At 47.4% G+C, this 208473-nt stretch overlaps 1 protein-coding gene across 2 annotated transcripts; it reads right to left on the minus strand.

The window, feature by feature from the left end:
* Positions 1-2082: 2082 nt before the first annotated feature.
* LOC119390287 (uridine-cytidine kinase 2-B) lies at positions 2083-199651 on the minus strand. 2 transcript variants are annotated; one of them, XM_037657867.2, is made up of 8 exons: positions 199281-199651; positions 167085-167226; positions 134856-134951; positions 117259-117355; positions 101397-101542; positions 91345-91442; positions 13870-13918; positions 2083-7338 (listed from the first exon to the last, which is right to left on the minus strand). In XM_037657867.2, exons 1-8 carry the CDS (start codon positions 199392-199394, stop codon positions 7229-7231), a joined length of 852 nt encoding a protein of 283 aa, XP_037513795.1. In that variant the 5' UTR covers positions 199395-199651; the 3' UTR covers positions 2083-7228. The 2 variants fall into 2 exon arrangements, with proteins under 2 accessions (XP_037513795.1, XP_037513806.1); XM_037657878.2 differs by lacking the exon at positions 134856-134951.
* Positions 199652-208473: the final 8822 nt, after the last annotated feature.

Consider the following 208473-nt stretch of genomic DNA (forward strand, 5'->3'; position numbering starts at 1 on the left):
TGTTGATTGTGACAGACATTTTAGCGGCACGCGTGTAGGTATTACCAGAGTCATTCAATGCTTCTTATGGTCACGAAACTGCCGCGTCAGTTTCATATGGAGCCCGCGGCCGCCGCCAGAGGCGCAGCTGTGCTTGAGAGGCGGTGCGAACGGTGCTACCGCTGGTGTTGTGTGTGGGAGAGCCTCGGTGTTTTAGCTTTCTAAACTTCCGCAACGGTCGCTTTGCTTTCACGCTTTTACTTTTAGCACTCAGCATGCATAAATACAATCCTGAATGCGTTTTCTGTTTTAAAGTAAAGACCCGCGAGGAAAAAAATCCAGTATCAGACACGCTATTCGAAGGTCGCATGTTCGGTCCCTGCCGGCGGCAAGTTATCTTTTCGTCCACTTTACTTTCTTCATATTTATATCCCAATTATTACAAATAACATCCCCTATACTCTCGTTGGCATTACTGTCTGTTATTTCTCATTAATATTGTATCTAACAAAGAAAAACGAGCCCTTAAAAGTAATCTTTCCTTCAGCTCAAGACATGCAGCTCGCGTTGATTTCAGCCGAAAAAATACGAACATTCGGGGATTAACAAAAAAATACCAAGATATAATTACGAACGCCATAGCGGGGGACTTCTGAATGATTTTTGCCACCTAGGGTCAAAATGTGCCTAATTATCAGCGCACTGGTGTTGTTGCGTGTCGACCCCATCAAAATGTGGCCGCCGCGGCCTCGCAAGCTCCTTTCGCCTCAACACTACGACACTACGATAGGTACAGCTTTTTAAAATTTCCTTCAAATTAAGCACCGTGCATTCGCAGCAAAGTGCCAGCGGTGCCAGTTGTAAACATAGGCAAAAACACGAGCTGTTACACGCCCATTCGTGTGGCTACGATGCGGTATAAACAGGGCGTCGGCCATGCACGCAGCTTTTCACAAGACGACTCACGTGGTCGTTTGCATAGTGGTCGCATTGTCGATGAGCGAGATCGAGGTTTGCGCTTCGTGAGATACGAAGGAAGTCCTTCAAAAATCATTGGAGCGGCGTCAGCCTTCAGCGTTGGTTTGTCGCGTTTCAGGGACGCGGAGTCGCCGTTGATGTTAAAGTCATACGCAGTGACAATGTCCGAGGCGTCGAAATAGTTCGCACATACACGTGTATAGTTCGACTCAAAGTTAGAATCGCCACTTTCCTGCCGCGATATGGCCCGCTTCCCTTTCTCGCGCTGCTGCTTGTCTAATGGTAAAGAAAACAACGACACCTTTCTGGTTTTCTTGTAGCCGGAACGGCACCCCGGCGCACACAACATCTGTTAGGCATCCTAGTCCTGAGGCAACGTTTACGCTAACTTAAACATATCATATCCAGCAGCTTGTCTCGCACTGCGCGAGTATTTCAATACGCGGACGGCGCAGACGATCGCCCCTGTGGCGCAGCGGCGGCGCGTTGCGGCATTTTAGAGCAGCGTATGAAGCTCGCCCATAGCGTGACGGCGCAGTTTCGTGACCATAAAGAGAATTGAATGACTCTGGTATTACTGAACATTGCTTTCATGACGTGCCGTGCGACACTTGAAACGAGCTATCAGCAGTGTTTCTAGAACAGATGACGTTCGCCGCTGTATCGCCGTCACACTTTCAAGCAGCCGATTGGCCAGACGTCACGAGCCTCTGCGAAGAGCGCATTTTGCTGTCAAGGCGACTTGCAGAACAGAAGCTGCGTCGGCACCGTGCATGGCGTAATGGCACGCATGCGCGAACGCTGTTTATTCAGCGGAATGATTCTTGGTCCGTGGTTGTAACTTTGACGGCCCCAAAATCAAGCTGCACTTGTTTTGACGCACCTGCGGTGAGACTGCCGGTGATAGACGCCCCTAAACCCGAGACTCTGGCGCAGTTTGGCGCAATTTTCGTCGATATTATCAGGATGCCGCAGTAAATACTAGTTGGCGCAGTTTGGCGCAGTTGGCGTAGGAGTGGAATCACTGCCGTAACACAAGGCAACAGGAACTCTGGTCTCAGCATATGCCAAATCACTGCTGTTATAACACAAATTGGAGTTGCAGGAATAAGAGCACTACTCGCATTATTTTTACATAAATTCGCAACTTTAATTATTCCTTCAGAGTAATACACATTATTGCCTCCTTGTGTTCAGGTGGCTATTTTTTCAGCTCCATCAAGAAAAGCAGCAACTATGGCAACAAAAGAAGTCTAACCATACATGACTGCCAACAATCTGACCATTGGTCACCAGGTGAGATGCGGGGCGATAAACAACGCAGTAAAAAAGGCAGAGTTTGCAGGGCAATTTAGAACAATGTTCTTGCACATTAGCTCACTGAGAAGGCCATGGAACAGTTTAAAGAAATACACATGGATATGAATCACGAGAAGTTTTAGGACATTTTCCCGGAAAATCAGAAGCCCCTTCTTTGCTCCATACCTAAGGTGATGCACAAAATTCAAGAACATCATTACGTACAACACACTGCCAGGGCCCACGCAGCGCTGAATAAAAATTATCGTCAGACATTTTGACACCAATGATAGCCGTTATTGATATCGTACTGCTATAAACATCCCCTTACAAAATTCCCTTTGGTCTATGTTACAGCCAAACACAGTTTTCCACAATGAAACTGTTTACTAAGTGGCTAACACTGTATTGATTACAAAATTCACTCCTTGAGCTAACTCGCTAAACATCGGCTTCTGTGTACAACATGAGTTATGCCTCCTTAGTGCAAAGAAGCTCCAATAAAAGAACTGCGAGTCATTTTTGGATGATATAACGATGTGGTTCATGCTTCAAAAAGTACCAACATGTAGTTCCAGACTAATAAAGTGTAGTGTTAGCATTAGAACAGCATATGCATTTCCATGCTGTTATATTCTTTCAACATGCTCATGATACATAACCATACCTGCCAAGTTTGGAGAAACGGAATCCGGGAGATCTACTAACGGGGAGGGAGGGGGGGTATAAAATATGTCGACCGCAGGAGGGGGGGGGTATAAAGTATGCCGACCGCGCGGGGGGGGGGGGGGTACTGCGATAGCAATTATATGGACACTGTCAGCGGGATTTTGCGGTCGCCGCTGATCTGTACAGAGCCCAAACAGATAACATCGCTTTTACGCATCGTCTGTTTCACGTGCGAGTAAAAGCGCGTGACGAACGCCGTTGAAGCAGAGATGAAACGACCCGGCCGTCACCGTCGCGCGAAGGGCACATGCGATAACATCGCTCCGCGTGCGAGGCCTGTCGTCGCTTGCTTACCAGTTATTTCGTCGGGCAAGGGACCATAAGGGGCGCCGTTGAGACGGGGACGGTCGCAAGCGCTGGTGAACGCGCTATCTCGACAGACATCGGTAACGGCTACCCTTTTAAAGCAGTAGTGACAAAATTTTGAAGGCGAGATAACTTGTGGGATAGATTTGTGTGTACACAAACGCATCATCTACGAAATCTTAAGGGCTGGTATAACCTATAACACATTTAGGATCGATTTTTAAATTGCGCGTAGCGCATCTGTACGCGAAACGTCTCACCTCGCGTCACGACATCAAACAGCCACCTGCATCACGAGCTTGTGATGAATGAAATTGAATTCCCCAGGCCAAACTGAGAAGCGCATCACCGGCAAGACGCGGCGCAGTGCAATGACACGTTTGCGTTGGCAGCACTGCGGCGCAAAGTGCACTAGTACTTCATGCGCAATGAAACTGAGTTGAACCTTTCTACCATCGTTAAAAGAAAAAAAAGAAGAATCCTTTCTACTGCGTGGCCAGACAAGGCACTGGACGCGCGGGGTAAAACTGCATTTCCGGGAGATTTTCCTATGACCCGTACAACCGGGAGAAACGTTCAAAATCCGGGAGACTTGGCAGGTATGCATAACGAACTATGCACCAGTTCTATTCTATTCATATCAACAATAACCCAATTTCGCAAATGCTGATATAACACCTTTTTGGTGGTTATTGAATGCAGTGATGGATGCGTGACATCCTGCATGTCACATCCTTTTTTTACAATCCTAGGCCTCACCACTGACCTCATGTTTCATAAACAAATGGCACTGAACATTACTTTTTCCCCCTGGACATAATCTTGAAATTCTTATGTCAGGCTCACACACTTGTTTCACTCGCTCGTTCTTTACAGCTAAGATGTGAAAAAAATGCAGCTAAAGTTGTTCGTGTCCTTCTCTGCCTGGTCCTTCGTCTTTCGCGCTGTTTCCCTCCAATAAGATGTGAAAGCTGCAATATAGGCATTTCTTAACACTTATGACATACCTCTGAATTTGTCATCCAGTAAGTGCTGCACAGTTTACCTGCCAAGAATGTGTGGTCGCTGCGGGGTCAATTTATACACTGTTGGCAGTTTAATATTATACCAGTCAGACAGCCACCTCAAACTGCCTTTAACTATGGCACTATCTATTTTGAGTGATACAGGCACAGTGTCACACACTCACCTTGGGGAGAGAGCAAAGCTTAAGTACAATAAAGTGAGGAAACTGAATTATCCACTTTGGCAGTTAGTACGGTGCCCTAAAGTAGTGAGCGAATACTTTAAAGTGCATTTAATGTAGCTTACCGTTATTAAAAACAGCTTAAGAGTAATCGGCCATAATATATGAGGCATGCTTTGAATTAATTTGTGCTTGTGACCACCCCAATATATCATTCAGGTGCACAAAATTCGTAGCCAATTTGGTCTGAATGTTCCCCAGGACCACTGTACACTTATGTTTCGCTTTAAGATAATCAGCTATTGCAACGAAATTGTCAATTTCACTGAACAGTTTTTATTGTTTGCACAATGTTTGCAAGTTGACCCTGAACCCTAACTGTTCAACTACTGGTCTGGTACTGCATGCCATGCTGTAATAGCAACAGAATAAAAACAAGTCAATGCATGACATGGAAGTATGGAAAATGGAGTGCATGTGAATTCGCAAGACAACAGCACAGCCTCAATATGTGTTGCCTGGCAAACACTGGTACCGTTGTTACACGGGCACGCTAACCTCAGTTACGACGAACCTCAGTTGCAGTAAACCGCGGTCACATCCATTTATACGGAAAGCCTAACTGCAGTTATGCCACTAACTGTGGTTGCCCCAAACTGAGGATGACGACCTCAGTTAACGAAGCTAACTAACAAAATGGCGGTATCGATGTCGGCAGTCCGAGGCAGCATGGTTCTAACGAAGGCCGAAACGTCGTCCCAGAAGCGCGTCAACTGATATGTCTCAACGCTAAAGTTGCTGATAAATGAAACAGTACGGCAAAACAAATCACGGACCGCACACGGATAGACACGGTGATAAACATACCAGGCAACGGATTGTCCTGGCTTTCACGCCGACCGCCAGGTGACTTCGCCCATAGTTGCGAGCATCAGCCCAAACTTCTGCCAAACATTGTCAAAATACGTGATGCAATAAGCTCGGGGACTGCAGGTGTAAACAGGAGGTATTTATTTCAAAGGGAATACATTTTATTTGCAAGTATATTTACGAAACGCAGCTAAATCTTTATATTTTATTCGTGAAGCTGTGTGCCACGTGACCTGCTTCACAGCCGAAAACCATCGACAGCTTTTCACGTGTAACAGGTGCCAACTGCAGTTGGCGGTAACTGTAGTTTACTGCGGTTAACTGAGGTTCGTCGTAATTGAGGTTAGCGTGCCCGTGTAACTAGGGTATGAGTGAGATGTAGTCAGCCATTCGTAATCAAAACCTTCTTTCTCTGCCCACAGATGGCCCGTCACAACGCATGCTTCGCGTTGAACTGAAATGAGACAACTGGCTTGCTGGTCGCCGAGCGCACAAGTTGCTGCGCACATGAAACAGTGGGACTGTTCTCACGGCCACTGAGCGTGAAACGCTGCACAAGTGGCAGTATTGTGGTGCTTCACCACCAAGTAATGATCAATACGATGTGCGCTGAACACTCATTCGCCTGCTTCCATATGACTGTATGTGCAGTTGCTTTGTTCAGGATTGTGTGATACGATCAGCCCATGTGTGGACAATCAAATAAAATCAAGTTTATTTTCATTCTGTCATGCAGAAAGAAGGGCAGTGACAAAAAGCTGTCTTTAGAACAGCTTGACTAGTTCACAGCCCTATGATATATCTAAATTAATATAATAATAATTGCCGGGGTTTTACGCCCCAAGAACACAATATGATTATGCAGGACACCGTAGTGGAGGGCTCTGGAAATTTTAACTACCTGTAGTTCTGTAATGTGCACCTTAATCTAAGTACACGGGCCTCAAGCCTTTTGCCTCCATCTAAATCTGGCCACGGCAAGCAGCATTTGATCCCGCAACCTTTGGTTTAGCAGTCGAGCATTATTTCTAAATGAGGGAGTACATGGTGCCACGAATAGTTATTAATGTATTTATGTCACAAAAACACTGCTTCGTATAGCAGCCCCCTTCCTCATCCGTATGTTGCGCTGAGAAAGACTGAAAATTGTGCCAACATGGGTATGGGTCCATGCTCAAGAACAAAATAGCATGAAAATAGATGACACAAGCACTAACACAAGCGCTTCAGCATCTGTGTTGTCTATTTCTTTGTCCCTATGTTTTCCATGCACTTTGCTTTTGAGCACGTACTACACAACCCGTGGTGTGCGAGTTTGAATCAACTTGAATCACTGCGTCAGCCCCACTGCTGTGCCCATTGACAACATGTGTCAGTTATTAAAGCAGCACTTGTTACACTTTCATGCAGTTAGCTGGCACGTACAATCGGTTGCAAAGCTGTACAATCCCAAGCAAACTGTTTGTGAGATGCAGTGCAATGAATAATGCAGTAAAAAGGCAAAGTTTATAACGAACAATGCTCTTTTTATCACCCTGGAAATTAGGGCAACAGGTTAAATGCTATCAAACTCGCAAGTAGCCACAACACCAACACTTTCTTAAATGCCTAAAGAACACACGCAAGAGAGGCCTGACCACCATCCTTGTATTTAGAGCCCAAATAAGATTACACAAAATGTACACCAGGCATACTCTACAACATTTGAGGAGAACTTCCTGGCCTAGTTGGTATTGCTTACTGTATGACATTTTGCCGCTAGTAAAGACACGAACACGTCGTGTTCGTGTCATTCTTGTGTGTAGTGTTTTTACTAGCGGCAAAGTGTCAGACAGTCTACAACGTTTGTCATACGTAAAAGCAAGTCTCCTAGAAGTCAGGTCAGTGTGGGTGCTTGGCTAAGGAAGAGCCCGATCGAGGCAGTGGTTCCCCACGGCTGTGGTGATGATGCAGCAGCTCTTGAATAGTCTGCACAATCAGATCGATGGCCACTGCAATAGGGGTGAGAAAGAGCCTAGTGTGAGTGAAATTTTGAAATGAGATGCTGTTGCAGATTCCTGTTATTAACCAAGTGGAGTTATAAGTAAATGGGCAAGTTCTAACATTTATGGTTTGATGCAATAAATACATATGAATATGCACAATCGTGTTTGTGTTTTTTATGTCCTCACCCATTCTCTTCCACAGCCAGCGCTGCACCAGCCACCATGCCAGCACTGGCCAATGCGTCACTGGCCAGTGCTGTGCCGGCCACCTAGAGAGTGCTTGTTTTTGTGCATTGTTGAAAAGTGGCAGCACAATGTAAGTGATTTTCTTTTTGTTTGATCTTATTGGCGCCAGATGTCTAGTTTTGAGAGCAACTGGCTGTAAAAAAAAATCTTCTCCGAGACCTGTTCTCATTGTAGACATGGCGACGGGGAGTAGTTGGTCTCTAAGAGCAGGAAACTGTTCAGATTCTTTAGACCAGGGGTCTCAAACACGCGGCCCACGGGCCGCATGTGGCCCGCGATACTCTCGCTTGCGGCCCGCAGCCCGCACATGACTGCCTTCGTCCCACATTTTGGTATTTTCTTATTAAGTGTCATATGTGTAGGAGCTACACAGGCAAGAGTGGTCTAAAGCATTGTTTTCGTGAGGCACCCCCTGCGTTCACAATTTGTTGATACGTGCCCTTGAAACCACTCTGTATTTCAGAATCGGCGTCCCGATTTTAGTCATTTTGGAGATCGGTGTCGACATGTTGTTGGAATCCTAGCACTAAATCTCCTTCAGGAATGACCCATATATGAGGTATTGGAAAGACTTTCTTTCAAATGGCAACGTCTGCTGGCAATTTGGACAAACTGGCCCCTCCCCCCTTATTTTACTAGGCCACCAGCTCATCTAAACCTTGTGACAAGCACCTCTTTTCTATCACCGCACGGTAAGACAAGGGTTGCATTTTGCAGTGATGGAAGCGAAATTTTGCTTTTTGGAGCACACTCTGGAGCAGAAAAAAATGCTAGTTTGGAGCAGCTATTGACATTTTCGGAGCAGATGGCAAAATATTCCAAACGACTCCTAGAGTTTAAAGCATTATTTAAGCATCTCATAAGTATTAATACTTATTATCAAAGATATTGCACATACAGTTATCACTGCTAATTGCAACAAACAAATAATTAAGCAGATGGGTGGTCACTGAACACTACGCAAGATGAGCTATATATTTAAAATATCCGGTACTTGAAACAAAAATGATATAAAACCGATGAAGCTGAGTCCCAAATTATAAAAGAAACTAGAATCACATAGAGCAGTTTATAATCGGTAACAGAGTAAAGAAATTTGTTATTTTCATATTTCACCAAAATAGCCTGCATTTGCAATTTCAAAAGAAAAAAAAAGACAAGAAAACAAGTTCGGATAGGTTGAAAAAACAGCCTTGCCATTTCTTGTGGCAAACGGCCGCGGCGGCTGCATTTTCGGTGGAGGCGAAAATGTCTGAGGCCCGTGTACTTAGATTTAGGTGTACGTTAAAGAACCCCAGGTGGTCGAAATTTCCGGAGCCCTCCACTACGGCGTCTCTCATAATCATATCGTGGTTTTGGGACGTTAAACCCCAGATATTATTATTTCTTGTGGCAAAAATGAGGTCGGAAATGACAAAGTGATAAGTGTGATCAGTCACACATCACAGTCCTCCCACCAGCAGTTAGTAATCAGTAAGATACCGAACTAATCTCACACACATTTTACCAAAATAGTCTGCCTGTCATGTACAGCTACATACAGCTAAATCGGAGACATATCAACAATGCCACTACTTGTGGCATTGTGAACATTCCGAATCTCTTGTGACGGCTGTTGGATTATTCGAGCGGCCGTGGTCGAATAATACCATTGCATACTATTTGCTTCGTCTGCTTACACAGCCATTTGTTTTCGTCACAAGTTCCTTCGTCGAGTCATCGGAAAAGCTGGAGGGTGACGAGCGCTCACATGAAGACGGAAGGCACCATTTTGACTGTGAGGAGCACGTAAAAGTTGCGACGTTATCACACGTGGAAAAACGTGAAATGACATTGTATATAGTAAAACAAATATAAATTTTATATCTCCTCGGTGCGTGCTGCGCCTCTTTTCGAACAGTGTCCCACAGATAGAAAATACATCAATGTTGTTTTGCTTAATTCTCACGCAGAAAACAAGGACGCAATTGTGGGCGGTTTTTCTTCAGCGGTAGCACACGCATAGTTTGGCTCTGCAGCCTTCTCTTGCCAAGACAAATGTCCGCAAAATATAGAATGGTAGTAGACAGCCTGTTTTTTGTTACGTTTTGGTTCGCTGGATGATGATGTGCTCAAAGCTCATTGTTTTCAGTTTACCAATGCCATTTCGGAGCAGGTCCGGAGCAGTTACTAACAAAAATTACAGTTTGGAGCAGCATTTCTCTTTTGGAGCAGTTTGGAGCAATTGGAGCAGCACTTCCATCACTGATATTGCTTTCCATATGCAATTTCAATGTCTAACTATTTTAAACAATTTTGGGCCCCTTATATATATATATATATATATATATATATATATATATATATATATATATATATATATATATATATATATATATATATATATATATATATATATAAATGACACCACACCGCCTTAACTTTTCTTCATGTTTACGCTTTACAAAAGCACTCCTAAGCCAAAGTATCCTACTTCTCTGTTGGTGTGCATTCACTATTCCGATATTCCATAAACCCCTTTGCGTATACTGGAATGCTGTGCACGCGTAAATTCTCTGATATAGCTCATTGAGACATCCCAGCGAGCATGGCCCAAGCATGCGTCTCCAGGCACCTCCTCGTCGCTGCTTGGAATGGCGTCCATTTCTGAATCGCTGTTTTGCAAAGGGTCGAAGTGAAAATGATTCACGACGACGCGCATCGCGACAATTCCCAGTTCCAGAATCTTGTCTTGTCGACGCCTTTGACGGCGATACAACGGCGTGACTCCACGTATGTGCCTAGCAGACGAAATGTCAGCTGAACCTCACGTCACTTCCTTCTGTGGCCACGTGATCAGTTGGAGCGCGGTCTGAAGGTGACCACGAGAAAGCGCTGGCAGCGCTACAAATTTGCAGGATTGCCACTCGTGTTAACTTGTGCTAGACACTGGTCATATTAATCAATAAAACAGATGGTTACTTGTCCGTCACTTGAGCATTTTGAGCCGCGAATCGTTACTACGGGGTATAACTACTCGCGGATGCAAAAATTTTGGCATGCATAAATTTGATGTCAGTGCTCCTTTAAAATGCAGATCAAGTTGCCACCAGTACCTTCACTGCGCAGAGTGCAAATGTGCACCTTGTTTTGATGACACAACCATATTATTTCAACACGGCGATCAAACAGCTAGAGAGGTAGCCGAAGCTATTTTCATCGCAAGGTTGGGAGATAACTGCATAAGCCACCCTCTTTATCATTGTCAGATAAGCAACTAGGCTTGCCGGTTTCAGGTTTGTAAGCGGCGAAAGCGAATTGTACATTATTTTTTGCTGTTGCACGGAGTCATTGCGCATGGCCAGTTGTGTTTACATGTTGTGTTTCTGAAAATAAATGTCATTTGAAAGACAGCGCCTGGATCGTCTCTCTTGCCTGTGTCCCTGCAAAGGAGCAAGAAATACTGGAGGGGAAACTCGGGGCCAGCGCGGGCCGCGATAACGTCACCCTAGGAGAGGAGGTTGGTGAACGTGCGCGCTTTGGCGACGAAAGGAACTACCTGGTTTCTTCTGCGGAAGGAGAGCGCGTACGCCCGCAGTCTCCGACGGCACCCGTGCGTCGCCTGCTACTGGCCGCTTACGTTAGCTACGTTGTCGTGTGCCGCCAAAACATTTTTTGCCATAGTGGTTTGCCTTAAGGAAACAAAGCGCATGTAGAACATCTTAGTGCCAATCTTTTTGGTTCTTTATATTTTGCATCAGATGCTTTTGAGACGACAATGAAAGGAAGAAACTGGCACACTTCGAAAAGCAGACGATCTGCAATTGTAGCCAGGCGCGCGTCGAAAATCACACATAATGTAGCTTGGTGATCGATTTGCAAGTTTTTCGATATAAAAAAAGACGGCATTTGTGCTAGCATATTAGCATGAGCCATTAAAAATTGCCGATCAATGCGATACAGAACTACTGCGCAGGGAAAGAAAACGTACGCTTCCGAAGCACGTTTGGGCAGACGTGAACCGACGGAAGAGCAGAACAACGTCTGCCGCTCGCTTCGAGCAGTGAGAATCAATGCTTCGCCAGATACTGTGCTGCTACTCTACGGTGCGAGTGTTGACTTTGTAAGCGTTTGCTAATATGTGACAATGGGGCGTAGATGGTGTCTCCCCAACTGCAAATGCGGATGCAAGTCCTGCGCGGAAAACGTTCGAAATTTCAATGCTCCTACCCATGAACGCATGCAAGAATTGGCGAGAGCTATTCGAAGAGGATCGAGAAGTGACAGCAAGCGACTACGTCTACAAAAAAAAGTATTTTCGCAGCGGAATGCTCAGCAGGCGTAATATACAACGCTAAGCTCAGACACCCTTGACCAGCCCAAGTTCTTGAGACTCCTTGGACCGGTACCTTGCGTTTTTTTACGCAAATTTCACCTGATTTGTGCCCAGCAAAGAAACCAAGGACCGGTCGGAAGGTCCCTGAAATTACCGATAAAAGTAGCGCCAAACAAGCGAAGGTGGAGAGTACTTTGAGAGTACTCTTACGAGCCGGAAGTCCACGGCGAACACAGAGACAACCTCCAAACTGCCTCAAACTTCCAGGTAAGCTGCGTCGAGAATGAGGTGTGCCTCTCAGCTTTTCGTATCTGTTTGTTGTAGCTCAACGTTGAAGAATCGCTATCACGAAGTTCTCGAACAAAACACTTGCCAGAAGAGCTTGGACACGTGAGAATTGCTTTTTTATTTCGTTTAAACATATGTATGCAAGAAACTTTTATTCACGCTTCAGACAGCTCCGCCGCATTGCCCCCCCCCCCCCCCCGTCATGAGCGCATATTGTACATTTTCACAAACATCTCATGTGTATGTTGAAGCATGTGAAGGTGAAAAAACTAAAGCGAGCCGCTCTAGCGATTGTGGACAGCATCGTGAAATCATCGCAGTTAGTTGATCTCTCTCCCACGGCCCTCCGGCTGGCTTAGCCAAAGCACGTAGTAACGTTTGCCGTCTTGTTTAGCGACAAGCTTCGTGTTCAGCCAGCGATACTCTGATACAGTTATCTAGTACAAAGGCGCCGCTCAAGCACCGTGCAGCGGCGCGCAAGCAGACAAGAGCGGGCTCCACGCTTCCCTCGTCTGCCGCTGCAGCGCGGCAGTTCGGCCGCGGTTCTGTAGGTGGCGCTCTCACGATGTCCGCCGCCGCGGACATCGTGAGAGCGCCGGCCCGTTTCCGTCGCTCGGAAGGTGCATGCGATAACATCATACCGATGGGGAGGCCTGCCGTCGAAGCAGACAGGAAGCGCCACGCCCTTTTTAACGAGCATGAAAAAACGCATGCACCCTCCGTCACTCGGAGGGTGCATTCGCTCGGAGGGAGTGGGGGAGGGTTGTCGCGCGGGCAGCAACTTTGAACTTTGAATCTAAGGGCGCGGTCGCGATCGCTGGCGCGCGCGCTATCTTGACAGCCATCACAGCAGGCGGCTCATATACCCTTCTACGTGCTGCGCTCTCAACAGGAAGTGTCTTCGGAGAGCATCTCTCCCTGGAGCGGCCGCATTCTCTTACACGAGCGTTTTATAGTTACGCGAGATCGGATACAAAACAGTTAGCTGCCAGCCTCACTTAGTATAACACTACAATTTGTTGTTATCGCATTCATTGCTTCGCCCTTGCGGTGAAACTGACTTTTTTCCGTGGTCCCTGCGGTTTTTTTTTGTTTTTGTTTTTTCGCTATTGCACAATACATGTATGGCGACTACGCAGCTTCGAAGGTGCGCGGCTAATGCAGCGGTAGAATAAAGGCAATAAAGTCGTAGAGGGCTCGAAGCGTTTCGGCGTTCCTGTTGTTCGCTTATGACTACGGTGGAGCGGACTTTAGTCTTCAGCTGACCTCAAGCGAAGCTACGACGTGAACACTCGTGGCAGCCAGCTGCGCCGTGATTTATGGGTCCATTCACTTATGCCCCAGAAATACATACGCCAGTTCTTCCGACATAAATAAATGTTTTGTTTGTATATTGTGGTTTGAAAACGAATTTGGTTAGTTTTTTTGTTGATACGAAATTTCGGGTAATACAAGTATTTTCGCTCCCACTTGAAATTCGAATCACCGAGATTCTACTACAGTACTGTACCTAGTTGGAAGTGGGTGTTTGCCACATTAAACGCAAGCCCTTAATTCTAGCACTGCAAAAGCAGTTGTAAGGGCACTTCCGCGTCAGCAGTTTTTGTTTTATGCTTGATGCTTCAAATGGTTTGTGTAGACAGAAGTGCAGTCATTATACGATAAAAGACACCAAGAAAGCCACTGACCTTCATTGTCAGCACCTCTGGGAATTATAACGTCAGCATACTTCTTTGTCTGCAATAAGAGAGGAAGAAACATAAACTGCATGAATAAGACTACAGAAAGCTGGCACTCACGTTCGTGGGAACATCACATTATACAAAAAAGTAGAAAGGAAGCCTCCGGTGAAGGAGAGCAGTCAGAACTTTCACATGCCATAAAAGGGAGTAAGGGGAGTAACATGCACTGCTGAATGGCTCTCGGTTAACTTAGGTCAGCTTAGACAAATGCACAGCAACCTCAGCCAAGAGGTTGCAGTTAGTCTCACATTTAAACATAAAAAAAGCTGGCCAAAAATTCGTCCTGGTCCTGGATAGCGTTTTTTTGTGCTGTCTCTTATCTCAACGCGAAGTAAGCGGTGAGAGCTGAGCACATGGACGTTTAGGAGCTGATGTCTGTTGAGATGGCATGTGTGACACCACCCCTTTGATCAAAGTTCCCAGTTGCTGCCCGAATGACGCACACCCCCACCTTCAAATATTAAGTCGACGTTGATTGTTGAAATAGCGGTCCAGAAACCTCGTAGTGCTACTTTTGTGCAAGTGCTCATTTTGAAATAAAATCACGGTTTAGTGGTCCCCATCGCGTTTGCGCACTTCAAATCACCCGCCCTAAAGCGGCCTTTGTGACGTCACTGTTGCCGTGCCCAACGTTGCCCGCCTTTACTGCGCGGCGGCGTGCACTGGCGGCGTGCACCATTCGGGCATCCGGCAACATCACATGCATGCGGCATTTTGTCGAACTTTCTGTCAGAGCGACTTTCACGAGCGCCCAAAACACACGCGGCAGTACGTGATACCGAAGCTACCCCTGAGACGCGACCGCGTGAGCAAAGCCTGGAGAAGCGCAGTTCGGCGAAAACGGAACCTTTGAACCACGTGCGCCGTTCCCCAAGCAACGCCAAAGAGGTTCTTTTTTTTTCGTGAATCAAACAGAAACGAACAAACAGCATTTTATTACGTCTCTTGATGCATGGAAGGCTCTTTTTTTTTATTGCAGCTAGTTTGATTACGAGTGATTAATTGTAGTCGGACTCTCTCACGTCATCGGGATCATTTCCAACATGTCCCGCTCGTGGCGCTCATCGTGTGATACATTCAGCTTAACTTCTCGGTAAGTAGGGCACTACTGTTGATAATATTGCCGTTTTAGACGTTGTCATACATTAAGTTTTCACTCTGATATAAATTGTTATTCGCCTTCAGTGTTCCTTTAAAGGGGTTGTGAAAAGAAACTGAAGCTTGCAATCTTTACTGCTTCAATAAGCATCGGGCATGCTGATTCCCAAATATTTCGGCGCAATATTCAGTCTATATTTACTAACGCCCGTTTGAAGCCCTAGCATTCTTGCGCTCCTAAAACGACAATGGGGCACCGCCGACCGCCATAGGCACTTACCAGGTGACGTCATCTTCAGACTGTCACTGATCCCGTTAATGGGGATGGCAATCGCCGGGCGGATTCTAAGGGCTGGCGTCACGGCCCTCCGAAAACGCACCACAAAAGCGCGGACAATTTAGAGTTGGTCCTTTGGTGCGCCAGCGAACGCCGGTTGTGGTCCAAAGACCGAGTCAGAGCCGAGAGTCGATAACACAAACGAAAACGAAATATATTCTCAGTTAAGGCAATACAAATAACACAAACACATGCACACTCGGCTGGTACCCGTTACAGCTTCACAATATAATTCAGATGGTGTTTACACAACGGGAGCTAAACAAACAGATCACACGCTACGAATGCAATCGCATGCATTTCAACTATTCAACGACAGTTAAAGTCCTGAATAGACAATGGCGTATCCAGTCCACAATACTTGGACGGTAATCGAATGCTTCTCTTCAAGGAAACACTCACGCCAGCTCCAGCGTTGATCGTCGTAGCTCAACTGTCGTCGTGACTTGTCACGGCTCACACGGTGTCGTCATCGGATTCTTCCAAATCGACGATCGACTGACCGCACACCATCATAAACACGTCTTCTTTGGCTAACGGAGCCACACTTCGCATAACTTCACCATCACCGGGCCGACTGACTCGCTCACTCCTTCGCTGACTGTCTCGACCTTCCCTTCTTCACTGTCTCTCGTCGTTTGCACGCTTTTATCCCTTCTTCCCCGGTTTCTAGAAGCGTCGGGAGGGTTCTTCGGCGTGCAGTACAGCTAAGGCTAGAGAAAGGGCGAGAGCTTTCTCGTATGTGGTGGTGGTAGTGGTTTGAAGAGGAAAAGGCGACTATTCTGCAGCCCGGTCGGGAGCACGGCGCAGCGCCTTCTCGTATGTTCGAATCGCGGCGGCATCGCTCGCGGATGCGTCAGCCTTTCCTTCTAGAAAGATCCAGGCTTTGCCGGGCGTTCGATCGTGTTGACTGCGTCTGTCTCGAGTGGGTGAGGAGGATGCGGCGCGCCGGCGTCTTTTGATCACGACCTACTATACTCCTGACCTGCCCAGATGTCCCCTCTCCAGCGCCCACGTTCTACTTCATACCTCCTGCCGCTAGGAATGTAACCTACGAGCGTTGTGGCGCTAGTCAGCACCTGTTCGCTGACGTCAGCTTTAACGCTCGAGATGATGTTTCGCCAGCGCAGAGCGCTCATATCACGTAATTATTATTCATAAATGCAAAATACTTTGGAAATAAAAATACGGAAAGTGAATTAGAACTTTTTTTGCGTTTAAAAGGACACAGCCGTCCTACACTATGCAAGTCTACGGCTTCTCACGTTAGTCAACCAGTGCGCAGTAAATACTTAACCGCACAGAATAGCTTACTTAACCCTCGGTCTAAATTTGCAGAAACAGTCACCTAATGCCGGCAGTTCGTCACACAATACAGGCGTTCTTACTCCAGCGCCGTCCAAACGGTCGCAGAGTAGCAGACGATGGATGGATGGATGGATGCTATGAGCGTCCCCTTTATAACGGGGCGGTGACATGTCTGCCACCAGGCTCGAAGGCGAAAAAAAAGAGAAAGAAGAAAAAAAGCTTCCTTGTTTCATGTTGTCCTAATGCCTTATCTACATTGATTAAATCTATGTTATTATACCAAAAAATATAAATTCACGGTCCATCTCTCTGCCTCTTAAGGCAGAATGACCTTATTTTCCCCCATTATTCATTTTTGTACTTTATCTCTACTTTTCTGCCACCAATACTCTAACCGTCTCTTACTTATTTCTATCGCGGACGTGTTCAGCTTTCCATTGTTGTCCCTAAAACCCAAGGCTTCATGTAGACTCGTGCCCACACGTATACCTGGGTGAATATCGCCACATTCAATCAGTACATGTTCCATCGTTTCCTTAGTTCCCCCGCAGCATGTACAATGTTCTTCTTCGTTACTGAATCTCGCTTTATAACTACGCGTTCTAAGGCAGCCCGACCTTGCTTCAAACAGTAAAGCGCTTCCCCTTGAATTATCATAAAACCTTTCCCTCCTTATTTCGTTTTTTTTTCCTTTTCGGTAGTTACTCAGAGCCGGCTTCTTTTCCATCGCTGTCATCCAATAAGTCCTCTCCGCCTCTCTGACCTTCCGCTTAATGCTCCTTGTTGCCATATCGCCCGCACTGCCAGCCGTATATTTACTGGTGAGCCTCCTAGTTCTTTTCCTCCACTGCGTGTCAACGCTTTTTCTATACAAATACCTGAAAACCTTCTCTGCCCATCTACTCTCCTTCATTTTCCTCAGCCTCTCTTCGAATCTCATTTTGCTCTGCGCTTCCCTCACTTCAAAGCCTGTCCATCCCATATCACCCTTTACCGCCTCATTTGTCGTCTTCCCGTGAGCGCCCAACGCGAGGCGGCCCACCGTCCTTTGATTTACATCCATTCCTGATTGCACCTCTGACTTCATGCACACCACTGAGTTCCCAAATGTAAGCCCCGGAACCATCACACCCTTCCACAGCCCTCGAAGCACCTCGTACCTATTGTATCCCCATAAAGCTCCGTGCTTCATAATTGCAGCATTCCTCTTTCCCTTTGCTACCGATGCTTTCTCTTGTACCTCCATATATCTATCCCCCTCATTTACCCATACTCCGAGGTACTTGTACTCGCTTACCCTCGGTATTTTTTGGCCCTGTATTAAGACCGTATGGTCTCCGTGATCATTGAATACCATCAAACCACATTTTGTTGCACTAAATCCTAGTCCTAGAGCCTCACACTCCCTTCCGCATATATCTGCCAGTCGCTGTATATCATCTTGACTGTCCGCAAATAAGACAATATCATCAGCATAAAATAGACCTGGAAGTTTCTGCTCAACCATCGCTCCGACCTGTTTGTGTGACAAATTAAATCCAATGTTGCTACCTTCTAGCGCTTTTTCCATCCTCGCCATGTACAGCATGAATAACAGCGGGGACAAAGGGCATCCCTGTCTCAGCCCCTTGCTAATTTCAACGCTGTCCTTGCTACTTATTCCTTCCCATTCTATACAAACTGTATTTTCTCGGTATATTTCCCTCAAAAGCTGTACACAGTCGTCACCTATGCCCACTTCCTTCAATATATCCCACAAAATTTCCTGATTAACGTTGTCATACGCCCCGGTGATATCTAGATAAGCTACGTATAAGGGCCTCTTTTCTATTTTAGATATTTCTATACACTGGGTAAGAACAAACAGATTATCGTCTAACCGCCTGTCGATTCGAAATCCATTCTGAAGTTCTCCCAAAATATCATTTTGTTCTACCCACGCTTCTATTTTTAATTTTACTGCCTGCATCGCCAACCTGTATAGCACCGATGTAATGGTTAGCGGTCTATACGATCGAATGTTATCCTTTTCTCCCCTGCCTTTATATATTAAGTTCATTCTACTTTTTCGCCAACTCTCTGGTATTTCCCTCTCCTGTAAGCACTTTTCTACGGCTTTCAGCAGTGCTTCTTTAGTGTTATGTCCGAGTTCGTTAATGAGGCTGACGGGAACCCCATCTAAGCCCGGAGTAGTGCGCTTAGGAATTTTTCCTTCGGCCTTCTTCCAATTGAACTTCTCTAGTACTACATCTTCGTCGGTTGCACCCCTTTGCGTACTTTTACTCACCGGGGGAATCCCCTGGGGGACCTTTTTAAACGAATCGGCTGTTATCTTTCGGATGTAACCTAGCGCTTCATATCCTTCCAATTTATTTCCTCCTTCATCTACCATATGTTGTTGCATTGTGACAGACTTCCTACCCAGCGCTTTTAGGTGGCTCCAAAATATCCTAGGCGCGGCCTTCTTTTCGCGAATCTCTGTCATCCAGCGTTCACTTTCACCTTTAATTTTTGCCTCGACTAATTTCTGCACAATGGATTTTTGCTCTAAATATATTTCCCATATTTGGTTGACTTCGTCCTGTGGCCGCTTCTCCTTTTTTGCCTGTCTGTGCTCCCGTGATGCCTGACGTCGCATCTCGATCGCTTCCCGGATTTCTTTGTTCCACCAACTTTTTCTTATTTTCAGTTTTATATCCCATTTGTAATATTATGCGTTTATGATCACTACCCAAGCTGTTAATGCCTTCTTCGTCTATTCTCATCTCTCTAAGTTTGTCATATATTCCTTCTGTCATGAGACAGTAATCAATGCTCAATTGCCTGTTTCTGACTTCCCACGTGATCTGCCCCTCACACTTAGGCCCCACGTTAACTATCTCAAGACTATGTTGCTCGCAGAGATCTAGCAATAACTTGCCATTGGTGTCTGAATATCCGTCAAGGTCATGAATGTGAGCGTTCATGTCCCCTAGAAGGATTATCTCGGCATCATGGCCAAATTCTTTAATATCGGTGCTTATGCATTTCACTATCTCCAGATTCTTTTCTCTGCAGTTATTCCCTGTCCACAAGCAAGCTACACCTAGCCACGTTTTCTTTCCACCTACTGTGCCCGAAACCCATATGTGCTCTGAACACGTTTGTTTCACTCTCTCCCATTTTGTTCTGCTATGAATTAGCATTCCAACCCCCCCCCCCCCCCCCCACCTCTCCTTTCTGATGTGATCCTGTTACATCCTTCCCAAACATAATTTTCAATATGTGGCGGCTCTTCCAAGTCTCTAAGGTGTGTTTCTGTAACCGCATAAACACCTATCTGTTCCTTGTTTAACTGTCCCTCAATCTCTAACCATTTTGCCTTTTTTCTGCCACCCTGCATGTTAATGTAACTAATTGCAACACACGCCTTCTCCCTTCTTTTACCTTTTCTCTGTTTTTTCGCTATACTACCTGTCAAAGAGTCCCCCTGGTTGTTTTCCTTATTACAAGCTACCATGGGCACCGAAGGGCCCGCGTGCCCCCCAAAAAAGCTACTGCGCGTCCTGCAAGACGCCAACCCACCTCATGGCCAAGCCTCCTATCGAAGTGTATTCCGTCTCTTCGAAAACCACCCCACCTATGCACCTCTCTGTTTATTTCCACTACCTCGATGCCTTTCTCTCTACTCATCTGCCATATCTCTTTGTTTGCGTCGACAACCGCTCTTTGCAGGTTGCCGTCACGCACCGGTACCTCCGGTATTGTGCATACCACTATCTGCACCTGAGGGGAAATGGCGCGCATGTCATCGACCCCTTTCGCCAATGTGGTCGCTAGTTCGGCTGATTCGTTACTCAAGACGTCGTTTAGACCTCCCGCGATTATCACGAGGTTACGTCCATTAGACTTAGTTGCGAGTTTTGCGTTAGCTTGTCTCATCACTGATCCCAGCCTATGGCCCGGGAACTTCCCTATTAAAACTCGTTTGTCGCCTCTCACCCTTAAACAGGTATAGGAAGCGCCACCTACGGCAAGCGGTTGAACGAGAGCGGGGACGCGCGCTCCCATAGGACCCCCGATATCTGGGCAGGTCAGGAGTACAGTAGGTCGTGCTTTTGATGCTTGTTTTTTCGTCGTTCGCGCTTCTTGGTCGCGCGGCTCGCGCCGTTCTGTCGCGCAGCCGTTTGAAAGTGGCCGTGCGCGCGCTTTATAACGCGCTAATTTGTGACACAGACATTTGAAAATAGTAAACATATCGTTAACCTTCGTTTGCTCTAAAATAATATCTATATGAAAGCTAGCAAGTAATAAAATAACAGAGCACTCAAAGTCCAAAAGCCGACTGCGTTCTAACTCCGGTGGAGGAATAAGAGAGGTGTCCGAATGGCGCCCGCTACAGCTTCTAGCAGTTTCCAAGTGATGGCGCGCTCGTCTCGGCCACTTTAGGCCACTTCGGTTCAGGGCGATACACGTGGGCAAACGAGGTGAATGCACGCTTTGTAATTTTCTATAGCAATCAAATCATCAATCATGTATAGCAATCAATCAAATCATGTACAGCAATCAATCGCCCTGTCTTTCGTCGCCTTTCGGGGCAGAAAATAAGGAGTACGTCTCCCGAGACGACTTGTACGCGGTCTTGAAGCGCAGTACACATTTTTGCCCATTACAGGTTCACATAGCTATTCATGCCGCAAGAAACCACCCAAAAGCAACGCACATGCACCAAAAGAAAGCACAGAAGTACTCGCAACTGCACGTGACATGCGTGAACGATAGTCATCCCTAGAGTTGCAGCAACTCTATGGACGGATGGATGGATGCTATGAGCGTCCCCTTTATAACGGGGCGGTGACATGTGTGCCACCAGGCTCGACAAACAGAAAAAACTTTTTTTGCTCTTTTTTTTAATGTTGGCCTCTACTTGGATTAAATCTATCTTACTACAGAAAAAAAAAACGTAAATTCACAACCCAGTTCTCTGCCCTTTACGGCAGAATCTTCTTATTTTTTCCAATATTTATTTTTGTCCTTTCTCTCTCATTTTCTGCAACGAATACTCTAACCGTCTCTTACTTCAATCGCGGGTGTGTTCAGCTTTCCATTGTTGTTCCTAAAACCCAGGGCTTCATGCAGGCTCGTGACCAAACGTACACCTCGGTGGATGTCTCCACATTCAATCAGAACATGCTCCGCCGTTTCCTTATCTTCCCCGCAGCATGTGCATTGTTCTTCCTCTTTACTGAATCTCGCTTCTTAACTACGCGTTCTAAGGCAACCCGATCTCGCTAGTTCAAACAGTATAGCACTTCCCCTTGAATTATCGTAAAATGTCTCCCTCGTTATTTCGTTTTTGCCTTTTCGGAAGTTACTCACAGCCGGTTTTTTCTCTATAGCTGCCATCCAGTAAATCCTCCCCGCCCAGTTCCGGGAGGTATCGAAGATACATGTATCTTAGATACTGTCTTAGATACTCGTTGAGTATCTTGTATCTGTATCACGATACGTCTCGCAAGACGTGTATCAGTATCTGTATTTCCGATACATTCAATAATGTATCGTGTAAGATAAAAGATACTGCATCGCAACACCCCCGTGCGAAACAATAAACGTTGGCCGAACTCAACTTCTCAAGCTGATACTACTGGCACTAACGCACCTGAATAAAACTAAACGCAGAGACATTCTCTGATCTTTCCGCCAGAGTCCTCTAGCGGGTCCAGGCGACGAGGTCTCCGCGTCCCTATTTGGTGGAACAGTCACATGGTGGCGCTCGTGCCGTCCCGACAAAATCAAGCGCAAGAACGTCTACGCCGTGCTGACCTTTTGTTTTCCTGACAGTTGCTGTGCAGTGTATAGTGCAATGCGTGCGGTGTCTGTCGAACAAATTTGGTGCCGCTGTAGAGTCGTTATCGAAGTTTCTCTTGGGTGGTGCTTCTTTAGAATGTGTGAAGAATCCAAGAATGGGGTCGCTCTGCGTCTCGCGGCTTTCACACATAAGTGATGTGAAGGATCTGGTGGATTTAATTTTGACTTACACTCGAAGAGATTGACTTATACGCAGATGCGCTTCTAACAACTATCGCACCACCGGTACCGATGATAGATGTAATAAAAGAAGCAATTACCTAACAGAAGATATCTTTGTGTACCGTATCTTTTTCCTCGCGCTATCTTTATTCACGTAGTTTGTAAATTCATTAGTGTTTTCTTTGCTGTATTTTATTGAATAACGCACAATACTTAGGTCTCTATTTTTTACTGTCTGTTTACAGCAATATGTCTTTTGTAACGTGCTGCCGAAACAAGCTCTCGACTTTGTTCTTACTTTTAACCGTCTGCGCCATTTCTGCTGCTGTTTGATTATTTACAATTTACATTCCACTCGAGTTTATTGCTATGTCAAGGCGATGTTGAGGAGAGATATAGAATAATGCGAGGGTGCCTGGAGTTTAAAGTAACAAAATTTATGTTTAATACTTCGTAAAAAAGCGAAATTTAGTTTCAATTATAACAACGAAAATCATTATGAACCAGCTTGAAGATGTTAGGAAGAATATTCGAGAAGCATTGTATACCAAATGCACCGTTTTCCTCATGAGCATCCGTTTTATGATATTTTCCATAATCAACGAGTTTTCTATTCTCTAGACTTGGCAGGTAAGTTGACGATAATTCATGCTTAATTGTCATAGCTATTAGGTGTGCCGCCTGTATCATGCTTCTGTTCTTATTCAATGTGATTGTTCGATAACCGCTTTTTTATTTTACTTAGATATATATTTGTTTTCCTTTGTTTAGGTATGCTCAATTTTTTCGCTGTTAATAATCACCACGTGATGAGAGCTGTAAGTGGCAAAAGTGTGAATAGCGACGGTGCCCTGACATGCTTTGTGCAATTACGCAAGATCTCTTAGACCTTTCTGGGCCGCACATGTTATGTCATAGAAGAATAAATGTTAAACGATTGCACGTTAGTATGTCGCTCACGAGCCTTTTACGCCAGGACACAATTAGAATACCGTATGAAAAGTCAGTGTAGTTTTAGGTACTCTACATATACACGATGCGTCACGAAAAATGCCGCTACCAGCGCTGTTGCTGCTGTACACCTGTCCGGTGATCTGGTGTTGCGGATACGGTAATGCGCTTACGGACAATGTACAACAAACCGGTATTGTGGCCACCGTGCGGAGGTTCCTTATTGAAGTACTTGTAATTACATGGCAACCACTTAGCTAGTCGGCGAGCTGAGCAGCGACTCCGATCAATTACGAAAGCAACAAGCAAAAACCACTGACAGCGCAGTGTATAAACAACTGTCACGTTGAGCACCGAAAACAACCCCAATAAGTTGTTTCGGAATGAAACTAATATACTTTAAGCAAGAAATGGAAAACTTTTGAGATACTAACAGATATTCGTTCAAATGAAACAAAGCTGGTCACAGTTAGGAAATTTTCAATGCAAATATTTTTGCGCATAGACATTCGATGCTCAATAGAGGGTGACCAGAATAAACATTTATGGTTTTCTTAATATTCACCACGGGTAGGTACGTGAAGACAACCTTTGCGAATACGTTGACACAAAGTGGGATGACCATTATCGCTGACACCCGCCCAATTAACTAAGATTGTACAATGATCTTTTTGGTGACTGCAGTAAGTGGGCATGTTTGTTTTGAAAAGTTCGAGTCAGTCGTGTTTCTACCCAGTTCGACTTGGCAGAATATTTATAGCATGTCCGTGCCACTAGGTATCCGGCCGCGAAATTTAATAGCGGTTAGTATGATTACGCGCACAAGACAGTATAGACCCTTTCGCTGTTTACAAACAAAGCTGCTGGACGACTTCCGGTTTCGTGCGCCGGAGTTGCCGAGTAGCGTTGGCGAGGAACAAAAGCCTTAGCGATTAACCGGCGCATTTTCAACACTTTTCTCCCTGTGTCTGGCCAAATATTTTATATAAATGTTTTTCTAAGCTGCACACACAGCATTATAAGAGTTAGTCCTTCACTTTAAGCGCCTTCTTTTTACCTAAAAGCGGAAAAAGAGTCTCTCCTTACTCTGACAGCACTTCAAAAGCACGCTTTCTGCTTCGGCGTTAGAGAGTGATAATTGAAGTGACCGGAAGTTTCTTGGGTGCAACACCTGCTGCTGCTATCGCAATCTTGAAACCGACTGAAAAGGCGAATACGGAACAATGACGCTGATTACCAGCTGGCGGTATCAAGGAATGGCTGCGCGGCACATCATGAAGAAACTTTGCGCCGATCCTCGCTGTCTTGCTTGCGTAATCATTCGAACCGCAATTAAACTTTGCAGCTGGAAATCTCGGAGCAAGGACAGAAGAATTTTTTTCATGTTGATCTGTGTACAAAAGGGACTGCCTCTAACGTTTCCATACAAGCATGCCCGCTTAGTGCAGCCAATAAAAAGTCAGTCGTATCTTAAGAGGGCGGCTGACAGCGATAATTACCATCTCACTTTGTGCCCCCTTTACCACACAAATTATTTGCAGAGGTGGCATTGTAAGAAAATCATCAAGGTTAATTTTGATCGCCCGGTACAGATCTATCATAATAAACTTGTGAATGTATCGAAGTATCCTAAGATAAAAGTGCAAAGTATCGTATCGGATGCAATTATTGCCGCAGTATCTTTTATCTGTATCTCAAATACTTCTTGCCCAAGTATCTTGTATCGTATCTCGATACAATTTCAAAGTATCTTTGCCCAGCCCTGTCCCTGCCTCTCTGACTTTTCGCTTAACGCTCTTTGTTGCCATATCGCTTACACTACCATCCATATATTTACTAGTGAGCCTCCTGTATCTTTTTCTCAACTGTGTGTCCACGCTCTTCCTATACAAATAAAGGAACACCTTCTCTGCCCATCTACTCTCCTTCATATTTCTTAGCCTTTCTTCGAACCTTATTTTGCTCTGACCTTCCCTTGCCTCAAAACTTGCCCAACACATATCACCCTTTACAGCCTCATTTGTCGTCTTCCCGTGAGCACCCAACGCGAGGCAACCCACAGTCTTCTGATTACATCCATTCCTTATTGCACGTCTGCCCTCATGCACACCACTGAGTTCCCAAAAGTAAGCCCTGGAACCATTACCATTTTCCACAGACCTCGGAGCACCTCGTACCTATTGTATTCCTACAACGCTCTGTGCTTCATTATTGCAGCATTCCTCTTTCCTTTTGCTGCCGAGGCTTTTTCCTGTACCTCCATGTATCTATCACTTTCATTTACACATACTCCGAGGTACTTGTATTCGCTTACACTCGGTATTTCTTGGCCCTGTATTGACACCGTCTGATAACAGGGATCATTGAATACCATCAATCCACACTTCGTTACACTAAATCCTAGTCCAAGAGCTTCACCTTCCCTTCCGCATATATCCGCCAGCCGCTGTGTATCATCTCGACTGTCCGCAAATAAGACGATATCGTCCACATAAAATAAACCTGGAAGCTTCTGCTCGTTCATCACGCTGCCCTGTTTGTGTAACAGATTAAAATTAATGTTGCAACCTTCTAGCCCTTTTTCTATCCTCACCATATACAGCATGAATAACAGCGAGGACAAAGGACATCCCTGTCTCAGCCCCTTGTCAATCTCAACATTGTCTCAGCCCCTTGTCAATCTCAACATTCTCTTTGCTACTAATTCTATCCCATTCTATGTAAACTGTATTTTCTCGGTATATCTCCCTCAAAAGCTGTATACAGTCGTCGCCTATGCCCATTCCTTTCAAGATATCCCACAAAATTTCCTGATTAACGTTGTCGTATGCCCCAGTGATGTCTAGAAAAGCCACGTACAAGGACCTATTTTCTATTTCAGATATTTCTATAGACCGAGTAAGAACAAACAGGGTATCGTTTAACCGCCTGTCGACTCGAAATCCATTCTGAAGTTCTCCCAAAATATCGTTATGTTCCACCCACGTTTCTATTTTTAATTTTCCTGCCTGCATCGCCAACCTGTAGAGCACCGATGTAATGGTTAGTGTTCTATACGAGCGAACCTTATCCTTTCCTCCCTTGCCTTTATAGATTAAGTTCATTCTACTTTTTCGCCAATTGTCCGGTACATGCCTGTCCTGTAAGCATTTTTCTACGGCTTTCAGCAGTGCTTCTTTAGTGTTATGTCCTAGTTTGGTAATGAGGCTAACGGGAATCCCATCTAAACCCGTGGCAGTGCGCTTTGGAATTTTTCCTTCGGCCTTTTTCCAGTTGAAATTCTCAAGTTCTAGTTCTTCCTCGGTCTCCGCCACACTTTTACTCACCGGGTAAATCCCCTGGACGCTCTTTTTAAACGAATCGGCTGTTACCTTTCGGGTGTAACCTAGCGCTTCGTACCCTTCCAATTGATTTCCTCCTTCATCTACAATATGTTGTTGCATTGTGACAGACTTCCTACCTAGCGCCTTTATGTGGCTCCAAAATATCCTAGGCGCGGCCTCCTTTTTTTCGTGAATCTCTGTCACCCAGCGTTCACTTTCACCTTTAATTTTTGCCTCGACCAATTTTTGTACCATGGATTTTTTCTCTAAATATATTTCCCATATTTTGTTGACTTCGTCGTGCGGCCGCTTCTGCTTTTTTGCCCTTCTACGATCCCGTGATGCTTCACGCCGCTTCTCGATTGCTTCCCGGATTTCCTTGTTCCACCAACTTTTTGAATTCCTCTTTCTTTTCCAGCAAATAGTTTTCTTCTCTTAATTTTCCCTATCTCTTTCGTCATTACATGTGACAGTTCAGTATACTCCCAGTCCTTGCCTGGCATATTGCCTACTTCTTCCTCGACTCTTGCGGCTATATTTGTTATTTGTTTGTCATTTAAATACGAGCGTCCCAACTTTGATTCTATGTTCTTATTTCCAGTTTTATATCCCATTTGTAATGTTATGCGTTTATAATCCCTATACAAGCTGTTAATCGGTTCCTCGTCTATTCTCATTTCTCTCAGTTTGTGATAAATTCTTTCAGTCATGAGACAATAATCAATACTCTATTGCTTGTTTCCGACTTCCCACGTGATCTGCCCATCACATTTAGGCTCCGTGTTAACTGTCTCCACACTATGTTGCTCGCAGAGATCTGGCAATAACTTCCCCTTGGTGTCTGAATATCCGTCAAGGTCATGTATGTGGGCATTCATGTCCCCTAGACGGATGATTTCGGCCCCATTACCAAGTTCCTTAATATCCGCACTGATGCAATCCACTATCTCCTAATTCTTTTCCTTGCAGTTATTCCCCGTCCACAAGTAGGCTACCCCTAGCCACGTTTCCTTTCCACCTACTGTGCGCAAAACCCAGAGGTGCTCTGAACACGTCTGTTTCACTCTAACCCATTTGGCGCCGCGGTGAATTAGCTTTCCTACACCCCCACATTTCCTTTCTGATATGATCCTGTTGCACCCTTCCCAAACATAACTGTCAATATGCGGTGGCTTTTCCGAGTCTCTAATGTGTGTTTCTATAACCGCATAAACGCCTATCTGTTCTTCGTTTAACTGCTCCTCAATCTCAAACCATTTTGCCTTTTTCTGGCACCCTGCATGTTTATGTAACTATTTGCAACACGCGCCTTCTCCCTTTTTCTTTTACCTTTTTTTCTGGTTTTTCGCAATACAACCAGTCAAAGAGCCATCCCGGTTGTTTTCTTTGTTATTAACTACCCCGGACTCCGAAAGGTCCGCGTGCCCCCAAAAAAAGCTACTGCGCGTCCTGCCAGTCGCCAGCCCACCTCATGACCAAGCCTCTTATCGAAGTGTCCCGAACTATAGGCCCAATCATACAGCACCACCCCTAGGAGGTTGGTCGAAACGCACGCAAGTAGTCTACGGGTTCTCAGCACGGCGAAGCACCGTAGGTGCGAGACCTCTCATATTTCTTCACCGTGGTATAACATATGACGCTGCAGCTTGGAAAGCTCGACATATGACGCTGCAGGTCAGATGGTTGGCACGGTTTGTGCACGGAGACGTCATTACGGTGCTGTCTTCAAAACTGACGCTCCGAACCTCGGTCAACTGGCTCAGCAGGCATCGCTGCTTTGCCATGTTTCGTCGAAGACAAAGACTTTTGATTGACTGACTAAGATGACGTGAGCTGTAGAGTTGAGGGGAACGCGTGCTGGGAAATCGAAATTGTGCTTTTACAGCTATTAAATCAACCCGGACGATGAAATGAGCCAAGGTATCTTATTGAATGGACGGCCAGGGTTCTGAATACACATGTAGTTGAAAATTTTCGGATAACATTTCATGACCCCTTTAAGGGAACATGACGCCGATGGCAAAAATGTGCCTCAAGTCCCCATATAAACTGCTATCAAGCACAAGCAAATAGGTGCTTTATAAACCCCCAAAACTAAATTACATGCATTTATGCATGCACGGGGCATCACATGTGACAAGTAGGGCGATGTTATTGTCACGGAGTCGTGACGTCACGAAGGCAGCAGTCGGCGTGTCCAAGATGAAACTCTTTATTTGGCAGAACTTGTGGCCGGGAAACGAAAATCAAACTACAGCAATACACACTGTACACTGATAGCGGCGAATAGAGCGTCGGCCGTCGATAAAACTGACAAGCGGTAAAGCGTGTCGGCTTTTATACGTGTGCTATCGAACGTTCCAACGTTATCGCCGGTGGCAGCGTAATCTCTCGAAGAAACTACACTATTCGCGTCCTGCGCTCAATCTTAATGGAATGAGCTAAAACATATGTGAAGCTTCTGAAACATCGTGGCGCGGTCTGCGCGGAGCGTTGCAAAGTCTTTGCCGGTGAAGCCCGAATACATCAAAATAACACGCGTGGCAATGCCCCCCTCTGAAAAAGCATCGCCCCGATGCTTAAAACAGAACCTCGAATTGAAAACATGCATGCAATACAAAAGAAACATAATAAAGCAAGCAAAAACTGGAGTCGACAGGTTCCTTAACGCGCACAGAAATGCTTCAGGCGCACCACATGCACGACCTCGGGGCGCGCCCGGCGACAGTTAGTCGTCGTCAGGGATAACCTCGTAGTCGAGTTCGCCCAGACGTCGTAGTATCCTGTACGGTCCGAAGTATCGTCGAAGAAGCTTCTTGCTAAGTCCGCGTCGGCGTATTGGCGTCCAGACCCAGACACGGTCGCCAGGTTGGTATTCCACGTGGCGTCGTCGAAGGTTGTAACGAGGGCTGTCGGTCTTTTGCTTGCTCTGGATGCGCAGACGAGCGAGTTGTCGGGCTTCTTCGGCGCGCCCAATGTAAACGATGACGTCGAAGTTTTCTTCGTCGGAGACGTTGGGTAACATGGCGTCGAGCGTCGTTGCAGGGCTCCTTCCGAATACCAACTTATACGGCGTCATTTGCGTCGTTTCTTGCACGGCCGTGTTGTATACGAAGGTCACGTACGGAAGAATGGCATCCCACGTCTTGTGTTCGATGTCGACGTACATAACCAGCATGTCGGCGATGGTGTTGTTTAGCCGCTCGGTGAGGCCACTGGTCTGTGGGTGGTACGCTGTGGTCCGGCGGTAGTTTGTTTGGCTGTATCTCAATATTGCCTGAGTCAGGTCAGCAGTAAATGCCGTACCTCTGTCTGGGACCTCTGGGGCGCCATGGCGAAGGACCATGTTCTCAACAAAGAACTTCGCTACCTCGGAGGCACTGCCTTTGGGCAGGGCCCTTGTCTCGGCGTAGCGTGTGAGGTAGTCGGTAGCTACGATGATCCATTTGTTTCCGAAAGTCGACGTCGGGAACGGTCTCGATTTGCTGGAACCTCCGGCGAGGGGTCTCGACTGGCTGTAGAAGTCCGGATGGCCTAGTCGGCGGTGTCTTCCGTCTCTGACAATCTCGGCAAGTCTACGTAACGAGCGACGTCGGTGGCAAGGCGCGGCCCGTAGTATTTTTCCTGTATTCTTGCGAGCGTGCGGGAAAAACCCGTGTCCTGCCGTCGGGTCGTCGTGCAGGACCTGGAGGACTTCTGGTCGCAATGCAGAGGGCACCGCGAGAAGGTACTTGATTCGAAGTGCCGAGAAGTGTTTCTTTTGGAGAACGCCATTTCGCAAGAAAAACGACGACAGTGCTGGATGAAATACCTTCGGAACAACGGCGGTGCTGCCCTCGAGGTACTCCATAAGGCCCCTCAGTTCCGGGTCGGCTCGTTGACGTCCAGCGAAGTCATCGGCACTTATGGCTCCCGAGAAGCAGTCATCATCCTGGTCATCCTGCGGCGGTGCGTCGACGGGGGCACGAGACAGGCAGTCGGCGTCGGAGTGTTTTCTTCCGGACTTGTAAACGACGGTAATGTCGAATTCTTGAAGCCTCAGGCTCCACCGTGCGAGGCGCCCCGAATGGTCTTTCAAGTTAGCTAGCCAACACAACTTGTAGACATGTGCGCCGGACCCAAAATCACCGGCGGCGGCGCGCCGGTGTTTCTACCTCCGGCGGCGGCGCGTGAACGGCGCGGGGCTCATCGGACCGGCGCCGGCGCGGCGCGCGAGGGGGGGGGGGGGGGGGGAGGGGGGGGAGAGGGCGAAGCACTGAATGCGATAAGTACACGCCGTAATGTTACATGAACGAGAGCTAGCAGCTAACTTTTTTTGCTCCGATTCACAGTTGCTGCTCGAGTTACGCAGTCCCTCTCTAGAGGTGTGCGCCGCCGCGTCGCGCCGCGCCGCGCCGCCGCCTCCTTTTGGTCACGCCGCTCGCGCCGCCGCCGAAGTGCCAAGAGGGATCACGCCGCCGCCGCCGCGCAATAATTACGGCGCGCCGCCGTTTGTCTTTTCTTTTAATTCGAATGGGGAATCTGGAAATAAAATACAGCACTTCGCCGGAGGAGCTCTTCTCGATGTGTCCATGTAATGAATTTCATTAATACTTCTTCTTGGGCGAGTTGGTTCATATTGTAGATTAAGGGGGTAACAGCGCGAACACACACCCACAAGAGAGACGACACGGACCGTGTTCGTGTCGTCTCTCTTGTGGGTGTGTGTTCGCGCTGTTACCCCCTTAATCTCCATTTAATGAACTGTCCATTTCAGCGGCCGCTGAATAGCAGGAGCTCGACGAGAAGCGCGCCCCCTGTTTCCGAAGCTTGTTCTGCAGCGCCATCATGACATCACGAAGCTTTCACTCTCGACACGAATGATAGGGACGGAATGCGCTTCAATGCAACGAACGCAGCCCTCAGAGGTCCGATTTTCGGTGCACACGTCTTTTGATCGTGTTAGCCATCGATTTAGGTTTAATGCGGCCGCTCGTCTACTGTAAGGTCGGTACGCATTCCCTGCATCGTTCTGAAACATCTGGGACACATTCATATGCAAATTCAGACTTGAAAAGTTCCTGTTTCTGTGCATTTCGTCCACTCTCTGCTTACGTTAGGAATGTGCTGACGGGTTCGGTGCGGCGACGTGGTCAAGAGCGAGGTGACATCACGGCTCACCGCTTTTTCGAATCACTGAATGCGATCTGCCGAAATGGACTGTGGACATCTCCTTTGGATGAACGCATCGAAAATAGCTCCCCAGCAAGTTGTAGTACCGTTTTCTTCTCCAGAAATATCACGAGTATTGCCTGACCTTAACGCTGCCGCGTCCTCCAGCCTTAAAGGGGTCATGAAGCACCCCTTGGGCTTGTTGAAGAAACCCATCCTGCGGAAAGCTGACACGCGGGCTATGAACTTCTCAGCCAAATATTGCAGTCGTGCGCGCCGAGTAAAGGCTACAAGCGGAGCGCGAAGTTGCTGTTTTCGCAAGCGCCCTCTTTTCAAACAGAGGCCGGTTCTCACTCTCGTCGGTGGGCGGCGCGTCTGCCGGATGACGTCGCGTATCTGCTTCTCCGCGTCGCAAAAGACATAGCATCCTCATTGGCCGATAGCCGACATAAATCGAGAGCGGCGTTCGGATCAGATGGGCTTCTTGCCACGGGGTGCCGCCACTTGCCGGCGCCGCCCTCCTCAGTCTGCTAACTTTACACGGTAGCCGCACTCGCGCATGCGAATCACAGCGGGAGAGCGATCGCGCTTGATGACGCGCTGACGTAATTTCTTTCCGCCGTGCCATCCCTCCCTGTGTAGCTTCCAGTGCGCTCGTCGGCAGGAGAAGAGAGAGAAAGCGCTGAGAGCGTGCGCCAAAACCCCGTAACTCCGCTCATTCTTGACGGATTCGAGAAATTTTTGCGGCAATCGATTCGGGAAGCAGTAAACTCCGATACTGAGGTCATCAGATCATTACTTGGAAAAGTGGTTCATGGCCCCTTTAAAAGACGACGACCCAACTTGCTGGATAGCATATTCTTGGAGTCTTGGACCTAGTACACTGTGCATAAATAAATAAAATAGATAAGTATTATATATATATATATATATATATATATATATATATATATATATATATATATATATATATATATATATATAGGGTGTGTCCGGATAAGATCGAACACGAGGTCCCGGTCACCATTCCCGATTGTGATAAAATTTACTGTAGGCCTAGGCATTACACCCGGAACAATGGTCTCGCAGTTAGTTTTGCGAAAAAAAAATTTGTTCGCCTGAAAAAAAATATACAAATTTTGGCCGCAAAAAACGCTTTTCCGCCAATTTCGCGATTTCTGAAATTTGAGCGCACCTAGGGAAAAAACGGTGCACTCCTTCGTCACAATATTTATTCCCCTTAAAGAACAAGTGAAATACAATCTTATTAGTCTATAATTTCCCTTGCTTGTCGAAGCACTTTTGAAGAAAAAAATCACAAACTTGGCAAATCGCACAAAATACCTGTATTTCAGGAATTTATTGCTGCAAGCAAGTTAAAGTGAGGATAATAAAAATCGGTACATATTAACTTTGATACTTTCGCTCTCGTATAAAATAATTTTCGTGCTTTTATCGCGCTCCGTTTTACTTGATAACTGGGCTGAAACGTAAGTGATTTACCAAAAACGCAGAATTTTGACAATGATTTTCTCAAAAAGGCCATTTTAATTTTTTTTTAAATCCCTCTGATTGAAGTCAACGACATCCTCTACCATTGTGCAGAAAAAAACGTTGCATTATTTTGGTTGCTAACAAGTTATAGACCTTATGCAAAATTGCTGCCATCTGTCGGAGGTTTCACGAAACTACCGATTTGGCGCCATGTTGGAGGCTTGTGTCCGAATCGTATTGCTGTCGCTGCTATAACTTCTTGCTTGTATCTGCTTTGATAGTGGGCAACCGGTGCATAAATACGTCAGACGAGTGTGTAACGACATGTAAGTATTACCGGCATTTCCTAGTTGTTACGTTGACAGTTATTACGTGTAAAGAATCGCCTCACAACGAGAAGAAGGTACAAGTTTGTCACCGAGTCACATGCAGGCCTGCCATCGTTGAGAATGAAGCTTTGCTCTAGCTTATAAATTTTGTCTGCCTGCTTTCAATGCAATGAACAAAGCGTTGTTAGCTGTCTGAATACCATGCGTGTAGTGTATGATGGTTGGGAGGAGGCTTTGGCGTGCGACACGGCTAGGCACAGCGATGACGGTAAGAAAGTGCTGTTGACCCATTTCAAAGTGGGCATGTGCTCGTAAATAACACGATACGCCAAGAATATTCGCGTTCACATCGACAGTTTCGGTGCCTACTGGCGTCTTACAATTTCAACCCGTTTCCGCAAGGCAATTTTGCGTCGCCGACTGAACGCTTTCGAACCCACTTCAGCGCGTAACCAACGGTAACGCACACACGGTCGAGTGTAACACATTTGCCGGAACAGCATTTTCTTTTTCAATTTCATACGAAAAGTGTCACACAGAAACATCTGTTAACATTTCATAGCATACAGAGGTGGATACAGGATTTTTCCGAAGGGGGTCATCTTCTGGGAAAGCCATATATATGTGCTTTTCTTGGGGTACGTATAAATAAAAAAAAAATAAAGTAAAGGGGGGTGGTCAGTCCATCAAGGCCGTCTCTCTGAATTTGGTAGTGATAGCACATTAAAAGCTTGAAAAATACGCATAGTGAAGCAATACGCGCTCAAAGCATCTAACCAAATGCTACCTTGTTAAACACTATAATCGAAAACCAGCTACAAACAACACGCTCCAGAACAATCGGTCCGTTCGCTGCGAATCGATGACGCACTCATTAGACCTGTCTAATATGAATTGTTATCGCAGTAGAATAAACAAAGTAATGTCAACAGCAGCGCAGGTATGCGCGAGTAGCCGCGACGTACATACTACCTTTGAAGCTCGTACACAAAGCCGCGGTTTGTCTGTGCCGCAAGCACACGGTGCGAAAACTGTCTGGTTCCCGCATGACACGAAAAAGTGTTTCCTGATGAGTGCCGATGCTGTCGCATACCGCATCTATTAAGAACGGCGAACGTAAACATGGTGTTAGTCGTGAGCGGTAGCCGGAGCAACAGAACGATCTGCCGCTTCTCGTCGGCCGCGAGGAAATCTAATAACATGGAGGTTAGTTGCCGGTAAACCTTTTTTCAGCACGCCAATTTCCTCAATCAGGACACACGAAAATATGTCGGCATTGCCGTTCCTATCAACCGCCACACGCCGATACGTACACTCTGTGTGTGCACATGCGGATGTGCGGAGCGCGCTTAGCCTTCAACATGGCGGAAATGCGCACGGCGGCCACTAGATGGCAGCAGATTTTGCATAAGGTCTATAGTGCGTCAAATGTGACCATGCCAGCCTAGCGGCCGCGTCGTTTGTTATGCGCTGAAACTCGGATATAAGTTGCTAAAAATACTTGTACGTGACATAGTGCCAAATCAGCAGCTCCACACCAACAAATGCGCAGCCCGGTGTCATGGTTCAGCAAGCTTGTCTTGCGATGAGCAGCTTGACAAACCCGCAGCAGCGGCCGCTCGATGCTGCGGGCACTCACATTATATGAGTGCCGCTTCGACTGCGGATGAGCTCCGCTTGCGCGTGAAAACTACGCTAAGAGGACGAATGAGATAAGGAATGCATCACTGTGAAAGTTAAAGGCCGTTAAGTGCCAACAAATGTCATAGTATGCAACAAAAGCTCTGCCGGCAATTTCCCAGTGAGCGCCTTCAGTAGTGCACTCATGTGTTGCTTTCTCTCTTCTGATGGCCTAAAGACAATTAGGTTCATTCTATGAGCAACGTATGACACAATAGAAAGCCATTGACATCTAAAGAAAGCTGTCATACGTGCTTCCGATGGTTGAGCAACTCGAACTGCAGTTGTTCATCTCGTGCCAGAACACTTGTGTCAGCCGGCTGTGAAAAGAAGTGTGTCCAAGTCCTTTACTTCATTAAAGAACCGCTTTTACAATACTGTATTGTTGTGCCTCCTCAGATAGAATATTCAACGCAAGTCGAGCGTTTATCACGATATTATGCGGCTTCGGGCATAACAGCAGGGGAAAAAAATACATCCGTGCTGTATTGAAGGCGCTCACTGGGAAATTGACGGCACAGTTTTCGTTGCATATTATGTCATTTGTTGGCACTTAACGGCCTTTAACTTTCACAGTAATGCATTCATTCTCTCGTTTGTCCTCTGAGCGTAGTTTGGCGCTCAAGCGCCAAACTCAGCTCATCCGCAGTCGAAGCGGCACTCATGTAATGTGAGTGCCCGCAGCATCGAGCGGCCGCTGCTGCGGGTTTGTCAAGCGGCTGATCCCAAGACAAAGCTTGCTGAACCATGACACCGGGCTACGCATTTGTTGGTGTGGAGCTGCTGATTTGTGATTATGACACGTACACGTATTTTAGCAACTTATATCCGAGTTTCAGCCCATAACGAACGACGCGGCCGCTAGGCTGGCATGGTCACATTTGACACACTATAACTTGTTAGCAACCAAAACAATGCAACGTTTTTTTCTGCAGAATGGTAGACGACATCCTTGACTTCAATCAGAGGGATTTTAAAAAATATTAAAAATGGCCTTTTTGAGAAAAACATTTTCAAAGTTCGGCGTTTTTGGTAAATTACTAACATTTCAGCCCAATTATCGAGTAAAACGGAGCGCGATAAAACCACAAAAATTATTTTAAAAGAGATCGAAAGTATCAAAGTTAATATGGAGCGATTTTTATTATCCTCACTTTAACTTGCTTGCAGCAATAAATTCCTGAAATACAGGTATTTTGTGCGATTTGCCAAGTTTGTGATTTTTTTCTTCAAAAGTGCTTCGACAAGCAAGGGAAATAATAGACTCATAAGATTGTATTTCACTTGCTCTTTAGGGGGAATAAATATTGTGACGAAGGAGTGCACCGTTTTTTCCCTAGGTGCGCTCAAAATTCAGAAATCGCGAAATTGGCGTAAAAGCGTTTTTTGCGGCCGAAATTTGTATATTTTTTTTCAGGCGAACAAAATTTTTTTTCGCAAAACTAACTGCGAAACCATTGTTCTGGGTGTAATGCCTAGGCCTACAGTAAATTTCATCACAATCGGGAATGGTGACCGGGACCTCGTGTTCGATCTTATCTGGACACAACCTATATATATATATCGGCGCGTTAGTACACTTTTTCCTTTCATTCTTACTCAAGTGAATCGATAAATAAATACAGAAGTGAAGAGAATATATATATATATATATATATATATATATATATATATATATATATATATATATATATATATATATATTGTGAGCGCTGACTATATAGTTCATCTTCATCTGTACAGAAACCATTGTAATCATCATCTTCGTTTGTCACGCGGGCTGCGCGGACATTGAAATATAACCTTTCGATTACTGAACTGGGCGTCGTCTCATAAGTGGTGGAGAGGGATGTGGTTCCCACGTCCTCTTGCTCTACCGGTCACCCCTGGAGCTCCGGTCTGGTCGACGGTTGTGCTCGCAAACGACAGTGATGGCACAAAACAACGCCTCCGCTGCCGCAACCGCTTCTGCTCAGCCAGTTGGGCCTAACTACACAGTGAGTACGTCGCAACGAGACCCTCCGGTATTTTCCGGCCTTCGCGGTGAAGACGTCGAGGAGTGGCTCGATAATTATGACAGAACCAGTGTTTGTAATTATTGGGACGAGGCCCACAAACTACGCTACGTTCCTTTTTACCTCAGGGAAGTGGCTAAATCCTGGTTCTACAACCATGAAAGTGACTTTCCTGATTGGGCAGCCTTCACGGCGCAACTCCGTCAGATATTTGGTACATCTGCAGGACGCTCTGAGGTAGCGAAGCAGAGAAGCTCGCAACCCGCATCCAAGGGCCCGACGAATCATATACGTCGTATATTGAAGACGTTCTGGCTCTCTGTCGCCGTGCCCAAAGTGACATGACGGAGGCCGATCGCATCCGTCACATACTAAAAGGCGTGAACTCTGTGGCCTTCAATGCTCTCGTCATTCAGAGCCCAAATACAGTTCCGGACATAATCACCACATGCCAACGCCTGGACGTGCTCTATTCCATGCGCCTTCCACACGCCTCCTCTGACGCTCGTTTTGCTGGTGAACATGAATTGCGAGCCCTGATCCGCACCATTGTCAGAGAGGAACTTCACGGCCTTGTTCCGGGCAACACAGCCACTTCGCCTGTCCGCTCTCCTCCTCCCAACCTGCGTGAAATTACCAGGACGAACTGGCATCGATGACAAGCGTCGCACGTGCCCCGTCTCCTGTACCCTTCGCATGCCTTCGTACGCAGAAGTTGCATCACGGGCCCCTGCACCAATCTCATCTGCGCCTGCGGACGTTGGGTGCGACCATTTGGCTTTGATGGCAGCACAGGCACCAGTGCAACCACACTACTCTACCTGGCGTCCTTCGCGCCCCGTCTGTTTCTACTGTGGCATACGCGGCCATATCCGTTTCTGCCGCCGCCGTCAGCAGGATGAACGACGTGGCTATTCTGCTTATGAAAGGGACTTTGCCCCAAGATCTGACGCCTATGCTCCAGCACCGTATCCATCCTCCTCACGTCGGTCGCCCTCACCTCCACTGTCCCAAGCCATGCCTCGTCCTTCTCGTTCACCTCGCCGCCGTTCTCCGTCACCATTTCGGCGTACGACATCACCCTTGCGTCCTGCTCCGATCTCTCTGGACAGCCACTCGGAAAACTAGAAGCTGCAGTTTTTGGAGGGGAAAACTGCTCGTTGTCGAAACGTCACAACTCCTCCGTCTCGCCCAGCAAATTTACTGCCTGTTTGTGTGGAAGGTGTTTGTGTTGACGCCCTTGTAGACACTGGAGCCGCAATTTCAGTCATTAACCGCGAATTGTGTTTTCGTCTACGGAAAGTGCAAACTCCTTATGCCGGTCCCCTGTTATGCGGCGCTAATGACAATCCGATTTGTCCGACCGGACAGTGTACTGCGCGCGTTCTCATCGACGGAGTCCGCCATCATGTACAGCTGGCTGTGCTTTCTTCATGCGCTCATCAGATAATCTTAGGCTGGGACTTCCTATCGGCTTCGTCGGCTGTCATTTCGTGCGGTCAAGCTCTCATTCGTATTTAGGACACTGAGCTTTCTTCTGCTGCCGATTTTTCACCGCCCAACCTTGTCACAGCTGCGGATTTTCTCCTGCCTTCAGGGCAAGAACGTGTACTTACGATCAGGTCACGAGACGTTATAGATGGCGACGCGGTGGTTACACCTTGCCAGCGCTGTATTTCTCGAGGCATCGCCATCGCATCTTGTCTAGTGCGGTTCACACGTGGTTATGCAAGCATCACCGCCTACAACACGACGCCAGAAGCCCTACTGCTGCCAGAGGGGACTACTGTTGCCAGCATTACCGAAGACGCACCGGTATGTGTCGTTACTGTTTCAACTGACTCGTCATTTCCACAGAGTACGCCCGCGGAAGGTTCATCGCGTGCTCTAAAGGCCGCTTTGAGTACAGATCTCAATCTGACCCAGACTGATGCCTTGCTGACCATATTAATGAAACACAACGCTTGCTTTGACGTTTGTTCCGATGGCCTGGGTCAAACAACAGTGGCCGCTCATCGCATCGACACAGACGGATCTCGTGTCATTCGTCGCCGCCCTTACCGTGTATCAGCTTCTGAACGCAAAGTTATAAAAGAACAAGTCAACGATATGCTCGCACGCAACATTATCAGGCCTTCGGCAAGCCCGTGGTCTTCTCCTGTTGTGCTCGTTAAAAAAAAAAGGATGGCTCGGTGCGATTTTGCGTTGATTATAGAGCGCTGAACAATATTACTCGTAAGGACGTCTATCATATGCCTCGGATCGACGACGCTCTTGATACTTTACAAGGTGCCGAGTACTTTTCGAGCCTCGACTTGCGCTCTGGTTATTGGCAGATCCCGATGCACGAGGTCCGATAAAGAGAAGACTGCATTTGCCACACCTGATGGACTCTTTGAATTCAATGTAATGCCTTTTGGCCTCTGCAATGCCCAGCCACATTCGAACGAATGATAGATACGGTACTGCGTGGATTAAAATGGAAGACCTGCCCTTGCTACCTGGACGACATCGTCATCTTTTCGTCCAGCTTCTCACAGCACCTGGAACGGCTAGACGAAGTTCTGACCTGTCTAGCTAAGGCCGGTCTCCAGCTAAACACTAAGAAGTGTCAGTTTTCCAGCCGCAGCATCAAAGTATTAGGTCACGTTGTCAGCAGACATGGCATTGAGCCCGATCCCGACAAGGTTGATGCAGTACTGCACTTTCCTACACCAACCACACCTAAAGACCTTCGCAGCTTCCTCGGCTTAGCGTCGTACTTCCGCCGCTTTGTGCGTGATTTCGCCACTATTGCAGCTCATTTGCACAAGCTTTTGACCGCGAGCGCAACTTTTGTCTGGTCGGATGAATGCGCAGCCGCTTTTCACACTCTCAAGCGATGCCTCACATCGCGGCCAGTGCTTCGGCATTTCGACCCTGCAGCGTCTACTGTCCTACACACTGACGCAAGTGGACATGGCATCGGTGCCGTCCTGCTGCAGCGGAACCACACTTCCGAAGAACAAGTCGTGGCCTACGCGAGCCGCACTCTTTCTCCTGCTGAGCGAAATTACAGCATCACCAAACAGAATGCCTCGCCGTCGTGTGGTCCGTACAAAAGTTTCGCCCTTATTTATACGGCCGGCATTTCACAATCGTCACTGACCATCATGCTCTGTGTTGGTTATCGTCTCTCAAGAATTTGTCGGGACGCCTTGGCCGTTGGGTACTGCGTTTGCAAGAGTATGACTACAGTGTCACACATAGGTCGGGTCGGCAACACCAAGATGCTGACGCTTTGTCGCAGTGCCCGCTCTCGCCAAGCGCCCAAGTGTCGCCTTCAATCTGTTCATCACCGACCAGCCAAGTGACCAAGCAGACGGCCGGTAGTCCGAAAGAGTCCGTTGCCTCAGTGGACATTCTTTCATCCACAGATCTCACCTCGCTCCAACATGCAGATACATACTGCCGCACAATCATCGATCGGCTTACTGGCTTATCCCGTGCCCTCAACAGCCGCTTAAGACGACAGCTTGAACGTTTTAAACTTCAAGATGGAACGTTATGTAGGCACATTTACCACCCTCTCGGTAACCAATGGGTTCCAGTCGTCCCTCGTTCACTTCGTCTCCAGGTTTTACAAGCCCCGCACGACGACCCGACAGCTGGCCACTTGGGTTTTCACAAGACTTACGAGCGCATCAAAACTCGGTGCTTTTGGCCTGGCCTCTCAACAAGTGTGGCGAAGTACGTCGGTTCCTGCGCGTCATGCCAACACCGAAAACGTACCACATCTCTTCCCGCAGGCCCTTTACAACCTCTGCCGTGCCCGTCCGCTCCCTTTGACTTCGTGGGCATCGACTTATACGGACCCCTCCCGCTTACGCCAGCCGGTCACCGCTGGATTGTTACTGCCGTGGACCACCTAACTCGCCTACGCGGAGACGGCAGCTCTTCCCTCTGGTGCTACCTCGGAAGTAGCCGATTTTGTCCTGCGCGCAATTATTTTGCGCCACGGTGCCCCGCGTGTTCTCCTTAGTGACCGTAGCAAGACATTTCTTTCCCATGTTCTTGCTGAAGTCCTCCAGGCCTCTAACACCGTACATAAGACCACATCAGCATATCATCCGCAAACAAATGGTCTTACAGAGCGTTTTCACCGAACTTTGTCCGACATGATATCCATGTATGTTCAGCCAGATCACAAAAACTGGGACACTGTACTCCCTTTCGTCACGTTTGCATATAATACTGCCATACAACGCACGACGAATTACAGCCCGTTTTTTCCTCGTGTTTGGCCGTGAACCGACATTTTTATCCACGCCCTCTGTTCCATCTTCGTCCCTTCCAGAAGAGTTCGCTGCTCGCGTCGCCCGCTGCCGTGAAATTGCCCGCGCCAACACTGCTACCATTCAGGACAAGAGGAAAGTCCGTTTTGGCGCGAAACGTCGAGTTGTTTCGTTCCGCCTAGGCGACGAAGTCCTCCTGTGGACACCTGTTCGTACCCCTGGGCTCTGTGAAAAATTTCTTCATAGATATCTCGGTCCATACACCGTGCTGGAAAGGACATCTGCCGTGAACTATCGCGTCGCTCCAGCCAGCGCGGCTACTGATCGTCGTCGCCGCAGCACCGAGATCGCTCATGTCTCTCGCCTGAAACTATATATTCGGCGTTCCTACCCTTAACCTGCTGCCCGCTTTCGCGAAGGGGGAAAGAGCGCTGACTATATAGTTCATCTTCATCTGTACAGAAACCATTGTAATCATCATCTTCGTTTGTCACGCGGGCTGCGCCGCTTTGGACATTGAAATATAACCTTTCGATTACTGAACTGGGCGTCGTCTCATAATATATATATATATATATATATATATATATATATATATATATATATATATATATATATATATATATATATATATCGGTGCGTTGGTACACTTTTTCCTTTCATTCTTACTCAAGTGAATCGATAAATAAATACAGAAGTGAAGAGAATGGAAAACTTAGAATATAGCTGAGCTAGTTGGTGGGTATTCATGCTAAGAAGACATGACGTGGAAAAACGGACATAAGAGAAAAGTTGAGAGAGTGAACAGCTATCTCACGTAGACCACTACTCGCACTTGATTGATAGGTATGGCCTCTTACGTGGGAATGCGCAGATAAATATTTCTGTCTACCTTCGGTTGCGCCGCTGTGTGATTTTTCAGTTGTTAGCGGCATTTCTGGTGTCTTGACTACTCTCCTGTGTCCGTGTTTCCACGCCCTGTTTTTATAAGGTGCCCCTAACAGCCTCTGAAAATGCAACAAAAAACAAAAACAACGAGCGCGTTATTCTTCCTTGGCGTTTCTTGTCTTTTGGTGCACTTCGTGATGCCAGAAAAGTGATTCACGTGACATCATCAGGGTACATACTCTTGACTGGTCCATATACGAGAAATAACAGTTCTGAATTGTCTCCCATACTGCTTTGCTATGCTGCCGCCCACCCGCTCTTGCTTCTCTCGCACGACTATCGTGCGCGATTAACTGATTTCGCTCCATTTGGTGCGTTTGCGACCGCGCATGCAGAGCTAACAGACTGTAGCCGACAAGCGCGAAATCATAGGTTCAACGCTTAGTGCTCACATTGTACGCATGCTTTATGAAGAAATAAGTGGTGAGGAGATGTCCCCTGTGAGAAGGGTATTGAAGGCGAGAACGAAACCAATGGAAAAGGCGCCGGATTATATGATTCTTCCAACGGACGCACTCTTTACAGCGGAGACGATGCAGCTTTTCAGGTAAAAGGCGAGCCCGCTTCGTCGGTTTTTTGCATATTTTTTATTGCGTTAGCAATTGTATGGACACTCAGGACAGGTTTTCACCGTCGCCGTCATGTTCCGTATAAACTCTAAATCGATAACATCGCTCCGCGCATTGTATGTTCTACTCGCCAGTAAAAGCTCGCGAGCGTTGGCAAGGAACAAAGCTAAAGCAGTGATGAAACAAGCTGGCGATCTCCGTCACACGGAATAACATCAACCCGCGTGCGAGGCCTGCCGTCGATTGCTCGTCAAGCAGAAGCAAACACCCCGCCCGTCATTTGCTGGGCGAAGGAGCAGGAAAAAATATCAAACTTTGCAACTTTATTCAATTTTGCTCGTGCGAAAAGCACTCGAAGAATCAATATACATAAATAAGTCATTATTTTTACAGTTACATCACTTCATTAGCTTGCCGGAAATACCATTTTATCGAGTGCGTCCCATAAACGTCCTTTGAAAAAAATTGTTGTTTGATGCCCTTTAGCTCAGTCGGCGCAAAAGTACAGACTCTCACAAATAGGCGGGAAAATTTGTGGCAACAGAAATAAACGAGCAGAACAAGTTTCGAACTTCAAGAAAAACGTGGAAATTGTTTCAGCCATATTGGTGATGGTCGGAAAAACGCTGGATGATTTGGCATGGAATGACCCAAATGAAAGTGCGCCGCTGAGCCCCGCGCAACGCGAGGATGGCTGCGAAGGCTCGGACAAAACGCTACCGCCCGATGACGCGGTAGGCGTCGGTTGGTGAACGTTTAGAATTTTGTCTTTTTTCGTTGACGGCACTATGCCAAACTGAGCGTTGCGTGTTTCACAGCTGCCGATGTGGCCGATATCGCCGGATGCCGCAATAAGCAAAACGCGGAAGTGTATCGTTTGATAACCATTCCCACCTAGAGTGCCTCGATGCCCGTTCCTCCGCATAGAGTGAAGACACCTGCGTCGTCCGCTACGGCGGCCGCCATTCTCACTCCTGCTGCATACCGGTTTCGCTCTGACGGGAAGGGGGCCCGCTCACTGAGGAACGCAACATCCAGGCATACCACGTCTACAGTGCCACGTCGAAGAAAGCCGCGCGAACGCAGCACTTCGCGTACGTGAGCACAACAGCTTGGCGAGGACGATGTAGGCACTACAATGGCGGAACTGGTACAAAATGTGGCAGCACCCTCAGCGGGGGCGCGCGTATCGAGGCACCCTATTCCCACCAGTTTCACAGCGCACCTAGCGTCCTGTCCATTGTTTTGAAAATACATCAGTTAGAAAGAGAAGTGGTTTGTTTCTGAGAAACCAAAAAAGGGGGTTTCCTTTTTTTTAGGGCTCAGTAATACAGCCTAGCTGCCACCATATGAATATTACATGGTACTTGTCGCGTCAAGCCAATCAAAACGCACGGCCTTTGTCGTCACTGCCACATGACGAAACGTCACTCCCCATAACAAAAATAGCCGATGTGTGTCGCTGTAGTCCGAAATCGAGGTAGTTTATCCGGTGAAATAAAATTATAACGGCTTCGTTTTCGGCGATGCCACTTGCGCAACGATGTCGGCGCATTCCACAGTACCAGAACAAGCGTTGAAAACGACATGCTTAATTTGTGTCGCAGGGCCCCTTTAACGGACCGGCCAGGAGAGCACAATGTTGTAGGCGGCTAGATAGATAGGTAGATAGACAGATACGCTCAAAGTCGCAGAAGTTCGCTAAGAAATGCTTCACATTTAAAAAAAAATGTCCAAGTGTAATAGGGAAGGATGGATGGATGGATGGATGGATGCTATGAGCGTCCCCTTTGTAACGGGGCGGTGACATGTCTGCCACCAGGCTCGAAAAAAAAAAAAAAAAAAAGAAAAAAAAAACTTCCTTGTTTCATGTTGGCCTAATACCTTATCCACATTGATTAAATATATGTTATTATACCAAAAAAATATAAATTCACGTTCTATCTCTCTGCCTCGTAAGCCAGAATGACCTTATTTTTCCCCCATTATTTATTTTTGTTCTTTATCTCTACTTTTCTGCCACCAATACTCTAACCGTCTCTTACTTATTTCTATCGCGGACGTGTTCAGCTTTCCATTGTTGTCCCTAAAACCCAAGGCTTCATGTAGACTCGTGCCCACACGTATACCTGGGTGAATATCGCCACATTCAATCAGTACATGTTCCATCGTTTCCTTAGTTCCCCCGCAGCATGTACATTGTTCTTCTTTGTTACTGAATCTCGCTTTATAACTACGCGTTCTAAGGCAGCCCGACCTTGCTTCAAACAGTAAAGCGCTTCCCCTTGAATTATCATAAAACCTTTCCCTCCTTATTTCGTTTTTTCCCTTTCGGTAGTTACTCAGAGCCGGCTTCTTTTCCATCGCTGCCATCCAATAAGTCCTCTCCGCCTCTCTGACCTTCCGCTTAATGCTACTTGTTGCCATACCGTCCGCACTGCTAGCCGTATATTTACTGGTGAGCCTCCTAGTTCTTTTAAGTGCGAATGCACTTTATAAGCGACCCTGAATCCGCCGTCCCATAGCAACGGCGCGAGGAGCGGAGAGGAGCGTCTGTAGCGACGGCGCAGCGACGTCACGCCCCACGTGACTGCGCGCGCTCTGCCATTGGCTCTGCCCTCCGCTCCGTGGCTGCGCGCGCCCCGCGCATTGCCTGTGGTGATGAAGGCCGGCGGCGAGACGCCGAACGAAAGCGTGCGAAGCGAGCCGAGCACCCCGAAGCCGATCTGGCGCGGGGACGCGCGATGCGTGTGCGAGCGCGGGCCCTCGAATTCGATCGGCCGGACGCGCGCTTCAAGCGAGACTTCCTGGACCGCAGCTTCGGATATAGCTGCGCGGTGTGCGATCCACTGTGGTTCGACAACAACATGAGCCCCATCTCGGGCGTGCGCAACGCCGCCAATAAGTTGAACGCGTTGCGGGTCCTTTGGAACGAGTTCCGAAGACAGATCATCATCATCAGTAAAAGTGCTTTGCACTTAAAAACAGCCAGACCTCCGTGGGTCGGCTGGCGCGTGCTCTCTCGCTGCCGTCTCCTTCGCTCGGCTCTGCAGTTTAGCCGCGCGCGCCCCCTCATAGCATCACCTCGTACTTCGCACTTCCTCATACTCCCCTTCGGGGAAATGCGGGTTTTTTCTCCACTGCGTGTCAACGCTTTTTCTATACAAATACCTGAAAACCTTCTCTGCCCATCTACTCTTCTTCATTTTCCTCAGCCTCTCTTCGAATCTCATTTTGCTCTGAGCTTCCCGCACTTCAAAGCCTGTCCATCCCATATCACCCTTTACAGCCTCATTTGTCGTCTTCCCGTGAGCGCCCAACGCGAGGCGGCCCACCGTCCTTTGATTTACATCCATTCCTGATTGTACCTCTGACTTCATGCACACCACTGAGTTCCCAAATGTAAGTCCCGGGACCATCACACCCTTCCACAGCCCTCGAAGCACCTCGTACCTATTGTACCCCCATAAAGCTCTGTGCTTCATATTTGCAGCATTCCTCTCTCCCTTTGCTACCGATGCTTTCTCTTGTACCTCCATATATCTATCCCCCTCATTTACCCATACTCCGAGGTACTTGTACTCGCTTACCCTCGGTATTTTTTGGCCCTGTATAAAGACCGCATGGTCTTCGTGATCACTGAATACCATCAATCCACATTTTGTTGCACTAAATCCTAGTCCTAGAGCCTCACATTCCCTTCCGCATATATCTGCCAGTCGCTGTATATCATCTTGACTGTCCGCAAATAAGACAATATCATCAGCATAAAATAGACCTGCAAGCTTCTGCTCAACCATCGTGCCGACCTGTTTGTGTGACAAATTAAATCCAATGTTGCTACCTTCTAGCGCTTTTTCCATCCTCACCATGTACAACATGAATAACAGCGGGGACAAAGGACATCCCTGTCTCAGCCCCTTGCTAATTTCAACGCTGTCCTTGCTACTTATTCCTTCCCATTCTATACAAACTGTATTGTCTCGGTATATTTCCCTCAAAAGCTGTATACAGTCGTCACCTATGCCCACTTCTTCCAGTATATCCCACAAAATTTCCTGATTAACGTTGTCATACGCCCCGGTAATATCTAGATAAGCTACGTATAAGGGCCTGTTTTCTATTTTCGATATTTCTATACACTGGGTAAGAACAAAGAGATTATCGTCTAACCGCCTGTCGATTCGAAATCCATTCTGAAGCTCTCCCAAAATATCATTTTGTTCTACCCACGCTTCTATTTTTAATTTTACTGCCTGCATCGCCAACCTGTATAGCACCGATGTAATGGTTAGCGGTCTATACGAGCGAATGTTATCCTTTTCTCCCCTGCCTTTATAGATTAAGTTCATTCTACTTTTTCGCCAACTGTCTGGTATTTCCCTCTCCTGTAAGCACTTTTCTACGGCTTTCAGCAGTGCTTCTTTAGTGTTATGTCCGAGTTCGTTAATGAGGCTGACGGGAACCCCATCTAAGCCCGGTGTAGTGCGCTTAGGAATTTTTCCTTCGGCTTTCTTCCAATTGAAATTCTCTAGTACTACATCTTCGTCGGTTGCACTCCTTTGCGTACTTTTACTCACCGGGGGAATCCCCTGGGCGACCTTTTTAAATGAATCGGCTGTTATCTTTCGGATGTAACCTAGCGCTTCATACCCTTCCAATTGATTTCCTCCTTCATCTACCATGTGTTGTTGCATTGTGACAGACTTCCTACCCAGCGCTTTTAGGTGGCTCCAAAATATCCTAGGCGCGGCCTTCTTCTTTTCGCGAATCTCTGCCATCCAGCGTTCACTTTCACCTTTAATTTCTGCCTCGACTAATTTCTGCACAATGGATTTTTGCTCTAAATATATTTCCCATATTTGGTTGACTTCGTCCTGTGGCCGCTTCTCCTTTTTTGCTTGTCTGTGCTCCCGTGATGCCTCACGTCGCTTCTCGATCGCCTCCCGGATTTCTTTGTTCCACCAACTTTTTGGCTTTCTCTTTCCTTTCCAACAAATAGTTTTCTTCTCTTTTTCAATTTCTTTTGTGATTATATGTAGCAGCTCACTATACTTCCAGTCTTTACCTGGTAGTTCGTCTACTTTTTCCTCGACTCTTGCGGCTATAGTTGTTATTTGTTTGTCATTTAGATACAAGCTGCCAAGCTTTGATTCTATGTTCTTATTATCAGTTTTATATCCCATTTGTAATATTATGCGTTTATGATCACTACCCAAGCTGTTAATGCCTTCCTCGTCTATTCTCATCTCTCTAAGTATGTCATATATTCCTTCTGTCATGAGACAATAATCAATGCTCGATTGCCGGTTTCCGACTTCCCACGTGATCTGCCCCTCACACTTAGGCCCCACGTTAACTATCTCAAGACTATGTTGCTCGCAGAGATCTAGCAATAACTTGCCATTGGTGTCTGAATATCCGTCAAGGTCATGAATGTGAGTGTTCATGTCCCCTAGAAGGATTATCTCGGCATCATGACCAAATTCTTTAATATCGGTGCTTATGCATTCACTATCTCCAGATTCTTTTCTCTGCAGTTATTCCCCGTCCACAAGTAAGCTACACCTAGCCACGTTTTCTTTCCACCTACTGTGCCCGAAACCCACATGTGCTCTGAACACGTTTGCTTCACTCTATCCAATTTTGTTCTGCTATGGATTAGCATTCCAACACCCCCACCTCTCCTTTCTGATGTGATCCTGTTACATCCTTCCCAAATATAATTGTCAATATGTGGTGGCTCTTCCAAGTCTCTAAGGTGTGTTTCTGTAACCGCATAAACACCTATCTGTTCCTTGCTTAACTGCTCCTCAATCTCTAACCATTTTGCCTTTTTCTGCCACCCTGTTTATGTAACTAATTGCAACACGCGCCTTCTCCCTTCTTTTACCTTTTTTCTGGTTTTTCGCTATACTGCCTGTCAAAGAGTCCCCCTGGTTGCTTTCCTCATTACAAACTACCCTGCAGGGCACCGAAGGGCCCGCGTGCCCCCCAAAAAAGCTACTGTGCGTCCTGCCAGTCGCCAGCCCACCTCATGACCAAGCCTCTTATCGAAGTGAATTCTGTCTCTTTGGAAACCGCCCCACCTGTGCACCTCCCTGTTTATATCCACTACCTCGAAGCCCTTCTCTCGACTAATTCGCCATATCTCTTTGTTTGCGTCGACAACCGCTCCTTGCAAGTTGATATTCCTCACTGGTACTTCCGGTATCGTGCATACCACTATCTGCACCTGAGGGGAAATGGCGCGCATGTCATCGACCCCTTTCGCCAATGTGGTCGCTAGTTCGGCTGATTCTTCATTCAAGACGTCGTTTAGACCTCCCGCGATTATCACGAGGTTACGTCCATTAGCCTTAGTTGCGAGTTTTGCGCTAGCTTTTCTCATCACTGATCCCAGCCTATGTCCCGGGAACTTCCCTATTAAAGGCCAACTGCAACGAAATTTCGCACACCTCAAAAAGCCGATTTATAGGCAGTCTAGCTGGAGATAATGCTACCTGCCAAATTTCAGCTTCGAAATGCAAGTGGTTACCTCGGAAAAAAAACCCGCCAGCAACGCAATTTTTGATACCGAAACTAGAAAAACGACGCCATTACAGCTGACCGGAAGTGACGCAGACTACAGCCCGACTGACCGACCTATGCAGGCGAATCGTCTGCTCCGCGCTCCGAAGTATTCGCTTCGCAGCCGCGCCACAGAGTTTTCTTTTTAGATGGTAACGAAAAAAACAAAGTATGTAAACATCCACCGTGAAGGAAACACGGATACATGCGATAAAGCTCTTTTCCAAGCAGCGGCGGCCCGCTTCGCACCAATCGTCTCGCCCTGCTGTCTTGGAGAACTCACTGCATGGTTGACAATAAATGATGCTGGTGGTTTACACATTGGGTATTCTCGCTTCGTTGATAGACTACGGACGGTAAGACAGCGTTGTTTTCAACATCGACGCTGGGTTTGGCACACCCCCTTTTCTACCGAAAGCGTCCCTGCATTTCTGTAAACACTTGTCTGACTGCACCCAAAACCTAACACATTAAACCTAACATAGCTCAATTTGTTTTCTTAAAATACGTTTACGTGTTTGAATTTCTTTGAACCGAGCACGACTACATTTTTGTCGAACTTTGCTGCTTTGACTACCAGCAACTAAAAGCGAGCCGATCAGCTTTTGGAGCTTTCATTACTCGCGCATAGATGGCGCAGCTAGTCTAGCGCTTCGCGGGGCGTCGTTTTGCCGGCTTTACGTTATTCTAGTGTCTTTAGAATAGCGTTACGCTATATTTTAGCGTGCGAAACACGCTGACACACGCATCTTAGGCTATACTAAAGCTGTCTAATACGAATACCTCCTGTCGGCGGTGCTTCTCCATACACTGGTCGGAGCTTCCCGCTGTAGGGTTTGCAGTGGCTGAATATTGAAGACACTTCGTCAGGATTCAACATTCTTTTCAGTTTCAACAGTATTTGGGCGAAAAGAGACCGGTCGTACATAAAGTCGTCGTCTTTGAAGTGCACCGCGTAAAGTACCACGCTCTTCGATAGCTCCCATTCCTTTGACCTCACTGCGATAACTCGCAGCTATTGGAGCTTTACGTGTTTCGGAAAAGCGTGAAAGCTAGTCCTGTCCGTAACATACGTGTTCCAGCAGCCTACGACCCTGCATTTCGTCCTGCAATATGGTTAACTTTGCTGAATTAGCCGCTCGTAGAGGGGCGCGACGCAGAAAAGGAAGGGATGCGGCTGCAGAGAGTTCTGCTCACGTCGGCCGTGGGCTGTGATTTACGTCATTTCCGTTTCTGTCCGATTTGCCCGGGCACACCGCTAGGGCTCCGCGTCGTCTGCTAGCTGACAATTCGAGCACCAATTATAAATGAAATACGCGACTGCAAGATTTTTCACTGTGATTATCATTACTTACCCAACATATACAACGCATTCCGAGCGAATTCTGTCCAAGTCAAATTTCGTTGCAGTTGGCCTTTAAAACTCGTTTGTCGCCTCTCACCCTTTCCTTGACTGCTTCTTCACATCTAACTAAATTCGAGTCCCCGGCAATTATCACGTGCTCCGACTCTTCTGCTGGACCGTCCCGCACCTGGCCACTGCCTCGGTTATTAGCGCGTGCCACTACTGCTTTGTCCCCTCCCCTTCGCAAAACTACTTTGCGGAAGCTGGGTCCTGTGACCCTTGCACCTGTCTTTTCCAAACCTGTTTCCCCCTTCGCGTCTACCACTGTGGGGGTCGATGCCCCGCTGTTCCCGCTGTCGCTTGCTTCCTTGTTCGTCATGACTACCGCTCTGTCGCCAACGCAATCTCCAGCTCGGCGATTCTTACCATGAGCTCATTCTGGGCAGCCATCCTTATTTCCATTTTCGCCTCTAACTCGCATTGCTTACACTTGGCGTCCGCTCCCTCTGTCTTCCCATCCGTACAAACCTCTATTTTCCATCCCATTCCGCACCCTGAACACTTTACGGTCTTTTTGACCATGGCTAGATCGTTCACACGGCGGATTAGATACAGAGTCAAATGGTATCACAAAACTCCGCAAGTATGCTACTCTTCAAAGCACGCGCGTGCCTTTCAGCCACGTGGTGACCGAACAAACAAATAAAAAAAGAAAAACCAGACGACTGTCACACAGGAAACAGTACAAAACTGTAAGCCCTATTAAGCTTCATTCTAGTGGCTTATGTACTCTTATAACTAAAAAAAAAACAAGCTCGAATCATGCAAAAAAAAAAACTTATCTGACGCTGTCATTCCGGAGCCCACGAAAAACACGGCCGTCCTCTAGCAGAACGGATGGATGCATGGATGCTATGAGCGTCCCCTTTATAACGGGGCGGTGACATGTCTGCCACCAGGCTCGAAGGCGAAAAAAAAGAAGAAAAAAAATAAACTTCCTTGTTTCATGTTGTCCTAATGCCTTATCTACATTGATTAAATCTACGTTATTATACCAAAAATATAAATTCACGGTCCATCTCTCTGCCTCTTAAGGCAGAATGACCTTTTTTTTTTTCCCAGTTATTTATTTTTGTACTTATCTCTACTTTTCTGCCACCAATACTCTAACCGTCTCCTACTTATTTCTATCGCGGACGTGTTCAGCTTTCCATTGTTGTCCCTAAAACCCAAGGCTTCATGTAGACTCGTGCCCACACGTATACCTGGGTGAATATCGCCACATTCAATCAGTACATGTTCCATCGTTTCCTTAGTTCCCCCGCAGCATGTACATTGTTCTTCTTCGTTACTGAATTTCGCTTTATAACTACGCGTTCTAAGGCAGCCCGACCTTGCTTCAAACAGTAAAGCGCTTCCCCTTGAATTATCATAAAACCTTTCCCTCCTTATTTCGTTTTTTCCTTTTCGGTAGTTACTCAGAGCCGGCTTCTTTTCCATCGCTGTCATCCAATAAGTCCTCTCCGCCTCTCTGACCTTCCGCTTAATGCTCCTTGTTGTCATATCGCCCGCACTGCCAGCCGTATATTTACTGGTGAGCCTCCTAGTTCTTTTTCTCCACTGCGTGTCAACGCTTTTTCTATACAAATACCTGAAAACCTTCTCTGCCCATCTACTCTCCTTCATTTTCCTCAGCCTCTCTTCGAATCTCATTTTGCTCTGCGCTTCCCTCACTTCAAAGCCTGTCCATCCCATATCACCCTTTACCGCCTCATTTGTCGTCTTCCCGTGAGCGCCCAACGCGAGGCGGCCCACCGTCCTTTGATTTACATCCATTCCTGATTGCACCTCTGACTTCATGCACACCACTGAGTTCCCAAATGTAAGCCCCGGAACCATCACACCCTTCCACAGCCCTCGAAGCACCTCGTACCTATTGTATCCCCATAAAGCTCTGTGCTTCATAATTGCAGCATTCCTCTTTCCCTTTGCTACCGATGCTTTCTCTTGTACTTCCATATATCTATCCCCCTCATTTACCCATACTCCGAGGTACTTGTACTCGCTTACCTCGGTATTTTTTGGCCCTGTATTAAGACCGTATGGTCTCCGTGATCATTGAATACCATCAATCCACATTTTGTTGCACTAAATCCTAGTCCTAGAGCCTCACACTCCCTTCCGCATATATCTGCCAGTCGCTGTATATCATCTTGACTGTCCGCAAATAAGACAATATCATCAGCATAAAATAGACCAGGAAGCTTCTGCTCAACCATCGCTCCGACCTGTTTGTGTGACAAATTAAATCCAATGTTGCTACCTTCTAGCGCTTTTTCATCCTCGCCATGTACACCATGAATAACAGCGGGGACAGAGGGCATCCCTGTATCAGCCCCTTGCTAATTTCAACGCTGTCCTTGCCACTTATTCCTTCCCATTGTATACAAACTGTATTTTCTCGGTATATTTCCTTCAAAAGCTGTACACAGTCGTCACCTATGCCCACTTCCTTCAATATATCCCACAAATTTCCTGATTAACGTTGTCATACGCCCCGGTGATATCTAGATAAGCTACGTATAAGGGCCTGTTTTCTATTTTAGATATTTCTATACACTGGGTAAGAACAAACAGATTATCGTCTAACCGCCCTGTCGATTCGAAATCCATTCTGAAGTTCTCCCAAAATATCATTTTGTTCTACCCACGCTTCTATTTTTAATTTTACTGCCTGCATCGCCAACCTGTATAGCACCGATGTAATTGTTAGCGGTCTATACGAGCGAATGTTATCCTTTTCTCCCTTGCCTTTATAGATTAAGTTCATTCTACTTTTTCGCCAACTGTCTGGTATTTCCCTCTTCTGCAAGCACTTTTCTACGGCTTTCAGCAGTGCTTCTTTAGTGTTATGTCCGAGTTCGTTAATGAGGCTGACGGGAACCCCATCTAAGCCCGGAGTAGTGCGCTTAGGAATTTTTCCTTCGCCTTCTTCCAATTGAAATTCTCTAGTACTACATCTTCGGTCGGTTGCACTCCTTTGCGTACTTTTACTCACCGGGGAATCCCCTGGGGGACCTTTTTAAACGAATCGGCTGTTATCTTTCGGATGTAACCTAGCGCTTCATATCCTTCCAATTTATTTCCTCCTTCATCTACCATATGCTGTTGCATTGTGACAGACTTCCTACCCAGCGCTTTTAGGGGCTCCAAAATATCCTAGGCGCGGCCTTCTTCTTTTCGCGAATCTCTGTCATCCAGCGTTCACTTTCACCTTTAATTTTTGCCTCGACTAAGTTCTGCACAATGGATTTTGCTCTAAATATATTCCCATATTTGGTTGACTTCGTCCTGTGGTCGTCTCCTTTTTTGCCCTTTGACGTCCCGTGATGCTTCACGCCGCTTCTCGATTGCTTCCCGGATTTCTTGTTCCACCAACTTTTGAATTCCTCTTCCTTTCCAGCAAATAGTTTTCTTCTCTTAATTTCCTATCTCTTTCGTCATTACATGTGACAGTTCAGTATACTCCCAGTCCTTGCCGGCATATTGCCTACTTCTTCCTCGACTCTTGCGGCTAATTTGTTATTTGTTTGCATTTAAATACGAGCGTCCCAACTTTGATTCTATGTTCTTATTTCCAGTTTATATCCCTTTGTAATGTTATGCGTTTTATAATCCCTATAAAGCTGTTAATCGGTTCCTCGCTATTCTCATTTCTCTCAGTTTGTGATAAATTCTTTCAGTCATGAGCCAATAATCAATACTCTATTGCTTGTTTCCGACTTCCCACGTGATCTGCCATCACATTTAGGCTCCGTGTTAACTGTCTCCACACTATGTTGCTCGCAGAGATCTGGCAATAACTTCCCCTTGGTGTCTGAATATCCGTCAAGGTCATGTATGTGGGCATTCATGTCCCCTATACGGATGATTTCGGCCCATTACCAAGTTCCTTATATCCGCACTGATGCAATCCACTATCTCCTAATTTTTCCTTGCAGTTATTCCCCGTCCACAGTGGCTACCCCTAGCCACGTTTCTTTCCCCTACTGGCGCAAAACCCAGAGGTGCTCTGACACGTCTGTTTCACTCTACCCCATTTGGCGCCGCGGTGAATTAGCTTTCCTACACCCCCACATTTCCTTTTGATATGATCCTGTTGCACCCTTCCCAAACATAACTGTCAATATGCGGTGGCTTTTCCGCGTCTCTAATGTGTGTTTCTATAACCGCATAAACGCCTATCTGTTCTTCGTTAACTGCTCCTCAATCTCAAACCATTTTGCCTTTTCGGGCACCCTGCATGTTTATGTATATTTGCAACACGCGCCTTCTCCCTTTTTCTTTTTACCTTTTTTTCTGGTTTTTCGCAATACAACCAGTCAAAGAGCCATCCCGGTTGTTTTCTTTGTATTAACTACCCCGGATCCGAAAGGTCCGCGTGCCCCAAAAAAAGCTACTGCGCGTCCTGCCAGTCGCCAGCCCACCTCATGACCAGCCTCTTATCGAAGTGTCCCGAACTATAGGCCCAATCATACAGCACCACCCCTAGGAGGTTGGTCGAAACGCAGCAAGTAGTCTACGGTGTTCTCAGCACGGCGAAGCACCGTAGTGCGAGACCTCTCATATTTTCTTCACCGTGGTATATACATATGACGCTGCAGCTTGGAAAGCTCGACATATGACGCTGCAGGTCAGATGGTTGGCACGGTGTGCACGGAGACGTCTACGGTGCTGTCTTCAAAACTGACGCTCCGAACCTCGGTCAACTGGCTCAGCGTCATCGCTGCTTTGCCATGTTTCGTCGAAGACAAAGACTTTTTGATTGACTGACTAAGATGACGTGAGCTGTAGAGTTGAGGGGAACGCGTGCGGGAAATCGAATTGTGCTTTTACAGCTATTAAATCAACGACGATGAAATGAGCCAGGTATCTTATTGAAGGGACGGCCGGGTTCTGAATACACATGTAGTTGAAAAATTTTCGGATAACATTTCATGACCCCTTTAAGGGAACATGACGCCGATGGCAAAATGTGCCTCAAGTCCCCCATATAAACTGCATAAGCACAAGCAAAATAGGTGCTTTATAAACCCCCAAACTAAATTACATGCATTTGCATGCCGGGGCATCACATGTGACAAGTAGGGCGATGTTATTGTCACGGAGTCGTGACGTCACGAAGGCAGCAGTCGGCGTGTCCAAGAGGAAACTCTTTATTTGGCAGAACTTGTGGCCGGAACGAAAATCAAACTACAGCAATACACCTGTACACTGATAGCGGCGAATAGAGCGTCGGCCGTCGATAAAACTGACAGCGGTAAAGCGTGTCGGCTTTTATACGTGGTGCTATCGAACTTCCAAGTTATCGCCGGTGGCAGCGTAATCTCTCGAAGAAACTACACTATTCGCGTCCTGCGCTCAATCTTAATGGAATGAGCTAAAACAGTATGTGAAGCTTCTGAAACATCGTGGCGCGGTCTGCGCGGAGCGTTGCAAGTCTTTGCCGGTGAAGCCCGAATACATCAAAATAACACGCGTGGCAATGCCCCCCTCTGAAAAGCATCGCCCCGATGCTTAAAACAGAACCTCGAATTGAAAATGCATGCAATACAAAAGAACATAATAAAGCAAGCAAAACTGGAGTCGACAGGTTCCTTAACGCGCACAGAAATGCTTCAGCGCACCACTGCACGACCTCGGGGCGCGCCCGGCGACAGTTAGTCGTCGTCAGGTGATAACCTCGTAGTCGAGTTCGCCCAGACGTCGTAGTATCCTGTACGGTCCGAAGTATCGTCGAAGAAGCTTCTTGCTAAGTCCGCGTCGGCGTATTGGCGTCCAGACCCAGACCCGGTCGCCAGGTTGGTATTCCACGTGGCGTCCGTCGAAGGTGTAACGAGGGCTGTCGGTCTTTTGCTTGCTCTGGATGGCGCAGACGAGCGAGTTGTCGGGCTTCTTCGGCGCGCCCAATGTAAACGATGACGTCGAAGTTTTCTTCGTCGGAGACGTTGGGGTAACATGGCGTCGAGCGTCGTTGCAGGGCTCCTTCCGAATACCAACTTATACGGCGTCATTTGCGTCGTTTCTTGCACGGCCGTGTTGTATACGAAGGTCACGTACGGAAGAATGGCATCCCACGTCTTGTGTTCGATGTCGACGTACATAACCAGCATGTCGGCGATGGTGTTGTTAGCCGCTCGGTGAGGCCACTGGTCTGTGGGTGGTACGCTGTGGTCCGGCGGTAGTTGTTTGGCTGTATCTCAATATTGCCTGAGTCAGGTCAGCAGTAAATGCCGTACCTCTGTCTGGGACCTCTGGGGCGCCATGGCGAAGGACCATGTTCTCAACAAAGAACTTCGCTACCTCGGAGGCACTGCCTTTGGGCAGGGCCCTTGTCTCGGCGTAGCGTGTGAGGTAGTCGGTAGCTACGATGATCCATTTGTTTCCGAAAGTCGACGTCGGGAACGGTCTCGATTTGCTGGAACCTCCGGCGAGGGGTCTCGACTGGCTGTAGAAGTCCGGATGGCCTAGTCGGCGGTGTCTTCCGTCTCTGACAATCTCGGCAAGTCTACGTAACGAGCGACGTCGGTGGCAAGGCGCGGCCCGTAGTATTTTCCTGTATTCTTGCGAGCGTGCGGGAAAAACCCGTGTCCTGCCGTCGGGTCGTCGTGCAGGACCTGGAGGACGTCTGGTCGCAATGCAGAGGGCACCGCGAGAAGGTACTTGATTCGAAGTGCCGAGAAGTGGTTCTTTGGAGAACGCCATTTCGCAAGAAAAACGACGACAGTGCTGGATGAAATACCTTCGGAACAACGGCGGTGCTGCCCTCGAGGTACTCCATAAGGCCCCTCAGTTCCGGGTCGGCTCGTTGACGTCCAGCGAAGTCATCGGCACTTATGGCTCCCGAGAAGCAGTCATCATCCTGGTCATCCTGCGGCGGTGCGTCGACGGGGGCACGAGACAGGCAGTCGGCGTCGGAGTGTTTTCTTCCGGACTTGTAAACGACGGTAATGTCGAATTCTTGAAGCCCTCAGGCTCCACCGTGCGAGGCGCCCCGAATGGTCTTTCAAGTTAGCTAGCCAACACAACTTGTAGACATGTGCGCCGGACCCAAAATCACCGGCGGCGGCGCGCCGGTGTTTCTACCCTCCGGCGGCGGCGCGTGAACGGCGCGGGGCTCATCGGACCGGCGCCGGCGCGGCGCGCGAGGGGGGGGGGGGGTGGAGGGGGGGGAGAGGGCGAAGCACTGAATGCGATAAGTACACGCCGTAATGTTACATGAACGAGAGCTAGCAGCTAACTTTTTTGCTCCGATTCACAGTTGCTGCTCGAGTTACGCAGTCCCTCTCTAGAGGTGTGCGCCGCCGCGTCGCGCCGCGCCGCGCCGCCGCCTCCTTTTGGTCACGCCGCTCGCGCCGCCGCCGAAGTGCCAAGAGGGATCACGCCGCGCCGCCGCGCAATAATTACGGCGCGCCGCCGTTTGTCTTTCTTGTTAATTCGAATGGGGAATCTGGAAATAAAATACAGCACTTCGCCGGAGGAGCTCTTCTCGATGTGTCCATGTAATGAATTTCATTAATACTTCTTCTTGGGCGAGTTGGTTCATATTGTAGATTAAGGGGGTAACAGCGCGAACACACACCCACAAGAGAGACGACACGGACCGTGTTCGTGTCGTCTCTCTTGTGGGTGTGTGTTCGCGCTGTTTACCCCCTTAATCTCCATTTAATGAACTGTCCATTTCAGCGGCCGCTGAATAGCAGGAGCTCGACGAGAAGCGCGCCCCCTGTTTCCGAAGCTTGTTCTGCAGCGCCATCATGACATCACGAAGCTTTCACTCTCGACACGAATGATAGGGACGGAATGCGCTTCAATGCAACGAACGCAGCCCTCAGAGGTCCGATTTTCGGTGCACACGTCTTTTGATCGTGTTAGCCATCGATTTAGGTTTAATGCGGCCGCTCGTCTACTGTAAGGTCGGTACGCATTCCCTGCATCGTTCTGAAACATCTGGGACACATTCATATGCAAATTCAGACTTGAAAAGTTCCTGTTTCTGTGCATTTCGTCCACTCTCTGCTTACGTTAGGAATGTGCTGACGGGTTCGGTGCGGCGACGTGGTCAAGAGCGAGGTGACATCACGGCTCACCGCTTTTTCGAATCACTGAATGCGATCTGCCGAAATGGACTGTGGACAATCTCCTTTGGATGAACGCATCGAAAATAGCTCCCCAGCAAGTTGTAGTACCGTTTTCTTCTCCAGAAATATCACGAGTATTGCCTGACCTTAACGCTGCCGCGTCCTCCAGCCTTAAAGGGGGTCATGAAGCACCCCTTGGGCTTGTTGAAGAAACCCATCCTGCGGAAAGCTGACACGCGGGCTATGAACTTCTCAGCCAAATATTGCAGTCGTGCGCGCCGAGTAAAGGCTACAAGCGGAGCGCGAAGGTTGCTGTTTTCGCAAGCGCCCTCTTTTCAAACAGAGGCCGGTTCTCACTCTCGTCGGTGGGCGGCGCGTCTGCCGGATGACGTCGCGTATCTGCTTCTCCGCGTCGCAAAAGACATAGCATCCTCATTGGCCGATAGCCGACATAAATCGAGAGCGGCGTTCGGATCAGATGGGCTTCTTGCCCACGGGGTGCCGCCACTTGCCGGCGCCGCCCTCCTCAGTCTGCTAACTTTACACGGTAGCCGCACTCGCGCATGCGAATCACAGCGGGAGAGCGATCGCGCTTGATGACGCGCTGACGTAATTTCTTTCCGCCGTGCCATCCCTCCCTGTGTAGCTTCCAGTGCGCTCGTCGGCAGGAGAAGAGAGAGAAAGCGCTGAGAGCGTGCGCCAAAACCCCGTAACTCCGCTCATTCTTGACGGATTCGAGAAATTTTTGCGGCAATCGATTCGGGAAGCAGTAAACTCCGATACTGAGGTCATCAGATCATTACTTGGAAAAGTGGTTCATGGCCCCTTTAAAAGACGACGACCCAACTTGCTGGATAGCATATTCTTGGAGTCTTGGACCTAGTACACTGTGTATAAATAAATAAAATAGATAAGTATTATATATATATATATATATATATATATATATATATATATATATATATATATATATATATATAGGGTGTGTCCGGATAAGATCGAACACGAGGTCCCGGTCACCATTCCCGATTGTGATAAAATTTACTGTAGGCCTAGGCATTACACCCGGAACAATGGTCTCGCAGTTAGTTTTGCGAAAAAAAAATTTGTTCGCCTGAAAAAAAATATACAAATTTTGGCCGCAAAAAACGCTTTTCCGCCAATTTCGCGATTTCTGAAATTTGAGCGCACCTAGGGAAAAAACGGTGCACTCCTTCGTCACAATATTTATTCCCCTTAAAGAACAAGTGAAATACAATCTTATTAGTCTATAATTTCCCTTGCTTGTCGAAGCACTTTTGAAGAAAAAAATCACAAACTTGGCAAATCGCACAAAATACCTGTATTTCAGGAATTTATTGCTGCAAGCAAGTTAAAGTGAGGATAATAAAAATCGGTACATATTAACTTTGATACTTTCGCTCTCGTATAAAATAATTTTCGTGCTTTTATCGCGCTCCGTTTTACTTGATAACTGGGCTGAAACGTAAGTGATTTACCAAAAACGCAGAATTTTGACAATGATTTCTCAAAAGGCCATTTTAATTTTTTTTAAATCCCTCTGATTGAAGTCAACGACATCCTCTACCATTGTGCAGAAAAAAACGTTGCATTATTTTGGTTGCTAACAAGTTATAGACCTTATGCAAAATTGCTGCCATCTGTCGGAGGTTTCACGAAACTACCGATTTGGCGCCATGTTGGAGGCTTGTGTCCGAATCGTATTGCTGTCGCTGCTATAACTTCTTGCTTGTATCTGCTTTGATAGTGGGCAACCGGTGCATAAATACGTCAGACGAGTGTGTAACGACATGTAAGTATTACCGGCATTTCCTAGTTGTTACGTTGACAGTTATTACGTGTAAAGAATCGCCTCACAACGAGAAGAAGGTACAAGTTTGTCACCGAGTCACATGCAGGCCTGCCATCGTTGAGAATGAAGCTTTGCTCTAGCTTATAAATTTTGTCTGCCTGCTTTCAATGCAATGAACAAAGCGTTGTTAGCTGTCTGAATACCATGCGTGTAGTGTATGATGGTTGGGAGGAGGCTTTGGCGTGCGACACGGCTAGGCACAGCGATGACGGTAAGAAAGTGCTGTTGACCCATTTCAAAGTGGGCATGTGCTCGTAAATAACACGATACGCCAAGAATATTCGCGTTCACATCGACAGTTTCGGTGCCTACTGGCGTCTTACAATTTCAACCCGTTTCCGCAAGGCAATTTTGCGTCGCCGACTGAACGCTTTCGAACCCACTTCAGCGCGTAACCAACGGTAACGCACACACGGTCGAGTGTAACACATTTGCCGGAACAGCATTTTCTTTTTCAATTTCATACGAAAAGTGTCACACAGAAACATCTGTTAACATTTCATAGCATACAGAGGTGGATACAGGATTTTTCCGAAGGGGGTCATCTTCTGGGAAAGCCATATATATGTGCTTTTCTTGGGGTACGTATAAATAAAAAAAAAAATAAAGTAAAGGGGGGTGGTCAGTCCATCAAGGCCGTCTCTCTGAATTTGGTAGTGATAGCACATTAAAAGCTTGAAAAATACGCATAGTGAAGCAATACGCGCTCAAAGCATCTAACCAAATGCTACCTTGTTAAACACTATAATCGAAAACCAGCTACAAACAACACGCTCCAGAACAATCGGTCCGTTCGCTGCGAATCGATGACGCACTCATTAGACCTGTCTAATATGAATTGTTATCGCAGTAGAATAACAAAGTAATGTCAACAGCAGCGCAGGTATGCGCGAGTAGCCGCGACGTACATACTACCTTTGAAGCTCGTACACAAAGCCGCGGTTTGTCTGTGCCGCAAGCACACGGTGCGAAAACTGTCTGGTTCCCGCATGACACGAAAAAGTGTTTCCTGATGAGTGCCGATGCTGTCGCATACCGCATCTATTAAGAACGGCGAACGTAAACATGGTGTTAGTCGTGAGCGGTAGCCGGAGCAACAGAACGATCTGCCGCTTCTCGTCGGCCGCGAGGAAATCTAATAACATGGAGGTTAGTTGCCGGTAAACCTTTTTTCAGCACGCCAATTTCCTCAATCAGGACACACGAAAATATGTCGGCATTGCCGTTCCTATCAACCGCCACACGCCGATACGTACACTCTGTGTGTGCACATGCGGATGTGCGGAGCGCGCTTAGCCTTCAACATGGCGGAAATGCGCACGGCGGCCACTAGATGGCAGCAGATTTTGCATAAGGTCTATAGTGCGTCAAATGTGACCATGCCAGCCTAGCGGCCGCGTCGTTTGTTATGCGCTGAAACTCGGATATAAGTTGCTAAAAATACTTGTACGTGACATAGTGCCAAATCAGCAGCTCCACACCAACAAATGCGCAGCCCGGTGTCATGGTTCAGCAAGCTTTGTCTTGCGATGAGCAGCTTGACAAACCCGCAGCAGCGGCCGCTCGATGCTGCGGGCACTCACATTATATGAGTGCCGCTTCGACTGCGGATGAGCTCCGCTTGCGCGTGAAAACTACGCTAAGAGGACGAATGAGATAAGGAATGCATCACTGTGAAAGTTAAAGGCCGTTAAGTGCCAACAAATGTCATAGTATGCAACAAAAGCTCTGCCGGCAATTTCCCAGTGAGCGCCTTCAGTAGTGCACTCATGTGTTGCTTTCTCTCTTCTGATGGCCTAAAGACAATTAGGTTCATTCTATGAGCAACGTATGACACAATAGAAAGCCATTGACATCTAAAGAAAGCTGTCATACGTGCTTCCGATGGTTGAGCAACTCGAACTGCAGTTGTTCATCTCGTGCCAGAACACTTGTGTCAGCCGGCTGTGAAAAGAAGTGTGTCCAAGTCCTTTACTTCATTAAAGAACCGCTTTACAATACTGTATTGTTGTGCCTCCTCAGATAGAATATTCAACGCAAGTCGAGCGTTTATCACGATATTATGCGGCTTCGGGCATAACAGCAGGGGAAAAAAATACATCCGTGCTGTATTGAAGGCGCTCACTGGGAAATTGACGGCACAGTTTTCGTTGCATATTATGTCATTTGTTGGCACTTAACGGCCTTTAACTTTCACAGTAATGCATTCATTCTCTCGTTTGTCCTCTGAGCGTAGTTTGGCGCTCAAGCGCCAAACTCAGCTCATCCGCAGTCGAAGCGGCACTCATGTAATGTGAGTGCCCGCAGCATCGAGCGGCCGCTGCTGCGGGTTTGTCAAGCGGCTGATCCCAAGACAAAGCTTGCTGAACCATGACACCGGGCTACGCATTTGTTGGTGTGGAGCTGCTGATTTGTGATTATGACACGTACACGTATTTTTAGCAACTTATATCCGAGTTTCAGCCCATAACGAACGACGCGGCCGCTAGGCTGGCATGGTCACATTTGACACACTATAACTTGTTAGCAACCAAAACAATGCAACGTTTTTTTCTGCAGAATGGTAGACGACATCCTTGACTTCAATCAGAGGGATTTTAAAAAATATTAAAAATGGCCTTTTTGAGAAAAACATTTTCAAAGTTCGGCGTTTTTGGTAAATTACTAACATTTCAGCCCAATTATCGAGTAAAACGGAGCGCGATAAAACCACAAAAATTATTTTAAAAGAGATCGAAAGTATCAAAGTTAATATGGAGCGATTTTTATTATCCTCACTTTAACTTGCTTGCAGCAATAAATTCCTGAAATACAGGTATTTTGTGCGATTTGCCAAGTTTGTGATTTTTTTTCTTCAAAAGTGCTTCGACAAGCAAGGGAAATAATAGACTCATAAGATTGTATTTCACTTGCTCTTTAGGGGGAATAAATATTGTGACGAAGGAGTGCACCGTTTTTTCCCTAGGTGCGCTCAAAATTCAGAAATCGCGAAATTGGCGTAAAAGCGTTTTTTGCGGCCGAAATTTGTATATTTTTTTTCAGGCGAACAAAATTTTTTTTCGCAAAACTAACTGCGAAACCATTGTTCTGGGTGTAATGCCTAGGCCTACAGTAAATTTCATCACAATCGGGAATGGTGACCGGGACCTCGTGTTCGATCTTATCTGGACACAACCTATATATATATCGGCGCGTTAGTACACTTTTTCCTTTCATTCTTACTCAAGTGAATCGATAAATAAATACAGAAGTGAAGAGAATATATATATATATATATATATATATATATATATATATATATATATATATATATATATATATATATATATATATTGTGAGCGCTGACTATATAGTTCATCTTCATCTGTACAGAAACCATTGTAATCATCATCTTCGTTTGTCACGCGGGCTGCGCGGACATTGAAATATAACCTTTCGATTACTGAACTGGGCGTCGTCTCATAAGTGGTGGAGAGGGATGTGGTTCCCACGTCCTCTTGCTCTACCGGTCACCCCTGGAGCTCCGGTCTGGTCGACGGTTGTGCTCGCAAACGACAGTGATGGCACAAAACAACGCCTCCGCTGCCGCAACCGCTTCTGCTCAGCCAGTTGGGCCTAACTACACAGTGAGTACGTCGCAACGAGACCCTCCGGTATTTTCCGGCCTTCGCGGTGAAGACGTCGAGGAGTGGCTCGATAATTATGACAGAACCAGTGTTTGTAATTATTGGGACGAGGCCCACAAACTACGCTACGTTCCTTTTTACCTCAGGGAAGTGGCTAAATCCTGGTTCTACAACCATGAAAGTGACTTTCCTGATTGGGCAGCCTTCACGGCGCAACTCCGTCAGATATTTGGTACATCTGCAGGACGCTCTGAGGTAGCGAAGCAGAGAAGCTCGCAACCCGCATCCAAGGGCCCGACGAATCATATACGTCGTATATTGAAGACGTTCTGGCTCTCTGTCGCCGTGCCCAAAGTGACATGACGGAGGCCGATCGCATCCGTCACATACTAAAAGGCGTGAACTCTGTGGCCTTCAATGCTCTCGTCATTCAGAGCCCAAATACAGTTCCGGACATAATCACCACATGCCAACGCCTGGACGTGCTCTATTCCATGCGCCTTCCACACGCCTCCTCTGACGCTCGTTTTGCTGGTGAACATGAATTGCGAGCCCTGATCCGCACCATTGTCAGAGAGGAACTTCACGGCCTTGTTCCGGGCAACACAGCCACTTCGCCTGTCCGCTCTCCTCCTCCCAACCTGCGTGAAATTACCAAGGACGAACTGGCATCGATGACAAGCGTCGCACGTGCCCCGTCTCCTGTACCCTTTCGCATGCCTTCGTACGCAGAAGTTGCATCACGGGCCCCTGCACCAATCTCATCTGCGCCTGCGGACGTTGGGTGCGACCATTTGGCTTTGATGGCAGCACAGGCACCAGTGCAACCACACTACTCTACCTGGCGTCCTTCGCGCCCCGTCTGTTTCTACTGTGGCATACGCGGCCATATCCGTTTCTGCCGCCGCCGTCAGCAGGATGAACGACGTGGCTATTCTGCTTATGAAAGGGACTTTGCCCCAAGATCTGACGCCTATGCTCCAGCACCGTATCCATCCTCCTCACGTCGGTCGCCCTCACCTCCACTGTCCCAAGCCATGCCTCGTCCTTCTCGTTCACCTCGCCGCCGTTCTCCGTCACCATTTCGGCGTACGACATCACCCTTGCGTCCTGCTCCGATCTCTCTGGACAGCCACTCGGAAAACTAGAAGCTGCAGTTTTTGGAGGGGAAACTGCTCGTTGTCGAAACGTCACAACTCCTCCGTCTCGCCCAGCAAATTTACTGCCTGTTTGTGTGGAAGGTGTTTGTGTTGACGCCCTTGTAGACACTGGAGCCGCAATTTCAGTCATTAACCGCGAATTGTGTTTTCGTCTACGGAAAGTGCAAACTCCTTATGCCGGTCCCCTGTTATGCGGCGCTAATGACAATCCGATTTGTCCGACCGGACAGTGTACTGCGCGCGTTCTCATCGACGGAGTCCGCCATCATGTACAGCTGGCTGTGCTTTCTTCATGCGCTCATCAGATAATCTTAGGCTGGGACTTCCTATCGGCTTCGTCGGCTGTCATTTCGTGCGGTCAAGCTCTCATTCGTATTAGGACACTGAGCTTTCTTCTGCTGCCGATTTTTTCACCGCCCAACCTTGTCACAGCTGCGGATTTTCTCCTGCCTTCAGGGCAAGAACGTGTACTTACGATCAGGTCACGAGACGTTATAGATGGCGACGCGGTGGTTACACCTTGCCAGCGCTGTATTTCTCGAGGCATCGCCATCGCATCTTGTCTAGTGCGGTTCACACGTGGTTATGCAAGCATCACCGCCTACAACACGACGCCAGAAGCCCTACTGCTGCCAGAGGGGACTACTGTTGCCAGCATTACCGAAGACGCACCGGTATGTGTCGTTACTGTTTCAACTGACTCGTCATTTCCACAGAGTACGCCCGCGGAAGGTTCATCGCGTGCTCTAAAGGCCGCTTTGAGTACAGATCTCAATCTGACCCAGACTGATGCCTTGCTGACCATATTAATGAAACACAACGCTTGCTTTGACGTTTGTTCCGATGGCCTGGGTCAAACAACAGTGGCCGCTCATCGCATCGACACAGACGGATCTCGTGTCATTCGTCGCCGCCCTTACCGTGTATCAGCTTCTGAACGCAAAGTTATAAAAGAACAAGTCAACGATATGCTCGCACGCAACATTATCAGGCCTTCGGCAAGCCCGTGGTCTTCTCCTGTTGTGCTCGTTAAAAAAAAAGGATGGCTCGGTGCGATTTTGCGTTGATTATAGAGCGCTGAACAATATTACTCGTAAGGACGTCTATCATATGCCTCGGATCGACGACGCTCTTGATACTTTACAAGGTGCCGAGTACTTTTCGAGCCTCGACTTGCGCTCTGGTTATTGGCAGATCCCGATGCACGAGTCCGATAAAGAGAAGACTGCATTTGCCACACCTGATGGACTCTTTGAATTCAATGTAATGCCTTTTGGCCTCTGCAATGCCCCAGCCACATTCGAACGAATGATAGATACGGTACTGCGTGGATTAAAATGGAAGACCTGCCCTTGCTACCTGGACGACATCGTCATCTTTTCGTCCAGCTTCTCACAGCACCTGGAACGGCTAGACGAAGTTCTGACCTGTCTAGCTAAGGCCGGTCTCCAGCTAAACACTAAGAAGTGTCAGTTTTCCAGCCGCAGCATCAAAGTATTAGGTCACGTTGTCAGCAGACATGGCATTGAGCCCGATCCCGACAAGGTTGATGCAGTACTGCACTTTCCTACACCAACCACACCTAAAGACCTTCGCAGCTTCCTCGGCTTAGCGTCGTACTTCCGCCGCTTTGTGCGTGATTTCGCCACTATTGCAGCTCATTTGCACAAGCTTTTGACCGCGAGCGCAACTTTTGTCTGGTCGGATGAATGCGCAGCCGCTTTTCACACTCTCAAGCGATGCCTCACATCGCGGCCAGTGCTTCGGCATTTCGACCCTGCAGCGTCTACTGTCCTACACACTGACGCAAGTGGACATGGCATCGGTGCCGTCCTGCTGCAGCGGAACCACACTTCCGAAGAACAAGTCGTGGCCTACGCGAGCCGCACTCTTTCTCCTGCTGAGCGAAATTACAGCATCACCAAACAAGAATGCCTCGCCGTCGTGTGGTCCGTACAAAAGTTTCGCCCTTATTTATACGGCCGGCATTTCACAATCGTCACTGACCATCATGCTCTGTGTTGGTTATCGTCTCTCAAGAATTTGTCGGGACGCCTTGGCCGTTGGGTACTGCGTTTGCAAGAGTATGACTACAGTGTCACACATAGGTCGGGTCGGCAACACCAAGATGCTGACGCTTTGTCGCAGTGCCCGCTCTCGCCAAGCGCCCAAGTGTCGCCTTCAATCTGTTCATCACCGACCAGCCAAGTGACCAAGCAGACGGCCGGTAGTCCGAAAGAGTCCGTTGCCTCAGTGGACATTCTTTCATCCACAGATCTCACCTCGCTCCAACATGCAGATACATACTGCCGCACAATCATCGATCGGCTTACTGGCTTATCCCGTGCCCTCAACAGCCGCTTAAGACGACAGCTTGAACGTTTTAAACTTCAAGATGGAACGTTATGTAGGCACATTTACCACCCTCTCGGTAACCAATGGGTTCCAGTCGTCCCTCGTTCACTTCGTCTCCAGGTTTTACAAGCCCCGCACGACGACCCGACAGCTGGCCACTTGGGTTTTCACAAGACTTACGAGCGCATCAAAACTCGGTGCTTTTGGCCTGGCCTCTCAACAAGTGTGGCGAAGTACGTCGGTTCCTGCGCGTCATGCCAACACCGAAAACGTACCACATCTCTTCCCGCAGGCCCTTTACAACCTCTGCCGTGCCCGTCCGCTCCCTTTGACTTCGTGGGCATCGACTTATACGGACCCCTCCCGCTTACGCCAGCCGGTCACCGCTGGATTGTTACTGCCGTGGACCACCTAACTCGCCTACGCGGAGACGGCAGCTCTTCCCTCTGGTGCTACCTCGGAAGTAGCCGATTTTGTCCTGCGCGCAATTATTTTGCGCCACGGTGCCCCGCGTGTTCTCCTTAGTGACCGTAGCAAGACATTTCTTTCCCATGTTCTTGCTGAAGTCCTCCAGGCCTCTAACACCGTACATAAGACCACATCAGCATATCATCCGCAAACAAATGGTCTTACAGAGCGTTTTCACCGAACTTTGTCCGACATGATATCCATGTATGTTCAGCCAGATCACAAAAACTGGGACACTGTACTCCCTTTCGTCACGTTTGCATATAATACTGCCATACAACGCACGACGAATTACAGCCCGTTTTTCCTCGTGTTTGGCCGTGAACCGACATTTTTATCCACGCCCTCTGTTCCATCTTCGTCCCTTCCAGAAGAGTTCGCTGCTCGCGTCGCCCGCTGCCGTGAAATTGCCCGCGCCAACACTGCTACCATTCAGGACAAGAGGAAAGTCCGTTTTGGCGCGAAACGTCGAGTTGTTTCGTTCCGCCTAGGCGACGAAGTCCTCCTGTGGACACCTGTTCGTACCCCTGGGCTCTGTGAAAAATTTCTTCATAGATATCTCGGTCCATACACCGTGCTGGAAAGGACATCTGCCGTGAACTATCGCGTCGCTCCAGCCAGCGCGGCTACTGATCGTCGTCGCCGCAGCACCGAGATCGCTCATGTCTCTCGCCTGAAACTATATATTCGGCGTTCCTACCCTTAACCTGCTGCCCGCTTTCGCGAAGGGGGAAAGAGCGCTGACTATATAGTTCATCTTCATCTGTACAGAAACCATTGTAATCATCATCTTCGTTTGTCACGCGGGCTGCGCCGCTTTGGACATTGAAATATAACCTTTCGATTACTGAACTGGGCGTCGTCTCATAATATATATATATATATATATATATATATATATATATATATATATATATATATATATATATATATATATATATATCGGTGCGTTGGTACACTTTTTCCTTTCATTCTTACTCAAGTGAATCGATAAATAAATACAGAAGTGAAGAGAATGGAAAACTTAGAATATAGCTGAGCTAGTTGGTGGGTATTCATGCTAAGAAGACATGACGTGGAAAAACGGACATAAGAGAAAAGTTGAGAGAGTGAACAGCTATCTCACGTAGACCACTACTCGCACTTGATTGATAGGTATGGCCTCTTACGTGGGAATGCGCAGATAAATATTTCTGTCTACCTTCGGTTGCGCCGCTGTGTGATTTTTCAGTTGTTAGCGGCATTTCTGGTGTCTTGACTACTCTCCTGTGTCCGTGTTTCCACGCCCTGTTTTTATAAGGTGCCCCTAACAGCCTCTGAAAATGCAACAAAAAACAAAAACAACGAGCGCGTTATTCTTCCTTGGCGTTTCTTGTCTTTTGGTGCACTTCGTGATGCCAGAAAAGTGATTCACGTGACATCATCAGGGTACATACTCTTGACTGGTCCATATACGAGAAATAACAGTTCTGAATTGTCTCCCATACTGCTTTGCTATGCTGCCGCCCACCCGCTCTTGCTTCTCTCGCACGACTATCGTGCGCGATTAACTGATTTCGCTCCATTTGGTGCGTTTGCGACCGCGCATGCAGAGCTAACAGACTGTAGCCGACAAGCGCGAAATCATAGGTTCAACGCTTAGTGCTCACATTGTACGCATGCTTTATGAAGAAATAAGTGGTGAGGAGATGTCCCCTGTGAGAAGGGTATTGAAGGCGAGAACGAAACCAATGGAAAAGGCGCCGGATTATATGATTCTTCCAACGGACGCACTCTTTACAGCGGAGACGATGCAGCTTTTCAGGTAAAAGGCGAGCCCGCTTCGTCGGTTTTTTGCATATTTTTTATTGCGTTAGCAATTGTATGGACACTCAGGACAGGTTTTCACCGTCGCCGTCATGTTCCGTATAAACTCTAAATCGATAACATCGCTCCGCGCATTGTATGTTCTACTCGCCAGTAAAAGCTCGCGAGCGTTGGCAAGGAACAAAGCTAAAGCAGTGATGAAACAAGCTGGCGATCTCCGTCACACGGAATAACATCAACCCGCGTGCGAGGCCTGCCGTCGATTGCTCGTCAAGCAGAAGCAAACACCCCGCCCGTCATTTGCTGGGCGAAGGAGCAGGAAAAAATATCAAACTTTGCAACTTTATTCAATTTTGCTCGTGCGAAAAGCACTCGAAGAATCAATATACATAAATAAGTCATTATTTTTACAGTTACATCACTTCATTAGCTTGCCGGAAATACCATTTTATCGAGTGCGTCCCATAAACGTCCTTTGAAAAAAATTGTTGTTTGATGCCCTTTAGCTCAGTCGGCGCAAAAGTACAGACTCTCACAAATAGGCGGGAAATTTGTGGCAACAGAAATAACGAGCAGAACAAGTTTCGAACTTCAAGAAAAACGTGGAAATTGTTTCAGCCATATTGGTGATGGTCGGAAAAACGCTGGATGATTTGGCATGGAATGACCCAAATGAAAGTGCGCCGCTGAGCCCCGCGCAACGCGAGGATGGCTGCGAAGGCTCGGACAAAACGCTACCGCCCGATGACGCGGTAGGCGTCGGTTGGTGAACGTTTAGAATTTTGTCTTTTTTCGTTGACGGCACTATGCCAAACTGAGCGTTGCGTGTTTCACAGCTGCCGATGTGGCCGATATCGCCGGATGCCGCAATAAGCAAAACGCGGAAGTGTATCGTTTGATAACCATTCCCACCTAGAGTGCCTCGATGCCCGTTCCTCCGCATAGAGTGAAGACACCTGCGTCGTCCGCTACGGCGGCCGCCATTCTCACTCCTGCTGCATACCGGTTTCGCTCTGACGGGAAGGGGGCCCGCTCACTGAGGAACGCAACATCCAGGCATACCACGTCTACAGTGCCACGTCGAAGAAAGCCGCGCGAACGCAGCACTTCGCGTACGTGAGCACAACAGCTTGGCGAGGACGATGTAGGCACTACAATGGCGGAACTGGTACAAAATGTGGCAGCACCCTCAGCGGGGGCGCGCGTATCGAGGCACCCTATTCCCACCAGTTTCACAGCGCACCTAGCGTCCTGTCCATTGTTTTGAAAATACATCAGTTAGAAAGAGAAGTGGTTTGTTTCTGAGAAACCGTAAAAAAAGGGGGTTTCATTTTTTTTAGGGCTCAGTAATACAGCCTAGCTGCCACCATATGAATATTACATGGTACTTGTCGCGTCAAGCCAATCAAAACGCACGGCCTTTGTCGTCACTGCCACATGACGAAACGTCACTCCCCATAACAAAAATAGCCGATGTGTGTCGCTGTAGTCCGAAATCGAGGTAGTTTATCCGGTGAAATAAAATTATAACAGCTTCGTTTTCGGCGATGCCACTTGCGCAACGATGTCGGCGCATTCCACAGTACCAGAACAAGCGTTGAAAACGACATGCTTAATTTGTGTCGCAGGGCCCCTTTAACGGACCGGCCAGGAGAGCACAATGTTGTAGGCGGCTAGATAGATAGGTAGATAGACAGATACGCTCAAAGTCGCAGAAGTTCGCTAAGAAATGCTTCACATTTAAAAAAAAATGTCCAAGTGTAATAGGGAAGGATGGATGGATGGATGGATGGATGCTATGAGCGTCCCCTTTGTAACGGGGCGGTGACATGTCTGCCACCAGGCTCGAAAAAAAAAAGAAAAAAAAAGAAAAAAAAAACTTCCTTGTTTCATGTTGGCCTAATACCTTATCCACATTGATTAAATATATGTTATTATACCAAAAAAATATAAATTCACGTTCTATCTCTCTGCCTCGTAAGCCAGAATGACCTTATTTTCCCCCATTATTTATTTTTGTTCTTTATCTCTACTTTTCTGCCACCAATACTCTAACCGTCTCTTACTTATTTCTATCGCGGACGTGTTCAGCTTTCCATTGTTGTCCCTAAAACCCAAGGCTTCATGTAGACTCGTGCCCACACGTATACCTGGGTGAATATCGCCACATTCAATCAGTACATGTTCCATCGTTCCTTAGTTCCCCCGCAGCATGTACATTGTTCTTCTTTGTTACTGAATCTCGCTTTATAACTACGCGTTCTAAGGCAGCCCGACCTTGCTTCAAACAGTAAAGCGCTTCCCCTTGAATTATCATAAAACCTTTCCCTCCTTATTTCGTTTTTTCCCTTTCGGTAGTTACTCAGAGCCGGCTTCTTTTCCATCGCTGCCATCCAATAAGTCCTCTCCGCCTCTCTGACCTTCCGCTTAATGCTACTTGTTGCCATACCGTCCGCACTGCTAGCCGTATATTTACTGGTGAGCCTCCTAGTTCTTTTAAGTGCGAATGCACTTTATAAGCGACCCTGAATCCGCCGTCCCATAGCAACGGCGCGAGGAGCGGAGAGGAGCGTCTGTAGCGACGGCGCAGCGACGTCACGCCCCACGTGACTGCGCGCGCTCTGCCATTGGCTCTGCCCTCCGCTCCGTGGCTGCGCGCGCCCCGCGCATTGCCTGTGGTGATGAAGGCCGGCGGCGAGACGCCGAACGAAAGCGTGCGAAGCGAGCCGAGCACCCCGAAGCCGATCTGGCGCGGGGACGCGCGATGCGTGTGCGAGCGCGGGCCCTCGAATTCGATCGGCCGGACGCGCGCTTCAAGCGAGACTTCCTGGACCGCAGCTTCGGATATAGCTGCGCGGTGTGCGATCCACTGTGGTTCGACAACAACATGAGCCCCATCTCGGGCGTGCGCAACGCCGCCAATAAGTTGAACGCGTTGCGGGTCCTTTGGAACGAGTTCCGAAGACAGATCATCATCATCAGTAAAAGTGCTTTGCACTTAAAAACAGCCAGACCTCCGTGGGTCGGCTGGCGCGTGCTCTCTCGCTGCCGTCTCCTTCGCTCGGCTCTGCAGTTTAGCCGCGCGCGCCCCCTCATAGCATCACCTCGTACTTCGCACTTCCTCATACTCCCCTTCGGGGAAATGCGGGTTTTTTCTCCACTGCGTGTCAACGCTTTTCTATACAAATACCTGAAAACCTTCTCTGCCCATCTACTCTTCTTCATTTTCCTCAGCCTCTCTTCGAATCTCATTTTGCTCTGAGCTTCCCGCACTTCAAAGCCTGTCCATCCCATATCACCCTTTACAGCCTCATTTGTCGTCTTCCCGTGAGCGCCCAACGCGAGGCGGCCCACCGTCCTTTGATTTACATCCATTCCTGATTGTACCTCTGACTTCATGCACACCACTGAGTTCCCAAATGTAAGTCCCGGGACCATCACACCCTTCCACAGCCCTCGAAGCACCTCGTACCTATTGTACCCCCATAAAGCTCTGTGCTTCATATTTGCAGCATTCCTCTCTCCCTTTGCTACCGATGCTTTCTCTTGTACCTCCATATATCTATCCCCCTCATTTACCCATACTCCGAGGTACTTGTACTCGCTTACCCTCGGTATTTTTTGGCCCTGTATAAAGACCGCATGGTCTTCGTGATCACTGAATACCATCAATCCACATTTTGTTGCACTAAATCCTAGTCCTAGAGCCTCACATTCCCTTCCGCATATATCTGCCAGTCGCTGTATATCATCTTGACTGTCCGCAAATAAGACAATATCATCAGCATAAAATAGACCTGCAAGCTTCTGCTCAACCATCGTGCCGACCTGTTTGTGTGACAAATTAAATCCAATGTTGCTACCTTCTAGCGCTTTTTCCATCCTCACCATGTACAACATGAATAACAGCGGGGACAAAGGACATCCCTGTCTCAGCCCCTTGCTAATTTCAACGCTGTCCTTGCTACTTATTCCTTCCCATTCTATACAAACTGTATTGTCTCGGTATATTTCCCTCAAAAGCTGTATACAGTCGTCACCTATGCCCACTTCTTCCAGTATATCCCACAAAATTTCCTGATTAACGTTGTCATACGCCCCGGTAATATCTAGATAAGCTACGTATAAGGGCCTGTTTTCTATTTTCGATATTTCTATACACTGGGTAAGAACAAAGAGATTATCGTCTAACCGCCTGTCGATTCGAAATCCATTCTGAAGCTCTCCCAAAATATCATTTTGTTCTACCCACGCTTCTATTTTTAATTTTACTGCCTGCATCGCCAACCTGTATAGCACCGATGTAATGGTTAGCGGTCTATACGAGCGAATGTTATCCTTTTCTCCCCTGCCTTTATAGATTAAGTTCATTCTACTTTTTCGCCAACTGTCTGGTATTTCCCTCTCCTGTAAGCACTTTTCTACGGCTTTCAGCAGTGCTTCTTTAGTGTTATGTCCGAGTTCGTTAATGAGGCTGACGGAACCCCATCTAAGCCCGGTGTAGTGCGCTTAGGAATTTTTCCTTCGGCTTTCTTCCAATTGAAATTCTCTAGTACTACATCTTCGTCGGTTGCACTCCTTTGCGTACTTTTACTCACCGGGGGAATCCCTGGGCGACCTTTTTAAATGAATCGGCTGTTATCTTTCGGATGTAACCTAGCGCTTCATACCCTTCCAATTGATTTCCTCCTTCATCTACCATGTGTTGTTGCATTGTGACAGACTTCCTACCCAGCGCTTTTAGGTGGCTCCAAAATATCCTAGGCGCGGCCTTCTTCTTTTCGCGAATCTCTGCCATCCAGCGTTCACTTTCACCTTTAATTTCTGCCTCGACTAATTTCTGCACAATGGATTTTTGCTCTAAATATATTTCCCATATTTGGTTGACTTCGTCCTGTGGCCGCTTCTCCTTTTTTGCTTGTCTGTGCTCCCGTGATGCCTCACGTCGCTTCTCGATCGCCTCCCGGATTTCTTTGTTCCACCAACTTTTGGCTTTCTCTTTCCTTTCCAACAAATAGTTTTCTTCTCTTTTTCAATTTCTTTTGTGATTATATGTAGCAGCTCACTATACTTCCAGTCTTTACCTGGTAGTTCGTCTACTTTTTCCTCGACTCTTGCGGCTATAGTTGTTATTTGTTTGTCATTTAGATACAAGCTGCCAAGCTTTGATTCTATGTTCTTATTATCAGTTTTATATCCCATTTGTAATATTATGCGTTTATGATCACTACCCAAGCTGTTAATGCCTTCCTCGTCTATTCTCATCTCTCTAAGTATGTCATATATTCCTTCTGTCATGAGACAATAATCAATGCTCGATTGCCGGTTTCCGACTTCCCACGTGATCTGCCCCTCACACTTAGGCCCCACGTTAACTATCTCAAGACTATGTTGCTCGCAGAGATCTAGCAATAACTTGCCATTGGTGTCTGAATATCCGTCAAGGTCATGAATGTGAGTGTTCATGTCCCCTAGAAGGATTATCTCGGCATCATGACCAAATTCTTTAATATCGGTGCTTATGCATTTCACTATCTCCAGATTCTTTTCTCTGCAGTTATTCCCCGTCCACAAGTAAGCTACACCTAGCCACGTTTTCTTTCCACCTACTGTGCCCGAAACCCACATGTGCTCTGAACACGTTTGCTTCACTCTATCCAATTTTGTTCTGCTATGGATTAGCATTCCAACACCCCCACCTCTCCTTTCTGATGTGATCCTGTTACATCCTTCCCAAATATAATTGTCAATATGTGGTGGCTCTTCCAAGTCTCTAAGGTGTGTTTCTGTAACCGCATAAACACCTATCTGTTCCTTGCTTAACTGCTCCTCAATCTCTAACCATTTTGCCTTTTTTCTGCCACCCTGTTTATGTAACTAATTGCAACACGCGCCTTCTCCCTTCTTTTACCTTTTTTCTGGTTTTTCGCTATACTGCCTGTCAAAGAGTCCCCCTGGTTGCTTTCCTCATTACAAACTACCCTGCAGGGCACCGAAGGGCCCGCGTGCCCCCCAAAAAAGCTACTGTGCGTCCTGCCAGTCGCCAGCCCACCTCATGACCAAGCCTCTTATCGAAGTGAATTCTGTCTCTTTGGAAACCGCCCCACCTGTGCACCTCCCTGTTTATATCCACTACCTCGAAGCCCTTCTCTCGACTAATTCGCCATATCTCTTTGTTTGCGTCGACAACCGCTCCTTGCAAGTTGATATTCCTCACTGGTACTTCCGGTATCGTGCATACCACTATCTGCACCTGAGGGGAAATGGCGCGCATGTCATCGACCCCTTTCGCCAATGTGGTCGCTAGTTCGGCTGATTCTTCATTCAAGACGTCGTTTAGACCTCCCGCGATTATCACGAGGTTACGTCCATTAGCCTTAGTTGCGAGTTTTGCGCTAGCTTTTCTCATCACTGATCCCAGCCTATGTCCCGGGAACTTCCCTATTAAAGGCCAACTGCAACGAAATTTCGCACACCTCAAAAAGCCGATTTATAGGCAGTCTAGCTGGAGATAATGCTACCTTCCAAATTTCAGCTTCGAAATGCAAGTGGTTACCTCGGAAAAAAACCCGCCAGCAACGCAATTTTTGATACCGAAACTAGAAAAACGACGCCATTACAGCTGACCGGAAGTGACGCAGACTACAGCCCGACTGACCGACCTATGCAGGCGAATCGTCTGCTCCGCGCTCCGAAGTATTCGCTTCGCAGCCGCGCCACAGAGTTTTCTTTTTAGATGGTAACGAAAAAAACAAAGTATGTAAACATCCACCGTGAAGGAAACACGGATACATGCGATAAAGCTCTTTTCCAAGCAGCGGCGGCCCGCTTCGCACCAATCGTCTCGCCCTGCTGTCTTGGAGAACTCACTGCATGGTTGACAATAAATGATGCTGGTGGTTTACACATTGGGTATTCTCGCTTCGTTGATAGACTACGGACGGTAAGACAGCGTTGTTTTCAACATCGACGCTGGGTTTGGCACACCCCCTTTTCTACCGAAAGCGTCCCTGCATTTCTGTAAACACTTGTCTGACTGCACCCAAAACCTAACACATTAAACCTAACATAGCTCAATTTGTTTTCTTAAAATACGTTTACGTGTTTGAATTTCTTTGAACCGAGCACGACTACATTTTTGTCGAACTTTGCTGCTTTGACTACCAGCAACTAAAAGCGAGCCGATCAGCTTTTGGAGCTTTCATTACTCGCGCATAGATGGCGCAGCTAGTCTAGCGCTTCGCGGGGCGTCGTTTTGCCGGCTTTACGTTATTCTAGTGTCTTTAGAATAGCGTTACGCTATATTTTAGCGTGCGAAACACGCTGACACACGCATCTTAGGCTATACTAAAGCTGTCTAATACGAATACCTCCTGTCGGCGGTGCTTCTCCATACACTGGTCGGAGCTTCCCGCTGTAGGGTTTGCAGTGGCTGAATATTGAAGACACTTCGTCAGGATTCAACATTCTTTTCAGTTTCAACAGTATTTGGGCGAAAAGAGACCGGTCGTACATAAAGTCGTCGTCTTTGAAGTGCACCGCGTAAAGTACCACGCTCTTCGATAGCTCCCATTCCTTTGACCTCACTGCGATAACTCGCAGCTATTGGAGCTTTACGTGTTTCGGAAAAGCGTGAAAGCTAGTCCTGTCCGTAACATACGTGTTCCAGCAGCCTACGACCCTGCATTTCGTCCTGCAATATGGTTAACTTTGCTGAATTAGCCGCTCGTAGAGGGGCGCGACGCAGAAAAGGAAGGGATGCGGCTGCAGAGAGTTCTGCTCACGTCGGCCGTGGGCTGTGATTTACGTCATTTCCGTTTCTGTCCGATTTGCCCGGGCACACCGCTAGGGCTCCGCGTCGTCTGCTAGCTGACAATTCGAGCACCAATTATAAATGAAATACGCGACTGCAAGATTTTTCACTGTGATTATCATTACTTACCCAACATATACAACGCATTCCGAGCGAATTCTGTCCAAGTCAAATTTCGTTGCAGTTGGCCTTTAAAACTCGTTTGTCGCCTCTCACCCTTTCCTTGACTGCTTCTTCACATCTAACTAAATTCGAGTCCCCGGCAATTATCACGTGCTCCGACTCTTCTGCTGGACCGTCCCGCACCTGGCCACTGCCTCGGTTATTAGCGCGTGCCACTACTGCTTTGTCCCCTCCCCTTCGCAAAACTACTTTGCGGAAGCTGGGTCCTGTGACCCTTGCACCTGTCTTTTCCAAACCTGTTTCCCCCTTCGCGTCTACCACTGTGGGGGTCGATGCCCCGCTGTTCCCGCTGTCGCTTGCTTCCTTGTTCGTCATGACTACCGCTCTGTCGCCAACGCAATCTCCAGCTCGGCGATTCTTACCATGAGCTCATTCTGGGCAGCCATCCTTATTTCCATTTTCGCCTCTAACTCGCATTGCTTACACTTGGCGTCCGCTCCCTCTGTCTTCCCATCCGTACAAACCTCTATTTTCCATCCCATTCCGCACCCTGAACACTTTACGGTCTTTTTGACCATGGCTAGATCGTTCACACGGCGGATTAGATACAGAGTCAAATGGTATCACAAAACTCCGCAAGTATGCTACTCTTCAAAGCACGCGCGTGCCTTTCAGCCACGTGGTGACCGAACAAACAAATAAAAAAAGAAAAACCAGACGACTGTCACACAGGAAACAGTACAAAACTGTAAGCCCTATTAAGCTTCATTCTAGTGGCTTATGTACTCTTATAACTAAAAAAAAAACAAGCTCGAATCATGCAAAAAAAAAAACTTATCTGACGCTGTCATTCCGGAGCCCACGAAAAACACGGCCGTCCTCTAGCAGAACGGATGGATGCATGGATGCTATGAGCGTCCCCTTTATAACGGGGCGGTGACATGTCTGCCACCAGGCTCGAAGGCGAAAAAAAAGAAAGAAAAAAAATAAACTTCCTTGTTTCATGTTGTCCTAATGCCTTATCTACATTGATTAAATCTACGTTATTATACCAAAAAATATAAATTCACGGTCCATCTCTCTGCCTCTTAAGGCAGAATGACCTTTTTTTTTTCCCAGTTATTTATTTTTGTACTTTATCTCTACTTTTCTGCCACCAATACTCTAACCGTCTCCTACTTATTTCTATCGCGGACGTGTTCAGCTTTCCATTGTTGTCCCTAAAACCCAAGGCTTCATGTAGACTCGTGCCCACACGTATACCTGGGTGAATATCGCCACATTCAATCAGTACATGTTCCATCGTTTCCTTAGTTCCCCCGCAGCATGTACATTGTTCTTCTTCGTTACTGAATTTCGCTTTATAACTACGCGTTCTAAGGCAGCCCGACCTTGCTTCAAACAGTAAAGCGCTTCCCCTTGAATTATCATAAAACCTTTCCCTCCTTATTTCGTTTTTTCCTTTTCGGTAGTTACTCAGAGCCGGCTTCTTTTCCATCGCTGTCATCCAATAAGTCCTCTCCGCCTCTCTGACCTTCCGCTTAATGCTCCTTGTTGTCATATCGCCCGCACTGCCAGCCGTATATTTACTGGTGAGCCTCCTAGTTCTTTTTCTCCACTGCGTGTCAACGCTTTTTCTATACAAATACCTGAAAACCTTCTCTGCCCATCTACTCTCCTTCATTTTCCTCAGCCTCTCTTCGAATCTCATTTTGCTCTGCGCTTCCCTCACTTCAAAGCCTGTCCATCCCATATCACCCTTTACCGCCTCATTTGTCGTCTTCCCGTGAGCGCCCAACGCGAGGCGGCCCACCGTCCTTTGATTTACATCCATTCCTGATTGCACCTCTGACTTCATGCACACCACTGAGTTCCCAAATGTAAGCCCCGGAACCATCACACCCTTCCACAGCCCTCGAAGCACCTCGTACCTATTGTATCCCCATAAAGCTCTGTGCTTCATAATTGCAGCATTCCTCTTTCCCTTTGCTACCGATGCTTTCTCTTGTACTTCCATATATCTATCCCCCTCATTTACCCATACTCCGAGGTACTTGTACTCGCTTACCCTCGGTATTTTTTGGCCCTGTATTAAGACCGTATGGTCTCCGTGATCATTGAATACCATCAATCCACATTTTGTTGCACTAAATCCTAGTCCTAGAGCCTCACACTCCCTTCCGCATATATCTGCCAGTCGCTGTATATCATCTTGACTGTCCGCAAATAAGACAATATCATCAGCATAAAATAGACCAGGAAGCTTCTGCTCAACCATCGCTCCGACCTGTTTGTGTGACAAATTAAATCCAATGTTGCTACCTTCTAGCGCTTTTTCCATCCTCGCCATGTACACCATGAATAACAGCGGGGACAGAGGGCATCCCTGTATCAGCCCCTTGCTAATTTCAACGCTGTCCTTGCCACTTATTCCTTCCCATTGTATACAAACTGTATTTTCTCGGTATATTTCCTTCAAAAGCTGTACACAGTCGTCACCTATGCCCACTTCCTTCAATATATCCCACAAAATTTCCTGATTAACGTTGTCATACGCCCCGGTGATATCTAGATAAGCTACGTATAAGGGCCTGTTTTCTATTTTAGATATTTCTATACACTGGGTAAGAACAAACAGATTATCGTCTAACCGCCTGTCGATTCGAAATCCATTCTGAAGTTCTCCCAAAATATCATTTTGTTCTACCCACGCTTCTATTTTTAATTTTACTGCCTGCATCGCCAACCTGTATAGCACCGATGTAATTGTTAGCGGTCTATACGAGCGAATGTTATCCTTTTCTCCCTTGCCTTTATAGATTAAGTTCATTCTACTTTTTCGCCAACTGTCTGGTATTTCCCTCTTCTGCAAGCACTTTTCTACGGCTTTCAGCAGTGCTTCTTTAGTGTTATGTCCGAGTTCGTTAATGAGGCTGACGGGAACCCCATCTAAGCCCGGAGTAGTGCGCTTAGGAATTTTTCCTTCGGCCTTCTTCCAATTGAAATTCTCTAGTACTACATCTTCGTCGGTTGCACTCCTTTGCGTACTTTTACTCACCGGGGGAATCCCCTGGGGGACCTTTTTAAACGAATCGGCTGTTATCTTTCGGATGTAACCTAGCGCTTCATATCCTTCCAATTTATTTCCTCCTTCATCTACCATATGCTGTTGCATTGTGACAGACTTCCTACCCAGCGCTTTTAGGTGGCTCCAAAATATCCTAGGCGCGGCCTTCTTCTTTTCGCGAATCTCTGTCATCCAGCGTTCACTTTCACCTTTAATTTTTGCCTCGACTAAGTTCTGCACAATGGATTTTTGCTCTAAATATATTTCCCATATTTGGTTGACTTCGTCCTGTGGTCGCTTCTCCTTTTTTGCCTGTCTGTGCTCCCGTGATGCCTGACGTCGCATCTCGATTGCTTCCCGGATTTCTTTGTTCCACCAACTTTTTGGCTTTTTCTTTCCTTTCCAACAAATAGTTTTCTTCTCTATTTCCATTTCTTTCGTGATTACATGTAGCAGCTCACTATACTTCCAGTCTTTGCCTGGTAGTTCGTCTACTTTTTCCTCGACTCTTGCGGCTATATTTGTTATTTGTTTGTCATTTAGATACGAGCTGCCAAACTTTGATTCTGTGTTCTTATTTTCAGTTTTATATCCCATTTGTAATATTATGCGTTTATGATCACTACCCAAGCTGTTAATGCCTTCTTCGTCTATTCTCATCTCTCTAAGTTTGTCATATATTCCTTCTGTCATGAGACAGTAATCAATGCTCGATTGCCTGTTTCTGACTTCCCACGTGATCTGCCCCTCACACTTAGGCCCCACGTTAACTATCTCAAGACTATGTTGCTCGCAGAGATCTAGCAATAACTTGCCATTGGTGTCTGAATATCCGTCAAGGTCATGAATGTGAGCGTTCATGTCCCCTAGAAGGATTATCTCGGCATCATGACCAAATTCTTTAATATCGGTGCTTATGCATTTCACTATCTCCAGATTCTTTTCTCTGCAGTTATTCCCTGTCCACAAGTAAGCTACACCTAGCCACGTTTTCTTTCCACCTACTGTGCCCGAAACCCACATGTGCTCTGAACACGTTTGTTTCACTCTCTCCCATTTTGTTCTGCTATGAATTAGCATTCCAACCCCCCCACCTCTCCTTTCTGATGTGATCCTGTTACATCCTTCCCAAACATAATTTTCAATATGTGGTGGCTCTTCCAAGTCTCTAAGGTGTGTTTCTGTAACCGCATAAACACCTATCTGTTCCTTGTTTAACTGTTCCTCAATCTCTAACCATTTTGCCTTTTTTCTGCCACCCTGCATGTTAATGTAACTAATTGCAACACGCGCCTTCTCCCTTCTTTTACCTTTTCTCTGTTTTTTCGCTATACTACCTGTCAAAGAGTCCCCCTGGTTGTTTTTCTCATTACAAGCTACCATGGGCACCGAAGGGCCCGCGTGCCCCCCAAAAAAGCTACTGCGCGTCCTGCAAGACGCCAACCCACCTCATGGCCAAGCCTCCTGTCGAAGTGTATTCCGTCTCTTCGAAAACCACCCCACCTGTGCACCTCTCTGTTTATTTCCACTACCTCGATGCCTTTCTCTCTACTCATCTGCCATATCTCTTTGTTTGCGTCGACAACCGCTCTTTGCAGGTTGCCGTCACGCACCGGTACCTCCGGTATTGTGCATACCACTATCTGCACCTGAGGGGAAATGGCGCGCATGTCATCGACACCTTTCGCCAATGTGGTCGCTAGTTCGGCTGATTCGTTACTCAAGAACCGTCAAAATGTACAGCGCCATCTGTCGCGAATTCCATAAGCTGAATCCGCCATGTTTTGTTGGGCGCGAAGACGAAAGCAGTCGCATATCGCAGCCTTTCACGCGCTAGCTACTTGTTTTCTATCTTCGTTCTGCGATGGCTTCCCAATGTTTCGTGCGCCGTTCAGGCAAGGAGGGAACCCTGACAATGCCGGGAACAAGGTAACACTATTTTTAACCGAATTTATCAGTTATCTTAATGAAGAAAAAAATGTACCGACGTGAACTTGTTTCGACAACAAGATCGGCACTAGCTGTGATTTGGTTCGGAAATGATTGACCCGCAAAAGCGCTCTTCCCCCTCACTTCTTATTTCTCCGTGCAATTCAGTTGCTCGCTTGCAACAAAAGCTAATCCTGCGGAACAATATTATACGATATAGGCATTTTAAAAGAGACAGCCGACGTCGCGCACGCGCGAGAGAGCACGATTGATCAACATTAGCTTGCCGGTGTTGCAGATCGACGAAAGCAGTGATTTACGTATACGAACGTGTGTAGGCAGTGCCACAGACGCTGCTGCGCGCGTCCGCGGAAAAGCAGTGCCGCCACACAAGACTCGATCGGCGAAAATATTCCAACAGGCATCTTTTGCAAGCATCGCTAGGCAGTGTGTGCCGAAGTACACACTGCCTAGCATGCCGCTTCTGCCCTTCGCTTCACACCCCCTTATCCCTCTCCTTTTATTTTCCCTTTGCTTTCTTCGGTCAGCGTGCGTTGCGCACACGGAGCTAAGAGTTACGGAGCCGTACAGTAGAGATAGCTGCTTGTTCGGTAGATCATCGCACTCATCTTTCCCGTGTTGCGGGCCCTCGCATACTGTTCGCGCGGTTATGCACGCATCCGTGGCATGCGAAAGCAAAGAGCGCAATATTAAAAAAAAAAAATAATAATAATAATAATAATAATAATAATAATAATAATATCTGGGGTTTAAGGTCCCAAAACCACGATATAATAGGAGAGACGCCGTAGTGGAGGGCTCCGGAAATTTCGACCACATGGGGTTCTTTAACGTGCACCTAAATCTAAGTACACGGGCCTCAAACATTTTCGCCTTCATCGAAAATGCAGTCGCCGCGGCCGGGATTTGATCCAGCGACCTTTGGGCCAGCAGTCTAGCGCCATAACCACTAGACCACCGTGGCGGGGCCTATTTTAAAAAGATATGTCGATGAACGCACACGTATAGCGTTCAAGAAAACCAGAACGACAATACTAAATCCGCGCGAGATTACGACCACGAAACATTATAAACAACCAGTGTGCAGTAAAAGAGCATTACTCGGGCCGCTCTCTTTGCATACAGTTGAAACGCGCAATCAGTATTTTTGTTCGGTTTGCGGCGCACAGCTCATGCACATGTCCATGCCTTGTTTATTTCGAAAAAAACTACGGCACACGGTACTGAGGAGACTGTAGAGATACTTGTGGCTGAAGAAATGAGCCGATCGGAAAGCAGCACAGCGTTGCACAGGTCGCGCAGAAACAGAGTGGTGTCGATATCTAATGAGTGTTTATGACGCGTGTATAAAATCGCAGTGGGAAATACAATGGAGATGTATTGCAGTGCAAGTTACCTTAGAAGTTTGACAGCCACACCTTCTCTGCAACGAACACTTTTCGTGAACGCCTACCTCAGCTCGGAAGCACACGCCACTAGAGAACAGCAGTTCGGCTTTGCGAAGCGGTGCGCCTCTTGCAGCTGCCGTCCGGATCAGTTTTTAAGCGCACAGAACTCCGATATTGTGTTCTCGTCAATTCGTGGCAGCACAATGAGGTCCTTTTACCACTCGGCACTGGGTGTCGAAGAAAACGGCCCCATTTTCTAGGCCAGAAGCCGCCAACGATTGCTGCTCAACCTCTCCGTGGCCTTTCCTTATGGAGCCGCTAACAGACGATTCGGCGACGACGCCCAACAAAAAATGGAGGACGTGCCCAGTGTTGCCGGAGCACCAAGCATTACGAATATCCCCTATTCTGTATTTCTGCCCAGGAAAACCTCACATTTGCCGACTCAAACTCTCTACCCCCCCCCCCCCCCCCTTTAACGTTATGCCATGAAGCATGGGAAAGCAGAAATATCTGGGCCCAAGGTTCAGCACTGTGTGCGTCACATGTTGCAGGTAAGCTGAAATTTAAGGCCTCAGTTTCCTACACATCAACAACAGAAACTTCATTGCTGAATGATGGTCAAAAAGTTCTCAAACACGCATCACATCTGTTTAAAGAGTTCTTATATACTGAATAATTTCAGTCCACTGGAACCTGGTATTTGATGCGGTGTTTAGTACAACAATGGGACAGAAAAGAGAAGGACGATCTTAGCTGTATTAGTAAAGTACCTTTTCATAATACAAACAAAACGAAACTTACAATGAGAAATGGCTTTGAAATCCATAAAGACACGAAATATGAGACGAGTTTCAATCCGGCTTCAAGATTTCTGTGCGCTGTGACAAAGTGGGTTTTTATGCTGGCTGCTCCACCCATGGAGAAAGAAGCATTTGAGGAGGAGGACAAACTGCTCGGCCGCCGCAGCGCGCGAGGGCGGCGCAATAGCATCACGGAGAAAATGCGGTTTTTGCCGCAGCACGACAGGTGACGCTTCCGGCGTGTTGCCATCATTTACTCTTCTATGGACGCGACGTATAAAAATCGTGATACCGCCTCGTACATCGTAATATTTCTCAGATTTCTGTCTGTGAAATTAATTGATAGATGCGACAGATATTTTAACAACAGTTACTAATAGTAGATAATGCGCGAATTATAGGCCGTACAGCGCTTGAAACTAGCTGCTAGTCGTGGCCCCTGAGCAGACGACGTCTGCCGTATGCATGGGCCCCTTGCTCCTCGCTCGCATGTTGTGCGCACGCTTGCGTAGATGGCCTTGGGAGAGATATCTTCGCGATTTGCCGGCTTTTGTAGCGTTAGTTACACTGGCCTAGCCAAGCCAGTTTCGCGTGGCTCCTCAAGAGCCATGCTGCCCATGCGTGAGGATCAGTGATGCCACACAGTTGACGCATCGGAGCCGGCACCTCCCGCGCACTCCGCCGCTGCCGCGCGCGACTCGCTGCCGCCGGTCTGCGCTTTCCAGAGGAGTGATGTCGTAGCCGAGGTAGACGTACTGACGCCGGCGCGCGCGCAGCTATTCGCCTTCGCTGTGCAGTCGCCGTCTAACACTGCGCTGGAGCTGCTTGATAGCGCCGTTTGCCAGTGTGGTTTAGCCATGGAGAAGGAGAGCGCAAATGCTGCTCAACGGCGCAGAAGAGCGGATAAGCTGAACTCATCGGATCCCGAAGTACTTGCCTGGCAAAATAAATATGCATGTGCCACATAATATGTATACCATGTGTGTGTCATTGGAGCAGCAGTAAGCATGATCATCAAGCTAATCCTAGACAATCAGGAAAGCTAAGAACAATCAGCTGAACCTTTGCTAACGCTACGTTATCTTGGCAGAGCCGAGCTAAGCCACTGCAACATTTTTTTGTCTCTTTAGCGCGCTCAGTGGCTTCCGCGTTGTGCTGGCAGAGCTGACTTCAGGAACATTACGGGCGCTTTTCACGCCGCAACAAAGGCACGTAGAAAGAAGTATTGCTCCATCAACAAAGGAAAGCACTTTGCAGATTTCCACCAGTGCTCCTTTAGGATGGGACGGAAATGTGTCGTGCCGAACTGCAAGAGTGGGTACGCATCCCGCAAAGAGTGGGTACGCAACCTTCAAAGTTCCCAGTAACTCCGTGTGGTTGGAACCGTGGTCTCGGGCCATATGAAGGAAAGATCGAGAGATCACGCCTCGTGACTACGTTTGCGAGAAGCACTTCTTGAAGAGTAAGTCCCTTCATTCGTTGAAAAAACTCACAGGGTCCCTTATGCATTGGACCAAGACGACTAGAAGGCGAAAGTCGTCATCTTTTTCTTCAGTCCATGTGTCTATCCTGCTTCACCCCCGTGCAAAAGCTTTCTGCACCACACGTGGTTTTGCACTGCCTCCGTGATCGGACCACCGATCACGGTGGCAATGCGAAGCGACGATGTCATGTGATGACGTCACGTCATGTGACGTCACAAGTTTTGGTGATCTGTGATGTCAGGATAACGTCACGTGGTGACGTCACCACGGGATGATGACTGTTTGCATCACTCATGTTTACGCCGCCGACGCGGGACGCCGACGCCGAAAATCAGGTTTTGCGTTTGATGAGGCATCTAAGGCTTTCGCCTTAAAAATTATACCAAACCTATCGAGTTCACGTTACCAGAATTATAGACTTCGCGTTAAGTCGAGTCAAAGTTTGTTTTCCATTCTGTCGTACAGAAAGGACTGTGAAAAAAAGCTACGTTTTAAAACAGCTTGACTAGTTCACAGCCCGATACAAAAAATAAAGCAGCAAAATAAATATAAAGTAAAAAGTGGGAGCAGTAGCAGCACCGCGGTAAACATGGCGATATGGTACCTCACGGGCAGTGCACCACAACAGGGCGTACACATTGTAGTTGTGATTTTATTATATATATGAACCGCAGATTGAAAACGAAATTATTACACTGTGTAGAAAACATAGACATGATAAGGCGATTGTCATCCAGAAACAAAATATAAGGCACATAATACACAGCATAAAAAAGACATTACATAGATTACAAGATATCTCGCTCGCGTAATTTTCCTGTATGTGACGCCATTTTTCCATTATTTTATTGAAAAATATGGAGCCGGCGAGAACGTACAAGAAATGCCCACTTGGCCGTAAAGCGCGAACGGAGAATCGGCGCCTAATGGCCTTGAACCGGCGAGCTTCGTCGGAGAGCACGACGCGCGCGCTTTCCCCTCTCCGCTAGCAGACACTCACGGCAGAGGGCGCGTCAGTGCTTTGCCGCTTTAGTGCCCGATTCCGTGACTTCATTAGGACGCCCGAGCGAACGCAGTTCTCCTCAAGAATCCTTGCTCCGCGGCTCAACCTCATTAGCATTTTTTTTTCAGCAAAGATCGACTGTTGACGAATACTGAAGCTAACAAGTTTCAAGAACTCACATTACGTTGCCGCAGCCAAAACATGAAGCACACCTTTAAATCCATGACAACCCACTTACATAAAGACACCGCGGCATAGGTACGAAATTCAAGTATTTAGAAGCGTGAAAGTGAAAAGAGCTTGTCAAAACCAAGACGCAAGAGAAGATGCAGACCTGAGTGTGTGTGCGCGCGTGTGTCTGTGTACCTCCCCATGGCCCTAACAAGAAGACAAGAACACTTGTCGAAATGTTGGCTCCGGCTACCTTGAATACGACAAGACCAAGTTCCAAATGTTGGCTCCAAGTGCCTTGAATAACACCACTCATCAAAATGACTCCAGCTGCCTTGAAGAAGACCACTCATCGAATGTCGGCTCCAGCTGCCTTGAAGAAGACAAGACCAATTGTCGGAATGTTGGCTTCATCTGCTTTGAAGAAGACAAGACGAACTGTCGAAATGTTGACTACAGCTGCCTTATAGAAGCTAGACCACTCGTCGAATATTGGCTCCAGCTGCCTCGAAGAAGACAGGACCACTCATCGAATATTGTCTCCAGCTGCTTTGAAGACATGACCACTCATCGAAATGTTGGCTCCAATTTCCTTGAAGAAGACAAGACGAATTGTCGCAATATTGGCCCCAGCTGCTTCGAAGAAGACAAGACCAACTGTCGAAATGTTGCCTACAGCTGCCTTGAAGAAGACAAGACCGCTCGTCGAATATTGGCTCCAGCTGCCTTGAAGACATGACCACTCATCGAAATGTTAGCTCCAGGTTCCTTGAAGAAGATAAGACCAATTGTCGAAAAGTTGGCTCCAGCTGCGTTGAAGAAGACAGTACTAACTGTCGAAATGTTGACTCTAGCTGCTTTGAAGACAATACCAGCTGTCGAAATGCTGACTACAGCTGCCTTAGAGAAGCTAGACCACTCGTCAAATATTGGCTCCAGCTGCCTTGAAGAACACAGGACCACTCGTCGAATATTGGCTCCAGCTTCCTTGCAGAAGACAAGACCACTCGTCGAAATGTCCGCTCCAGCTTCCTTGAAGAAGACAACACCAATTGTCGAAATGTTGGCTCCAGCTGCTTTGAAGAAGACACGACAAACTGTCGAAATGTTGACTCCAGCTGCCTTAAAGAAGCAAGACCACTCGTCGAATATTGGCTAAAGCTGCCTTGAAGAAGACAAGACCACTCATTGAATGTTGGCTTCAGCTGCCTTGAAGACATCACCACTCATCGAAATGTTGACTCCAGCTGCTTTGAAGAAGACAAGACCAACTGTCGAAATGTTGACTCCAACTGCCTTGAAGAAGCAAGACCACTCGTCGAAATGTTGGCTCCAGCGACACCCCCTGTTCAAGAATATTCATCTCTGTCTAGTCCCGTGTCTTAGTTCTCACTGGTTTTTTCTCTACAATATAAAAAATGGCAGTGTGACCTCCATTCCCTCCCCTAAAACCACAGTGAAATTCATGAAAATATGCAGTTATTTAAAAGTGCTCCCGCTGGGGCTAGTTGGTACGGCATTTTGAAGTGTAATGATGCGCTGCATAGATTAGCCGAGACGAATGACCCAAGAACACAAAACGGACAAGGACTTTTTGCTGTCCGTTTTGTGTTCTTGTGTCCTTCGTCTCTGCTCAACTGTGGAGCGATCGTTACACTTCAGAATACGCAGTGATGTAACAATAAGTTAACAGTATAAGATGACTAATTGTTTATTATTAGTGTCCCTTGCAGCATAATGTAGCTGGGAGCGAACAATCTTAAACTCTTAGAAACAACCACATCTTCCAGTGTTGGAACATGTTGTGAGGTCCATGAAAAATAGCGCTGGATGAACAGGGACACGAGAAGAGGACACACAACACAAGCACTATGTCCTGTTCTCATGTCCCTATTCATCCAGCACTATTTTTCGCCGACAGTATGTACCAACTAGCCCAAATTTCAACCGTGATGTTGTGAGGCTTTTCCAAACACCCTGCAAAATGTTAAATACACACACACACACACACAAAAAAAAAAGGCAAGAGACTGTGGGCAGAGTGCTATCCACTGAAACGTAGGGTTGTCACCTGTCCGGTTTTGGACCGGCCGTTTTTTCAGATCGTGCGCCGGTTGCCGGTCCACACCGGCACACTGGCTTCCATTGGCCCTTTTTTTTTTCTCATAATATCGCAAATATTTATTATCTGGGGCATTTTATAAGCATCAGTTCAACAACTACGACGGTAAATATTTATCATCAATCACCAAAACTCTTACACTATTTGTCAACCACTTTTTAAGATCCCTTTCAAATGTAGCGATAATTGGAATAGATCGTATTATTGCATGTATGTATACAGAATATCCGACATTTTTCTGGTATATGGACTGTATACATTTTAACGTCCGTTTTTGTCTATAATGCCACTGTTCTGTTGGATTCAGACGCAAAACAGAGCGTTTTATGGACGAAGTATAGCGGTTCCTTTTCAGTGCAGCACATTCAGAGCAATAAGCAAAGTGCCATTCCAATCACGGGTATTTTTATGCCAGCAATCAGACTAGTTAGTTCATTCAGTGTGTTTTTGTTTGTACATGAAGATTATTTAGCTTAAGGAAAGCAATGTTACATTAAATGGCACTGCTGGCCAAGGACCTGGCATAGCGTCTATTGTTCAACATTAATTTAATCTCCTGTTAGACCCCCCATCGAAGGGTCGTTTTTTTTTTCGGAAAAAGATGGCAACCCTGCTGAATGTGAAACCTCAAACATGTCGAATTGTGTGGTGATGAAAAACTCACAGGTAGGCAAAACTCCTCGAATGCGGGTTTCACAAAATTAGTGTACTGGTGCAGAACTTTTTCGAGGTCCCGACCACGTTCTTTCACATCACGCAGCACTGAAAAAGAAAAGGGGAAAAGAAAGCCTCAATACAACACCACACACTAACTGCCAAAGAGTGTCATTGTCTCTTTCTGCACGTGGAAACTAGAACAATATGTAGTTACAGTAAACATATTTTTGCAGTGACAATTATTGACCCCCGCTGCTGATGAATAAAATTTTTGCAAAGGTTTCTTCATCCCGCTTCTAGTTTTCCATGGAATCCACTTCCCTGCACAGTTACTGCAGTACGAGACTGACTGTCCGGCTGGCCGCACGACTATATGAAAAGATCTTCAGGTTGTCTTTGCTCCACGTGCGAAGCATTACCGCATTTTTTTTTGTGTGTGCTTTACTGGACAGTTGGGGAAAGAAATGTCTTCCTAAGACAAGCTATGTCATTTTGCCAAGTTGTTAAAGTTGCAAAAAGTCACAGTTTTGCCGCAAGGGCGAAGCAATGAATGCGATAGCAAGAAATTGCAATGTCATGCGAAGAACGGCAAGCAGCTCGAAACGTGCAGTGCGCTGCTCAAGTACAAAGGATGCACAAAAAGAACACACACAGGACGAGCCCAAACTAACAACGTTTACAGCTGGACACTTAAAGCGAGCTCCTCAAACACAAAGGATGCACGAAACGAACGCACAGGTACACACAGGACGAGCGCGAACAGCTGTCACAGTTGTTACTTTGTGTTTGTGCAGCGCGCTCCTTTCACAAACACGGCCGCTGCTGCGAGCGAAGTGGCATTCGTGCGCTCTGTAACTTCAACGCAAGCTTTCCGATGAAAGCACAAGACGAACAAACTGCCCCCATCACAAGATAAGAGGGCGCGCACGGGCGACTAAGCCCTGTATAGGGCAAAGTACAGGTGTTAGCGGGGCGCGCGCATCGCAACGAGCGGGGCGACAACCTTCTAAGCGTGCCTTTCGCACCATCTTGCTGGTAATGCATTACCAGCGAGATTGCGCTAAGCGTGCGCTTAGAAAGACGTCGCTGAAATTCCTCCCAAGATCTGCGTACCGCAAGCGGTAAATGGTGTATATAAATAGCTCGCCGATAGTATGCTCAGGAACGTAAACTCCGTGGCGTAGCCGTTTAACGCCGCGCGCTGCAGAGCGAGGGGTCGCCCGTTCGAATCCGCACTTCGGAAAGTATTTTTCTGAGTTATTTCTTTTTATGGCTTTTATATACAGATACATATACATATCAGGGGCATGACGTCGACACCAACGGCACAAACCAGCCGAGAGTGTCCATATAATTGCTATCACAATGAAAAACCAGCAAAAACACATTTGTGGAGGCGCTGTCACTAAGTAAAACCCAGCAAAACTCTGAACAGAACACCAATGCAGGGTTCGTACAGGTTTGCAAAGCAAAAATTCAAGGATATTCAAGGACTTTCTAGGACTTTCAAGGACTCAAAGCAGCGTGAAAGTTGGAATAATTTTACTGTAAAATTTTCATAAATTACTAATTTTATTGCATTTACAATAAATAAATAGATATCACAATTATAAAAAAACACCTAGTCTTGATAACTTTTCAAGATCACAACACATAATGAACGCTTACAAAAGCGGTTGAGATTCCTCCAGTATAGGCTTGAAGTTCACCAAATATATTCAAAACGTCCAGTGTAGTGTTATTTAACTTATACAAAGATAAATAAATGTACTGGAGGTATGCACTTGACGCCATCTGCGAGGAGCGCTAGCGGCAGGGTCGCCACTTTGCAGGTCCGCGCACTCGTCGCAAACGCAAAAAACTCACAGCACGCGCTTGAGCGTTTTTTTTTAATTTAGTTTGGAAGGGAAACGTAGGAAGACATCAGGAGAGCGCGAAGCATTGTGCTAGAGACGTTGGAAAGCTAGGCGAGCACAGATTTCGCCTTTGTCGCAGGTCTGTCTGGCCGTGCCAGAACCCTCGGCGGTGCCGACATCGCAAGAAGAAAGCATGACTGATGCCAAATGAGAAGTTTGGTCGGTTCAGTTAGTGCCCATCTTCAGCGTGCGCTGGACTTTATTTCTTTTTAACGTGCTCATGCTGCTTAAACTGAGCGTTTCAGCTGTTACCTTGCGTAGACGCGGTGCTGATGTTCTGCGCAACTGAAAGGACATTTCGATGTCACCGCTGTGCGCACACCGTGTTAAATGTATGTTTTATTGCGATAGCAATTATGCGGACACTCTCGGCTGATTTTGCCGTCGCCGTCATGTCCCGGATATGTATATGTATGTATGTATGTATATATATATATATATATATATATATATATATATATATATAAAACACACTCCAGCTCCTCCGGGATTTGCTTACCACCAGCGGTAAATGGTGTATATTAATAGCTCGCCGTTATTTCGCCGGCTCATGCAGCGGGCTGGGTAGCGAGGGGTCGATGGTTCGAATCCCCGGTTGGGTATTTAGGAATAATTTTCTTCTGCTCTATTTTTCTTTGTGCCTTTATATATATATAAAGAAAAAAAATAGAGCAGAAGAAAATTATTCCTAAATACCCAACCGGGGATTCGAACCATCGCCCCCTCGCTACCCAGCCCGCTGCATGAGCCGGCGAAATAACGGCGAGCTATTAATATACACCATTTACCGCTGGTGGTAAGCAAATCCCGGAGGAGCTGGAGTGTGTTTTATATCATGCAGCGGTCCTACTTTTCTTTCAGTTTGAAAACTGCCCTTGAGACGCGCACGACAAAGTGGCCCTTTTCTGTACCCACTCGCGATGTGGCAGAAAAAGAAAAACACCGGGCACACCTAAAGTCACTAGAACGGGAAAAGTACCGCGACCGTCCTGCTCGCCGCCATATTTGGTCCAGCGCGGCCGAAGCTGCGCGGAGTAACGCATGTTCACGCGGAGTAACGCATGTTTTTTGCGCATTGCGTGCGCTTTTGTAGCCCCGAATAAAGCACACCGCTGTTCCCCAACTGATTAGGAAAGAAATAGCGGCAGTTTTCACTTGCCTACACGCGCACGCACGCGTACTAACACGATACAGAAATGCGAACTGCGCGGCATTTGCGCGCTCGGCTGTCGACATTAATTAAATGCGAAGCATTTTTTAGCGAACTTCTGCAACTTTGAACGTACTATCTATCTATCTATCTATCTATCTATCTATCTATCTATCTATCTATCTATCTATCTATCTATCTATCTATCTATCTATCTATCTATCTATCCGCCCACGACTTTGTGCTCTCCTGGCCGTTTCGTTAATGGGATGTACACCAAATTTGGTATGGCATAACATGACTGTATGACGAATATAAATTACAGGTGATAACATGAAAATAATGACATGCATGCCATGTACTGCATGATTTTTATGTCACGCTCATAGTGCGCTCGCGGCCGCTTCGCTAGATTGATACACACCAACATTGGTATGGCGCGACAAGAGTCTATGACGAACAGAAGTTACTGGTTACAAAGTGCAAATCATGCCAGGCATGCCATGTAAAACATGATTTACATGACATGGTCTCGGGACGCTCGCGGTCGTTTAATGAAATGCATATTACGAAAATTGATATGACGAGATATTCATGTATGACGAACGTTAGTGACGGTGGTAACATGTAAATCATGCCTTACATGACATGCGTGCCATTATTTTCATGTTACCACCTGCTATTGATGTTCGTCATACAGCCACGTCAGACAATACCGATTTTGGTGCATATCAAGCTAGCGAACCTGCCGCGACAGCATCATGAGCATGGCATGTAAATCATGCCTTACATGCCATGCGTGCCATTATTTTCATGTTACCACCTGTTATTTATGTTCGTCATATAGTCACGTCATGTAATACCAATCTGTAGCAGTCAATTTTCACAACACGCTGATCGTTATATGTGAGCCCAAAGGCGTCAATTTTACGCCAAACATAATTAAGAGCTGCCCGCCAATGTCATCGTGCATGAACCTTCTGCGGCAACCGCGCGAGACAAGCTGCACTAGTACAGGGGAGACGCAAACATTCCCCGAAACAACATTCGCGAATTCTCAATGAAACGCTTAACTCACAAAGGCGGGTATCAGTCGTGGGAACAAATTTTTCCCGCCGTAGTCTGTGCAGCCACACAGCCCGTCGCTTGGCATCCTTTTTTTCTCGCTGGGAATAGCAAAGACGGTTTTGCCCATTTCCCGTCGGTTTCTGGACCCAAAAGCGCAGTACCCAGACATTCATCCATGCCTCGACAGGCTTGCGATGAAGTGTCAAAACGATACCGGATGTTGTAATGCTCCTGCACGCTTTTCTGAGGCTATAAAAACAATCGCCCTCCAAAGCGCCGTGCATCGGCGGCCGGGAGACACTAGCGAGGCGGGCGAGCTTTATGCGGCGAAGCCGCCGAAAGGGCGCGGCGGCGAAGAGAAAACGGATGCGGTACTTTTCCCGTTACAGTGACTTTAGGCACACCTTGCATCAGACGGCCCCGTGTGGCAGCAGACGCAGGGGGTCACTCCACACGGCGCAGTTTAAAAGAAAAGGAAATATCTAAGAGCATCTGATTCTCCGTTGTCGACACTTGTCGACGCAACGCTCCTAATTTTCTTTCAATTTAAAAACTGCCCTTGGTACGCGCACAACAAGGTAGCCTTTTTCTGTACCCACTCGTGATGTGGCAGAAAAAAACAAAGAACACCGGACACACCTTGCATCAGACGCCCCCGTGTGGCAGGAGACGCAGGGGGTCCCTCTACGCGCCGCAGTTTAAAAGAAAAAGAAATATCTAAGAGCGTCTGATTCTCCATTGTCGACACTTGCAGCGCGTTGCTCAAGCACAAAGACGTAACAACTGTGACAGTTGTTAGTTCACGCTTGCCCTGTGCGTTCTTTTCAGGCGTCGTTCTTTGTGCTTCAGCGGCGCGCTGCAAGTATCGAGCTGCTTCTCATTCTTCGTGTGACATTCCAATTTCTTGCTATCGCATTAATTGCTTCGCCCTTGCGGCGAAACTGTGAATTTTTTGTGCTGCTTCTAACACGATCATTACTGCTTAGAATAACAGAGAGCTGAGCTAGTTGGTAAGTATTCATTCTGAAAAGACAGGGCGTGCAAACACGGACACAAGAAAGAAGTCAGGACACCACAAACGCCGACTAACAACTGAAGGGACGCACAATGGCTGAAAAGAAAGAAGGCACGAAAACTTATCTGCGCATGCCCATGCAACATGCGAACCTATCAATCCGGCACGCGTGGCGGTCTACGTGAAAGATAACTGTTAAGGCATTTGATTTCATCCTTATGCAAGTTAATCGACGGTTGGCTCACGCATGCGCTACCACTATTCTCGATATGCCATGCTTCAATCATCAGGCGCGTTTCTTCATTTCTATGCCGGTACAACATTGTGCATTCATCAAATTTTGGCGTGCACTTACAATCTCGACAATGTAAAGATAGATTAGAAGGTGAGCCTCCTGTTAGTGATCTCTTATGTTCCAGCAATCTCTGGTTGATGCATCGGCCCGTCTGTCCTACGTAGAAGCGGCCGCAGCTGAAAGGGATGTGGTGTATAAGATTCCTTTCAGCTGCGGCCGCTTCTACGTAGGACAGACGGGCCGATGCATCAACCAGAGATTGCTGGAACATAAGAGATCACTAACAGGAGGCTCACCTTCTAATCTATCTTTACATTGTCGAGATTGTAAGTGCACGCCAAAATTTGATGAATGCACAATGTTGTACCGGCATAGAAATGAAGAAACGCGCCTGATGATTGAAGCATGGCATATCGAGAATAGTGGTAGCGCATGCGTGAGCCAACCGTCGATTAACTTGCATAAGGATGAAATCAAATGCCTTAACAGTTATCTTTCACGTAGACCGCCACGCGTGCCGGATTGATATGTTCGCATGTTGCATGGGCATGCGCAGATAAGTTTTCGTGCCTTCTTTCTTTTCAGCCATTGTGCGTCCCTTCAGTTGTTAGTCGGCGTTTGTGGTGTCCTGACTTCTTTCTTGTGTCCGTGTTTGCACGCCCTGTCTTTTCAGAATGATCATTACCGCTGTACACAATAAGCTGTCATTTCAAAGTCAGTAGAAGATCATATAGTAGCGCGAAACCATTTTTTCCTCGCCTCATCCAAGCCACACCAAAGGCGCGGCGGCTTCGCAGGTGCATGTATAGCCCTCGGCGACGCCTCGGTGGCGAGTAGCGCGGCGCGGAGGAGGCGTCGGACACGCCCACCTCTGAAATCACGCTGTCTCCGCGCGATCGGGACGGCCGGAGAGAAATCTGCCTGCTCACAATCTCGGAGGCCATGCTCTACGCACCGCAATTTTCAAGAAAAAAAAATATCTAAGAGCGTTGGGTTGTGCACAGTCGACACATGCAGCGCGCTGCTCAAACACAAAGTAACAACTGTGACAGTTTTGGATACGAAGCAGCTTTTGCTCGGGGCTGTGTCCATCTTTTCTCGGAATTTTTATAGGCAGGCATGTCGAAGGCTACCCATTTGATACAACCAAGCAGTTACATTCTTTTTATTGACGAGCAAGTCTATGCGAAATCATTCACTAACTGACTGTCGGAGGTGCTGTGCATTCTCAGAAGTATTTTTCTTTTCTGAAAAACCAGTTGCTACGAGGTTCAAGATTTCTTTTAACTTGCCATAGCTAACACAACATATTCTGCACCTACAAATCCGCTTCAGGGTCATTTTCCGCTTATTGTTCGGCCCTGTACATATTTTAAAAGCCTAAAAGGAAAAAGTCGTCATAAACAGCCCCCTGTGAAACAGCTGCCGGACAGGACGGCCAACTGTCCGTTGTCAACTGACGGACCCAAGCCAAGCTCAAAAAATACCCCGCGTCGGCGCCAGGCTCTGGCACCATGAAACTGGCCGAGGGAAGGGGGGTGCGAGCCCCCCCTCCCCCCGTAGTCTCCGCATATGGGCACTTACAATCAAACCCAGATATACATCAAGCCACGAAGAGGATCATGAAATAGTTTGATATGTGGCAGAGCGGACGACTCATCCAGCTTTCTCCAATGTGTGTGCGTGCATATATTTGTATAGCGATCTCTACTGAATGAAAACCGTATGCCGCTCCTCTGAAACCCAGCATCCGCTGCATCTGGCACTGTTCATCCCAAGCTAATTGTGTGCAGCACATCGCCTACTATATACACTCATGCTATCACTGCAGCAGGACTACTGTACGCACGCATTTGCCATGCGAGTCTGCGCAGTGACGTTTCCTTGTGCACGAGCCGCTTGCTTCTATCAGTTGGCAAGTGTTGTGGTGCACAATGTTGGGCCAACGTGGGGACAGCTATGCTGTCTTGTGTAGTTTAGGCGGGTTTAGCTGGCTGGCCACGGCACGATGCGTTTGGGTTGTCACCTATTAGAAGTGTGCAGTAGGTTAACAGCAGCGCAATGCCACACAGGATGCTGAACAGATAGTTGAAGATGCTTAAAGGAGTACTGACATGAATTTTAAATTTTTTCGGGTTGTTGCTCTAAATGAAAGCACGAGTGTCGAGAACCCTAAAAAGAGTGTCGTGGTGCCTGGGGATGCATTGCATATATTTTAAGTGCGAATGCACTTTATAAGCGACCCTGAATCCGCCGTCCCGTAGCAACGGCGCGAGGAGCGGAGAGGAGCGTCTGTAGCAACGGCGCAGCGACGTCACGCCCCACGTGACTGCGCGCGCTCCGCCCTCCGCTCCATGGCTGCGCGCGCCCCGCGCATTGCCTGTGGTGATGAAGGCCGGCGGCGAGACGCCGAACGAAAGCGTGCGAAGCGAGCCGAGCACCCCGAAGCCGATCTGGCGCGGGGACGCGCGATGCGTGAGCGAGCGCGGGCCCTCGAATTCGATCGGCCGGACGCGCGCTTCAAGCGAGACTTCCTGGACCGCAGCTTCAGATATAGCTGCGCGGTGTGCGATCGACTGTGGTTCGACAACAACCTGAGCCCCATCTCGGGCGTGCGCAACGCCGCCAACAAGTTGAACGCGTTGCGGGTTCTTTGGAACGAGTTCGGAAGACAGATCATCATCATCAGTAAAAGTGCTTTGCACTTAAAAACGGCCAGACCTCCGTGGGTCGGCTGGCGCGTGCTCTCTCGCTGCCGTCTCCTTCGCTCGGCTCTGCAGTTTAGTCGCGCGTGCCCCCTCATGGCATCACCCCGTGCTTCGCACTTCCTCATACTCCCCTTCGGGGAAATGCAGGTTTTTTTAATACCGCTTCTTTCAACCAGCAGTTTCGGTTTCGGTTTCGAGAGGGCGGCTTCATAGTGACGTGTCAAGTCTGCCCGTGACGTCACAGGCAGACTGCAACCCACGAAATATGCACCTGCTGTCCTTTGCTGTCAGTCGAACGTGGTTCATGATGAGTGAACTGACGTCCAGTGCCTCCGACAGTGATTTCTGTGATTTAGGCTGCATGCAGAACCCAGACTTCGCAAACCAAGTGAGCTGACTTGAAACGTCATAGGGCGTCCATGCGGTGAAGCTGCCTTGCAGATGCTGGGAGATGAAAACTTTAAAATCAAACTTAAATATTTATACGTATTTCCCGGATGCGGTGTGGGGAGAGCGTTAACACTACATGCCAAGGAAACGAAAAACGTCCGTTTCGCTGCACTTCAAAATCGTGTCAGTACTCCTTTAATGAGATAGGATTGTCGGCGATCAGTCATTGCACGATTGTTCGTGGCTGCTATCACGCTTCTGGCCATCGCCACACATACCCAAGTCGTTATCACTGGCCAGCCAGTGTCTACAAACGAAAACATGAAATATATTTTGCGGTACAGCGGGTCACCGGCCACACCTCAAGTTGTGGTGTGCACTTTGAACCGGCACGTATGCAACCCACGAAATCATCGTGAGCGATCCACAGTTATTATGCTGATTGGAGACGGTAACTAACGTTGCTACATTTTTTTCTCTTTTTTTTGCCTAGATTCGTATATGAGCATCTAAAAAAAAACTATCGGCCTAGATTTAAGTAAATACAGTAATTTCCCACTCCCTTCAGGTTGCATTTAAAGAGCTTCTACCTAGATAATGAAATGAAATACAGGAGAAGAGTCTAAAAGTACTAGTATTGCGATCACTATCGGGTGCAACGCATCAGCTGTGGCTGGCATGCTCCCCCAGTCAAGCAAGTGGCGCCAGCACACTCTCAAGAAAAAAGCAGCAAGTGTTGCACCATTCCAGCAATTCGCACAACCTTCATGCGTTGTGCTCTTTGCTTTCTTTTTCTGCATTGTGACAATACACTGACATGCCAGGCAGATGACACACCACCGAAAAAAAGGTATATAGAGAGAAGAATTACAATGCTATGGCAGCAGTGAATCATGACAAAGCAAGCCGTCATAAAAGTTACAGAAGCCTGTGCTTCTCGGTGGGCCAATGTATCATTGCCCCAATAAGAAAGCTGACAACGGAAAGCACGAGGATATGCACTTTAGTAGAAAGCAGAACATTTTTTTGTTTTTGAAGAGAGCACAATCAACTCGACTGGGAGGGCACTCGAGCGAAGGGTCATGCATTGCAATTCACAGTGAATGGGAAGAAAATGTTTTGGAAAAGGAGGGGAAGTTGTCCTGGACAGCGTATCTCTTGCTGGCTAAGAAGAAATTGGAGAGAGAAAGAAGTACATGCAGGCGACTACGATATATAATAAAATGAGATACTGCACACGCGGCACATTGACCTAAGCGCAAATGTGCGCTACGCACGACAGGCAGGAGCCTTTGCACATAGCAAATATTCTAGTGCTCTAGAGACGGGCATGTAAGCCTGTCTCAATTTAAAAGTTCAGTACGGATTTATTACGAGAACCTGGCACTACATAATGGTACTCCAAAGAGTTACATGCATACATGGTGACACCAGAAGATGCACCGGTAAGCATAAAGATGCCATAACTTGCAAGCAGCATGCAAGAAAACTGCGGCAATGGCGACGGAAATAACCACCTCTGCGTGCAAGCCGTGTGTCAGGGTCAGTATCCACGAAGAGCTTCATGTGGAACATGTCTCGCAGGCGTGGGAAGTAAAACAGCAGCACTCCTTCCACCAGAACAACGTCTGCGGGCGCTATGCTTATCCACTGGTCCCTCAACCTGAAATCAATAGAAAGGCACGATCACATCTCCGAAAACAATGAAACACTCCTGAATTCAAGGAACACCAAAACTGCCTCCAGAAAAATCGCCAAGATGTCTCGAACAAGAAAACACGCCGCATCACAAATTTACATCATGCTGGGGTGCAATAGCCGAAATGGGATTTGGAGCAATTTTTGGAGCAGCAAAATGTTGCTGTTAGAGCACAAAAATCCCAATTTGGAGCAGGTTACAAAAAAAAACTGAATTTTTTTAGCACGAAATCTCAAGTTTGGAGCAGTACAACCTCTGGCTCACTTTTAGAAAAGAAAACTAAAATGCGTACAAACCATTCAACATCAGCTAACTCGTGCACAGTGCATGTGAACACTGCTATATTTCAATAAAAGCATTGTATTGAGCCACCCCACAGTGCGAACAAGTCCACATTAGCATTTGCAGGGCCTGTCAAATAATTCGACAGGCACTGAAAATGCTAATGTGGACCTACGAACCTGGCACCCTCGAAATTCGGGAGATTCGTAAAGCAGGAGCAAGTGGGGGTGGAGAAAGAAGAAAATTGGCGTACGTTTTTGTCTATTTGTTTCTCAAGGCCGCATAAACGCCATACACAGCAGCTCCAAATGACTGCCAATAATTTTTCAGACGTATTTACACGGCGCGTGCACGAATGAGTAATTGAAGAGCAAAATGTGCTGTGTCCCTGACAGCTAGTATTAATAGCCCCTTCTCAATCTCAGAACGCTTTTCCGCAGGACACCAGTCTACTGCGGCAAAAGTGGCCTAAAAAACATTCTGGACGCAATAAAAGAGCATCAGGAAACTTGAGAGCCACTGTCCTTTTTTATTGCGATAGCAATTATATTGACACTCTCCCCGGGATTTTGCGTCATGTCCCGTATAAAGTCCAAATTGATAACATCCCCCCTCGCGCATAGTATGTTATACCTCGGGTAAAAGCGCGCGAGTGCGGGCGACGAACGCGGCTGAAGCAGAGATCAAACGAGCCGGCCCATCTTTGTCGCTCGGAGGGCACATGCGATAACACCACTCCACTAGGGAGGTCTACCGTCGAGGCAGCGGAAACGCCCCGCCCGTCTTGAACGAACACGAAAAGACGCAAGGGGGGGGGGGGTCGCTCGAGCAGCAATATTGAACTTTGATTCTAAGGGCGCGGTCGAGATCGCTGGCGCGCGCGCTATCTCGGCAGCCATCAGCGGGCGGCTCGTATACACTTCTACGTGCTGCTCCCTCAATGCGAAGACGCTGTGCAAAAAGAGCACCTTCCCCTGGAGCGGCCGTATTCTCTTACACCAACGTTTTGTAGCGTCACGCGAGATCGGATACAAAAGTTTGCTGCCAGCCTCACTTCGTATAACATTACAATTTGTTGCTATCGCATTCATTACTTCGTCCTTGCGGTGAAACTGTGACTTTATTCTTTTCTTTCACGGGGGGGGAGGGGGGGGGGGGTTAGGGTCTGCGCGTCTGTATTGGATGATGCCCACACTGCAGATCACTAACGCGGCATCCATTTCTCGCTGAAATTTGCGCAACTGAGAAAATTTTGAAGCTGGTCGGGCACTTTGGCGTAGCCTGGCGCAATTTCAATAAATTTCACGGTTCTGGCTCAGCTTGGCGCAAAAATAAGGAATTGTATCAAATTGGCGCAATTGGCGCAGCTGTTGCACCGCTGAAATTTACATCCTAAAAGTTTACAGATGTTTTACACTAGCAAAGTGGATCGCAATTATAAGACATCACTTACCTCCTGCAAGGCTTTTTTTTTTTTTTAGCATCACAGATAACCTTTTTGGATAAGCTTTAGTGCAAGGCAATTTGCTTGCTACTGAAATGTCATCATGATGCAGTTTTATTTTTCTTAGCGCAACAATATAATAGTTGATAACTGCTGGGGTTTTACGTGCCAAAACCGCAATATGATTATGAGGCACACCGCAGTGGAGGGCTCCAGAAATTTCGACCACCTGGGATTCTTTAACGTGCACCTAAATATAAGTTCATGGGCCTCTAGAATTTCACCTCCATCGAAATGCAGCCGCCCTTGCTAGGACTCGATCCCGCGTCTTTCGGGTCAGCAGCCGAGCACCATAACCATTGTGCCACCGCGGCTAGTGCATCAAAATAAAACATATACATCGGTGTATGCGCACGATTCATATTTTTCCATGCTCTGAAACTTGATCTTTCACCTTTTCTGCCATTTGATGTAAGAAGGCAGTCCTTTATCTGCAGAAGAAGCAGTGGAAAGTCGACGGTATCCTGACATGCGAGTTCAACAGTCTTGGCTAGCCGACAAGCACGTAAAAGTGAAAGATCCCTGTGATGTGACGAGGTTTGCACAGCACGATCTCGGAAATAATTATCAGTAGGTAGCTTATAAATAAACAGAACGCTCAACCTAGAGAAGCTTAAGGTGGCCGTCTCACTCATCGTTTTTGTCGTTTTTCCAGGTGATGCGGCGGCTGTTCTGCGGGTTTCATATAGGTCACTTATATATCATTGAAAAGCTTGATCTTGTATATTTTAAATATATCTATTAATAACAAGTCAACTAATAGTATTTGGGGATGGACAGCCAAGAATGAGCACTAGTTACATGGTTTTAGCTGACTGTGTCTCAGTTGTGACCATTTATTGAAAAATCTGCTACATTTACAGCATTGTTCCTTGCGCAGCACTTTCAAGACATATTTACCTATTTCCTCAACGTAACAAATTAATGTGGGACTTCTGGTTTATTGCTGCTTAGCTTTTGAAAACAGCCAAATTTAGTAACTTTCACTGCAGACTGTCGGCAACTATTCGATAGCGACAGTTCGTTTTCAGGACTGATATAGAGGATTAGATTTTCCGTCTGAATGCTGAATTTCACTGACGTACACGCGTTAGTATGTTAATTATATTGCCACATGCGCTCCTTTTTCTTTCTTTCTTTCTTTCCTTCTTTCTTTTTCTTTCTATGTTTTATGTTACCAGCCGGCCCATTGCACGTGTAGCTACGGCGTTGCGTAAACCGCGCCAGAATGTCTGGGAACATTCCAGATTATTTTAGGATCTTCTGTTAGGCTGGAGCGTGCAAACGCGAACAGCTGAGTTTATTCTTGGCGTAACTCGGCCACCAGATAAGGCTCGCATGTTCGATGTCGCATGTAGAAATGCCGACGCGCCTTGCCGCGGATCAGATTATCGACGGCCGACGCTCTGTTGCCGTTATCAGTGTAAGCGGGTGACGCTTGTAATTTGACTTCTCGTTTACCGGGCACGAGTTCGCCCAAATAAAAAGTTTAGTCTTGAACAAGCCGACTGCTGCCTTCGTCTACGTCACGACCTCGTGACAATATTGATCTAAATTAGGCAATATTCTCAATATTGGGATCTACTTTGGCCCATTTTTGTCGAAAGCTACTAAAGTTCTGCGGCTGAATGTGCCCGTAGAGAAACTAGGTCGCCCAAATCAGTTCCTCAACACAGGCTTTTCAATTAAGCAAGCAGAAATTCAAAACGAAGCTCGTAAATTGTCTTTATTGTGTTGCAAACGTCAACAAAACCAGTGTAATCTTCAAACAGCGCTGAAATCTGAGCATGCGTAGCTTAAAATATAGCAGTTACAGTCTCCTGATATATCAAACCTCGTTAATACGTACCCACTTCAAACGTACTAACGATTGAAACGTAGTTGCAACAAATCCCCGACCGAGTCTCATAGAGCCTAATGCATTCGCTGACTGCTTAAGCTGTAGTTGTTCATCGAAATACGAACTTTGGTGTACATCGAGCTAGCGAACGAGCCCCGAGCGCACCATGAGCATGGCATATGTCATACCATACATGACATGCATGTCATGATTTTCGTGTTACCATCTGTCATTTATGTTCACCATACAGTCATGGCACACAATACCAAATTTGCTACATGTCAAGATATCGAAACAGTCGCAAGTACACCATGAGCGTGGCATGTAAGTCATGTCCTACATGACATGCGCATCGTGATTTTCATGTTGCATGTCATTTTTTATGTTCGTCATACCAATTTTGGTACATATCCATTTGATTAAATGGCCGCGAGCTCCCCAAGACCGCGTCATGTAAATCATGATGTACATGACATACGTGTCATGACTTGCATATTAGGACCTGTCACTTATGTTCACCATACACTCTTGTCACACCATACTAATTTTGGCATATACCAAGGTTACGAAAGGGCCGCAAGAGCGCCAAGACCGTGGCATGTAAATCATGCCGTTCATGACATGCATGTCATGATTTTCAAGTTCTGACATGTCATTTATGTTTTTCATACAGCGATGCCATGCCATACAAATTTTGGCATACATCTTACAAATGAAATGGCCAAAAAAAAGCAAAGTTGTAGACCCGACCGACCGACCGACCGACCGACCGACCGAGACCGACCGACCGACCGACCGACCGACGATGATGATGATGGCTATCGCTTTGATTACTGCTGGGCGAAACCACTGAAGATTTCACGGTGTAACCATGATTGCTTAAGGAACTTCGCCCAAGCTCTTCATCATTCACCCGTGGATATGCTGTGAATTTTTTTTAAAGAAAGCCGGCGTGGGCAGCACCCGCGAGCGGCTGAACGAGGTTTGAAGGGAGCGGGCGAACGGTACGCCTGCGCATGCAAGAACGCCAGCTCGAGGGGCGCAGGCCCGCCTCGCGCACACCTGCATGCACAAACGAATGCTCATTTGACGTTTAAAAAAAAGCGCCGCTGTGCAGTCGCCGGGGCTTCGAGCGCGCCATGCGCGACGCCGCCACTTCGCGCTCCTTCGTCGGCGGGGCAACCGCAGAAGATGCAGGTGCCTCCTGCTCGTGCCAAAATGACGAAATTCCGGGCAAAATCGCTAGGCTGTCAGCGGCAAAAATTCGTTATATCAAGCGTGCCTCCCGCTGCCACTTCGTCGCAAATGCATGTGCTTCTATGGAGTAACGGCGGGGAATAAAAAAACTTCGTAATATCGAGGAATTCGTTGTATGGAGGTTCGTTATAGGCCGGTTTAACTGTAGTGTTGTTCACCAAATTATAATTCCCGATGATCAGAAATAGTATGCAGCAAAAGAAAATTCACTCATATTTGCGTCTATTTATTTTCATTCAAAGTTCATTGAAAACAATCAGATTAGCATCACCGGCTAGACTAGCTTTCTGGCAGTCTTGCCACATACTTTGTTTTTGTTTGACAAAGCAAAGTTGCCAAAAGTCCCGTAAGAAATATGCTTTTAGACATTGCACATATTTTGTTCTAATCTAATTAAAGATTTGGGATCTGCAGAAAAATTTTAATGACCAAGTTTGTTAAATTTCATTCAGTTGACCCAACTAATAAACGAAATAAAAAAAAAGACCCGCGTCTCCCCTTAAGGCCTGATACAACGGTATCCATCAGTCTCTGAAATGTTGCTGGAGCTGAGCACAACCCGAAGGGCAAGACTTTATACCCGTAAAGCACGTCAGGTGTTACAAAAGCAGTCTATTCTAAGTCTCGCTCATCGACCTCGATTTGCCAATATCCACTTTTGAGGTCCATCGACGAGAAGTAGCGTGCAAGCCTCAGCCTGCCAAGTGAGTCGTCGGTACACGGTAATGGGTATACGTCTTTTTTTTTTTTTTGTCACGCGATTCAGCTTGTGGTAGTCGACACCAGTGGTGTAAATCCAGAAAAATCACAAGGGGGAAGACCCATCTTGCCATGGCGGCCATCTTGTTTTTTAGAAATATAGGTTTCATTTTAATTTATATAAGAATAACATCATGCTTTGAAATAAAATTTTAAAAACTAGCATGGGGTCCCAGCTCGCGTAATTGCGTTGTTCTATTGTCTTCTCTGAACCGGTCGAGCGGCGCAGCTGCGATTTCAGTAGTCTCACACACACGAGGGGTACTGAACACAGGTGCACACAACAATTAATATAAACAGCCATTTCAAAAAGCTGAATGCGCTATATTTAACTGTCAAGCAATTCAAGTATATGATGTTTGAAAGACAAATCTCAAGGGGGGATACATTCAAGAGGTGTCCCAAAGCCTGAACACAAGGGCGGTCAGGACTCCCCTGACTCCACCCCCCGCGATTTACGCCAATGGTCGACACAGAAGCGTAAGCTGCCGTCTTTCTTAAAGGGACACTAAAGGCAAATAACAATTTATGTCAGAGTGAAAGCCCAATGTATGACAACTTCTAAAACAGCAATATTACCTAAAGCCCCTATACTTCGTAAAAGTACCGCCATCTGCTCTCCCGTCCACCGTCTCCTCTCCTGCCCGCTCTCGCGCGCGACGGCGGCGCCCCCTCGAACGCGCCACGCGGACGCGTGAAGCTTTCATGCCGGTTGCGCGCTGGCGCTGCCACTTCAGCCACAGCTTTTCTAGTCCAGCCGTGGTCGCGTGCCATGTCTCGCATACGGCTGTGTGTAATGACTCTATTATTTCTGCGTTTATTTTCTCAGTTGGTGTAGGTGTGCGCACCATCTAATTCCCGTACAGCGCGCCAGGAGAGCTACTGCAACTAATGTACAATTTGTAGCAAATTGCATGTCGTTTACGGTTCTTTTCGGAGCGCAGCGTTTCCCCGTGTATTTATTGCATCGGCAAGAAATATTTACATGGCCGCTGTGATGTCAAGCCACGCCGTTTGGGAACGAATAGTTGCAAGACGGTGAGTTGGGCTAGTTGGTGAACATTCATGTTGAAGCACAAGGCTTATAAGCGCACATAAAACGGGGACCGAAGAAATAAGAACTTGACAGGACAGCGCTTAACTCACAACTGAAATTTTTATTGAACAGAATAACATTTAAAAACACAAGAGAACGAATTGCACATGCGTAGTCGAACAAGAGGCCTAACTGCCTTCAGGTGATTCCGATTTCTTGCGGTAAGGTATACATTGGCCAATCTGGTAGGTGCGTAAATGAACGTCTTATGGAACACAACGCTTCCTTGAAAGCTTCAGCCCATTCGCATTTCGCAATGCATTGCCGTAAATGCGGATGTTATCCTGTTTTGCATGAAACCGAGATACTGTTTAGGCATAAAGATCAAGCAACACGTGAAATAGTGGAGGCATTTCATATTAGAAAAAGGGGCCCTGACTGTGTTAGTCAACCTTCCATCACGTTACACGATAAGGAGTTTGACTTTCTTGATAAGTGAAGATTGTTTGTATCACTTTGCTGTGTTCATTGTTTCTGGTCCTGAAGGCAGTTAGGCCTCTTGTTCGACTACGCATGTGCAATTCGTTCTCTTGTGTTTTTAAATGTTATTCTGTTCAATAAAAAATTTCAGTTGTGAGTTAAGCGCTGTCCTGTCAAGTTCTTATTTCTTCGGTCCCCGTTTTATGTGCGCTTATAAGCCTTGTGCTTCAACATGAACGAATAGTTCCCGTGCGTAGAAACTATCTCTATCATATATAACTGCAGCAATGCCTGCAATTCTCATGAAGGTGCTAGATCAAAATTTCATGACATTTCACACATGTTACTTCTTCTCGGCCTGCCCGCCGCGGTGATGTAGCGGTTTCGGCGCTCGCCTGCTGACCCGAAGGTCGCGTGTTCGGTCCCGGCCGCGGCGGTCGCAATTCGATAGAGGTGAAATGCTAGAGGCTCGCGTACTGTGCGATGTCAGTGCACGTTAAACAACACCAGATGGTCAAAATTTCATTTCCGGAGCCCTACACTACGGTGTGCCTCATAATCATATCGTGGTTTTGTGAAGTGGAAGATTTATGCTTCAATAAATTCAGTTGTTAGTCTGCGCTCGTCCTGTGTACTACTTCTTCTTGTGTTCCGTCAACCGCGCAGTTTTTTACCATTCTATGTCATACCAACTAGCCCCCCAACGCACTTTACTCAAGTTAGGTGGAAATCTTATCACAGCAGCAAAACACCATAAGCGTTGGAGAACGTTCTAAACATGAATGAACGTTTATTAAAATAAGCGCATGGCTGCGCTTTAATTGAAATTTTAAATTTATTGCTTTGATCTACTGCGCGTCAAACAGCCATCTTGTTAGGAGTCGGGTACGGCGGGTCTCGTTACGGTAGCTGGCTCCCGCCGTCCGTCCCCATAGCTGATGATTCCCAGTGAGGAGGCGCGTTCTTTCAGGAAGGAACGTAGATTTATTTACATGGTTAAGAGATTGGAGTGAAAAGAGAGCAGAGCAGAGTAACATCAAAAGTCTTCGGCTTTTATAGCCCCGAGACTGTCACTACAGAGGCACAAGCAAACCGGTGTCAGCGTCTCCCGCCAATCCGGTGACCTGTCGTCCTGGCGTCCGGCCTCCCGAAAGGAGGCAAATAGTCACACAATACACTCGCCACGCCCCGAAGACTCGTAGGTGAGAAGGTCGGCGAGGAGTTTCAGTCCAAACGGGAAAGGGCCGATGACCTCCGCTTCCACTGCCAGTAATACTTGGAAGAAGCGTTGAATGATGGCTGCCTCGGGTGAAGGCCCCACCTGGGTTGATGGGAGCGTCTTCAACGGCGGAGTCCCACGCTGACCAAAACGCACGATAAAGCGGGTGTGTCGAATTCCGGAAAACACGCAGACCGCTCCCTCCAGCACGGGTTAATTTTCCCTGCTGCGGTAGGGTAGAAGGCAGATGTGGCTGGGTGAGAAACTCTCCCGCGGTGCTATCTCACGCAGAGAACAAGAAGCCAAAAAGGGGTCTCCGAATTCCGACGTCCTTTTTCTGGGAAATCCGTCCACGGCGACCTGCTCGCTTGCTCGGCATAGGCTCCTCCAGGAAGAATTGGCGTTCCTGCCTCCGTCTAAGCGCCGATACGGGGGGAGAAGACAGCATTCCGGTAGACAGCTGTACGCTCAATAGCGTCGGCCTCGATGAATTTTTAGGCCAAACGTAACAATCTGCTGCAACTACCGCAGCGTGTTGAAACTTATGCGCTAAATCTGTGACGCGATGATTCATGATGACACGCCGGCCGATGAGCCGCGGTCCGCTGAACTAAAGCCCCGCTCATGTTCCGAATTTGCAAAAAGTTCTGACTGTCACCCAGAAGTGGTTCGCCAAATTAGACAATATGATGGAGGAGCTGCACGCAAATGCACTGCTTTCGATAAATCCTGTGCGCTAGGTTCTTTTTTTTTTTTTTGCTATCGCACTTTCATTCCGACGCTCGCTCCGTCTTCGCCCTTCCATCCGCACATCACAGTGAAAGGTTAGTAGAATATGTGGAACACAACCTAGTGTTCTAGTGCACGACATTCGTTCTTTCAGAGTTATTAATATGTGGGGTTTTACGTGCCAAAACCGTGATAAGATCAGGTGGCACGCCGTAGTGGAGGCCTCCGAAAATTTCGACCATCTGATGTTCAAGACAGTCACTTGCTCGAGAAAGTGACTGCCTTGGTGCATGAAAAATAACACGAAATTTCGCGTGACATTGAGTAAGTAATATACCACATATCTCACACGGCAAAGCAAGACGCCTGTCAAGAGTAAAAACGCACGAGCGCTTACCTCACAAAGCCGCGCCGATCTCGGCTCGAAGTTTGCTCGACCGATTCTGTGGAGCCAGATATTGCGACGACCTGCATTTTCTTTTCCGCACGGAATGCAAAAAAACTTTTTCCCATGGGTGTCACGGTTATGGCAGCCAAACGCACAGCAACCCGGAATCGCGAGAATACGAGCGAGACGCACACGTACGCTTCAAACTTCGTGCACTTTACATGGGGCGAACACACAGCACATGGCACGTCGGAGCGTTCAACATGGCGCCGAGAGGCGAAGGAGACAAAATACCGAGAAAGAGGGCACGCGCTACCACGTGACCGCAGTCGCCCTATCAAAGGCGTGGAGAGGAGGAAGCGGCGTAGATCAAGAGAAAGCTTTACTTTTCCGAAGGTATAGGGACTTTAATATTACCAACAGCAGTGCCCTACTTACCGAGAAATTAAGCTAAATGTATCACATGATGAGCGCCACGAGTGGGACATTTTCGAAATGATCCCGATGACGTATGGAAGTCGGCCTACAATAAATCAATAGTAATCAAACTAGCAGCAGTAAAAAAAGAACATTCCGAGCATCAAAAGACGTAATAAAATGCTGTTTGTTCGTTTCCGCTTGATTCACGGAAAACAAAACCTCTCTGGCGTTGCCATGGGGAACGGCGCGCGTGGTTCAAAGGTTCCGTTTTCGCCGAACTGCGCCTCGCCCGTCTCAGTGGTAGTTTCGGGATCGCGTACTGCCGTGCGTGTTTTGCGCGCTCGTGAAAGTCGCTCTGACAGAAAGTTCGACAAAATGCCGCATGCGTGTGATATTGCCGGATGCCCGAATGGCGCACAACGCCAGTGCTGCAGCAAGGAAACCGGTGTGTCTTTTCACTGGGTGCCGCGGAATGAACCCTTACGCTCGAAGTGGCTTAGAGTCATGCCATTGCGCCAGTTTGCTAAACAGCCAAAACCTCTGCGTGTGTGCTCGCTGCACTTTCGTACTGAGGATTACGAGACCAACCGCAACTTGGTGAAGGCTTTGAATGTGCCCATCCGAGCAAGTCTTTGCCGCAGCGCCGTTGTTGCTACTGTGGGTCCCGCTACTTCCGCTCGGCTGCTACTAGTGTCGGCGGCCGCGCAGTAAAAAAGCGGGCAACGTTGGGCACGGCAGCAGTGACGTATGAAAGTCGTATTTTCAGGCGGAAGATTTGAAGCGCGCTAACGCGATGCGGACCACTAAAAACGTGATTTTATTTCAAAATAAGCACTTCCTTGGCACAAAAGCAGCACTACGAGGTTTCTGGACCGCTATTTCAACAATCAACGTCGACTTAATATTTGCCTTTAGTGTCCCTTTAACAACCAGCACTACCGGTGATGGCCAAGGGCTTTTTGACGGCAGGATGACGTCATAATGGAGAATTTTCTGCACTTGTTCTTGGATTGCTTCGCGCTTTACATGTGCTACTTGGTATGAATTTTGCCGAATTTGTCTTGTTGTCTCTTCTGTTACAATCCGGTGCTTTGTCAGTGGCATTTGATTTACCCTCGAGGTCGATGAGAAACAATCTTCGAACTGGTGCAGAAGATCTACAAGATGCAGCCTGTGCTGGCGATAAATCCGTGCTCGCACCAACAGGTGGTGGTGCTGAAGCGGCTTGTGGTTCTTTCTGTTGCACTGCAAAGCACTCGCAGAACTCTACAATCTCGTCGAGGTAGGCAACTGTGGTGCCCTCTGTAACGTGTCGACGCTCGTCGCTGAAGCTCATCAACGGACCTCTACTTGCCAATACACTATATTGACGAGACTTCTGGCAATGGCAACACCTCGAGAGAGTAAAAGCGTCGATACTTGTTCAGCAACACCTTCTCCAGTATGATGCGTGTTGCATGTGACAGAAACAAGGCGGCACGATAACAGTGGTATGGACATGTCGATGATGCACAGGGGCTTGCGCCGTAGTGCTGCGCTATGATCCGCTGAAAAGATCAGCACATCGTCAGATATATTTATGATGGCACCGTATTCACGCAAGAAATCCATCCCTTGCCTGATTACAACACTCCGAAAGAATAACGAAAGTTGCGACGAATGATGAATCCCCTATCTTGATTCTTGCGGTGCAGTTTCCAGTAGGTGTGAGTAGCTGCCCTCCAGCACCTCTAATCTGAGGTCCCATCGATTCCATTTTCACCTTCCTGAGCTCATCTGCCAGATTCTCACTCATTATGGAAAAGTCCGCACCAGTGTCGACCAGTGCCGTCACGTCGTGACCGTCAATCTTACACTTAAAAAAAGTTAGTAAAAAGGTTGTAACTGCAAGCAAATAGGTAGTAACTGCAGCGGTTACTAACTGTCTTGGACCGTTACTAACCTTTTGCTACCTGTTTACTACCTACGTTAGTAAACAGTTACTACCTGCAACCGTTGCTTTTTCCTACCTGTTTACTAACTACGTTAGTAACTGCTAGCAAATAGGTAGTAACTACAGCCGTTACTAACTTTCATGAACCGTTATTACTACCTTTTCCCTACCTGGCCGTTAACTACTTAATCTAAAATTGTAGCTAATACCTACTGTGTTAATTTATAACTGGAATCGTTTCGACACTTAATTTTAAATCGAGAACTGGTGAAGAAAATGTCCATGGATCAAGAAAAAAATACAAGTTCTCTTTTTAAAATTACGCAACCGCGATTTCTAAGCATCGTTCTGCTATCCTGAAAACGGAGGAGCAAAAGTCAACGAACTGTAAGCAAGTGCTATACGCGTTTAGTACACAATATAAATTCCAACAAACTAGCATGACAGGCGGATGTGAAAGAACCACAGGTGTTCGAAATTAATCGGGAGTCTATACGGCGCGTCTCATAATCATATTGTGGTTTTGGCACGTACAATCCCAGAAATGATAATTATTAGCTTTTTACTGTCTATGTACTAGCACAGGAATTCATTGAAATGCACTGAGGCTATGTTAGTGGACTTAGTACCTTGTCTCGGCCGCTGTACATAATGCTTTTTTGCGGCAGTTTTATAGCAAATAAACAGGACATATTGTTTATTTTAATGCGGTTGATTAAAAGCCTTGTGCTACGTCCCCAAGCACACATAATCCGGTAGTAGGGTATGCTACTTTAGTGTCACATTTTTTGATAATTCATCATGCAACACAGGCGCTCACCGGTACCAGTCGTGAATCTCGAATGTAGGGGATATAAATACCCCGGGAGTCGCTTAGTAAGTACTGTCGCGTAGTGAACTTGTTGCATCTGTGTGCTCTTCTAGTTCATGACACTCCACGGAAGATTACCCGAAGTTGTATCGTAGTGTGACGTTATGAATTTGATCACTGTTAATATTGTGGCAAAATGAACACGTTAGTATCGGTTACTACCTTTTTTTTACAACCTTTATTTTACTACCTATGGTTAGTAACGGCTAGGGTAGTAACAGTTACTAATTGCTGTCAGTAACGGCAAAGGTAGTAACAGTTACCACCCTTGCCGTTACTAACTGCGCTTACTAACAGGGTAGTAACATATGTGACAAGCCGTTACAACCCCAAAGTTAGCAAGTACTACTACCTTTTTTTTAATAGTGTAAGTGTAATGTTGGCGGTAACAATCTCGTCTTTCGTCGAGTCACTGCAAATTTCCGGCTCTTCATTCGGCAGTAATGGGGGATTTTCAGCTCTTTGACGATTCGCAACCTTCCCCCCTGAGGTCGCTTGCTTTTAGTTTCCCCGGAGTGGACTGGGAGATCTCCCTCTCGCCATGTAAGCGGTGCTACGTCTATTAGAGGGGGAATAACGTCCAGGAGATGGCAAGTGCAACCGGAACCCAGTGGAATCGTCCCACGAGGTCGTCATACTAGTATCAACTTTAGGTCTTCCATTGAAATGGCGCCGAGGAGTAGTGGACGGAAAGCCTTGGTCCCCTGCGATGCGATAAGGGCAATACCGAACGATGTGGCCTGCTTCTCCTCAACGAAAGCAAAAGGGCTTGTAGTCAGGGGTACACCAAATGTCGGTTTTGCGAGGTGGTGGTCGCATCGGCGTCGAAGTTCCCCTGTATTACCAAGGCGCTGTCGGCATCTGTTGCTGGTGGTACTGTTGCGGTGTCAGCACGTTAGATGGCTGTCGACGGGCAATCTGCATAGATTGGTTTCAGTGTCGGTGTTCGGCTCGGTAAGTGAAGTGAAAGCACTTTCCTTATCTCCTGGCGCACAACTTCTGTGGCTGACGCAATCACGCAGTCATTCGGCGTGGCGACGAGCTTCTTCAGCTCTTGTACGATTTCTCGTATCAATTGGCGCAAAAAAAAAACCTTGTCAGGTGTTGTCACTGCGGTCACAGCTGTTGCGCTGATTGGTCCACTGTTTAGCGGTCATACTGGCGGTAACGTAGCTGTAGTGCGCGTTCGATGGCTATCATACACCGCCTACAAAAATTTATCGACGCTTGTAGGCGGGTTTCGTACGAGACCAGCAAGGAGCTGCTCCTTAATGCCGCACAAGAGGTGGCTGATCTTTTTGGCTTCAGACATATTGGTATCTGCTCGATGAAATAGCCGCGCCATGTCCTCAACAAACATCGCAACAGATTCATTTGGCTTCTGAATCCGTGATTTGAGGAGTCGCTGTGCATGCTCTCGTCTTTCGGTGCTTGCAAACGTGTCCAGGAACTTCCACCGGAACTCGTCCTAAGATGACCACACGTGATTCGTGAACCATGTTCGGGCTCTGTCTTGAAAAGGTAAGTACACATAGCCTAATTTCTGTCCGGCCTTCCACCCGCTAACGTTGGCTACACGCTCGAAGTCCTCGAGCCAGTTATCTGCGTCCTCATATGTGTTGACGTGGAAGTCCACAGGAATTCGAGGATTCAAAACAGTCACCTGTGTCGTGCTTGGGCTGGTTATATCTGGGACACTGCTTCCGGGCGCGGTCATGCTTTCCGGCAAAGGACCGAACTCTGGGCTCTGGCCTAACAGGCGGCGGCTGGTGCGGTGAATGGGTGTATTGACGCGCGGAAGTCTTTCTGGGCCAGATGCAGGGCTGTTGGCAGGTGTCCCGAACATGTACCCAGCGCCTCCACCAGTGTCACGACGCAGAAACAGCAGAAGTCGAATACAGGAGAGCTCACTTTAATTATGCAAGGCACTGGAAAGAGGATCGGGCGTGAACCTCGTCTTCCTTTCTCGCTGCGCATGCCCTTCATTGTTTTCGTGCTGCAGATTAGACGCGGCAATATTTGCATGTTGTTAACACTGAAGCTATCTAAGGCAGCCGTAATTTGTGCGACATATCCTGTGCAGCCTATAGGTATGTGCCACAGAAATTGGGTAAATCCCACTACTCGCCACTGGTCCACTAAAAAGAAAGAAGGCAACAGTTAGCCCAACACTAGGGAATGGCGGCTGCGAGAAAACCCTGAAGCAATGGAAGGCCTACGCCAACAACTCGTACGTAGATCAATGAGAGGTGCGAACACTTGGTTTCAGCCCGTTTCTGTCTCTGGAGTTTGGACATCCATGTCGTGTCTGTGACTTTCTGTGGTTTAACTAGAACCTCTCTGCACTGAAAATCAATGAAGAAACAACCCTCATCACCTAGCTAAGGCCTAGAAACAACTTAGAAGCAACCAGATTAGTCTTCTGAATTGTCCAGTTTTGTTGTGTCAAGCCTTGCACGGCCTAGTGCAAGCTTCGCCAAATTTTTATATAAAATTCAGTTGGAAGTCTGCACTAGACCTCGTCAATTCTGTGTGTGCTGTGTCTACTTTTTGCGCTGGGCAGTTTAATAATGGAATACCAACTAGCCCAATCCCACACTTCTGTTCATGAGAGCGTTGTCTCAAGTGAAGCATGGCAGAACACGAGCAGAACCACATGAAACTGCCCGTGCTGATAGCTCACTGTGGCTGAAGGGATATGTTTGAGGCCCCTGTACTTCGATTTAGGTGCACATTGAAGAACCCCAGTTGGTCGAAATTTCTAGAGCCCTCCACTACGGCGTCCCTCATTATCGTATCGTGGCTTTGGGACGTTAACCACAGATATTATGTGGCGGAACGAGCGCCATAGCCGACGCAGCGGGTTGAAAGGGAACTACCGCTTTTACAGGTGGAGAGGAGCATTCGACAGGCCGCGCCAAAGGGGGGATATCGAGCGGCCATGGCTCTGCGATGCCCTTACCGTGTGCTAGTGATGAAATCGTAGACAGGCAGCTGCACCACCTTTTCCTGCAAGATGTCGCTCAGCGTTGCTGCCATCAGCTCGTCGTCAAACACATCTGCACATACATATATCATTGCAAAAGGCAATGAGCAAGGCGAAAGGGAGCCAAGAGGCTCAATTTCTGTTCGTCACAGTTATAAAACCAACAGACAATTAGAACTGCGAAAAGCATAGGGGAAATAGCGTTCACATAATCGAAATAAACAAAGGATTAAAGAAAGTGAGTGAGTGAGCGAAGAACCAAGGAGGACCGCTGACAAGTGCAAAGTGACAGATATAGCAGGGTCATTCATGCCAAGTGTCCCAGGCGTGGCGCTCGCACATCGCAGATTTCGCTGATAAAATTTGTGCCTTTTTCCTGTGCCACATGGAGTATTGTGGCAAAACGTTGTTGCTCGAAAAAAATTTTGACGACCATGGCGCCCCCTCGAAGTTCGCTTGTATTTGTTAAACTGTAACTAATAGAAAAATGTGTATAAAATCAATTTTTGTGTGTTGAGCTTTGAAACCGCGCTTGCGCTATCGAAGAGGTTCCGTTTAGTTGTTCTATTTATTAATTCCGATTTCTTTGTGTTTCACTACCAGCTACATATTTTCAAAAACTATAAAAATCTTGAAAGCTCGTGTTTTTTTCTTGAGCTATCTCGAACTCTCCCTAAGCAATCTTAATAATAGTATGACTTCAGGAAAGTGTATTTTAGTACAAAAATGTTTAGGGGTAAAATAGGCTTCAACTCTCCCCGAAAAAAACTGTGAAGTTAGAGCAAATATGCGATTTGTCGCATGTTTGACCGTATTTTTCATACTGATGCGGTACAAATAAAAAAGTCACAGTTTCGCCGCAACGGCGAAGCAATGAATGCGACAGCAATAAATTGTAATGTAACGCGACGAACGGAAAGCAGCTCGAAATTGCCAGCGCAATTTCGAGCCCAAAGGACGCACGAAAAGAACGCACACAGGACGAGCGCGAACTAATGCGTCACAGCTCGACACTTGAAGCGCACTGCTCAAACATAAAGCAGGACGCACGAAACGAACGAACAGGTACACACAAGACGAGCGCGAACTAATTGTCACAGTTGTAACTTATTTCTGTTTGAACAGCGCGCTCCTTTCGCAAACGCGGCCGCTGCAGCGAGCGAAGCGAAGCACCCCACCGGCCGCGTTCTTTCCTCGAGATAAGCGCACGAAAGTGACGACGCCCTGTAGGGCGAAGAGCAGCGGCGTTCGCAGGAGCGGGGCGACGATCTTTAAAGCGCGCCACACGCGCACACATCGCGCCATCTATGTGGCCACTAAGAAAGCATGCTGAAGTACATGGTGTATATAAATAGCTCGGCGTTAGCAGGCTGAAAGACGGTGCTGTCGGGGCCTAACGTCTAACGCGGCGGGCTGCAAAGCGAGAGGTCGCCCGTTCGATTCCGCGCGTCGGAAAGAATTTCTGAATTATTTTTCTTTGTGGTTTTTCTATATATATATACATACTTATACATATACGGCGAATGACGGCGACGGGGACGGACATTTTTCAGCCGAGACTGTCCATATAATTGCTATCTCAATAAAATTCTCGTCATGCGGCGTTTGATAGAAGACTTCATCGTTAAGTAATGAAGAAAGTCTAATCAAATCATTTTTTGTTTTAAGGAAGAAAATAATTTTTGAATTTGGCCCTCCGAACGCGCCCTGCATTTCTTTTTGTTGCCACTTCGCCGCAAGACACGTGGTCGACCTTGCAGCTGACGCTCGTCACATGCGGCGGCAAGATGCGAGATGTATGTCAGTGGCTCGCGAGTGCTCGAAAGTCTTGTCGCGTTGATGTCAGGGCGATGAGTAATGAATTGGCGTTACAATGTGAGCTTGCCTGGCGGGCCCAATGGAAAGGAGAAAGGCTGGTCAATCACGTTTACGGTGAAGAGCAGACGATCGACCTCATTCTGTCATGTTAAAGACGAATAATGGTCCACATGCACTCCGAAATGAAGCCGCACATGTTATCGATGTTCTGCGTTGTGGACTACGAATCATATGATTGCTGTTTTGATATGGCATGCTTACAGTAGCAGCCGTGTACTTTCGTGAACAAACGTTTGCGGCGTGCGAAAAAAAAAAAGAAATTGTACGGCCTTGGCACTGTCTCCTGAGAAGGTTAGAGTCAAGTCCTCCGTGCCGCTGGAGAATCACCCGCCGATTAAGACGCGAGCCAGCTAGCTGAGCTTTAACCACTGTGAAGCAAGATGAACTGCTCTCGTTTTTTGGGCTCTCGCATCATGCTTGCACTCTCTTTTTATGAGGACATCGACTTGACAGGCGTATAAAACCAGCTGCGCGAACGCAGCTGGTTTTATACGTCGGAAGGTGGTTACTTGAAGGTTGCAATTGCAAGGCATGTATTAAGTGCCAGTTATATTTAGCGGCTTATATATATATATATATATATATATATATATATATATATATATATATATATATATATATATATATATTTATTTATTTATTTATTTATTTCTTCAAGTACCCTAAGGGCCCGCTAGGGGCATTACATAGGGGGGGGGACATAAACAGAACACAATTTTTACAGATAATGAATAATTGCAGGTTAATACAATGCTATAGTACAGAAATTCGTAGAACGTGGTAACAAGGTAAGCAGTACAGCAAGAGTAAACATCAGATAAAGCATAATTATTAATGAACGTCACAGGGTTCTAAATAGGTTAGCAATGCTGAATTAAACAAAGAAGGCCCAGCTATTGTAGCAATCCTGGAAGGTAATTCATTCCATTCCTTTATTGATAAAGTTAAAGGCGAATTTTTGCATTTTTCCGTACGGGCGAAGATAGGGTTGACTTTGAAAGCATGATCGGTGCGATTAGAAGTATGAGGTGGCGGTAAAATATGCGTCCGGGCACATGATGTGTTAGGGTGATAAAGGGTATGGAAAAATGATAATCTGGAAAATTGCCTGCGCACAGCAAGCGGCGGCATATTCAACTCTGCTTTCAAAGATGAAACGCTTTGAAATCTTGAGTATGATGACAAGATGAATCGAGCTGCTTTATTCTGGACGGCTTCCAGTAGATTAGTAAGGGTGATCTGGCGGGGATGCCAAATGATTGACGCGTATTCCAGTGAAGGGCGCACAAGGAAATTATATGCTTGAAGCCTGGTGTCCCTGTCGGCTAGATATAAACGTCGCTTCAGAAAGCCAAGTTTCTTCTGCACTTTACAAGTAATGTGTTCTATGTGGTCAGTCCATGTTAGTCTGGAATTGATAAGGACGCCGAGATATTTAACCGTTGTAACTGAGTCTACAATTTTATCGTTTAGTACATAAGTATTACAATGTGACTTCAAGACAGAATTGAACGTCAAGTGTTTAGTCTTTTCTAGATTAATTTGCATCTGTCATATGCTGCACCATTGTGTTAGCTTATGAAGGTCAGATTGTAGAGCTATGACGTCGTTAGGACCAGCTATTTCTCTGTATATAACGCAATCGTCTGCGAAAAGGCGAATTGTTGAATTAATATTTGATGCTATGTCATTAATATATATTAAAAATAAAAGCGGTCCTATTACTGTACCTTGAGGGACACCAGACTTGACAAGTGTTGGTCTGGATATATAATCATTTAGTTTAACCACCTGAGAACGATTCTTTAAAAATTCCTCAAGCCATCGTGTTGTTTCGTAGTCAAGTTCGAGATTACGTCATTTTAGTGTTAGTCGTTTATGAGGTACGCGGTCGAAGGCCTTTGAAAAGTCAATAAAGATTCCGTCAACAAAATGGGACAAGTGCAGCGAGGTGTGAATGTCAGTTACCAACTCATAAAGCTGTGTTTGGCATGAGAGTTTCGGACGGAAACCATGCTGATTGTTTATGAGCAAATTATTTCGATTGAGATGCGCCATTATGTGTGTGTAGATTATGTGTTCTAGCAGTTTGCAACTAATTGAGGTCAGTGATATAGGACGGTAGTTATTGAAGACAGTGTTATCACCACTCTTAGGTATGGGCAGAACATGAGCTATTTTCCAGTCTTCTGGTACGCATCCAGAGTCAAGTGACTGTTGGAATATTAAAGAAAGTACAATTGGTGATATGTGACTGGTTAATTTTAAAAGTTTAGCGCTGATGCCATCCGGGCCTGGGCTGGCCTTGAACGGCAAGCGGTCAATAGCGCATTTTACACCATTAGAGGTTATAATGATTGATGGAAAGCTAAACGGAATGGCTGTTGCGGAAGGATCAAGGAACTATTAATAGGATCTTCATCTGTGTAGACTCCGGCAAAGTGCATATTAAATTGCTCGGCACACTCATCTAGTGTTAGCACGTTGCCGTCGGCACCTAACACAGACGGCACCAACCGATCTTGTTTGGGATTAACTACATTCCAAAACCTTTTTGGATCTGTTTTTAACAGATTTGGTAGCGTACAGTTGAAATATTTATTTTTTGCTTCAATAATTGTTTTCTCTGTTTGTTTCGAGATTTCTTTATATTTTTGCCAGTCATCTGGCTTATCTGACTGACTTGCTTTTCGATATGCCCTTTTCTTCCTGTTAATGCATGTCTTTACATCGCGAGTGAACCACGGATCACTTACGCGTGAGCTTATCGCGAGTCTGGGTACACATGAATCTTTTATTTGTTTAAGGTGATCGCGAAATATGCACCAGTTCTCATTGGTAGTACGGTTTGCGAAGCTTAGCTGAAATTCAACTAAAAATTGTTGTAACATGCGATTCATTTTTTCTGCGTCTGCCTGCGGATAGTTAAGTATTTCTTTTGTTATTTTTCCTTTGTCAAAGCTTGGTGCAGTGATCGAACAATGTATGGCTCTGTGATCACTTATCTCTTCCAAGATATGAGCACGTGCCAAGTCCGGATTGTTAGTCAAGATGAGGTCTAATGTATGATTACCGCGAGTGGGTTCATGCACTACTTGGGTGAGGTGATGATAGTGAAGGCACGGAAGGAAACCTAGGTGCTCCGCGCGATTATTCTGAGCAGTAATTGATAACGTCTTCCAGTCTATGCCTGGGTAGTTAAAGTCACCGGCTATGATTAAAAAACATCGAGGATACTTCTTCATGACCTGTTCAGTAGCATCACTGAAAACATCAATGAAGTCAGATCGACTATCTGGCGGCCGGTAACAGACACCAATGATGCAATGAACATGGCAAAAACGAACAGATATCCAGATTAATTCCAGGAGTAATTCAATTTCTACGATTGACGGTAGAAATTGCTGTTTTACTGCTATGAGAACTCCACCTCCTCTAGATCCGACCCTGTCTCGCCGAAAAAGCACGAAATTTGGAGGGAACATCAACTCGCTGTCGCCCTAATATCACTAATATATCACCCTAATAAAGTGAAAAAAAAAACAAATCAAGCCTGCAGAACGATGTCAAAGCTTGCTGAAAATGCACAGACATCCGTTCCGGCGTGACAAAGCAGCCTTCCCGACGCGTGAATTGCAGGCGCCGAACTTCTGACAATGTGCCGAGTTCAGTTAAATTCAACCAACCGCGCAACGCTAACGGTATAACGCGAGTGTGAACGTTCAACAACGATGAGTAGGTCTCACGAACACGGGAAATCAAAACACAAAGTTGTTTCACCTACAACCGTAACTGGACTTTCACAATGCGAGAAGACAGCGAGTAATCATTACTGTATTCGCTGCGTGCATGCGCCTCGCTACGTACTGATACAGGTAGTCGAAACGAACGAAAGCGATGAACTCAGACAGCCAAAATAGAAGGCGAGACAGCGCTGTCAGCTATCCACGCTTGCCGCCTTCATTTCTCGTGCGACATGCCCGGGAACCGAAACAGTTTCACACGTGAATCGCGTGCCTTGGTGTTGTCTGCACTGTTGTGGCAGGCGACGACACCGCAATACTTCGGACCTCGCTGGCGCTTCCGCGGGGTCGCTTCTGCCAACGTGGAAATGCAGCTTCGCACAGCAAGCCTCTCGGTTCAGCGTGCCAAGCTGTCGGCACGGCGCCCCAGTTTCCCGCACCGACTGAGCAGCGCGCGCGCGCGTGTTCCCGCTGCCGACAAACAGGTTGAGTCGGCTGCACTTGCCCCCAGTTGCGCCAGAGCTTCTCTCCACAGCCGCAGCGCGGCGCTGTTGTCGCGTCGCAAACTTGAGCTTGGGTTCCCTTATAAAAGTGTATACAATGTGCGTTATTTCTTTCAGCATGTGTATGCTAGATGTGCAGACGGTCCTGCAGCACAATGTGCCAACGATACCATAAGCTGTTCTCGGGCGCCCATACTTCCCACTGGGCCCGCCAAGCAAGCCCACATTCCACAGTCCACATTCCACAGTCCTGACATCAGCGCGACAAGACTTTCGAGCACTCGCGAGCCACTGACATACATCTCGCATCTTGCCACCGCCTGTGACGAGCGTCAGCTGCAAGGGCGACCACGTGTCTTGCGGCGAAGTGGCAACAAAAAGAAATGCAGGGCGCGTTCGGTGGGTCAAATTCAAAAATTATTTTCTTCCTTAAAGCAAAAAATGATTTGATTAGACTTTCTTCATTATTTAACGATGAAGTCTTCTATCAAACGCCGCATGACGAGGATTTTTACTTGTACCGCATCAGTATGAAAAATACGGTCAAAATATGCGAAATCGCATATTTGCTCTAATTTCACAGTTTTTTTCGGGGAGAGTTGAAGCCTATTTTACCCCTAAACATTTTTGTACTAAAATACACTTTCCTGAAATCATACTATTATTAAGATTGCTTAGGGAGAGTTCGAGACAGCTCAAGAAAAAATCACGAGCTTTGAAGATTTTTATAGTTTTTGAAAATACGTAGCTGGTAGTGAAACACAAGAATTTCGGAATTAATAAAAAGAACAACTAAACGGAACCTCTGCAATAGCGAAAGCGCGGTTTCAAAGCTCAACACACAAAAATTGATTTTATACACATATTTCTATTAGGCACCGTTTAACAAATAAAAGCGAACTTCGAGGGGACGCCATGATCGTCACTCTTTTTCGAGCAAAAATGTTGTACCACAATACTCCATGTGGCACAGGAAAAAGGCACCAATTTTATCAGCGAAATCTGCGATGTGCGAGCGCCACGCCTGGGACACTTGGCATGAATGACCCAGCAGCATTATTTTTAGTGCTTACCTCCATTCGCACTAAAGCTCAGACACTCTGATACACATGGAGTTCCCTTACAATACTTGCAGCACCTCTAACGATGGTTGACAGTGAAAAAAAAAATTTTTTTTTGATAGTTACGCCAGCCCGCCAAACCAGGTTTTAAACTAAGAGGTCAGACACTGGTCAGGCGCCTTCATGAGATGTATAGGGAAAAAGCTACAGCAATGAAAAACTAAACTTAGACTTTGGTAATGCTTTTTACCGATATTCTGTCCCCACTGGAAAGCATGCAGAGCTACCTACAAGTGTGCAAGCTCCAATGTGCACCTTTGATGACTCAATATTAGCAACGATCAATGAACCGCTGAAAGGTTTACACAGAAGTAGGACCTTCTAAATGGTCAGCAGTGGGGGCATTTCCAAGAGGTCACCAAGCCACTATTATTACCTCAGGTGTTTAGTCAACTTCTTGCGATAATTCCATTCTTTGAACCATCTGGGAGTCAACGACGTAAATACATGACACCGTGAACAAGTTTCAAATGGTCAATATTGTACATTTACATAGCTATCCAAACGTTACAAAAATGCACCAATTTTTCAACTTTTTTTCCCCCAGCAACTGCTGTCACCCTGCGAGGGATGCAAGAAACTTGTTTCTGGCATCGTTGACCTTTGGCTTTCTTTCCAAGGTTCGTTTAGGCTAGCACATCAGCTATTGCTCACACATCTCAACGTGCACAGTGAGTTTCCGTCATGTCGCATAGACGGTTTGATATTGTTTTACTCACAAAAACTGATGTCTATCTGGTTTCAAACTTCTCACAGGGTGACCTCCTGCTACTTACTCGTTAATTAACCAAAGGGGTGGCATCACAGCTGTTCACGGGTGGGAGCGGGTGTGTACTAACAATGCCACCATATACGAATGATGTTGCCTTGCCTGCACATTTTTTTTCTTAAGAATCGCAAAAATTGACTGCCTCTCAGTGGCGATAAGATGAAGACTTACTGGAGGTTTCTCACTTGCTTGGTTTTTCAGACAGCCACAAAGCCATGCAGTTTTCTTGCATGCGCTCACATACACAGTGACTAGATTATGCTATGCGTGCCGGCTTTTGCTGGCCCATTTCCTCGATCAAATTGCAGTATTCCCGAGACTCACGCGCATGCGAGTGCCCGAGGATTTACGGTCGGGGTGCAAGCATCAGATGTGTCGGAACTCGCTACGAAGGAGACACTGTTTAAGGTGCGGGGATCGGCTTATTACATTCCACAACATTTGCACACAGTACCGATTAGAACGTTAACCCTTTCCGCCACTCATGTGCAGGGGCAGCGCTGGCGGGGGGGCACGGGGGGCTGCACCCCCCCCCCCCCCGCCCAAATTTTTACTTGCTCGCCTTTGCCCTCGCCCCCCCCCCCCCCCCCCAGGAGCACACATACTCAAAACACAACGCATAAGTTCCCCGCCTCCCTGCTCCCCTGAAGGAACTTGCTTGTCGTGGGTGCCCCCGCACCAAAAAAATCCTGGCGCCGCCACTGCTCATGCGCAAATCCCCACGAGGGTGTGAAATCTTGTGGCGAAAGCTGCAGACTCGCACCTTTCCTGCCCCTTAGCTCCTCCACTGCATTCATCGCTCCATTCCATTTACCCTTCTCCCTCTTGTAAATTCTGCGCCTCTTAAACCACATCATGTGGGGGTGCCCTAAGTACCCTCTGCCCCCTTTCCTTTCCTGAAACACTTATTTTCTAGCGGGGAACAGTGGGAGGCTGCCTTGCGCAGCTCGAGGCCCAACATTTAGGAGGCCATTCAGGAGTGGGGGCAGAGGAGGCCTACGTCAAGTAGTTCCTCCCTCCCCCCCCCCCTCTCCCAACCTCAATCTCACTGCCCCCTTTCCCTTTAAACGAGAATAAATAAAGTTGTTCATTCATTCATTCCGCTGCAAGTGAGTCGAGCGGCAGTTCCTTCTACTGGGACTACTGCCTCAATTCCTGATCGATACTAAATTCACTGGACACAAGCCACTGGGGCGACGAATCACTAACTAGTTCAAACTGGGAATTCAACCGAGGAGCAACTTACCAGCTGTGTGCACAGCACGATTCTGACTGACAAAGTTGGCAGTAGCCTGGTGTGCGCATTTTCCTAGGATCATGAAACATTTATTCCAAGTGCACATACATTTTAATTCTTAATATATGCATTTTTACAATATTTATTTTTACTATTCATTAATAAGCAATGCATCTATATCTGTCAGAAATACTGTTTTGTCACTTTATTGTTACTCTGAAAAGGTTAGGGTAAGTTTTTTTCCAGAGGTCGCTCTGAAGATTTCCTATCAGCAGTGCAAAAAATCAACCCAGGGGGGATCACATTTGGTGACCCTCAAAGGGTTAAAGCAAATCGTAAAAAGTGTGCTGACCAATTTAGCAATAGCCACTTAAGTTGTACCTTGCGGTTGCGTTATTGGGTAAGTTGGTATACTTCACAGATACAGAAAACGAGCCAAATTCAGACAGGGGTGAGGACGGAAAAAGGACAAGCGAAGCGCTACCTCACAACTGGTCATGACTGAGAGCTTGCAAGAGCGACAGGCTGTTAAAATGACAACGTTTAACAGGGTTCCGAAAATCTGTCAAGTGAACTGATCCAATTTTCTCAAACATGACAAAAATATGATCGTCCCTGACCGGAATAAATTTTGTCAGACTTTCAACTTGATTTCCTCTTTTACTCTAACAACGATGTGACCACTTTCTGATTGCAATTTGTAGCTGGTCCTGTGGAAAGTTTGGCGCCAAAACCAACTGACGGTGGTACAAGATGCTGCCAGGAGCACTCAGTGTGCGTGGCTGTGGTCACCAGATGAACAAATATATCTACTGGTCAGCCCAAGCAAAAACAATTCTTCAAAAACAAGATTATGCTTGCCGTTTGTGAGGCAGTGCCACCCGTAGCCGAACAGTACCCCACGCGTGACACCTTTACAATGAGGGTCTTCGAGGTCTTGTATATAAAGACAAATGAGAACTGCAAGTTGTGACCAGAAGGAGACAATGAAACGGAAAATCGACAACCACCTGTAGCACAAACCCACAAGAAGGTCGATACGAATTTGTCATAAACAAACCTTCTTAGCTGAAAAAAAAAAATTTATCCTGGTCTGGGGATTGTACAGTCAAACCCAGCTATATCGAACATGGCTAAATCAAATTATCCTTTATATCGAACTAATTTTGAACGACAATGTTTTAACGTCAATGCATCGAAAAATTTACGGCTACATTGGACAAAAATATCTGGGACACTTGATATATCGAACATTGGGCAGTATGATACGCCCCAAAAAGTTGGCTTTCCCTCACAAGAAGTTGGCTATTTCTCACGAAAGGAGACTTTCCTACATGCATTTGCGAGAGTGAGCGATGTGCTTAGGCGTATCAATACAGCCTTTTCTCGCCTACAACCCGCTCCTGCATATAGCCCCACCACCAAACTACGCTCCTGCATATAAACCCCCTACCAAACTACAAACCGTGAAAAAATAAGAACTAAAAAAATCCCCGTGTGTTGCTCTAAGCCGCCTTCCTTGCGTTATCGCGAAGCAGTCCCATGACACCAACTTGCACACCGAAATTCACATAGAAAATATAGAAAATAATTTAAAAGTTTTATATCGAATTATACTACGTATCGAACTGATCCCCGTTTTTTAGTGAGTTCAATATATGCTGGTTTGAGCGTACTATCGGCTTCAAATGAAGCCCGAACAGCAGCAAGCCTTCGCAATGGCATAGTGCGCGCCGTCCAGTTATCACTATGGACAGGCGCGCATATGCGCAGTGCTGCCAAACCGGATGCGCGCGCCTGTCAACGGTGATAACTGGACGGCACGCACTATACCACTGCGAAGGCTTGCCGCTGTTCGGGCTTCATTTGACGCCAATAGTACCTAGACCAACACCTTTCCGGGGCGGCCGTTCTACTAAATGAGTTAATCAGGATGCTAGCAATTGGCAGCATGCGGGCAAACTAATTGAATACTCAAAGCGCATGGACAGTGAATATTGCAGGAATGATTTGCAGAAACAGACCCTGTGGTGCAATCCCCATCATGTGACATTTAGCAATACATATCCTGCCGTGTGCATTTTTTTCTACCTTTCCGCATCCTGCTGTATCTACTATTATTCATAGCTTTGACATTGTGTGTTTTTGCACCGCAAGAATATGCCATTGCTGCGCCCTTTTCTTGCTTTTTAAAGAACTCTTGTTTACGATTACAGTAGAGTCTCGACGATACGAACCCGGCTGATGCGAATTCGTAAAATTCCCCAGCCGTATTTCATGGTGTCTAATGGGCCAAAATTCGGATGTTCCTAACACTTTTCCACGTCGCAACGGGTGATACGAACTTCGGTACCGAAACTGTTGAGCGACGCCTGAGAGCAGCGTGCTATGGAAGCTTCGGAAGTACGCACGCAGCCAGCACACATGCAATCAGAACTGTAGTTGTGTTTGCCACAACCGCTGTGGACGAAACCGCGGTCACTATCGACATGATCGTGTATGGTGACGACGAAACTCCGAAAATACATGCGCATCCAACACTCACCGAGTCAAAGCGATGCTGCTTGCCGCAGCCGTGGTGGACAAAACGGGTTCTGGAAAAAACGTCCCCGGAATAAATGTCCCCGGAAGATACGTCCCCTGAATAAACGTCCCCGGAAAAAAAAAATGTCCCAGGAAAAAATGTCCCCATTTGCGTTGTCGGAAAAAACGTCCCCAGACCTCAAACGTTACACCTACAAGTGGCCAATTCTTTATTTCTCATTGCAAAAAAAAAAAAAAAAAGGATCCGCACGAAGATTGCAGTTTACTGAAATTTAATGTGCAAGAAACGTATATCTGTATTATTTCCATGGCGCAAAAGCCGGGAATAATGACGGGGCGCAATAAGGACAGACCAACTCGCCCAACTTTCGGTGTTACCGAGGCTAAAACGACATAAAGGGGGTGGCAGTTCAGAGCTCTCAAGGTAAGTGTACGGATTGGATAGCTAATTCGATACTTGTCCTGGTGTTGACTTAAACGACACGGTACGTACTTGCAGAATGGAGACAATGAAATCAAACAAAGGAGGCACGAAGCTGTGCCTTGGCAGTTATATGTACACAAGACAAAAAGATACTGCCTCAGGCACTCGCCCGCGTTGTGCTAAACGTAATGGATGCAAAAGTGCTTTAATTATAGACAAATCCTGAAGAGACTACCACCTAAGCGTTTACAACAACCACCCTGTAGATAATGCTGCGATTAATGTCGCAATAGCAAAGCAGAAAATGAAAGAGACTGCACTTTTGTCACAAGAGAAAAACTCGCCACCATTGTCGCAGGTGCCGTCAGAAGCCTTATAGTGACAAAGAAAAATGCTGCATAAGCAGCGAGCAGAGCAAAATGTACCCACTGAATCCTGTCAGCCTACGTGAGGACTATACTGCCAAGACAACGAAAACTTAAGATTTCCTGAGGGCTACTGGACATATGATTCGGTTTTAACTTCATTCTTTTTGGAACACAATGTGACCGAAAATTTGCGAAGTGTCGAATAAAGAATGCAGTGTTTTGTCAAGTGAGTTCGCACAGGATTCTATTTTTGATTAATTTTTCACTTGGAAACTTTTTTTCCTAGAGAGCAATGCCAGAGGGGACGTTTCCTCAGGGGACGTTTATTCAGGGTACGTATCTTCTGGGGACGTACATTCCAGGGACGTTTTTTCCTACACCCGGACAAAACCTCGGAAGACGTGATCATAGATAGTAACAACGTAGTTCTGAAGGCACATGCGCGGCCCGCGCACACGGATTAAAAACTAACTACCATTTGCCACAACCGCAGCACATGAAACCGCGGTCTCTGTCGACACGATCATGTACAGCGACGACGAAACTGGCGGAACTCCCAAAGTGTACGCGTGTCCATCGCTCACCGAGTCAAAGCGACGCTGCTTTCCGCAAACGCTGCAGAGAAAACCACCGACTTAGTTTTTGGAGCACGTGCGTGGCTAGCACACACTGGTTGAAAACGGAACTATAGATCTTATGCAAAATCTGCTGCCACCTAGCTGCCACTGCGTGCATTTGCGCCATGTTGAAGCCTAAGCGCGCTCCACATGTACACACACGGAGCGTACGTACCAACATGTGGCTGCTGATAGGAACGGCAATGCCGTCATATTTTCGTGCGCCGTGTTGCTCGGATTGAGGAAATTGGGATGCCGAAAAAGGTTTACAGGAAACTAACTTCCATGTTACTAGATTTCCTCGCGGCCGACGAGAAGCAGCAGATCATTCCGTTGCTCCGGCTACTGCTTACAACTAACACCGTGTTTACGCTCGCCGTCCTTAACAGATGCGATATGTGACAGCATCTGCACTCATCAGAGAACACACTTTCGTGTCATGCCGGAACGAGACAGTTTTCGCGCCGTGTGCTGGCAGGCACAGACAAACCGGCTTCGTGTATGAGCTTCAAAGCTGCACCGTGGCTACTCGCGCATGCCTGCGCTGCTGTTCGCAACACTACTTTGTTTATTACATTGCCATAACAAACACATGTTAGACAGGTAACTCGTGCACGTCATCGATTCTCAACAAACAGACCGATTGAGCTGGAGCGTCTTGTTTCTAGTTTTCTTTCGATTGGGGGTGCCGTTAACAAGGTAGTGTTTGGTGGGATACTTTGACACGCGTACTGCTTCACTCTACGTATTTTTCAAGCATTTTTCAAGCATTTGATGTGGTATATCACTGCCAATTTCAGAGGGGCAACCCGGATGTCCTGACCCCCCCCCCCCCCTATACTTTTTTTTTAAATTTATACCCTAAGAGCGCATATGAGGTTCTCCCAAAAGCTGATTCCCCTTCGGAAAAATCCTGTATCCACCCCTGTGTGCTATGAAAGGTTACCAGACGCTTCAAGTGTGTGGCACTTTTCGTATGAAACTGAAAAAAAATGCTGTTGCGGGAAATGTGTCATATTCGACTGTGGGTGCGCTATCGTTGGTTACACGCTGACATGTTTCATAAGCGTTCAGTCGGTGACGCAAAACTGTCTTGCTGCAATGGCTTGAAATTGTAAGGCGCCAGTAGGCACCGAAAGCGACGATGTGAACGCGAATATTCTTGGCGTATTATTTTGGAGCACCTTTTGGAGCAACTAACACTTTTCATGTTCACTTTTCACGTGCGTGAGATGGGGAATTTTTTTACTTTTTAATCGTGCAGTGATTCTATACATAACGTATACGTCAATGACTACAGCCGCGAAATATTTGTTTCAAAAATAAAAAAAGAGGACAACGTTAAATTTAAAATTATAAGCACAATACATCAGGTCGACGTAGGCTGTCCCTTATGAAATACGCTTTGAAATTGGTCAGCAGCACTTTCTTACCGTCATCGCTGTGCCTAGCCGTGTCGCGCGCTAAAGCTTCCTACCAACCATCTTACACTACACGCATGATATTCAGATAGCTAACAGCGCTTTATTCGCCACAATAAAAACAGACAGACAAAATTTATAACCTAGCGCAAAGCTTCATTCTCAACGACGGCAGGCCTACGAGTGACTCGGTGACAAACTTGTACCTTCTTGTTGTGAGGGAGTTCTTTACACGTAATAACTGTCAACGTAATAATTAGGAAATGCCGGTAACGTTTACGGGCCCTTACACACTTTTCTGACATCCCCCCCCCCCCCCCGATTGCTTACTTTCAAAGCATATACAAGCAAGCAAAAACCGCAAAAGAACTTCTTTTGCGGTTTTCGTTTGTTCAAATGAGGTCACATGGCTGTGAGGGGTGTGTAGTTTTTCTCTTCATTTTCTTCTTTCATGTGTTTTTAATAAACATTCAGTTGCGAGTCAGCGCTGTGGTTTGTGGTTCTTTCCTCTTCGTCCTCGTCATCGTTGCGCTGTTTCAGGAATGTTCAAAGGCAGCATGTCACATGCTTCTCGCAACGTTAGCACGTCATGATTTACCCATTCTTTCTGTAAAAGAAAAAAATGATAAAGGATGGTCTGACGGAATTCGCAATGTATGTGAACCTCCGAGTGGCGGTTGCTCCGGCAATTTGTGCACTTAGACTGCTGGCTGGAGTTGCTGCCTGCAGCGCCTACTTCGAAAACTCAGTTCGAAAACTTCAATGACAATGTTTCCCAGCCAAAACATATCGCAAATTCTGTCACACTGGCCTCTTTCTGATAAAATAAATTCTTTATTCTACTAGAAACAATGGGGGAATGGTCGCATCATGACGCGCTGACGCTGCGAGGAGCAGGTGACATGCTGCCCGCTTGTCACCACTGTTTTGCAGTGAAGCACTTCTTTTCTGCAGGCACGCAGTACAGCGGACCACGAACCCCCCCCCCCCCCCCCTTTTTTTTTTTTCTTCGCGGGCAGCAGTGAGGCCCGCCGTTTCCCTAGATTTGTGGTGAAATTAGGACCGGGTATTGCTGGATCACATAACCCTTGGAGCCGCAAAGCAGCAGGCACAGCAAACGACCATCTCTGATTACTTTCAGTAATTCGAAGTTCCTTGCATCCCGCTTTTTGTCTTTCGTTAATTCAAAAAGCCGCTTAATTACATTTTTCACAGCCCCAATGACTTTGAATGAATGAGGTTTTACTGTAGTAGTTATTTATTTCAGAAGAATGCCCCACAATTTAACAAATCCCAGTGGATCAATTGTAACAAATATTTTATTGAAGTTGATGATGTAATGCACAAGGGATATATATATATATCAGTGGCGCGATTTTGTACGCGTTCCTAAAACGGACGGAGGCGGTCCATCCGTTTGAGTCGCACGCGATTGGTCAATGTGAGCCGTGACAAGCACCACGCCGTTAATTGTCACGTGAGCTGTGGTGTCACGTGTCTGCTTTCGGACAGAGGCGAAAGAACGGTTCGAGAGACCGTCCGAAACGAAACGGATGGACTAAAATGGATGGACTAAAGGATGGACTAAACGGATGGACTAAAGGATGGCTGCCAGACGGCTTAGATTGGATTGAAACGTAGGCACTCGAGACGGTTTCTTGCGTATCCGTCCATCCATTTAGTTTCGGACGGTCTCTCCTACTGTTCGTTCGCCGCCGTCCGAAAGCAGACACGTGACGCTACTGCTCACGTAACAATTAACGTCGCGGCGCTCGCCACGGCTCACATTGACCAATCGCGAACGACTCAAACGGATGGACCGCCTCCGTCCGTTTTAGAAACACGTACAATTAGATCGTGCCACAGTAATCCATCAATTTCTACAATTATAAAAGCCTGCCGGACATGGCTTAAAATAATGATGCCATGCACTCAGAACATTTTCTGCAACGTTTTAGATGTATAAATTTCCAGTACAATACATAAAGTCGGATGACTCAACCAGATTTTGCAGTTGAAGAGGACATTGTTAAACAATCATAAGGGGCAATAGCTAACACAATAATTCATGGTACATACAACATGCATGCACAGAGGAACATACTTATCGCGTATCATGGCGATGTATCACATACTACATAGCATCCTGCAAAGCTAAAACTGTTTAACCATGCCAATAATTTAACCATTGATGTTTGGAACTATGTGCCACTGACTATGGATATTGTTAGCATACATCTCATACCTTCAGTAGTGCACCAAGTTACTTGCGAGATAGATTACAGAAGCTAAATGGATGCACACCCAATTGAACATTGATAAGCAAGAGCAACAAAAATTCAAAACAGAAGAATGCACGGAACCCAGGATTTTATGGTGCCAGACATTCGACCCACACTCGTGTAGCGTAGAATCCACAGAAAGGATGTTCAGATTGTGGTACATTGGCTTGAAAAAGAAGACAACTTCAAAAGCATAAAGATAACAGGATCTGAGAGCTGGAGCTGCGTTCAGAACTGAAAAGCTTTGGCTGTTTTGGCAAGAAAGACTGGATACTCTCTGTCGACTAAAGAGATGTACAGGATGACCACTGAACTTCTGACGCTGCATCCTTCATCTTAGTTCACTCAAGCCAACTCCTTTTTTTCAAGTGACCTACACCAGCATGGTGAGAAGACTTGCAAGACCGTAAACAAACAGTACAACTGCACTGTCTGAACAGGCCACACTATGGCTGCTAACTACACAACGTTCCCGTTTTCAAATGATGTTAGCAGTATCAATGACTTCGACCACGAGAAATGGGAAAGTATGATAGAAGAAATGAATGAGGAGCCAAGGACAGCAGTGACCGCAGTTTGAGAAGAAACGGAGATCCAGAGGGGCGCAGACAGAATGCAAGGCTGCCATGCTGTGCAGAAGATCCCTCAAGTTGAGCCCACGCGTACCTGGGAATGGGAAACCTTCGGATGACACGGTACTGGCGCATAAAGGTCGAGATGAGTTGAGGTTTGCTTTCATGGTCCCGTGCCTGGTGTTCAAAACTGCAAGGCAATAGCACATGATTATGTTTGTGTACGAGCGAAAAGCTCGACAGCAAAATGCCAGTGGCCGCCGCGGACAGTGTAGTCCAGAGGGTTAGAAACCTGGAAGCCAGAGGATGTGATGCCACGTTTGACAAAAAGTCGAAGAGGTGAAAAGACTAAAAGAGACAAAGAAGGAGGAGCTAGTGCCATTCAAAGGAGTCGCCTATTGTTCACTATGCAACACGCACACAAAACCTTGACGCAAGTAATGCAATTTTCAGGGTTTCGAAACTGTTAGGTGAGATACCGTAAAATATGCAACTCCTCTATTGGAATAACTTACTTGTCAACAATGTTTATTTTTTTATATATTTTACTGATAGTATCACCACAGTCATCTTCCACAAGTGAAGCAAGTGCACACAACAACCTTGGTAAGTGAATTTTACCTGCTGGCTAGCATGAGCACTGTCCCAAACAAGCTTGCTCACAATCGCAACGTTACAAGAAATAACATTCTGATGTGGGGAAATTAAAGGCACTGTTTCCAACAACACACAGTAAGAGTAACATAAACAAGCACATGGGTATTCCACACACTGTGCCACAAGAAAGTGTACAAGTGCAGGTTTTTTAGAGCGGGGCTTTTTGCAGCGCCGGGTAGTGCGAACAGGAATTATCATCATGAACTGGCACGTGCTCGCTTCGTTCTCTTCAACTTCTGCTTTGCTCACAAAAATATGCGCCGATTTGTCCATCGTGGAATGAAATAGCTATCATGTGCGAGTCTGTTACATGACTAAAAATCACATAACATCACGTTACGACTAGTCACGGGACTAAAATCCCGTAACATCACGCAACATTAGTCCCGTGACTGAAATCACGTAACATGTAGTCACGTGATGAAAATTCACGTAACATCGAGCAGCAACTAGTCACGCGTCCAAAAATCAATGTAACATTACATAACCACTAGTCACGTGACTAAAATCACGTAACATCACGTAACTAGTCCCGTCACGGCCAAAATCACGTAAACGCTAGTCACGTGACATGTTCCCACCAAAACCACATGACACGTGCGTAGTGTGGGGAACCGACCGAAACCGTACTAGTGGTGAATTCCATTGGCAGATTCGGAGCACTTCCGGTAGCAGTCTTTCTGGTCCATTCGGAGCAAGTCTGTTCCATTGGCAGATTGAGAGTGCTACATGTATGTTTCATTGGCAGATCTGGAGCAGCTCCGGCGCCAGATCCCCTCCACGGAGCAGTTCTCTCTACTCCGCGAAAAGCGGCGGATTCGACCGGAAGTCGCAAGCTCCCCGCGCGTGCGCAGAGCGTGGCGTACCGCGTGTGCGATGAAATGCGCTGTCCGACCGCGCCCGTTCTCTCCGCTGGCGCCAGTGAAGACGAAAACTGCGCGAACCGCGAGGAATGCTGGGCGCTTGCGAAGCAGATGTGCGCTAGCGCCCCCTACCGTTTGCTCTGGCGAGGGCGCTTGTGTTCCATTGGCAGATTTCCTTCGGATGCTCTCCACGGAGTGGAGTGCTCCGGCGAAGAGTTCGTCGGCCACTCCGAATCCGCCAATGGAATTCACCATAGAATAGCCAAGTCTAGCCATACTTAGTACTACTAGCAAAAACTTAGCATCGCTAGCATGCGCTGGACATTCCGCTGTTGGTTCCAGCCTTACACCACTAGTGCAAGCTGCGCACTTTTGACATCATAAAATCCAGCCAGCTCAACTTCGCGAACACTGTCAAAACAGCAAAGCTTATGCCCGTACTTCATCATCATCATCATCATCATCATCAGCCTGTCTACGCCCACTGCAGGGCAAAGGCCTCTCCCATGTTCCGCCAATCAACCCGGTCCTGTGCTTTCTGTTGCCACGTTATACCTGCAAACTTCTTAATCTCATCTACCCACCTAATTTTCTGTCTTCCCCTCACGCGTTTGCCCTCTCTTGGAATCCAGTCAGTTACCCTTAATGACCACCGGTTATCCTGCCGACGTGCTACGTGGCCGGCCCATATCCATTTCTTCTTCTTAATTTCAACTATGATATCCTTAACCCCCGTTTGTTCCCTGACCCACTCTGCTCTCTTCCTGTCTCTTAAGGTTACACCTATCATTTTCCTTTCCATCGCTCGCTGCGTCGTCCTCAATTTAAGTTGAACCCTCTTTGTAAGTCTCCAGGTTTCTGCTCCGTAGGTAAGTACCGGTAAGATGCAGCTGTTATATACCTTCCTCTTGAGAGATAGTGGTAGACTACCATTCATGATTTGATAATGCTTGCCGAATGAGCCCCATCCCATCCTTATTCTTCTAGTTATTTCACTCTCATGGTTCGGCTCCGCGGTTACTACCTGTCCTAAGTAGACGTACTCCTTTACAACTTCCAGCGTCTCGCCACCTATCGCGAAGCGCTGTTCTCTGCCAAGATTGTTCCACATTACTTTAGTTTTATGCATATTAATTTTCAGACCTACTCTTCTACTTTCCGTATCCAGTTCAGTAATCATGAGCTGTAATTCGTCTCCCGCGTTACTCATCAATGCAATGTCATCAGCGAAGCGCAGGTTACTGAGATACTCTCCATTAACTCTTATCCCTAATTCTTCCCAATCTAGGGCCCTGAAAACCTCCTGTAAACACGCGGTGAATAGCATTGGAGAGATCGTGTCTCCCTGTCGTACGCCCTTCTTTATTGGGATTCTGTCGCTTTCTTTATGAAGGACTATAGTGGCTGTGGGTGCGCTGTAGATTTCTTCCATTATGTTTATATAGGCTTCGTCGATGCCCTGATTCCGCAGTGCTTGCATGACTGCTGATGTCTCCACCGAATCAAATGCCTTCTCGTAATCTATGAAGGCTATGTATAGGGGTTGGTTGTATTCCGCGCATTTCTCTATCACCTGATTGATGGTATGAATATGGTCTATTGTTGAGAAGCCTGTACGAAATCCTGCCTGGTTCCTTGGTTGATTAAACTCTAATGTCGTATTAATTCTGTTAGCAATTACTTTTGTGAATAGCTTGTAGACAACGGACAGTAAGCTGATGGGCCTGTAATTTTTCAGGTCCTTGACGTCCCCTTTCTTATGGATCAAGATGATGTTGGCATTCTTCCAAGATTCTGGTATCCTCCCTGTCGAGAGGCACTTCGTATACAGGGTGGCCAGTTTCTCTAACATAATCTCTCCACCGTCTTTCAACAGGTCTGATGTTACCTGATCCTCACCAGCGGCTTTGCCTCTTTGCATTCCCTTTAGGGCTTTCTTTACTTCTCCTGTTAATACTGGAGGGATGTCAGATTCCTCTGGGATATTACTGCTTCTTACGTTATCATCCTGACTGTCTCGGCTGCTGTACAGATCTCTGTAGAACTCTTCCGCTATCTCAACTATTCTATCCATATTGGTTGTGACCTTGCCATCCTTGTCCCTTAACGCATACATCTGATTTTTGCCTATGCACAGTTTTGTCTTCGTAGCTTTGAGGCTTCTTCCGTTCTTTAGAGCATGCTCAATTCTCTCCATATTAAACTTTCTTATGTCGGCTACTTTACGCCTATTGATCAACTTCGAAAGCTCCGCCAGCTCTATATATATATAGCCCGTACTTCATCAGGCTATATATCGTCCTTCTACGTTTTCCAAGTCTTCCTTTCGTTGGCGCTTAGCTTCGGCCTCTCTTGCGCGAAAAATCGCGGTTGGCTCGGCGACAACACGCCGTTCTTGCGTCAGCTCTTGCTGGCGCTCACGTCGGGCGGCTTCCCGTGAAACACAAAACCTCTATAAAACGTCTTTAAAACGTTTAAAACCTCTATAAACCTCTATAAATCATTTTATAGAGGTTGCGTGTTTCGTGGGTTCTTCATCGGGAGAATGAGAAATGTTCGCCATCTTGAAAGCGCTAACTCCTGAACATTGACACGCTATTTTATACTCCACTTCACCTCACCGTCACCCCATCTTGGCGCGATTCTCGAAGCTTCACCCCTCGACATCCTCCGCCCTCGCCTCTCGCAGCACACGCAGCCCTCCGCTTCCTACCGAGCCTCACTCTCGCCACACTGCGAGACCACGTGATCACCGCTACCACAACCCCGGACACGAAAGCCTCAACTAAGAACAGCTTCGCCGTTAAATTTTCAGTGCATGCGACTCGGCGTGACTTTCATCCCTTCACAAAGTGGCACTGTGTGCAGTACGGTCATTGCACAACAGCAAGTCACTGCTAACACAGATTTTGAGCATAAGATAAGCCTGCGTGACCTTGGTAAATGTTCATTGGGTGGTAGAACAGCTGCACACATAGTCAGCGAACCTTGGCAAGCAGGTAATGAAGACAAGAGATAGAAAGAACGTATGAGTGGAAAGAGCACATGCCCGACACGCAATAGAAGCAGCGCTACTCTTTATAAAGTTTTACAGTCGAACCCTGCTACAATGAATGCCGCTTCAATGAAATTTTCGCTTCCACCAAGTATTTCTTATTCCCTCTCAGCTTGCCATATAAGTCAATGTGTCCAAGTTCTCGCCATAACAAACCATTTTTCTAGCTTGTTTTCACTTCAATGAAACTTCCGCTCAGTGGAGCTTGGCTTGAAAATTTGTTTTATGATAAAGTAAGCATATCGCCAACCGTGTAGCTTTTCGTACACTCACAACGCTTTGTTTCACTGAAAATGTGTGCCCGTTGCACCACCTGTAAACAAACTCGTAGGTATCGTAGGATAGGAGAGGAAATGTTTGGTGGTGATAACGATGCGGCTGGCGCCTTGCGACAAGGTGCAGGCTCGCTTTGCCAAGCCGGAGCTACAGCCAATCCGTATCCATTCTAGATCATGTGATTACAGTTCACTGTAACGTGATTGCAGGGTCAAGCCTGTCATTTATGCTTGAGTGCTCGTGTGCACCACGGCGGACTGAGCAGCACCTTCAGGACACCGGAAACGTGCGCACGGACGTGAGCGTAGACGAATACATCGCCGTTGACGCGCCACAACGAAATTTCCACTTGAATGAAATTTTTCGCTTGTCCCGTCAGTTTCGTTGTAGCAAGGTTCGATTGTACAAGAAAGCATGCAGCCACAGCAAATTGAAGTGGCCCTATGTTGAAGCTCATGGAAAGGCAGACTTAACATTAGTGCTAGCACCTTCATGTGTAAAACTTGAACACCTTGACTCGGGTGGACAGTCGAAAGCCGGCACATCAAAATTTTGACGCTGCTTCAAGATGTCGCGTTCAAATTTTGATTGTGCAAATACCAGTGGCAGTGAAATCTGGAACATGGGCCGTGGACCCCAACTTAATACTTATTTAACCTCACGTAATACTGCCTACTATTGGCCGCGAGATCGAGCAGAGTCGGCACCTAGCGGCGAGCGGACGAAACCCCGTGGTGTGGATGGCTCCTTGCGTCGTCTGCTAGCCACACCATGTCCGCATGTGTGGGTACGTCATGTAGGTCCTCAGATTACAGCTTATTCCGTTGCGCTAACACAGTATCAAATGCTTGTGCGTATGTCTACATGATATACATAAGCGTTTCGTCTTAAGAGACTTTTTTGCACTCGAATAAGTGAGTGCATGCACGTGTCGGTATGGCGCTCTGTCTAACCATCGTACCGTCCATTCGCAAAAATCATTTCAATGTGGGTAGCACTTTGTCGTTCAAGCACATCACATAGTGCATTTGGCGTCGTCCTAAACAAAAAAAAGTACTAAATGTCGAGGTGTGAATGCAGAATTTTAGCGACACCATCTCGTGAAGTGTTCGCGATTCGGAAATCCTTGTGATACCGCAAAGCATGAACTAGCGTCTGCAGAGGATGGTTAGCGGTAAAAAAGACCTGAAGCCACGCATTTTTACAGCAGTACGCGTATTCATGCAAACAGAAAAGCTGAGTGCACAAAGTTCTACTTCACCTTATTACGCAGAAATACAGGCTCTCTTTTTTTTTTTGTAGCCGATAGAGCAAGAATTAAATACTTCATTGGCTCAGTCGCGCAAAACTATTTATATTGTGGTATAGGCAAAACACAATGGAAACACGTGCAAATAAAACAAGAAAAAACATCGAGCACCATGCAAAACACGAATGTGACCGAAGGCCGGTACCCCACTGCTTGGCAGATTGCGCTTCTCTCACACGTCATAGGAAAGTTAGGCCGGTTTTGTGCATCAATGTGGCAGTGGAGGGCGTATACACTACCATTAGGCTGCAGTCAACGCGCTTTATTCGGCGACAATCGACTCAAACCGCCTACGGCGAAGCGCCGCTGCGTAAATTTGTATACGCGCCGCCGACCGCCTATCCACACAAACGCGGCGACGGTGCTGCCACCTGTAGCCTGATCTCGCAGCGAATGTAGGAAGACAGCACTAAGAAGTGCGACACCTCAAAAATAACTGCTCCTTGAAGAATTGGGCAAGAGTTTACAAGCTTCATGAAAAGAATTCAGTGCAGAGTGTGTTTCTGATAGGCAACTGCTAGTACAATAAGACACCACTGATATGATCCCATATGTTACCTTTGCCTGGCTCTCAACTGCCAGTCCCTCTCAATTCGGATAGTGTCACGAACATTAGCTTCCGGTTTGTTTTTGTTTTTTTTTTCACTATTGCATCTAAAGACTGTGGTGGTGCTAATGCTGAGTGCTTATAATATTTCACTGCTGAAAACGGGTGCAGCGCCTGCCATGTTGCAGCACTTAGCCAGGTGGCCAACTACTGTTTTATATATGTGCATTTCTATTATGACAAATAAACAGGTGGTAGTGAATGTTCGCATGGATAACCTTTCTCTGATTGTCTGCTGTGTGTAGGTGTGTACACAGATATGAGTTTCTTTCCTTTTATTTCTTTTTTTTGTACTCTGAAGGTAACACAAAAACATCTAACCAAGCTACAAGCTTTACTAGGTTAATCTGCCAGCATTGTAAAGGCAGTACGTAGTATATATACACCTATGTGCCATCATGGCTGTGCATTGACATGCATTTCATATCGAGCTACAAAATCACACTTTGTGTATTGTGAAACTGTGGTGCCATGGAAGAGAAAGGCACTTTCTTTCAAGAAAAAGCTTTGAAGGAAGGACATTACCAGGGACATAAGGCTCACCCTACTGATTGAGAAAAGCGCCATCACAAAACAAAAAGATTTAGGCTAGTGCTTCTTTGTTTCACCTTATCTCTCTGTTGGTATCTAATTGGGGTGGGGAGGTTATCGTACTAAAACCACGATATGATTAAGAGGTATCTGTAAATCTGCTCCTCATGATTGCCATGTATACTTATATCCTCTTCATTCAACCCATAAACCAAATGGTTGCTACAGTGTCCTGATATATATATATTTTTTTTTCCGTAGTTTGGCACGGTCAAAAAAATTTCCCAGTCTGAAAACACCTGTCTTTCAGATCATGTGTTACCTTTCCTTGAGCCCCCAAGGAACATAAAAATTAGGTTCTACTGTACTTGCTTTTATGAGTCAAGTGGCTGCAAAGAGAAGACGTAGATTTTTAAAAGCTCACCACAGTAATACCTGCCAAGGTATTACTGTGGTGAGTTTCCTTCCATAAATGTTCTTGCTCTCAAACTCTCAGGTACTCTCGACAAAAAGAAGTCTGCGTGTGGTTTTTCTGACCCATAAACAATACATGCCATTATCTTTGCTCCTTCTATGCTTTGTGGATAACTCTTATCTTTTCACTCTGTTGCACACGCATAAAACAGCTCCCTTCTTTATCTTCTCTACCAGCTGACCACCATTCAGGTGTCAGCCGACTAAGTTAGACAGTTACGGTGAGGTGAGCATCAGCGATGCAAAGTTACCACTCCGGAATTGGAATGACTCCAGGATAATTCTACATTTTCGTGACCCCGGAATGGAATGGGAATTTAATGGGGACAACGCTTGGAGGAATCGAATGGGAATAGAATTAAGCGCCTTTGGATGGAATGGAATTACGTCTTTTTACGAAAATAGCGCACATTTTTGTCTACACGCTGTTTTTCATACTTCAAACATTAGTAAATCAGAGCCTCGAATTTAACAATAAAGCAGTATTTCTAAAATGGCTTGGCTGATTACACGCACGGTACATTTATAAGCAACGCGCCTACTACAATTCTGTCCTTATACGTAACTGCGGCTCTATGCCGTTGGTATCCGTCGTGCGGAACTACGGCGGCGGCATACCCCCTACGCCTTGCGATATTTTTTTTCCCTCAGCGGCGCCCCTGCCGCCTGCTGTCTCCACACCCTTCACTTCTTTGTTTTTGCTTCTGTCGCCGTCGGCGACTCGGATGCATATTTGAAAAAGCGCTTCTTTAAGTTTCGATGAGTCTTGACGCTGGCACGATGCTTGTGTTCACTGCAAGCTTTCGTATACCAGCTTGCGCGCCGTCTCACCTTATACCCCTCCCCCACCTTTTTGCAATACTGTCAAGACAGATGGGCGCCTTTGCCCAAAACTCTGTCGGCGAAGGTCTGTAGGTCAGCGCAGCACACAGTCGTACACGATGAACTGTCTGCCCTCCCCCTCCGTACAGAGAGACAGTGCTGGACATTATCGAAGATACATGTATCTTAGATACTATCTTCGATACTCTTTGGGTATCTTGTATCTGTATCGCGATACGTCTCGCAAGACGTGTATCAGTATCTGTATTTCCGATACATTGAAGGATGTATCGTGTATCTTAAGATACAAGATACTGCGATCGTACCACCACCGTGCGAAACAATAAAGGTTGGCTGAACGCCGCTTCTCAAGCTGATACTGCTGCGACTAAGTCACCAGAATAAAACTAAAGGCAGTGACATTATTTTATTTTTCCACCGCAGTTTTCCCGCGAGGATAGGCGATCAGCTCTGAGCGCCCCTATTGGTGGAGCAGAATCACGTGGTGGCGCTCGCGTCGTCTCCACAGTCAAGCACGCGAACGTACGCCCAGACACCTGTTGTTTTATCACTTTTTTTTAAGTTTAGTTGTGTCAGTGCCGCGGCACTTGGCACTTAGCCACTGTCCTGTGCCGCGTACTCCAATGCGCACGGCGTCATTCGCACACATTCTGATGCCGCTGTAGTGTCATCATCGATGTTTCGCTTGCGTGGTGCATCGTTATGAAGTCTGAAGAATGCAAGCATGGCGAGGGGGGGGGGGGTTGCTTTGCGTCTAGTGGCTTTCACACGTCGGCGATCTGAAGGATGTCGTGGATGTGAGTTTGACTTACATGCACTGAGATTAACTTATATGCAAATAATATTCCGACAGCAATAACACCACCGCTACCGATGCTGGAATAAACAGAAGAAGCATTCCCCTAACAACCGCTGTCTTTGCGTACGTCCCTTTCTCTTGTATTCAAAGAGTTTTTAAGATCATAATTTGATTGTTAGCAGAAGTTCTTTCTTAGCTGTCCTTTTCCATTCCGCACAATACCTATGTCTCTACATTGTTTTTTCTGCTCTGCTTACTGCAATATGCCTTTAACGTGCTGCCAAAGTAAGCTCTCTGCTTTATCACTTTGAGCTGTCTGCGTCATTTCTGCTGCTCTTTACATACGTATGGTCCACTTGCATTTACTGTTACGTAAAGGCGGCGTTGAGAGCAAACATATAATAATTAGGGGTGTGCGAATAGCAAACTTTTCGAATACGAATCGAATACGAATATCCACCTTCGAATATCGAATCGAATATCGAATATCAAAGGAAAAATGCCTCCACAGTAACGATATTTTATTTAACATGTAGCTATTTGAAAAAAATATTAACAGCCTGACTGGCAACAAAACATACACTGCTATATCCAGAACACAATGTCCAGGCTAGCAGAATGCACATCACAACACAAGCAAATATCACGGCGCAATGAAAGTAATGACTAGATGTTATCATGAAGAAATATGAGTTGCTCCACATGATCAGGCAGCAGGCGCTCCCTTCTAACAGAGACACCCCCCCCCTGACACTGAAAAGGCACGCTCGCTTGGAACAGAAGTGGCTGGTATAGGGAAGTACATGGGGCAAAGCTTTGCCAGGCTGGGGTATCTGAAGGTGCCTACAGTCCGCCACCAGTCACATGGATCACTGTCTTTCTTCAGAAGTGGTCCCGCATAGTGAACGAGTGGTAGTGCGGCACGTTACGGCCGCATAACATTGAAAATGTATGGTTACGTGATCGCCAACAGCGCTGCACTTCGGAGATGCACCAGCAATAAATCATACGTTTTGGGGCGCTCGTCGCAGGCAGATATCGTGCCTCCCTGTACTTACGATGTTTATCGCTCCTCTCGACAACGTTTTTAGCTATACGAACGCAGCAGAGATGTGGAAGACGAGTTATTTTATGCATGGTAATCGCATCGCATATTCGAATTTTTCGAATATTCGAAGTTATCGAATATTCGAAGCTTTTCGAATACACGATTTTCGAATCGAATACGAATATTTCGAATGTAATATTCGACGAATATTCGAAACTTTCGAATATTCGCACACCCCTAATAATAATCCGGGCGCGCCTGGCGTATACAGTAACAAAAATCCAAAAATCCTGCTTACTGCTAAATAAAATCGCGAAATTGAGTTTCTTTTGCAATAACGCAAATTATTAGGAGCCATTTTAAACATGTTAGGAAAGGCATTCGAGAAGCACGGTTATACCAGATGCTCCATGTAGGGCGTGAGCGTCCCAACGAGCCATTTTACGCTATTTTTCCATAGGCACTGAAGTTCATTGTCATAGACCGCCGCGGTGGTCTAGTTGTGGTGCTTGATTGCTGACCCGAAGGTCGCGGCGGCTGCATTCCGATGGAGGGAAAATACTAGAGGCCCGTGTGCTTATATTTAAGTTTTAGAACACCAGGTGGTCAAAATTTCCGGAGCCGTCCATTACAGCGTCTCTCATAATCATATCGTGGTTTTGGGACGTCAAACGCAACAATAATTATTAGCTCTTGGGGTGGTGCCTGTATGGTGTTTCTATGCTTATTCGCTGTGTTTGATACGGAACCGCTTTTCTATTTTGCTTGGACATATTTGTGTTCCTTGTTTAGGCTTCCTTAAATTCTTTCACTGTTACTAATCACCAGGTAATCGGAGCTATAAGTGGTATTATTCTGAATAGTGGAGGTGTCCTGTGGCGCTTTGTGCAACTGTACGATACCTCTGAAACGTTTCTGGGTGGCACATGTTCTTGGTGATGTACACATGTCCGGTGATCCGTTATTGGCAAAACCATAATACCTTTACCGCAAGGTTGAACTCCACAGTGGTATTTGCACCATCAAACGGAGGCTTCCTATTGAAGGTCTTGTATTAGATTGCAACCCGCTAGCTGGTCGGCAAGCAGAGCAGCGACTCCCATCAATTACAAAACCGACAAGCAAAAACTTCTATCATCGAAGTGTATAAAGTACTGTCACGTTAAGCAGCTAAAGCAACGCCAATAAGTTGTTTTGTAATGAAACTAATATAACTTGAGCAAGAAGTACAAAATTCTGAGAAACTAACACACAATTCATTCAAATGGAACAAAATTGGTCGCAGTTAATACATTTTCAAGCGAACATTTTCGTGCATAGACATTTAGTGCTACAATGTATAGATATAACAAATTTGCCAATGTATCGAAGTATCTTAAGATACAATTGGATTGTATCGTATCGGATACAATCAGTGCTGTAGTATATTGCATCTGTATCTCAAATACTTCTAGGCTGAGTATCTTGTATTGTATCGCGATACAATTTCAAAGTATCTTTGCCCAGCCCTGGAGAGAGAGAATAAACTTTTGAAAGCATTGGTTCGGGAAGCCAGCTGAAGCAGGAGAGCCCACGTAACCACGGCCACGGTGGCGCCTCCCCGAGTCCCAACACGACGATTCGCGCCGCCGCCTGTTGGCGGCTATCTGGTGACATCAGCTTTATGGGGTGTTCATTCTTAACTCGATAAAACTATCAAGATGCTTTTCCCACGCTGAAGAATTACAGGAATTGAATTGAACTGCCCGGCCATTCCCGGAGTGGGAATGGGCTAAGTTTTTTCATTCCGAGGAATTTAAAGGAATGGAACCCGCCTCTTTCATTTTCCTGTGTTGCCCTCTGTCATTTTGGTAGGGGTTTGGTAGGGGCCGGGACAACCGGTACTGCCAGAAGCAAAGACTCCGAGATGACGAGACGTTTCACGACGTTTCCACTAGGGGAGAGCGCATGCGCAGGGTTGCCGTGAAAAAGGCGGATTGCAGCAAGTTCTAATTCCCCGGAATGGAATTGGAATGGAATGGAGGCACCCATTCCGCAACAATGGTGAGCATTAATCTCCCTCCTCCTCTTTCCTTTATTACAAAAATAAATAACGAACTATTATTCCACTACAACTAACGCTACTACTTGTATGTACACTTTTGGCAATTCTTTTTTTCTTGTTTTTTGAACTCATAACACAAATAGCAAAAAACATTCCTGCAAGAAGACACCACACAACCACGCAAGACGACACCAATGACAGAAACACTGTCTGTGCCTTTTAGATGCGAAGGCATCTCTTGCTCGGGGGTATGTCCCACGGCGTGCTAGTCCGCACTCACACTACGCATGCGCAACTCTTCTCCTTCCCTCTCTCCAACAGCTGCGCGTTACTCTCTCCCCTTCTCTACTAGCACCTGCTTGCGCTTCTCCTGCGTTCTCGCTTCTGTTCTCACGGCGCATACGCTACTCTCCTCCTCTAGTCTCCTCTCCTTCAAGTGGTAGAGCGCTGCGCGCGTTCAGTCCAGCGCTTGCTTCGGTTGACTCCTCTGAAATGCGGGCTCGACATGCCGAAATTCTCTCCTGCGCAGCGCCGCGATGAGCGCCAGCGCATGCGAGTCCCCGCTCCCTCTCTCTCCTCTCCTACGCTGCTCCCCTCTCGCGCGCCTGTAGACCGCGTTCCCCGCTCGCCCTGTGAGAATTACCGGCCAGGATAGAGGGAAGACACGACGCGCGTAGTGTTCCTCTTCGCGTTCGACGACGCGAGGTCGTTAGCATGCCCGAGGTCTGTAGCATGCCCAACGAACGCCAACGGAACGCCATCGTTCAAGTGCTCCGGCTTCGCATCGCCTCATGGTCCCCTTTAGCGGGAGTTGGTGTAATTTTTTTATGGTGTTCACCGCCGGGGGAGATATTTGGCTCTACGTGATTCGACCCAACCGATAGCATGGACCCCTTGGTCCTTTGGCTTTCAGCCTGCTCTTCCCTTCTCCGTCATGCCAAAAGAAAGACCCAGGAGTGCGTTGGTTAGACAGTGGACACTTGTCTCGCCATGCTACAGAATAAATGTAAAGACTGTGTTCTACGAACCGTGCGGAAAAAAGGGCAATTGCGCGGCTGCGTTGGTGCCTTTGTTGCGCTAGGAGCATTTCCTTTTTGCCTGTCGTCGATACAGTTCGGGCACGTTTTCGTTTGAAATTATTTACACCTATTTAAAAATTTATTGTGCTACATTTACAATGTTGGATGGCTAAAACATTCTTTTTCCCGCGTATTTCTGGCGCTTAAAACGCTCTTTTTTAATGCCTAAATATCCGGCCTCTAACAATGATGACTATTGCCGTATCTACGCTAGATAAGTACAGTACATGAGAGGTGTTGCTGTTTCGAACTCAGTCGGTCTGAGGACGCGAAAACGAGCTCTCACTGCGCCGTCTCTTACAACGAGCATCTCGGGTGCGCGCGCGCCTGATCGGTAGCCCCGCGCTCGTGGCCGCTGCAGTGACCAAATAATTTCAAAATTAACGTCTTCAGTGCCGGCGACACTTTTTTCGGTACTGCTGGCCTTTTAACAAAAAGAAATTCAATCCTGCCTGTGCTGGGCAAGAAGTCAGAATTGGCAGTCCATGCCTAAGGGTCTCATTGGAGGGGCCGTAACTATTAGTGCAACGACATTATGCAACATGTTTTCAATGATTGTGAAAGCTGATGTGGAGGAGAATAAGTGGACAAAGTTTAGGAAATATAAAAAATGTTTTTTTTTTTTTTAACTGTCGTTAGAAGTTTCCATTGTTCGGTGTTTTCTTGAACTTAGCCCGATCGTATCTCTTTACTGAAAAGTTATATAAATATAAGATTCGGCAGTTTGGTAGATAAGTATGCGAAGAACGTAATGCGGAATTTTTGTTGCTCTGCTACAAGGCTTTTTTGAGATAAAGACCTTCAAAGTAAAGAAAATAACGTTTCCTGAGCCAATTTTAAGGTTTTTTTTATAAAAATATCTACACTACACATAAAAACTAAAAATACCTGAGCAGAAGGAAAAACATGCATATATTTAGTTAAAGAAATTTAAGCTACCTAACTTTAATATATTTTGTTCAATTCATAACGAAAGTTGGCCAAAACAGCAGAGCGGATGAGCGCTCCACTCCACCTCTTCGTGATTATTGATTTCCTGTGCTTCGAGAAAATTTTTGGCGGCAAAAGAAATTGCGGATCTCTTCTTTCCACTCATCAGGCAATAATATACAAAATTTTGAAATAAATTTAAGAGGTCGACCAGCCATCGATTGTTCGATCTTACGTGGAATCACCCTACGGCAAGATAATGCCGCCACTTGGGGCTGCCAGCAGTGACGCCGTGCCCCTGTGTGTTCAGTATGGCCAAGTGCAATATGATATTTTGTGCACTGGGATCTGCCATCCTGTTCCTTTAGCAATGTTACTTTTAACTGTGTTTATTATGTTTATTTTCTTTTATTCACAGTAAAATCTCGATATAACAAACACGCATATCACGAATTACCAGTTAGTAAAGGGAGAATAGTCCTGCCACAAAAACAGTGCAAGGAATAGTACGTTTGATAAGGAATTTTCAAATATAAGGAAGCCATTTCTGTGTCAGGGGCGACTTTCTTTGAATGAGGCTTTACTGTACGTTTTTTAACACGAAAGTGTTTTACGTTGGGGTCCACCAAGACTTCAGTGACGTACTTCCGTCACGGTTATGATGTTGATAAAATGGACGCCAACGAGTGAGAAAGAAAAAAACTAAGAAAAAGATCCTCCGCTGTGAATCGAACCCAGGACCTTACGACCCCGACTGTAAGTGCCCAACGCTCAACCGACTAAGCTACTGTGGCAGATGCTGGACACTTCATGAACGCGCTTTATATCTTTCATTACTTCTTTTCACCTATCATAGACGGCGGTGCCGCCGTCTATGATAGGTGAAAAGAAGTAATAGACACTTACTAGCGCTTACTTAAAAGACAATGGACACTTACTAGCGCTTACTTCGAGATTGCGCGCGACCTCGGAGGTCATGGTTAAAGCATCTCGATACCAGCGGGGGACACTGGCCGCGCTGGCGTTGCAGAGGCACCCTAGACGCAGTTGCGTTCTTTGCTTTTCGCTTCGTGTTAGCGCGTGCCGGCTCATCGGAGTAGTGCAGCTTCCACATGCACCAACGTGATTTTTCTGCCGCCGTCTGCTTCGACTGCGAGAGCACTGACTAACAAAACTGCTGCAATACGTGTAGCAGAAAGGACACTATTTCGACGGGCGAATGCTGCGCTTTGGTGGAGCGAGACAGAGGCCAGCAGGACGCATGCGTTTGCGGCTCAAGCTACGAACTTCTGCCTCCCGTTTTGCTGAAGCGCAGTGTGGTAGTGTATGCATGAGCACAGGCGTCAGTTACCCATTACTAGAAAGTGCACACTGTGCCGTTTCTCTCCTTAATTGACGACGTTTTGAAGAAGTGCATATCGAGTACCGGTGTCCATTATGAGCTTGTTGATGCCATCCTTACGCGGGATTCATGATTCGCTGTGTCCAACTATATGTTAACAGCTTCAGTTTCTATAATGGTTTAATCATGATCAAGGGCGTTCGGTGTCGCGATGGAGACATGCCACTAGGCGTCAACGTTGTACAAGCTCTCATATATCACTACACAATAAGCACTACTTCTGTGAAGACACATTTCACTTTCGTGTTATACCGATTATTATGACGGAGGGATCAGCCATGTTTTTATGTAACATAAAATCAAATCTGTGCTGCTGTGAAGCAATGCAATGGGGGCTCGTCCAGCTGCCGAGTAGCAGCTTCATTTCCTGTTCCTCTGTCAGTTTGTAAAACAGACAAAATAAACTTCGTTGACTGACTGAAATCGAACTTTACGCCCATGCTTTCATCAAGTCAGGTAACGGAAATATTTTAGGCAGAAATTATAGAGAATCATAGTTAAAGTAAGCAGCCCTTCTCTTTTCATTGTCCTAATCGCCTACCATCAAGTTTGTAGTCTTTTGGCTAAACCAGCTTCACAAGTTGCATCACCGAGAGTAATCAATAAGCCACACCATTTGCAGTCATATCCGTATTGTAAAATGACGCACCAGCCAAGCCAGCTAGTGAAGCATGGAATAGAGATGCATTCGGTTTGACTTTACAAAGTGAACGTGTGCTTCCACTAGAGTGAGAACAATGTCATCACTGGCACACCCAATTATAGTCGGCTCCACACCCTCTACACACATTCACCTTGCATGATTGACAAGTGCACACCTTAGATGGGACAGTGAAGTGCACGCAAAATAGGAGCTAACTTTTGCTTGTGTCTGCTTCATCCTGTCTAAGGTGTGTGCTTGTCTAAGATGTAAGTATGAACCAACGAGCGTAGCAAGATTAGTCTACTTCAGAAGAGTGGCTTGTTGGGCGAGTTGGTCCAGCATCTTAGTAGACTTTAACGCAAAAAACAGGGACAAAGAAAGGACCACACGAACACAGTGCAAACTATCAACTGAGTTTTATTGAAAAACACACACATATATACTCGTGAAAAGAGTCACATGGTCAAGATCAAAAGAGGAACAAACAAGATTTGATTTAGTGTCTGACGCTCAAGAAATCTAATTTGCACAAGTATATATGTGCGTGTTTTTCAATAAAACTCAGTTGATAGTTTTTGCTGTGTTCATGCGGTCCTTTCTTTGTCCCTGTTTTTTGCGCTCAATCTACTCAGACATAGGCTTCCCAAGCAACGCTTAGCGGCGCTGCTGCTCTTGACAGGCAGCGCCATCTCTGGCAGAAAAATAGAAACTGGGGTGTAAGAAGCGCGCGTTTTCCCTTTTCTCCAACGCGTTGCCGCTCGCTTCTGTGCACGTGCAGAGCTCTCGCGGTGCACTTGCGGCGCCTCACAATGCACCGCTTGCAGCGCAGCTTCAAAAGGATCTTCAAGCTTGACTGGCACTTCCGAAAAGCGAGTTTGATAAAAGGAGAAAGGCTCGTCAATCACGTTGACGGTGAAGAGCAGACGATTGACGATAACGACGCCTCTATCAAAGCGAAATGCATTTCCCAAGTCGCGATTACACCGTGTACGACGTATACCCCAAGGTAAGTCTCATGCTGTCATGTTAAAGATGAATAATGGTCCACATGCACTCCGAAATGAAGCCGTACACGCTATCGATGTTCTGCGGTGTGGACTACGAATCATATGACTGTTGTTTTGATATGGCATGCTTACAGTAGCAGCCGTGTACTTTCGTGAACAAACGTTTTGCAGCGTGCGAAAAAAAATTATACGGCCATGGCAGTGCTACCTGAGAAGGTTAGAGTCAAGTCCTCCATGACGCTGGAGAATCACCCGCCGATTAAGACGCGAGGCAGCTAGCTGAGCTTTAACCAATGTGAAGCAAGATGAACTGCTCGCCTCGTTTTTTCGGCTCTCGCGTCATGTTTGCAGTCTCTTTTTATGATATCGACTTGACAGGCGTATAAAACCTGCTGTGCGAACGCGGCTAGAAAATCGCACAAAGTCAGAAGGTGGTTACTCCAAGGTTGCAATTGCAAAGCATGTATTAAGTGCCAGTTATATTTAGCTAGCAATGCACCCCAGCAATGCACTGCCTCACCAGAGCAGGATTGGCCACCCTGGTGTAGTACTTGGCCGCTACCTCCCACATGAATACACCAATCAGGCCCGTAACTAGAGGGGGGTCGAGGGGGTTCTGACCCCCCCCCCTCCGAAATTTTTTTGATGCTTTAACTTTTCGGGTGATACTATTAACACGCCTTCACAGCGACCACCAGCTGCCAAAGGTACACTGCAACTTTCCTGGCATTGCTTCCCTCTTCTTCCTTTCTTCAAACCTACCCTTTTACCAGAACACCTCAGCGCTCCCTCCCCCGCACGCGCACCTGCCCTATTTGTACAGGCTTTGCACTTCGCCCTCGCGTTCCTTCGAGTCTTTTTTTTTTCGTCTTTCACCCCGTAGCAGCTCCTTTATTGATTCCAGATGCTTTCCTTGTGCATTGCCGCTGGAGAAGTTATCCGTCTGTGCGGACCGCACGTGTCGGCTTTGGGTACCTACGAAAAGCGCGTCTCCTTCTGTGAAGGTAAACAGTTCGACAGCAACGGCAACACCAACACGACGTGCGCAAATTTGCCACGGAACGAAACCCCTAAGCGGAAAAACCCAGCGGGGCATTCCGAGGACGCAGGCTGCAGGGTAAACTTTTCTCAAACTGTAGTCCTCGCCACCGAAACGAATCATCGAAGATGACATCTACTGAAAGACTGGCATATCCGAGCAACTTCGAACAACCTTAACCACACGCAAGGAAATCTACCTCTTCTGTACACAGAAGGTATATGCGCCTCCCTACAAAGCGCACAAAGCGAGGATACAGCCGGCACACAATCCGGCACCAGCGGTCAACTTTCACAGGACAGAAAAAACGCCGCCAAGCTGGGCTGCGCGCGGGAGTACAGAGGCTGACGTCACAGCCTACAAAGTGCATTTTTGGGGGGTCACGGCTATTTAATTAGCGCAGCCCAGAGAGAATTATGCAGGCGCCCAGGGAGCCGTCTGTGAAAAGGTGACTTTTTCACAGGAACGGAGCAACACCTCCTTTCTGGACTGTACCACGGGAGTGCAAATGTCTCGGCAGTGCATACCCAGCCAGACAGACTTCTGTCGAAATGTTTACATTAAATTCTTGGGGGTTCACGTATATTAAGGGGAGTATGCAGTGCCCATGGAATCTTCTGTGAAAAGGTCTTTAAGTAGCGTTAATCCAGTTTGCTGCAGCTGGAATACAATAATGGGCCTGCATGCACACCAGCTGTAGCGGCGTTCAGAAAACACATGCGCCACGCGGGAGCCGGCGCGTTCATCACACTTCTACATTCTAGCCACTGTAAAGTGGATAAGAGAGGAAGAAAACATCGCCCGCCGTTCACGCCAGGCAGTCGAAGCAGTCGCAAACGTCTTTTTGGAGCCACTGGCCACTTCTGTGTGCGTGCACAGGATTGCGGCAGCAAAATGAAAAGACACTCTGCAACAACGAAGCAAAGGAGTCTTGCATCTTACTTCAAGAAAGTTCGAACCGATGAAGCGGACGGAGAAGAACCGCCTCCTTCGAAGGATAAAACTTCGCCCTCCTCAGCACTGGTGGAAAGCCAAGCGCGTCCGAACATCTGTAGCGACTCAGGAGAATGCACCGGTTTATATGAATCACCTGAGAACGAACACAAGCAGGACACCCATGCGCCGCCGGGAAATGATGGTGGCCGCAGTGCAACTCCAAGTGACCTTTGTTCTACAGTCAACGCTGGGCAAAGTGACGCCTTTACCACTGGGCAATGCCCAAGGAAGGTGAGTGGCATGGCACCTACACATTCTGGTTCGCCTCCCCTCTGTGCGACGAGTGCGAATATTTTCGACTTGGGACTGTTTGTCTCGAAAAGCAATAATGTAAATGATCCAGAGACGACGGAGAAGCTGCTGCTCAATCCGTGGACCCCTCCGGCTAACTATGATTATCCAGTCACAGGGAAAAGGAATCTGAAGTTCCAACCTCACTGGGTAGATCGTTACCCATGGCTTGTTTATTCAGAGAAGCTTCAAGGAGCATTATGCAAATATTGCGTAGTCTTCGCAAGCGAGTGTGCAGGAAAAGGGGAGCACCAGCGCTTGGGCTGTTTTGTAACTAAGGAGTTCACCAATTACAAGAAAGCCATGGACGCCTTTAAGAGCCACGCATCCAGCAGTTATCACGCCATGTCAACAACGCTATCGGAAAACTTTTTAAATTCAACAAAAACGTGAGAGCCTCGGTCATCAAGGCCGCACGCATGCCAGCCATGCCGCTGGAAGAGAGCAAGATAGTCGTCAGACCCAGAGGGGGACTGGACATCGTCAAGACCGGCACCACCACCGTCGCCACGGCCAAGATCACGAGCGAGGAAAGCGCGGCGGACACCATCTGCCCCAACACGCAACAGAATATTATGGTCGTCAGTACACCGAACGAAAACAACGCAGCAAGGTACGCTACAATCCATGAAATCTCTATTCAAGGCAAACTCTACGAAGTCAGCGCATATCGCACGGCACCTCACGACACCGTAAAAGGCGTCATCAAAGGCATCCCCACCGACGCGAACGCCGAAGAGCTCGATAGAAATACAGTGATGCTACCGAGGACTTCTGATTTGGAGCAATTTTTGGAGCAGCAAAATTTCCGTTTTGGAGCACTTTGGAGCAGCAAAATTTTCATCTTGGAGCATTTTGGAGCAGATAATTTTGCATCTGGGAGCACTTTGGAGCAGCGAATTTTACATCCTGGAGTGCAATATAGAAGCATATTGCATTAACATTCAAGCACCTCAGTATTATTATGGGGCTCTTATGAAGGCTAGAAATATTTCGATTCATTGCAAATCTCATGGAAAAAATCATCCCAGGAGCATAGGCGTGCACAAAGGGGTGCAGGGGGGGCGCCCCCCCCCCCTTTATCACCTAAGAGGGGGGCGCAAAATCTGCCCCGTACATTGACCCTTGCGATAGCAATTATATGGCACTCTCGGCGGATTTTTGCCGTCGCCGTTGCCGTAATTTTCCGTATAAAGTCCAAATTAATAACATCACCACGCGCATTCTAGCCGCGGGTAAAAGCTCGCGAGCGCTGGCGACGAACGCGGCTGAAGCGGAGATTAAACTAGCCGGCCGTCTGTCTCCGCCGCACGGACAGCGCATGCGATAACATCTTCCCGCGTGCGGGCCTGCCGTCGATTGCTCATCAAACAGAGAGGAAACGCCCCGCCCGTCTTTCGTAAGGAGCATGAAGGGACGCCAGGGGAGCGGAAGGGGGGGGGGGGCGCATCGTTCGAAGGGCGCAGTCGCTTGCGCGCGCGCTATCTCGAGGCATCAGGAGACGGCTCGTAAACTTGCTGTGCTCTCAACGCTTACTTCGCGTTTAGAGAACTCAGAGCAAGGAAACGCTTCGGTTCCTGGAGGGGCCATATTCCTTTAAACCAGCGTTTTGTTGAGTTACGCGAGATCGCATCCAAAAGAGTTAGCTGCTAGTCTTACTTCGTTTCACAATACAATTTTTTGGTATCGCATTCATTGCTTCACTCTAAAGCGAAACTGAGTTTTTTTAACCGTTAGCTATTGACTCCCGAAAGCGAGGGGCGGATGTGCAACATGACGTAGCCGCTTCACTGTGGGCCGTCAGCGACGGGCCCGATACTGACAGCTGCGCATTTGCGGCTGCTCCGACCAGGAGATATGATTTTACTAATGAGATGACATTTTCAAAAAAGCAAGCAAAAAATTCGAATTGGAACCCTAGCACGTGAGCTCGAAACGGCAGGGCCTTTGGGGGGGGGGGGGGGTATTTACCGCAGAGTGATTACAAACTCGGATGTGCTGGCAGAAGGAATTACGAAAAAGCTGTTCTGGATGAAGATCCATGAATAAAGTCTATCTGAGGAAAAGTGTGAACGCGTTTCCACCGTTCGCGTGCTCTTCCATAAATGCGAAGCAAGAAAATTCGATATTGTCCCATATATCTACTGCGAGCGATCCCACATTTCATTCCGCGATGTCCGGAAAGAGAAGTGACAGACATTTTAGCGGCACTCATGTAGTTATTACTGAACATTGCTTTCCTTTCGTGCCGTGCTACGCTTGAAACGAGCTATCAGCAGCGTTTCTGGAACAGACGACGTCCGTCGATGAATCGCCGTCGCACTTTCTCGCTACCGATAGTCCTAGACGTCACGAGCCTCTGCGGAGAGCGCGTTTTGCTGTCGAGCCGACTTGCAGAACAGAAGCTGCTTCGGCACCGTGCATGGCATCGTGGCTTACTCGGAAAGCACGCGCGAGCGCTATTTATTCAGCGGAATAATTCTTGGTCCATGATTGCGACTTTATTGGCAGCCCCAAGATCTAGCTGCACTTGTTCTGACGCGCCGGCGGTGCGATTGCCGGTGACAGACGCCGGCAAACCCGAGACTTTGGCGCAGTTTGGCGCAAATTTCGTCGATATTATCAGGATGGCGCAGTAAATACAATTTGGCGCACTTTGGCGCAGTTGGCGCAGGAGTGGAATCACTGGAAATATTGTCAACGAGAGGAACCCACTAGCAGTGGGCGCAAAGAGGATCGGCAGCACGACCTCCGCGATCGTGGTGTTCCAGGGACCCAAGGTACCGAACTTCGTCCGATACGGAGTCACCCTGATACCTTGCCACCTCTACAGGAAACAGATCGACGTTTGCCACCAGTGCGGCCGAGTGGGACACCGTAAGGACGTGTGCCCGACACCCACAATCAAGACGTGCCTGGCCTGCGGGGTCGCGAACCCCAAGGAAGACCATAGCTGTACCCCAAAATGTAAGCTGTGCGGGGGCGAACACTCGACCGGAGACCGAACGTGCAAGGCAAAATACAAGATGCCTTACGTTGTGCGCAAGCGACAATGGGTACGGCGACAGGCCGAACTCCAGCTGCTGCCGGAAAGCGATTTCCCGCCACTCGACAAGCCGTCAGCTATGCAAAAGTCAAGGACTCCATCGAAGAATCGCGCGCCAAAATCCAGAGACAGCAGCAAGAAACGGTCACCATCACATGAACGAGTAGGCTGGGTCGACGCAGCGAAAGGGAACAATACAAGGAGCGCGCAGAAAATCACGGAAGCCGCGAAGAAAGACGATATGAACAAGGTGCGAGAAGCCAACGAGACCTTAAGGCAAGAAAACGCGGCGCTGCGAACAACTATTAACAACCTCTCGAGAGAGATTGCTGAGATCCGTAAGCTGCTGCTATGCAACAACGAGTCTCCACAGAGACCCACGCCAAGCTCAAGAGAGACAGAGGAAACAAGCACGAAGAACCAGGAGGCAGCCGTAGAGGAACCGGCACAGAAGAAGCGAGCCATCGAGGCCCCGCGCAAGCAAAAAGAAAACGACCGCAACGAGAACCTCGAAGCCAAATTCGAAGCGAGATTCACCAAACTCGAAGAGCTACTCACGGCGAACATCGCAGCAGTGACAGCAATGAAACAAACAGTGGATAACTACCAAGCTGAGAACATAAACAGATTCGCCTACATCGAAAGGACCCTACAGCCGATCGTGAGCCACCCGACGTTTGCGCCCATCTTCGCGCTACATCCACCCAACCAAGGAACCGCATACGCGCCAACGCAATTATGGCCGCCAACGCAGCAGCAGCAACAGGCGTAACAGTGTGGCAGTGGAACTGTCGCGGCTTCGGAAGGAAGAAGGCAGTCATCCAGCAGCACATTGCACGCGCCGCGCGCAAGCCGGACGTGATACTACTACAAGAGACACTCACCGACGCACCGTCACTCCCCGGCTACAGAGTGCACAAGGGCCCACCCGACGGCAGAGGCCTGTGCACCCTGGTCAGGAAGGGACTCACGTTCGTCGAACACGAGCTCCACAACACTATCAAGATCGAGCACACACTCACCGAAATCATCCCGGGCAAGAAGAGAAAAGGAAGCATATTTCTGCTGAACGTCTACAGCAACCCATCGAAGAGAAAAGAGAGATTCAAGACACTACTGCACAGAGCCAGCACCGCGGCGGGCCGCAAGACGCTGATCGCGTGCGGTGACTTCAACGCGATGAACCCAGCCTGGGGCTACAACAAGTACACAGCAAAGGGCCGCGACCTGTACCAAGACGCCACGGAACTCGAGTTCACCCTCATCACGGACCCGACGCATCCGACGAGAATCGGTAACTCCGTGTCCCGCGACACCACTCCGGACCTCACGTTCGTGAAGAACGACGTCCGGGGCGCGATCACCTGGAGAAACACGGGGGCCGACCTCGGCAGTGACCACACCATCGTGGAAATCGGCATACCAGAACACAACGACACCAGCAACAGAACACACAGATGGATAGACTGGGATGCCTTCCGACACACCAGAAACCAGAGGGAAGACGGTGACGACGAGATCGAAGACATCAACTCGTGGACGGCCGAAATCACCAAGAACGTACGCGACGCGACGAAAGAAATTAAAACGGACGCGGAGATAGACAAAGTAGACAGCCGGCTAGCGCATCTCATCGAGGCCAAACAGTCGATACTCAATCGATGGAAGAAACAACGGCTCAACCGCAGACTCAGAAAGCAGGTGGCGGAGCTCAACCGAGCGATCGAAGATCACTGCCGCGTGCTATGCGCGCAACAGTGGAACGAGATCTGCAACGCAGCAGACGGGCAGATGCACAGCGGGAAGACGTGGAACGTGCTGCGGCATCTGCTCGACGAAACCAAGACCAAGTCACACCAAAGGGACAGACTCGCCAAGCTCATACATCGGGCGGTCTCGGTACACGGCGCCGATGAAGTCACCAGGCGTATCAACGACAAATACCTGCCAACTACACCCACCGAACAACACGCGCCGTACGGCGGCCAACCCAACGCGAACCTCGATCGCGATATTGACGTCGAGGAAGTCCGCGCGGCCCTGCACGGCCTCAACAGCCGGTCGGCGACCGGCCCGGACCTCGTCACGAACAAGGCGCTGAAGAACCTCGACGACGGCTCCGTTGAGAACCTAGCAAAGTACTTCAACAAGTGCTGGAAAGCGGGCGAGCTGCCGAAGCAGTGGAAGACAGCCAAGACCATTCTGATTCCCAAGCCGGGGAAGCCACCGGACACGGACAACCTCCGGCCCATCTCGCTCACGTCCTGCGTGGGCAAGGTGCTGGAGCACGTCCTGCTCAACAGGTGGCAAGATTACCTGGAACGAGAAGGGCTGTACCCGGCCACGGTAATCGGCTTCAGACAGCACCTGAGCACGCAGGACGCGATGCTGCAGCTCAAATACCAAATCATCGACGGCGATGGCAGCGCACGCGACAACAAGGCAATCCTGGGGCTCGACCTGCAGAGCGCCTTCGACAAGGTGAAACACTCGGCGATCCTGTCCCAAGTCTCAAATCTCAACATGGGTGAGAGATCCTACAACTACATTAAGGACTTCCTCACGGACAGGACCGCCGAGCTGCGAGCAGGCGACCTACAGACGCAAGAGAAGAAGCTCGGGAGCACTGGCACACCGCAGGGGTCGGTCATCTCGCCGATGCTGTTCAACCTGGAAATGATCGGAGTGGCAGAGAAGCTCGCGGATGTCGAACACGTCAGGCACACCATCTACGCGGACGATATCACGCTCTGCGTGACCGGTGGCAGCGACGCCCACATTGAGTGCGCGCTGCAAACCGCCGTCGACGCGATAGAAGACCGGTTGGAGGGCACCGGACTGATATGTTCGCCGAGCAAATCGGAGCTCCTAATACTCCCACCTACCAACAACGTCAGAGGCAAGACCAAAAAACGCGAATACGAAAAGATCCGAATCATAACCAAATCCGGCAACGTTATCCCCGAGGTCGGTAATATCAGGATCCTAGGCATGGTCATCGAGAAGCACGGAAGAAGCGGTGACATCATCGCCCGTCTTACGGCGAAGGCGGCCAACGCGACGCGACTCCTCAAACGAGTCACGTCCCGGAAAGCAGGCATGAGAGAGGAGAGCCTAATCAGGCTCGTACAATCCTTTATCATCAGCCACGTCACTTACGTCGCAGCCTACCACAGATGGCTGCAACACGAACGCAACAAAATCAATGCCATCATCAGAAGAGCGTACAAAACGGCGTTGGGCCTGTTTGAGTCCACGAGCACGACCCGCCTCTTACAACTCGGGATACACAACACGCTCGAAGAAATAGCCGAAGCACAACGGAGCGCTCAACTGGAGCGGCTGTCCACGACCAATGCCGGGAGGAAAATACTGGATGACCTGGGAATAGGACACTCGAACGAAGCGGAGACGAAGCTCGCCGTCCCCAAAGAGGTCCGACGCCAGACCAGAACCGACCCCATACCCAAGAACATGAATCCCGACTACAACAAGGGAAGAAGAGCGGCGAGGGCCAAGGCTCTCATCGACCTGCACGCCAACGACGAGCACGCGCGATATGTGGACGCGGCCGAATACCAACAGAACGCTTTCGCAGCGGTCGTCATCGAGGCGTCGACCGGCGCAACAAGGACGGCAGCGAGCGTGAAGAGCATTGGAGCGGAACAAGCGGAGGAGGTGGCCATCGCCCTGGCCATCATCGACCCAGACTGCCACACCGTGCTAAGTGACTCGAGACAGGCGGTGCGAAACTTCGCCAAAGGCCAAGTATGTAGAGAGGCCGAACGAGTATTGCGTGCGGCCAAACTGCAAGACAGAAAAGTAAGAATTAAGTGGTTCCCGGCGCACGCGGGTGACGCGTCGGAACGCAATGCCAACCACAACGAGACGGCACACACAGCGGCGCGAGCGCTAACTAACCGCGCCCCGGCGACAGACCGTCAGACGTGGTTCGGAGCCAAGGACCGCATGACGGACTATAACGACATCACAAAAGCCTACCGCATGGCTCGCAGGACTTTCCCACTCCCGCACCCGCGGTTGAGTCGAGCGGAGGCGGTACTATTGAGACAGCTCCAGACCGGATCGCTACCGAGTCCGGGACTGATGCATCGCATGTACTCCGAGACATACCCGACCGACAAGTGCAAGGTCTGCCGGAGGGAGACGGCGGATCACACGCACATCTTGTGGGACTGCATCAAACACCCAGAGGAAGCGAGATCAAGAACGATCCCGTCGCGGCTCGAGGAAGCCGCGAAGAGCTACGACCTAGATCAACAGCTCTGGGCCGTCCAGCAGGTCCTCGGGGCGCTCGAAAGGCAGGGACCCAGCGAGCCGGCAACGGCGAGCGGAGACCCGCGCCGAGTAAGGGCAACCCCGAAGACGACGTAGGCCCTCGTCGGGGCGCGCGAGCGCCCAACTGCAGGCACAAATAAAGTTTGTTCCAATCCAAATAGCAGTCCGGTCCCGCTCACAGCATGACATCTTAACACAACTTGACCACGGCCTTAAAAAGCAGGCGGAAGAAAACCGCAAGAACTTGCTGCCAATAATAGAAACAATCCTTTTCTGTGGCAGGCAAGCAGTACCGCTTCGCGGCACAGACGACTCTGGTCCGATAAATATGTCTGAAGTGCTGCCATTCAAAAATGATGGAAATTTCCGCGCACTGCTTAGGATGAGAGCAAAATGTGGAGATGCCGCCTTGAGAGCTCACATGGAAACATCTCCGGCGAATGCGCTGTACACGAGCCCAAAAATTCAAAATGAGTTGATCACCCTCTGTGGTAAAATCATACAAAGAAAGATAGTTGAAAACGTCAACTCAGGTTCGTGTTTTTCAGTTCTAGCTGACGAGGCCACTGATATATCTCGCACCGCCCACATTTCCCTATGTGTAAGGTACGTTGGACACGACACGTCGGGAGTGCCCATACTTAAAAAGATTTTGTAGATTTCGTTCCCGTGCACGATCTCACTGGCAAGGCGCTGGCGAGCACAATCCTGAACAGCCTTAGAGGTCATGGCTTTGACCTGAACCTACTTTGCGGGCAAGGATACGACGGCGCGGCATCAATGAGCGGCGACCTTAACGGTGTTCAAGCCTTCATTCGTCAAACAGCGCCCAAAGCGTTGTACGTGCATTGTAGCGCCCACTCGTTGAACCTTGCTCTGCTTCACGCATGCAAACTCCCCAGCATCCGCAACTGTTTGGGAACTGTATCCTCAACCTGTACGTTTGTGAGAGCTTCGCCACAGAGGACGAACCAACTGCGAGACAAAGTAGAAGATTTAACACAAGAGAAAAGAAAATCAGTTCTCTCCTTTTGCCAAACAAGGTGGGTAGAGAGTCACGATGCACTTCAGCGTTTCCTTGAACTGTACGCATGCCTATTGTACAATTCCTCGAATATTTGGAAGAAGAGGCCGCGTCATCTGATACTTCATCAAAAGCTTCTCAACTGCTCAATGCCATTACGAAGCCAGAGTTTGTCGTTTCGCTTCAGATCTGTAGCGACCTCTTCTCTTTGACACTGCCACTTTGCAAGTTTCTTCAAAAAATTGACTGTGACTTGGCTCAAGCGTGCGATCACGTAAAGAATGTTATAGACGTTCTTTCCACAAAAAGGGCTAGTGCGGAAACGGAATTTAATAAGATTTTTCTGAAGTCGCTCTCTTTGCTGAAGATCACAAATGTTGAGATGGCCCTACCACGCATCACTGGAAGGCAGATGCAAAGAAGCAACGTACCTTCTGCTACTCCCGAAGTGTACTACCGGAGGAATGTGTATTTGCCTTTGCTGGCTGACTTCGAAAATCAATTAAGAGACCGGTTCGATGCCCATAAGAAGGTCGTGGTTGGCCTTAACATGCTGCTGCCGAAATTCTGCGCATCGGCTAGCCTTTCTGATATTGATGATGCAGTGCAGTTTTACCTTGGCGACATTCCTTCGGCTAATGTCATCGAAGCAGAGTTCACATCGTGGGTGAGCAAATGCTGCCAGATCGAAGAAAAGAATCGCCCAGCTTGTGCTTTACAGGCCTTAGAGATGTGCAACCGCGACTTTTTTTCCGAACATCCACAGCCTACTTTCTATCCTGGCGACTTTACCCGTGTCGACGTCGACCCCGGAACGGACTTTTTCCACACTGAGAAGGCTGAAGAGCTACCTTCGAAATCATATGAACAACGACAGATTGACCGGACTAGCACTGCTCAGCATCCATCGAGAACTTCAAGTGACCCCAGAACAAGTCCTCACAGAATTTTGCAAGTTGCCGAGAAGGAAAAACTTCCTCGTTTAAACTTCCCTCTATGTTTCAAGAGTCGATTAAAAGCTAAACCCAGCTAGCCCAAGCTTCAACCCTTCTATTCTTTCGCAATTACGAGGAAACTATCCAGCAAGCAGAATGTGCGAACGGTAACAAGAAGATCGGAATGTCGGGCGACTTGTTTGTTTGCTTGCATACATGCTGTCACGGACTGCCATTTTTGCGACCCGGCGTAACGGCAAATTAACGGGCGCCGCACTCCCCCGCTGACCGGTGGAACCGTTCGCTCATGAAAAGACTGGCCTTTAGTGCAGGGAAGTACTGAATGGGGTGTTCTTCTTCAAACGTTAGTCGCCGATGTTTGATCCTTTGTACCTACGGCGGCGTCGGCAGGGTCGTCAAAGGCCGCGATGCACCCCGAACCAGCTGCGACTGCAAGACGCACCGGCTGAAACCAAGGAAACTGACCATTCCCACGGGCAAAACTGCTTGTGGACAAGCCGTATGAGAGAACCCCAACAGGTTGTCACTCTCGCTCAGTTGAGGACCCTCTCCTAATTAAAAAGGGACGCGGTCAATATATTTTTAGGGTGGAGTTTCTAACAATGAAACGTGCATGATTGGACCCATGTAGAGGTCTCTTTTCCCCCAGGACGAGAATCAGGAGACACGGAGGTCGATTTAAGCGCAGGATTTCGCCTTGCTAAGCAGTCTAGTTGCTGACCAACATGGTGTAGAAGGAGATCAAGAAGTATCCCTTAAGTGGTTGTGGCTCCGTATCGGCTGGCCACCTAAACTTAGCCATTCGTCTAGTTGTGACGCGAAATTAACGTCTGTAACGTAGGCATCGGTACTTGAATCTCGAGTAAGCTCAACCTGCCCGAGATCGGCTTCAAGCACTAGCCTCCCGGAAACACCAGCGCTGCAACACCGCCGACATCGCAGTTGTGCCAGAACTCTCTCTGACTTCTCGCATCCGATCGTCGTGGACTCAACGCTGCCGGTCATCACAGGTATCCCTTCACCTGTTTATACCTTCGGACTTTCTCATCTGTAGTTTTATTGTTGGTTAGTTTTGTGTAGTTTGTAATACTTCTCTCTTGTAAGCTGATTTATTGATTTTATATGTATTTTGTTAGTTGGTATTAAGTGTTGTACTAGATTCCTCTGCAATATTCCTAGATTCCTCTGCAGTGCTGCAATATCACTAGAGTTTTGTTTTTCCCCACACACGTCTCTGATCTCTTCACTGTCTCTGCTTACGTACGGAACGACCTAAACTGCTGCCATTCCCGTCGCCGACTTCGCGCTGGCGACGCTAGAGTGGCAGCTTGTAACACATACATACCGTTTTTGTACCGCGGTTACATTGTGTTACTTCATCAGGAGCCGTTGGTCGCGGTGTCCCCGGCTTTGGTGGTGCTATTGTCCAAACTTATTTCTTGCTTTAACCAGAATTTGAGGTTGACATACCAATTTCTTTATTTGGGTACAAATAATTGAAAAGTACCATCGAATTATTACAAGTAAGCGATGTACTTGTTTTATTCACGAAAATAAGCCAGTATAAATCTTTAAAAATGGCAGCCGTTCTACACGCAACCCCCCCCCCCCCCCGAAAAAAATTCCTGGGTACGGCCCTGACACCAATTAACCCTCGGCCCTCAGTCCCCAGCGGCTGCGAAGCAACTGACCAAGGCGGCGGTCAGACCTGCGACGCAGCAGAGGGTGCTAAGAATCTCTGGGTCCGGACAGGCTGTCATTGGAATCTGAACTTGGCTACGTATAACGCTAGAACTTTATCTAGTGAGGCGAGTCTAGCTGTACTATTCGAGGAATTAGAGCGTGTTAAATGGGATGTAATAGGGCTCAGTGAGGTTAGGAGGCCACAGGAGGCTTATACAGTGCTGAAGAACGGACACGTCCTATGCTATCGTGGCTTAGCTGACAGAAGAGAACTAGGGGTGGGGTTCCTTATTCATAAAAATACAGCTGGCCATATAGAGGAATACTATAGCATTAATGAGAGGGTGATATGTATCGTAATTAAGTTTAACAAGAGGTACAAGATGAAGGTGGTACAGGCCTACGCGCCTACATCCAGCCATGATGATCAACTGGTTGAACGCTTCTACGAAGACGTAGAATCAGCAATGAGTAAGGTAAAGACAGTATACTGTACTGATGGCCGACTTTAATGCAAAGGTAGGCAAGAAGCAGGCTGGAGATCATGCAGTTGGGGAATATGGCATCGGCTCTAGAAACTCCAGAGGGGAGTTACTAGTAGAGTTCGCAGAACACAATAATTTACGGATCTTGAATACCTTCTACAGAAAACGGGCTACTTGTAAGTTGACGTGGAGGAGTCCTAATGGTGAAACTAAAAATGAAATACACTTCATAATGTGTGTCCACCCGGGCATTATACAGGATGTGGAAGTAGTTAACAAGATCCGATGCAGTGACCATAGAATGGTAAGATCTAGAATTCAACTAGACTTGAGGAAGGAACGGCAGAAACTGATACGCAAGAAGCCGATTAATGAACTAGCTCTGAGAGGGAAAGTACAGGAATTCAGAGTTTCACTCCAGAGCTTGCCGACAGAGCCACAGCGCGGCCAGCGCGGCGCTGTCGTCGCGCTGCGAACTTGAGCTTGGGTTCCCTATATTCTAGTAGTACTAACAAATTCGCCCCTTCTCCCACAACCTCCTCTTTGCCATCAAATACCCCTCCCTACATTCCCCAATCCAAACCACCTGCTGCCTGAAAACCCATGCTGCATTGCAAAGAAAGATGAATTTAAAATACTGCCACCTGGCAGCTTAATTCACTTACTCATAAGAGAGAATTTAAAAAAATATTCTTCGCGAACATAGAAGGGACAGCTTGGAAGCAGCGGAACAGCACGGCAGACAGGCCAAGTACTACCCATGTGGGTTAGCCTGCAGCCACCATGCGCAGAAACAGGAAACTATTCTTGCTAGTGAGGTCAAAGGCAGCAGCACTCACAAAGTTGGTGTGAAAATGGCCCATACATCCCACTTGTATAAAGGGCCTCATCGTTAGTTTTGTTTTCACTCGTCTTTCAGGGCCAGCAGTGAGCTCACCTGGGTGGTCATAGTTGAAGAGCCCTCGGTTGGCCCGATCTCGCTCAAGCGGCGACAGTCCCTTGTAGAAGTTGTCCTGGTGGATGCACACCACTTGGCCCTCCTGGCCCACCCGAGACATAATCTTACGGCATACCGATGTCTGCACGAGTTTCAGAGAGAATTTTAAGAAAGAATGAGAGAGAGCGGGCGGGAATAACTTGCAAAAAAAAAAATAAAGTGTTGTTCCTTGCTGTTAAGTAATGAACAATTGTTCAACAAGAAATGTCACCGGCAGAAGTTGACGAAACCAGGCAAGTACCCCCTGCTTTCCTAAGACACAACCTTAATGAAAACCAGCAGATAATGAAGCCAAGAAAGGTATAGGGGACGTTAGCTGTACTGTTTTGAGTGTATTTTGATAATTGTGATATAGATGTGAAGAAATAAAGTGGACGAAAAGACAACTTGCCGCTAGCAGAGACCGAACCTGCGACCTTCGGATTTTGCGCCCGATGCTCTTACCAGTGAGCTACAGCGGCGGTTATCCCCTCGTCCATTCATCGAGTATTTATGCGCATGCAAACCCTGGGAGTGTTGGTCAGCACTACTCTTAGCCATGACGCCGAATGTGGAACACTCTTTTCGCCAGATGGCGTCACATAGCACGTGAACCTTTACCGAGTGGACAGCTGACCAATAAGCCCTCGCATACTACCTGAAGGCATCAACTCTGCCAGAACAAGACCTTCGCTATGAATGAATGAATGAAGGAAGGAAATTTTCGAGGGCTCGTTTCTTAGTTTGACAAAACCTTAATGAAAACCAGCAGATAATGAGCCAAGAAAGGTATAGGGGACGTTAGTTGTACTGTTTTAAGTGTATTGTAGTAATTGTGATATAGATGTGAAGAAAGTAAAGTGGATGAAAAGACAACTTGCCGCCAGCAGGAACGGAACCTGTGACCTTCGGATGCATAAATACGACGAGGGGATGATGCAGGTAAGAGCATCGGGCGCGAAATCCGAAGGTCGCAGGTTCGGTTTTCATCATTTCAAGTCTCCATCTTCCCCTGAACTTCTGCCTCGCTGGCAAGCATTAATCTATGAAAGCATGGTATTTAGAGGTACACTAAATGCAAATATTAGGTCTACGTGCATCGATAAAGTACTATTCCACAAATCTCACAGCACTGGCTTTGCACAAAGAAAAAAAAGAGAGCTTAATTCAAGAGAAAATCCCATTCCAAGGGCCCACATACCTTTATCGCAATCCAAATCAACCGCCCCCAAGAAGGGAGAATGACGCCCAGTTACATTACCACTGCCCTTTACTGCCAGAGGGGGGGTAGATGTCCTGACCTCACCTCCTAATTTTTGAACATACTGATGTTGATACCACGTACTCAGCTTTAGGTACCAGAAATTCCATAAGCTAATTCCCAGAACTCCAAAGCGGGGAAACATTCTTGAAAGTTCCAGCCGTCCACTAAAATGAACAGTCTGCGCGGAGTATCATTACATAACATCAATATAGAAAAACGATGCTTCCGTGGGTCCTTCACAATTACCAGTGGTCATGTGACGCGAGATGGGCATGCACAGCCTGCTTTGTGTACCGACATTGTTAAAGTGTGAGCTTTCGTCTAGTTCCGCTACACTGTGCGAGAGCTACATGATACTGCCGCAACAGCGCTGCAATGTGCAGGAATAGCATGGGTTCATTAAAGAAGGTGTGGGGCAAAGTATATTCACTTGACCAAACATCTAGCTTGAAAAAAGACAATTACAAGTTCTGTGCCGGGAGATGCCTCCGTACCTTGAACCATATGCACCCATCGAGTAAGCATCAACAAGCTACTTCACGTCATTATCACGAAACTGGAACCCCGGAAATAGATCGAGATCTCTTTGATCACCTTCTGCCAGTCCTACACGCATAGTCCAATGGCCACCTTCTACCGGTAAAACATTGTTAGGAAGGCGTTAGGAGTGAGTCCGGTTGAGGAAAATATTGGCGAGTCTGAGTCCAACTGAGCCCTAAGCGCAAAATGTATTTCTTGAGTGAGTCTGAGTGAGCTCCATCTTTTACGCCGACCTATGGTCCTATCTACTCATCTTCAGCATTACTGTCAGCCTTATATCGTCTTACGTTTATACTTGTAGAATAAAGGAAGCTTCGTCGTAGGTGAGTGGAAAAAGGGGCGACTTTATTGCCCGTAGCACATTTGCAAAGCGTCCATTCTAGGCCGTTCCAAATTCAGTTCCGCGCGAGCCACGAGCCGCTCGCTCCAAAAATGCGCTAGTCCCATCGTCGTCCTTTTCTTCTAATATTTCACACTCCGGGGCCTGAGGTGGCGAGTTCTAGAGGATACAATTTTTGCACAGGCCTGAACAGCTGCGAGCCATTGGGTATTTTAATTTTACACGCACGAACTATGCCGTCTTTACTTTGAACGCATTCACTTACTACACCAGTTTTCCAGAACAGTCTGGGAGCGTTGTCCTCGTGAATAATCACCACGTCCCCTTTCTTTATGCTGTTAATCTTTGATGGTTTCCTCGAATGAACGCTTCGGAGTGTGAGGAGATATTCACGAAGCCATCGCTTCCACAGTTGTTCCATTATTAGCTGCCTGTGGACCCACAAACTGAGCAACTCAGTATTCGTTTTTCCCCGTTCGTCTGAAGCTTTAGGTTTTGACAAGAGACGGCTACCTAATAAAAAATGAGACGGAATCAAGATTTCTGGCTCGCAAGAGGAAGAGTAAATGTAAGATATTGGTCTGGAATTGACAACAGCTTCAGTTTCAGTCAGCAAAGTGCTCAGTTGCTGCAAGTCAACTGACGTCTTTCCCAACGACTTGCGAAGACACATTTTCACAATACGAACTAACCGCTCCCAAAAGCCACCCCACCAGGGAGCTCTCTCTGCAATAAATTTCCACGTTATGCTGTGGGTGGAGCAATACTGGCTGACTTCATCTTTCCTCAACAACTGGTGCATGGAAGCTAATTCACGTGCAGTTTTCTTAAATGTGGTAGCGTTGTCCGAGTACACTATTCGCGGTATTCCTCGCCTTGCACAAAATCTTTTGAATGCCATGACGAAAGCGTTTGCGGTAAGTCCAACAACATACTTCAGATGAATTGCTCTGACAACTACACACGTGAACAACGCTATGTACACCTTAACGCCAGTAAAATCTTTCACGAACACTGGCCCTGCAAAGTCAATTCCCGTAACTTCAAAAGGGCGCGAATAGCACACACGATCACCGGGAAGTGGGGCTACCGGTGCACTCGCAGCCTTGATTCGGAACCGCGCACAAATCACGCACTTTCGTAGCACTCGCTTCACTGCTTGCCGCGCTCTGGGAACCCAGAACCGGGTGCGGAGCTCAGTTAAGGTATCGCCGACACCACCATGGAGTACAGTTTTATGCGCTTGAAAAATGATGAGGCGCGTGATCGCGTGGTTGCAAGGCAGTAGCACAGGCTTCATCTTGTTGTACGTGACGTCGGCGTTCTGAAGGCGAGTTGTGATCCTCATGACGCCCTTCTCATCGATGAAGGGATTCAGGTCTCTTATTGAGGACGTCTTGTCGAGGTCTTGTCCAACTTCGAGTTGGGCTCTCTCCTTGGCATAAGTTTCTGTCTGGGTTTGCCTGAACCAGACTTTCTCTGCTTCTTGAAGTTCAGTAGCTGTAAGTCCTCCTTCCCTATGAGACATTGGCGATCGACAGTTGTACACGAAGCGCTTTATCCATGCGGTGACTCTTGTGATCCGCAACCAAGAACTAAATCTGTCGACATTGAAAAGTGGTTTTGTTGTGACGCTCAACAGTATTGGGACGCTTGTCTTTAACTCGGAGGCAACTTGTTCGTCTATAGCTCCAGAATCTCGATTGTTAGACTGTCTTGGCCAACTATCTGCCGGACGTCGAAGCCAGTCTGGTCCTTCCCACCAGAGCTGGCTATTTCGAAGGTCTGTTATTGAAAGTCCCCGCGTCAGCAGATCGGCTGGGTTTTGTGTTCCCGGACAGTGATGCCAATGGCTTGGATCTGTTGCTTGACGGATCTCGTTGACTCTGTTGGAAACAAATGGCCTCCACTTGGTTGCTGAGCTTTGGATCCAACAAAGCGTTACAGTTGAGTCGGTCCACATGTGCTCTTCCATCTCCCAGTGCCTCGATTTTAGAGCTTCCTGCAAGAACTTTAGGACTCTAGAAGCCAAAACAGCGGCTACCAGTTCCAAACGGGGTAACGTGATTCGTTTGATTGGAGCCACTCTACACTTCGAAAAGAGAAGCTGAATGCCCACGTTACCGCATCGATCTTCAAGTCTCAAATAAGCGACTGGCACCGTAAGCACAAGAGCTGGCATCCGCGAATACATGAAGCTGTGTAATTGTAGGCTTGTCAAGTAATAACTTGAGATCACACCTGGGAAGTGAGAAGGGCTGAGATCCTTTCAGTTCGTTGGTCCAAGTTTCCCACTCATTTTTAAGCGGCTCAGGCATAACTTCTTCCCACGCTGTACCGTGCTCCCACAATCTTTGAAAGAGCACTTTCATCCTAATGATGAACGGTGATAGCCAACCTAATGGGTCGTAAAACCGTGCTGTCGTCTGGAGGACACATCTCTTTGCGTCGTTCCTTTCTTTGAGAAGCTCCAACAGTGATTCCATGTTTAGAACAAGCTTGTCAGCCTTCGTATCCCATAGCAAACCAAGAACCTTGGTAAGAGGCGCTGCTGAGCCGGAGTCCAATCCATTAGTGATGTGTCGTCTGAGCTCATCATCATTAGTGGACCATTTCTGCAGCTTCATGCCAGCTCTGCTCAGGATGAGATTTGCTTCTTTGTAGAGGCGGAAGGCTTCGTTTGAAGAACTAACTCCTGTGACGAGATCGTCAACGTAGAAGCTATCAGCAAGTTGCATTGCCGTTGATCTCAGCTCAGAATCGACGTGATTGAAATGGTACTGCAGCGTCGCTGTCAAGAGGAATGGACTTGCCGTAGTTCCAAATGGCACTCGTGTCATTCGATATTCTACAATTTTCGGTATAGGTTCACTTGGAATCGGTGTGCTGTCAAACCATAAGAACCGTAAGGCGTCGCGATCAGGCTCTTGAATGCCGATTTGAAGAAAGGCCTTTTGTACATCGGCAGTAAGTCCAATCTTGTGCAGCCTGAAATTCACCAACATCTTAACCATGTTGTTGTTGATCTTCGGTCATTTTTCTAATAATTCGTTCAGAGACGCTGCTCCACGTGCGTGTGACGAAGCATCGAAAACCACCCTCAGCCGCGTCGTCGAGGATGATTCTCTGATAACTGCATGGTGTGGCATATAGTAACATCTCTCTGCCGATTGTGATCCGTTGATTTTTTCAGCATGATCATCCAGTTCATACTGTCTGACTGCTTTGTCGTATTGCTGAATGAGTTCCTCGTTGTTTCCAAATCTCCGCACTAAACCTTGTAGGCGTCTAACTGCAACACTTCGGTTGTCTCCGAGATCTGTCTTGACGCGCTTCCACGGAAGCGCTACTTCATATCTCCCGTTTTTAAAGGCAATTTTCTCCGTGAATTCCCGTACCACTTCATTTTCTTGGTGTTCGTTAAAAGAAGGGTCCGAAATGCCTATGCTGTCTAGATCCCAGAATTGTTGTAGGGCTACAGACACGTTAGATTCTGCACAACTCGTGCGGAGTACACAAACGTGCGTGCTGGCTTCCTTAAAAATGCGCCCATCACATGGAACTGGTCCTTGAAAGGTCCAGCCGAGCTTAGTGTTGATCGCAGCTAGTCCGGTGACTTCCTCGTGCGAACAAACGTCGTTAAGCACTATCTTCCATATTTGATCGGCTCCAATGAGTAAGCTAATGCCGACTTCTGTTTTTAGGCCAGGTAGCGATACAAAGTCAGCAATAAACTTATTTTCAGCAACAAGCTTCTGCACAAATGCGTGGGACTCCGGAGGTTCAATCAAATGATCGCAAATAAAAGGAACCTCTAATGCCTCGATTTCGTGCTTGACGCTGTCAAACTGGCTCATCAACGTAACCTTGACTAAGTTGAGTTGCTCTTTTGGCGCGCCACTGCAACCACCAAACGCTTTCACGTCTACATCTACCTTCTTCATTATTGGCAGGCTTAGTTTTCGAGATATATCTTTTCTAATGAACGATCTTTGACTTCCGTTGTCGAGCACTCCTCTTATGAAGCAAGAACGGTGGTCACCTAGAGCCCATACTCGGAACGTCTGCAGTAATACGGCATTCTCAAACAAGCTGTCTGGAGACGCTTCAGCGGCAGCATGCAAACTTGGGCTCGGGCGTTCACTTGATTTCTTCGTTCACGCGTAGTTAGGGTCACAAACAGCTGTTGCGTGCTTCCCTTTACAGTTAGCGCATCGGATGTTGCGTCGGCAATCTTTAGAGCGGTGACCTGATATTGTGCACTTGAAACATCTACCCGATCTGGCCAGACGGCTTTTCTTCTCATGCAAACTTAAGGTAGAGGTGCACGCTTCCGTAGCATGTGCGGGAGAAAGGCAGAAAAAACAAGTACCTGTCGTCTTGTTAGATTCGCTGTGCAAAACGGAAGCGGTAGGCGTCGCACAGGGCCTCCTGTCACGCCTTCCTTCAGGTTGTGGGAGAGCACGCGCGTCCATTTCCTTTCCTTAAGGCAGGCGCGATCGGGAACTGACAGCGGGAGCGAAGGAACCACTAGGAGAGGAGCACAGTCGCCCTTTCCGGACAACCCCTTCTTTCCCGCTACTCCTCGCGCTAATCCTCGCATCCCGGCTCGCGAGAAAGGGAACTCGCCCTGCGAGGGAATCAACCCTCGCGGTGGGGAGGGACACGGGAGGTGAACAAAACTGCCGACCAGGCAGGGAGACGGTCTCTCGTGCCCTGCTGACCTGCGAAGGAACATCTCACCGCCCCGAGACCCGCGAGCCGATCATCGACCGAAGGTGTAAGCGTTACCCTTTGTTTTTCTACGAGAGCGGACTATCCCTCTACGCGACATTTACGCGTTATTGCTAGCGTAGCAATAAAGTGTTGTTTGTTGTGCTAGCCTGTTGCCTTATTCGCCCGAACCCGTCGTAGCTGCGATGACGCGCGCTACGGGAAGGGGACGTTGACACGGTACGACTATTTGCGGCTGGGACCGGAGCTAGGCTTCTGCACCAGCCGTGCGTAGAGCGGACCCCTCATCTGGCGCCCAACGTTAACGAATTTGGCAACGCGGCTAGTTTTGTGGACGCGAGCGACTACCGACGCTCCGTCAACGTAGGACAACGGGCATGTCTGAATTCCAGGATCTGTTCATGTTGTCTGATGTCGCGTCGCAGAATGTCGATCCTATGGCTAACGCGGGGGCATTGTTTGGACTTTCCGACAGCGTAAATTTCGGTTGTTTCACGCGGGACAACCAAGGTGTTGCAGCGACCGCGTTAGGAGAGATTAGGCCTACGACGGAGAGCGCCACGCCGGGCACTCCGTCACCTCGCGACGCGAACAGCGAGATGCCACCACATGTTGCTTCGGCACAAGCCGCAGATGTGGTCGCGTCTTCGGGCAATAGTGTGCCCTCGAGCGAGGTACTCTTACAGAATGCGCTGTCCGTTGTGCAGAGCTTAGCCAGCGCATTGCACAACACAGCGCAGCCTCCTTCGCAAAGTGCGGGACCACTTGTCAAGGTAGACATGCCTACCTACAGTGGCTACCACGACTGCAGGAGTGCGAATGAGTACCTCGACCGACTGCTCTACTATCAGCAAGCAATGGGGCTTCCCGACGCTGAACTTCTCGCGCGTGTGGTCCCGGTGTCGCTGACAGAGCAAGCGGCCCGATGGTTCTGACTGACCGGACATCGCGCCCGCACGGTAGAAGAGTTCCGCGAGAGCTTCCGCGACGAATTCCTTCCGGCGAATTACGAGTGGCGTTTGAGGAGGGAGTTGGAGCTACGCACCCAGCATCCGGACGAATCCTTGCTGGAGTACGTACGGGCGATGGACGAACTTTATCGCCTCGCTAACCCTCTCGCCACCAACGCGGAGAAAGTCGAGCGCGTTACACGGCAAGCGCACCCGACTTTTGCAGCGCACTTCAGGGGATGCAAGTTCGCAGACCTAGAAGAGCTCGCCGCCGAAGCGAAGCGCATACAAGGGGACATCCTCGCGGCGCGAGCGTATCGCCCGCCTCCACCCGCAGCGCAGTCACTCGAGCCTCGCTGCGCGTGGAACGGTGGCGCGGTCGGTTCAGAGGAGTTTAGGGGTAACGCGTCAGCATCGTTCGCTGACGAGCACGTACCGCGCGGTTGGGAACTGTCAGACCGCGCTTTGTACCCCTACGCTTACGCGCTTCGTACGGCCCGTGCTGCGCCTGCACGTGACGTTCCGCGGCAGAGCACGTGGTCGAGACGAGCCCAGACGAGCGGCGCAACGCGGAGCGAGGCCCGCCGGATCGTGGCGACGAGCGCCCGGGCCGGCGTGGTTTCCGCGGTCCTTGCTACCGGTGCGGCGCACCGGGGCACATCGCTCGCGAATGCGGCCGCACGCCGGGTCAGGAGCGAACACGCGGTTCGGGAAACGGACGACGCCGCCGGTGAACCACGTCGGGCACCGCGCGGCGATCAGTAGTCCTACCGATGCGCTCGGGTCACTAGCACCTACAGTCTGCCGCGCAGGTGATGCCGTAGACTCGCCCGCACCGTTAATCGAGTTAACGATAGCTCGAAAGAAGTTTGTAGCACTTTTGGATACTGGGGCAAGCGCTTCATTATTTGGGGACGAGGTGTTGCACCATCTCTGCGAGAACAATATCCGCTTGAGACAAAGCAACACCACCTTCCGCCTTGCTTCGGGCACAGCGCAATCGAGCGGTGCGGCTAGACTTGTGATCCGCTGGGAAAGACGCGTGAGGCGACAACGCTTCGTCCATCTTCCCGGGTTGTCAGTGCCTCTAATCCTGGGTCGAGACTTTCTCGCCAAGTCAGGTATTGTCATTGACATTGCAAGAGGGGGTTACCGAGAGCGCGACGGCGACGCGCTAAAGCTTTTCTCGAAAGCACCCGCAGTGACAACGGCATGCCAATCGCAGGGAGCAGCGCGAGTGAGAGAGCAGGAAAGCGCGCGGAGTAAGCGAGTAACCCCGCCAGAACAATGTGCCGCGGTACAGGGAAGGTCAGTGCACCCGCTTTTGGCAGAAGCACACAGCATGCCAGAAAGGGAAAAGGTGCAGCTGTCGTCGCTGTTGTACGAGTACGACGCGATTTTCACTGACCGCCCGGGCCGCACTACGCTGGTCAAGCACACAATTGACACGGGTGACGCACGACCTTGGAAATGCAATCCCCGACCGATTAGCTTGGCTAAGCGGAAAGCACTTGACGCCGCCTTGGACGAACTCATCGACACAGGCGTGGTGGAAAGGTCTAACAGCCCATGGGGTTTCCCGGTTGTTCTAGTTCCAAAGAAGGATGATACATATCGCCTTTGTGTAGACTACCGCAGGCTGAATGAGGTTACGAAGAAGGACGCATACCCTCTTCCATCCATTTCATCGTTGGTATCCAACCTAGGCGGGGCGAAGTACTTTACGACGCTCGATGCTGGTCGTGGATATTTTCAGGTCGAAATGGACGAGCGGGACAGAGAGAAGTCAGCTTTCACATGCCACAGGGGACTTTTCCAATTTAGGAGAATGTCTTTTGGCTTAGTGGGGGCTCCCGCTACTTATCAGAGGCTAATGGACCAAGTTCTGGGAGAGGCAAAGTGGCAGCACGCCCTAGCATATCTAGACGACATAGTGGTTTACTCGAAAACGTTCGATGAGCACTTGCGCCACTTAAGAGACGTTCTAGAAAGGCTGAGGTCTGCGGGCATCACTCTGAACCCGAACAAAGCTCAGATAGCGGCGACCCGAATAACATTGTTGGGATTCACGCTTGACGAGGGTCGCATTTTGCCGAATAAGGGTAAGCTTGAAGCGACAGTCAGCTATCCGTCGCCGAAAGACATCGGCGAGCTGAGGCGCTTTCTGGGGATGGCGAACTTCTATCGCCAATTCATTCCAGACTGCGCGGCAGTGCAGGCGCCTTTGACAAAGCTCTTGAGGAAAGGCGAGCGTTGGGCTTGGGGTCAAGAGCAGGAGGCCGCACTGCGTCGCCTGACTAAGTTGCTGGCTAACACGGCTGAACTGCAGCTACCCGATTTGAACAGGGAGTTTGTGATTCAAACAGACGCAAGCGACCTGGGCTTAGGAGCAATTCTGCTTCAGGAGCATGGAGGTGCCCTCCGACCGATTGCGTTCGCGAGCCGTTCGTTGACGCCGGCGGAGAGGAACTACTCGGTAACAGAGAAAGAGTGTCTCGCGATAGTTTTCGCTCTCCGTAAGTTTGACTATTACATCGACGGAGTGGCGTTTGTTATTGAGACAGACCACATGGCGCTCACGTGGTTGAGGCGCTTGAACGAACCAAGTGGCCGCCTGGCTCGTTGGGCATTGCTTCTGCAGCGTTACGACTTCACCGTACGCTACCGCAAGGGCAAGAACAATGCCGCGGCCGACGCACTATCGCGTGCTCCAGTCCGTCACGAGACTGACCCGGAACGGACTGTGAGCGAGACACTCGAGGTAGCGCTAACGGAAACAGTAGAACAAACGTCAGTTCAAGGCACACGCGTGAACCACGTAGAGGCTGTCGTTAGCGCGGGGATTGTTTTCAGCAGAAGGGAGCTGTTAGAAGCTCAGCAGAAAGATCCGTTTTGTCGAAAGGTGTTCGACGGGCTCCGGGAGCCGGGTGGCGAGGCCACCGCGCACACGGGGGCAGCTGGTATTGCTGTCGGTGCGGAGCGCTCGGCAACAGCTGGTAATGCTGTGAGCGCGATGGATTCTTATCTGCTGGATTCTGATGGCGTCCTGCTGAGGTACATCCCATCCGACGATGACACAAGTGAGTCATTCAAAGTCGTGATACCGCGCAAGTTGAGAGGAGCACTGCTTCGCTACTTTCATGACTCGTGCATTGCTGGGCATGCGAGCGGCCCTAAGACTTATGCTAAGTTGTGTCGCCTCGCTACCTGGCCAGGCATGAAGCGGGATGTGATTCGTTACGCCCGTTCATGCCACGTGTGCCAAAGCGTCAAGCCCCGAGGCGGACGACCGCCCGGCCTCATGCAGCCGATCAACAGCCAGACTCCCTGGCAAATCGCGGCATGTGACGTAATGGGACCGTACCCCACAACTCCTAGCAGAAACAAATTCTTGCTGGTGGTCACGGATCACTTCACTAAGTGGGTAGAACTTTTCCCCATTAGAAAGCTGACGGCTCGAGTGATCTTGGATAAGTTGATGAAGGTGTTCACCAGGTTTGGTTTCCCTGAGCAGTTGATAACAGACAACGCGTCTTATTTTACTGCGAAGGTGTTTGTTGACACGTGCGCCGCGCTTGGCATTAAGCACAAGAAAACAACCACCTACCATGCTCAGTCGAACCCCACGGAACGAGTTAATCGCAACATCAAGCACGTGCTTGTCGCGTTCTCTGAAAGGCACAAGGACTGGGATACCTACCTTCCAGAGATCGGGTTTGCGTTGCGATCGACTGTGAACCGCTCGACTGGGTATGCGCCTTCTTTTCTAAACCTGGGGAGAGAACTGCCGAATCCGATGGAGACTGTACTCGCGGATCGCAGTGGAGTGCCAGTGGCGTCATCAGCACGAGCTGAATACGCAGCGCAGTTGCGCGAGAAGCTAGCGGAAGTTTTACGTAAAGCACGCAGTAATCTCGGCACTGCTAGGGCACAACAGAAGGCGCAGTACGACCGCTCGCATCGGAACGTACACTACGAAGTGGGCGATCTGGTGCTGCGACGCCATCATGTTCTTAGCGACGCTAGCAAACAGTTTGCAGCCTCGCTGGCACCGAAATGGTCCGGGCCGTACCGAGTGCGAGAGAAGGTTTCCTCGCTTGTTTATCGGCTCGCGAACATGAAAGGCAAACCGAGCGGCGGACCAGTGCACGTATGCGACTTGAAACGCTACGTGTCACGGGAGGAGCATGGGGACGACTATCAGTCCCCATCCGAGCCGCAGGCGGCGGCTGAGAACGCTCGAAACCGAGTGAAGAGCCCTGAGCCGCGGTACTTCTTGCGAAACAGGCGGAGACAACTCTGCATGTTGGATAAGCAAAAGGGAAATAGGTGCCGCCGGGACGGCTCGGAGAGGAGACCGCCTCCTCACGGCGAGCCCACACCCACGTTCCATCGTCGTTGTTGCAGCCCCACCACCACCGGCAAACATCGCCATGGACGCCTGACTGGAGGTCGACTGGTACATCCCACCGCCACTTCCACACTACCCCATCGCCTCACCGCCCGGCCTCCACAGAAGAAGCCCGAAGACCAATGCCAACCCAACTGCGAGAGCCAGCTGCCTCTGGGCCGCAGCCACCGGGACGTGCCAGGGTTGTGTGGACACCCCGATGGCCTAGCCTCCCTCAAGGCCATGGCGCAGTACGCCGAAGACCCCGAGCCCCGCCAGACCGGAGGAGCCCGAACCATCCTGGAGAAGTCGCCTGGAACGAAACACTTCGTTGACTCGCTCCTCTCAATTGCCACCAACGACCAGAGAGGCGGGGCTCAAGGAGGCGCGGTCCGGACCACGGGGCTGCAGGAGCAGGCCAGACCTACCGCAGCAGTGACGGCGGAGGCGACGACTGGGGAAGCCATGACGCAAGGTGGCACGGCAGCGAAGACCGCAACGAGGCCGATGGTGGCTACTTCGGAGGCAGCGGCGACGCCAGTGGGGGCACCGGCGACACCCACGGCAGAGGGACGACCGCAGGAGGGCACGGACCTGGACCGATCCGTCCTAGCCTTTCTCGATGAGGAATAACAAAATATTACCTCATGGTGCAGTCTCTGTCGTCCGAGGGCTTTCTTAAGGGGAGGAGGATGTGGGAGAGCACGCGCGTCCATTTCCTTTCCTTAAGGCAGGCGCGATCGGGAACTGACAGCGGGAGCGAAGGAACCACTAGGAGAGGAGCACAGTCGCCCTTTCCGGACAACCCCTTCTTTCCCGCTACTCCTCGCGCTAATCCTCGCATCCCGGCTCGCGAGAAAGGGAACTCGCCCTGCGAGGGAATCAACCCTCGCGGTGGGGAGGGACACGGGAGGTGAACAAAACTGCCGACCAGGCAGGGAGACGGTCTCTCGTGCCCTGCTGACCTGCGAAGGAACATCTCACCGCCCCGAGACCCGCGAGCCGATCATCGACCGAAGGTGTAAGCGTTACCCTTTGTTTTTCTACGAGAGCGGACTATCCCTCTACGCGACATTTACGCGTTATTGCTAGCGTAGCAATAAAGTGTTGTTTGTTGTGCTAGCCTGTTGCCTTATTCGCCCGAACCCGTCGTAGCTGCGATGACGCGCGCTACGGGAAGGGGACGTTGACACGGTACGACTATTTGCGGCTGGGACCGGAGCTAGGCTTCTGCACCAGCCGTGCGTAGAGCGGACCCCCTCAAGGTGTGTCGCGCACACAGTTCTCCTGTTGCCCGCTTTTCTCACGGGCTTCTACCTCCAGCCGTAGATGATCCAACAGCTGCTGTAGCTCCGTTTCTGACGATTGAGTCTCGTTGGACGCTTTGCAAATGTGCTACGGGCAATAAAGTCGCCCCTTTTTCCACTCATCTACGACGAAGCTTCCTTTCTTCTACAATACTCGTCTATTCACATATCTCAATGCACTCACGTTCATGCGCCACCTCAATATTTATTGGTCACAGACGTGAATTGGAAGGGGCGCCATGGCCTCCCCCCGGACTCTTTCACGGAAAGTTCTTGATAAAAATATCTCGTGTTAGTTGGGTTAATGGATTACTGATAACTCGTATTTGAAGATATAAGATAAATAAGCATATCGGTGAGCACCGATTATGTGAGATAGTGGCATTAAAGAGCATTGACACCAAGATCGAAAAAAGGTAGTTTTATGCTGACAGACTCATGAGTCGACTCACTCAGGCTCACTCAGACTCAAGTTAAGATATGACTCCGAGTCTGGGCAAGTCCAGCTGAGTAATATGTTGGTGAGTCTGAGTCCGAGTGAGCCCTCACAGCAGAATACAGGGTGTTTCAAGAAATGTGTCCAACCTTCTTAAAAAATCAGGAAAATGCTATATTTGATTGCTTCCTTCAGAATTGGTTTTTCTGTAGTGGCAGGGATTTTAAGATGGTTAAAGAAATTATTAGGGACTGTAATTAAAAAGTTAGATTAATTAACGTTTTAATTAGTGGAGTTAGGTGGTTGTGTCAAATGGGAGAATTGAAGTTCATACCAGAAACCCAACCAAACTTTGAGATTTCGAAAAAGTGACATCTAGTAATAATTACGAAGTAATGAAATTCAGCCAAATTCAATGGCGAAACCTAGACAGAAACATGGAAGAACGCAACTGCCATATTCTTCTGAGACGTCCAAAATGAGTGAATGACTTTTTCTGTAGTGCTAGGCATCTTAAGATGGTTAGAGACATGACTTGAGACAGTAATTAGGAAAGTTAAATTAACTTTTTAATTAGTGGAGTTAGGTGACCGTGTCAAATTGCGGAATTGAAGTTCTTCGTGCCGGAAACCCATACAAACATTGAGATTTCGAAAAAGCGGCCTCTAATAATATATACGAAGTAATGAAATTCAACCGATTTCGATGGCTTTCGCTGTTGAAAGCCGTTGCATTTCGTTGAATTTCATTACGCCACAACAATTACTAGAGGACGCTTTTTCGAAATCTCAAAGCTTGGATCGGTTCCTCGCATGAAGAACTTCAATTCTCCCATTTGACACAATCACCTAAGCCCACTAATTAAAAAGTTAATTATTGTAACTTTCTTAATTACTGTACTAATTTATGCCCTTAACTACCTTAAGATTCCTGCCGCTACAGAAAAAGCAATTCTGAAAGCCCCGAGCAAATATCGCATTTTCCTGATTTTTTGAGAAGGTTGGACACATTTCTTGAAACACCCTGTATATTTGTTGAGCGAGTCTGAGTGCAACTTTTTTGCCGACCTATGCCCATGCGGCTAACGCAAGCAGTGAGAGTATCTTTAGCGCGGCAGGATATGCGATGCAGGATACGTGATATTAAAATTTGTATCTAGGTTAGTGTATTTACAAAAAAAGGTAATAAGCTGGCATTTTTCGTGTATTTCTCTTGCTATGACAAAGTGACACTACGTTGAAGACAGATGCTAGAAGTCGATTGGGTTATTTGTTCGCAGATCATGCTTTAAATTTCAATAGAGAGCACAATAAAAACAGAAAAGGAAGAAAGCGTTCTGCCCCCTCTGTCTTTACTACACTCCCTATTGAAACTGAAATCATGCTGCAAATCACTTTTCTCGCTACAATATCTGCTACAAAACACTCTTGACGATGTCCATCTGCATTTGCAGAAAAAATAAATACAGTATGCTGCTCCCGAAGAAACATTCATCGTACCCAGTGTGTCCACTCAACAGTTTCCACTGTGAGGCCCTTTTGTAGAAGGAATTACCCTAGGTTAAAGTATATTTCTTAGCAAAGGACATGCCAACAAAACACAGATATTTTCTACTTAAAATGCCTTGGTGTCGATTTCATCTTTGGGCAACACCACCTACATTACTGGATCAGGCCCCTGTCGAACCTAATCTGCGGTCGTTCCGAGCCGGGCCGGGTAGATGAAATTTTTTTGTTAGGTTCAGGCCGGGCCCGGGTCTCACTTTGAGTCAGCAGGCCAGGTTCGGGCAGGTAAACGTCAAGTGCTGGGCATGGGCCAGGAATCATGGCCCGTGCAGTGGTCTATTACGGACGCTTTGTCGAGGAATTTTCATAGATCGCCAAACCACTAATGCACCTCACGAAGACTGATGTGGAAGTGGAAATCAAGTGGGAAATGGCGCAAGTCGAAGCATTTCAAGAACTGAAATGACGCCTGGAGACGCCTCTGATACTTGCGCATTTGGACGAATACACTGATACAGAAATCCACACCGACACAAGCAGCGTAGGACTCGGCGCCGTCCTAGTGCAGAGGACTAACACACTGAGAAGGGTTATCAGTTACACTAGCCAGTCGATATCCAAGGCGGAAGCCAACTATTCCACAACAGAAAAGCAGTGCCTTGCCATCTCTCTGGGCTAGTTCAATGATTCGCCCCTAACACTACAACAGGCCCTTCAAAGTTGCGAGCGACCACCACATCTTGTGTTGGCTAGCTAACTTGAAAGACGTACCCTTCAGGTCGCCTCGCACAATAGATTCTGAGACTTTAAGAATTCGACATTACCATCGTTTACAAGTCCAGACGAAAGCACTCTGATGCCGACTGCCTGTCTCGGGCCCCCGTCGACCCACCGCCGCAGGACGACCAGGACAATGACTGCTTTTTGGGAACCATAAGTGTCGACAACTTCGCTGAACGACAGCGAGCCAACCCGGAACTTAGGGGTCGACGTTGTTCCGAAGGTATTCAAGCGAGGACTGGCATCGTTTTTCTTGCAGAACAGTCTTATCTTAAAGAACTCCTCGCCACTTCGAGCCAACGACCTCCTCGCAGTACTTTCACCATTACGTCCAGTTTTGCATGACGGCCCGACGGCTGGACACCTTAGATTTTCCTGCACGCTCGCGAGCATACAAGAAAACTACTACTGGCGTTGCCTCCCCGCCGACATTGCCTATTACGTAAGGACTTGCCGAGACTGTCAGCGATGAAAGACACTGCCAACTAGACCAGCCAGACACCGTCCCGTGTCATGGCGCCCCACAGGTCCTCATCGCCAACAGAGGTATGGCCTTTACTGTGGACCTAACACAGCCGATCTTAAGATACAGCCATGCAAGCCACCGCCGGACCACCACCTACCACCCACGGACCAATGGCCTCACCGAGCATTTAAATAAGACAATCGCCGAGATGCTGTCCATGTACATCAACGTCAAGCACAAGACGTGGAATGCCATCCTTCAGTACGTGGCTTTCGCATACAACACGGTCATACAAGAAATGACACAGATGACGCCATACAAGTTGGTCTACAGTAGGAACCCGGCCACAATGCTCGACGCTATGCTGCTGAACTTCACCAACGAAGAAAATCTGGACATTGCTGCCTACTTGCAGCATGCCGAAGAAGCTGGACAGCTCGCCCGCCTGCGCATCAAGAAGCAGCAGAGGGTCGACAGCCCCAAGCATCGCTTAGTGGCGCTGCTGCTCTTGACAGGCAGCGCCATCTCTGGCATAAAAATACAAAGTGGGTGCAAGCAACGCGCGTTTTCCCTTCTCTCCAATGCGCTGCCACTCGTTTCTGTGCACGTACAGAGCTCTCGCGGTGCACTTGCGGCGCCTCACAACGTACCGCTTGCAGTACGGCTTCAAAAGGATCCTCAAGCTTGACTGGCACTTCCGAAAAGCGAACTTGATTAAAGGAGAAAGGCTCGTGAATCATGTTTACGGTGAAGAGCAGACGATCGACAACAACGACGCCCGACTCAAAGCGAAACGCTTTTCCCAAGTCGCGATTACACCGTTAGGACGTATACCTCGAGGTAAGTCTCATTCTGTCATGTTAAACATGCGCAATGGTCCACATGCACTCCGAAATGAAGCCGTGTACGCTATCGATCTTCTGCAGTGTGGACTACGCATCATATGATTGTTGTTTTGATATGGCATGCTTGCAGTAGCAGCCGTGTACGTTTGTAAACAAACGTTTGTGGCGTGCGAAAAAAAAAAGAAATTATACGGCGGCCATGGCACTGTTTCCTGAGAAGGTTAGAGTCAAGTCCTCCGTGCCGCTGGAGAATCACCCGCGGATTAAGACTTGAGGCAGCTGGCTGAGCTTTAACCACTGTGAAGCAAGATGAACTGCTCGCCTCATTTTTTCGACTCTCGAGTCACGCTTGCACTCTCTTTTTATGAGTATATCGACTTGACAGACGTATAAAACCGGCTGCGCGAACGCGGCTAGAAAATCGCTAGAAGTCCGAAGGTGGTTACTTCAAGGTTGCAATCGCAAAGCATGTATTAAGTGCCAGTTATATTTAGCGGCTTAAATATCACCCTAATGAAGTGACAAAAACAAAGAAAACCTGCAGAGCGATGTCAAAGCTTGCTGAAAATGCACAGACGTCCGTACCGGCGTGATAAAGCAGCCTTCCCAAAACGTGAATTGCAGGCGCCAACTTCTGACAATGTGCCGAGTTCAGTTGAATTCAACCAACTGCGCAACGCTAACGGTATAACGCGAGTGTGAACGTTCAACGGCAACGGGTATGTCTCACGAACACAGGGAATCAAAACACAAAGTTACTTCACCTACAACCGTAACTGGACTTTCATAATGCGAGAAGACAGAGAGTAATCATTAGTGTAGTCACGGCGTGCATGCGCCGAGTTACATACTCATTCATGCAGTCGAAACGAATGAGAGCGATGAACTCAGACAGCCAAAATAGAAGGCGAGACAGCGCTGTCAGCTAGCTATCCACTCTTGCCGCCTTTATTTCTCGTGCGACATGCCCGAGAACCGATACAGTTTCACACGTGAATCGTGTGCCTGGGTGTTGTCTGCACTGTGGTGGCAGGCCCCGACACAGCAATACTTCGGACCTCGCTTGCGCTTCCGCGGGGTCGCTTCTGCCAACGTGGAAATGCAGCTTCGCACAGCAAGCCTCTCGGTTCAGCGTGCCAAGCTGTCGGCACGGCACCCCAGTTCCCCGCACCAACTGGGAAACGCGCGCGCGTGCGCGCGTGTTCCCGCTGCCGACAAACAGGCTGAGTCGGCTGCGCTTGACGCCAGTACGCCGATGCGGACTTAGCGAGAAGCTGCTTCGGCGATACTTCGGGCCATACAAAGTGCTTCGAAACCTCAGCACTCTAGACTACGAGGTTATCCCAGACAGTTTTATATGTGTTAGCGAACCTGAGGACTCTACTTTTCGCTTCATTATTGTTCTTTCTTTGTGTATGCATTTTTTTTTCCATTCCATGTTCTGTTATAAGCATCGGGACGATGCTTTTTCAGAAAGGGGCAATGCCACGCATGCATCTTCTTATATTTTTATGCAACCAGTCCGTTACATGTATAACCACTGTCATGCGCAAACCGCGCCCGAGTGTCTGGAAACCTTCCAGATTATTTTAGAATTTTCTGATAAGTTGAGCGCACAATAACAGCAGAGTTTATTCTGGAACTAACCCGGCCGCCAACAATAACGCGGGAACCTTCTATGTCACAGGTATAAAACGCTGACTGCTTTACTGCTGATCAGATAACCCAAGACCGATGACAGTGTATAAATTATACTTTAACTTTTCATTTCCTGGGCACAAGTTCGCCCGAATAAAGAGTTTCATCTTGAACACGCCGACTGTTGCCTTCTTCAATAACACGACCGTGTGAAAATATGGAACCCACAACAAACATATTTTATTAACAAACTAAAACCTTTGCAGAACAAGGCATCGTGTTTAATTACAGGTAACTATTCAGAGCGTTCAAGCATCACAAAAATAAAGCATGACCTAGGTCTTATCCCACTGCATATCACATTTCACGAGGATAAATTAAATCAAAACGCATGGACACTTAATGCCATCTATGAGATACTTCTAAAACCTTCTTCTGTGCTTACTTGTGGACATCCTGGAGGAATGGAAGGAATAATCGCGATCCAATGTCACTTATTAATTTTTATTTAGGTGTCTTCATATGAGGCATGAGAGGGTTAAGAGTAGTTTGGCACCAGCAACAGATATATGCCGAGAGCATACGATATAACGCTAGTACTAGAATTTCGCTCTGGTGCCGCGTTTCATGTCCTATATTTGCTTTATTTCATGTCCTATATATGGTCCTATAAGCGGCATTACCAGTCTACTAAGTTATCAAACACAGTGCATGCGTGGGAAAAGTACCGTGCCACTGAAAAACTGTTCGATTCACTTGCCGCAAAATCCAAACGCAACTTCTTTGCTTCAACGTTACCGAACATGCAAAGACTAACCCCAAGCAGTTCTGGAAATTTATCAACCCAAGCGCATCTAAAATGTTATCACTCTGTGACGAAAATAATCAACCCATTCCACTACATGATACTACCCGCGTGTTGAACAGCGTTTTTTGCTCGGTATTCACCGAAGAGCCTAATAGCGAATTGCCCTACTTGTCCCCGATTGAATATCCGGTAATGCAGGAAATCACATTTGAGGCTGCTAGTATCGCTGCCTTAATCGACAGCCTAAAAATGACTTCATCAGCTGGCATAGATGACATCAACACCAAAATACTAAAAAGTACAAAGCAAATCACCAGTGTCATTCTCTCTTCCATATTTCAGCAATCACTTTCCACTAGTACCTTACCACAGGACTGGAAGGTGGGAAAGGTCATCCCAGTGCCCAAGAAAGGTAACCCAGCGTCACCGAGGAACTATCGTCCCATCTCACTAATGAGTGTATGTTCAAAATTAATGGAGCACATTCTTCATTCACATATTGCGAAGTTTCTTAGCTCTGTTAATATCTTTCATCCCAGTCAGTATGGCTTCCAGAAGGGCCTTTCCTGTGACACTCAACTGGCTCTCTTCATTAATGACATCAGTTCTAGCCTTGATACTAACACCCCCGTTGACGCGCTATTTTTAGACTTTGAAAAAGCTTTTGATAAAGTACCCCATAACCGCCTATTCCTAAAGCTGTCTCGCCTAAACCTTCATTATCTTGTTTTTCACTGGATACGTGATTTTCTGTGTAACCGTCAGCAATTTGTCTACATTAACGAACACTCCTCTTCTGTCACACCTGCTACATCCGGGGTTCCTCAGGGAACAGTCCTCGGACTCCTGCGCTTTCTCATATACATTAACGATCTTCCAACTAACATTTCTTCCGGGATTCGATTGTTTGCAGATGACTGCGTGCTATCCCTACAATCTGACCTCAGTCAAATTGAAGATTGGTGCCGCAAGTGGCTCATGTCATTAAACGCATCAAAAACCTCCCTTCTCACTTTTCATCAAAAGAAGTCGTACCCTGCTCGCGATTATATAATACGTGGCTCTCTAATATCCGCTGTAAACCCTTACAAGTATTTAGGAATTAATATCACTTCTGACCTATCATGGCACACCCACATAACCAGCATAACAAATTCTGCTAATCGCGTTCTTGGCTTCCTGCGACGTAATATCCGCTTAGCACCTCTCACAGTCAAACTTCTAACCTACTGCTCCTTAGTAAAACCGAAGCTCGAATATGCATGTGCCCTATGGGACCCATACCAACATAACCACATTACCATGCTTGAAGCAGTACAAAACCGTGCCGTACGTTTCATTTTTTCGGACTATTCCTACAACTCTAGCTCATCGAAACTCAAATCCCAAGCCAACCTTCCCAGCCTTGTATCACACCGTCGAGTCGCCCGCCTTTGTCTCTTTCATAAGTTCTTTCACAAGTCACCCCAAGCCGACCTCATAGCTCCCGCACATCGCCACTCAAGCCGGACCAACCACGAAAGACCGTATACCCCCCTCAAGCTCACACTGTCTCCCATGCCTCTTCATTCTTCAACCTGACATCAGGGGAATGGAATGACCTTCCCACCAAGGCAGTGCTTCATTCCGACCTAGCCATCTTCAAACGCATCATAAAAGAACTGTTTTTGTAGATATGCCCACCCCTCATGTAAAACCCCTTCCTTTAGGGGCCTTTGAGGTATCATAAATAAATAAATAAATAAATAAATATCTCAATTACTAAAGCACTGTCGTCAGTAATGCAGACAATTCGGATGTCCTCAAGTATTAATCTATCAGTGTAGCCCAAATTGTCATTTGCCTTTAGTGTCCCTTTAAATAGTACTCGTGCAAAATTTTCTAATAAACCAGGCACACAGCTTACAGGTACACTAATGCTGAACAATAATTTTGTTTAGACTAGTTGAGAACTCTATTACCTTACTCTCGTGCAGAAAGCTTCATTATATGAGCCCAAAGAGAAAGGCACAAACTCTGTGCTTACACAGAGCCGATGACATCAGTGCAATGTTGCAGACGCCGTTACTTCTCTGCACCAACCCTGTTATATCCTTTGTCATTTCTCACATTTGAGCAAGTGATGCTTTCAATGCCCTGAAGAACTAACCTCCCCACTTCAATCAGACCTAATGCTTGCCTCTAGAGGGCCTTTAAAAACTACAAACATAAAATTTCTTAAAGCCATCTTATTCTCCCGTACAATAAAAAGTATGCATTCTCCAATTTTGAATCGCAATGTGAAATACCAAAATATGTAACACAAACGACAAATTTTCTGCACTATGGTTCTAGTTTCTCTAAAATGTCCAATTCACACAAGTGCAATGCAGCACTAAAAGGAACAGCAAAATGGCTCCTGTGACCCCATGTGTGCACCAAGGCCTCAGACAGCAGCTGGATATCATAAAAACTGACTCGCTACAATAAATGCGAGTGTTTCTGCAGCTTTGGCCACACCTGTCATCATAGGTCGGCAAACTCACTCATGAGTCGACTCACTCAGACTCAGATCAAGCCGTGAGTCTGAGTTTGAGTGAGTCCAGGTGAGTAATATTTTGGTGCGTTTGAGTCCAAGTGAGTTCAGTTGAGACAAATTTTAGTGATTCTGAGTACAAGTGAGTCCGGTTGAGGAATATTTTGGCGAGTCTGAGTCCAAGTGAGCCCTAAGCACAAAATATATTTCTTGAGTGAGCTCCAAATTTTTTTTGCCGACCTATGGTGATAACTACTCAACTTCAGCATTACTATCAGCCTTATGATGGCTCACGTTAATACTCACTTCTATTCACAGATACTTCACTAGGGTTCATAAGCCAGCTCAATATTTATTGATCCGAGGCACGCCTTGACCCCCCCACCCCCGCAAAATTTTTCAAAGGAAGTTCTTGATAAAAAATATCTCGCGTTAGTCATATTTTTAAATAAAAATGTGCTTACTGGATTGCAATCCCCGATAACTCGTACGTGAAGATACGAGATCAGTATCGTAGAGCACCCATCATGCGAGATATTGTCGTTTAAGTGCGTTGACATCCTGATCAAAAAAGCTAATTAAACACCAACGGCCTCATGAGTCGACTCACTCAGACTCAGATCGAGCAGCGAGTTTGAGTGAGCCCAAGTGAGTAATATTTAGGCGAGTAAGTCCGAGTGAGTCCGGTTCAGAAAAAGTTTAGCGAGTCTGAGTCCGAGTGAGCCCCAATGGAAAAATATATTCCATGAGTGAGTCTAACTGAGCTCCACATTTTTTGCCTACCTATGCCTCTCACCAAGAGTGTGAATAGCATGAAGACCTACATCATTCGACGCCAAATGCAGCGGCCAGAAATCCAACCATTCTTAATGACCATTTCAAAAATTGTGCCCACGAATTTTCTGACTCAATTTAAGCAGTGCCATTTTATTCAGCCGCCTCAAAACATATGGATTCCCTTAAAATGGTGTGTGGGGCTGTAGTACTGCAGTAATTCCTTCCAGTGAGCACTGCACTCTAATACATTTGAACGGCTTAATGATGAAAGCGTCTAGATTGAAATTACCTGTACAATGAAAGATCCTACAATCCCCAGCGGAATCCCTGTGTCAAGATGTCAAGCAGGAATCCCTATGTTTCATAAGTATTGTGAAAATCTCAATAGTATTGTGAAAATCTCAAGATTTTTACAACAAGTTTTACAGTAGAATGATAAGTACGGGTGGTTCTAATACCCAATTTGTACCACAACTGGCCAGCAAGTGTTGCAAATGCATGATGCCATTTTCTCAGCAATCTCTGGTGCTGTTTATATATGTGGTGACAACCGTAAAGGTACAGTGCTCATGAGTGCAACACGATGATTTAGGGCTATTTAATGCACATGCTTTTGTTTCCACCACCTTCAGTTTGTGTCACATCAGTGTAATATTGGCTTGTGCACTCACAGCAGAGCCAACATCCCCTTTCGTAGAGACATGACCTGGTTATTTTGAGCAATCACTGATAGCAGTTGTTTTACTTGAAGTTGCATTTCATTCCGTGAGCATTGTATACTGTGAGAATGGCAGCTAAGGTGATGGCGCAACCACGTGCCAAGGAATAAGGTGACCTTATCTTCCAGGAAGATAAAATTATCTTACTCACAGGCTTTTCCAGACTCTCAAGTTCTCTTCATGTGCTGTGCATTTGTGATGCACTTAGTTGCTTTAGAAGAAGAACAAAACTTTATTTGCGCAAGACTTCGTTGCCTCGAAAACAAGGCAATGCTGTGCGGTCGGGCCCCTATTCCAAGGCACCGCTGGCCCTCACCATCCTTTCGGCCCTCCGGACCAGCCTGAGCTGGTCCCCGAGGGCAGGGCTGGACAGCAATGCCTCCCACCTCAATCTGGTGTTATCCACCTCTTGCTCTTCGGTATGAGCCGTGCATTCCCATGTGATGTGGTAGAGCGTCGGTGTGCTCCCACACCAAGGGCATATGTCTTTGTATGCTCTGGGGTAGTAGACATGTAATCTATGAATGTTTGTATATGTGTCCGTTTGGAGCCTACGTAACGCCGCAGAATCCATGGCTGAAAGGTTCTTGTGCGGTGCTAGGTAGAGTCTCCTCAAATCCCTGTAATATTGCAGGACCGCTTTGTAACTAGGTTCGATGGGTGTCGGGTCCTCCATGATGTTGCTATCGGCAGCTCGGTAATTAGTGAAACCTCAAGCCGCCTCATCTGCATAGAGGTTCCCAGTAACACCCTCGTGTCCCGGGGCCCAAGTTATTGTTTGAGTATAGCTACTGTCCAGTTCTCTGCTGCTTTCGGTAAGTATCCGGTGTGCCTTGGCGCTGACTTTTCCTTTCTGATAATTCCTGCATGCGGCCCGAGAGTCTGTGATAATTGTTAGTGGAGCGTTGCGCTCCATACCTTCTCTTATAGCTAAGGCAATGGCTATCTCTTCTGCTTCTATAATGGTTGCTCGAGAAACCGAAACGAAGCACAGGCCGTGATTTTACCTCTTCTGTTTACAACAACCGCCACCATATTCTTTGCGTTGGCACAGTATGGGGAAGCATCCGTGAATTAGAAGTAAAAAGAAACTAATACAGTGATTTTTTAGTGTTCAGGCAAGGGACGTAAGGATACATATGCAGCCAGTAGGTGCACTCTAATGAAGTGAGTAGACAGGCAAAAAATGGCGTGCAGTCAAGATCTGGCGTGCAGCCAAGATCTGCACAAAACATCACACCCTTTACCCTGCATTACACTTGTCTCAACAATCCTGCATGAAGCATAGCTAAAAGAGCCTTATGAATCAAAAAGTACACGTAAACAACCAGAACACACAAAAAAAAATCTTTAAACAGGGGATAGGTGCTCAAGCTGACGTTGCGACAAGTGGACTTGTCTTCTTCAAGGCTGGAACTGACTGACTTGTGTGCATATGCTTCGTACTCTCTCCTTTAGTCCAAACAAAGGAGGAGGAGAGGGCAACTGCCAAAGCAGGGGTGGGGGAGAGGCCACCCTGACGAAATGGGTGAATCAGTATTCTGTGGAAAAAAAAACTAAAGGGGTAGACGTTTCGCTGAATTATGGTGGTCAGAAGAAGCACCGATTGAGTTTGAGTTTATTCAACCACGTGACAAGTACATCAAAACACACTGTATACGTGGTTTGGTGCAAAGGGAAAAAAAGCTGCATTTCACAGCTTGACTGGCCCCTTCACCCAGAAAAAAAATCTAAATTACAAACTGAAGTAAATTACAAACTGAGTAAATTACAAAGTTACAAAAATTACAAAAAATTATGGGCAGCAAAAAGCGACAATACAAAAAGAACACGCATGTGGCCCATGACAGCAAATAACAGAATAACAACTCTGAAATACATACAAAAATATTCATAACAAAGCAATGTATGAACGAATCAAACTAAGTAACTATTACAGAAATCGCCCAACATTCATGAACAACGCAATCAGCACATCCAATTTAACATGTCAGTTTTAGACAATATACGCAGATTACCAACTGTTAATTTCCATTTGTTCATCGCACTTGGACGACGGTAATGTAGTGTTTCGAATCCATAGTTAGTGCGAGGACATGGTACATGCCAAGTCTCCATATACCGAGTAACGCGACTTAACAATGGTAGGTTGGAAATTCCTAGAAGGGCTTAACTCTCATTGATTTTCATTGTGTATGTACCATATCGGATAGATTCAAGAGCCCCCTTAGAAACGTTAATACCTGCTGGCTGGAGTGTACTGAACTTGTGAATAAGGTATGACTCTGTATATTTTCTGTCCCTTAGGGCCCACAAGTTTGACTGAAGTATGTAACGTGCGAGATCATCAAAGTTGTGACCTGCTACTAAAATGGTGTGCCACTTCTTTCGGTAATTTCTTCGCCGTGTTCGTGCAATGCCCGTTTAATCTAACATTAACAGGCTGTCCCGTTTCACCAATGCACCGTTTGTGACAGCATGAACATTCGATCATGTAAATAACATTCGAACCAGTACAGGTAAAACTAGATTTTATATGATGGACTTCTGGTGCTTTTAAGTATAACATCATCATGAAGGTGTTTACATATCTTACATCTTGGACGAGAACAAGGTGTTATGTGGGCAGTAGAATGAGGGTTTGCTTTTGCATGCACTAACATGTCCTTAAAATTTCTACTGCGGCGATACACGACTTTTGGTACTTTGGGAAACACTTTTCTAAGGCGCTCATTCCTTGCCAGTATTGAATAATACTTATGGAGGATATTATTTATATTTAGGAGCGCATTTGAATATTTGGTTATAAATGCTGGTGGCTGGTTGGACTGTGCTACGGAGGCTCTTTTAGCTAGTGTTGATTTCCTATCTAGTTGACATGCTTCGTTGTAGACCTTGCTTAGAGCAGAAGAACTGACATTTGGGCAAGTTGGATTCTGTTGAACATGTTGAGTGGATTCAGCGCGACACGAGGACAGAGGCGAAGAAGGGAGACGAAGAGCAATGCTCTTTCACAACCAACTTTATTAGCACAGAAACACATATTTTAAAGCACAACCTATAACCACGTCAACACACCGATGATGTCAAGCCGAGGATAAACGCAAAAGATTAAAGACGGTCTAACCATTAGCAAGCTGTATCAGGTGACAAAACTATTCAAGAAAGAAATTTCTCTGTCATCCAGGGCTATAGAAGGCATTTTTGCGCATGCGGATTAGGTTACCAGAGAAATTATGGAAGCTTTTTACATTCACAAAAAAAGGCGCCAGTTATGTAAGCGTGCCTTCTATAGCCCTGCATGACAGAGAAATTTCTTTCTTGAATAGTTTTGTCACCTGATACAGCTTGTTCATGGTTAGACCACCTTTGATCTTTTGCGTTTATCCTCAGCTTGACGTCATCGGCGTGTGTTTATGTGGTTCTAGGTTGTGCATTAAGATATGTGTTTCTGTGCTAATAAAGTTGGTTGTGAGAACAGCACTAATGTTTGTGTCCCTTCTTCACTCTGTCCTCAATGTATCGCGCTGAATCCACTCAACTTGTTTAGAGTGCCCTGCGTGTAATTTCTTTCAATTAGTGTTTCCTTTAGGTTGCTTAAGTGGCGAATGTAGTCACCAGCGTCACTACAGATCCTTCTTATATACCTTGCCTGTTCGACAAATATCCCTCGTTTGCAGTGTCGCGGGTGATGACTAGTGTAATCTAGGTATTGTTGGCTGTCCGTTGGTATTCTGTAAAGCGTTGTCTTTAATTTTCCTGTTTCAATAGACATCTTCGTGTCTAGGAAGTTAATGTCACTGGAAGAATGGTGCATGGTAAATTCAATACTACAGCGAAACTTGTTACAGTGGTCAATGAATGTGTTTAGTGTGCTTACGCCCTGTTCCCATATAATAAGTATGTCATCTATGTAGCGGAGATAGGTGAAAGGCATTACTGGACATGATTTCAACATCTCTGATTATAACTGTTCCATAAAAATTTTGGCGTATGTTGGCACAAAAGGGGGTTCCCATACTAGTGCCGAAAGTTTGCAGGAAGTAGTACGAATCAAATTCAAAATAACTTAGCATCCCCCCAGGACTAATTTCAGTAACGAGAGGTAAACTTCAGCATTATGTGTTTGCTTGATTTCTAGGAGCGACTTTGAGACCGCTTCAATACCTTCAGTGATAGGTATATTCGTATACAAGGAGCAGACATCTAATGTTACCAGAATGGCCTGATCCGAGAGTGTGTTTTGTTAGAAGTGTTATCCAATACTGGCAAGCAACGAGTGCGTTAGAAAAGCGTTTCCCGAAGTACCAAAGGTCATGTACCACCACAATAGAAATTTTAAGGACATGTTGGTGCATGCAAAAGTAAACCCTCATTCTAGTGCCCACATAACACCCTGTTCTCGTCCAAGATGTAAGACATGTAAACAACTTCAAGATGACGTCATAGTTAAAAGCACCGGAAGTGATTACGTCCATCATATAAAATCTAGTTTTACCTGTACTAGTTCAAATGTTACCTACATAATCAAACGTTCATATTGTCACAAACAGTACATTGGCAAAACGGGACAGCCTATTAATGCTAGATTAAATGGGCATTGCGCGGACACGGCGAAGAAATTAATGAAAGAAGTGGCACAACATTTTAATGTAGTAGGTCACAACTTCGACCTGTTCTCAAACTTTACATACTTCAGTCAAACTTCCAGCCCCCAGAGACAAAAAATATACATAGTGTGATGAAAAAGACAGACACTGATGTTCGGGCGTGCAGGTAGCTAGAGTGACGCAAAGGAAGAAGAAGCAGTATATAGAACAGCTGGCTCAAGAACGGGTGCTGTCTCTGTGTTTCTTCATTATAATGGCGCAGCCTACGAAACCTGAACCGTCCAGCTGAAGCCACCTGCCTTCGTGGGTCATCGGCAGTGTGGGTCTCTCCATCTAAGGTACGCCATCCACACTCACGGACACCAGGACCCTCTACTGCCGGTAGGACCTATGCCACCATTCAAGGACAACGTCCAGGCCTCCTCAGTGGCCAAAGGGCAGGTTTACCCTGGCGCCAAGACAGCACACGGCCTCCTGTTGCCCGGGAACGCTGTTCACGCTTCCCGTGATGACCTCTCGCTCAGGACTCCATCAGCACCTGAGCTGCTTAGGGATGCTGTCCAAGCTCCCTCTGACAAGGATCCCACTGCAGTAAACACAACCTCTTCCTTGTCCAACATTGCCAATGGCTCCGCATGCGGATCATCGGATAGCGCAGCAGACCTGCAGCGTACCATCGCACAACTCATCATCGAGATTAATGCATTGACAGCGTCTATCTTCAAGCTAGCTCCTGCCATCTTGCCAGCATTGTGTGCCATCAACGCCATGTTGGATGTAGCCGCCTCACAAGACCTTCAGGCCAGCTCACCCGAGCAACGCAGAGTTCCGGCGTACCCTCACGCAGCTCTCAAACCAACTGGGCTGCTTCGTGTCCGCACTCACCGGTTTTTCGCCTGCCGTCCCACCATTGCAAGCTGCCTGCGGACTACCACAGTTCAACGGCTGTCAGGACTATGCCGACAAATGGGTAGCGAACATCAATGCTCTCAGAGCTCGCGAGGCTTGGACAGACTAACAGACATGGTGCGTGGCCATTGACCGCCTTCAAAATAGTGCCGCGGTGTGGCACAGGTATGAAGGCGTGAGGCAGCTGTCCTGGGCGGGCTGGAGCACCAAGCTCATCGCTGCCTTTGGACGAATTGATTACGACCTCATTGCTACCGCCCATTCCAACCTCGCAGCTACCAAGGATGGAGCTCTGGAGGGGGACCACCTCGAGGCTGCTACTGCGCAGTGCAGCTTATTGACAGCAAGCTTCCTACCCTGCCCTGATACAAGCATGGGACTCGGGCAGCACTGTGACACTGTGCTGGCGTCCAACACAGGCCCACCACAACAAGAAGTCAAGACCACATTTACTCCACAGGAATGTTAACGCATGCCCCAAGCTCATCTTCCCTTGGTGACCTGGATGTGACCGCTCCTCTCGTACTCGGCACACTGTCAATCCAGAAGCCGGACGAATCCAAGAGCACCATTACTAATGTGTGCGGAGATCCATTCGAGCTAAATCATCTGCGACTTCAAGCACATATATTGCCCGAATGTGCAGATGGCCACCTTGCTCTGAATGAGACCAAGAATGTATTGGTGACCACGTTTACCCGAGGCACCCATCTGGAAGATGCCAGGACACGTCTGTGTGGGATGGTGAGAGCAGCCGTTCAGAAAGGAAAAGACCCGCAGTACCTGACTGCAGACCATCAACGGATGGTCGGGATGGAGTACAATGTGTCCAACACGCAGGCGTTCAGCGAGGTTTCCCGAGATCAGCGCAAGAACGTTGCCCCGGCACTATTCCCACTGCCTGCTGACAGAATATCAATCACGAAGAAACCTGCGTTGGACTTCACAACGACGGCACCCAAAGAGTCACCTAGACCACTTCCAGAGCAGTCAGGCGTTGATGAAAACAAGGAGAGCAAGCGCCCCCTTGATAGCGTGGAGAATTCGGCTGTAAAAGAGGATTTTTCGATTCCCCCAAAACCACAGAAGGTTCCTGACGAATGTCCTGACCGTTTTGCCAGTGTTGACAATCGTGTGAGTGTAACCGAAAAGAAGCACCGAGACACCTTGCCAGCCACGGTGCCTCCTCGGATGTTGTTCTGGCATCCTGCCCCGGGCATGCCGCATCCGCTGTTACCTCCGCTACAAAGCCAAAGCCGGCTACCAGAAGCATGTTTTGGAGCTCGTATGATGTTGCAGCGTGGCCGAGACCAACCACCGCGATGTAGCCAGGGTCGCCCACCAGACCCACTTACAGCAGATCAACAAGCCAAGTCGCAGCATGGCCAGGACTAACCACCGCGATGCAGCCAAAGCCCCCTACCAGAGACACAGTCGGCAACTCCGTGTGCTCGCAGTGATGGCCGAGTGTGATGACAAAGAAAGACAGCGATGTTCAGGCACGCGGGCAGCTAGAGCGAGATAAAGAAAGAAGAAGCAGAATATTGAACAGCTGGCTCAGGAACGGGTGCTGTCTCTGCGTTTCTTCATTACAATAGTCATACCTTATTCACAAGTTCACTACACTCCAGCCAGCAGGTATTAACATTCCTAAGGGGGCTCCTGAATCCATCCAATATGGTACATACACAACGAAAACCAGTGAGAGTTTAGCCCTTCTTCTAGGAATTTCTCTACTATTGTTAAGTGGTGCTTCCTCTGACAACCATAATTCAGCTAAACACCCCCCCCCCCCCCCCCGTTTTTTCTTTCTCAAGGAATAACCCCTTCCTTTTGATTCACCCAATTCGTCACGGCGGCCTCTCCCCCACCCCGGCTTTCGCAGTTGCCTTCTCCTCCTTTGCTTGGATTGGAGGATAGGGTACGAAGCATACACACACAAGCGCTAAGGGAATCAGTTCCAGCCTTGAAGAAGTCAAGCCCACTTGTCGAAACGTCGGCTCGAGCACTCCTGCCGTTTTCAGGACACAGAAGGGTACACAGACAGTGCTGTGTGTGTCTGGTCGCTTCTGTGCCCCGGTCGTTTACGTGCGCTGCCCGATACATGATGCTTCACCAACAAACCCAAATTCGCAACATTCTAAAAGAGCCCCAGCATTTGCATTCAGGCTTGTTCATTACTGCTTATCCTTGCTTTATCACATATTACACACTCATAAAGGTGAACACATATTTGTCATCTGTTGATAATTTTGTGGCTGTGCGACTGGCTTCCCATTGATTTCGTTCCGCTCGTTAAATCGGTATTTTACGAGTGGCCAGTTTTCCTGGCCGTGTAACAGCTAGGACAAGCGCTCGCAACCATGCTAGGTATGTATGAACACCAGAAACGGGCTCTGGTAAATATACAAGTGCTCTTGGCGCGCGCTCCTAGGTTACAGCTACCGCGTGGAATCGCGTTTGAACGGCTGTCACACGGTGCGTTTGCAATTGAACTAAACTGGGATCAAACTTCTGCATCGCGATTGGCTCTTCAGTGAAAGCCCAGACGGCGCTAAATAAGACTCGAAGTTCGTCTTAATAACAAGAAAAATAGTGGACGCATTGTGGTTCGACACACTGACCTTCCCAGATGCCGTGCCACCGGCGACGCCAATCAGGAACGGCGTCTTGGTATCAAAGCCGCTGAAACTGTAGCAGCCCACAGCGTTCAGCTCAGAGCCGCATTCTTCGGACATTGTTTTTGGAGAGCAGCGCAGTGATCGAAAAGCACGCTTTCGACTGCGGACTTCTGTGGCCAGCTTCAACGCCGAGCTACGATCCCAAAGTCCGTGTCATGCCCAATTAATCCGCGAAGAGCGAAAATTGCGCTCGAATTACACTGTCACATTAAGTTCCCGTCACTGCGGACGGAAACAACTTTGCCAGTCTCGTCTCAGCTGCAGCAAATAGTTAATAAGATTCCGACAGTTGAGACACACATGCGCTCAGTTGATGGCGCCACCGCTCTCCGAGTGCGCAGCGCCAATGCGGCCACTTAGCGCATTTTGTCCCTGTTCCCTTTCCGGGCGCGTAGCTCGAAGTTGTGCGCGGTGGACGTTGATACGCGAAAATAGCAACGCAAAAGGAGCCCCGGCCGCTTGATTTGCTGCGGCTACGGCGGAATAGCAAACGTTCAGGAATACTTTAAACGAAGTTGTTCGCTTCGGGGTGGCGAATTATATGCCGCTAATCACGTTTACTGTGTGAGACAGCTGCAGTGTCGTCGGTCCAGGGGCGTAGCCAAGGGGGGGGGGGGGTTGGGGGGGTTCAACCCCCCCCCGAAATTTTTCAGTTTTGCTTGCGTATATATACACGCACACATACAAACCCACGCACGAGCATACATAAAGTATGGTTGAACCCAGGGCTTAAAGTCAGGGGGGGCCCGGGGGGGCCCGGCCCCCTCTCAATTTTTCAAGGAGGGGCCCGGCCCCCCCTCGGCAGTCCGACGGTGGCACTGCGGCACCCATTTGACAAATGCTGGAGTTGAATTTTTTGGCAGTAGTGCTTTGTGCGGGGAGATTATACTCTGCAATTTTCCGAATAATGATTTAATCGCGAATGTTTCATTGACGGGATGTCAGCAAAACAGAAGAAAACAGGTATCGTCGTACTCCTGAATGCAATTCACTAATACACTGAACACCATGGGCAACGCCTCCTGAAACCATGGGTAACCACCCTGTTCGACAGAGCGTGTTGGCACAGCATACTGTTTCATGAGGCACCTGAGTGTGAAGCTACCTGCTCATTGCAAAGACGCATGTATTTTGCTTACTTTATTAGGCAAGTGGTAGTGAAAATAAAATGTAGCATTGTCGTGCCTGTGGTTCTGAATCCAGTGAGTCAACTAATTATGTTGCTTACTTTGAGCTCTCATATCTTTAAGCCGTCACATCCCGAGTTATTTTTGAAAAATCGCTCCCACAATAATTTATTTTAAGGCGTGATTGGATTGATACGTTGAATAAATGCCCGGAATATATTCGGAATAATATATGTATAGTATTCGAAAGCATTTTTTGTTCAGTTCTAGAGATAGTTGGCTTCACTGCACTGTGATCATTGCAAACACCTCTCTTAACGCTTAATCTATAGCATATATATATATATATATATATATATATATATATATATATATATATATATATATATATATATATATATATATATATATAGTGTAATATCGTTGATACAATTCTGCATAATATGTTTCTCAGCCTAATACGTTCTTGCTTTTATTCCCGGCCAACATCCATTGGAAATAATGCATTTTCATAGGTTCAATACTATCACATTTTTGCCCAAAATTTGATAATACTACCGCGAAAGTGGATCTTGAGCGATATATCTAGAAATCCTGCGTTTATTCTTCGGTACCAGCGATCTTTTCTTCGAGATTATATATATATATATATATATATATATATATATATATATATATATATATATATATATATATATATATATATATATATATATATTGCCGCTTTATGAGGGCCCCCCCTCCAATGAAGGGAGACTTTAAGCCCTGGTTGAACCCCCCCCCCCCCCCGAAAAAAATTTCTGGCTGCGCCTCTGCGTCGGTCCGTCGGAAATATTCGGAAAATGCGTCGCACAAATAAAGAGCGTGGAGTCCGACATGCGTTTAGAAGCGAGTAAACTTTTTTCTTGGCATACGATAGAAAATACTTTTTACCGGCAGCCTCGCGCGTCGCTTGTCCTATGACCGGCGCGCCAGGGGCGTAGCCAGAAATGTTTTTCGGGGGGGTTCAACCATACTTTATGTATGTTCGTGCGTGCGTTTGTATGTGCGCGTGTATATATACGCAAGCAAAACTGAAAAATTTCGGGGGGTTTGAACCCCCCCCCCCCTGGCAACGCCCCTGCGGCGCGCATTAGCAGAAAGCTGGGATAGTTGAAACGACGTATTCTAACAACGATAAAAAGATAGAGACCGCATGAAGTGTCCGTCTCTTACTTTTCCAGCGCTGTTAGTACGTCGAACACTTTGCTAAATTATATTTTTGAACATGTGCAACTGTGTTTTTCGTCTCCTCCGATCATAAAGCCGATCCTGATAGGCCCCTCAGTCCGACAGTCGTGCACCGTGGGCACTGCAGAGGGCTGTTTTGCCTCGCAATGGTTGCCACGAACCTCCGTTCGGGCTAACATTAATAAAAGGAACAAGGGAACCAACAATGTGTCAATATTACCTGGAGCAGTAGCGTAGCCACAATTTTTTTTTTTTGTTGGGGGGGGGGGGGGGTTCAACCATACTATGTTCGTCCGTGCGTTTGTGTGTATACATACACATGCTAAATTTTTAAAATTCGGGGTGGGGGGAGGGGGCTTGAATCTCCCTGGTTACGTCAATAGAGAGTTTTATAATAGCGTACTCTAAGTTATTAATAGGCAGTTTTAGAATAGCGTACGCTAAGTTAGCGTTTGCGGCCCGCTGTTTTCGTCACTTAACGGGAGCCCGCAAGCGGTTAGCGTATGACGCATGCGCAGTTGCGCGAAAACCCAACGCAAAGCTTTACGTACGCTATTCTAAAACTGCCTAATGACTTGGATAGAAAGCAAAAGAAACCGTGCGAAGACAGGACGCGTTTGCTTATCGGGCGCGCCGAACGGCGCCGGCTGCGTTCCAACGTTTTCGCCAATCAGCCTCGTACGACTTCCATGGAAAATGATAAAATTGCACCTTCGGCAGTTTCCCGGCCATGTTCTTGTAGCTGTTATGGCATGCGAACTCGCAAGAGCAGATAGAATTCGACTTTTTTCGCCGCGTACACGCGCTTGAGCTGCTAAAGCTAGGCCATTGCCATACTGCGGCCAATTGCAAGCGCGGCTGTGCGGAGAGAACAGGGACATTTTGCCAGCAGCCGCCGCAGTAGCACTGCATGTCCGATTTGAACCAACAGCGCAGGGAGGGTGGCTAGAAAGGGGAGGTGTGCTGAGCCACGGCCGGTGGATGAAAAAGCGCTTTTTCATCCAGCGGCCGTGACTGAGCGCAGCGCGTTTCCCTTGCCAGACGGGGTCCCTCTGCGCGCCGATGCCGTCAGGGGCGCTGGTGCAAGGGTCGGAGATTAACGAAGAGTAGCGTATTTATTTATTATTGTGGTTCTTTTTGGCTTAGGGCAGTGCATTTTAGTACGCCGTGATTATTTGTTGTGACAGTTTTCTAACACGTGGGCATCGGTGAACTGATCTAGCCATGGTCAAAAAGACGGTAAAGTGTTCAGGGTGCGGGTACATTCTAAGGACCGTAGTGCGGGGTAGGTTGGAAGATGGAAGTTTGTGCGGATGAGAAAGCAGAAGAAGGTGACGCCAAGTGTAGACAATGCGAGTTCGAGGAGAAAATGGAAAACATTATGGCGGTCCAGAGTGGGCTCATGGCGAAAATCGAAGAGCTGGAGAATGCATTGGAGACAGAGCGATCGAGAAAACGACGGCCATGGAAGAAAGGCTCAGGTCAGCCGAGGAGGGCCTATCGCAGGTCGTCATAGTGAACAAAGAAGCAGCAGCTGCGTGACGGCGGAAGCAATATGGCGACGACCCCGCGTGGAGGAGAGGCGAAGGGAACAAGGCATGACAAAGGCAGATGCAATGGTCACAGGGCCCAGCTACCGGGAAGTATAGTTTTGAGGGAGGGAGGGGATAAAGCAGCAGCCGTGACTCACGCTAGTCACATAGTCAGCAGCCAGGTGCAGGTTTCAGAAGGAATGTCTGAACAGGTCATTATCGGCCGGTGACTCAAATTTAGTCCGATGCGCAGAGGCAATCAAGAAGAGGGTGAAAGGCGATAAGAGAGTTTCGATAGGGACGTTCCCAGGACATACGCTGGGGTCAGTCATGAGGCAAGCGAGTGAAAAACTCGCAGCTAAAGCTAACAGACGTAACCTAGTGGTAATTGCGGGAGGGCTAAATGACGTCTTGAACATCGTCAGGACTAGCGACGACCTTGGTGAAAGGGGTCGAGGACATGCGTGCCGTGTCCCCCCAGGTGTAAATTGTAGTATGCACAGCACCGGAAGTACCAGTGCGCAACGGCAACTTGCAAACAGTGGTTGTCGACGCAAACAAAGAGATATGGCGAATTAGTCGAGAGAAGGGTTTCGAGGTAGTGGATATATAAACAGGGCAGGACGGGCAGTAGCTTTTTGGATGGGGCACTCGGGCCCTTCGGAGTCCGAGGTAGCTAGTAACAGGGAAAACAACGAGGAGGAAGTTTTGACAGGTAGTATTGCGAAAACCAGAAAAAAAAGGTAAAAAGAGGGGATAAGGCGCGTGTTGGAATTAGTTACATAAACATTCAGGGTGGCAGAAAAAAGGCAAAATGGTTAGAGATTGAGGAGCAGTTAAAGAACAGATAGGCGTTTATGCTGTTACAGAAACACACGTACCTTAGATTTTTAGAAGAGCCACCACATATTGAAAATTATGTTTGGGAAAGGTGGATCACATCAGAAAGGAAAGGTGGGGGTGTAGGAATGCTAATTCACCGCGTCGCCAAATGGGTTAGAGTGAAACAGCCGTGTTCAGATCACCTCTGAGTTTTGGGCACAGTATATATATATATATATATATATATATATATATATATATATATATATATATATATATATATATATATATATATATATATATATATATATATATATATATATATATATATGTATATATATATATATATATATATATATAGTATATAGGTGAAAGGGAAACGTGGCTAGGGGTAGCCTACTTGTGGACGGCTATTAACTGCAGGGAAAAGAATCAGGAGATAGCGGATTGCCTCAGTGCGGATATTAAGGAATTTGGTAATGGGGCCGAAATCATCCTTCTAGGGGACATGAATGCCTACATACATGACCTTGGCGGATATTCAGACACCAATGGGAAGTTATTACTAGATCTCTGCGAGCAACATAGTCTGGAGATAGTTAACACGGGGCCTAAATGTGACGGCCAGATCACGTAGGAAGTCGGAAACAAGCAATCAAGTATTGATGGGAATTTACCATTAACTGAGAGAAATGAAAATAGACGAGGAAGGGATTAAAAGCTTGGGTAGTGATCATAAACGATAGATGGGCAGAGAAGGTGTTCCGTTAAGAGCGTGGACACACAGTGGAGAAAAAGAACTAGGAAGCTCACTAGTAAATATACGGCTGGTAGTCGGAGAGGATTTACTAGATGGCAGCTATGGCGAAAAAACCGGCTTTAAGTAACTACCAACAGGGCAAAAATGAAATAAGGAGAGAGGCATTTTACGATAATTCAAGTGGAAGCGCTTTACTATTTGAAGCAGATCGGGTTGCCTTAGAACGCGCACTTATAAAGCGAGATTCAGTAAAGAAGAAGAACAATGCACGTGCTGCGGGAAAGATATAAGGAAACGGCGGAGCATGTTCTGATTGAATGTGGAGATATCAACCCAGGTGTACGTTTGGACACGAGCCTACATGAAGCCTTGGGTTTTAGGAACAACAATGAAAAGCTGAACACAGCCGCGATTGAAATAAGTAAGAGACGGTTAGAGTATTGGTGGCAGAAAATTAGAGAGAAAGGACAAAAATAAATATTGGGTAAAAATAAGGACAGTTTGCCGTAAAGGGCAGAGAACTGGGCTGAGAATTTACGTTTCTTTTTCGTGTAGTAAGATAGATTTTATCAAAGTAGAGGCACGGCCAACATTAAAAAAAAGGAAAAAGAATTTTTTTGTCGAGCCTGGTGGCACACTTGTCACCGCCCCGTTATAAAGGGGACGCTCATAACATCCATCCATCCTCTTCCCTCTTCATCAGCAGCGAGCAAAGCGATAAGTTTTCCCCTTTTATTTGTGTCTTTTTTTTCTCTCGCTCGATTTGTTGTTAGGGGTGTTCGGATAATAAATATAAACACTATTATTTTTCGGTTTCTTAGTCCATCCTTGGTAACTCGCGAGTACCGTGGGCCACGTGCAACGTTGCAGTGACGTTAACCACGTGGTGAACGGGGTAGGCAGCAGTTTTAAACAGTATGAGTTCGGTAAAAAGGCGATGGCTAAGCAGGCTAGAAAAAACCACGGACAAGAGTGAGCTCGTGCAGTGCGGGAAATGTAATCGCTGGGCTATACTTAGGTGAGACGGCCTTCGCGAGCTTAGCCGACGCCGAGCAAGCGAGCTTCGCGTGCAGGCTGTGCGAGGGAGTGAAGGCGGCCGTGCAACGCATGGAGGCTAGCATTACACTGTACGCACACGTTTGGACCTGCCAGCACTGACAATCGTCCGCGCGCTTTTCGTCTGGCGTATGTGTACGTTGACCGCTGTTGGGTGCTGTGTCGCGTACAACGATAACAGTAGAAGAGTTTCTGAACCCCGCCTTCATGTCACAATTTTTGGGGTAAAGACTCGAGAGTCTCTGCGTATCCTAACCCATATATGCCCAAACTCGGAAAAAATGACAAAACAAATTTTTTTTTGACAAAAAGTGTACTTTTACCCTCAAAAGAAAGCACAAGTTCTTTATTTACTGCCAGGTAAACGCAACACTGTTTTTCAAGCCGTCCTATACATAAAGGACACTGGGCATTACGGGTGCTATGTGCGGGTGTGGTAAGCCTTGAAACGTTTCACGTGCACACCGACATTGCACTTCTTCCTCTCCATGATGTCTTTCATACAAAGCACGCGTTTGTCCGGAAAAAGCGGTCGGCATTTCACGTGCACTTCTTTCTCTCCATGACGTCTTTGACACAAAGCACGCGTTTGCCCGGAGAAAGCGGTCGGCACGTGGCAGCATGAAAAGCAAGCAGTCCTTTTAATTGAGTGGCTGGACCGCCACTGATCTTTCTGTGATTACAACAGTGTCCCGAAGAGAAACGACGTTGAATGCACTGCTTGGTCGGATCAAGACGTTCCAGCCTCTGCCCACACGAACAGAGCGAAAATGAGTAGTTCATGCCGGAGCGCAAAATGAAAAGACAAGACGCGATGCGCGACCGATTTCTCAGGCGCGGACGCTCCACGCAGGCGCTCCGATGGATTGCAGCGTCCCCTGCTCATGCGTCAGCGGCGCGGAGACCGTAGTACTGTAACCGTAGTACTACCATACTACCACGCGCAGCCCAGCATGGCGACGTTTTTATCTTTCCTGTGAAAATGTCTATAGAACCAGGTAAATTGCAAAACTCCCCGCGTCAGCCAACCCGTCGCGCGGCGCCGGGGCAGCTTTTGGTTTGGCGGCGCTGGCGGCGCAACAAGCTTCCGCTAGCAGACGAAAACGCGTAGTCTGCGTGGCAAGGCGCCGGGGCAGCCGCTCAGAAAGGGCTCCGTTGTTTACATCACCGATTATATATAATCGAGTTTTTTCGTTGCGCTGCCACTGCAACGTAAAACTGAGTAATATTTAGCAGCAGTAAGGCAAAGTCAGTAAAGCTACGGAATTCTAGACTGCCCACGATAACTGATGCTTGATAGCATATAACACACGATGGCGCATTCCCGTAGCGTAATTCTTTAGCTACAGAGGATGCTTGCTGGTACTTCATTCTTTTCGTTTTGGACTGTGCAAGTTTTGCGCGGTGTTAAATAATAAATCTTTGTTGTAAGTCAGCGCTGTCTGTGTCTTCCTTTTTCTGGAGCTCCGTCTTTTTTGCGCTGTTTTCTTTCGGAGGAGTTTTCACTCTGCATCGCGGTCGTCTTTACTTGCAATTATTGAGTGGTAAAATCGCCGTGTATGTACTGCACGCCACAATTTCAGTCCTGCTACAAAAAGAAAAATTGTATTCATTTTAATTACGCACGCAATGCAGTGAAACACCTTTTCAGACAGCGCATGTATGGTGTGCTGCACACAAACGGCACACATTTACAGTCTCAAGCATTAAACCTTATCAAAACAGCTCTAATTAACTGTAAAAAATTATTTACAGCACAATTTTTAGTATCACTCAAATCAATATGGCAAGTTCGGGAATATCTTTGGGACAGATCCTTCGAAGAGGTGAATTTCTTTCCGCTGGCGATTTCAACCTTAATTCTTACCATTGACCATATGTGAGTGAGTCTTCAGGATGTCTTCCTCATGAAGGTGCATGCATACACGTGATGCGTCGGACAGTTTCTTGTCCTCACGAGGTATGGCGCGATCCCACCCCACGCCGCTCGCTGGTCAGGGCCACGCGAGGCACAAATAGGGTTACCAACCGTCTCGGATTTCGCGCGACTGTCCCGACTTTTCCTACAGCGTCCCGAGCCGTCCCTGTCGGGACAGCTGTATATACCAGATTTATTCCGGACCCTCCAGTTAGAAATTTTTATGTGATTCCACGCACGCCCAACGCGCGTCACGCTCCAGAACACGAAGTTCTCACGAATAGCACGCACGAAGCAATGTTGCGGTGGCTAGTGATGGCTGAAGGGCTAGCTACTTTGGCTTCGGCGTGAAGCGCGACAACGAGTATACATTCTCCAGCAAGAGCTGAAGCTGAAGTACCACTTCAAGAGAGCGCGCAACAATGGATTTGTCCGCGGAAGATAACGAAATAAAGAAAACTGATTGCGCTGGCTCCCTGTGTAACATCGAATTAAACTGTGCTACGTACGTCGTGTCTCAAATATCTTAATTCCTCTCTCTCTCTCTCTCTCTCTCTCTCTATATATATATATATATATATATATATATATATATATATATATATATTGAAAGACGCAGGAAGACTTCACCAGGCAGGGCCAGCAGCAGCGTTTATTCCGCGATGTCTGCCTCGAGCGGCTCAGAACAGCA

The sequence above is a fragment of the Rhipicephalus sanguineus genome, chromosome 1 (assembly GCF_013339695.2).
Source record: "Rhipicephalus sanguineus isolate Rsan-2018 chromosome 1, BIME_Rsan_1.4, whole genome shotgun sequence".
Taxonomy (NCBI): Eukaryota; Metazoa; Arthropoda; class Arachnida; order Ixodida; family Ixodidae; genus Rhipicephalus; species Rhipicephalus sanguineus.

Bases quoted from the DNA above. Each gene is read 5' to 3' on its own strand.
- LOC119390287 (XM_037657867.2), bottom strand. From the start codon at position 199,394: ATGTCCGAAGAATGCGGCTCTGAGCTGAACGCTGTGGGCTGCTACAGT. The intron at 117,356-134,855 runs GTACGCGTGGGC...ATGTATGTGCAG, and splicing joins CGAAGGTTTCCCATTCCCAG to ATGTGTTTGACGACGAGCTG. The intron at 91,443-101,396 runs GTGGTTATTTCC...TTTCTTTTTCAG, and splicing joins CACACGGCTTGCACGCAGAG to TGCTGCGTGATGTGAAAGAA.